Raw genomic sequence first — 276,742 nt, 5'->3', positions numbered from 1 at the left:
CCCAGTGTGCGGATTTGGGGTTTTTGAGTTAAAGATTGGCTGTTCGAGGCATCCTGCTTGTGGTACTGAGCATTTTGTGAATCCTCCCCAAATCCCTGTCCTTGAGGGAAGCCACTCCCAGCTGCACGTGTTCAGTGCAAATGAAGTGCAAATGATTAAAAACCCTTTTCTAAGGAATCAGAGAATCATTAGGGTTGGAAAAGACCCAAGATCATTGAGTCCAACTGTTAAAGGAGACCCTCCCCTTCCATCCCCCCACCATCTGCACCAATCGATGTCCTCTCCCTTGCTGGGGAAAGGAACTGACCTTATTTCCAGTTCTCCCTCCTGCAGAGCAAGGAGAGAAGGTGACACAGTTTGGAGATCCAGCTGGGGCACAAGGCAGTGCCTTGGGCATTGTTAGAACATCGTAGAAGATGCTCTAATCTGGGAGGGGTGACTTTTTTGGCACTGTGTTCTGCAATGAGCTGCTCTAAAAATCTGGCTTGCTATTAAAACAAGAATAATAATTTTAAAAAAATAGCTTTGTGTTACAAAAAAAAAATCCTGACCCTGGTAAAAGACTGTTCAGAAACACCAAGAGCCTTGGCTTTGCCATTTTTTTGGGAAATGTCCCCCAAACTGTGACCACTAAGCATTGATTGAATCCATTCTCATTTGACGAGTTCAAGGAAGGGTTCTGGGCCTCCCTGTCTGGTTGGGTGTTGGTACAACACAGATTTACCAGGAATGTTTCCCTTTGTGTTTAACATAAAAAAGCTTCTTGCCCTGTAATTCCTACATGAAGCCTGGCTTGCAGCAGAGCTGGAGGAGCCCATCAATGTTACACCTCATCTCAGTGCAAAATTTCCATTACTTTTTCCATTCTCTCTTTATTCCATGGCTGAGTTTATTTCCCTACATCTTACAAACACTCCCATAGAGAGACAGTCTTTGAACTGCAAATTTTAGGGCCTCAGCTGAAAACATGATGGAAACAGAGCCACAATTCAAAGGAGAGAAGAGGAGGAGCATCTCCCTGCCAAGTATTTTAGCACTTGAGCCTCCCGGATACAGACACACAGCTTACCCCAGCTTCGTATTAATTCTTTTAGAGATGCAGAGTTTGACTGAAAAATGCAATTTTGCTTAAGAAGAAAATTTTATCTCCATGAGCCAGCAAGGAAAAAGCTGTAGCAGAGCCTTTGGCACGTCCTGGAGCAGACACAGCCATTCATCTTGGCCACCTGAGGACAAGGAGTTTGTCTTTTATCCTATTTTAACACCAGCTGGGCCCAAGTGGCAGAAAGACAGAACAAAGCTGTTGATTTAATTTCTATTTGTCTCTTTCAGTTTTGCTGGATGCTGAGCCCATTACTTTGGATGCATCCCATGAAGCTGCTGCTGCTCTTCTTGGGAACAGCCTCTGTGCATTATCCAAGCAGAGCAAGCTCAGCAGTGACCAAATCCTTTCTGTTTCTTTCACTAATCTCCCAATCTCTCAATTTTACCTAATAATCTCTTTGTTTCCCTATTTATACTGCTCTGCTGACCTCCAGCTAGACAGAATCTCCTGCTCTCCCCGTCTAGGAAAGCAGGGATTAGGTTGTGAATTTTTCAGTTGTGCAGGTGAGGTGTTAAAAAAACTGGTTTCACATTCACAGTCTCATCTGTTCCTTTCTTTTGTTCCTCTTTTTGGAGACTGACAGTGGTGTGAGCTGTGAGGCTTGGGGCCAAAACTGTCCCCTCAGCTCCCAGTCCCACGGGCAGAGGTGGACACCCAGGAGCAACGTCAGGGATGAAGAGCTGAGCATCCCCTGGGTGACCATTTTGCTCCTCATCTCAGCCTGACCCAACCATAAATATATGAGGATCAAATAATAAGGAAAAAAGGCAGTTTTTAGCTATTGCTGGAAGGTGGGAAGGTTTACATTGAGGGGCAAAGAGCAACCTTTGCAGGTCCCTGGAGCTCAGCCAAGCATCACAAGCTCAGCCAGAAAACCTGCTGCCCTTGATTATTAGCTGTGCTGTAATACAGATGCTGCAGGATCTGGCTCTCTGCCTCACTGAGCGGGAATTCTGTCCCTGGGGAGGCTGGGAAGGCACACAGCCACCCAGCCTCCACCCTTCACCTGCACTTCAGACACCCACACACAGCCCCTCTTCATCCTCCTGTGCCACATCCAGAGCCCCAACACCACTCAGCTCCTGCTCATGTGCTGGAAAGGGGTGACAAGCATGGAGGTGTTTTCCACAGGGCAGAAAACCTCCCAGGTTTCACCAAGTCTTCCCCCAGACACCTTCAGCTGCCAGCCAGACTCTCACAGAGCTGTGTGTATTAAAATCAGATGCAAATCTCTCCACTGCAGAAATATTCGACAGATACAAGCCTTTGTTCTTTCCCAGGCATAATTGCAATTTGAGGAATGCTCTCATCTAAGAGAAATGTCTATTTAACCTCTGTGCTATCTAGAGCTGGTTAAACTCCACGTGTCCATCTGCAGCAGCTGATAGGGAAACACTGAAGGAAGCTGATAACATCTTTCATTTCTCCTCAGTAACCCCACGGCCAGCCTGCTGCCAGCCAGCTCATTTGCCATTGTACAAGCACCAGCTGCATCCTTCCAAGCCCTAACAACCCACTTTTCTATCTATTCAAACCCTGCCATTTCCACCAACATCATTAACAACAAGATTCAGGACAAAATGTTTTGCACCTTGGTTTTTTTTGTTCATTTTATAGTCACAGCTGGGAGAAGGAGGTTTGTTTTTTGCCTTGCAAAGGAAGCTGCTAGGAGAATGACAAGCCTTTGTTCTTCCTAGGGTGCTTGGAGAATTGGCACTTCCAGAATTTAAGTCCTTAGGAGGCCATTCAGACTTGGGGCTGTTAAGAAAATTGATTAGAAATTCCATTAAGCAAGTTGAATGAACTGAATCTGGCACCGTTGATTACCAGCCCTGCTTGCCTCAAACTGACATTTCCAAAAGCCTGACAGATCCAGGCTCTTTTTTTTTTTTTTTTTTTTGAGAAAAACCCTTTCTGCAAAGTTCAGCAATGCAGCTGAAGAGCCCTGACACAGAAACCCAGGGTCGAGCCTCAGATCTGCTCCCCACAGCTGCCATGTGTCTGTGACACTCAGGCAGCGTCAGGCTCTGGCTGGGGCAGAGTCTCCACCCAGACCCAATCACCCCTTCCCAGACTCACAGAACACCCTGCAAACTCTCCAGAAAGTGCTGGAAACGGAAGGGCAGCAAACAAACAAACCAACTCACCCTGCAACCCTCAGCAGAGTCTGGCACTGGGATGGAGACAGGCCCTGAAGGGACAAACTGACTCCAGCAGATATTCCAAGCTCCTGCCATGGATCCCACCCCAAGGAGAGGCTGTCCCTCCTTGCCATGGGTCCTGCTGAGCACAAGAGGTGCTCATAACTGCTGGAAGCTTCCTGGAGAGCCTGGAATGCACTGCATCACCTCCAGATTCCAACACGTGTCCCTGAGGAGATACCTGTGGGCCTTTCATCAGTCCGGCACACAATGGGACAAATCTGTGGGCTGATGTTGGTAACCCCCACCAGGAGAGTGTCCCCTGCTCAACACCCAAAAGCCCCACCAGCTCTTCCACTTCCTGTGTCAGGTCCTGCCTACACACCTACTGAAAGGCCACTTTTGTTCCAAAAAGCCCCAGCTGGAAATGCTGACCTTGCTGCAGACATGGGAAATGGAGGCAGAGGGTTTCCTGCAGCTCAGGAACTACAACCAGATCTCCCACATCTGACCTCAGTGTCCCTCAGTGACCACTAAACCACAGCCCCTCCCAGCCCCACAAGGCACACATGGCTACTGGGACCTGATCCACAACTCATTCTGGTTTCCTCAGCACAGGCATGGTGGAATTCTCCCTGTTTCCATCATGCATCCTGCAGCAGGATCTATTCCCAATTCCCTGCACCAGGCCAACACCTCTCACCAGGTGAGAGGTGATGAGGGAGGTGTGACCTCTATTTTAAGGTGCTGCTGTGAGACTGCTGTTTCTCTGTTTCTCCAGAAGCTCAGTGGTGTGAACGCAGTATCAGGGAGAAGGTGGGGATGGTTCCTCCAGCCACACACTCAGCTGTGCAGTAGGAGCAGTGCCCACATCTTCAGCTGAGTCACCACTGAAATGGGAGAAAGCAGCCTTCCCTTCCCATCCACCCCATCCCTCTTCTCCCATCCCATTCCATCCCATCCATTCCATCCCATCCCATTCTCTCTCCTCCCTTCCCATCCCTTCCCATCTCATCTTATTCTATCCCATCACTTCCTTCCATTCATCCATCCATCCATTCATCCATCCATCCATCCATCCATCCATCCATCCATCCATCCATCCATCCATCCATCCATCCATCCCATCCCATCCCATCCCATCCCATCCCATCCCATCCCATCCCATCCCACCCCATCCCATCCCATCCCATCCCATCCCATCCCATGGTGCCCATGGTGTGGAGGAGAGGTTGGGATGGGGGAGCTGATGATGTCCCAGGACTGAGACATTTGAGTGCCACTACAGAGCCAACCCCCGTTCCCTCTCCATGCCACCATGCCATGTTGACAGTGACTTCCAGCACTCCCATGTGCCCACCTGAGAGCACCACGTGCCAGGCCAGATCCCGGTGCCCAGCTCAGAGGTGACAGCTCCCACCCCCATTCCAGTTTGTCTTCCTGCCCACCCTTCCCAGTTCCACACCCAGAGGTGCAGCTGGATTGTGGAGGGCAGCGACATGGCCCTGCCAGCCTGCCATGAACAGACACATTGTGCCAGCGCCTGGCTGGCAGATATTTGGTGTTTGGGAGGGGTATTGGTACAGCAGCAAAGCTAAGCAGACAATAAACCTTCAGTGCTGCTTCAGGAAACTCCAAAATCCTGTCCACAGGGCCTTGAGCCCAGCGGTGGCTGATGCCAGGCTGCTAAGCAGGCTTGTATTTATTTTTAATAACAATTCCTCCATTAAACCTGAAGTGATTTTTGAGGTTCCAGAGACAGGGAAGTGAAAAAAGGGGATATTGAACCTGCAAGGCCAGGCAGCCATCTCCAGTGTTTTCCTAACCTTCATCAAAATAACCCTAAAAACAAGGAAAGGCTTGTGTTCCTGACAGGGAGGGAACTACAAATGGCCCAGTACAGCAGTGGAGAAAGCCCTGCACACTGACCTGCCCCTGACTACCAGGTAAAACCACATTTATGGGATTAGATCAGCTAATCCCTGATAAATGCAGTTTTGCTGCACCATGTTTGGATTGAGAAAACAACCAAGCATAAAAACGTGGACAAAAAGCAGAGTTGAGGATATTTGAATCTCAACAGGGAGGGCAGGGAATGGTAAACACTAAAATCCAGCAATTGATGGAAACAGAAAAACTGAGCCCAGGGGAGAATTCATGGTCGATGGAGGCAGTTAAGGGAAGGTTCCAGGGTTCCTGCTTTTACACTGGCTGTGATTTAATGCTCAACTCCCTGACACCATCCTAGGGAAAGAGAAAAGGGTCTGAGGGCTTTGTTTTAGCCTGGGCTGGCCCCAAATCCTACCAGAAATATGTTCAGATAAGGCTGTGGCATATAGCAAGGGGTTTCCCACCCCTACATGGAAAACTTGGATGGGGACACCCAGCAGGGCTCAGTACCTGCTGCTGGTGAGAAGGAATTCAAGAACTTGTCCAACGCACCAGACACCCCAGGGATGTCTCCAGTCCCCTCCATCACCTCCTGCTTTCTGCCATATCCCAACCTGCACTTCCCTCACAGGGAAACCCACAGCCAGGGACGTTCCTTCCCATCAGAACACTGCAAATCTCAAACTGGAAAGAGCCTGACACCATCCAGCATTGCCACAGCCACATGGGGAACACAAATCCCTTCTGCAGGCACGGCTGGACGTGTGTCAAGCCCCACGAGACCTCACCAGACAGTGCTTTCCTCTCAGCCCTGCAGCAGCTGATTCTCTTGCTTTAATGGGACTTGACAGGGTTATTTCTTTCCCCAGGTACACTGTTGTGTCTTTTCTGCTCTCCTGGTTTTTGATGGCTGCGATGCTGTCAGCCTCATCCCGTTTCACAGAAGGGGCTGATGTTTGGAAGGGATGCCCTGCAATACCAGGAACTGGGGAAAGGGGGAGGCGGGCAGGAATTACATATGAGATGCTGATTTCTTCCATTTAATTGCAAAAGGGGGATCAGGCCCTGGCTCCCACCTTTCCCATAGGGCCAGTTTTTCATGACGACTATGCATTTGGACAGATCCTTGCATAAGGACACCACAAATCACAATTACAGCCACCAAAAAACCCAGACCCTCCAGATTTTAATGGAAACCAGGGTGCAGGGTGGCTGCAGGGGACCCTGTGACACTCCCTGTTGTCACTGCAGAGGTGCAGGGTTACACATAGCAACCCAAGACCTGCACAGCTTGAGATTTACTTTGAGCTGAAACACCTCTCCCAGCTCCCATCCCCTTCTCCACATCTCTTCTGAGCAGCAGCAGCCTGGTGAGCTCAGGCTGAGAGTGCCAGATGGAGCAGCTTCAGGCAAGCAAGCACGGTTGGACTGAATGTGCTGAACAATCCCATGGAAATCCTGGGCCCAGATCCTACATCTGCTCCTGCAACCCAGCAGCGCCTGGAGCCAGAGCCTCCGTGGGGTTCCCTGCGTGTGGGGAATCCCGGCCTGACACCAATACCCAGGGTGGAGAGAGGAAACAGGAAATCACACAATTCCTGTAAGAGCACCTTGGGATCGTACTCTAGTAACCTTGGAGGTGATGTAAGTGACACGTGGAGCCACCAGCCAACGTCAAGACCATAAAACAGGGCTGGGCTGCTGCTCCCTGCTGGCAGAGGCTCTGTGTCATGCAGGGGACACAGCTGGGCTCAGGTGTGGCTGTGCAGCCTTACCCCACCTCACAGCAGCATCTGCAGACCCCCAAACCACGCCTGCAGCACAAGGAGCACCTGAGTCACCCCCCCTTTCCACCCTCTGTGTGTACGTTTTCTAGTCCACTGCAGCAAGGCAGGGAAGTCCCCAGGAACCCCGGGCCTGGCGTCCTTCCAGCGCGCCGGGGGACCTGTCACGAAGGGAGGGCGACGGAGCTGCTGTGGATGCCGAGCGTGGCAGGATCCTTGCTGCAAACCCCAGCGTGCTATCTTTAGAAGGAGCACATGCTCTGCTCAATTCCTTCTGCTCTATTTGCCACGTGAAACCCTTCCCAGTGCACACTCACAGGATGTGGAGGGAGGAGGGGGCTCCCCGTGTCCTGCCGCCAGTGCTGACAAATCCAGGAGCACCAAGCAGGTTGGCATTTAAGCTTTGACACCATAATGCATCTCCTCCTGCTGGGGACTTCATTGTCACACATCAAGAGGCAGAGGAGAAGGTCACTCCAGTGGGGTGTGGAATGGAGCCGTGTCCTGCACAGCCTCTCTCACCACTTACGGTCAGCTCCAGAAAGGCTGGTGGAAGCCCTGGTGCAACAAGTGCCATGGAATCATGGAATGGTTTGACTTGGAAGGGATTTAAAGATCACCCAGTCCCACCCCCTGACATGGGCAGGGACACCTTTCACTGTCCCAGGTGGATCCAAGCCCCATCCAATGTGGTCTTGAACATTTCCAAGGATGGGGCAGCCACAGCTTCTCTGGGCAACCTGTGCCAGGGCCTCATCATTTGCACATGGAAGAATTTTTTCCTAATATCCAATCTGACCTTACTCACTGTCAGTTTGAAGCTGTTCCCTCTTGTCCTGTCACTCCAGGCACCTGTAAATAGCCTCTCTCTATGTTTCTTGTAGGTTCTCTTCAGGTACTGAAAGGCCATCCACCATTAGGTCACCCCAAAGCCTTTTCTCCTCCAGGATAAATATACAGGATTTATCCTCTAATTCATGGTCTAGCATCCAGACCCATCCAAGTCTAGGAACTGAGGATTTCCATTCCTTTCCATACTCACATTTTTCAACCTTTTAATAACAGTTACACAAGTGTTTCCCTAGATTTCCTGGAAATCTACAGGGTCCCTAGAGGTAAGCACTACCTGGAAAAGCACCTCATCTTGCTTGGGGTGGGTGCTGTTATAAATGAGGTTCTTCCAGCAGGTTTCTCCATCATTAATAGAGATGAATTTCAACACCCTTCAGCTGGGGTCCAACCTCCACTTCCTGGTGGGTGGTTTTCACTGTTAGACTCAGCTATAAATAGGTCAAAAAGGTATTGCCTGATTAGAGTCTGCAGGAAAAGAGCTGATGGTTTCTGTGGGCTTTGGATGTGATCCCAGCCTTCCACCTCACAGTTCTCCTGTGCCTCAGAGGGTGCCTGTGTTTGTAAACCCGGAAGAAATCTTTGCAACAGAGAATCTATGAGTTCAGACCAGCCAAAGGAGCATCATTTTCCCCCTAGATTTCAGGAACTGACACACTGTATGGGAATCTGACCCCAAACCCCATGCCAGGAGTAAATAGCAATCATTTGCACCACTTGGGAAGGGAGACAGGGAAAGGAAATTCCTCTCTGGAGGGCCAAATTAAAACTTAGTTCAGCCACAAATGAGAAAGGGGAGTGGAGAGACACCCAGACTGTCCCCACATGCTCCCGTCTCTGAAAGCGTTCTGTCTGCCCCCACCTCTGGGGTTACAATCCAGCCAAACCACGTGAAGCAGAAAGAGAAATGTTTGGCAAGGAGTCGAGGCTGCTCTTCTGGGCTGCCAAACCTCATCAGAGCTGCCTGCAGGCAAAGCAGGGCTCTGCCACCTCCGCACAGCGCTGAGCACAGCCACCCAACCAGCCTCACCGTGCCACCAGGGCAGCAGGAAAATATGCTGCCAGCCGAGGTGAGGAGAAACTGCCGGATACTGCTGGCTTCAGGAGCCAGGAGGCTCTCCCAAGGCAGGATTTTGAACAGCAACACCATTCTCAGTATTAAAACACCCCACCCTAAATAGAGAGATGGTTCATTTATAGTTTCAGTGAATGTAAGTGCAACCGATACTGTGCTAGTGCGTGATTTCTCAGAGGGGTGACAAGGCTGTCACCCGTAATAACCTTGCCTGCTGTGTGTGACAGTCACCCAAGGCAGGAGAGCAGGGCCGGCCCTGCTTGGCAGGGCTGGTGAGACAGCTCCAGCTCCAGCTCTGGGCCATTGCATCAGCATGGGGATGGAGTCACGAAGCTCATTGCTGCTCAGTGCTGCTCAGTGTTCCTCATTGCTGCTCCATGCTCCTTATTGCTCCTCAGTGCTCCTCATTGCTCCTCAGTGCTCCTCATTGCTCCTCAGTGCTCCTCAGTGCTCCTCAGTGCTCCTCAGTGCTCCTCAGTGCTGCTCAGTGTTCCTCATTGCTCCTCATTGCTCCTCATTGCTCCTCAGTGCTCCTCATTGCTCCTCAGTGCTCCTCAGTGCTGCTCAGTGCTCCTCAGTCCTCCTCAGTGCTCCTCATTGCTCCTCAGTGCTCCTCAGTGCTGCTCAGTGCTGCTCAGTGCTGCTCAGTGCTCCTCATTGCTCCTCAGTGCTCCTCAGTGTTCCTCAGTCCTCCTCAGTGCTCCTCATTGCTCCTCATTGCTCCTCAGTGCTCCTCAGTGCTGCTCAGTGTTCCTCAGTGCTGCTCAGTGTTCCTCACTGCTCCTCAGTGCTCCTCAGTGCTGCTCAGTGCTCCTCAGTGCTGCTCAGTGCTCCTCATTGCTCCTCATTGCTCCTCAGTGCTCCTCAGTGCTGCTCAGTGTTCCTCACTGCTCCTCAGTGCTCCTCAGTGCTGCTCAGTGTTCCTCAGTGCTCCTCATTGCTCCTCAGTGCTCCTCAGTGCTGCTCAGTGCTGCTCAGTGCTGCTCAGTGTTCCTCACTGCTCCTCAGTGCTCCTCATTGCTCCTCATTGCTCCTCAGTGCTCCTCAGTGCTGCTCAGTGTTCCTCACTGCTCCTCAGTGCTCCTCAGTGCTCCTCAGTGCTCCTCAGTGTTCCTCATTGCTCCTCATTGCTCCTCAGTGCTCCTCATTGCTCCTCAGTGCTGTTCAGTGCAGCAAGAGATGCCCAAGAGATGTAGAGTCCAATTCCCTCTTCTGCCAGACTCCTGTCCCTGCGAGGCGCCAGCCCGTTTGTTCTACGGGGTCAAGCAAGGGGAGATGGGGATCCTAGGGAGGAAACAGCATCCATCCATGGAGCTGGCAAAAAGGGAATTTGTGTCCTCTGCTCCCCCAAGTTGCACAGAAAAGGAGTGCAGGGCCCTGAGTTGTTCTCCTGGTCTCTGGGCACAAAATTGAGAAACTGCATTTCTCACTGAGAGGGATGGGGGAAAGGACAGGGCTCTTTGCAGATATTTATTTTTATTTCCAAGAGGAAGAAGAACAAAAGAGCCCCAGCAGGCTCCAGCAGCAGCCAGCCAGCAGAGCCACTGGCCAGGCAGGCAATTAACACATTGTCACTGAAGCAGGAGAACAGCCCTGATGGCAGGGACAGCCAGCAGCCTCTGGCTTTTCTCTTTTGTTTGGGAGCCAAAGGAAAGCAGAGGAAGGAGACGCCATCCTGTTGGCCAAGGGTCTGATTCCGCTTGGATCAGCAGCCAGCAGCCCGATGCCCTCCGAGTGCCAGGCTGCTGCGGATGTCAGGTGGCAGAGGCCAGGCTGCCAGGGGCTGAAGGAAAGCAAGGAGCTCTCCTCCGCCTCTGCTTTTCCAGGGGATCTTAGAAAAGGCCACTGTCATCCCAAAATGTCCAGATGTGCCTCCAGCCAAGCGGGGTTGCCCTGACATTTCTTGCGGCTTCTTCCACCCACCACCAGAAATCCAAAGGGATAAAAATCAAAGTCTGGAGGAAGGAAGAGCAGAATTGTTTCTCGAGGCACTTCTACTAAAAATTGTTTAGGGAGTGCTGGTTTCCAATCTCTCTTGGCATTGAAAAGAGAAGCAGATCTGGGGTTCACCCAGTGCCAGCTGAACCTCTTCTTGTAGAAGGCATCTCGACCCACTTTTTTGTTGGCCTTAATGCCACAATCCTGCTCCAACTGATACAGAAACTCAGGCTCGGAATGGGATTTCAAACAGTTATTTTCAGTCTCTGCAGGAATAAAGAGATTTTGGACAGTCTCACAGTGCCTGAGCACCATGTGGAGGTAGCATCAGCAGCAGGATGGGGGAATTCTCACACCAGACTGGGAGCTGTGACACTTTGCACAATGGCAGTAATAAAAATCAAAGAAATAAGAGCCACTGAGGGAAGTGTGAAGCCCCTGAGACAGGGGAGGTCACAAGTCAGGGCTGTTTTTTCAGATGGCACAGCAGCGAGTTTGGCTCCTTCTGCCCAGAAGCCCTTTTGAACTTGGCTGAACCAAGCAGGAAAAATTGAATGGGGGGAAGGGGATGCTTCATTAAATATTCATAGGAAAATGCATTTTTCTCCCTCATAAATAACAAAAATGTGTTCCTCCTCAATTAATATGCATCACTACTAACTTGTCTAATGAAGCCAAGCTCTGTCTGAGGAACTCAACACTGATGCTTTCTGTCAGTTACATGCACCAGCACTCACAGATTATTCTTCAGTCACTTTTTCCTGATTTTCCTCCCAAGGTGGGAGTTCCCAGCTTGTGTCTGCCCTGAAAAATGTGAGCCAAGGATCTAGAGACACAAAAAGTAAGAAAGAGCATCACACTAGAGATACAATTGTGCTGTACCAGGCAGTGCAACCCAGCCCTGGTGGGTTGGGGTTTTTCCTTAATTAGAAATATAAGCAATCCCTCTTGCTGGCCTATATTTGGAGTAGGATATTTAAAGAATTCCTCTTTTGAAAAGAGAAAGACACAGAAATCCCCTGCAGAAGGAGACTGACACCAGAAAATACAAAGATTATGGGGGGGTAACATAATATTTTCCATTTTGTTAGCCATGGGGTGGATGATGAGAGGAGGAGGATGCGGAAGTCCAGGCGCAAATCATCCCAAGGCAGAGCTAAGATCCACCTTGCACCATTTGAGACCTTCCCAGAGAGGGACCTGGGGCACCAGACCTGAATGCAGATGGATTATGTGGGTTACAGGGCTGTTTTCGTGTAGGGAGTCTTCAGGAAAGATGGGGAAAAACATTTTACAAGGGCATGTAATGACAGACCAAGAGGGAAAGGTTTCAAACTGAAAGAAAGTGGATCTAGATTAGATGATAGAAAGAAATTCTTCCCTGGGAGGGTGGTAAGGCACTGGCACATGTGTCACAGAGAAGCTGTGGCTTCTCATGCCTGGAAGTGTCCAAGGCCAGGTTGGAGCAACCTGGTCTAGTGGAAGGTGTCCATGTCCAGTCAGGGGCTGGAATTGGATGATCTTTAAGGTTCCTTCCAACCCAAACCATTCTGGGATTACAGGATTCCATGATTCTGTCTCTGATTCAGCTGAGACTCCACATCTCACTACAGGTCCTTCAGAAAGGTCTTTGAATCCTTGCTCTGCATCTTCCACATGAGCTCCCCTGTCTCTCCCGGAGTGTTTTCTGACTGTCTGGACCTGTCTTGTCACAAGAGGCCAGCTGTCACTGCCATCTCTCGCCTCCTGAACGCTGCATGTCACCGCCTGGCTCCAATCACTGTCACCCCAGCTCGTGCTGCCGGGCCTGGCTGCGAACCCCAGCCGCGGGTGCAGACACGTGGGAGCACTGAGCTGTCCCTCCTGCTGGGACAGTCACCTCCAGGCAGCTGGGAAGGTAACTCCTGCCAGGGCAACACTCAGCAGAGCTGGGCTGGCAAAGGTGTTAAGCCCTGGAGATTCAGCTGCTCCACATGGGGCCACTGATGACTCCTCAAAGCCCCCCAGACACCTCCATGAGAGTAATGTGCAGGGACAACCGCAGCGTCCGTCCTGTCCTGCTGTCCCAAACTCCCTCTGCTTTGGCCACAGGGAGTGAGTGCACTTCGACAGAGATCCAGCTGGCTGGCCATGCCCACAAGCACATCACCAGGGCCACTGCTGTCCCCTCCCATTGCTGCTCCACCCCCTCCATCAGCCCCAAAGTGGTTGAGATGGGATTTTAATGACATCTTGTTTGCCCTTCTCTGTGCCCAGCTGCAGGCAAGAGGAAGAGAGCAAAATGCCAGCACCAGCTTCTTCCAAAGGGAAAATCTGGGGCCTTTGTAGTCAAAAAGCAGATGATGGACCACACACAGCCTGAAGCCCATGAGCAACTTCTGGAAATGCCGTGCTGGTACCACCCTCCTGCTGTCTCCACTTCAGCCCCGGGGAGGAGAGTTATAAAAGGGGAGCAGAGAAATGCAGGAGCCAGCCCAGAACACAGCACCTCTGGAGATGAATATTTGAGTTAGTCTCCCCGGTTTTTGTTCAGGATAGAGAAAAGATGGCTTTGGGGATATCTCACTGCAGCCTTCCAGAGCTTGCAGGGCTTATAAAAGGAGAGAATTTTTACATGGGCAGATAGTGACAGGACAAGGGGCAATTGTTTTAAACTGAGAGGACAGGGTTAGATTAGATATTACAAAGAAATTCTTTATTCAGAGGGTGGTGAGACATTGGCACAGGGTGCCCAGAGAAGCTGTGGCTGCCCCATCCCTGGAAGTGTTCAAGACCAGGTTGGATGGGGCTTGCAGCACCCTGGAATAGTGGAAGGTGTCCCTGTTTATGACAGGGGGGCTGAAACTGGGTAAGTGTTAAGGTCCTTTCCAACCCAAACCAATCTGGAATTTAACCCCTTAAAACTAGGCTTACACAGCAAAAAAGTGAAGTATAAATCTAATTCTCACCATCAGTTCACAGTACACAATATTCACGACACCACAGTGCCAGAGATTGACACATCAACAAATTAATTCCTGGTTTAAAATCGCCTGACACAGGTTCCTCTCAGGATGACCTAGAATTGATGGATCACAAATTTTCTTTCACCAGCCTAGCCACAACCTTGTATCTGCTTGAAAGAGCAGGCGATGCTACACAGGAGGAGAGCCAAGAGCAATACTTCTAATCCCGCGTTAACAAACATGACTCACCCATTTATTTTCACTGGTATGTTCATGGTTATTTTAAGCTTTGTCTAAAGAATGCCAGCTACTGTATAATAACTGCAATGAAAGATGGCAGTGTTTTTATTTTGCTTTACAACTAAAGATTTATTTTTAGTTCCTTTTAAATAATGCAAAGCGAAACTGGTTTGTAATTTATTTTAAAGACTTTGGCACCGATTTCCTAAAGCAGATCCACATGAGCAAGTCCCACCTCCAGACCAGAGTCCCCATGAGGGAAGACTGGTGGCCCAGGTGCCACAGGCTCTGCACTTCCCCGGGAGTCAGCCTGGCTGCCAGGACACCCCAGGAAAATTTCACCTCACAGGTGAGGGTTTTTAAGAGGCAAGACATGAACATGTTTAGTTCAAGTCTGAATCTAAACAGCTGCTGTTTTTCCCCAGGCTCTTCCCAGCACTTAGGAGGTGTAAGATTAATTCTTAGTGTGTTGGATCCATCCTTGCCCTGCTCCCTGTTGTGCTGGTTTGCAACCTGGAGCATTCCAGGGGGTCCTGTGGGGTTACACCATAAGCTCCCATCAGGCATCCATCTGCTCTGTGGTTCTCCATCTGCTCCCACAGCGAGGGGCTGGGTGTTGTCTGGGGGTTGCAGGCGGCAGGGAGGATGCGAGTCAGGACTCCTGGGCTCTGCTGCTACAGACAAATCAATGGAGGAGAGAAAAAATATCCACAGCCTGAGGCTGTCCTCCCTCTGTTAGAAATGGGGGAAAAGGAAAACAACATTCAACACCTATTCCAGCCCTGGAGAAACTTGGTACTGAGTAGTCAGAGCCCAAGGTTGAAAGAGCTTGTTAGGAAAAGGGGGAAATGAGCACCTCCAGCTTCCTTCTCCTTGTCAAGATACAAAGACACTCACTTGACTCTCCACACTGGGAGAAGGGCTGCCCGGGGCTCAGCTGTGGAAAACGACAAGCTGGGCCTGCTGGCTGCTCCTGCCTGTGGTGCCAGACACATGGCACATCTCCAAAGCCCCTGGGTACAGGAGCTGAAAAAGTAGGGGTTAAGTGCCTGTTTGCATGGGTGATGACTTTAATTTCACACATACAAATCCCTCTTATGGATTCTTTGGAGCTGGCAAACTCGGAGCTCCCCAGGGCCATGGCTGGTCGCTCTGACATTGCCATGGCAGGGTTTTCCCTAGGCCGGGTCTAAGCAAGGCACATTCAGGGTGATGGGTCTCCCTGCACACCACCATGCATGGCCAGTGGCTTGTCTGCCCCAGGGAGAGCTCCCTTCTCCCTCCAGCACTCCAATTTCCAGGGGTAAACCCCAATTCCTGTTTGGGAAACAGGAGGAGAAGCATCTTTGAGACAAGAGGGGCTGAACTTTAGCAGAGCAAGGGAATAACCACATCCAACCACCCCTTCTCAAACCTCCCACAACCCTGAGTAAACACCATCCCATCGCTTAATTTTTCCTTCCTGCTCTCCCCACAGTTGTATCTGGAATAAATTCCCTTTGCCATCACTAGGAGACAGAGGGATGGGGAAGGCTGTGACTGCTCACACAAAATGCAGAGCTGCTCACACAGGGTGCTCTCGGCAGGGATGCTGCTTTTGGCCTTGCTCTCTGCTCCATGTTTATGCCAGCTCTGCTGGCAAATCCGCAATATGCTCCTGCCTCCAAGCAGACCCGAGCTTCCCTAAGAATTTTCCATCAGAAAGTCACTGTCAGGCTCCCAGAGTCTGACTCGCTCTTCTGCAGCTGTTTTCTGCCCTCTTGTGAAGCTCTGCAGAAATCCACAGCTACAGCTCTGCAGAAATCCATGATTCTGCTGAGCCACATTCCCTCATTTCCCAGGCAGAGACGGGAAGAGATGGTGCCTGTCCCCAGCTCACATCACTAAGGATTTCCTGAGTGTGAACAAGGGCTTCAAGGACCATCACCTCTCCCAAAGATGTGCGTTGGTCCCACTTCAGCAACAGCCCACACTGAGCTCAACCCTGTCTGAGCTGCAATCACCACTTTGAAAGCCCTGAGCAGATCCCTCCTTGCACTACTGCCCTTGGCAGAGACAAAGCTCTCGTTCTCTCCATCCAGCCTAGCACTTCCTCAGGATCCTGTGGGAATAAAGGCTTCACAATCTATGGATTCTAAAAGGCTGAGTGTCTCCACAGGCTCTTTTTACCAACAGCTCCTCAGGTGCACAGGCCAGCATGTTGCAGGGTTCATCCCTCCCTCCACTTTTCCTGACCTTATTTTGGTAATTCTCTCCATGGGACACTGGTGGTTTGTCCCAAGGGACAAGGCTGGGAAAGGACAGGGATGCAGCAAGCAACCTGAGACTCAAAGTGTTCCTGCTCACCAAAGACAACAGTTATTTGTCCAGGAGGAGCCATTGGCTCTGATCCACATTTGGTGCCAGTATGGGCTGTACCAGCTTGCCCCAAATTTCTATTTCAATCCTGTATCTCCCCTCTTGGCTCCACAGAGGGACAGACGGGATGCGACTCATGCAGACACTGAGACAGAGCAGGGACAGAAGGGGAAGTTGTGCCTTGCTGTGCATGTTGCCCTCCAAGCACAACCCCTCCATCTGAACCCCACCATCTGATCAACAAGTCATCTCCTTGTCCAGGGAAAGCAGGACAGCATGGACCAACACAGTCCAGCCAGCCAGGTCCCTCCATAAATCCATAGCTGCAATTCCCTTTGCCTAAAACCTCCAGTACTGCCCCCCAAAAGCAGCAGAAATGAGGCACAACAGGGGCTGTGACTCAAAAAGCCCCAGCTCTGCTGGGGACCAGCAGATTCACCCACACGTCTTGGCTACAAAAGCCCCCCAGATCAAACCCCACACAGCATTCTGTGCTCTCCTCCTTCTCCAAAGTGCCAGTGACAGATGCCAAGGGCTCTCTGGGGTCCCCTTCATCTTGTCCAGGCATGTGATGCTCCCACACAGACTGTGACTGTCCCCATCAATTCCTTGACTCGGGCAGAATGACGCAGTACAAAGCACCGGCTGCACAGACGCCAGGGACAGAAGGAAAACAAACTCCATTTGGTCTGCTCCAGTCACTTGTCACAGCCATTGCAGGACTGCTCCTTAAACGCAGCTTTTATTCCAGATTATGATTGTATCCAACAGCACAACACCACCACACTGAGCCTTTTTTCCTTCCAAGAGCTGCTTTTCAGCACTCGGGCTCTGAACCCCACAGGTGGTGCCAGGGACCTGCTTGTGTGGATGCCGGATCCATTCCCAAAGCTGACAGTTGGATCCAGCATGTCCAGAGCCACTTGCCAGATGGCACAGCCACCCCGCTCTGCTCCCAGACACACACTCAGCCACGCGCAGCCCAACCCGCTCCGACAAGTGAGACAGGAGGAAGGTCAAACCATCTGTTTGCCCAGGCTCAGAGCTGTATTTGAGGACCAAGTGTTTAAAAACTGGAAATTGGATCTTAGATTTGCCCATTACACAAGTGCTTTAGTCTTGTTTCTGCACAATCTCAGTGAGCTTGGAGTCCTTTGGGTGCTAAAGCTGATCAGAATTAGGAAAGCACCCAACAGCTACAGGAGCAGCTCAGCTGTCCTCAAACTGATGCTCCCTCTTGTGCCACATGACAGTCAGACCCAACTGTAGACCCATAACAGGAAAAAACATTCTGTTATTTTTTACAATATAAGTTTCTGAAGCTCTTACTGCTAAAATATTTTTAATATTTTCAAATATTCAGTTGACATCAGTTTCCATCCCTTCCCAGAGCAGCACCTGGTGCCTCTCATCACAAGCAGCTGGATTTCATGAGACTGTAACTATTGCCAAGAGTCTGGGGAGCTCTGAGACACATGGGCACATCCACTCAGGCTTATTAAGTCCTTCTCCAATGAAGGAGATCTTTATTTTCCCTTGAAAGATCTCACTTCTACACAACTAAACCATATTTTCAGTGTCCCAGTTTGAACTCCCAGCACACAGTGCTTTGAACTGGAGAGCTGGACTACAAAACCTCCTTCTGTGCTCTCTCAAGCTGAGTTTTTGTAAGTCTCCCTGAGTAGCCCAGCCACACTGGAGTTCTCAGCACTCCCAGCTGTGCCTGCATTCCACAGGGCTCCTGCTTGGCTCTGCTGTGTAATTCTTTCAAGGCCAGGTTGGACAGAGCTTGGAGCAACCTAGGATAGTGAAGGTGTCCCTGCCATGGCAGGGGTGGAATTGGATGAGCTTTGAAGTCTCTTCCAACCCAAACCATTCTGGGATTCTGTGAGCTACTATTAAAGTGTCTTTCTGGTATAACAGGGTGATCCTAAGTGTTATAAATAACTATGTAGCTGTTGGCTTTTACTATTATATATTGGCTTTTAAAAATTATTTTGATATAGAATAGTCTGTAATCGCTTTTTAACTGCTTTTAATATAGTATAATCTGTCAGCCTTTTATAGTTAATGCACTAATTCCTGTATAGATCTTATATTTTAGTGTGATAAATATATATTATAGTTCAGGCTTTTGCAAAATATTAAAATAGAGGCTATGTGCTGTGTATTATAACATTAACTTTTACAGAAGTAATTGTAGTTGTGAAATATTAACTAATGCCTTTATTTTTGTAATTAACTGACAATAGTGAAATAGCTAAAACTGACCGAAAGTAAAAATAGCTTGCAAAAATAGCTAAAACATCCTTATGGTAAGGTAACATTGAAAAGAACCAGGAAATAACACTGAAAGGGCAAAGAGGAATATACCACTAACCCTTCAGCTATCAATAAATCTCAAATCAGAGATCAGGGAGCCTTGTGAAGAAATAAAATACCAAATCACATCTACATTGTGGCACATACTCTAAGAAGATGAGGTCAAGGATCAAACTAAGCTAAAGAATTCCCAGAACATGTAAACCCAAAATAATGTTTGAATAGGAATAATCTTCACAAATATGCATTTGACCAGTGCAATGAAAAAGTGTATTAGAAGAGTTGTTATAGTTAACTGTGTGCATCTAGCTATGCACCCAGTGCTGTTACTTTTCCTTTATCCCTTTTTATTGCTTATTAAACTTTTAAAAATTTTAAAGAGCAAGCCTCGTTTCTCATGTAAGGGTCCACATACACTAAGGAATCTCTCCTAGGCTGAAATTCAGTTGTGCCTGCCCGAACACCTTCTAGCTGAAAGTGATCTGCTCAAACATCTCCTTATTGTGAGAAGCGACCACTCACTTCAAAATTTCAAAGGTTTATTAAACCTCAACAACCCTGAATAAGGGAAAAGGGACAGTGCTGGGTGCTAAGCTGTCTATAAAAGGCTCTGCTTTTTATACCCCTGGTGTTGAAACCACAAAATACATATTCATAAGTCATTATACATATTCAAACATTTTCCTTATATATCCCTGGCCCCTCCCAAAGTCTGCCAGTTGGCTCTTCTTCACCGTCCATTTGGTGGAGACTTTCCTACAGTCTGATTAAAGGTGAGGTGTTGTCATGCCAAGCCCAGCAGCAAGGCTCACACATTCCCAACTGCCCTGTGCAAGGGCACATGTACAAGCCCTTCCTCCATATGCCCCTGACAACCAGGGCTGTCCCATGGCAACAACATATAGGGAGGAAAAGGGAACCATAAGAAAAACAGAGGGTGTCCAAAAACAACCTACAGAGTTACACATCACAAGAACTTCAAATCTCAACAAACACAATATTCATCCCTTAACTGCAAGAGCCAATCATCATTTACCCATCCATACCATTATCCTCAGCCTTTAGCAAAAAGTGGGACAAGATGAACTTAAGGTCCCTTCCTACACAAACCAGTCTGGGATTCCCTAAATCCTCCATTATTTGGGCTCCTAGCTGTGATCCTGCCTGCACAGCACCAGCTCCTCGCTGCCCATGAACTGTTGGTCGAGGTCTGTGCCAATGCTTGAAGTCTGACAGCTGCACATTGGGTTCTGGGGTGATTCATGGTCCCAGAGAAACAAATTCCTCAAAGTCTTCCCCTTGAAAGGATCTGCAAATCAGAAATGTAAGTGGGTTAGCAACACATTGTATTCCCAGAACGGGGACGTGCCACGGTCACAGCTTTGTCATAGCAGCAGATCCATGAGGGAAATGATTTGGTGTCAGCTCAGTGTTCCATATTCCACGCTGAGGAGGCAAGAGAATCTCCTGGCAGGTGCCAGCCTGACCCTGCTGTCTCCTGGCTGAGCAGCTGAGGTGGCTCCTGCTTCATTTGAATCCCGCAGGAGGAAGACTGCGCTTGGGCTACTGCCCTGGATTGTCAGGCACATGGGTTCCTTTGTTTCATTTGCCTAATGGAGCTTCAAAGTGGCCCACACTGGATGGTCTCTTTGCTCAAGCCCAAGCCTGGCTTTGTCCCCAGTGCTGGGATGAAGAAATGAGGAAGAGATGAGCAGGGTCCTTGGTCTCACAGTAGTTTCTGACCCAGAGATGGGGAAATGCCAAACGCCAGAAGGGTGTTTGGCCTGGTAAAACAACACACTTAAAACACAGGGCAGCACTCAGGGACACACACAGCCTGTGTCCCATCCTGGGGCAGGGCACAGAGGGGCCAAGAAACACCTTCTGCATTTCCACAGCAGCATTTCCCAATCACTGTTTATGCTGCCTGGGTCACTCCTCCTCAGATCACCTGCATTGCTTCTTTCCAAGCCCCACTTTTTGGAGCTCTGGCTACCTCACTCTGACACAAACTGCACCCAAGTACATTTTTTCTAACTCCTTGCTCCTTTTGGAACACACCAGGGACAGTCCAAGGCTTTGAAAGCCAGGGAGATGTGGCACTACCTGCTAGGAGGAAATAGGCAGGTGCACTCTTGGTTTCCCTCTGCTTTTGCATGATAAACACAGTTTACTTCTTGGTGCTGTAAGACTGGGTAAGAAGGTCAAACAAAGGGATTTACAAACTATCTCAGTATTACAGAGGTGCAATTAAGAGTAAAACATGGCCTGTGTGGCGTGATCCATGGCTTTGGTTTGGGATTGGAGTGCCAGAGCTCTCCAGCTGTATTTGGAAAGCAGTGCAATGATGTGTCACATTTCTAGTTCCTTCTCATGCTGCTGACTGAGGGCAGGAGGCTTGGACCCAAGGCTTGAAGCACTGGCAATGCTGGTGCCCAAGCCATGCAAGTGGGCATAAAGGTTTTCCACAAGCTCAAGAGCTTTGTGTGCCTCACCCATGCATTCCCAAATGCCACCTCCCTCCTGCACCAGAAGCTGCTTCTAAAGTTGCAGTCAATTCTTAGGGCATCCTTCCTCTAAGGAGTAGCTATGAAATTATTTCCAGTGCATTTGTCCTCTTGATTAGGCATGGAATATATTTCTTCCTCTTGTCTCAAGTCCCCAGTTTTATTTTGCTGCTCAGCAGCAGGACCTGCGAGGTGTGTGCTAGGAGCTCAGTGCCTTGGCTCCTGGGTGGTGGCAGACACTGCTCCCATGTGGAACTGGGGCTGGATTAACCCTGGGCTGAGGCTTTGGGCTTAGTGGAGCCCACAGCCCTGCCAGCCCCAGCATGTCCAGCACAGCTGCTCTGTCATCCTCAGGGCTGTTTTGCAGCCCCCTCACAGAGATCAGGGCTGCATCCAAATCCCTCCAGCACTGCCCTGGCACTCAGCACGAGGGACAGAAGCATCTCCTGGTGGCTTTGCAAGTATTTTGCCTGAAGATGTTGGGTAGATTTCCCTGTATATCAGAAGAGGGGTGTCCAAGTTGTTATTGGCTGTGCTGGCCACTTGCCTCTGCCTTGCCCAGCTCTCAGTGATGCTTTTCCCACTCACAGCTTCCCAATGGCTCACCCAGCTGCAAAGCTAAGAAGGCTTTGCATTTCTACATGGATAACCAATAAATCCCTGCATTTGTAAGACTTTTTTTCCCCCTTCTTTCCTTCTTTACTGACTGGTTGCTCTACTGAAACCACAGCCCATGCAGGAGGCAGGTGAAAGCACGAGTTGTTAACTGCACTCTGTATTTTTACCCTCTTGTAAGCAAACTCAGGCCCTGAAATTGTGAAACAAGGAAAACTACTTGGGTTGTGATTTCTTTAGTAATCCAGCCACCTTCCCCAATCCCTATGATGGGTTTGGCAATCTGGGGCAAATGAGGCAAGAGAGTTTTGAGCAGCAGCTTACAAGACTCCTTTGTACCAGGGAATATTTGCAGGTTTCTACAGCCCAAGAGGCTGGGATTTGGTGCTGGAACTCCAGGGTATCTCTGAAGCAGTTCAGCACTTTGGGAAGCAGCTTTTCCCTCCCAAAGACTCAGTGCTGGGGCCCACCAGACCCCTGGGCTGCTCTCCCAACACATCAGTGTCACATGTGGCTGTCCCCATCGCCTGGGGCTGCCAGTGCTCACCTCAGGCACCTGCATTGCAGTAATCTTATTTTAGTGAGCATTAGGACATCACACCATCCACTTCTGCCCACTGCTGCTGTTTCACTGGACCTTTGGCTCAGAGATTTATGCCAAACAGAGGCATATAAGACTGTGAGAGTGAGCTTGGAAAGAGAACTACTGCTGAGGTTTGGCTGGCTCTGGAAAACCCATTGAAGCTGCTGGGCAGCTGTTTTCTTGTTGTTGGGGTGCTTAGAGTTAGCAGAGATGCTGAAAATAAGTGGAAAAGAGGGAAGACCTTACTCCATACTGTTTAGAGGATGTAGCTTCATGATTTTATACCAGTCTGGAGTGTTATCTGCTTTGCGGGACTTGTCTCCTGACATAATGAAATCTGCAAACAGGATCTATGGAGCATCTTCAGGATCTATTATAGCTACAGCAGGATTGTGTGGATGTGATGTGGGTAAGGCCTACGGATATCTGTTTATTTTGTGTCTAAAGAGATTGAATATCTGGGAATATCTGGAAATATTTGGAGTTGCAAAAGATTTTTTTTTCATTATCAGTGGTTAATTCCTCAGATTTTTACTTTATTGGCTTCTTGAAGTGTGTAAAACATGGGTAAATTAGGCAGCATATGGAAAAGAGTCATTGCACCTTATTAACTGAAATTCAAGGCAAGCATATCCAATAAAAGATAGAGAGGTGATCTCTGTAAGAAAGCATTTGGGACTGATGGCAGATTCCCAAAAAATTGAGGGGGAAGAAAAAACATTAGCCAGGCATAGCTGCAGAGCTAACAGGAGGAAATGTTATACAAAGGCTTCATGTCCATTTTCTCCCATACGTCCAACAACTTTAAGAGGCCTTGTGCAGAAAATGGGCAGAAATGGGAAAAGAAAAAAAAATACTTCTGCCTCCGGCAATATTGAAAGTCCTTGGAAAACTTGGGTTCACACATGGGAGCTTCAGCCCGAATGAAACACAATGGCTCTAAATGAGAATTTACCAGCCAGATAAAATACCCCTTAACCAGGTGGAAGTGTAGCTCAGAAAGCACGTAAATAACAATGTAAGGGCTGTAGAATGATTTACTTTGCTGTGCTTCAGATGAGGTGAAGGAGCATATGCTCAGTCGCTTGAAAATCTCTTTCTGGGGGCTGGTCCATGGAGGAAAGATACCTACACTTATACGAGAGACCTTAGACAAATTCCTGCCTCCGAATGCCCACGAGCTGGTGTCTGGAAAGCTGCACATTATCCTCACCCGCCTGCACGACTGGAGAAGCATGACAGTGTCTGAGTTTGCCTCAAAGGAGGAGCTGATTCAGGTGGGAGCAGCCACAGCCACCCCGTGAGGGAGGAGCTTGGTGACATTGGCTGCCTGGCCATGTCCCACAGCACAAAATCACAGAATGGTTTGGGTTGGGTGGGACCTTAAAGCTCATCCAGTTCCACCCTGTCATGGCCAGGGACACCTTCCACTCTCCCAGGTTGGTCTCAAGCCCCATCCAACCTGGCCTTGGATGCTGCCAGAGATGGGGCAGCCACAGCTTCTCTGGGCAACCTGTGCAGGGCCTCAGCACCCTCATGGTAAAAAATATCATTCAAATAGCTAAATCTCCACCCTTGTAGTTAGAAATCATCACCCCTAGTCTTATCCTAACAGGCCCTGGTCCATTCTAGTCCATGCCATGACTTCTGTCCTTGCCACTCTCTGAATTCAGACAAGCTGAGACATAATTTTTAAAAATCAGACATTTTGATTGCTGTCTGAATTCTCCTGAACATGCAGACAGCAATTTGAGGCATTTCACAGGTTTCTTTCCTACTTCTCTGCCCTGGCTGTGAGCATCAAAAAGGTCAGGTGCCCATTACTCTGTGGTGCCCAATAACCCAGCTGGGGGCCCTGTTTTGGCACACACAGATGGGCCACCCCTCCCAAAGGTAAAGGTTTCTGTGGCTCTTTGCTCACCTCTGTCCTTCCCATCTCACCCACAGGCTGTGACGTGCAGCTGCTTCATCCCATTGTATTTTGGGTTTTTCCCTCCAACGTTCCGTGGGGTGGTGAGTAGATTTGTGACCTGGAGAACACTCCCAGCTCAGCCCAGGGCCCCTCCAGCCTCTGTCCTTTCTCCAGTGGTGGCATTAAGGATCTTTCTACCTGGGTTTGCCACCAACAAAGCTCAAGGCCGGGTTCCCCCAGTGTCTGCAGAGGGAAGAACAGGGCCCCAAAATCTGACCTCACTGCAGACAGGACTGAGCTTCTCACTGAATTGTCCATTTCTCCTGTCCCTGGGGCTGCCTCAGCTCCCTTCTGCTGCACTTTCCTCCCAGTTTCATTGCAGTAGTTTTTTTGGGGGAAGGGAGTAGGGCGGGTGTGCACATGGAGCAGGGGAGCAGTGGGTGGGGAAGGTCCCTGGAAGGGATCTGTGGGGCCTCTGAACCTCAGTCTGGAGTGGGCCTGGCTGGGGAACAAGGCCCATCTTACCCTGCGTGAGCAGCACTGGGAATGCTCAGGGCTCCCTGTTCTGTCTGCCAGCGCTACGTGGACGGGGAGCTGGCCATGTGGAGAGCCGACTTCTTGTCCCGCACCACCATCACCATCTCTGCCTTCGCCGGCGAATACGACATCTGCCCCAAGGACTGCCCCGCTGCCTTCCTAAACTTCCAGCTCTCTGACTGTATCTTACAGATCTCAAAAATGAACATTTGCCGATTACAGCACATCTTTCAGGTTCCCAAACGCCAGGTGAGCAGCTCCTCCAGGTAGCAGAGCCATGAGCCCCCTGCAGCAGCCCAGCTGCCCTGACTGCCACCTCCCCTCACAGGTCATGGAGCGCTTTTATATCCAGGGCTACCAGGACACGATCTCCTTCCTAAAACGCCTCAGTAAGTGACTGCAAGCAGGACAGGTAGCTTGGGGGCTTCCCTTACATCCTTGGTTTGCTGACACAAGGAAAGAGACGCTGCCCCAGAGTGACTGGGGCACACAAATGCCTGCATTCCTGGCACTGCCACAATTCCTTGAGGCATGGCCTCTCCTGAAGCTGCCTCTGGAGCCACACTCCCATTTTCTCTGCCACACTGGGCATGACAGAGCTTTTTCCCAGGGAACACAGGTCCCAGGACCTCTACACACAAGCGCAGGCTCAGGTGCCCTGCGTGGTGTTTGATAAGCCCATCATGCACAGAGCAGCAATGTCTGGTGGTGCCTGAGCCCTGGGGTTATCTGTGTCCTTGATTTCCACTCAGCCCAGGTCACGCCTCACACAGCTGCAGACCTGGCAGTTGAGCAACAAGCAGTGAGAGCTGAAATCTCTTCCCACCAGGCGATTTCCAGGTGAATTACTTTGAGGGCTTCACACTTTCCTTGGCCCGTGAGGAAACCCTGCACCTGAAGCCACAACTGAGGGGTCTTCACTCCAGAGCCACAGATCATGAGGCTGACACCAAAGAGAATCCAGGGATCGGCCAGGCAGCAGATGAAGAACAATAGGAAGCCCCACACCACCTTCTCCACCCCCAGGAAGGTAAAGAACCAGCACTTCCTTTACCCCATCAATTTTCATGTGACACTTGCCCAGGGCTGTCAGTGCCCAAAGAGGCTCTGGGGCAGGTGAGAACATCAGGAACAGGAGAAAGTTCCCTCTCAGGTCAGGGCTTACAAGTGAGGCCTCACACTGAGCCCTCACCCTCAATTTGGGTCAGCACTGAGGACTTCCTTGGTGGCTGGGTCAGAAGGATTCCGTGGAGAAGGAGCTCTTTCCATGGAGAAGGCCCTGTATTCACTCACCCAGTGAGGTAAGAACAGGTTCTGCCCACGTCTCCCTTCATTAGGGGTGTCTCAAGGGTTCAAGCTGCCTTTGCTGTGCCAGCCAAATCCAAACTTCTCCTTAGGAACTCTGGATTCAAACACAGAAATACTTAATACAAGGAAAGCCTATTAGAGCTGCAGGTAAACCTCTTGCTATATCATTTTCATACAACACAAGGCAAATTTGAATTCAAAAATTGTTGTTTTCTGCAATCATATTCCAAATTATGCCCGCTGCCATTTTTTTGCATGGAACACCAGTGAAACCTCAGCATTTCAGTTTGCTGGTTTTTGTTACTGAAAAATACAAAGAAGTATCTGATAAAATGCAATCTTTCTTTCAATTTTACTCTTTATTCTCTCTTTCCTTGTAAGTCTTTCAACATTTCACAATTTGTCACATTAAGTAAAATTACACAGCTTTTTCAACATGACAATTATTTAAAATGCAGCCACGTGAATTAAATGAAAGGGATGAAAGATGCAATGAGCTGTATCTAGAAGGTCTAGAAGAAATGAGAAACGTTAAGGGGAAAGACAAGGACCATTACCATTCCAGATCTAAAAGGAAAAGTTTGGAAAAACACAAAATGGAAGCAAGAAAGATACTTCCTTTGAAAACAAACCAACTCTCAACCCACTAAGAAATGCAGGACACAGTGTTAGGCTGTAGAAGTTGCTTCCCTGGTTGCTTTTTTAAAGACTCCATCAGTCGAGCTATGAGCAGCTTGTGGAAGCAAAAAGGTGGGAATGAGGTTTCTTGGGAAGCTGGGCAGCTCTGGGCTATCAGGAATCTCTGCCTCTGCTTTGCAGCTGGGCTGCAACGTTTTTGACCAGTCTCAGGAGAAAAATTCCTCCTGTGGGAGGAATCAGGACTCATTTGTTAGACCAGACAGCAATCAAGGGGTGAGTCCAGGCTCTCCATCTCCAGAGCAGAAGCACATCAGATTTTCCAGTTCTGGGAAGGAAAAGCCCTAATGATCAAGGCCAGGAAAAGGCTCCTGCACTGTTTCTCTGTGCAATGCCAGAACAACACTGATGCTAGCACAGCAGCAGAGGCATAAACTTGGGAACAACTTGTACCTGATTTCTTGGACAAGTGTCTGCAGCCTGCAATCCTACAGGGCTCAGGCTGCACTAGCAGGTTATCCACAAGCACTTGCCACTTATCCGTGTGCCCAGAAGACAATTGCACAAGGAATTGCACCCTCCTTAGTGCCCAGAAGGGAAACAGAGGCTGGCATAAAGCACCTGCAGCCAACAGCCAGGGCCACAGGCAGGACTGGGTGCGTGCTTGGCTTTGTTGGGCTCAGTTCCACGCATAAAACTCAAGGACTCTTCCCTCTAGACCTGCAGTGGGATCCAGCTCCAGAGGGAGCTCTGCTGTCTTGGCTTGTCTCCAGATTCTCATCCCATCCACCTCAGGTTTCACATTTCGGCTGAGTTTGAAGCAGAATGAGACAAGCAGCAGGACAGGGGTACAGGGGCAATATTTTGGGGATACCAAAACCGCTGCCCTGTAGACAACAGGAGGAAGGGAAGCAGCTCTGACCAGGCACTTGAATCCACTTTGTCCAACAGGAACTGCCAGAGGTGTCTGTCAGAGTGACCAACATGGTTTTATTCCCTTTAGGGCCAGGCTGAAGAGCATTTCTGAGCCCGCTGCTGCCTTTGGCCCCAGTTTCTGCTTTAAAGAGGAAATAAGAAACTTGGAACCCAGCCTGAAGGCTGAGCCTGACCTGCCCCGAGGAGCACATGGACTGTGCCAGCAATGTCTCAGCACAGGCAGGGCCACAGCTCCCGCATGGTACCCATGATCCACCCCTGGAGGAGGCATTCCAGGCTGCTTCCATCCCCACTGGGTGCAGCTGGGCTTCCCACTTTGCTTCCTTGGCGTGAAACAAGCTCCTGCACCAGTGATTCCAGTCAATGCCAAACTTTGTCTCTAGCCACTGCCTCTGGCAAAGCCTCCGTTGCCATTAGCTCCAAGCTCATGTCTCCAAGAGGAGGCAGCACCAGCTCCGCTTGCTTGAAAAGATGAGGGATCAATAAACCAAAACCCAGCTGATTGGAATGTGGAATTGTTTCATTCTTATTTCTTCCTCATTCCTGCAGGTGTGGAGAAGAAGGATTCTGTGCTGAGACCATTTTAGCTTGGTGATTCCTTGCAGATTGATTTTTCTTAAAGTTCTCAAAGTTTTGCTAATTGTTTATGATCAAGCACCACAAGGGGCAGGTGAGATACACTGGGCAGTTCAACCTGTGCTCCTGTTTGTGGCTGAGGTTTGCAGATGCTTTTAATGGATTTGGAGGTCCAATTCCTAGAAGAGAACTTTCTTTGGGCATGTTTAATGCCCTTTTCAATAGGGTAACTGCCTCAGGCTGACTGAAATGCTAATATCCTGCCTGGAGGTGGGGATGGTGCTTGCAGCAGCCTGGAGAAGGAGCTGTTGGATAAGTGGGAGGGAGCAGAGGTGCAAAAGCAAATGATGGGCTGGTTGTCCCTGCCTGGGGAGGCCTGAGTGTCTGTGAGCCTTCCACTTTGCCCTGTGGCAGGAACAGCTGGATTTGAGCAGCCCGCCTTTGGCTGCAGTGCTTGAGAGGTGTAAATCCACCCAGGATGGATGGAAGACAGGAGCACACTGGATCCAATGCTAGCAGGATCCATCAAAATGTCCCATAAAATGTTACAAGGGGACTGCAGTGTAGCAGACATGGGGCTAGCAAGAGCCCCATGGAGGACGGAGGCTTAGAGATAAGAAAATACCAAGTCACAGTAACTAAGCCAGAAGCCTTCCCTCCAGTCCTCCAGGCCCGCTAATCTCTCTGTGACCCCCTAGGCTGTTTTCCCTAACCCTTACAATATGTCAGTTCCTGAACCCTGTTAACCCTATAGAAGGGGTACTTTAGCCCATTCTGACAGAAGAGCTGTCGTCAGAACCCTTCACGAACACCTCAATAAACTACCGTGGAACCACCGGAGGCTGCCTTCTCTTTATCTCTCTCGTCTGCTTTCCTGGAAGCCACTACTAGCCAGAGTGCCTTTAGCAAGCTAAAGAACTGAAACTATAAAAGAGCTGAGATCACTGAGTTTGCTAAGGGTGGCCACGGCTATAGAGCAGTTCGGGTTTTGCACACCCAGCCTCCGGAAGGCTGGGCAGCCCGACCCGGGCCTGCCTGCTTCCTGGGGCACCCTGAACCTGCAGGAATCCAGCTATCAAGCTAGAAGCAGCCCCCGTGGCTTTTTTCACTGGAGCACCTCCCCTATGGAGACAGGCTGAGAAAGATGGGGCTGTTCAGCCAAGAGAAGAGAAGGTTGTGTGGAGACCTCACAGCCCTTTCCAGGAGCTGAAGGGGCTACAGAGAAGCTGGAGAGGGACCCCTCATCAGGAACTGCAAGGACAGGACAAGGGTCAGTGGCTGCCCACTGCCAGAGGACAGGGATAGATGGGATATTGGGAAGGAATTCTTCCCTGGGAGGGTGGGCAGGCCCTGGCACAGGGTGCCCAGAGCAGCTGTGGCTGCCCCTGGATCCCTGGAAGAGTCCAAGGCCAGGTTGGATGGGACTTGGAGCAACCTTGGATAGTGAAAGCATCCCTGCCATGGGAGGTGGTGGGACTGGATGAGCTTTGAGGTACTTTCCAAGCCAAACCATTCTGGGATTCTCTGATCTACTTTTCAAGTGTCTTTCTGGTATACCAGGGTCATCCTAAGGATCCACATAAGGTAAGGAATCTCTTCCAGGCTGAAATTCAGTTGTGCCTGCCCAAACACCTTCTAGCTGAATGTGATCTGCTCAAACATCTCCTTATCCTCACCCTATGGCAGTAAGTGGAAGGAGATGAGCTCTAAGGCCCCTACCCACCCAAACCAGGCTGGGTTCTCAAAATCCTCCATGATTTGGAAGCACCAGCACACAGTGGGTGTTTGTGACAACAGGCCCGGCTTCATCATCTGCATCAGACATGGTCTGGGCAGTGAGAATGTAACATCATACAAAAACATCTTTATTAATAGCAATCAGCACAGATTAGCAAGCCTTACTGCTTTCTAAAGGCTTTCATGACGGATGCCCAGGGCCGATGCTTGCCACGGCTGCCACTTTGGCAAAGGGCAGGAGTGAGGGCAGGAGGAACAGCCGAGCCCTCAGAGCAACGGGAACGGGCAAGCCCTCAGAGCCCTGGAAATGGGAACGGCCGAGCCCTCAGAGCCCTGGAAATGGGAACGGCCGTGCCCTCAGAGCCCGGAGAGTGGGAACAGCCGAGCCCTCAGAGCAACAAGGGAGGGAACGGCCGAGCCCTCAGAGCCCTGGAAATGGGAACGGCCGAGCCCTCAGAGCAACAGGGACAGGGAACGGCCGTGCCCTCAGAGCCCGGAGAGTGGGAACAGCCGAGCCCTCAGAGCAACAAGGGGGGGAACGGCCGAGCCCTCAGAGCAACAGGGACGGGGAACGGCCGTGCCCTCAGAGCCCGGAGACTGGGAACAGCCAAGACCTCAGAGCCCTGGGAACGGGAACGGCCGAGCCCTCAGAGCAACAGGGACGGGGAACGGCCGAGCCCTCAGAGCAACAGGGACGGGGAACGGCCGTGCCCTCAGAGCCCGGACAGTGGGAACGGCCAAGACCTCAGAGCCCTGGGAACGGGAATGGCCGAGCCCTCAGAGCAACGGGGGGACGGGAACGGCCGAGCCCTCAGAGCAACAAGGGAGGGAACGGCCGAGCCCTCAGAGCAACAAGGGGGGGAACGGCCGAGCCCTCAGAGCCCTGGGAACGGGAATGGCCGAGCCCTCAGAGCAACAGGGGGACGGGAACGGCCGAGCCCTCAGAGCAACAAGGTGGGGAACGGCCGAGCCCTCAGAGCAACAGGGGGACGAATGGCCGAGCCCTCAGAGCAACGGGGGGTCGGGAACGGCCGAGCCCTCAGAGCAACAAGGGAGGGAACGGCCGAGCCCTCAGAGCCCTGGAAATGGGAACGGCCGAGCCCTCAGAGCAACAGGAGTGGGAGAAATGGGCCCAAACCAGGGACACATGAACCCAGGGAAATTGAGTTAATCCAGGGAACAGCAACTAATCCAGGGAACAGAGATTCCTTTGGGAGCACAAGGAGCAAGAGCAGGCTGGATGGGTCTTGAAGGAACCTGTTCTAGTGGAAGGTGTCCTTGCCCCTCGGCAGGGCTGGAATGAGATGAGCTTTAAGGTCCCTTCCAGCCCAAACCATTCCATGATTTGATGATTCCACTATGTTGTAGGAGCACCATGCTCCTGCTGCTGAGCAGCAGCCCCTGCACCAGACTCCCAAGCTGTGACTTAGGTATAAATCAGCTAGGCTGAGCTTTTTCTGTTTTTCTTTAACCCAGCAGTCCAGCTGTGCCTGTATCCCGCAGGGCTCCTACTTGGCTCTGGTGTGTTAATTATTTCAAGGCCAGGTTGGACTAGGCTTGTACAATCTGGGATAGTGAAGGTGTCCCTGCCATGGCAGGGGTGGAACTGGATATGGTTTAAAGTTTCTTCCAGGCCAAACCATTCTCTACTACTGAAATGTCTTAGTGGTATTACAGGGTGATCCTAAGAGTCTGGCAAGGCTAAGGAATCTCTTCTGGCCTGAAATGAAGCTGTGCCTGCCAGAACTCCTTCCAGCTCCAACATTTCTTGGTGCTCTCTGCCCAGGGGTGCAGCTGAGCAGGAGGGTCTGTCCTGCAGAGCCCTGCCCTTGGCTGGGAGCATCAGGCGCTGCTCCAGAGCAGGGTGAAGTCAAGGTGCTGAAGTCACCATTTCATCACCGTCAGGGCAGCTCACGCAGCTGCCCTGGGCAGTGACATCATCCCCTCATGTCCCCAGATGAGGTGTTTGTCACGGGAACAGGGAAAAGGTTTCTCTCCCTAATGCTGAACCTAAGAGGTCCCTGTGCCACATTCCTGGTAGGAGGAAAGATAAGTGTGGTGGGGCACCTTCTGGGAGCTGCCAAAGCCACAGAAATACCTGTTAGTGAGGCAAGGTCCAGGGTGGATCATTCCCACTCTTTCCTTTCCTATTCAGATGAAAGGTTGTCAGTGACATCAGCGGCAAAAATGTAGCTCGTGTCGTCAACTCTGCTAAAATCTGTGTACTGGTAGGAGGGCAAGGATTGGAATGTGCTCCCTGGGCCAGGGTCAGCCCTTCCTGCTGAGGAAGGAGCCACTGGGATGTGAGGAAACATGGAGCAGCCAAGAGGCAACTGAGGAGCCCAGGTGAGCGCAAACAGGTGAGCAAGGCCCCATCATGGACAAGTTCAGCCCCCTGCCAGAGCCACTCCTTTATTCTGCTCCTCTTCCAGTGCATTAAACTGGGGAGGTGCCATGGAAACGCCTTGATTAATCACACACTGTACAGAGAGGGCGTTTGGCCTGGTACAACAACACACTTAAAACACAGGGCAGCACTCAGGGACACACACAGCCTGTGTCCCATCCTGGGGCAGGGCACAGAGGGGCCAAGAAACACCTTCTGCATTTCCACAGCAGCATTTCCCAATCACTGTTTATGCTGCCTGGGTCACTCCTCCTCAGATCACCTGCATTGCTTCTTTCCAAGCCCCACTTTTTGGAGCTCTGGCTACCTCACTCTGACACAAACTGCACCCAAGTACATTTTTTCTAACTCCTTGCTCCTTTTGGAACACACCAGGGACAGTCCAAGGCTTTGAAAGCCAGGGAGATGTGGCACTACCTGCTAGGAGGAAATAGGCAGGTGCACTCTTGGCTTCCCTCTGTGGGATTCCCATTGTCTGAACCTGAGAGATGCAGTAAGAGAAGCCGAGAAAAGAATGATCAAAACAATTCTTATCTCATTTGCTGCTCTGTGTTGCGCCAAAGTAGAATGCAATATGAAGATTGTTTACCCAATGTGATGGTGTTTTGTTTCCTTGGCCTATCAGGGCCAAGCATGTGTCCAAACTGTCAGTCAGCAGACAGTCGCAAGATTCTGGGCAGTGGAGTTGTGTTGTTGTGCAGATTCAGTTTAGGTGTTATGTAATATTGAATAATATAGTATAATAAGGTAATTAATTAGCCTTCTGATAAGATGGAGACTCCTCAACATTTTTCCTGCCTCTGTCGGAGTTGCCTTGCTTTTACGATACCCTCTGCTTTCCAAAGATAAACACTGTGCTGCAAGATTGGGTAAGAAGGTCAAACAAAGGGATTTAAAACTATCTCAGTATTACAGAGGTGCAATTAAGAGTAAAACATGGCCTGTGTGGCGTGATCCATGGCTTTGGTTTGGGATTGGAGTGCCAGAGCTCTCCAGCTGTATTTGGAAAGCAGTGCAATGATGTATCACATTTCTAGTTCCTTCTCATGCTGCTGACTGAGGGCAGGAGGCTTGGACCCAAGGCTTGAAGCACTGGCAATGCTGGTGCCCAAGCCATGCAAGTGGGCATAAAGGTTTTCCACAAGCTCAAGAACTTTGTGTGCCTCACCCATGCATTCCCAAATGCCACCTCCCTCCTGCACCAGAAGCTGCTTCTAAAGTTGCAGTCAATTCTTAGGGCATCCTTCCTCTAAGGAGTAGGTATGAAATTATTTCCAGTGCATTTGTCCTCTTGATTAGGCATGGAATATATTTCTTCCTCTTGTCTCAAGTCCCCAGTTTTATTTTGTTGCTCAGCAGCAGGACCTGCGAGGTGTGTGCTAGGAGCTCAGTGCCTTGGCTCCTGGGTGGTGGCAGACACTGCTCCCATGTGGAACTGGGGCTGGATTAACCCTGGGCTGATGCTTTGGGCTTAGTGGAGCCCACAGCCCTGCCAGCCCCAGCATGTCCAGCACAGCTGCTCTGTCATCCTCAGGGCTGTTTTGCAGCCCCCTCACAGAGATCAGGGCTGCATCCAAATCCCTCCAGCACTGCCCTGGCACTCAGCACGGGGGACAGAAGCATCTCCTGGTGGCTTTGGAAGCATTTTGCCTGAAGATGTTGGGTAGATTTCCCTGTATATCAGAAGAGGGGTGTCCAAGTTGTTATTGGCTGTGCTGGCCACTTGCCTCTGCCTTGCCCAGCTCTCAGTGATGCTTTTCCCACTCACAGCTTCCCAATGGCTCACCCAGCTGCAAAGCTAAGAAGGCTTTGCATTTCTACATGGATAACCAATAAATCCCTGCATTTGTCAGACTTTTTTCCCCTTCTTTCCTTCTTTACTGACTGGTTGCTCTACTGAAACCACAGCCCATGTAGGAGGCAGGTGAAAGCACGAGTTGTTAACTGCACTCTGTATTTTTACCCTCTTGTAAGCAAACTCAGGCCCTGAAATTGTGAAACAAGGAAAACTACTTGGGTTGTGATTTCTTTAGTAATCCAGCCACCTTCCCCAATCCCTATGATGGGTTTGGCAATCTGGGGCAAATGAGGCAAGAGAGTTTTGAGCAGCAGCTTGCAAGACTCCTTTGTACCAGGGAATATTTGCAGGTTTCTACAGCCCAGGAGGCTGGGATTTGGTGCTGGAACTCCAGGGTATCACTGAAGCAGTTCAGCACTTTGGGAAGCAGCTTTTCCTTCCCAAAGACTGAGTGCTGGGGCCCACCAGACCCCTGGGCTGCTCTCCCAACACATCAGTGTCACATGTGGCTGTCCCCATTGCCTGGGGCTGCCAGTGCTCACCTCAGGCACCTGCATTGCAGTAATCTTATTTTAGTGAGCATTAGGACATCACACCATCCACTTCTGCCCACTGCTGCTGTTTCACTGGACCTTTGGCTCAGAGATTTATGCCAAACAGAAGCATATAAGACTGTGAGAGTGAGCTTGGAAAGAGAACTACTGCTGAGGTTTGGCTGGCTCTGGAAAACCCATTGAAGCTGCTGGGCAGCTGTTTTCTTGTTGTTGGGGTGCTTAGAGTTAGCAGAGATGCTGAAAATAAGTGGAAAAGAGGGAAGGCCTTACTCCATACTGTTTAGAGGCGGTAGTTTTCTAATTTTATACCAGTCTGGAGTGTTATCTGCTTTGCGGGACTTGTCTCCTGACATAATGAAATCTGCATACAGGATCTATGGAGCATCTTCAGGATCTATTATAGCTACAGCAGGATTGTGTGGATGTGATGTGGGTAAGGCCTAAGGATATCTGTTTATTTTGTGTCTAATGAGATTGAATATCTGGGAATATCTGGACATTTTTGGAGTTGCAAAAGATTTTTTTTTCATTATCAGTGGTTAATTCCTCAGATTTTTACTTTATTGGCGTCTTGAAGTGTGTAAAACATGGGTAAAGTGAGCAGCACAGAGAAAACAGAGTAGATATGATCATTACTGGAATTAATGCCAAGCATATCTAATAAAAGAAATAGAGGTGCTCTCCCTGATAAGGCATTTGGGATTGTTTGTAGAATCAAAAAACAATGGGGGGGAAGAAAACATTATAGAAAGGTATCCTGTCCATTTTCTCCCATTTCTCCAAAACCTTTTAAGGTGCCTTGTGCAGAAAATCGGCAGAAATGGGAAAAGAAAACAAAATACTTCTGCCTCCTGCAATATTGAAAATGTTGGATGCACACATTGGAGCTTCAGCCCTAATGAAACACAGTGGCTCTAAATGAGCATTTAGCAGCCAGGTAAAATACCCCTTTTCCAGTGGAAAGGGGTGGCTCATAAATTGGGAGAGTGGAAGTGTCGCTCATAAAGTGTGAAAATAACAATATAAGGGAGGTAGAATGATTTGCTTTGCTTTGCTTTGCTTCAGATGAGCTGAAGGAGTATGTCCTCAGTCATCTGAAAACGTCCTTCTGGAGGCTGTTTACTGGAGGACCAGCACTTAGACTCTTACAAGAGACCTTAGACAAATTCCTGCCTCCGAATGCCCACGAGCTGGTGTCTGGAAAGCTGCACATTATCCTCACCCGCCTGCACGACTGGAGAAGCATGACAGTGTCTGAGTTTGCCTCAAAGGAGGAGCTGATTCAGGTGGGAGCAGCCACAGCCACCCCGTGAAGGAGGAGCTTGGTGACATTGGCTGCCTGGCCATGTCCCACAGCACAAAATCACAGAATGGTTTGGGTTGGATGGGACCTTAAAGCTTATCCAGTTCCACCCTGTCATGGCCAGGGACACCTTCCACTCTCCCAGGTTGGTCTCAAGCCCCATCCAACCTGGCCTTGGATGCTGCCAGAGATGGGGCAGCCACAGCTTCTCTGGGCAACCTGTGCAGGGCCTCAGCACCCTCATGGTAAAAAATATCATTCAAATAGCAAATCTCCACCCTTGTAGTTAGAAATCATCACCCCTAGTCTTATCCTAACAGGCCCTGGTCCATTCTAGTCCATGCCATGACTTCTGTCCTTGCCACTCTCTGAATTCAGACAAGCTGACATAATTTTTAAAAATCAGACATTTTGATTGCTGTCTGAATTCTCCTGAACACGCAGACAGCAATTTGAGGCATTTCACAGGTTCCTTTCCTACTTCTCTGCCCTGGCTGTGAGCATCAAAAAGGTCTGGTGCCCATTACTCTGTGGTGCCCAATAACCCAGCTGGGGGCCCTGTTTTGCACACACAGATGGGCCACCCCTCCCAAAGGTAAAGGTTTCTGTGGCTCTTTGCTCACCTCTGTCCTTCCCATCTCACCCACAGGCTGTGACGTGCAGCTGCTTCATCCCATTGTATTTTGGGTTTTTCCCTCCAACGTTCCGTGGGGTGGTGAGTAGATTTGTGACCTGGAGAACACTCCCAGCTCAGCCCAGGGCCCCTCCAGCCTCTGTCCTTTCTCCAGTGGTGGCATTAAGGATCTTTCTACCTGGGTTTGCCACCAACAAAGCTCAAGGCTGGGTTCCCCCAGTGTCTGCAGAGGGAAGAACAGGGCCCCAAAATCTGACCTCACTGCAGACAGGACTGAGCTTCTCACTGAATTGTCCATTTCTCCTGTCCCTGGGGCTGCCTCAGCTCCCTTCTGCTGCACTTTCCTCCCAGTTTCATTGCAGTAGTTTTTTTGGGGAAAGGGAGTAGGGTGGGTGTGCACATGGAGCAGGGGAGCAGTGGGTGGGGAAGGTCCCTGGAAGGGATCTGTGGGGCCTCTGAACCTCATTCTGGAGTGGGCCTGGCTGGGGAACAAGGCCATCTTACCCTGCGTGAGCAGCACTGGGAGTGCTCAGGGCTCCCTGTTCTGTCTGCCAGCGCTACGTGGACGGGGAGCTGGCCATGTGGAGAGCCGACTTCGTGTCCCGCACCACCATCACCATCTCTGCCTTCGCCGGCGAATACGACATCTGCCCCAAGGACTGCCCCGCTGCCTTCCTAAACTTCCAGCTCTCTGACTGTATCTTCCAGATCTCAAAAATGAACATTTGCCGCTTATTGTACATTTTCCAGGTTCCCAAACGTCAGGTGAGCAGCTCCTCCAGGTAGCAGAGCCATGAGCCCCCTGCAGCAGCCCAGCTGCCCTGACTGCCACCTCCCCTCACAGGTCATGGAGCGCTTTTATATCCAGGGCTACCAGGACACGATCTCCTTCCTAAAACGCCTCAGTAAGTGACTGCAAGCAGGACAGGTAGCTTGGGGGCTTCCCTTACATCCTTGGTTTGCTGACACAAGGAAAGAGACGCTGCCCCAGAGTGACTGGGGCACACAAATGCCTGCATTCCTGGCACTGCCACAATTCCTTGAGGCATGGCCTCTCCTGAAGCTGCCTCTGGAGCCACACTCCCATTTTCTCTGCCACACTGGGCATGACAGAGCTTTTTCCCAGGGAACACTGGTCCCAGGACCTCTACACACAAGCGCAGGCTCAGGTGCCCTGCGTGGTGTTTGATAAGCCCATCATGCACAGAGCAGCAATGTCTGGTGGTGCCTGAGCCCTGGGGTTATCTGTGTCCTTGATTTCCACTCAGCCCAGGTCACGCCTCACACGGCTGCAGACCTGGCAGTTGAGCAACAAGCAGTGAGAGCTGGAATCTCTTCCCACCAGGCGATTTCCAGGTGAATTACTTTGAGGGCTTCACACTTTCCTTGGCCCGTGAGGAAACCCTGCACCTGAAGCCACAACTGAGGGGTCTTCACTCCAGAGCCACAGATCAGGAGGCTGACACCAAAGAGAATCCAGGGATTGGCCAGGCAGCAGATGATGAACAGTAGGAAACCCCACACCACCTTCTCCACCCCCAGGAAGGTAAAGAACCAGCACTTCCTTTACCCCATCAATTTTCATGTGACACTTGCCCAGGGCTGTCAGTGCCCAAAGAGGCTCTGGGGCAGGTGAGAACATCAGGAACAGGAGAAAGTTCCCTCTCAGGTCAGGGCTTACAAGTGAGGCCTCACACTGAGCCCTCACCCTCGATTTGGGTCAGCACTGAGGACTTCCTTGGTGGCTGGGTCAGAAGGATTCCATGGAGAAGGAGCTCTTTCCATGGAGAAGGCCCTGTATTCACTCACCCAGTGAGGTAAGAACAGGTTCTGCCCACGTCTCCCTTCATTAGGGGTGTCTCAAGGGTTCAAGCTGCCTTAGCTGTGCCAGCCAAATCCAAACTTCTCCTTAGGAACTCTGGATTCAAACACAGAAATACTTAATACAAGGAAAGCCTATTAGAGCTCCAGGTAAACCTCTTGCTGTATCATTTTCATACAACACAAGGCAAATTTGAATTCAAAAATTGTTGTTTTCTGCAATCATATTCCAAATTATGCCCGCTGCCAGTTTTTTGCATGGAACACCAGTGAAACCTCAGCGTTTCAGTTTGCTGGTTGTTGTTACTGAAAAATACAAAGAAGCATCTGATAAAATGCAATCTTTCTTTCAATTTTACTCTTTATTCTCTCTTTCCTTGTAAGTCTTTCAACATTTCACAATTTGTCACATTAAGTAAAATTACACAGCTTTTTCAACATGACAATTATTTAAAATGCAGCCACGTGAATTAAATGAAAGGGATGAAAGATGCAATGAGCTGTATCTAGAAGGTCTAGAAGAAATGAGAAACGTTAAGGGGAAAGACAAGGACCATTACCATTCCAGATCTAAAAGGAAAAGTTTGGAAAAACACAAAATGGAAGCAAGAAAGATACTTCCTTGGAAAACAACCCAACTCTCAACCCACTAAGAAATGCAGGACACAGTGTTAGGCTGTAGAAGTTGCTTCCCTGGTTGCTTTTTTAAAGACTCCATCAGTCTGAGCTATGAGCAGCTTGTGGAAGCAAAAAGGTGGGAATGAGGTTTCTTGGGAAGCTGGGCAGCTCTGGGCTATCAGGAATCTCTGCCTCTGCTTTGCAGCTGAGCTGCAACGTTTTTGACCAGTCTCAGGAGAAAAATTCCTCCTGTGGGAGGAATCAAGACTCATTTGTTAGACCAGACAGCAATCAAGGGGTGAGTCCAGGCTCTCCATCTCCAGAGCAGAAGCACATCAGATTTTCCAGTTCTGGGAAGGAAAAGCCCTAATGATCAAGGCCAGGAAAAGGCTCCTGCACTGTTTCTCTGTGCAATGCCAGAACATCAGTGATGCTAGCACAGCAGCAGAGGCATAAACTTGGGAACAACTTGTACCTGATTTCTTGGACAAGTGTCTGCAGCCTGCAATCCTACAAGGCTCAGGCTGCACTAGCAGGTTATCCACAAGCACTTGCCACTTATCCGTGTGCCCAGAAGACAATTGCACAAGGAATTGCACCCTCCTTAGTGCCCAGAAGGGAAACAGAGGCTGGCATAAAGCACCTGCAGCCAACAGCCAGGGCCACAGGCAGGACTGGGTGCATGCTTGGCTTTGTTGGGCTCAGTTCACGCATCAGACTCAAGGACTCTTCCCTCTAGACCTGCAGTGGGATCCAGCTCCAGAGGGAGCTCTGCTGTCTTGGCTTGTCTCCAGATTCTCATCCCATCCACCTCAGGTTTCACATGTCGGCTGAGTTTGAAGCAGAATGAGACAAGCAGCAGGACAGGGGTACAGGGGCAATATTTTGGGAATACCAAAACCGCTGCCCTGTAGACAACAGGAGGAAGGGAAGCAGCTCTGACCAGGCACTTGAATCCACTTTGTCCAACAGGATCTGCCAGAGGTGTCTGTCAGAGTGACCAACATGGTTTTATTCCCTTTAGGGCCAGGCTGAAGAGCATTTCTGAGCCCGCTGCTGCCTTTGGCCCCAGTTTCTGCTTTAAAGAGGAAATAAGCAACTTGGAACCCAGCCTGAAGGCTGAGCCTGACCTGCCCCGAGGAGCACATGGACTGTGCCAACAATGTCTCAGCACAGGCAGGGCCACAGCTCCCGCATGGTTCCCATGATCCACCCCTGGAGGAGGCATTCCAGGCTGCTTCCATCCCCACTGGGTGCAGCTGGGCTTCCCACTTTGCTTCCTTGGCGTGAAACAAGCTCCTGCACCAGTGATTCCAGTCAATGCCAAACTTTGTCTCTAGCCACTGCCTCTGGCAAAGCCTCCGTTGCCATTAGCTCCAAGCTCATGTCTCCAAGAGGAGGCAGCACCAGCTCCGCTTGCTTGAAAAGATGAGGGATCAATAAACCAAAACCCAGCTGATTGGAATGTGGAATTGTTTCATTCTTATTTCTTCCTCATTCCTGCAGGTGTGGAGAAGAAGGATTCTGTGCTGAGATCATTTTAGCTTGGCGATTCCTTGCAGATTGATTTTTCTTAAAGTTCTCAAAGTTTTGCTAATTGTTTATGATCAAGCACCACAAGGGGCAGGTGAGATACACTGGGCAGTTCAACCTGTGCTCCTGTTTGTGGCTGAGGTTTGCAGATGCTTTTAATGGATTTGGAGGTCCAGTTCCTAGAAGAGAACTTTCTTTGGGCGTGTTTAATGCCCTTTTCAATAGGGTAACTGCCTCAGGCTGACTGAAATGCTAATATCCTGCCTGGAGGTGGGGATGGTGCTTGCAGCAGCCTGGAGAAGGAGCTGTTGGATAAGTGGGAGGGAGCAAAGGTGCAAAAGCAAATGATGGGCTGGTTGTCCCTGCCTGGGGAGGCCTGAGTGTCTGTGAGCCTTCCACTTTGCCCTGTGGCAGGAACAGCTGGATTTGAGCAGCCCGCCTTTGGCTGCAGTGCTTGAGAGGTGTAAATCCACCCAGGATGGATGGAAGACAGGAGCACACCGGATCCAATGCAAGCAGGATCCATCAAAATGTCCCATAAAAAGTTACAAGGGGACTGGAGCACCTCCCCTATGGAGACAGGCTGAGAAAGATGGGGCTGTTCAGCCAAGAGAAGAGAAGGTTGTGTGGAGACCTCACAGCCCCTTCCAAGAGCTGAAGGGGCTACAGGGAAGCTGGAGAGGGACCCCTCATCAGGAACTGCAGGGACAGGACAAGGGTCAGTGGCTGTCCACTGCCAGAGGGCAGGGATAGATGGGATATTGGGAAGGAATTCTTCCCTGGGAGGGTGGACAGGCCCTGGCACAGGGTGCCCAGAGCAGCTGTGGCTGCCCCTGGATCCCTGGAAGAGTCCAAGGCCAGGTTGGATGGGACTTGGAGCAATCTGGGATAGTGAAGGTGTCACTGCCATGGCAGGGGGTCGAACTGGGTGATCTTTAAGGTCTGTTTTAACCCAAACCATTTCATGATTTATGAAATAAGCATTCAGGTTTCTTTTAGCAAACTCATTCCAGAGAAGGCATTCCCAAGTCACTGATTTCAACCAAAGATAGCAGAAGACACTATATTGCTCTTTCACACAGCACTCCTAACTATCTTTGAGTCTGATTACATCGAAGCTGCCTTCAGCTACTCCCCCCATTCACTTCTGCAGTCTCCTCGACCCTTTGGATGAAACTCCCCTCTGTTCCAGTTCCCCTTGTCCAATTAAACAGGCTATTTACTCTAATAAACAGCTGCTGCTGTTGGGATCCATTTGTTGCCTGTTGGGAACTAACAAACAGGGGAGACACAGTTGAGGCAAAGCCAATCCACAGCTTCTGATGTGCAGCACAATTTTGAGATAATTAAGAGCGCTGCTAATTAATTCTGTGTGCAGGCCAGTGATACAGGGTGTGTTTGATTGGGCCATGCTCTGTGTGTGGCTGTGAGTTACAGACAATGGCATGAGAAAAACTCATATTTGTGAAATGTCAGGAGATGCAGCCTGCAGGACTCGGAAGTAGGGGGAAGTTAATCTTTAGATTTCTCCATCCTTCTGCACAGCTGCAAGTTCCAGGGGAATCCAAACACATTCACACCTCCACAGGCAGGAGAAGTAGGGCTATGGGCAGGTGTGAAGCTCAAGAATTGATAATTGGTAAAAAAAACCTAAGGGAACTGTAGAAAAATTTGTTTCTGCCCAGTATGATGCTCCCTAAGGCTTCTCTCTCTCTCTCTCTCTGTCTCTGAGGAATCTCTCTTGAAGTTTTTGAGTGGGAGGAAAACACTTATAATATGGCATTTCCTGACAACTGCCCACCCTGTAATCTGCATTAAAGCAGGGAAGGGATGCTGCTGGTGGGGAGGAGATGGAGTGGGCAGGTAAAGGACTGGGCTATGAGGTCTGCAGGTGAAACTGCCCCATGGCCCCTGCAGCCTGGCTGGGTCCCAGGAGCAGCACCGGAGCTTTTCCTCGGCCATCATGGAAAAGCAGGTGAGGCCAGAGCTGGGGCACTGCAGTGGCAGCACTGCAGACAGAACCAGACCAGTTCTGAAGAAAAAAATACTCCCCAAAAATTCCCTCGAGAACCAGCAGCCATGCTGGTGTGTGCTGGTGTTGCCCACCACATTCCAAGGCAGCTCTTCAGACCCCCAGGGCACCGCTGGGACAATCCTTGTTACCTGTGGGAACAAGGTGAGAGCTGAGGCAGGGTCGAGTACTGACAGGGATGAGAAGCCCCAGGAACGTTTGTTTCCAAAGGCCTTTCTCACAGCTGAGGAGTTTGCAGCTGCCTCAGGGCAAAGTCATTCTGAGTCTCTTGGGAGGCTGCACAGGAAGGAACTTGCAAGTGGATTTTGGGTGGATATGCTTTAAATCCCTGAGAGCTTAGTGCCAGAACATCTCTCAAGATCTTGGTGAATATGCCTTGTGTCCTGACAGGACAGAGCCCAGCAGATAAACATCTGGAACACAATTGTATTGCAGTAGGGAGCTGGCACTAAGGTTGTTCATAGCTTCTTTGAAATATCAAAATAATATCACAGGGATTAAAAAATAGCTACTTTTAATGTGGGCTACTCCAGACTTGGAGTTTTTAGCCACACTAAAAACCAGCGACCCAGTGGGTGAGATTCCCAAAGTCTCCCTGCTCTGCACCCTTCTCTCTTTATGCTGAGGGTCTGCAGCCCCCCAGCCCCTCACCTGCTCCTGTCCACATCTGTCTTAGGCAAACCAGGCACCAAGGTTTGGAGGAGCTTGTGGAGTCGTTGTACCAGGGACCTGACACCTTCCAGCAGCCCCCACACCTTCTTCACCCTGCAAAAGCAAATACACAGGCTGAGTTGAATGATGGCTGAGGGCAGCAGAAGGGGAGGGTGCTCATGGTAAATGCACACTGTAATCATCTTTTCCATAACAAAGAGATGCTGTGGCATTCCTGCCAGCCCCACCCACTCTCCCTTGGATCTTGCTTTCAGGAAACACCAAATCCCTCCATGTGTCCCTTCAGCTGCCCCACCACTGCTAAAGGCACAGCCCCTGGTTTGTGTGCCATTCCCTAATGCCTCTGTTGGGATGTTCTTACCCCTTCCTGAACAAGGCTGGGAGCCGGTACGGCTGCAGCAGGACCTTCGCCAGTGGGTCCTGCAGTCCATTCACCTGCTCCTTCTTCCACAAGCCTGCACTCAGGAATGACAGCACACAGGAAAAAAGACCAGTAATTACAAACAATTAAATAAATGCAATAACTCCTTGCCCAGCTCAGGTGGGTACTGAAGCCCAGGCCAGAGTCCAGCTGGAGCCACTTTTACAAAGTCGATTTGCAATAGAAATATTTAATAAATAGCTCAGTAATGTCTTAAATATAACACTGCTGCTCTTGAAGGCTGCAGCAGCCCTAAACCCAAGCTGAGCACCCCAAATTCTCTACCTGGCAGGAAGTAAGGGGTCAGGCACTGAGGGACCCTTTTGTACAGGCCAGGGTGCGTCCCAGTGGATTTTCCAGAGTCATTCTTCCCACAGGTGCTGCCGAAGCGGAAATTGCCATCGAAGTAGTTAAAGCCAAAGGCATCTGGGAGACACAGAGAGAAGGGGATGATGTTTGTCTGTGTCACACCAAGGTGCCCCTCGGGTCCTGGGGTGCCACTTACTGTTCCTGTACAGGAAAAGAGCTGTGTCCTGGTACCCCTGGGAGAAAATGTCGTTCAAGACCTGCAAGGAGAAACATTTAAGGTCATTAAAGAGCCCTGACCCCAGTACTACAGGATCTATCCAAAGCTATTTGACCATGGAGGGCTGGGATGGCCCATTTGGGAAGGCAGCAAGCACTGGCTGGTTTCCAACCACCACAGTACCAGTCAGAGAAACGCAGAATGGTTTGGGTTGGAATGGACCTTAGAGATCGCCTGGTTTTGTCTGATCCTTTGCAGGTTGTGGACCCCATCCCAAGCTGGCCACCCATCATCAGTGTTCCTTCCCCAAAATATACTGCAAAAATGGTGGGTGCTGCCCTCTCCCTTTGAAATCCCATTAATCAACAGTGGAGATTGAGCTGAACAACCTTAAATCTTGAACAGGCAGGAGCAGCACTAATCTTTTCACCAGAACTAAGCTGGGAGAAGTCCTGGTGGGCTCACCATGGTGCTGGGTGGAAAGAGAGCGTAGCTGATCCTGCACAGGTTCTCTATGGAGATCTGGATGCTGCCATTGAAGATCTGGAAGCAGAAGAAGATGGCAGGGCAGTCGCGGGGGCAGATGTCCAGCTCGCCGGTGAACGGGGACACGGTGATCACGGGCTCCTCCAGGCTGGACACGGGCTGCAGGCCCGTGAAGCCTCCATCCACGTAGCGCTGGGGGAGAAGCAGAGGGATGTCACAGACGTATTTTATGGAAAATCCTTTTGCTAGGATCTTCTGAGAAGCTGAGAGGCCTCAGAAACGAAATGTAAACAATGATTCTCTGCTGCTGTGGAATGAAACAGGTGCATCTTTGATTGGTCTCATGTGGTTGTTTTTAATTAATGGCCAATCACAGTCCGGCTGTCTTGGACTCTCTGGTCAGTCACAATATTTTATTATCATTCCATTCTTTTTCCTTGCTAGCCTTCTGATGAAATCTTTTCTTCTATTCTTTTGGTATAGTTTTGGTGTGTCATTTTCTTTTAATATAATAAATATCATAAAATAATAAATCAGCCTTCTGAACCATGGAGTCAAGATTCTCATCTCTTCCCTCATCCTGGGATCCCTGTGAACACCACCACAGAAGGAGGGTTTGCTCTGGGGACCTTTGCAGTGTTGCTGAGTTGAGCCAGCAGCTGCACAGGTGACACTCCTGTTGTGAGCCCATCCCAGCTTGTCCTCCCTTCCCACTTCCAACAGCGTCTTGTCCCACCTGTGCTATTTATCCCTTTGCCAGCTCCTTCCCCTGCCCTGCCTGTGGCACCCAGCCAGCTCCTCGACCAGGTCTGTAATCCACAGCAGTTATTAAAATGGAAATATAATTATTTTCATTCACAAAGCTTTGTACAACAATTTTTGGCAGTCAAGAGCCAATTCAGACATCACTGAATGCACAGTGTTGTATAACTTTTCAAGTCCTAAGCTCGACAGTAGGGCCTCCACATTTAATAACTGCCTGCAGATTCATGAGGGATTACATACTGGGCAAGGAAAATGTCAATTGCTCTATTCCAAAAGGAGTCTGGATTTACCACCCACCTCAGTGAGACTGGAAGTTGCAGCTGATGGAATTAAATGTTGTTGAAATAACAGTGCAGAGAGGGCTCACAGAGCAACCACAGACCTGGGGATGGGTTGCGTTGGAAGGGACCTTAAAGCTCATCCCATTCCACCCCCTGCTGTGGGCAGGGACACCTTCCATACTATCCCAGGTTGCTCCAGGCCACGTCCAACCTGACCTTGAACATTTCCAGGGACCTTAGACACTCTGAAGGGGCTCCAAGAGAGTTGAAGATGGAGTGATAGGGAGTTGAAGGGATGGAGTGACAGGACAAGGGGCAATGGCTTCCCACTGCCATTAGGGTTAGATGGAATTTTGGGAAAAAATCCTTCCCTGTGACAATGGTGAGGCCCTGCACAGGTTGCCCAGAAAACACTGCCGAGCTCCTCCTTCCCCTCCCTCAGACAGGCAGAGCATGGAAATGCTCAGGGCTGGGGGAGGATCCTCCCACGAACTCTGGATGTCTCAGCTGTGCAAGTCAGCACCTGAGCCGAGGGATGAACCTGCACTGCAGCCTGGATAACTGGATTGTGTCTCAAGGTCCCCACTGTGGGCGTCCTCTTATCTCACTCAGAGATTTGCAAGGTCATCTGCACTCTGTCCATGGGCAAGGCAGGAGAGGGCTCTCCAGATGGCAATTCCACCCAGCTGTCATCTTGGGATGTGGTGAAGAATAAGCTGATGGGCTTCATCATCCTCCGTCAACTAAACAAAAAGCCTGGACACACCTATCCCCCCCTGGTCTGTACACTCCTCCTTTACTGAGGAATGTAAAGTTCAAACCAAGAACACCCTGCTGGGAGCGTGTGTTTTAGTGGAAATATCACTCACCACTCCTCGGTAGGATGGAGGGATGAATCCACAGTAAATTGGAAGAAAGCAGCTGCAGAGGAGAGCCTGGGGAAGAGAGGGATTGCAGAAGTCAATGTTCCTGTCAAAGTTCTTCTGGACAAAAGCTGTTGACATGGTGCCTGAAAATTCAGCCTTGCCAAAGTCTGGAACCAGGCTATTGGTTCCACCTGGACTTTCTGGGGACTGTGGCAAGAAAGGTTTCAAGAAAGGGAAAACATCTGATTTCACTGAAGTGGAAACACTTCTCTGGAGCAGGGTACAACACTGCATTTTTTAATTTTATAGCTGCCAGAATTAATAGTTGTAAATCTACATGACGTGTCCAACACTGCCCTTTGATGGTAGCAAGCTGAAGCTTTGGGGCCAATTTCCATCTTTGCAGGTTTTTGGACAAAACCAAGACACCCTCACAAGGTATCCTCACCCTGCTGGGATTTGTCAGTGCTAAAGCCACTGGGACATTTGCAACCATTTCCCACCAATCTCATCCGCTGGGAATGAGAACTCCAGGCTCCTGGGCTTCCTAGAGGCACCATGGGGTGAACTCCAACATCTCCATGGAGTTGCCATCCTCTAACTGTCTTCCTGGGACAAGAGACCCAGGACCTCAGGGTCAGCTCTGTTAGGACTTTACCCTGGGATTCTCTCCCTAGCAGATAATTTACTGGTTAATGAGCTGCTTGTTGTTCAGCAGCAGCTTTGTCCAGCTCTTTCCTCCCAGGAAAGTGCTGAGGCAACAAGGAAAACACTGCCAGATGGCTGAGGAGAGACCTGTAGGGAGAGCTGAGAGGTCACATAAGCACTGACAGGGTTCTTTGCAAAGTCACTATTAGAGCCCCAACATCAGCTCTGTGAAGCTGGAAACAAACCTGCTGCTTTTTTTAGCATGATTTGTTCCATCTGATCCTGGAACTCAAACCTTCCTCCCAGCCCCCAAGCTCATGGAGCCCATTGTGGTGGGACCACAGCTGTGGCACAGCCTTCTGACTCTCCCCATCTCAGGTAAAAAAAGTGCAGTTAAAGCCACCAGTGCTTGGGGTATGTCCATACTCAGGTCTCTGTACCTGAATGAGCTCCTCCTTGGAGCTGAACTCCGAGGCCATGACGTTCTGGCCGTCCACCACCCGTGTCAGAGAGATGTGCAGCCGCCCTGAGGCCAGCAGGTAGGAATCCTCCGGCAGCATCCGCTGCAGGACAGTCTTGAGATTGGCCAGCAAGCTGCACTTGGGAGAGAGGGGGCCCAGGATGGTTTTCCTGACTTCCGTTGCCAGTGCAAAGAAAAACTCCTTGAGGTCATCTGAAAGAGGCGAGGGAAAGATGGAGAGAAAGTCAATATGCCTGCTGCACTAACAGTTATATTTTAAATCCTATTTTTAACACTCCTCACAAATAAAGCTTCTTGCAGCTCATCTGTGTTTCCCCAGGATGATACTGCTGCTACAATGGCATGACCCCCATAATGTCCTCAAAGGACATCATGTCTTTGTGTCTTTGTGGTGAAATCCCCACCTGCACCAGAGATGGGGCCTCAAGAAGATCCTGGTCAGGATTAGGGAAAGGCTCCAGAGAGCCCCGGGAAGGGGGACACTGAGTTATCCATGACAACACATTCCTGCCTTCCACCTCTGGTTTTCCATGTGGGCAGCCCCAGCTTTACAGGGAGCTGGGCTGGCTCCTGGGTGAGGATGAGGGGCTCCTCTTCTGCTCAGGGCTTTCCTGCAAGCCAGGTGTCCTGGCTCCACATTGCTGGGATTCCTGGCTCACCTGAGCTCCAGGGAGGTGTTAATACCCATGACATGTGTCTGCACATCCCAGGAGCTGCATTAAAGGAGCAGAGCCCTGGAGCCCTGGCCAAGGGCTCAGGAGACTCCAGGTTTTAAAGTGATGGGGACGAAGAGGAGTGCAGAAAACCCTGCAGGCAGCCTGATCCCATGGAGGGAATTTGGTGCCTTTGCTGACATGGAGATCTCACCTGGGGGAACACCCCACCTGGGGGGCTAAACTCTTGCAGTGACACCTTGTCCAGCACCAAAGCTGCAGAGTTGTCCTTGCACCTGGGTGGGCTCCCTGGGACCCTGCACCAGCACGAGGCCACGGGCCTGGCTCAGCACCAAGGCTTTGCAAGGGCAGAGGTTTCCGTGCGATCTCATGGGATTGTGTGGACGGACAGACGGATTAGGTGCAGTGTCCTGAAGTCAACTGGAGCCACACAGGCGTTAAGAGGGGTTATGTGTGTTTGAGCAGATGCTGAGGCCACACGGGGCAACGATTAACACTGGGTGGGTTTGCACAGAGAGGATGCTGAAAGACCTGGACCTCCAGGGAGGTGGGGCACGCCCAGGTCCCTGTCTGGCTGCTCCGTGTCCTAGAAATGGGGGAAAATGTGGAAAAACTGCCCACAAGCTGCTGGGTAAGAGGTGAGAGCTGAGCTCAGCTTTGCGGAGTGAGTGAAGGATGAGCCTGGCAGCAATGTGACTGTCCCTGCCTGCACCAGCCTGGTGACAAGCGTGTCCCCATGAGGTGACTGGTGGGGTCACAGAGGACAGCCTGGCTCTGGGAGCTCAGAGCTCCTCAGCCAGCCCGGGGCAGGGGGTGGGCACCTGACTGCAGCCACCCCGTGAGACACCAAACACACCTTTCACCTTTCTGACCCGGTCATCCCCGGTATGAAATGACAGAGCTTGTGCCACATTCATTTTCCTTGTTAGAAACCTGACCAGAGTTATCACTGCCCAAAGTGTCTTTTCTTCCTCTGGGGAAGGTATTTTGGGCACAAGATCATCTCAGCCCCTCTGAGTGGATGCTGCCTTCCACCTCCAGGGAAGCAGGTGCCCAGTCCAGGACTTGTGCCCCCAGCAAGAGCAGTTGCTCAATGTATTTTTACTGCTGGACAGCCCCAGCTCCATCCATTACAGCAGCAGGAGGAATCAGAAATTTTGGGGCCCTTGCTAATTTGTGGAGGAGTTCATCCCCACATGGGCAGAAATGTTCTTTTCTGACTTATCTAAACAAATTTGCCAATGTTTTGAATTATTTTTAGCTGCAGAAGAACAGTTCCAGCACCCACCAGAGGTTTCAGGAACCATGTGTTCCCTCCCAGCTTCCTCCATCATTATTTGGTCCCCAAAACCTTCTGTTCCTCCTAAATGTCCCCATTGCTTGAAGCAGAACTTGGATCAGGCTTTGGAGCCTTATGTGTTGTGTACACTTGTTTACACCTGGGCACTAATTGGAAATATGGGAGGATGTGATTATTAAAAGTGGATTAACTACTCTGAATTAATTCTACACATGGAGGATCTTGTTGCTAGAGAGGCCTGTTTCCACATGATTGAAAGAGGGTCAGAGGAAAACCCCTTTAGCAGCAATAAGAGAAATTCCAGCCCTGGGCTGGAGCAGACTGCTGTTTTTTCAGGAATATCCTGCAGGAGCACCAGGGAAAGGTGCACCTGGAGTTGGTAATCACATGACATCTCCCCTTGTTCTGGGAAGGCTGTGTGGGATCAGCCAAAGTGGCATGCAGACAAGGCTGTCAGCTCTACAGGTACCTGTGTGACAGCCACTCGTGTCCCTTCATAGCTACACATCCCAAGAAACCTGATCCATAGGGAAAAGGGCTATACAGGGTAAATCCAGCCCCTGGGGCTGCACAGACTGCCTTTGGGACACACCTCAGCACCCCTCAGACCTCCGAGCAAAAGGGCAGGAGATCTGCTCCTCCAGCAGGAGCAGGAAAAGGAGCCAGTGGAATATGGGATGTTCCAGGTTCATCCAGATTTCCCCCTGTGATTTCTGCCCACTGAGCCAGGGAACACGCGGGCTGTCAGAACCGGCTTTTTCAGCTTACACCTCCCAAAACCACACCGTGCTGGCTGCCAAGGTGGCAACACCTGGGGTTTCTGTAATGCCTGGTGAGCGAGGAGAGTCCCACCAGCCCCACCTCCCCCCAGCACCCCGAGGCATCTCCCCAGGGTTTATGGAGCAGAAGAGCTCCTGGAAGGACTCGAGGCCGGGGTTTTCTTACCGAGGCCGACGCCGCACACGACGGCAGCAGCGATGAGCGACCCGGCCGAGGAGCCGTAGACCTTGCAGGCAGACTTGAGGAGCTCAGGAGCCAACTCCAGCAGGGACTGCACCACCCCAACCTGGTACAGGGCCAGGAAGCCACTGCCCGAAAAGGAGAGCGAGAAGGGGGTGCTGGAAGCCCGAAGATCGTCCACAGCCATCTCGGGATCACAGCAGCAGATCTGGCTCGAGGTCTTGGGGCTGTCCCTTTTCACCAGGTGAACCTCAGGCTCTCTTCTCCTCTGCTGTCTCCAGGCTCATCTCTAGCTGCAGAGGAGTCCAGAAGATGGATTTTCTGCCTCCTTTTATGACAGCTCCCCGAGGCGTTGAGAGCTATTTTAATTGCTGCCTGTGCTAAAAACAGAAATTTTCCCCTGATCAAAACAGCTCTTATAATCCTCAACCACAGCCAGCTCGGATGCTCAGGGCTGAATCAGGGCTCCCCTCTCATGCCGACAGGTCTGCAGTGCCCCAGGAGTCCTCCAGAGAGGGTCCTGGTGTTATTGTGCCTGTCACACTTGGGAACATCCGTGCAAAAATTCCTCTTTGCTTCATCCTTTCTTCATCAAAGGGTGTTTTCCTAAATTGGATTCTCCATCAATCCCAGCTTAGGCACAGCTCAGTACTGAGTGAGTAAAGGCTTGTATAAGACACTTAAAGCCAGAGGGTGTTACACAAGGGGTGGATGCAGGGCGTTACGTTGGTTTAGGTTTGGAAATATTCCTTAAGTTTGCTCCCTGTTGGAAGGGTTTTTCACTTGCCTGACCCTTGGATATTATTTGCATCAGCAAAAACCAAAGACCTGGATTTGCTTTTCTCTCCCCTCTCATTAAGGCCCTACAGCAGCACCACCTTGCCCAAACCTGTGGTACAACTAAATAAACTATTTAGTGCAATGCAACACCTGTGGTTTTTCAATCAGAACCAAACTGCCTTTGAACTGTCTGCATTGCCTGGGGGACAGTTATAAACCCAGGGAGAAATGCCACAGATTTCTTGTCTTTTCTAATGATCCAATGCTGCTGCCAACATACAGAACAAAAATTGCCATTTTAACAGATGTATTTATTAAGTACTGGCAAATATTGTGTCGTTTCTGTTGTCCAAATCCACAGAGCTGCCCACTGAGAGGAAGCATCCCATGGTTAGAATTAGGGCTGTGTGTACAACACAACACATGGGTAAGGAACAAGGCTCTCCTTCCCTGTGTCCATGCACCAGCCTGGCCAGCACAGTACAGGGAACCACAGCATGGTCCCAGCATCCTGATACCACCTTTGCAGTGCTGTTTCACCCCAAATTTTCATACATTTTTCCCTGCCTTCTCCAGCCATTACTGTGTCCCCAAGACAGGAATTGGAGCAGAGTCCCCCACACTGACATGCAAAATGTCCCTGGGTTGAAATGTCACCAGGAGCAGCAGGTGGACATTGCCTGGAACCCCCCAGGTAAATGTCACAGTGTGGCCAGGGCTGGTCTCTGGTGCTCTCTGGATCTCAGGACACACAGGAGGAGGTTGCCAGCTCCAAGATAGATTTAATAATGAATGGAATTATCCTGGAGGTGAACAACTGCCTGAATTAGGGCTTCTAGATCCACAGCCTTACTGGAGCCTCAAATTTCTTGTCTTTCCACTGTCTGATGTTTCTCATGATCCCCTTGCTGGATGAGTTTCCCACACACCCCAGCCTTTTCACCAGCCTCCTGGCCATATCAAAGCTTTGATCTGTGTGATTCACTGGCTCTCCCAGCCCTTGGGAAAGCAAATCCCTTCATTTAAAGGATTTTCTTCCAGCACTGGCAATTTCATGAAAGACAAAACTATCACCTGTTGCTGTGGCTGGTCCAGACACGTCAGAGCACTGGAAGTGCAGAGGGTTTGTGTGCTGGAATGAGTTGTTCCCATGTTCCCTGTGCATTAACTGTTCCTATAGTTTGCCTCAAGCCCCCAGGGACTCCATCAGGCTCTGCATAAAGAGCTGTAGGATGCTCCTGCTTCACTCAGCCCTTGCATCTCCTCAGCTGTGCCCAGCCCTGACTGCCAAGGTCTGGAAAAGGTATAAATGATCCCATGGGAGCTGTGGGAACACACTCCTCTGTCCACACTCAGCTCTGTCCTGCACTCAGTCACGGGGGCTTCTCCAGCAGGGCCAAGGTGCCAAATCCCCCCTGCACCCCCTCAGCTGCCAGCACCCCTGCCTGGGACAGCATCCAGGAGGCATCATCCTGCCTGGCTCAGTTCCATGCTCCCGTGAGATGAAACCTTGTCATCATCCTCTTAGTGACAGCAAATTTTGCATTAATTGGCTCATTAAGTGCCGGGCTGATTGTCTAAGCTGCCCTCCCCCCGCCCCGGCACTCCAAAGCAGGATTAGGGGGGACTGATGGCTTTGGGGACACAGGATCTCCCAGCAGCCCGGGATGGTCTGGGGGGAAAGCCCCCAGCTCCCATGAGCCCTGGGTGGGCTGGGGGCTGTGCAGGGCTGTGTTTTGCCCGGGCAGGATCATCTGCATGCCCAGATGGCCGGTGGCCCTGACCCGGGGATTTTCGTGCGAGGCGATTGTCTGCGCTGAGGGAAGCCACCACGGGGTGTTTAGGGCAGGATGAAGGTAATGCTGAGAGCTGGAAACGGCTCAAAACCCCAGGACTAATAACTTGCCCTTCTTTAAAACCTTCCTAATATCTTCAGTGGTCACAGGCAACCAGGTCCCAATTTTATAACCAGGAGATTAATCCAAGGTGCTGGAATCACTCACGGGAAGGGACCTGGGCTCCAAAAGCCACCAGCCCTGGGGTGCTGCACTAAGGTGGCTGCTCCCCACCTCAACCCACCATGCCCAGCTGGAGCAGCATCCCTGCCCACTGGGCTGGGTTTTTTGGGAGCTGGGCAGGTTTGGCTCCTTGTTGCCCCAGCCCAGCTGCCCCGATGGGTGGGAAAAGGTCCATCGAGCAGAGAAGGAGAGTGTTTGGTTCAGCTGTGGTATTGGGAATAGCACAGGAGAAGGGAATGGGAGTTTCCCTCTCTGATGTTTCACCTGGCAGGCACATCCCGTGTGCTGATGGAAGATGATAACCTCTGGGACAGAGGCTCTTTGACTTTCCACTGGGAAGTCCATGAGAAGACAGAGGCCTTTTCTGCTCCATGCAAATCCCAACCCACCCCTGGCACAGCACGAGCTCAGATGCAAAACAAACTGGGGTATCCTGTGACCCTGTAACCACCTCCCCAGCAGCAGCTCACCCAGCCCTGCTCCCAGCCCAGCAGGGCCCCACGGGTCCGGGAGGGAACGGGAATGTCAGGACTGTCGCAAACACACGAGGGCGGTTTCAGTCTCTCCCACAGTAAAATCTCCTGGGCTGGTTCCCAGCCAAAAGGAATCGTGCTGCTGACACTGCACTCGTTGCTGGCAGGAGCCAGGAGTGGGATTTAATGTTTTCCATGCTCTAATTATCCCAGGCTGAATTAGATGGAGCCCTGCAAGGTGTCCCCCCCCTCAGCAGCCGGTGACTCAATCCTGTGGCTGTCAAAAGCAGCCCTGAAGGCTTTGGGGATGTGGATCTAGGTGGGGAAGAGCTGATTCTGTCCTGTGAGGGCTCTGCTTCCCCTTTTTCATTTACTTTGGGTTTTACAAGGACCAAGAAGGTTTGATCCTCCAGGAGAGGAGGTGCTGGGCAGACCTGGGCTGTCACCAGTGGCCCCTGGGGGACTGTCCCCCCAAATGTGGCAGTGACACACACCCACAAGTTTGTTTGCCACCACCATCACCTAAAACCTACTAGAGCATCCCTCCTGCAAGTGCAAACCCCAAAACTTCATCTCCTTCACCCCAGACCAGCTCCACCCTTGCAGAGGGGATGCTGCTGCCCCCACACTGAGCCCTGGCAAGCCCCCCCAACCCAGCCCAGAGCTGCCTTAATCCATGGCCCTACTTAGGGGTTCTGGCCAAAGATTAGCTGGAAACATTCCCAGTGATTAGGGCTTAAATCGCTTTGGCATTTCACATCTTCTTAGAGCTCATAGGTGAGACCCCAGCAGCTGTAAATCCCCTCAGTCCCTGAGGATGTTACAGCTCCTGCACCGCTTGGGAATGAGCTTTACCCAGTTCCTGGTGTCAGATCAAGCTGCTCTGGGTAATAAATCTCCTTCTGCTGGAAAGGGAAGGCCTATAAATTGTAAAAATGGCAGGACAACACTGTGTATCTGCTCTCAGAGTCCCTTGTGCTGCTTGGAATTTGGCTGGAAAGGAGCAGCCCACAGCAGCTGGAGCAAAGCAAACATTATTCCATCTATAACACAACTCCCAGCAGACAAGCCTGGCTGGCATTTAGGCACCAATTTATTTGAGTTTTAGATTTTTTTTCAACCTGGATTCTTGGCTGGTAGCAGAAACTACAAAAATTATGTTGTACATTCACAAAAACATTTAGAAAGGCAGGTAAATAAATACATGTGCACAAACAGCAGCAACCCCTGAGGTTCAACACAAGCCCTTGGCAGGAGCTAAAATACAAATACAGGGTGAAACGTGGGCTCTGTTTGATTTACTGACTTTTCACCCCCAGCCAGGTGGGGTTCGAGCATTTCACACTGCTGGTTCTCCTGAAAAGATTTTAAATCCTCAGCTCAGAAGGTCACCTCACATCCAGGTCACCATCAGGGATTGTCCTTGCACCACAACTGTTCATCCTTGGCTTCCCAGGCACCAGAGGCCCTGCTGTCAGTCTGGGCTGTCACAGTGGTCTGTCCTGAGCTTTTCTCTCTTCTGCTGAGACAGAAGGAAACATCCTTAGAATCATGGAATATTTTGGATTGGAAGGGACTGTCCCAGCTGAGACAGCCACAGCACACAGAGTACCACCACTCAACATCAGAAGGCTTCAAACATCTGCACCTCTTGTTCTTCAGCCCAGCCTTTTACACCCTCATGTTCATGCACTGCCCCTGTGTGCCCTCTGTTCCCTCTGTGGCTGCTCAGCACACCTGGGCACTCCATGGCTCACTGCTGTCAGTGCTGCTCACCTGCTTCTCACAGCTGCACCCAGTGGGGCTGAGGCTGGGCCAGCCCCACTCCCCATCACCACAAACTGTGTGCCTACAAGGGACCTTTAAAGCTCATCCAGTCCCACCCCTGCCGTGGGCAAGCACACCTTCCAGTACCCCAGGTTGCTCCAAGCCCTGTCCTGGAACACTCCCACAGATGGGCAGCCACAGCTTCCGGGCCACTTGCCCAAACTTGCTGCTGGGAGCTCAGCCCCAGGCTCACCTCCTCCTCACCTGCAGGATCTTGCCGTAGGGTGCAAAGGAATCCTCCAGGTAGCGGGTGCCGAAGCCCATGATCCTGTTCACGGCCTGGCTGCAGATCCCCGCCACCGTGGCCGTGAGATGGACCGTGTAGGCAAACTGGATCTCCTGGGGGTTGATGTTGGGCCTGCTGGCTGTCAGCTCCCTCTGGACATAGGCATCAGCCAGGTTCTTGAAGGAGCTGTAGGACATGTCCCTGAAGAACAGCTGCAGCCGCGCGTCCTCCTTCACCTGCACGGGAGACAGGTGAGTGCACGTGGTGAGGGAAAGGCTCCCTGTGCCACCCTCGTGCTGACACCTTCACTCCACACCAGGACTGCAGCTGGCAGAGGACAGACAGCCAGGCACCATCACACCCAGGCAAGGAATTAAAAGTTGGCGTTTCCTGATTTTCCTGAGTGTTTTCCTGCCCCGGGAAATCAATGGTGTTGCTGTATTTATTTTACAGCAGTGCAGAGCTTGGCCCAGATTCCCTCAGCCCCATCCAGCTGTCCACAGCTCTCTCACCTCCCTGTCCAGCTCATCTCCTGCACTCCGGAGCACAGCAACGATTCTCTTGATGGCTTCATCTGTAAAGAGAGACACCAGCTTATCTCCAGCCCTTTCTCCAAGCCTCACACATCCAGACACTCTGTTACAGAGTCCCCAGAAAAAATTCCTTGAGCAATGTTTATCCACCTCCATCCTTCCAAAACCCATTTCAGCCTATTGCCACGTGCCTTGCTACCCTCAGCCAGCAAAAATACTGTCTTAGCACTGAATGTTGTCTTTTTTGTGGTCTGGTGGAAGGTGTCTCTGCCCATGGCAGGGGGGCTGGAATGAAGCATTCTTTAAAGTCCTTTCCAACCCAAAACCCATTCTGGGATTCTGTGACTCTCCCTCCCCTCCAACCAAACCCTGATGCAGAAAATCTCCCACAAAGTCTTCCTCCAGCTCTCAGGGTCACAAAAGCCCTGGGACCAGGCCTGAAGCAGGGGTGGATCCCATGCAGGCTCTGCAGGGAACAAGCCTTCCCCACGTTTGTTTCCAAGGCCAGCACTCACCAATCCCGTCGGTGCTGGGGGGCTCTGGGGGCTCCCCACACCCTCCTGCTGTGTCCCCCCGGCTCTCGCTGCCCTGCACGACCTCCTGGGACACCTGGGTGTAGCATCCATCGGGCTGCTCTGCCTCTGCTGGGACACAAACACAGAGCCAGGAGTGAGGATTGGCTCTGTCAGCGTTGACTGGCGGGGCAAAGCCACCATGGCAGCTTTGATCCGTGCCCACCCCGGATCAGCACATTCCAAAGCTGAGGGAAGCAGCTGCGACCTGCCCCGAATCCCCCAGAGCTCCTCAGGAATCCCCTGGGCAGGGTTTTGGCACGGGAAGGGCTGGGCTGGGGATGGTGTCCCATGGGCTTTGCCTGCACCCAGCCCCAAGACAAACCTCAAGTGGCTTCAGATTGGCCCTAGAGCAGCTTGGGATCTAATCTCAGGTCTCAAATGCAGGTTTTAACTAAACCACCATGACCCTTGGTTGCCAGAGGAGGAAAGCTCATGCTTGGGTGATAACTGCCCACAAATTGGGGTGACTGTGCTCAAAGCATGGGCAGAACGACCCTTCCTGGGGCAGCAGGTTGGGGTTGGAGTCTCCAAAACTTATCCCAGGCCCCACAAAACCCTGGGAGGGGGTTAGAAACCAGCACTAAACACCATGGCTTCCCCCAGGGAAGCCCAGCAGGGTTCTGCTGGCAGCAGGGGTGGGTCAGGGTTGGGGTGGGGTCCCACTGGCAGCAGGGGTGGGTCAGGGTTGGGATGGGGTCCCACTGGCAGCAGGGGCAGGTCAGGGTTGGGGTGGGGTCCCACTGGCAGCAGGGGTGGGTCAGGGTTGGGGTGGGGTCCCACTGGCAGCAGGGGTGGGTCAGGGTTGGGATGGGGTCCCACTGGCAGCAGGGGTGGGTCAGGGTTGGGGTGGGGTCCCACCTGGCTGGGCTGGGGCCAGGACGTGCCACAGGGGAAGGCAGCTGGGGCGCTTGCCCCTCGGCCCGGATCCCGGCTCTCCCCGCTCCTCCTCCCCGTGCTTCTTCAGGGAGAAAACCTTCTTGAGGCTGGGCTTCTTCTTCAGGGCTCTCCCCAACGCTGGGGACGTGCCAGAGTCCACTCTGTGTTTTTTGGCTCCTTCTGGTTTGGAGCCCTGAAGAGCTTTGACATCTTTCTCCTTTGCTTTTTGCCCTGTGTTCTCCTTCTGCTCCTCAGGGCTCTTCTTCAAGAAGAGATTTAGGAAACCTTTCAGCCAGGCTGGTTTCGAACCCGAGCGCTGTGGTTTGCCCTGGCAAGAGTTTTTTGTGCTTTTCCTCTTGGCTTTCAGCCCCTCTTTAGGCACCTCCTGGGGAGCTTTGCCGTCATCACCCAAAGTCTCCTCCAGGTCTGGTGCTTTGAGTCTCTCCTCCTGGTCCTTCCTGGGGCTGGGTTTGGCACATGAGTACGTGCAGAAATCACTTTCTGACCGTTGTAGCCCATCTGTTCTCCTCCCTCGCCCTCTGTCTTTCTCCTGGGGGGTTTTTTTGGCCACCAGTGAGTTTTCATGGCAGCTCAGTGAGCGCTTGACATAAATCTCCAGCACTTTCTTGGCCTCTCTCCTGTCCAGAGAGAGGATCTTGCCCAACGGCTGCCCCCCCACATCCCACTGGGGCATCTCCTCAGCTGGAGCCCGAGTGTTGCTGTGGAGAAAAACAACATTTTCAGCCTGGTTTTTGCCTTCCCCAGTCGGGCTGGGCTGGATGGAAACCTCCCCCGTGCTGGCACACAGGGTGCTGTGGGTGCCTGGGGTCGTTAATGCTCCTGGTTAATGATCAGTCAGTTTTATGGTCCTTATCTGAGTGCTCCTGATGCAGATGGCCCACATGGGGTTTTATAAACACAGACTCATTGGTAAAGGAACCGAAACTGTGGAGAAGGGGGATGTGGGCTGGGCATATCCTAGAGGAGGAGCCTGGTCATCACCCAGGGGGTTTTATCCAGCAAGGACATCACCCAGACACCATCCCATTATCCCATGGCAACATGTTCCCACACTAGCAGGAAAAACCACACCCCAGGAGCACCCAGTGAGCCACAGAAACCAGAATTTAGAGTATTTCCCCGTAAAATATTGGCTGATAAAAATCATTCCAGCCCCTGGAGAGGCTAAGGGATGGGGGCTCCTGCAAGTGGCCTTGGTCACCTTGTGATGACACAGCCCTTCTGTGAGATCCCACCAGCACAGGGCTGGGAAAGGAGAGCACCAATCCCTGCCTTTCCCACCACCTTTTTTCTCTACATTTATAAGCAAAATTCAACCAAAGCTGCTGCTATTGGAAAACCAGAGAGCCAGGATGGTGCCTCGTGCTGGTTTTACCTCCATAACCAATTTCACCCTTCAAAGACCCAGACCCAAACCAGACTTCTCCACCCCTGAACATCACACAGGGAACTAGCACCAAAATCTGGCACTGCTACTTGGCTGTACAGAGCACCCTGGAGTTGAGAATCAGCCTCTGCTCAGACCCAAAGATCATCATCACAGCACACAGCACACCCACCCACCCCACCTCAGCCTGCTTTTGGGATCAGAAAATCAGTTCCCTTCATCCAAGCCAACACCAAAGCCCACCAAACCCTCAATAAAAAGACATCCCACTAAATTTAATCACAGCAAAGCCACAGCCCCCATCCTACTTTGGCTAATTCCAATACCTTGACCACAACATTGGTTATTTGCTGGTTTGGTTTTTACCTTTCCATCATTATTTCTGCTCCTTTGGACACAGCTCAAGACGAGCTCCTGAGGGATCCCAGGCTCTCCTGGGAGGTGCCTTTTTATACCCAAGTTGGTGGCTGAGTTCAGTCCTATTTTTAGCAGCCATTCAGGTAGGAGAGCAGCCAAGGCTTCCGCCTGGGATCCCCGCTATCACCGCCCTCGTGGTGCAGATCAATGGGCGTGAGTTTCACTGGAGGAGAAAGCAATTTCCTTATGACAAGTAGCAGCAAAACAACATCAAATCACCTGTCACCTGGTGTAAGCACTGCCCTTTGAGACCAGCTATCTCAGGCAGCTGTTTGCCTTTGGGTTTGGTTTGGTTGTTGTTTTGTACTGGGTGTGATGCCCGAAATGAGCTCTTCTGGGTTGTGTCTGTGAAGGGAAGTCACAACTTTCTGGGATGAGCAGGGTTTCAGTGCAGGAAGCAGAGTGCCCTGCTCACATCCCTGGAGCTCCCAGGAGGCTGCTGGGGGCCACAGACCCTGGGACAAGGCAATGTCAGGCTCTTGTGCAACCCTGGCCACAGCTGGGCTGAAACATCCCTGAAACCCACCCTGGGGTCCTTCAGACCGCCCATGCTTCCACCCTAAAGCATGAACCAGCTCTTGCCCCAAATCCTTCCCACTCCCGTGGCTCCCACTCAGCCTCACCCTGGGATGGAAAATCTCCCACCAGCCAGATGTGTCCAGCCCAACACCTGCAAACTGCACCCGGGCCGGGCAAATCTGACACCAGAGCTCCGTTTGGCCACCCCAGTGCCCCCTCCCGTGGTTGTGGCATCCTGCGGCAGGTGCTTCCCGCTATTCCCCATCGCTGCTTTGCCATCTGATGGCAAAATTCCGCACTGCAGCTCGCAGGGATGGGGCGGCAGCCGCAGACACGCAGGCTTTGGAAATCCCCTTTTTGGAAAACCCCTCGGGAACGTTTCCACCGGAGCAGCGCTGTTCCCAGCTGGAATTGATGTTCAGCCAAGGTGTCTCCTGGATAAAAGATTTCTTTTCCTGATACAGAGTTCAGCTTGCAATCAGGACTGTTTTATTTCTCTTTCTATAAGCTCTCTGTGCTGTAATTTCCTGTGACTGGGAGAGATCCAGACCACGTCCCTTCATTTCTCCTGAGCCCACAGGGCTGAATCAGAGTCTGCTATTGATCAGGAATTACCTGGCTCAGTTTTTCAGCACCCCCATCTATTGATAAATGGTGAAGAGCTTCCAGGCTGCTTCCAAGCTGTTGTCCACATCCTTCCACAAGCAAGTCGATTCCAGGGGCTGAGGAGGAGTTTCACAATCTACTTTTTCCATGAAACAAAATCCACATCCACTCTGGCCATGGGGGTCAGTTTGGAGATCTTTCTTCTGGAGATTCCCCAAGGCTGAGTCCAACCATCCCTGCTCACAATTGCACTGGGAGTCAGAACTGATGGATGGCCTCTTCCAGACACAGCCAGAAGATGGGACAGCCAAACTCCAGGAGAAATCTTCACCTGAAATGTGATTCAGGACCGAGACCTTTATCCAAGCTCAGATCCCTCCTGGGATTTGGGATATGTTCAAACCTCATGGGAGGGAGGCACAAGAAAAAGATGCAGGTGACTGAGATAAACCAAAATCCCATTACCAGAGTGGGGGCAAGAGATCTGCACTCAGACTTTTCATCCACTTTTCTTACCAGTGCTGGGAGAGAACGAGAGGGCTGGCAGGAAATGCAGTTGTGAGAGGGGAGCACCCAGTGCTGGGCTTGGCATCTGACTTTGGGGGGAAAAGCAGAACCAAAGCCATGGGAACACAGCAGGGGAGAAGCAGCTTCTGTGCCAGAAATTGCTTCAGAAGACAGAAAAAAACCCAAGGGAGGCATTCCCCACAGGGAGCTGCAAGGTGCAGAGGGCAACAGCAGGTTCAGAAGGCAGGGCTCAAAGCACCCAAATTCCTTGGGAAGACACAGGCTGAGATTGGACATCAGGAAAACTCCCCTGTGCAGGAGGCTGGGACAATCTCAAATGGGTGTCTAGAGGGGTTGGAATCACCTCCCTTGGGGACTTCTAGGCTTGGCCAGCCAAAGCCACCGCCAGCCTAACCTGGTGCAGGAGGCCACTGTGTTTTATGTCAACCACAACATCCCTTCGAGCCAACAGCCAAGCATCAGCCATCAACCAGGCATGAGCCATCAACCAGCCACGAGGCACCAACCAGACACCTGGGCACAAAAACACAGCAGCTGCAGGTCTGATCCAGGTGGTGGTGTGGAGGAGAACACCTGGACCAGGACAGGATGTGGATGGGAACACCTGGACCAGGACAGGGGTGTTGAAGGGAACACCTGGACCATGGCAGGGTGTTGAAGGGAACACCTGGACCAGGACAGGATGTGGATGGGAACACCTGGACCATGACAGGGGTGTTGAAGGGAACACCTGGACCAGGACAGGGGTGTTGAAGGGAACACCTGGACCATGGCAGGGTGTTGAAGGGAACACCTGGACCAGGACAGGGGTGTTGAAGGGAACACCTGGACCAGGACAGGGGTGTTGAAGGGAACACCTGGGCTGAGACAGGGTGTGGAGGAGAACACCTGGACCATGGCAGGGTGTTGAAGGGATCACCTGGACCAGGACAGGGGTGTTGAAGGGAACACCTGGACCAGGGCAGGGTGTGGAGGAGAACACCTGGACCAGCACAGGGGTGTTGAAGGGAACACCTGGACCAGGGCAGGGTGTGGAGGAGAACACCTGGACCAGCACAGGGGTGTTGAAGGGAACACCTGGACTACGGTGGGGCGCTGAGGGCAGCCACTGCTCCCTGCCCTGGCCAACACATGGCCTCAGTGGAAACCTCTCAGCCTGGTTCTGCAGTTCCTCTGATCCAAGAGGGTGGTGGGCACCAGCCCCCAAAGCAAATCCTATTTTTCCTCCAGCCCTGGTTATGGTTTTAGCTGCTTCCCCCAGCAGATGAGCAATGGTCAATGCCCTGCCCCAAACACCAGCAGATGTGGGGCTGCTGAAGGGTGGCTGATGTTCTCCAGGAAATGAAGCCCCTGGAAACCTCTGGGAGAGCCCACATGAGGCACCTGTCTGTGTTTCACAGCCCCTGAACCCCAGCCTTGCCAGAAGTCACCAACAACCGTGTGCTGTCCCTCCCCACAGCCCCACACCAACCTCCCTGGCACAAGCAGTGGTTATTTCGTTGTTTACTGACAGGGATGGGTTCCTGTTCCAGGAAAGCTGCAGGTTTACAGCCCTCCTGCCTCTGTCTGGCACAGGGAAAGACAGCTATTTCTCCAGGAGGTACATGAAAGCTTCCTAGGAGCATGGACAAAGCTCATCATTCCAGCCCACCCTTGCAAAGGTGTCCTTGGATTGCCACCCCCCAAGACCCCTCTGGAGCTGCTCAGAGAGGCACAAGGAGGGTTGAGGGCTTTTGGCAGCTTCCCAGCCAGGAAAGGAAATCCCCAGCCTAGCCCAGAGTGATCTTTAGTCATCACGGGAAAAGCAGGTGAAGAGAGGTCACCTCACACTCCCTGCTAGCACAGCACAAGAGCCAGGGCCACCAACTGTCACCTGCTCCAACAAACCAAACACACAGGTGGAAGAAGCTGTGGGATCCTCAGGAGCCATCAGGGCTGGTCCTGTTGCAAGAAAGTGGAGTGGGAAGAGGGGATCAGGACAAAGGCACCCATGGGTGCCTATCCCAGGAGTGGCACAGGGCCTGGATGTTACAGCTCCCAAGGAAGGAGATCTGCTCTCCCACCAAAGCTGAAGGATCTCACCCCGAGAAAGATTTGGTTTGACTCTTCCCTGGGACAAAAACCATCCTTTGGGGAGGGAAGGACGAGGTTTGGGTGCTTCACTGCACCTTCCTGCTGGGGAGCATCCCCAGACTGCAGCTGGCTGGGTGCTGGTAACCTTCAGCCTCTCTCTTAGCAGGGACTGTGGCCTCCCTTCCTAGCCAGCATCTCCCCCAGGCTGTGACCTCACACTCATTTGCCCCACTAGAGCTCCTCATTTCCTTCTCCTCCACCACTCAAATTTTCAAGCACCTCTGTTCTGCCACTGAGCAGGTGAATATTCCTGGAAGTGAAATCTCCTCAGGCAGTTTTCCAGAGATGTTGCATTGCTGAAGCTTTGCCATCCAGCCACCACCCAGCCCTCCACTGTCTCTTACTGGCTGCTGCCCACCTAGCATCTCCAGGCTGCAGGTGTGAAGGACTTCTGCAGGACCAAGGCCAGTTACAGCCAAAGGGACTGTAGTTTCAGGTTGGCAGAGTTTTGGTGGAAACCTCATGGTGGAACCACGTGTTTGTGCTGTGCTCACCCATCAGCTGCTGAGCAGCTCCGACTGGTGGCCTCTGGCTTAGCAGCTGCCAAAAGATGTTGGGGAGGAGATCTGGGTGCCCACAGGAGCTGGGTTTAAATGAGGAAAGCTTGGATTTCCTAGTTTCAGACCTTCAAACAACGAGAAGTGAGGTTTTCAACCTTACAGTCACAGCATTTTATTTCCTCTGCAGAAAGCAAAGTGAAAATAGTAGTGGGTATTTTCTGTTTTTTTCTGTGCTCCCAGACACTCTGTTCACTTCAGGTATTCCTGCTTCAAACTCAAAACAAATAATCACATATCTGACCATGGGTGGGGTCATATTTATTACTGGCTTTGTTTCTTTTCACATTATTTAATCACAAAATTAATTACAAAAGTCATTACCTGGAGTAAAAGGATTTAAAGTGAATACCAGGTATGGGCAACCATGGAGCTTCAGCCAGGCCTGATCCAGGCAGGTATTTCAGCACATGCTAACCTTAATCCCAGGAGCAGCCTCACAGGAGAAGAGATTCCAGCATGCACCAGGTTTGCAAGGTGCCCTGGCTCACAGCTGGGGACAGCTCTCACTGCCCAAGCAGAGCAGCAGGGGCTCAGCTCAGAACTCCTGCTCTGCTCTGCTCAGCTCATCTCCCTGGAAGAACAGAGGGATCTTTTCCACAGGTTTGGACCTTAAAGACAAGCATCAAAATTTCAGAGCAAAAATATCACATTCCCTCCCACAGGGCAGGAGAGGAACCAGCAGAAGACGAGCCCACACATCCCCCTGTGCTTTGGGGCTGGGGGACAGCTTCTGGGTGTGTTTTGCTAATGAGGCCCCAGAGATGGCCCAGCTTTGGCTCACAGCAGGCTTTGAAATCCAGGCCAGCTCTGTGGCCTTCTGTCCAGGAGAGGCAAGACACCAGCACTGTCCAGGAAAGCACAAGGTTCCTGTGATGCACTCAAGTGAAGCCTCCAAAGATTTACTGTGGTGAAAGCTGCACTGGGTCTTCCTTCAAATCTTCATGGTCCTCATTCTCCAGCTGCTCCAGTTTGCTGGATTTCTCATGGACAGCCTCCCCAGGAGTCTTCAAAAACCTGAAATAGATTCTGTGGTGACTTTAAGGGCACATCCAAACCCAGCCCCAAACCAGGCTGTAAATGCTGGAGCCTTTGCCCTCAACAAGGCCAGGCTGGATGGGGCTTGGAGCAACTTGGGAGAGTAGAAAATGTCCCTGCCCATGGCAGGGGGTGGAATGAGATGAGCTTTAAGGTCCTTTCAACCCAAATCTTTCCATGAGTCTGTGATCAGCTGAGCTCTGGCACTCAGAGGGGATTTGCCATCCTTGGGTTTTGCTGAGGATCCCAGGAAGCACTGAGGTCCCAGCTGGCACAGGACAGAGCCTGGACACAAACCCACTGGGGTATGTGCAGGGGAGGATGTTGCTGGATGAAGCAGCTGCCAACATCTGGAGCTCATCACCTTTCCATGCCCTATCCATGCCATTTCTCTGTTCTGCTTCACCTCACCTGAACAACAGCTTCTGCCCTGGCTCCTTCTTGATGATGTTGAGTTTGTAGTAGTGTCTGAGAGCTCGTGACATCTTCTCATAGGTCATGTTCATCCGGTTCTGGAAGGAGAAAAGGATTGTGGGGTCTTGAGCAAAGGCGAGCAGCAACTCCTGGTCTGGGTCTGGATCTGTGTGCAGCAGGGCCACACACGGGACATTTGAGCAGGTTTGGGGCATTGTGGGTCTGTAGTGTGGGTCCCTAACCCAGACTGGCTTCATGGTTTGCTTTCCAAGGGGTGAGAAAGTCCCGCTTCAACCACCAGGCTGGCATCTCCCCCTAACCCTGCATGCCCATGTCCCCCTCCCCAGCCCTGGGCCACCAGCTCTGGGGAGCAGCTCCTGAAAGAGACATGCAGGGATGCCAAACTCCTTCTGAGGGATGCCAAACTCCTTCTGAGGGATGCCAAACCCCCTCTCAATTGCACTCACCTTGTGGTTGCCCCAGAGCTGGGCCAGCCCGTTGGGGTTGACGACGCGGAACACCTTGGCCTCCCGGTCCTCCCACCTGATGTAGGGCTCGTAGCGGCGGTCGGCCAGCAGCTGGTACACGTACTCCCAGAGCAGCCTGCAGTCTGAGCAGGGGCAGCTGCTGGCACAGAGCTGCCACCGTGCCAGGCTGGCCCAGCAGCAGGATTGCACATTCAGCAGCGACAATGACAGAACCCAGGAAATCCCTCTGGCTGCCCTGGAGGGCTCGAGCCCCTGCCCAGGGGGCTCAGTGACCTTGGCACAGAGCCCAAGACCCCTGTGCCTTTGATTTAGCCCTTGGAAAAAACAATCACCAACCTTGTATGAAGAAGTACAAGTCAAGAAAGTTTAAGTAGAATAATAGTTAGTTGGTCACAGGGTGAAAAATAGATTTTTGGGGTGTTTTAGAATGGGGGTTCAGGGGGCAAGATGGAGGAACCTGGGCATGTCCAGCCTTTCTCCTTCTTCTTCTTGGCCTCCACCTTCTGGGTGATGGTGGCATTTTTGGACTGGTTTAGAGTAGAAGCTCACTGTCTAACACAGATGATAGGTATTGGGAAGTTACTGTAAATAATGTACAGGTAGTTTTTAGTATAAAAAACCAACAACACCTCTGAGGGTGGTCAGAGTGCCTCAACCCAACCTGCCAGACAGACCTCAGCAGGTCAGAGAAAGAATTTTATAGATAAGAAACAATAAACAACCTTGAGAAAGAGAACAGAAGAGCTCTGACTCCTCCTTCGACTGCTGGGCTGGGAAAAGACTTTCTAACACATCTCGGGGTCACTGTGACCAGCAGAGATTCTGAGATGACAATTGTCACTATAGTCACTGTCACTATGACAATTGTCACAAAATAACACGACACAGACACACAGCTCTTCCAAGGTGAAAAGGGAGTTTTTCATTTCTGACTCCAACATTTATAGATTTCTAAAAGTGACAGTGGATTGGAGGGTGACAGTGCCACCTCTCCAATGACACTGGACAAACTAGCAGTTTATTAAATTTTTCTTCCTCCCTAAAAGAATGCAAAACAATGAGTTATTTATGTAAAGTGTGTGAGAAAGTTTGTCACAAGAAAGTAAATGTCAGAAGGCTTAGAAAAACTTTAAAAATCAGGGTGACAGACAATGAATATGAGAAGAGCACAGAGCTCAGGCACAGCACTTTTAAAGTGAGATCTCAGAGCAATTACAATTTTTCAGGTGGGGAAACTGAGGTGGAAGAGCACAGAATGAGGGGAAGGGAGACAGATGGGCAGACAGGACAAAGAACCATTTCATTTCCCCAAGGAACAAGGCTATAAATTCATAATTACCTGCAATTTTCCCATCCACTGGGGCTGACAGGGGAGCAGGAAAAGAGCAGATGGCACCTGGCCTGCAGCTACTCTCGGAGCTGTGGTGGGAGAGGATCAGTGGCTGTGTGTGGCTGTGGAACAGGGGCTGCTCTGCACAGCCCAGCCACGAGGAAACAACTGGGGCAGCCTCAGCACTGCAGTCTGCACCTGCAAAAAACCCCTGATAAGCACCCTGTGGCTCATTAGGGTCCCAGACCTTGCAAAGCCCTGAAGCAGAAGGGGAGGGACAGCCCGGGGTGGTTGTCAGCCTGGGACCAGCCCAGCAGAGGAGGAGGGTGCTGGGGAAAGCCTGGGATTTTCCTAAGGCTGGAGCAGCACAAAGTCCAGAGGAGTTAGAGGAGATGTCAGGTAGGGTAAGTTCAGATGCAGAAGAAAAACTGGCAGAGGAAAATGCCCCAGAGCAGAGGCATCCCCTGGTAAATTTTTGTGGGGACTTAATATGTTAATTACCTTGCACAGGAACCAATAGAAAAGCCCAGGAAAGTGCTCCCAGATCCACCTCCACACACATCCAGCCTCTGACACCAATCCAACCCCACCCTAACTCCTACCTGGGCCCCCCAAGGGCACGAAGAAGCTTCACTGGCCTCCACCAACCTCACCTGGGCCCTCTCCCCACCCCAGCCATTCACCCAGCATCTCTGTGTAAGCTCAGCCCCAGCTCCTCAGCCCTTTCCCAGCTGTGGGGCAGGACTAGTCTCCAGCAGGGCTGTGCCTCTGCCTGGCTTTGACCCTCCCTGATCCAAATCTCAATCTGCAGGCAGGTTTCTTAGGGAAGTCACAGCCTTGCCAGTTTGCCACAGACCCCCAGAGCACTGGTTCTGAGCTGCTGCATCACTACAGACTTCCCAGGTGACCTGGACTTTGCTGGGCCTGGTTGCCTCTCTCAGGTGCTGTGGGATGGTTTCAGCAGGCTGAGCTCCAAGCCCCAGGTGAGTGCAACCAGGCAGGTTCTGCCTGCTGGACACTGCTGCTCTCCCAGGATATATTTCTCCCATCATACCTTCCTCTGTGCTCCTGGCTTTCCTGAAGGGTGAGTTCAGCAAGGGGCTGCACACCAGAGCTCTTCTCTGAGTTTTAATGAACTGGAGGATTTCATAAAGCACATCCCCTGCAGGGAGGGAAACTCTGCTCAGATGCCTTTGCATAATGGCTTGAATAATGTTGCTGAGATTCTGAACTACACAGTGTGGGGTTACTCCCCTTCCCAAAGTGTTGGAATGTTGGGGGACACAAGACAGATGATGGACTTTGGACCTGGTTAACATAAGAGATTTGATAACAGGATGCCTTGGCAAAAGCAAACAGAACTTTGAAAATGAGACCTGGATTGCAAGATTCAATCAAACAGGTTTGCTGGAAAAAGAAAATCCCATTAAACTCTGCAAGCAAGAGATGTTGTTATGTGCATAACTTTGTGATTTTAACCTAATCATTGTAGTACACATTACTAGTCTCCCTGAAATAGTACATAACTGTTTGTATCCCACAATAAAATTGGATTCTGATCACCGAGTCAGTCTCCTGGTCTCTCTCCATCGTTGACACCAAAGTACTCCTAGTTCAGATGGACCAGAGACAGGAAGAGCTGTCCTCATCTCCAACACAAAACCTGCTCTGCTGGGACCCACTGAGCCCTCTCAGCAGAGCTCTCCTTGTGCTGGGATGGTGCTCACAAAACCCTGGCTCCAACCTGAGCTGGGAGCTTGGTGTCTGAAGTCCTCCTTGGTGAGGATGCACAAGGCTCTGCTGTTCATTTCAAACTTAATAGTCCATGGATATCCTTATTTCAAGGTGTCAAGTAACAAAGAGCCTTACAGAGTAAACAAGAGGATCAAACACCTATAGTGCTAGCAACACAGTAGAGAAAATTAAATAGAAAAATAAACTTCTATCTGTTTTTTAAGTTACCCATTAACTTGACCACTGTAAGATTTTTAAAGTTTCTGTGGCTCCCTGGAATGTGCACCACATGTACTTTGCATGATGGAAAGACAACTGAACAAGCAGAGACCTGTGCTCCTGCTGCCCAGTGCAGCACACCCTGGACTCCACTGGCTTTGATGCAGGTGCAGTCCAGCCACAACAGTGGCTGGATCCCCACCTTGTGCTGGGATGGTGCTCACAAGCCCCTGGGCCTCACCTGAGCTGGGAGCTCGGTGTCTGAAGTCGTCCTTGGTGAGGATGCACAAGGCTTTGCCGTTCATTTCAAACCTGCTCTGCTCGCTGGGCCGCAGGGAATATTCCCTCTCAGCCCATCGCAGCCAGTGGATCACATCATCCTTGCTCCACAGGGAGGGCTGGATTCCTGAAACCAGGAAAACACCTCTGCTCTCAAAACTGCTGAGTGCCAGGTGGGGCTTCTTCTCCATCACCAAACTTTCCCTCTGTATTAAGTGCTCACGGGTCAGAAACACCCCAGAGAGAGAAAATGAACCCTGAGGAAGCCTTGTTCCCCTTGTCAGCAGGGAATGGTCCCCGGGTGGGACACCATGGCTGTACCCACCCTGTCCCACCCCATGGCAACTCCTTTTTGGGCAGCCCTAACTTGCTTAACCTCTACTCACTCAGCCTCCCTGGAAGCCTGAAGATCTGCCCAGTGCTGATGGGTGAGGGTCTGGCCTGGGATGGGGGTGGCAGTGACACGGCCACCACGGGGCTGGAGGAGCTGATGGCCACTTTGCCCTAGGGAAGAGATCAGATACATCAGTGGGGAGAAATTCTGGTCCTGCCTTTGCTTTGGAGGTGCCTCCATGTCCTGGATTGCCAAGGGAGTTGTGTTCTATTTGCCATCTGTATGGCAGTTGTCTTCTGTCAAGTGGGCAGCTTTCCTTATCTCTTCCTCACCCACTCCTCCCTCGGGTAGACAGCTGCTGATAACAGGCCATGGAATGTCCCTGCATGGCTGATAAGAGCTACAGCATCCCACTGGGAGATGTGAGCCCAGAGGGAGGAGCCAAGCATTCCTACTCAGATATAATCTGGAGATTCTGGAACACCAGCACAGCTTCTCCACTGGATTTCCCAGAGGAACAGCAGCTGCCTCTGCCCCTGGATCTCCAGAGGCAGACTGCACCTTTCTCCAGGATCCCTGCTCCAGCAGAACCACCCCTGGCACTGCAGGAGGGCTGAGCCACAATTCCAGTGGGACTGCTGCCAGCACCCTGACCCACAGGGTGTCAGGTGTGTTCTGGCTCTGGCAGGGTTGGTTTGGTTCACTGCATTGTTTATTTTATCTTTTTATTTTCTTCCCTATTGAAGAACTGTTATTGCTGCTCCCGTATTTTTGCCTGAGATCCCTTAATTTAAAATTTATAACAGTTCAGAGGGAGGGGGTTTACATCTTCCATTTCAGAGGAGGCTCCTGCCTTCCTCAGCAGACACCTGGCTTTCCAAACCAAGACACTCCACCTGCTCCTGTATTTCCTAACTGGTTTCTCATAGCAGTGTGATGTGACATGTGTTGTTTTTGTATTAAGGATGGATGAAGTGACAAAAACTCTAAGGTTTTTAGAAGGCAAATGTAAATTTTATTAGACACTATATATTCTTTTATAGTTATGATAAAGTTGGACTAAATTGGTCCTTAATTAATACTCTTTTCACTATTGGTTAATTAGGAATAGCACTCTTCTTGTGAAGATTTTATAAGTAAATAATATGTTTAAAACACTAGTTGCAAAGATTAAGGATTGTTTTAATTCTTTCCCTGAGCTTTCTCAAACTTCCCAGAGTAATGCTTGGATAAGTTTATCTCTTTCTCTGAGCAGACTTTCAGCAACCACAGGTGTGATGTGATGTCTACAGCTCTTCCTCACCCTTTTCCAGTCCCTGGTTGCCAAGAGATCTCTTTCTCCAGCTCTTCAGCAGAGGAGCCTGCCCTCATTCAGGCTCTGGATGGTGGTTTTCCATCCCCACTCCCCATGGCTGCAGGGAAGCAGGAGATGGAGCAAAGGCTGACAGGGCCTGTGCTCCTGCAGGCCCTGCATGCTCAAGGTTTTAAAGGAGCACTTCAGTTCTTTAGAGCTGTGAAAATAAACCTGGCAACAGTGCTTTGATTTTGTCTTGAAAACACCATATGGAGAGAGATCTCACTCTGTCCCCAGGGATCATTTGGGCATAAGTGGAAATGGCCACCCCATGGTTTAGAGAGGTACAAGCTCCTCTTGCTCACTCCATGCAGTGCTGGCCCCCTCAAGAATCACTTTTCCCTCTCAGCCAGGGCACATGAGCCAGAAGGGAGCTCAGATCCTGCTTCCAGCCACATCTAGATCTTGAAATATTACTGGTAGCCAAGCAGATAATGTTTCCCCTTAAAAACCTATTAATGTGGCTCCCAGCAATTTCTCAGCTTCGCTCACTGGAAAATTAACAATTTTGTTGTCAAATGGTATTTTCTGAAGCAGTTACCAACTCTGAGCACTTCAGGCTCAGGCAGGCTTTTGCAGGTGATTTAGAGCAGCCACCCCTCGACTGTGTGCGCAGGCAGAGGAGTTGAGCCCTCTGAAAATGAGGGCTGAGGAGATGGGAGCTGGACACATCTTAAATGCAAAGCTGAAGCTCCCAAAATCAGGAGAAGAGAGCGAGGAGCAATACAGTGCATCAGTCCAGGGAAAAATGATTCCCTGGGAGTTACAGCAGGAGGAAGGCAGCAGGCTGGTGGGAGGATTTCTGAATCTTGAATTCTGAAATTCTGAAAATGTCAGAATTTTCCTTCTGAAAAAGAAGGACAACGTGGTGGTCACTGGATTGGATTTAAAAAGCAGGCAGCTACAGGACACTGCATGAGGAGAACAGTGAGACTCCAGAATAAACTCTGTGCAGGCTTGGCAGCAATGCAAACTGTCTTTCAGATTCACTCTAAGCAATAAGCTATGGGGAAAATAAAAGTGAAAGAAATCAGCAGTGTATTTTGTCTAGAACTCTCTAAAAGTTATTTTAATTTTCTCCCATCAATGTGACTCTCTTACAAACAAGATTTACAGTAAAACCAGAACAAATCTGGTATTTTTCTTGCTCCTAAAGATTTCTAGGCCTTGAGATACATTCTGAATTTTTATTATGTTACACTAATTTTATGTTCTTGCTTTTATCTCTGCATAGCTGCTTTCAGACTTTTCTGAGATGGCTTTTTTTTTGCTTAAAGAGGAAATACTGTCCTTGTTCAAGTGGGAAAGTGAGAAAAAGCAGGGTGGAAAGGAACCCCCAGATGAGTGAGAGGAGCTTTTTGCTGAGAACCCAATGTGGGAACAGAGGCTCCTGGCTGCTCTGTGAACCCATTTGGAGGTGGGGTAGGGGGTCACCCCCCAGGGCATGAACTTCCAACAAATTTTGTCCTTGTTTAGGGTAAATTTGTGAGAAATGAGCACCATGAGATACAGGAAGAGCCTCAGCCAACATATACAGCAGCCTTATTGCCATTTTTACTTCCATAAATCATGCACTCTGCCAGTTCTGTAGTGTCGTGTTAAAAACTCTGTGGACAGACGCCAACAGGAATTCTGGTGAAACCCAAGCAAGTCTGTCCAGCAACAGTTTCAACTGTTTTCTGTACTCCACAAACATTGCTTCAACTTCACCCTCATTTTCAAAATTATATTCTTCATCATACGTCAACTTCTTCATAACAGCCAACACGATTGCCTCTACATTAGCTTTTTGTTGGTCTGCCAGTCTTGAAGGCACAGAACACAACATCCAGCACAAACAGAACACACGAGTGGGGATACACGCATCATAACAAGCCCGAAGTGAGGAGGAGAAATCCCGAGAGGGGCCGGGGAGGAGGGAGGACGAGGACCGGGGCCGGGCTCCTACCTGCATGGCCGGCCCGGTGCGAGCGGAGCCCGGCGCTGCCGCGGCGTCCGCAGCGCTCCGCTCCCGTCCCCGCGCCGCGATCCCGGCGAAAAACGAAATCGAAACGGGCGGGAGCCCCGGGAGGCCGGAGAGCGCTGGGGGCAGCGCCCGGGGCCGGGCCGTGCTCCCCCCGCCCCCGCCGGGGCCCCGCGGATCGCCCCGCTCCGCCCGGTACCGGCACCGGGGAACCTCCTGCTCCCGGGGCCCCGCGGCTCGCCCGGTACCGGCACCGGGGAACCTCCTGCTCCCGTGAGCCCGCGGCTCGCCCGGTACCGGCACCGGGGAACCTCCTGCTCCCGGGGCACCGCGGCTCGCCCGGTACCGGCACCGGGGAACCTCCTGCTCCCGGGGCACCGCGGCTCGCCCCGCTCGGTACCGATACCGGGGAACCTCCTGCTCCCGGGGCACCGCGGCTCGCCCGGTACCGATACCGGGGAACCTCCTGCTCCCGTGAGCCCGCGGCTCGCCCGGTACCGGCACCGGGGAACCTCCTGCTCCCGGGGCACCGCGGCTCGCCCGGTACCGACACCGGGGAACCTCCTGCTCCCGTGAGCCCGCGGCTCGCCCGGTACCGATACCGGGGAACCTCCTGCTCCCGGGGCACCGCGGCTCGCCCGGTACCGGCACCGGGGAACCTCCTGCTCCCGGGGCCCCGCGGCTCGCCCGGTACCGGCACCGGGGAACCTCCTGCTCCCGGGGCACCGCGGCTCGCCCGGTACCGGCACCGGGGAACCTCCTGCTCCCGTGAGCCCGCGGCTCGCCCGGTACCGATACCGGGGAACCTCCTGCTCCCGCCGGGGCCCCGCGGATCGCCCGGTACCGGCACCGGGGAACCTCCTGCTCCCGGGGCACCGCGGCTCGCCCGGTACCGGCACCGGGGAACCTCCTGCTCCCGTGAGCCCGCGGCTCGCCCGGTACCGGCACCGGGGAACCTCCTGCTCCCGTGAGCCCGCGGCTCGCCCGGTACCGATACCGGGGAACCTCCTGCTCCCGTGAGCCCGCGGCTCGCCCGGTACCGGCACCGGGGAACCTCCTGCTCCCGGGGCACCGCGGCTCACCCGGTACCGGCACCGGGGAACCTCCTGCTCCCGTGGCCCCGCGGGCCGACACACTCCTCCTCCTGCTCCGGGAGGACGGAGCGATCCCGGGACACGCCGGGAGCAGCTCCAGGAGCGGGGTTCATCCTTTCTCTCCCCCACGGGGAAAGCGGGAAAGCGGCGCAGCGGTCCCGGAGCAACGGGAGGTGGGAGCACACCGGGAGGGTGCCCACCTGCCCCCGGGCACACCGGGGATGTGTGGGCACACGCGATGTGGGGTTCTGCGGGTAACTGCGATGGGCTTTGAAGGGACTGGGAGGGACAAAAAATACACTTTTAGGAACAAAATGGGCACTGTGAGGCGACTGGGAGCGACCTGGGGCAGGTAATGGGACCGACTGGGATGAACTGGGAGTGACTGGAATTTATTTGGAGGGCACTGGGATAGACTGGGATTAGCTGGGAGTGACTGGGATAGACTTGGAGGGGATTGAATGGGATTTGGGAGGGGTTGGACAGGACTGGGAAGGACTGTGAGGCACGTTTAGGGACAAAAAGGGCACTGGGAGTGGACTGTTAAGGCACTGGGATAGAGTGGGAGGTGTTAGGACAGGATTGGATGGGACTAGGAGGGACAAGAAGATTACTTTGGGGAAAAAAAGGGGCACTAGAAGGGCTCTGGAACCACGGAGGGGCACCGGCATAGACTGGGATATACGGGGATGGACTGGGAGGGGACTGGAATAGACTTAGAGGGGAGCGGATGAGGACTGGGAGGCGCTTTTAGGGACAGAAAGGGGCTGTGGGAGGGGACTGGAATAGACTTAGAGGGGAGCGGATGAGGACTGGGAGGTGCTTTTAGGGACAGAAAGGGGCTGTGGGAGGGGACTGGGATAGACTTAGAGGGGAGCGGATGAGGACTGGGAGGCGCTTTTAGGGACAGAAAGGGGCTGTGGGAGGGCACTGGGAGGGAACTGGGCTGGACTGGGGCGGCTCCGCTCCCCGCGGGCGCCGACCTCTCTCTCCCCGCCCCCTGCCGCTCTCTCCGTTCCTATTGGCCTATTGGGAAAGCCAATCACGGAGCTGGTCCAATCAAGTGGCGGCGTGGGCGGCGGGAGGGGGCTCAGAGGCGGGGCTCCGCCCACCGCCCGCCTGAGGGAGCGGCCGCGGCGGGGACGCGGTGAGTGCGGCCTCGAGGGGCTGGGGGGCGGCCGCGGACCCCGCGGGGCTTTGGGGGCCCCTTCCCGCTCTTCTCTGAGCTTCTGGGGGTCTTCTCCGTGCTCCTAGTGCTTTGAGGGCGGTTATAGGCCTGGGAGCGGCCGCAGTGCGCTCTGTGTCCGGAAAAGGGGGTTGGGGGGGCTTTCCTGGCCCGGCGGGCACAGAGGAGAGTGCGGGGCCGAGGGGCCTGGGGGTCACAGGAAACATGGGGGAGTGGGCTGAGGGGCTCGCTGGGGGCCACAGGGGACTCCGTTGTTGTGAATGGGCTTTGGAGGGGGTTCGGGGGTATCTGGGGAATCAGGGGACGTGGAACAGGGCTCTGGAGGGGGTCTGGCTATCACAGGGGATGTGGGGCTGAGGGAGTGTTTGGGGGTTACACAGGATATGCTGGAGTGGGCTGTGGGGCTGAGTGGGTGTCTGGGGTCACAGAGGGCTCTGTTGTTGTGAATGTGCTTTGGGAGGGCTTTGGGGGCTGCTCTGAGGGTGTTTGGGGACAGTGCCTTGTGCGCACTGACGGGAGCCATGTGTGAGGATGGGGGTGCTGCCACCTTTGTAGTGTTTACTTACAAAGGGGGTCTTTGGATTGTCTCCTACACTCTGTGCTTGGTAGGGGGCTGGGACTGTTATCCGTAGGTTAGCACTGCATCCTCGTGTTCCTGAGGTGTTCACATTTTCCTGGGCTGTGTGCGAGGCCGGGGCTGTGCCCAGTGCCCCGTGCTGTGCCCCACCCACAGAATTGAACCAGCCTCCCCTTGGGGTGCTGGGGTCACACACCACCCTCCTACACGTGTTCTGGGGCTGTAGGCTGGTGCAGTGTTATTACTAAATGTGCTTTTAGGGTTGAGTGAACCTTCCTTTTCATCCCTCCTTTCTGGCCCCACTGTGATTTGAAAGGAGCAGGAATTTCTAAGGGGTTTTCCCCTGAATGGGTGAGTGGGTGAGATCTCAGCCCACCTCTGCTCCTAGGCACATTTTTGTGTCAGCTGTGATCCTGCCTGTCTCTGTTCTGCCATCTCAGTGACCCAAGGCTCTTCAGGGAAGGGATGATAATAATGCAGTCTTAGGTATGAGGTTTAATAAGATCAAGGTCTGGGTGCTCCAGGGTCAGGTCAACCTCCAGTATCAATCCAGGCTGGGAATGAAGGGCTGGAGAGCTGCCCTGGGAGAAGGACTTGTGCATGAGTTGCTTGGACATGCCCTGGTCAGGTGTGTTGGACCAGAACACCCAGAGCCCTGGGCTGCTCCCCCAGCGTGAGCAGCAGGGAGAGGGGGTTCTCCTCCTCTGCCCTGCTCAGGTGAGATTCCACCTGCAGAGCTGCCTCCAGCCCTGGGGTCCAGCACAGGAAGGACATGAAGCTGTTGGAGGAGACCACCGAGGTGATCAGAGGGATGGAGCAGTTCTGCTGTGAGGAAAGGCTGAGATTTGGGGTTGTTCAAACTGGAAAAGAGAAGGTTTGGAGTGACTGTGTTGTGGCCTTTCAGGAGCTGAAAGGAGCCTGCAGAAAGATTGAGAGAAACTGTTTGCAAGAGCCTGGGCAGGGCAAGGGGGAAGGGCTTCACCCTGACAGTAGATTTAGATGGGATATTGGGGAAAATTTTTTCCCTGTGAGGGTCATGGGGCCCTGGCACAGGTTGCCCAGAGAAGCTGTGGCCGCCCCATCCCTGGAGGGGTCCAAGGCCAGGCTGGATGGGGCTTGGAACAGCCTGGGCTAGTGGAAGGTGTCCCTGCCCATGGCGGGGGTGGAACCGGATAAGCTTTGAGGTCTCTTCCCACTCAAACCATTCTGGGATTCTGTAAACCTGGGAGATTGAGAACCTCTGTAGGGAGAGTGTTCTGAATTGTTCTGCCAGGGTTGCTGCACCCCAAATCGTGTTGTAGCTGTAGATTATGGCTTTAAGGCAGAAAGTTTACCTGTGGTCCCTGTGAGAGCCTTATCCACACCTCAGTCCCTTCCTGCTGGCATTAGCAGCAGTCACAAGCAGCTCATGGGAAGGAAGTTGTGTCTGGGATCAACAGGAACCCTGAGCTTTCCCTGTTCAGGTGTGTCCTTGTTTACCCTGTGCAGGGGCTGGGAGGCTGCACTGCTCACAGTCACCTGGCTTTGAGGGTTATAAATACCTCAGGGCTCAGTTCTCAGAAGTGTTTTCAGTGATCTGAGCATCAAAACATTGAATTGTTTGGGTCAGGAACTGTGGGTTAGTGTGTAGGCAAAGCTGCTTGTGAGAGTTATCATTCTCCAGACTGGATTTCCATGTGCCTTTATTATTATTCTGTTTAGGGAAGCAGCTCCCTTTTGCTAAAATAAATACACTGTTTATAGCATAACATTGTATTTACATCACTAACAAATGCTCTTCTGCAAAGCAGCCTGTACAAGAGTTGTCTTTATTTTCCATAATAACATCCATGTTCTGATCTTATGGCTGAAATGCAGCAGCTTATGTAAACCAGGGGAAGCCTGTGCAGAAGACTGAGTCTAGACTTACTTCACCTTACTTTAACCTATTCTTAATTGCTTTAAGACAAGTTCTGCTCTCATGGAAATAGGCATGTGCTGATTTGTTGGTGTTTGTTTCAGGACAGACTAATTTGCAGCATGTGAAGCTTTTTGATATCTTTTGATGCTGTCTTGTGCTGCCAGAATTAAAGAAGATGAGTTTGGTGTTTGATTTGGGCTTGAAAAGAATGATCTTTCTGGTAGGAGTTCATTACTTCATTTTATTTTGGGGGAGCTTTCTGTTTTGTAGTTGCTCTCTATAAATGAGTGGAGTTCAGGGAGCTCAGTCAAGCTGCAGGGGCAGCTGGAAGATGTTGTAGGTGAAAGAACCAAAGTGGTTATTTCTATGCTTCTAACAGTGGTGAGAACCAAGTAGCAAAGTCATTTAAACTGTTGGATGTAAAGTGCATGTACCTGCAGACAGAGAACGTGAATGTGGGGTTTTCTTGGGGTTGTTTATTTTCTGGAAAGGTTTTGAGACAGTTCTTGGAATGGCAGATAAGATAACACAACCAGTGATGAGGCTTCTGGAATTACTAACAGAAATGTATAATCTAAGATCGTTCCTGAGTTGTTGGATGTGTCTGGTATAAAATCAATCAAAGTTACACTTTCTTTTCCTGTGCTCCAGAGGTGTCCTTACCTGAGCTCTGCACACCAGTCATCAATATTTGCATCCCCAAAGTATTTTTAACCATCAGGCTTGAGAAACTCTCTTACTTCAGCTGATTGGATCATGAATCTGATCTTACCTCAGTCTCTTTGAAGTACCTTCATGTTTTGGCATGCTCAGTCCTGCCTTCTCAGAATCCAAGAGGTTTCATAACCACTTGCTTGGAGTTTTCTGTTCAGGATATTGTAACATTTTTTGTGTGGTGACTCAGTCTGTCTTCACAGGTCATGAGAAGTAAGAATCATCATCTCATTTTATCAGTTGATACTTTCAGCCCTGAGTTCGGGCCATGCCAGGATGTGTTTGTCACTCGACCTCATCTTGAACTCATTCCATGTGCCCACGACTGGCAGCCAAGTGTTCAGTTCACTGTGTAGCAGTACATTCAGGAGAATCAAAGTATAATGTTGCTTAAAGTCTTGCTGTTCATTCTACTTCAGCACCTGAAACCCCATAAGCAGAAAATTTGGCTGTAGAGATAAGTAAATAACATTTCACCCTGTGTAATGAATTTGCTGTAAGGCTCCAGGGCTGTAGTTAACAACACCTCTGTCCCCCTTTGCCAAAAGCTGTGACCACCAAGGGACATTGGCCAGGCAGTGGGACTGGATTAATGATTGCATCACAGAGCTGCAGAGTCTGTTTGGAAAGTCACTGCACAATGAAAGGCCAACTCAGCAGCCAAATCTGGGGGAAGGAGCCTTGCAACACTCCTGAAATAGCACCTGTGAGCTCTCTCTTTGGTGCCTGGGCTTGCCAAAGCCACTGTCGAGAATTCTTCCTCCTCCTAGAAAGTCAAATCCTGCCTAATTAATGCCAAATGAGTCTTCTGAAAGCTTCAGCTTGGGATGGACTCTGGAACTTCTGTGTTCTGCTTGGGGATCCCAGAGGAGTGTGTGGATAATGAGCTCTTTCTTTACAAGTGCTGAGTTGGTGCCTGCTGATAAAGGTCACTTGAGCTGTCTGAAGGATCTCCTGATTTTTAAATGAGTTTCTTAATAAAAAGTGAATTTAGCCAGAGGATCAGTACATTACTGGCTAATTTAACCCACATCTAGACAAGCAGCACAGTAAACACCTTTTCTCTGGGGGAAAATATAAAAGGGTGGGGAGCCATCAGCATTTTTTTTTTCTTCACTTTATTCATAAATAGCATAATTAGAGCTAAGTAAATTTTAGAAGTTACCAATTTAGTGTCATTAACATTTTTGTAGAAACAGTGTGATTGCAATATCTGGTTTTGGGGGAGACCTGGCTAGGCTGCTGATGAAAGCCACTCTGATTTCAGTTTTCTCATCCCAATGTCCCCTCCAATTCCAACACGACAGGTAGCACTGCTGGACCATCTTTGCCAAGGCTGGTACAATTTTGGGTCTCTGGCTTTTGGATGGCCTTGCCATGTGAACTGTTCCCTGAACAGCCTCCCTGTTCTGAGCCATGACAGTGCAGAGAAGCTGGGATTTGTAATCCAGGTAGTGGGGAGGAGATGTGTATTAGGAGTGTTACAGGGCAATAATTACAGGTGCTGAAGTAGCTGAAGTCCTGGGACCTGCCTTCCTTTCCTGGGTTATTCCATCACTTTTCACAACCATTTCTCCTCCTGTGTCTTCCTCCAGTTCTAATTTGCAGTCACAGTGTGTCCTCCAGCCTCTGCACAGACTTCACTGGCCCCTGTGGGCTTTGGATCCACTTTTTGGAGCACAAAAGAGCACTAAGGACTTTTGAAGGGCAGCTGGTCCATAAGCACAGGCCTGAAATCCAGAAGGAAAATCAATGTCTGTTAGTCTTGGAAGCAGCATTGAACATGGGCTGTAGCTGCTGAAGCTCAACATTCAGTAATTTCTTCTGCAATTTATGATTGTTTTTTTTCTAGTTGCCCTTAGAACAAGCTCAAATATGTTGTGTGCAGCTGTTAAAAATTGTGTTAATCCATGGATTGCTCCTGGGAGCAGGAATGTTAAGCCATTGCTTTGGGTTTGCTACTGAACACACAAATACAGAAATACCCTTGTGAACTATAAAATGTAACAGTCATATGTATCCCACTGTCAGAGTGACTGAGAATTACTCAGCTTTTTACTGCAAGAATAAAAAGCTGCCTGAGATTCAATACAGAAGTAGCCAGAAGAAGCAATAAAAAAGAGGTGATGGAAATGGACTAAAGATAGAGAAATGAGAGTACAGCTCTGTGTCAGGTCTGCATCTGCAATTTGTGGACAAACAGTCCAGATTAGAGTGTATTAGTCAGTTCTGCTTTCAGTGGCAGCAACATTTCCAAGAACTGGGAAATGAATGCATTTCCCAACCAGCTCCCATAAAACAGTGCTGTGTCCCTGACCTGTGGTGGGTGTCAGAGTTTAGTCCATTGAATCAGGAAGTTTTCAGAAGGAGGCAGAGCTTGGCAGCCATAAAAACAGGAGAACTGAGCCTTGTGGCAGAGTGAGAAGTGGTGTGTAACAGGTAATGATTGCTGCTCACACGTGGTTTGTACACAAAGTTTTGGCTACGTAGCTTTGCAAAACAGATGGGGAAGATGTAAATACCAAGGCCATGTTTAATAAAAGAGGGGTTTTCAATAAATGTCATTCCTGGACTAGAAGGCATAGCTGAGTCCCTGTGGCTCGTTGTGCTGGGACAGCAGCTGGTCACGTTTCCTGGAATGAATCTGTGAGTCCACGTGATGCCACTGGATGTCCTGTAAACTGCCAGGATTAAGCATCTGCCCCACTTTGAGCAATATGCTCAGTTTAATAACCATTCACATTAATTTTTTTCTAAGTGGTGCCTGTTTTATAACTGATTGACTGCAATTCTCAGGTTGTTCTGGTAACTCATAAACTGGAGTGAGAGGGCCACAAAAGATGTGAGTATGGAAAAGGCAGGAAGAGAGGAAGTGATGACAGCAGCAGCAGAGTTTCTGGATGGACTGGAGATGAGCACAGTGGATTTTCTGAGTCTCAGTTCATGTGCTCAGTATCATCTGCTAGTTCAACATCACTGGAACAAATAATGGAGAAAAATAGAATAAGGAAGCTTTAACCTCCATGAAAGTGAGCTCATTTCTTCTTCCTCTGGGCGAGTGGATTAAAAATCATGGTGTTACATAATCTCTAGCCACAGAAAAGCTTCTGTCTGCCTGGAATGTTATCTCTTGTGGCAGTTGGGGTTTATGAATGAGTTCCCTAATCCATTGACAGAAATGTTCCAGCAGGCACTTGCAGACTTCCCTGTAGCCTAATGCTTGCTGAGAAGCCCTTAGTCAGGTGTCAGGGGCTGATACAGCCTCAGGAGAGGGATGTGTACATAGCAAAGGCCTCTAAACTGATAGGGGTTTTGTTAAAAAAGACTTTACTGCCTGTCCTGGGAAAGGAATCCAACTAAGGAATAGAAAAGAAATAGAGATTATTAAAATCTCAGGTTTTGATTGCAGTTAAAATTTGATTTCTTAAATCCATGGAGTTTCACATATGTGAGCATAACCTGGCCTTTTCCTATAGCAGCTAATTTTTCTTTTTCCTTTCAGACAGACCAAGTTACAAATATGAAAAATCAGAAGATTATTCAGTCATGTGCAAATCAGATGATTCAGGTGTATTTGAGAAGTGGTTCAGCTTTAATATAAAGCACCCAAAGAGCACAAGGTTTTGCCCATATCCAGGCTTTGCTGAGATGCATCCTAGGCCTGTGTAAATTAGCAAATGTTGGAGTCTCTAGGGACAGGCAGGTTTTGGCTTTGGTTCTGAATGCTGGGATCTCTGCACTCAGCTGTGCTGATTTCAGAGCTCCCTTTGAGTGCAGTCGAATCCATCGATGGGGATGCTGCACTAATGCACTGCAGTATTGATCATGAGCATTTCTTGGGCACGTGGGAGAGATTCCTCATTCCCAGCATTCTCTCCTGTTTCACATCCAGTAATGAGGCTGGAGCATCTCTGCCCCTGTCCCAGCTCAGGCTGGGGTGAGGCTGTGCTGGGTGGGGTGGGAAGGGCGCTGTGACAGCTCTGTCACTGCTCCTGCTGTTCTGGGGGTGGAAGTTCCCTCACAGGGCTGAACAAGGTGGCTCTCAGAAAGACCAGAATGGGTGCATTTGGTGCAAGGAGCTGCCTTGACATGCAGTTTTGCTGTCAGGCCCAAGGAGTGATAAACAGCTGGGTTAGAGGAGGTCAGCTGGGGTTGCTCTGCACAAGATACTGAAGTGAAACCAGTCTAATGGTTTCTGTTACCTTGTGCTGGCTGAGCAAGGGGGAAACTGGGTTTGTTTATTGATAATTATAAAGCTGTGGAGAGCTTTGTGCATTAGCACTGTGCTATATTTAAATGGTATCCTGTCTGTCAAATGTCCCTATTACAAAATGTTCTTTGCCAAGATCATGGGCTGCTCTTTTTTAAAGTTGGTTTTGAAAATCAGTTGTTTTCAGAAAATTGGTGTATATGCCATGGCTGTGGCACCTCTGTGTGTCTTGACTTTGTGCTGTTAAGTCATTCCAAGAGCATTTCAAAGGTGTTATGAACAGCTATGGGAAATGCCACTTCACCACTAGGAGAGTAGAATGATTGCATTTCTGAGAGATTAAATAATTCTTAGTGCAGAAAATAGAGTGTTCTCCAGCCTCTCACCCTGTGTGCTGCAGACACTTAGTGCTATCTTTAATTAGAAGGCTGTCACAGCTGAAGTAAAAATAACAACTCAAAACAAAACCTCCTGTGAACCACATTGAGAGCCGTGAGCCTTAAAGGCTTTACTTCTGGAACAGCTGGAGCCCTGACAAGGAGCATTCCAGCCCCTCGTGCTGCCCAGGCTGTGTCTGGCACACTGGGCTGGAGGAAATGTTCCCCTGCTGGGACTTCTGCTTAGGGGAGAGATGCTCCAGGTTCAGCAGTAAGAGGAGATTGATGTCTTGTGTCTTCAGCCAGACTGACAAAAGCCACCTCGTTTCATGCAGGCCATGTTAAGAGCTCTAAAATGTCACTGTGTCGTCACCTCTGGTCAGGACTGAGTTGAAATCCTCAGGTTGGAGGGAGCTGCTTTTGGGACATTTATAGACCCTTTAATTAGGTTTTCCTGCAGAGCCTGATATCTTCTTGTTAAGGATTTATTAAAATAAGCTCTGCTGCTGAAAGATGCTAATTAATTCGAGATCCTCTTGGATTTTTCAGCAGAAGAGTGACTATTCCTCACAAGGACAGGCTTTGAAGACCATTTCCTTGAAATAAGTAACTTTTAAAAATTCCTGGAATTTCTTTTGCATGTTATCTTTGAGATAGACATGAAACCACTGGCTAGAATATTGCTGGGTTCTCTCTTGTCAAGGTAAAAACAAGCCAGAGACGCCTGTTCTGGAATACACTTCAATTTTAGAGCTTTCCCCTTTCAAGAGTGACCTTATCCAGTACCCAAATGGACACCTTCCATCAGCACAAACTCCTCATTATGTGTGTTGAAATAGGCATCTTCTCTGCTTTTTCAATTTTATATATTTTTTTGTGGTGTTTCCCTTTTTTTACTCCCTCAAAATATGGCTCCAGTTCCTGACTAATTTTGCTGTAATGCTGCACTAGCCAAATATTTTTGTGGAAGAATTATTAGTCATAGAAGAAAGAATGTAATGTAATATTCTTAGAAAGTGTCATAACTATGCTTGACATGTAAAATATTTATCCAGGCATGTAAACAAAGCAAGAGATGTCTTGCCAATGTCCCCTTGTAAACCTTGGCTGGTTTGAAATCATGAACTGTTTTTCAGTTCTTGAAAATAAGGTATCAGGTTCTCTGCTGACATGAACTGGCAGAGTGCTAATGGTTGGCCTCACCTAGATGAAATTGTAGCCCCTGCTCTTGCCTTCCTCAAATAAATCAGGAGGTGTTTTCCAAAGAGCTGTAATTGTGCTAAATAAAACTCCTGTGTTTATTTTGGTTTCGGATTACTCAGTATTGCTTGCAGTTACTAATGCAGCTGCACCGTGAAAGGAGCCTTATGTTTGTTTTGCTTTTTCTTATTGTCTGTGTCTTAATGAGAATTAAACCATGTGTCTGATTGGAGAACTCTGTTCTTGCTAAGGACAACACTGATAATGTTCCCTTTGTGCCTCAGCTCAAAGGAGCATCTCTGCCCTTCCACAGGAGAATTCAGCTGTGCTTTATCTGAACAGGCTTCCAGCACCTGTTGGGGTGAGCTAGGGCAGTGCCCCGTGGGGATGGCAGATAGTGGCCCTAGCAGGGACCCTGGGCCAGCCTGAACCAGCCCAGTGCTGGGGGACACCTGGCTTTGCCAAGCCTGCTTCTGCCCTTCACACGGGGCACAAACTGCTGCTGGACCTGGAGTCTGAACCTCCTTCTCAACGTGGCAAGAGTTAATGCCTGCCATTGCAGCCTCCCTGCGTTTGTTTCTTGGGTTTGCTTTGAGTTTTTTCACTGGTATTATTTTGAAAGCTCCTGTGACTGCATCCAAATTTCAAAAATGTGCCACCTATTGTTAGTTTTCTGAGTGCTGCTATGTAATTGGTCAGAAATGAATGGCAGTTGGAGTTGTAGGGCAGAGTTGTAGCAGATGAGCAGGGAATGAGTGAGCAGTTACTTGTTGGGATCCCTTCCAGAGAAGGAAGGTGGAGTTCTGAGCTGCTCACAGCCTTTCTAAAATAAGAGTCCAAACCAGTAGGTGCTTTTTGCCGTGGGTGAAATGTCAGATAACTTTTTGTAGCAAGCAAAACTGTAAATGATGAGAGGAATTTTGGTTTAGGGTATTGTCTCTGCTGAATTTTTAATTTTTACTTAAATTAATTAAAATTTGTGTAGCTCAAAACACACTAATACAACAATGCTCATTTTGAGAGATCCATGGTGGACAGTTGCTGTCCTAAAAACAAATAGGGTAGTTATAAAAGCTAATTTATAAATTATACATACACAAATTATGTAAATTATGTATAAAAAATACACATCTCTTCTTTCTCCTGATGATGGCCACCAGCCTCACCTGGTGTGGGACGACACCTCTTGGTGATTAGAGATTCTTGCTGTTTATATTCCCCCAGCCTATTGCACCTGAATCTGGACAGATGAGAGAATTGGGCATTAAAGAAATAAAATCTTGCCCCCAAACCAAAAGTAATAACAAGTTTATGCATACAAAAGTTAGTAAATTAGCAGCTTGGATTTTTTTTCCTATGTTGTATTTCTTGGTTTGTTTTTAAGAGCTCTCTAAAGGCTTCTTTTATTCAGACTTGCCAGGACACATGTGCTTTATCACTGGCATGAGTCAGGAGGAAGATAGTTTCCTGCCTGTTCATACCCTCTTTGCATTAAAAATTATATATTATTGATGATATGTGATATATTTAGTTCTGTTGTTTTGTGAAATTGTGTTTGGAGCAGTCTCTGAGCAACCCAGCTGTATCTTAGGGGAAAGCAGTAAGAGATAGAATCCATTGATTTAATATTTGAGCTGGCAGAGGGGAACATCTCCAGGTGACATAAAGATGGCACCTGGGCACTGAGGGAGAGTGGTGGTTCTTATTGAGGCTCTCCAGCAATGCACTGATGTGTCAAAATCACTCATTTTATCCCCAGTTGCTGTAAATTTGTTTGGGCCCACGTCCTGGGGCTCCTGGGCTTGGGGATCCATGTTCTCATACTCATGTACATAACCAAAAATGCTGGTGGCTAATGCCTCTCTGCCTGCCCAAGGGATGTGTGGCAGGAGGGTGTTTTACCAAATGGCATCAAGGGCTTTATGAAATTGAGCCTTCTCTACCACACAATTCCTGCAAAAACTGTCTGAATGAAGAATTTGGAGAGCTATTGGGGAGGCTTTTACTGAAGAGGAGACTTAAAGCTGTTACCACACAGATTATAGTCAAGCTTTCCACGAATCAGCTGGAGGGACTTTTAACCTGAAATATTTACATGAATCAGCCGCCCGGGCTTTGGGGGAGTGACCAGTGCTGCTCGAGGAGTTTAAACTCCGAAGCTTTGCTGTGCCTGGCGCTTCCCTCTGCTCCAGGAGGATTTCGGGGTCGTGGTGCAGGGAGCACCCAGCACGGATGAGCCGGCAGTAAGTGAGGGGTGCTGGGCACAGGGTTTGCTCCAGAGTTACACCAGGAAATGTGGGTGGTCAGAACTTCTGGTGGTTGCAGGTGGATCAGATTCTCTGTTAGTACTCCCTCAGAAATACTCTTGTCTTTATGCTGTTTGCTGCAGTTTATAATTGAAATATTGGACTTCTCATAATACAAATGCAGGAATTGAAATTGTGGGAATTTGGAACCAAGTTGGCTTTAACTGCCTGAGAACAAAGGCTGAGAAATAAAAGGTTTTTTAAATCCAAAGGGATAAGGCAGCTTTTTTATGCTTTGCTGAAGTGTGTGGGATTTTCTGAAATCTTTGTAAATACTTTTGCAGCAAATGGTAGAACAGAGAACACAGCCAAACTGTTGTCTGCAGCACTTACTCCTGTTGCTGACTTTCACCTAAGTATTTGTAGCTTAATTTAACACAGGTGAAGAGAAAGTGTAACTCACAGGTGTCACCTGCCTTGAAACTTTATTTAGCTCAGTATTGTTTATTTTAGCAGGGAACATTTGTTTTTCCTGTCTCTAGGTGAAAATACCCTGCTTATATTTGCATCAGCTCATCTTTTGCCACAGTTTTTTTTTCCTTTTTCCCTGATCATATCTGCACAATCCAACCTTCTGCCAAGGAAGGAGGTGTGTATTCTATATGGGCATGGCCAGCTTTATTAAAAGTGCTGAATTTAATCAGATAGCACTGGCAAAGCTGCCATTGCCATAGTGGTAAGAAGCTATTTATGAGGATCAAACATCATTTTTCAGGTGACTGTTTTTATTCCAGTATTGTGAGGAAATACCCTTTATAGTTCACTTGGGTTTGCTCTCTAACATGAATACCTTGGGCCTCAGAGGGAGGGAAATAAAAAAGCAGTAAGTTGTTGCTGTGGTGAGGAATTTTGCTCCCATGGTTGAACATTGCTGGATGCATTTCATCTCTTCTGTTGGTGAGTCTGCCACAGTGTGACCTTCCTATTTTGGGAAAGTCTGTAATAGGTTACATCCAGGTCATAAATATCCATTGTTTTTCTGCAGGTTTCAGTCTTGGTGACTGTAAATTGGCAAAAAAAAAGTGCTGTGAGTGGGAGGCACTGATGAGGGGTCAGTTCAGTGCATAAACTGAGCACTGGTGGTGACAGAAGGACCTGGTGACCCCCAGGTCTTAAGTCAAGGTGTGCAAATGCAGTGTTAAACCCTTAAACCCATATTGCCAACTGTAGTTTTGAATTGCATCTGTAGAAACAGTGGATTTTTGTTGAGCCTCAATTAAGTGAGTAAGTCAGTAAACTTTGCTAACAGTGTAGCACTATGCACAGAATGGGAGAAACAATCCAGCATTTCATCAGCCTCCTTGCTGTCTCTTGCCAACATTTTCAGGCTGTCCTGCATTGCATCAGGCCTGCTGGACATTATTTTCCATCTATCATTTGAAGCCAGATAGAAAATGAATCCTCTGTATATTGATAGGGTTATTTCATAACAAGGGAAAAGCTTTTTGTCATGTGCCTGTGCTGGTTCAACCTATAAATCAGCTTTTATTGTCTGCTTGTGTTTGTGTTGGGAAAATGAAAGGAGGATCAGTAGGAGGTTTGTGAAGAGCATGTGAAGGCTGCAGCTGGGTGTTTTTCTCTCTGGTACAGTCCAGGAGAGTGCCTGGACCATGTGGTTCTCCAGTGCTCCAGGTGTATCTCCAGCTGCCAGGGAGTGGCAACCCCACCCCTGCCAAGTCTCACCTTGCCCTGAGCATCTCCATTGGTTCAGGGGCACAGGGCAGTGCTTGGGGCTCAGCCTGGCAGTGCTGCTTTCCCTGCTTGGAGAGACCTGAGGAGCCAGGCTGGGAGGGCTGGGGATGTCCAACCTGGACGGGAGAAGGCTCCAGGGAGACCTTAGAGCCCCTTCCAGTGCCTAAAGGGACTAAGAGAGCTGGAGAGGGGCTTGGAACAAGAGCCTGGAAGGACAGAACAAGAGGGAAGGGCTTCCCACTGCCAGAGAGCAGGGATAGAGGGGATATTGGGAAGGAATTCTTCCCTGGGAGGGTGATGAGGCCCTGGCACAGGGTGCCCAGAGCAGCTGTGGCTGCCTCTGGATCTCTGGAAGTGTCCAAGGCCAGGCTGGATGGGGCTTGGAGCACCCTGGGATGGTGGAAGGTGTCCCTGCCCAAGGCAGGGGGTGGCACTGGGGGAAGTTTAAGATCCTTCTTAGTTAGAGAATGAGCCATCAGGTCTGGTGTCATTTTTGAATGGAGGATAACATTTCACTTTTTGCCTTTCTTTCTTCTGGATGAGTTTGTGTCACTCTGCAGAGCCCTCTGGAATGACTCCCTGCCACTGGGAAGTTTTTATTGCAGGTGAACTGAGCTGACAGGCAGAATCATTTGGTTTTTCTTTCTCTGGGAAACTCTTCATGTGATGATCAGAAGCAAATAGTTATTATGAAAATTAGGAGTTGGACTGCTGCCTACTTGCCAATATTAGAATTTTTCAGCAGTTTGATGGTTGCTTTTTTACTTAACCAATGTTACCCAGCCCAGGGGAGATCCATTATCTCTGTGCTGCATTCCCTGCTGTGGTTTATGCCTTACAGTGATTCCCCTAATCCTTATGCACAGGAAACACTTCTCCTTATTTATCTTAAACCCATGAGATTGCCCTTTTTCTCTCCAAAGTAGAAAGCCAATCATTGCTAATTTGTTTCTCTGCTTTTATGTTTAGAGAAATTTTTGGAATATTCTAAGGAGACCTTTCAAGAATTTATGCTGGTTTTATCTGATATAAAGTTAGTTTTCTTCCTAGTAGCTTATAGGGGGCTGTGGTATGGATTTTTGCTGGAATAAAGAGGCTGATAACATAGGAATGTTTTAGTTATTGCTGAGCAGGGCTCACACAGAACCAAGGCCTTTTTTGCTGCCCACCCACCAGTGGGCTGGGGGTGCTCAGGAGCTGGGGGACACAGCCAGGCCAGCAGACCCAGGGATGGATATTCCATTCCTTATGGCATTGTGCTCAGCATACAGAGCTGGGGAAGAAGGAACAGGGGGGGATGTTAGGAGTGATGGTGTTATTCTTCCCTGGTGATGGAGCCCTGCTCTCCTGGGCACAGCTGAACACCTTCCTGCCCATGGAATGTGAGGATTTAATTCCTTTTTTGCTTTATTTGCATGCACAGCTTTTATAGAGTCATAGAATGCCAGACTGGCTTGGGTTAGAAAGAACCTTAAAATTCATCATATTCCACCCCCTGCCATGGGCAGGGACACCTTCCACTGTCCCAGGTTGCTCCAAGCCTTATCCAGCCTGGCCTCAGACACTTCCAGGGATCCAGGGGACCACAGCTGCTCTGGGCACCCTGTGCCAGGGCCTGCCCACCCTCCCAGGGAACAATTCCTTGCCACTATCCCATCCATCCCTGCTCTCTGACAGTGGGAAGCCATTCCCCTTTATCCTCTCACTCCAATTCATTACCAGCAGTCCTTCTCTGGCTTCCTTGGAGCCCCTTCAGACCCTGGAAGCTGCTGTGAGCTCTCCACACAACCTTCTCTTTTCCTTTACCTATAAAATGTCTGCCTCTCAACCCACGAGTTACTCTTCCAGTTCTCTCCCCATCCCACCAGGGAGCAGTGAGCATGTGGCTGTTTGGGGCTCAGCTGCCATCTGGGGTTAAACCAGGACACAAATTAAAGCCAGGCTTTAGCCAGTGTGGAAGAGGTGCAGTTCCATTAGAAATCCATCTTGTTCTCAGAGGAGGGCTGGAATTAGGTCAGGCACACCCTGCGTGCGCCTGTTTCCTGCTTGCTCATATTTCTGACAGTAATTGTATGTGGGAATGGTTTTGTAGACTTAAAGGAGTGTTGTCACCTTAAAAATGAGTTGTTTGGAGTTTTATTTCTGTCGGGATGGTCAGGCTGTGGTTTAGGAAGAGGGGAGGATTGTTCACCAGCTGATTCACTCACTGCTGGTGCTTCCTCACCGTTTGCAAACCAAGTGATGAAGTAAAGCCACTCATTTCTACTATTCTTACTCTCTGACACCTTCTCTCTTGGATGCCAGATGACAGTGAGACCCTGTATAAGCTGTCAGGGCTTTACTCCTCAATGGATTTTGGCAGCTAGGCTTTTCATGATTTTTCTTTGAAGTTTCTATGAAGTTCTTCATGTCTAAAATACTCTATAATGGCTCTTTAAAAAATATTCCAATGAGTATATCTTTATAAATATAATAAAATATTTATGTAATACAATACATAAAAAGTAGAAACCAGCACGTTTGTACTGATGCTTTTGCTTTCTTTTGCTTTATAAATGTGCTGTATCTAAATGGGTTTTCTCTGCTGGCCACGTTGCAGTATTTGAGTTTCTTTTCATGGCACACATCACCTTGTTCATGGTGCTCTGTGCATGTGAAGCCATTCAGCTCTTCCAGTAATGGGGTGAGAGCTGCATGCACTGGGAAGTGGCTTTGGATGTGCTTTAGATCCCTTAGGGTGGGGAAGGATAATGTACTGAAGATGTCACAGCCTCTTTACATTCCAGAACACTTCCTCAAGGATTGCAAAGAACAGGGATCAGCCTCTTTATCTCTGCAAAACATTTGCAGCATGAATTGTTTGTACCAATGGCACATTGCAAAATTAAAGTGTTTCCACTTTGTGATTAAAAACAACTTAAATTTGACTTCCATGTTTTTCCCTCAACAAAAGACAAGGCTCTAGACAAGTTTAAATAGAGATGATTTCAGTGGGACCACCAGCACAGGGTCTGGAGAACAGAGATGTTTGTGCAGTTGCACAGCTCATTCTTGACATTGTTGTGTTCCAGAGGAAGGAGTGTCCCACATGCTCCATATATGGCCAGAGCCAGATGGGAATTTTGTTTTTTGATTCTGATACTGATTCTCTTTAAAAAACTTTAAAACCCAGCCTTTCTCTGTCTGGAGGAGTTCTTTCTCTGATCTTCAGTGCTGAATATGGCATGGGGCTTCTGCTGCTCCTGAGTGCCCAGCTCCCACAATCCAGCTGTGAGGCTTCAGCTCCTCTGTGGACTGGTCCTTACCTGCTCCTTCAGGATCTGAGCATGCAGACAAGTCACAGAGAAGTGAGGAAAGACATCAGGGTGCCTGTTCACTGCTCCTGAGCCATCCTGTGGTACCAGCCAATTTACACTTCCCAGAGGGTGGAAACATGCATGGAAGGGGCCCTCTAAGGAGGGTGGTAACCTGGCAGTGGTTGTCCTGCTAGCACAGGGGAACTGCTGGTGCAGGGCCAGGAGCTGAGTAGTGAACGTGCTCCAAGTCAGTAACACCTGAGTAGGCAGAGGGCCTGCTGCTCTGAGCCTGAGGATTAGCTCTCTGCCTGTGTGTCCCTGTTTTCTCTCATAAAACACTTCCCTGCAGTGCTTCCCAGGGCTCTTAGGAGCAATGAGCAGTTGATATTTGTAAAAAGCTTTGAAGCTGAATGGTGCTAATTATTATTTATAGGCATTCATTCTCACCACGGGTAGTTCTCCTTGATCCTGGGCATGAAAGGAAACCAGGACATTTGTAAGCTGGTCAGGCAGGAGTTTGGCCTTGAAGTCTTTATGTACTTGTTTCCCCACTGGGTTCTGGGTGTGTTTGTAATATATTTGTCACATTAAATGACCAGTTTGGGGATTTATTGTACCAGCCAGATGTGCCAAAAGATCTTTACTCGTTTCCCTCACTTCTGCTGACACACGACCTGCAGGATTTTGGCATGCCAGGAGGGGCCAGGAGACAGGGAAATGCCATCAGCCTGAGCTGGGTCGGATGATCAGCAGGACTGGATGTTCCACTTCCAGGAAAGAGGAAAGTCAGATCTTCTGCTTGGGAGAGCCACCACATTGCAAAGAGCAGCTGTTTTCAGCAGGTTTTGCTGGTGCTCAACTTTGTTGAAGGAAACAGAAAAGAAGGAGGAAAAAGATGTTGAATAGCTGGGCCATTTTTTCCCTGACAGTCCTGCTTAGCAGATTAAGCAGCAGAAGGAGGGGAATGACAAGGGAAAATTGGTGTATTGTAGTTCCTGTGTAACTGGTGATGGTTCTGTAAGTAATTTCTGAGCTGCTGTAGTTAAGGACTCTGCTGAAGGGTGTGCAGGGTCTCTGCATTTAACTCAGAGCTTGAGGTGATGAACAAAGATTTCAACATTCACCCAACCCAGTTTGGTTGTTGTGAAATTCAGTTGGTGTTTTGTGCTATTTGACATCACTTAAATGGGGCTTGTTGGGCAGAGCTCTGGGGAAGTTATGGAGTCTGAGTGTCCCTGAATAACTCTGCTCTTTGCCTTCATATACTTATTGATCTGGTTTCCTGCCTAATTTCTCCTCTCTGCTGAGTAATGCATTAAATAGTCAAGAGATTGTTCAGGCACAGCAAGGGGAGGTTGTTGGCAGAGCTGTAGCAATTCAGCACTCCTGGAAGAAAGAGGCCCAAGAAGTAAATTTTATGCTTATCTTGTTTTCTTAATGGAGTTCTTGTCAGCTCACAGAGCAAATCCTGTTCTCTGGTGAGTGTGGCAGCATCAGCTTTGTCAGGGATATTGTTTCAGTGTAGGAAAGTTAGTGCTGGGGGAGAAGAGTTCCTGAGCACAACCAGTGTGGTGTCTGTTCCTCTGAGCAACCTGGGCTAGTGGCAGGTGTCCCTTGAGATGCTTTAAGGTCCCTCCAGCCCAGAGCATTCTGGGGTTCCTCCTGACAGCCAGCAAGTCTCAAGAATGACTCCCTTTAAGGGCTTTCTCTTAGGATTAGGGTTGTGATTGTATATCTGCTCAACAAGGGTATTCTTTTCCCCTTCTCAAAATACTTTTCCCGAAGTCAATCATACTGCATTTAAACAGGTTTTGGCTTTCAGTGCAGTTACCAAATTTTAAAGTATTTTGGTTCTGATTACAGATTGCAGAATGTTCTGAGTTGAAAGGGACCCACAAGGATCATTAAGTCCAACTCTTCAGTGAATGGCCCATGCAGGGATTGAATGTACAACCTTGGTGTTATCAGCATCATGCTCCAGCCAACTGAGCTAATCTCAGGGTCAAAACATACAATATAATAATTCAGTGAATGTGTTTGAAATCACATTATTAGTTGTATAAATACTTTAACATTTGCAGTCTTAAAAAATTCCATTTCTTCACAATAATCACAGTGCTGTGAAACAGGGGAATAGTTGACTTTTTGTTCCACTGGACATTGTCAATTCTGGAAGTGATTTAAAGACTTTTGGGGGGGGGAAGAGGTAGGGGTGGGCTTTTGTTCCCTCCAGGGTGTTTTAGAGTACGTGGCTTTTCATATTTAAATTTCTCTCCATACCCCTGTGTCCCACTACCTGGCACTGCTGGACATTCTCCCCTTCCTTTTGCTGCTCTGGCACACCAAAGAAGAGGGCAGAGGGTTGCTCAGGTTGTTCACATGGAGTTTGTGTTACTTTTGTTCAGGAAAAGATTTGTTTGTGTGTGACCACGTCCATCCCACTTAAGATGTTAGGAAGGGTTTTTCCCCCTGCTGGGCATTCACCAGGCTCCCCAGGGAATGGGCACAGCCCCAAAGCTGCCAGAGCTCCTGGGACAGGGTGGGATTGTTGGGCTGGCTGTGCAGGGCCAGGAGCTGGACTCAGTGATCCCTGTGGGTCCCTTCCAGCCCAGAATATTCCATAATTCTCACTATAAGATGCTTGGTCACAAAGTTCAGTTGTGGGTGGCTCTGCAAGCAGCAGGGAGGTGAGCTCTCATACTGATGTTCTCCTCCAACTCAAGATATTCCATGAGTCTATTCCCAGGTACAAGGCAGCATTCACAGGGGTTTCTGGGACTGCTGAGGGGTTTCTCCAGGGTCCAGGCAGCCAGGACAGGAAAGCAGCCTGGGAGCTGTGGGGAGAGGGAGTTTTCCCACCCTGGGTGTTTTGGTGAGAGCAGAGGGCAAGGCAGTGCTCTGGGTGCTGTTCAGGTTTGCTGGCACTGAGATGACCCTTGGGGGCTCCTTGTGTCACTGTGCTGCCAGCCAGAGCCTTTAAAAAAAGAAATGGTTTTGTTGTTGCCAAAAATCTTCCTTTGGATGACCATCACATGATGTGTAAGCAGCAGATTTTCTAAAAATATACAGATATAATAATGCTGGCAACTTAGAATTGGGTTTACAGAACAAAAGGAATGAATTGTTACTCCTTTTTTAAATTCTCATTAGGCATAAAATGCTTAATTCAGACTGCCAGTAATGATGGGCTTAAAACCCACCCCTGAACTGCTCATTAAAACCTTCACCCTCAGCAGGTGCTGGCCAGAAAACTCAGCAACTCTGACTTGGCATTTTACTGTTTTATTAGTGCTGTGTTTTAGCTGCTTTGTCTCTGCCAGGCGCCAGAGATGGCACCCGCAGGCCCTGCAGTCATCATTCAGCCAAGGGAAAGACACAGGACAATTGTTCTGCAGGGGGGAAATTGGAAAAATTCATTAATGAGGAAATTGGTGTTTTATGTTTGAGAGAGTGAAAGGAAAACACTTGAGGCCAAGAAAGGAGAGCTGGTTCTTGTCCAGAGCAAAGCAAATGCCAGAGAGAATGAGGGAAAGAGACAGGAAAGAGTTCTGATCTGTTAAGAGATAGAAAGGAGTGAAGTTGGTCTTAAAGATAGAAGGAAAAAGGAATTTTACTTGGAAAAAAAAGGAAGCTGTGTCCCTGCATATGCTGGAAGAGCATTCCAGATGTGAGTGGCAGTGGTTAAAACATGGTGTGTGGGGCTGCTCCAGCCATGGCTCTTCTGCACCATCCAGGTGTTGGTTGTGGGACTGTAGTGGGTTAAATACTGGGGGGAGCACTGTGTGACAGCACTGCATAAATCAGGAAGAAAGAACCAAAACCAAGCAATGATTGGGAGCAGGGAACCTCTTGGTCAAACCTCAGAGTGGTTAAGAGGCAATGCCTGAGCTCTTAACTGGAAAAATGTCATTTCAGGCTGCAACCATGTTATAGAGCTCATTTGGCCAGGACTGAGAGTCAAGAATATAAACATTTTTAAAGGGCTGTAGAGATCTGGAGTTGCCAGGAACGTATTTGCAGGACCACACAGGTGCTCTAAGTACATCAGTGGCTTTAGACTTAGCTTTAAGAAAGTGAAGGACTATAGATTAAATAGATTTAATAGACCCCTGATTACTTTAAAATCTTTTTTCCCCTCTTTCCATGTGAGGGTAGGGGCATAACTAGCACCATAAGCCTCTGAAACACAGTTAAATACCTGAAGAAATGCCTTTTGAGCCTGAGGGACCTTGTTTGTGGTACCAGATACAGAGATTTGAACTTCCTTGCTTGGGAGTTTCTTCCAAAACTAACAACCTGGATTCTCTCTCCAGCTCTTCTCTCAGGAAACGCCACCAGCTCCTCACAGCACGGAGGCCCAGCATGAATGGGAACTGTGCTGGGGGCACAGACTGGTTGAGAAATCTGGAGTCCAGTTGTCCTGTGGAAAACAGAACTGTAGCAGCCCATGAGTCAGAAGAAAGTTCTGTGGTGTTAGGAGGTCACAGCCCTGCAGTTCCCAGGACTGAGGGTAAGGATAATGCCCTCAACATTGTAATCTTTGAGGGAGATTATCTTTTGGGCTTTAAGGGGTGTAATGTTTTGGGAAATGTTCCAGTATCACAGGGCAGTTTGCACTGGGCAGTATGTGCCCTGCCTGTGCCAGGCTGCTCCAAAGGTCAGAAGTTCACAGCAGAGTTCAGCATCTTGGCAAGACCATCCCACGGGAGTGCCCTGGCCAGCCTGGAGCTGGCCCTGAACAGATTCACTGCAGGCATCTGGGCAGTCCTGTGTGCCCACCACAGACTGGCACTGGGCACTGCTGCCTTACAGCACTCTGGTGAGGTGTGTGATGCTGCTCAGCTTCCTGTGGGAGTCCTGCCAGCAGGCTGGATCTGTGTTTCTGGCCTTGTTTAATTCCTGTGCTCCTGCCCTTTTCATCTGAATCCATCTTGCTTTAACAAGGAACATTAAGCACCATGGCTCACCAAAACATCCAGCTGCTGGTTCAGTTCAAAAACAGCCTAGTTTTATGTTATATAACATCACCCTGACACTTATGGCATCCTTAATTATTGCATGACTCAGTTTTCTCATTTCAGTAGGAAGTGTTACTATGAAATGATGTTTTTCAATAAATTCTCTCCTCCCCTTGCAATGTTTGTTTGTGTCCCTCAGGTTTGGATTCTGAATGCCGACACAACACTTGCCCAGTAAATCCCCAGATCTGTAGCATGCTGTCTGCTCCTGAAGAACCTCACAACTGCCATATCCCAGATGGAAATAAGAGACAGCTGGAATATTTTAGTACCCAGGAACGCCATGGATGCTGTGCATTGTCTTCAAGCAGCAGTTCCCAGACAGTAGCTCCAGAGAAAGTGACCCTGGTGGTGGATGGCACCCGCTTTGCAGTGAATCCCCAGATCTTCACTGCTCACCCTGACACCATGCTGGGAAGGTGGGTCACTTCTGTTACCTTCAAGGTACATCAGGACAGTCTTAATTTTTTTTTTAATGGAATAAACATGTAATGTTTGTTTTGTGATTTCATCTGTAACACACGGTGACCTCAGTCAGAATCTGGCTGTGAGTGAGGCCCAGAAGACCTGACCAGATGGAGAGTTAGTTCTTCTCTAGATAAGTCTCCGTGTCCATCAAAACATGCACACTTTTAGCCAAAGGTGATCTCCTTTTCCTTCTCCCCGAGAGTTTGCCTTGTCTGTCAGCTGTACATCTGTCCCCAGCTGATAACCTTCCTCCTGAATGGGGAATATGATAATGCTCCATCCCTTCCTGCTGCCACCTCTTGATACTCTCCCAAGTCACTCAGCTCCTTCTGAGAGGTTGGAGCCTGTTGCTGCACCAAGAAATCCTCTGTGCTGTATTGCCAGGGGTGCTGTATTGCCAGCACTTCCACCTCTCTGGCCAAAGGGTTCTCGTGGGTCACTGACCCTTGCATGGGTTATTGTGTAAAACAAGGCATCTAAAGTCATGTGGAGTTACCTGGTGTAGGTCAGTGCAAGGGCTTTATTGCCAGGGGATTTTCTGCCCCAGGACTGAATAATCTGTTCCTTTGGCTTGTTCCTTAGAGTGCAGTAACCATAGCAACAGAGGCCTCCCTGAGCCAAGTCTTGTCCTTATTTACTAAGGAAGAGATTGGAGTGGAGGTTTAAGTTACTGTATCTCTGTATCACTGCTGGGCTTCATCACAGAATCATGGAATGGCCTCAGCTGTAAGGGACCTTGAAGCTCAGTTCATTTCACCCCTTGCCATGGGCAGGGACACCTTCCACTAGCCCAGGTTACTCCAAGCCCAATCCAGCCTGGCCATGGACACTTCCAGGGCTGGGGCAGCCACAGCTTCTCAGGGCAGCCTGTGCCAGGCCCTTCTCACCCTCACAGGAAAGAATTTTTTAACCCCAGTGCACCTGTTTGTCTCTGGAATAAATGCATTTTGATGTCCTTGTGCACTTACACAGTTCTTTTCCTCTCTCAGAATGTTTGGGCCAGGCAGAGAATACAATTTCACCCGGCCAAACGAGAAGGGCGAGTACGAGATCGCAGAAGGGATCAGCTCAGCCGTGTTCCGCACCGTGCTGGTAAGGGCAGCTCTGCAGGTGGGGAGAAAAGAAACAAGCAATCTGTTTGTCACATGTGCACAGCTGAGCCACCTCCAGGCACCTGCACTCCCTGGGACATTCTGGTTTTACATTTTGCCTTGTGATTTCTAAAGAAAAAATATAGCAGGCTTTGGTATAAGTCCACATTTCAGATATTTGCTTGTGTTGCCTTTTACCTTTTCTATGTCCTGCTGTTGTAATTCCTGAGCTGTATCCTGACCTAGTGTTGCATATAAATACGTATTGCATATGAGATGTTATGAAACCCTGTGCCATGGAAAGGTTTTAACTGGAGCTCATCATTTATCAGACCCTAGAGGATCTGCAAAAAAGATGTAGATTCTCAGACAAGCAGGGCTGTTTTATAAATAGTTTCAGTATCTCTCCAATTTTAGTAAACAAAATAAAGAACTAATTAGGAATTATCATAGTCCAAGATGTTAATAATTTTTCATCTCCAAAAACTGTCCTTTTATTCACAGGATTATTACAAAACCGGAATCATTAACTGCCCTGATGGGATTTCCATCCCAGACCTTCGAGACACATGTGATTACCTCTGCATAAACTTTGATTTCAACACAATCAAATGTCAAGATTTAAGTAAGTATGGAGAGAAATAAGCTTTTAGGAGATCATCTGCAGGGCCTTGAGCACTCTGATCCTGATTCAGTGCAGTTCTTAATCTTGAGCTTTACTTTAAGCATGAAGACATGGATTTCACTGGGGCTCAAGTTGCATTTCAACAGCTTCCTTTTGGCTGCTTCAATCCCTAGTGAAGTGACCAAATCCTTCAGAACACAGGCACTTTGCTCCAAAAGCAAATTATAAACATTTTAGTCTCTTTTTCTAACAGAGGCTGAGCAGAGCTTGCTGTTACTGCCAACAAAATGAAGGCTAAAAGCAAGATTATAACCCCTGTCCAAAATGTACCAGAGAATCATGAATAATTTAATCTAAAGGCTGATGGGGCAGAGCAGGAACCGAGGATACCAAATCTGGAGAGCAGTAGAATTCCTGGTCATGAAGAGATTTGATTGGGAGCACCTTTTTGGTGGGCATGCTGGCAAAAAGAAGTACTTTTAACACAGGCAGGTCTGTGAAAGGCACTTTACTGAAGTGGGGTGTGTGGTATCATAACACAGGCTGTGGGTGGAATTTCCTGCCCTGTTCTCTGGTGAGTGATCACAGAGAAGGCAACAAAATGTACTTTCAAGGGCAAAGGTTGTTGCTGGAAATTCAAGTTAAGTATCATAATGAATTAATTATTCAGTCTATTACTGTATCACTGTATTGATTGGGGCTTGGTGGGTTTTTTATGGGAATGGAATGGTTCTGCAGTGCAATTTGCATCCCATTTGAAATGTAGTCTGCACTTCTGACTTTGCCAGTTCTGGATCTGGAGGCTGTTGATGTGTCTGAACATATGTTGAGCATTTTGTCTGAAGAAGAACTCTTTCTGTGCTCTTGGATGGATCTGGGAAGTGCAGAGCTGAGATATATTTTCATGCTGCAGCAAAGCTGCTGTGGTCTGTGTCTCCTCAGGTGCTCTGTTACACGAGCTCTCCAATGATGGGGCTCACAAGCAGTTTGACAGCTACCTGGAGGAGCTGATCCTGCCCATCATGGTGGACAGCGCGCGGAAGGGCGAGCGGGAGTGTCACATCGTCGTGCTGACCGATGAGGACACCGTGGACTGGGATGAGGATCATCCACCTCCCATGGGAGAGGAGTATTCTCAAAGTAAGGGCTCTGCACTCTGTTCCACACACACCCAGCCATAAAGAAGGAACACATTCCCAAGCTGGCTTCCTTCAGGTGGAGATGCTGGCACGTGGAGCCCTGATTTGTGTGCTCTGTTTAAGCTGGTGCTGCTGGAGAGAGGATGCCTGGCTAGTTAGAAGTGATCCCAGCACTCACTGTACTTTTCCTCCTGTTTCTGCCCCCCTTTAGCCTTTTTCAGGCTCCTTAATGAGGGAATATTCTTTGCTTTACACTCCCATCTCCACCCAGTCTATCGAGACTGTGATTTGCATCTCTGCCCTCCCAAAAGGAAGTGCAATTAATCCCAGCAAGGAAAACAGACACCTGAAATAATCCTTGGAATCCACACCTGGCTTTTGGCACAGCAGGGCATGCCAGAAGCAGGGAGAAGGTTCCTCTTTGTGGATTCTAATCACCCCTTTTATTTCTCAAGTCCTTTACAGTTCCAAGCTGTACAGATTCTTCAAGTACATCGAGAACCGGGACGTGGCAAAAGCTGTGTTGAAGGAACGGGGCCTGAAGAACATTCGCATTGGCATCGAAGGTAACGTGCTGCTTCAGCAAGGGAAATGCATGACCAGCTGACTCCACAGTCAGCAAAGCCTGATTTCTTCTGGACTCCAGGCATTTCCTTGTTTACTCTGTGTTTTACACTTACTTTTACGAAACCAGTTAAAACTCAGCATGTTTTTCCTTTACCTCTACCGAGTTCCACTGAAATTGGCCAGGGGGCTTAAAAGTTAAAAGAAAGTGAAAGGTACATAACATGCAGGAGAAAGACTTGTCTTCTTAGGAATGAGTAAACAGGAAACAGGAGTCAAATGCTTCCACCTGCTGACCCAAGCTTTCCCTCAGGGAGCTTAGAGAATGCTGGGCTCTGCCCTGGGAGACTTATTTTTATAGTAGCTGTGTTTGCTCGCAGAATGGCTGGTGCTGTGCAGCACCTGCAGAGAATCATGGAATTGTTTAGGTTGGAAAAACCCTCTAAGATGATTGAGTCCAACCATTAACCCAGCACTGCTAAGCCTACCACATCCCCAAGTGCCACATCCACATGTCTTTTAAATCCCTTCACAAATGGTGACTTCACCACTGCCCTGGACAGCCTGTGCCAGGGTTGGACAGCCCAGGTGAAAAAATTTGCCCTAATGTCCAGTCTAAGCCCCTCCAGCACAGCTTGAGGCCATTCCCTCTCCTCCTGTCCCTGTTCCCTGGGAGCAGAGCCCAACCCCCCCAGATGAGCTCTCCTGCCTGGGAGTTGTGCAGAGCCAGAAGGTCCCCTTGAGCCTCCTTTTCTCCAGGCTGAGCCCCTTTCCCAGCTCCCTCAGCCCCTCCTGGTGCTCCAGACCCTTCCCCAGCTCCATTCCCTTCTCTGAACACACTCCAGCCCCTCAATGTCTGTCTTGTTGTGAGGGGCCCAAAATTGAATGCAGTACTCAAGGTGCCTCAGCAGTGCCCAGCACAGGGGGACAATCACTGCCCTGGGCCTGCTGGATGGACCATGGTTGGTACAGCCCAGGTCCCTGTGTCCTTGTTGCCCACCTGGGCTCATGTTCAGCCTTGATTCCTCATTTTCTCCCCACATAACCTCACAACAATCATTATAGTTTTCCTGATTTATCTGGCCCTTTTTCCTTCTCATCCTCACTGACTCATCTTTTGGCACATGGGGATGACCTGCTCTTGGAGCTTTAAGTTTTCCTTCTTGAAGGATGCCCAGCCTTCCAGGACTCCTTTTCAGGGGAAAAGAGAACAGTCTTGCAAGCCAATAATGCTAAATATGGAATCTGAGCATTTGTCTGCTCAGTTGTGTATGTGTCCCACCCTGACCCCACAGTCACCCCTACCCTGGGTGTTCTGGAATCCTGTTGTCCCTTTGTGAGTCAGGTGCAGTAGAACTGAGTGGCTGTCTGTGTTTCCAGGGTATCCCACGTGCAAGGAGAAGGTGAAGAGGAGGCCTGGTGGCCGCTCCGAGGTGATCTACAACTACGTGCAGCGCCCGTTCATCCAGATGTCCTGGGAGAAGGAGGAGGGCAAGAGCCGCCACGTGGATTTCCAGTGTGTCCGCAGCAAATCCCTGACAAACCTGGTCACGGTGGGGGATGATGTCTCAGAGGACCATGAGGTTATCATGCATCACCCCCCACAAGTGGATGAACTGGACAGGCTGAACGCCCCCTTCTCCCAAATGGTTGTTAATGATCTACCAGATTAGTGTGGCTCAGGGTGGAGAATCCTGCTGGATGTGGGAGACTCTCACCACAGTTTCATCCCAGGTGATGGGACACAGACTCCTGCAAGGTGCTTTATCCTCGTTCATGCTCTTACTACGTTGTCATATTTCAAGCATGTTAATAAAGAGCCACACTCCATAGTCTTAATTGTGCAATCAAAAGCAACGTCTGCTCAGACAAAAAGAAATGACCTGTTGTTTCTACTACAAAGGCTTCCGGATTGTGGGTGCTGAATATTTTATCTAAACTTCTGAAAGAAGAGCACAAGTGTGGAAATGTCTTGTGGGACATGAGAGGAAATTCTGGGCCTATCAAGACAAAGCTTTCCTTTACCATTAGGCACAGCTTTGATTTTGTGAGTTACAGAGGAGTGAACATCAAAGCAGGACAGATGATATTCTGTATCAACCAGCAGAAATGTAGCACAGTGTGACAGCAAACCCTGAGCGTGGAGGAATCTGCACTGCCACCTGGCTTTGGATCCAGCGTGGTGTACTGCTGCCCTAGGAGGGAGGAACCAGTTCCATAGGAAGCACATTCACAGGAATTCCCCATCTGTACTGCTCCATGAGATGGAATCATTGTTTTTAGGGATGTTCTGTGTTAAATTCAGTAAGATGAATAGATCATGCTGAAGGAAAACCCAAAAAAGACTGTAGCTGATATTTTACCAATAAAATAAATCTGTTAATAGCCAAATAGATGTAAGAAGCTTTCTAGAGGTGACTGTGCATACTGAAGACTTTGAGTTGTCTTCTCCATCCCCCTGCTAAGACAAACAAAGCCAGTGGAGGAGCTCCCAGTTTACTACCTGAGTAAAATCCTTGGTCTCATCAACTTTAGTCAGAATTGCTGTAGACTCTCCAAGGAGCTGCTGCAGCAGCTTTAAAAAGCCAGCTACTTTCTTCCCAGTTTGGAACTGACTGGGCCATTTTTCTGTCAGGCAGGTAAGAAATACCAGCAGTAAACCAGCCCTAAGAAGACAAAAAAGCACATACCTGGGAACAGCTCCTTTGCTGCTCTGAGTGTGTTATCCTGATCTCTGTAAGGTTCTGGGAATTTGGGTTCAGGGCCAACAAAGCTGTGACTGTAAGAGCAGGCACACTCCAGGCTGGTTTAGCTCAGGTGGACTGGAGCCTCACTGGTCCTGCTCCTGCAGCACTGAGTTCCCTGTGGGAGTTCCCTGTTGGAACTGGCTTATCCCCTGAGGGGCACACAGTGAGTTCTGCACTGCCCCAGCTCAGCTGAGGGCACCCAGAACTGAGCTGCCTCATAAAGCCATCCCTTCTGAAGCTGTGCAAAGGCTCTATGTACCCAAACCAGAGTTTTAAAACATGGTGCTGGTGCAAAAAAAAGCTGAAACCATTCAAGGAGAGGGACAGAGCTCCTCACAAAGCTGGGCAGGTCAGTGCTGCTCTGGCAAAGGTGTTGAACCTGGGTTGTGTCAGTGTTGAGTTACCTGGTCAGACTTGGCAAAACTGAGGTGTAGGTATCAGTCTGGCCTAAAAAGTTGAATCCTTTTTTGCCAGGCTGCAACATCAAGCAAATTTGTATTGTTCTCCTTCTGACTGCCAAGTGCATGGTGAATTGAGCAGTGAAATTTGCTGCTGGTTGCTGCCAAGGTGTTTGTGGTTTTCAGTGCAAGTAACATAACAAGATCAAGCAGAAATTTTAAGTTGCAAGTAACAAATCTCTGCCAATGCACATTTTAGTTTCCATTAGTATGGATTCAAGTTCCATTCTCTCAGTGTTTCCATTCTTAGCTTCTTTCCCAAGTGCAGCAAGTAGATTTCTTCTAAAAAGAAGTGCCTATGGGAAGATTTCAGGACCTCCTAAGAGTCCCAGGTGTTCAGATGCCTAAATTTCTCTTGATTACTTTTGAAAACTCCTCCCTGTGTGTCATTGGGTCGGTAGAGAGGTGTCCTTTGGTGCCTGCACAGAGCTGGGAGGTATGCAGACACTCCATTATTGCTCCTGATGAATTGCTCTTTATGTGGTAGAGAAAGGAAGACACGTGGACCATGAACCTCCAGCAGGGGCCAGACCAGCTCCGGTCCTTGCCTTGCTGATGAGCTGTTCCTCAGGATAAGAGAAGCACTGGTGAGCCCAGCAGTGGTGGAACTTGTCCCTAGGCCCTGAGTGCCCAGCAGTGATGGCCCCCAGGCTCTGTGATTTTGTTTTCCAGTGTGTATTTATTTCCCCAGCAGTGTCAGGTTTAAGTAAATGAGTGTTGGTATTGCCCAGCTGAGCTGGAACTGGAGGTTCCACACGTTCTGCTCTAAGGACTGAAGTGTGGGTGTTGTTTCAGGACTGTGGCAAGGCACCAGGTGCTGAGAATTGCACCTCAACAGCACCTTTGGGGATCTGACAGCTAAAGGACCATATCCAGCCAAACCAGTTCCCACCCAGTGTGTCCCTGAGCCCAGGGGCAGCTCGGCCTCTGGAAGGATTCAGGCAGTTCATTAAACTGCACCAGCCCTCTTGGGAGTTACTGTCAGTGCCTGTAGGAGTTTGTGGTTCCCTGTGCAATCAACTGGACAGCATGGGATGCACATTGTCCAGCTCCCATGATTTCCATGCAGATCTACCACTTACCCACTGCAGTTTATTGGCTTTCCCAAGTAATTATTCATTCTGGATAGTCTGGATTTTCAATCTTGTTAGTAGAGTGAGTTCCATTGGAACACTGAATCAAATTTTAAAAGTGTTTGCTTTTCTTCTTCTCACGGTCACCTACTTCAAGTACAAGGTCAACTTTTGTCTTACTCTAGATGTACTGAAGTGCTCCTGTGCTGTGTATGGACCCCAGATGTATGGTTTCTTTTCTGTATTAAAGTATAAATTATATGTGACCTGTTTGGCTCCTTTAAAAATTGTTTTAAATGTGGAGTAGAACAGGCAGGGCATAGAGAGCTATAAGGTTTTGTTTCTTTGCTTCATTAAGTAAGTGTGGGTTGTGATTCCAAAGTCTTAGGAGTAGTTTGGCATCAGAGCCTGGTTTGCAGAGAGGTGTTCCTACCATTTGTGCTGAGAGGACCCCAAAGTTTACTTCATCCCTACACTACCTCATTGCAGTGATGTTCTAAAGGCAGCACAGACAACACTCCTCAACCCATGAACTGCAGCATCTCTAACAAGCCCCAGTGGTTTTGGTCAGTGCTGTGAAAAGTGTTCTTCACTTTTACCCACTTCAGAAAAAAACAGCTTTGGGGCAGGTCTGGCTTTGATTTCCATCTTCAGCCTTGGATGTACTTCCAGGCTTCTCTTGATGAAGGTTGGCAAGGCACTAACAGTTTGAACAAGGTGAAGACCTCACAGCACCTTCCACTATCTAGAGGGGCTACAAGAAAAGTGGAGGAATCTTCATCAGGACCTGGACAAGGGGAATGGCTTCCCACTGCCAGAGGGCAGAGATAGATGGGATATTGGGAAGGATTTGTTCCCTGGGAGGGTGGGCAGGCCCTGGCACAGGTGCCCAGAGCAGCTGTGGCTGCCCCTGGATCCCTGGCAGTGTCCAAGGCCACGCTGGACAGGGCTTGGAGCAGCCTGGGATAGTGGAAGGCCTCCCTTCCCATGGCAGGGGCTGGAATGGATGAGCTTTAAACCCTTCCAACCCAAACCATTCCAGGATTTCCTGATTTCTGTTTGTAAAACACAACATACCAACAAGAGTGTGTTTACTAAGAGGATTTTATTTACACAAAACAATGAGATTGCTCCATAAAAAGTTGACTACACCTGCCAAATTGTACAGTGCAACTTTGTAACAGCTTTTAAATATTTACAGAACACTTTTTCAACTTCGAGGTTAAGGCAGAGTCAGGGCACAGTGATAAGAAACACTTAGTGCAGCTTTATGCTAGGCATGATACAGAGATGAACTGGCAGCATAAGGTGTTCAGATCCATTGGAAATTCAGATTGGAATTACTTCTACAAATCCAGCAACTGCAGCTTAAAAAAAAAAAAAAAAAAAAGAGGTAAAAGATACTAAGAACCTCAAAATACAAAAAAATGTAAAAATGTTTGGCTACCGTGGGAGATGTAACAGGCATACAAAATCCTTACTGTTAGCAGTGAAGTATGGATCCTGGGAAGGAGATGCTGTGGGAGATGTGGGAGACACTTCTTTCCCTAATGTTGGTTAAAAAACTGGAACAGGATGCAGGCTTACAGTGTACCTGGGATACAGAACCTCCCACTGCAAAGGTGTGTCCAGCAGGACTGGATTCAAACACATCCAACTTTTGCTGGAAGACAACAGGAATGAGGTACCCAACTGCTCCTTGTGCCTTTGAAAACTTCACCTTGGACTCCAGTGACACACCTGAGGGGTCCCACTTCAAACACAGCACTAAAAATGCACAATACACAGTACTAGAGCGTTGTTTTTTCACAGCAACTTATCACAACTTTAAATTGTTCAGCTTCTTCATCTTTGGTATTTATAAATAAAAATGCTGGTCCCTTTCAGTAAAGGGCTAAGAATGAAGCTGTTATCTCAAAATCATTTGTTCCTAATCCGCAGCAGCTTCAAAGGATTTTGATTTTTGTTTTTATTTTAAGGCAGTAACTAAGCTGTTAGGAATTGAAGAAAAAAAAAATGGTCTTACATTAATTCCAATGGTTTATAAGGCAACATTTTCAAATGGCTAGAAGAAACTGCAGGATAAGGATGGAACAGTTTGAGAAGCTGGTATCAGTCCTTCATGCAAAGTCAGAAGGGAGCAGAATGTGATGTAGGGACGAGTTGATGAAAGCCTGATCCTGTAAGTCATTCCTTCCATTAGCCCTTATCCATCCGAGTGAGCCCTTCTGATTACAGAGATCCTGGGACTTCTGATTAAGGCTGGTTTTGCATTTCAGCTTGGTAGGATCCAACTGTTGTCTGAACTGCTTATGGCAAGTCATAAACTCAGGACATGTACAAGAAGCACAGGGGTGGTGAGGGGAGGACCCTGATGAGTTCTGTACAGTACTGGCAGTCCCCCAGCAGTCCTTCGGGATGGCACTCGAGTCAAGAGACATCTAGGTAAACATTCCCTAAAAGCACCTATATAAAAAACATGTTCCACTACAAATCCATTTTATTTCATTTTCTAATTAAGAAAATCAGGACTAAACAGACCTGGAAGCCTTTTTTTTTTTCCTGTGAGACATCACTGGAGCTTTGTCTTGTCTGTACTCCGGAGTTAGTGTTCAGCACCAAGAGAAGTTTGCAGGAATCCAAGACAATTTGAATTGAGACATGCTTTTAGAAAACTCATTGAATTGTATTTCTAATATCTGATTGTAAATTCCAGACTGGAACCATGCAGGCCCAAGGATTAATGCCACCTGCCCCTGCTAGTGCAGAGCTGACTACAAACGGGCACAACGTGGAGCTTGTGGTTAGAAAAACACTTTAGAAAAAGCTCAGCTGAGGCAGAATCCTCCCTCCCAAAATGCTGTCATGTTCTGAGAGAGGCTTAGGCAAGGAAAGGCACTTTAGGGCTCTCCTGGAGAGACCCTGATCAGAACTGAATGTACTTTTATAAACAGAGTAGGCAACAATCAACGAGTGGACACAGCGGGATCCAGTGCCCCACAAGTGACCCCATGAGCACCATCCATGAACACTCCAGGTACAGATGGTGCAGCCAGAACAGCAAGAGCAGCTCGGTGAGGGAACACCAGGCAGGCTCCAGCAGCAACATTCTGATCCTGTTCTGCTCAAAACCAACAGCAGAAAGGCCACAGAAGTTGGGTTTTGGCCTTTAAACCACTGAAAATGCAGCAGAGCTCAGAGGTGGCTGAGAAACAGCAGCAGCCAACCTGGAGAGCCTCAGGACTGGCCCAGCTGTGCACAACTTGCCCACCAAGAATCAGGTTCCTGGAATTTCCCTCCCCCTGCTCTAATTCCAGACCCACATATGTGCCCAGCTGTAGTTTATCTGCACTGTTTATGGATCCATCCTGACATACAGTAACCAAAAACTCGGAGCTCAGTGGAGGAAATGGCCCATTTCTCCTCTATTTAGGAAAGAAAAAGTGTTGCAAAATTTCTTAATTTAGAAAAAATATTAAATGGCTTGAGGGTCACTTAGTACCAAAAGTAAAGTGCACCAGAACTGGGGGCCACAGTGACAGAGCTGAGAAATGCTATTGAAGAGGCTTCCAAGGAGCATTATAAAAACAGCACTACAAAGTTAGGTTAAGGCAATCTGAGTTTTGTCCTTCCACTAGACAGTTTCCTGGAGAGTTGTCTGTCTCAAGCTTCAATTATTGCTTTGTTTCCTCTGTCCTGGAGTCCTCAACTGCTGGGCAAACAGTGCTGGCAGAATTGGCAGAGAGAGTTTGTCACTTAATGCAGGACTGGATGCAGTCCTATAGAATCCCGTGCTTTGCAATGCCAAAGGGAAAGCTTGCTCTCATCTCCCAATGGATTGGACAGTCTGGCAAAGAATATAAAAAAAACTCTTGCTCCTGAATCAGCAAAAGGTGCTGGCAGCAGAGATGATGCAAACACGTGGAATTTTTCAATGGCGTGGGGAAAAAAAATCCTTAATGACAACCAGGTGTGTAACAAAACGGGGTCCTGAAGTCTTCTCCAAGAGTTGATAGCCCTCAAGTTTTCTTTAAAAAACAAGAACAAGTTCTTTTATGGGTATAAACCCAAAATACAGCAACAGAATTCCAAGGCTCAGAAGTCCCAGGTAAAGCTGTGTTACTTCCCTCCTTTCATATAGGATGGAATTGCTCCTCGGGCTGTCAGGCCCTCAAAACGCTTGTAGGTGTAATTGATGAAAACCCAGTCTTTGTTCTTGTAGTCTGTCTCTGGGTGGTTGCTTGTTGCCACTGGGAAGACATAGAAGAAATAGAATATTTTCGTACAAAACACTGGATGAATGTTTCTAAAGGAAAAAAAATATCCTAAACACAGATGCAGCTTCGTGCTTCAACCCCAGGAAAGAACTTCTGGGACACAGGACATGGCCCAAGCACTGTAAGCTAGAAGAGGGCAGATTCAGATCACAGAAAGAAGAAATTTTTTACAATGTGAGCTGTGAAACACTGGCACAGGTTGCCCAGAGAGGTGATGGATGCTCCAGTCCCTGGAAGTGTCCAAGGCCAGGCTGGACAGGCTTGGAGCAACCCAGGATAGTGAAGGTGTCCCTGCACATGGCAGGGGGTGGAGTGGGATGAGCTTTAAGGTCCCTTCCAACCCAAACCAGTCTGGGATTCTGTTTTTAAACTCAATGAGCAAATGTATGGCTTTGCTGTGATCCTTCAGAGATTCAGAGCAAAACATCCCCTTGAGCTCCACCCTTCCCCACCCCTCCTCCAAGTGCCAGCAGGAATCAGCACCAAGGGGAACTTGCAGCATTGGGCTCTCAGGCCCTGCTGAGATTTGAACTTTCTGGAAGCTCTGCTGCCTCTGAGAGCTGCCCTTTCTCAGGCAACTCCCACAGAATTTACAAGCCTGCATCTCCTGGAATCCAAATTCCAGCTTGCACCCCCTGCACCACAAGGCTTCCAAGCCATAAAAAACAAATTCAGCATCTAGTAAGATCTGACTAACAGAAGGATTATTCTACAGGAGAAGAGGAAGGCTTACACAGAGAATCAAACATTTACCTGTTGGTTTAAGGATATCAGATTCTGGAAATTCATCAAAGTTTGAGGTATCATCAATGCTTTTAATTTCTATTGAAATCGCAGCAGGTCTCTCTCTGCCAAGAAGAGCAGATGAAGCATTGAGATTTCAAAGGCAGACAAAGCAGGGTTCACCTTTCATTTCTTAACAGAATCATGACTGAAGGTACCTAAACTTCAGCAAGCTTCAGGAAGAGAACAAAATGCTCTCACCCACAGCTGGATATGATAAATGACAGTCAGCTGCTCCCTGCTGCAGACCAGGGCTGGCCTGAGCAGTCCCTAGAGAAGAGCAGTTGCTTTTCTGCAAAGCATCTTACCTGATGTGCTCCCAATCAACCCCTTCAAAGAATGGGTTACTCTTTATTTCCTCCACACCAGATGCACCAATTCTGTGCTCCCATTCACAGCAAAATCTGGGATGGAAGGAAGAATGAAAATGAAGGGAGAATGAAAACGAAAGCATTCCATCCAGAAATGGAACAGCTTTCTGAACTGATCCTGCTGCAGTTTCTTAACATATAAGTGGAGCAGACAAAGAACTTCCACAGCAAAACCAAGACACAAAGTTATGTATAGGAATGTCATGTCCAATGCCACAGTTAAGATGTGCTATTCCTTCACAACAGGATAACGTGACCTCTCTATTTCAGGACCAGAGCAGAGCAGAACATACAGAGCCTAAAAAACCAGACATGTATATTTCTGTCCTGAGAATAGATACTGAAGTACAAATGAGTCAGCAAGCACTGGGATACATTTGTATGCTCCAGTGCATACAAAGGCAAAATCATTGCTGTTGCAAGAAATCAGCTCTGGCAAAAGGATTGAACTTGTGTCCTTCCATGAGAAGTCTGCAGGCAAAATGGGGAGCAGAAACATTTTGCCAGAGTAGTAGCACTTCCATGGGAACTCCTTTTTAGCACAGTTTAGTCAGGGAACCACTAAATGGCCTGAGAGACTAAAGTATTTGACAAGAGAGTTCAGCATTTGATGCATATGTGTAAGAGTTTGTAGCATCAGGGTTTTCCATGTGAAACAAACCATGAGAGGCACAGAATACAGAGACAAGACAAGAAAATTAGTGCTGGATTAACTGGCAAACCATGGGGCTGGCACCTTAAAATAAGATCCTTTGCTTTATCAGAGATTGGAACCTCTGGAGGAAATGTCAGGGTCTCCTTCCAGTTCATCACTTTCTTATATGTCTCTTGAGGAGTCTCAGAACAGAATGGTGGATAACCTGTAAAGAAACAAAAATATCACCTTGGATCAAGCAAAATTAATTGCTGAAGCCAAAACACACCACAGAGACCAGGCAAGGAGTGCATGCTCTGAAAACATGACCCCAAGTACAGATGTAGGCTGCCCAGAGCAGCTGTGGCTGCCCCAGCCCTGGAAGTGTCCAAGGCCAGGCTGGATGGGGCTTAGAGCCACCTGGGATAGTGAAGGTGTCCCTGCTCATGGCAGGGAGTGGCACTGGATGAGCTGTAAGGTCCCTTCCAACCCAAACCAGTCTGGGATTCTATGAATACAGCTGCTGTCCTGCTCCACCATTCCCACCTCCAGCCTGCCCTGCCTGGTCCTTACCAATCAACATCTCGTACATGATGACCCCCAGGGACCACCAGTCACACAGCTTGTTGTATCCAGTCTGCATGAAAACCTCAGGAGCAATGTAATCTGGAGTTCCCACTGTAGAAAAAGCCTGGAACAAACACCATCAGTTATGCATTTGTAGGGAAAACTGCCTGACATGGACATGGGAACTTATACAACACTGGTTATTTTGGGACAACACCAGATTGTCTCTGAGATCCTTTAGCAAAGGTGTTTAAAGCCTTTCTTCCAAGATATGTAGAGGCAAAATTAACACCTTCACATGAAAGAGTCTTAAAATAGCACCAAGAAAACAGGGAAGGGTATCACTGTCCTGGAATGGGTCACCTTGGAATGGGTCAGCAGCCCTTTGTGAGACTGGAAGTGGCAAGAACTGATAGTTTTGGCTGGGAGACTTCAGCTATCCATGTAAATAATTATGGCAGTGCTATCTCTGCACATATGTCACCAGCTGTTCAGCAGATGGATGAAGGACAAACTAGAGTCATTCCTCTTCTTTTTAAAAAAATGCCTGAATCTTTTCCTTTCAGGATCGTCCAGAACTCAGATGCATTAAAAACTTCCATGTAAATCCATGTTCCATGTGGATGCAACACCTCAGCAGGAACATCTCCAAGCAGGTGGAACCTACTCACCAGCTGCCGGCGATTCCTCTTCCAAGTCTCTGCTTTCCTCTTGGAATTCATGTTCTGGAAAGCTGAAGCAGATTCAATAGCTGTGACTGAATCCTACTAGGCACCCAATATATTTTTACCCCCAAAATATCTTTACCACTACACTAAAGGTCTCATTTAAGATGTGTGTCAATACCTCAAACCTAAACCTCTCAGCAACTTCCAAAGCTCTGAAATATGGGCAACATCTAACTGAGCCTTTCATTAGCAAACCATGCTTTCAGGGTTGATGTAACTCCATGATCCAAGTTCTTCCCCTCCAGAATAATCCTGGATACTCAGAGACTCTGCTGGTTTATTCATTTCAGTAACACTTGAGATCCAGCCAGCAGCTACCAACTCACTGAATTCTCATTTTATTACACATACAAAAAGCTACAGCAGAGTCTGTTTCAAATTTCTGGAAATGAAAATGGGTTTAAAGTAACTGAAATTATTTTACAGAAAATGAAAATCCACCTCAAGATGTAAAGTTGATTATTAGACTCCCCAGTGCAGCCATGCCCTCACACTGAAATGAGTTTTGTCAGGACCCAAGAGCAACCAACCAGATACCCTTTGGAGCCAAAGAACTTACTGAAGTCACTGGGAAGACTGTGATTCAAGTTCCTGTAAAATTCTGTCCTGTGGGCTTTCTTCAGTCCAGTACACAGACCAAAATCTGAGAGTTTCACGTGGCCCTAGAAATAAACAAAAAAAAAAAAAAAAAAAACCAATATTAGCATTATCATAGTAAATCACAGCATCAGCAAGGTTGGAAGAGAACCCAACACCACCCTCAACACCTCTAAATTATGTCCCCAAGTGCCTCTTGAAGACTTCCAGAGACTGTGACTCTACTACCTCCCTGGGCAATTTATTCCAATGCCTGACCATTCCTGCAGTGAAAAAAAAAAAAAAAAAAAAAAAATCTAATATCTAATCTGAACCTCCCCAGCACAACTTAAGGCCAGCTCCTCTCGTTCTTTCACTTGAGACATGGCAGAGGAGCCTGACCCCCACCTGGCTGCACCTTCCTGTCAGGGAGAGCAAGCAGGACCCCCCTGAGCCTCCTTTTCTCCAGGCTGAGCCCCCTCAGGTCTCTCAGCCCCTCCTGGTGCCCCAGACTCTTCCCCAGCTCCATCCCTTCTCTGGACACGCTCCAGCCCCTCAATGTCCTTTGCCTTCCTCCTTTAAACCCAACACTGGATGGGAGCAGGGAATGAAACCATCAGTACTTCCACTGCTACTCCACAGAGAAAGCCCAGTGACAATTTCCTTCAGGAAACCTCTGCTCTGCAAGTGCCCAACCACTTCAGGGCAAAAGGAAACTTCTCCAGAGGCAGCTGCAGTCCCTGGGTTGAGTATTGGCCCCAGGACATAAAAATCACCCTCAGCTCAGTGACTGAATCTGTCCTGGTGCATAACATGACCACACTGACTAAGAGCAATTTTTAGAGGTGTATCTATAAAGTTTACCTCCTTTTCAAAGTTCTAAATGCAGTCATGTCTAGAGGTGAACATTCTGAATTGGACACACTGCTTGGAGAAGCTGTGGCTGCCCCAGCCCTGAAGTGTCCAAGGCCAGATTGGATGGGGCTTGGAGCAACCTGGGACAGCAGAAAGTGTCCCTGCTGCTGGCAGGGAGTGGAACAGGATGAGTTTCCAGGCCCCTTCCAACCCAAACCATCCTGGGATTCTGCAGTAATTCCACCAGTGCATTACACAGTAGTGGGAAAGTCATTATTTACTGCTGGCAAACTCTTTCCAAGAAATCTTGATTTTAGGCAAACTTGGAGTGAGAAATAAGAGGATGCTGAAACAACTGGGATTTCTGCAAAGTGCCTGCAATAACCAGGTAGCCTGGGCAGCCCTCAGGGGTACACCCTGATCCTGAGGGAGGTTCTCCACTCTCAGCCTGGCTACTGAAGAGCCACGTCCTTCACATTTGGTACGACCAGAGCTGGCCAGTGGGAGTGTAACAGTTGTGAGAGAAAAGGGAAACAGCTTTGCCTAAGAGGGAACTAAAACCACGTGCTTTAAACTGCATCTGAAATAGCCAAAAATAGTTTAAACAGCTGTCAGAAGAGCTCAAGGTCTGAGTGGAGCTGGGGTCTTTCCTGGCTTTAGGGGATTTTCCCTGGCAATTTGGCAGATATGCCCCTCAAAAGCTGGAAGGAACGGGGCTAAATAAAGAAGCACCATCTTCTTCCACAACTGTCAACACCCCCTCAGGTCAATATGAGCAATCACAAGGCCTCTGCTCATGGCCAGCCCATACCTTGCTGTCCAGGAGGAGGTTGTCTGGTTTTATGTCACGATGGATGAATCCCAGCTGGTGGATGGAGTCAATGGCCAGCACGGTCTCAGCAATGTAGAACTGTGTCTCTTCCTCTGTCAGAGTGTCCTTCTTCATCAACAGTGTCATCATGTCACCTGGAAACCCCCCAGAGGTGAACACACAGGCTCCACTCTCACTGAGTTTGAAGACATTTATAGAAAAAAGCTATTTCTGCTGCATTCAGCTAAAAACAGCAGGTCAGAGGTTGCCAAACCTGGATATGCTCTGGCTCTATAGACAGCCAGGGCATAGCTAGGGTAGGAACTAGAAGAATATTAAAGCCAAGTTTAAATACCTGCAGCTTGAAGACCCAAACAGGAAACCTCAAGCCTGCCCAAACACCTCAGTACCCTAAAAAGCAGAAATCTTGTTCCCTTCCAGATGTACAGTACAAACATCACACGCACTCTAGTCCCAGACTGCATCTGTAATGAAGAAATCAGCAATCCCCAACAAAAGGAGAGCAGCCCTTGCATTCCAGAGTTACCTCCAGGCAGGAACTCCATGATCAGGTAGAGGTTTAGCTTGTCCTGGAAACTATAGAACATCTTCACAACCCACAAGCTGTCTGCCTCCACCAGGATGTCCCGTTCTGCACGGATGTGGCCAACCTGGACACACACAGTGCACTGGATAAGTTTTATTAAATTCATATATTTCACAGGCAATTCAATTATTCTTCTGAACAGCATCAAATATTGAGAAGACAAAAGTCAAATTTCTGCACAAGGGCAGAAACACTATCAGAACATTCAACTTGTAGTTGATTATATACATATATTTTATACCTATTACATACACATCTATATATAATATATATAACTCTATATATAGTAAACCTGCACATTATCTAAATCCTATAAACAAAAATCTCAATTCTTTACAAATATACCTAACCATTAGATCTCTTTTTGAAAACACAAGAGCTTCATCCCAGTGCTGAACACGTGACTGTCCCAGACCATTATATATCCAGAAGTACTAGCAAAGGAAAGCCTTAAATATGTTAAATGCTGCTGCTTTATGTCTCTGAGTCTGAATTCCAGCAGTTGTATCTCTGATATTTATATCTGATCCTGCAGATCAGAAGTGCAGTAAAACACTGGCCTCAAAGCCTGCACTGAATCATTTGCACAGGACTTTGTGTTGAAAGAGTCCACTAGAAAAGAAGTCCTTGTGAATTCAGAGATTTTTCTGACTTATTTCCTCTATAAAAAAAGACACAAAAAAAACCCAGAATTTTTAGCTACTGAAGCACAGATGCACACACCACAGAGTGATCCATGATACAGTTCCTGCAGTTGTATCTCTGATATTTATATCTGATCCTGCAGGTCAGAAGTGCAGTAAAACACTGGCCTCAAAGCCTGCACTGAATCATTTGCACAGGACTTTGTGTTGAAAAGAAGTGCTTGTGAATTCAGAGATTTTTCTGACTTATTTCCTCTATAAGAAAAGACACAAAAACCCCCAGAATTTTTAGCTCCTGATGCACAGAAGCCCATTCCTCCTCTGCACACACCACAGGGTGATCCATGGTACAGCTCCTGCTCAGGGTGTTCCTCACCTGCTCCTTCTCAAGCATATCAGCTTTGCGTAGGATCTTCATGGCATAGACGTGCCCCGTGTCCTTCTTCTGCACCAGGCGCACCTGGGGGCACACACAGACTGATCAAACCAGCTCTGCTCTTGACAAAGTTGGGTATCAAGCCCTTGGCTTCCATTTCATGAAATCATCTCAGATTGTAAAACACAAGAAGCATTACACAGTGCACAGCAAAGGCACAAAGTCCTGTTAATGCTATGAGCTGCAGTTATTTTAACAGGGGACCATGAGTGATTCACACCTGTAGGAAACAGATTTGCAGAGAATTCTTAAAAGTTTAATAGAAAGTTCACATAGTGTACATTTGTATGGAAACTCTGAGATAAGAAATATTAACTTAGAAATATTATGGAATAGGATAAGATTAAAAATATTAACTTAGAAATATTATGGAATAGGATAAGATTAAAAATATTAACTTAGAAATATTATGGAATAGGATAAACATTGTTGAGAGAAAAATAGAATTAGAAACAAGTTTTAAAATAAATACATTGCAATTCTTTTATATATATATATTTATATTAAATATATATATATAATACCCACCAAGAGCAATTTTCAATAACTAGCTTTAAAGCATTTAGAACACAAGGTAGCAAAAACTGATAGACCAAGAAACACTTATATTGTAATTAAGAAATAGTTAACTTCTGATTGTGATGGTGTAAATTATAACATCTGTATTGACTAAAAGAGAATAAAAGTTTCTAGAACACCTCTCAATTACCCCATCTCCAAATCAGAAAAAAGCATACACCTAAAGCAGATGGTCCAAAGCCCCTTCTTTCAAGGTCACCAGAAGAGCCTTTGCAAGGGCTCTCCACCTCTTCCTAAGTCCAGCCCCAGAAGTTCACCTTTAAAACCCACTGCAAACCTGTATTTAGCTGTCCATCAGATCATTTTCAACATCATTCTGTTTCCTTGAAAGCACAGGATGCCTTGCACCAGCATTTATTAGGTAAAAAAACCAGCTGCACGTGACTGTTCAGCTAAAGGCAATCTGGGCTTGTTCCTTTTGCTTTTATAAACTGAACAAGTCTTGAACAAACACCAGAGCCAGTTAAAAACACATGTAGCCATTTTTTTCTGGACTCACCTCTCCAAATGCTCCTCTGCCTATTACTTTGAGAGACTCAAAGTCCTCCAGTCCAAGCCTGGTTCTCTTCAGGCGAAGGAACTCCGTCTCCTTCTGTGCATGTGCCGACCTCCTGATTCTTTTCTAGAGGTTAAGAGACCCCAGTGAGAGCTCTGCAGGTGGCTTCCACAGGGACCACAGCAATTCCAAGGGAAGATCCCAGATCTCCATTTAGAAAAAGAAAATTTCTTGTATTTAACCATTAAGATAGTTTCTCCATATTCATTACCTCTTCATCTTTTAGGCCTTCTTCTTCCATCATTTGTTCTAGTTTCTTTTGTCTAGAGCAGAGACAAATTAGACAAATCAAGGCTGAATCATTAACCTTGCTTTTTAAATTAAATTAGAAAAAACCCCAGGTTGAATCATTAACTTTCTTTCTTTCTTTCTTTCTTAACAAGATGCACATATCCACAGCCTCTGGTCCGTGCCAGCAAGTTATGAGGGTAAAGATGTACAAGAAACTCAGACAGGAAATTAATTTTGAAGAATCTACTGTGCAGTTTTATAATTCCAACCTTGTCCTCTCTGGTTTTAATAAACTAAACCTGCCTTGAGTTCCACAAGTTATTCAAGTGTACATTTTTGCTGTACACAAATACAAATTGAGAGATCTGGGTTCTGTTCTTATCTGTCTCTGACAGCTGGGCAAGTCACTTCAGGCCAGAGCCATAAAAAGCATTTAAACACCAAAATTTCACTTATTCCAGGGAGAATTGGTATTCAAACACATTGAAAATTTCTCTGCATCTCAAACTATTCACATGCAAGATGAGAAAAGTTATTTTAGATTTCTTAATCCCTGAAATACTCAAAATATTTGGGAAGAGGAAACTTGTCTGTACATGTTCTCCCCCTTAAAGAATCAGAAATATTTACAGTCTTAGTACAAAGGGATTATTTGGGAGGAAAGAAAGGAGGAAGGAAGACTTTAGAAGGGGAATGACTTCAGGGGACATTTGTAATGATTATCCCCTGGAACTTTTTCCCAGTGCCAGTCATTATTAACAGCTGGCTGAACAGGGGCCTGGTGGTTTGGGACATTACAAATGTACTAAAAAATTCCTTCTCCTTCTGCAAGTTATTCTTTGCAAGATCCTCTTCCTGTCTCCTGGGGCTCTCTGCAGCTGCTGTGATGTGATAATATTTGGGGTTATCACTTCAGAATCAGGCACAATGAAAATGCCCTTGCTCAAGTACTAGGGAGCCCTGCCCAGTGACCCCAACCCACACTCAAACCAGCAACTCCAGTAGCAAAGTCTGAATTACACAGAACTAAACAGCTCAGCAGGACTGAGTGATGCCAAAGCCATGCTGAAATTCCCCCAAATATCCCTAACAGGGTCAATCTGCACTTCAGGGTACAGTGTCAATACCATTTCAACTCCAAATTACACACCCACAGACATGTGTTGTTACAAAAAACATGTAACTTATAAAGTCCAGTCTGCTTGTTCAGACAAAGTCTTGATCCTAAACAGAAAAAAAACTGAGATTTTGGGAATACACAACAGTGCTCAAATAAGTAAATAAATTTTAAAGGCAAGAGAATTTTGAGGAGAAAGAAACTAATGATATTTTCTGCCTGAATTGGACCTCAGTCTCTCTTTACTCATCAGAAGCTTTGAAGCAAATATCTTTGCACATTAGTATTTATTTCTAAATTGCCTCCTCATTTCTGCAGCTCTTGCAGCGAGCAGGCATTGGGGAGCTCCTCGGGGAGCTTGTTAAGCAGCAAAGCCAAACCAACACTGAACCATTTTCCAAATTCTAGTTACAGACTCCATGGCAAGCTGGGAGAACAGCAGAAGTGCTACAGTTGAGGATATTCAGCAAATGAGAGGGTTCCAGCCAAAGTTAAGTCACACAGCTCAGTGCAGTCCATTGCTGGACTAAAGAGGTCCAAAGAGGTCCAGGTCAGTCCCAGCACTGAGTGACTCCTCACAGCAGCCCCTCCTTGGCTCCCTGCACATCCTGCACATGGCTTGGGGCAATCCCAGCAAAACCCAGAGAATGGACTGGGAGCAGCCCTGGCACAAGGATTTGGGGGTGTTGGTGAGGCAGAGCTGGACATGCCCAGTGCAGACCCCAGTGAGCCCTGAGCTGATCCCCCAGCGTGGGCAGCAGGGGAGGGGGGGATTCTGCCCCTCTGCCCTGCTCAGGTGAGACCCCACCTGCAGAGCTAGCTCCAACCCTGGGGCCAGGAAAGAGCTGGAGCTACTGGAGGAGTCCAGAGGAGGCCACAGAGATGCTCCAAGGGCTGAAGCCAGGCTGGGAGAGCTGGGACTGCCCAGCCTGGAGAGGAGAACACTCCATGGAGGGCTCAGTGCCCCTTCCAGGGCCTAAAGGAGCTCCAAGAGAACTGGAGAGGGGCTTGAGACAAGAGCCTGGAAGGACAGAACAAGAGGGAATGGCTGCCCACTGCCACAGGACAGGGTTAGGTGGGATAGTGGGAAGGAATTGTTCCCTGGGAGGGTGGACAGGCCCTGGCACAGGGTGCCCAGAGCAGTTGTGGATGCCCCTGGATCCCTGGAAGGGTCCAAGGCCAGGTTGGATGGGGCTTGGAGCAACCTGGGACAGTGGAAGGTGTCCCTGCCTTGGCAGGGGGTGGAACTGGATGAGTTTTAAGGTCCCTTCCAACACAAACCAGAAGATTTTATTATTTTTGCTTTGAAAACAAAATTCATTCAATATAACTTTTGGCTGTTATCCAGCATGGAAGGGAAACAAGAAGGAATTTTACCTCATCTCTCGCTCCTCGTGCTGAGCTATGAGGTTGCTGTAGAAGTTTTCCAGTGTCACCTTTGTCATTGTGACTCTCTCCTTGGTGTGGTTACTCATGGATGAGCACGGTGTAGGGCCTGTCATGGCCATGGCTGGTAGGAAAGGAGAAGGGAGGAACATTAAACATTTTAAATGACAAATAATCTTCAAACAAGAGTCCATACCCATTAAGAGATGCTTAATCACAGAGTTCAGATTTTAACAACAAAGATCACCAGTCTAAGCTAAGCAGGGAAAAGTCTTACAAAATAAAAGGTACAAGTCAAACTTCCTGTTTTGAACATTTTTGATCTGAAATTAGAGGGAAGGAAACTTAAGAAACTTTGTGCCTCAAAAACCACAATTTCAGCCAGCACTGCAAATGTTTATTGCTGCCACCACATTCTGTCTTTAATGAAATACTCAAAATTCAGGAATATCACAGTGAAACATCTAATCCAGAAGTCATTCTTCCCACAAGCCTTGCAGAAATAATTCCACCAGTTGCCTACTGGCTCTTCTGATGTGAAATTTATCTAAATCCTGAAAGTTATCCCAATAAGAGAGCAACTAAGGAATGAGCAAAAAGGGCATTTAGTTGTTCTTAAGCACTTTTACTAGATGTTTTCTCACAGAAATTTGGCCAGATCCAGAGGATCACTGCCTTTGAGCAAGTTGTAGTCTAAAAAAAGCCAAAAACCCAAACCCTAGTGTAAGTATCTGACATATTTATTTCTAAGACAGATGTATTTCTAACAAATATGTATTTTAATAACCTTTCTGTTTCTGAGACTACAGTATATAAATACTGGAGTTAGCAGCTTCAGTGTATTTAACACCCCAGCTCCATTTCCTGATATGCATTAAAAATCCCCAAAGATTTCAAATGTACAACTACACCTTACCCTGCTTCTCCTGCACACCGTGTAACTCACAGGAAGGTAACAGAGTTTTGCAACTATTACTAGAGATTGCAGACAAAACAGGTGAGACACTTCCCATTTTTATAACCCTGCGTGCTGCCAACACGCTCAAATGACTCCTGTTGACTTTTTGCAGATCTTTATGAGGCAGGGCCCTGCAAACCACCTCCTTCCCAGACAGCAGCTACATGAGGGCTGTCTTCACAGGTTCCTCGTGGGACAGGAGCTGGTGACCATCTCCAGCTGGGTGGCTTTTGAGATGGAATTGTGTCTTTATGTGAGGTGGAATCATGGCTTCATGCAAGAGCAGCTCAGAGTGGCAGACACAAGTGGAAGGGGTCACACTCTGCGAGTACCCCTGGATATGGGGTTACACCCCAGAGGTGAGTGCTTACACACCCAGAAATGTGGGCTGCACCCCCGGAGACCGGGTTAGACACTCTGTGGTTATGAGTGTAAAAGCCATGGGTGGTTTTCACTTCCTAGAGAACAAACCAGGAAAATTATCTGACAGAAAGGGAAATAAAAAGGGAAGGGGAAGAAAAGAGAAAGTGTCGGTACCAAACCACCTGTTGGTGCTCGGGGCCCCTTCCACGGGGATGGGCGCTCAGAGCCCACCGACCACCCCGGGGGCGGCGGGACGGAGCGGGGCTGGACACCCCGGGGGCACCGGGGCTCGGCAGGGGAGGTGACACCGGCGTGGCACTGGGGTGGCGGCCCCGCAGCATCCCCGGGAGCGGACAAAGGGGGCCCGAGCCACCAACACGGGAGGAGCAGGGGACCCCCGCCGGCCCCGGGTCCGCAGCGCGGCCGCCCCCAGCCCCACGGAGCGCTCCGGGCGGGCGCCCCCGCTCCGCTCCGCTCCCCCGGAGCGGCAAAGGGCCTGCGGGGAGGGAGGGAGGGAGAGAGAGAGGGCGGGGAGAGGATGCGGAGCGCTGGGTGGGGGGCGCCCGTAGGAACAGGGCGGGAGCGGCTTACCCGGAGCCCCCGGGAGGGGCGGCAGCAGCTGCAGGCGAGGCGGGGTCCCGGCGAGGCGGCTGCGGAGCGGCGGGTGGGGGGCTCGGGACCGGAGCCGCCGGAGCCCCCGCACCGCTACCGCCGCTCCCCGCACCGACAGCGACCCGGCCGGGACGGGCGGCCCAGGGACCGCTACGGCAGCGCAGGCGCCCCGCGGCCGGCCCGCCCCGCCCGGGCGGAGCCCGCGCCCGCCCGCCCCCGCCGGCAGCGCCTGCGCCGGGCCCGCGCCTGCCCCGCGCCCGGGGCTCCGAGCGGCGCGGGGGCGGAAGGGCTGGTGCGGACCCGGGGCACCCCTGCTCTGCCCTGGTCCGGGCAGAGGCGCCGGCGCTGCCAGCTCTGGGGTGCCGGCGTACCTGCGGTGTCGCAGCATATGTCACAGTGGAGATGTCCACGATACACGAAGTATCGCCGTACAATTTCAGAGGGCTTCAAGCATTCACCCGTGCAGAGTAACACCATGCCGCAGCAGAATGCCTCAAGCGTCTGCCTGTACAGAGTAACATCAGGTCACTTCAGAAGGCTGCAAGAGTCTGCCCTTTCTTGTTCTTCAGCACAACCTTTTACACCCTTACCGTACATGCACTGCACCTGGGTGCCCCATAGATCCTGCCCTAAAGATCCCCTGTGCCCCATAGATCCTGAAATCCTGCCTCATGGATTCCTTCTGCCCCATAGATCCTGCCCTAAAGATCCCCTGTGCCCCATAGATCCTGTCTGCCCCATAGATCCTGAAATCCTGCCTCATGGATTCCTTCTGCCCCATAGATCCTGCCCTATAGATCCCCTGTGCCCCATAGATCCTGTCTGCACCATAGATCCTGAAATCCTGCCTCATGGATTCCTTCTGCCCCATAGATCCTGCCCTATAGATCCCCTGTGCCCCATAGATCCTGTCTGCCCCATAGATTCCTTCTCTTGTATGGTTGGTCAGTACACCTGGGCACTCCGTGGCTCATTACCTTCAGGTCTGTTCACCTGCACACCTGTAGCCCGTTGGGGATGAGGCTTGGCCGCAGCCCCTCTCCCAGTTACCACAAACTGTGCATCTACAGTGCCGTGCTTCTAGGATGCTCCTGGGGGCTCCTCCCGGCATGGGAAGCCCTTTCCTGGCTGCCTTTCCAACTTCCCTCCTTCCCACAATGGTGACCTGCAGCCTCCCAGCACACAGCCTGGGCTCACCGTGGAGGGGAGGTTGGTTTTTCCCATCCCCATAGAGGTGATACACATCACTCAATGGCCACAGGGGCAAGGTGTGCCCAGGGACAGAGGCCACCAAGCCACCAACAGTCACCTCTGCCTCTCAGGGATCAAGGAATCAACCTCTCAGTCCCTGAGGAAACTGCATCTAAAAAGGTAGAGAGGCTGATCCACAGTGTGCTGGGCAGGACAGGAACATTTCCCAGAGGTTTGAGCTGTCACAGTCAGGTCCCCGGGGCTCCATCCTCTGACTCTGATGAGGAAGAGCTCCCACATCCCAGCTCAGCAAACTCTTTGTACAGCTTGGGCTGCACAACCCATTTTCTTCTTGCTCCTCCCAGCTCATCTGAAATATCTGAAAACATCAGCTTCAATAATGGTTTGACTGGCCTTGGGAACCTAATAGGGAGCTGTGAGAAATGGCATAAAAATACTCCTCCCAGATGTGTGGAGACATTGGGAAAATGTTGTTGTGCTTCATTTTATTTACATTTCCAGCAAAAATAAATTAAAAACCAGGTACAATTAAGGGTTTTTATTATTGACATTTTAATCACTGAGAACTGCATTCAGCACAGTTGAAGTCTATCAGCAACAGAGGAAATTTTTCAGGATTTAAAACACTGTCCCTACACAATGGAAAAGCTGATGTATTTGTAACACACATGACAGATTTAACCTCTGAAAGACTGACTTTACAGTTAAACTGGACCTTGCTTTGCTTAGACAGAGATGATCTGTTTGTTATCAAAGGTGAACAGCAAAATCCAGTGGTACCTCTCAGGAAACACAGGTGGCCTCATGAATCTGTTTTCCTGCTGCTGTGGAAGCTCTTGGAGAGGATTTCACTTGAAGAAATAAAAGGAAGTGTGGAACAAAAGGCTCAAAGAGGGACCCTGAAAGCTCATTCTCATCTCTTCCACCAGCAGAACAAGGTGGGTGTGTGGGGCTTTGGCTGAATGGGGATCACTGCCAACTTCTACCTGAGAAAACAAAGGAAAATCTGAAGGTCTGAGATGCCTAAAACAGTCTGCATGCTGAAGGAGCAGGAAAAATCCTTTGTAACTCCAGTATAAGAAAAGTGATTACTAGAGCGGAGTGTGAAATTCCTGCAGGCAGGTGTGAATGGAACAGAACCTGTATTCAGAGTTCAAGTTCTTGGTCAAAACATTGGGCTGTGAATGTGCAGATTAATGACCCGAACTTCCTGCTAGGGTGAGCTCCAGGAGCTCCTGCTGGCTGCAGCATCCCTGGGACATCCCAGAGAGATGGGCGGGATGGGTGGGATGGGTGGGATGGATGGGGTGGGATGGATGGGATGGGTGGGATGGATGGGTGGGATGGGTGGGGTGGATGGGTGGGATGGATGGGATGGGTGGGGTGGATGGGATGGGTGGGGTGGGGTGGGATGGATGGGATGGATGGGTGGGTGGGATGGGATGGATGGGATGGGTGGGATGGATGGGTGGGATGGGTGGGATGGATGGGATGGATGGGTGGGATGGATGGGATGGATGGGATGGATGGGATGGATGGGGTGGATGGGTGGGATGGATGGGATAGGTGGGATGGATGGGATGGATGGGATGGATGGGATGGATGGGTGGGATGGATGGGATGGATGGGATGGATGGGTGGGATAGGTGGGATGGATGGGATGGATGGGGTGGGTGGATGGGATGGATGGGGTGGGTGGGTGGGATGGATGGGGTGGATGGGGTGGATGGGGTGGATGGGTGGGATGGGTGGGATGGATGGGTGGGATGGGTGGGATGGATGGGTGGGATGGATGGAGGGCCCTGGCAGAGGAGGAGAAGGGACCTGTTGGAGTTCTGGATGTCACAGTCACAGCACTCAGATGGGAGAGGACCCTAACCCTAACCCTCTGTGGGAGGGTCTCTGTGCACACCTGCAGGAGTGAATGCCCTTAAGGGTTTTCATTTTGCTGTTCCCCTTTGTTCTGGAGCTGTTCCCTCCAGCAGTGCACATGCAAAGCCAGGGACAGACAGCTGGGCTGACACTGCTGGGGGTAGTCAAAGGGGCTTGAAAAGGTGCTGTGGGTTCCAGTTACCCTCTGGGATCCTCCCATCCAGCTGCTTTGGGGGGAGGAAGCCCTGAGCTTCCATCGGTTCCAGCAGCTGGCTGGAAGCTGGAATCCTCAGCAGGCTGGAAGCCTCATCTCCATCGCTGCTGTTGAAATCGGAGGGATCTTGGCTCTCCTGCGTGTCCCAGCTGGCATTCGGGAGCGGGAGATCCCTGCTGCTGGCCGTGTGCACGGCACCCAGGGCGTGCTGCAGCCACAGCAGCCGCTTCAGCCCTTGGACCGCCCTCCCTTTGTCGTGCAGGAGCTGGTGCTCGGTCAGTGCCCTCCTGCTGCGGGAAGGAACGCGGGGTCAGGGACGGGAGATGCTGATTTGCATCCATCGATCCCAGATGCTTCTCTGCCCTGAGGAAGGAGCACTGGAGGTGCCTCAGGCTCCAGCAGCCTGTCAGGAAGCCGAAAGATTCCTGCAGATGGGAAGCTTGTGGGGATTTGGAAGGAATTTAAATTAATTTAGAGATGGGATTTTTGAGTTGTTTTAGGTGGTGTGATTTTATTTTCTTTATCTTCTACATAGGCAGGAAGGGTGAGTTCGGCTCACATCTTCACTGCATGGCTCAGAAGGTCACAAGACCTCTAGTTATAAGACTTTTTAAGGATTTATTAACTAATAAAACACTGTCAATAAGGATATTTATGTTTTTGACTTAATCTTTAAATATTTCATCTTAAAGACTCATGCGACAGTGCAATCTTTCTTAGCCAATCATGTTTTGACACACAAACCTACAGTACTGTGCTCTAAAACTCTAAACTTTCTTCTACTTACTTTAATGTGTCTCTGCTTTAAACAATAAATCCACATTCTTGCTTCTAGCACCTAAGTTTGGAAGCCTTTTCTAAAGTCTCAGATCAAATCCTGTGTTTAATTCTAAGCTTTGGCTTGCAGGCCCAAAGTTCTGAAAGTTCCCTGCACTCCAGACTCCAACAAAGCTGAAATGCTGTGCTCTTCCCAAAGGTGTGCCTTGGATCTCCTCTTTCTTAAGAAAGGTAAACTGGGGAGACTGACAATTTGATCTTTCCCAAATTTAGATTCTTTCCAGAGGTTTCAATAGCAGAATAAGGTTCCCTTTCCATCACCTCAGTTTTACAGAACTCCTGGGTTTTTTCCTTTCCTTCCAGAGTTGGAATTTGGGAGAAATTTACCTGAAATCACTGATGTCCATGAAATAAAACCAAACTCCTATTTTCTTCAGATACACCAAAATTTTTGAGTCAACTATTGACTGAGGAAGGCAGGCTAAATCTCAGAGGGAAATGTTTCAGGATTCCAGGCTGCTTAGATAAGATCTCACTGCAGCTATAGGCTCCTACTGCAGATTTGGATCTGAAGGGGAGCCTAAATATGGAATTTCAGCATGTGCCATCTCCATGGCTTCTGCTGAACATCCTTATGTGATTTGCCACACTGTGTTTAAAAGTGACAGCTGAAATGTGGCCCATGTTACACATCTAAAAATGCAATTGGTCTAATTTTATACTGCAGAGAGGGTGAGGTAAAATGGTGCTGTATCAAATACATCAAATTTTTCTTCTGCCATGCCTGGAGGAACTAAGAGCAGTGCAGAACATAGTCCATGAAATCAAAAGAGAGCAGTTTTCTAATGATATCAATGAAGAAAAAAGGTAATATTTCTTACTTTTCAAGGTCTTGACCCATTGCAAAACAGGCAAAAAAAAGAATTGCCAAAAATGTAACTGTCTGCAGAGGTCTCTGGGGCAGGAACATTTTCTCTCTTCTTTAAATCAGCTCCACAGGACCAAAAGCTGATGGTGTGATCAGAAATCTTTTCCTCTGTTCTTGCTTTCACCTGACAAAATGAATTTCAGCCTTTAAGCAGGGGTGAGAGTGGAGCACTGTGCTGTGGTAAAACATCCCAGGACCTCCCACATCATCCCAGACCCATGGATTTGTAGCATACACAGGAAAGGATGGACAGGATTCACAGGATATTTCTGCATTTCCTTGCTTAGAGTCCTAAATCTCCTTTCCCACTGCTGCCTCTCAATATAACATTTTGAACTCTTGTGCATTTGCAAGCACAGAAAATTATTTTAGGACTTGGAAGAGACCCTCCTGATCAAAAAACTTCACAGAAATTTGACACAGATCAGGATTGCTGAAAATCATGAAACCCAAGAGGTATTCAAGGTGGAGCAGGAATATCAGGTTAAAACCTGTTCACAGCCCTGGGGTTTGGGCCTTCAATAACACAACCTTTTCCATGAGCAAGACAAGTGCTGACACCCAAATATCCAGGATTATATTAGACTGCTGCTGGATTTCTTTTCTGTGAAGAAGTGGATTTCTGGCTTAGGGAAGGGACAACTAGAAGATGTAATTGTGTAATCATTAAAAATGATTATTTTAATCTATGTTATCATTTCATCCAGCTCTATATCTGCTCATGGCATTGGTACACCCATACCTACCCACCCCTTCAATCCTACCACACCTTTATTGCCAGGTCTAGCCTTAAAATTTCTGCATTTTTGGTACTAATGACTGTACTCTGCTTTAGGATTGGCTCCTACCTAGCCTTTTGTTCCTGTATTAATTGTTACATAAAAACCTGAAGAGACAACAAAACAAAAGTTGCAGAATTTAAATTGTTATGTAAGAATAGTAAAGACAAGTTCCTGTACAATTTTTTGTAGGAATAATTCCTTCTGTGCAGAAGAAATTTGGGATTATAAAAAACTCAGCATCTCCTCAAAAGACTTGTCTTTATACTAACTTGAATATTGTCAGTGACTGGATAATAAAGCAAATTATACATTAATAGAACATAAATACACATCAGTTCTGTATTTGCTTGTAACAAGTTTGTTCTTAATAAGCTTGCCCTAGTAATTTGTGAGCAATTTTCTTGTGCAATATGTTGAAATCAAACTGGATGTGAAATAACAAGTGGGTATTAGTTCTGATGAAAAACGTGTATTAAATGCAGATACATGCACATAAATATACATAGAGATGTGTCTATGAAATGCTGAGGGATATTTGAAGTTATGCTAATGCAGAACTGCTCAGACACAATAGAGAAATGACACTTTGCTACTGTGATCAGCACTAAATTCTACATTAATTAAAAGCATCTCCCAGTTACAAAAGGAACATTATCCACTTACTGGTGGTGGTGTTTGGATGCCAGGGAAGTCCTGACCTGCAGAATCTCCTGCCAGCCCTGTGGTGATGCTCCAGTGCAGTGACACTGAGTGCCCTTGAGTACCTTTTATAGCAGCCCAGAGTGCTCAGGAACAATGGGAATGGGCTCCACAGCATTCTGTGACTAAGACCTTGTGCCAGGGAAATGAGACAGCTCCAGCAATAAAAAATCTTGGATTTTAAAATAATCAGCTCTGACTAAGGACAAGATCACAGTTTAGCAGGCAGTTTCCTCTTCCTTTGCAGTCTCTCTTGTTTTGTGAGAACTTCTGATTCCAGCAGAGCTTTGCTGTGCCCCAAGATGATGGACAGGGGGTATCCAGCTGTTCCAGGGTTGATCAGGAAAAGTGTCTCTGGTGTGGAAATAGATCTTGCTCCTTTCCTGTTCTTATGGCTCAGGTGTGGGACCCTCAGTTGGGTAAGAGGAATCTAAATTAAAAATACTGGTGATGCCTGCAGTGTACAGTCAGCAAAACCCAGTTACAGAATCACAGAATGAACCAGATTGGAAAAGACCTTTAAGATCATCTAGTCCAACCTATGACCTGACACCTCCTCATCAACTAAGCCACAGCACTGGGTGCCATGTCCAGGCTTTTTGCAATCACATCCAGGACAGAGTCTCCACCAACTCCCTGGGCAGACAATTCCAGTGCCCAATCACTCTTTCAGTTAAGAAATTTTTCTGATGTCCAACCTGAACTTCCCCTGGAGCAGCTGAAGGCTGTGTCCTCTCATTCTGTGAGTGGCTGCCTGGGAGCAGAGACCAACCCCCACCTGACTACCACCACCTTTCAGGGAGTTGTAGAGAGGGATTAGGTCATTCCTGAATCTCCTTTTTTCCAGGCTGAACAACCCCAGCTCCCTCAGCCATTCTTCATAGGGCTTGTGTTCCAAGGCCTTCACCAGCCTTGTTTCCCTCCTCTGGACATGTTCAAGCAAGTTCAAATTGCTCACAGAAAATCTCAGGTGCTGGTAAATAATAAAATTGCAGAATGGTTGGATTGGAAGGGACCTTAAAGCCCACCATCCCACCCCCTGCCATGGCAGGGACACCTTCCACCATCCCAGGTTGCTCCAAGCCCATCCAACCTGGCCTTAGACACTTTCAGGGATGGGGCAGCCACAGCTGCTCTGGGCAACCAAAATAAGATCCCACTGGATTTTAATGTTCAGTACAAACTTAATTTAAATCTGTTGATTGTACTGTAAAAAAAATCATTTGAAATCTTGGAAGGTGGGAGAAACTCACTGAACAATAAAAGTGCAAGTGGTAGTACAGGCAAAAAGCCAAATTCTGATATGTTTTGAAACCCTGCAAGCTGACACCACACAAGGTTTTATATTCACTGTATGACCTCTAAGCAGGTAATTTCAATAGAATTTGGATACTCAGGATGTGGCTGGATCATTAGGCTGGAACCACTTAAGAGGACCAGTTCCTGCTTCTCAAAGTGTAAGACAGTGAATGTATTTGTCACCTCTGAGGAGCCATTCCCTGGGAGGATTGGAGAGATCATTTGCTCAGTGTTTTCTGAAGCCATGGATTCATTTCCCATAGGCACAGGGCTGTGTTCCTGACAAAGCCAGGCTCGGGTGGATGCAGACACGTTGTCCTGCACAGACAGACCCCTTGCAGGGCTTCACAGCCTCTGTTCTCCAGCTTCCATGGACACCAAATTGCTTTTCATTGTGTTCCTCAAGGCAGCTTGTCTGAGCCCTGCAATGTCTGAGACACCAATAAACATTCCTGATTTCATTACCTGAGTCCTGATTGTTAAGGACAGTGTCACTCATTAGAGTGTCACCAATTAAGGCTGACATTCATTAAATATTGGTAGATCAGGGCCCAGCTTCACGTCTGAGTCTCCAGGGCAGCACTTACACTGTTACACCAAATTATCCACCATGGATCCCTTGGTTACATCTTCAAGGATTAACGAGCATTGGCCAAAGTCCTGTGAGAAACATCTGGGACAATTCATCCATGAACTTTTCAAGTCTCCAGCATACAATGGGTTTTCATTGGATGCAGTTATGGCATCTCCACCAGAAAAACATCAATTGATTGACCACAAGCAGAGATGGTGACGTGGGATCAGGACAGGGGCACTTGGAGAGTGTTCTGGTGGTCACAGCACATTGCCATGGCTTTGCCTTTCCACCCAGGACTCTGGAGAAGGCAGAATAACCACGGTCAGCACTTTGTGACATCTCTGTGAGGTCAGGCTGCACCACAGTTACCCTATATCCATGAGAGATACAACATTTCTAAAGAAAACATAAAATGTGTCCATTGCACACTCCAGGCACTCACCCAGGAGGAAATGTTCCCAGCTGTAATGGGGTCAGTGCTAATGTCACAGGGGGAATGGTACCCCCAGAGCTCCCAGGTGATATTTTTAGCTGGGATAAGTTGACCTCTGTGAGAGGCCGGAGCAGTGCAGAGAGGAGCAGGAGCCCGTTCTGCCGGGGAGATAAGGAGGTATTCGGGCTGACCAGAGCTTGGTCCCCCCTCAGGGCATCCTCCACAGCATTCTTGGAGCCATCAAAGGTTTCAGCCTTGGCTTCAAAGCCTTTGCTCCCTCCAGCTTTTCCTGCTCCCTTCATGGGAGGGCCTTTTGCTGCTCCCTCACCTTCAGGGGAGTTTTGGAGCAGGAGGGTTGTGCCAATTGTAGATTCCCAGGGAGTGATTCTTTTGTTTTGCTTTCCAGTCCTTTCCCCGGGGAGCCAGGTGGGGGAGGAAGGGACTATGGCCTGCTGCAGGGCATGAAAGAAAAAGGGAAGAGAAAGCCTGGAGGCCCAGTTGAGGGGGAAGAAGGAGCTGGGGGAGGGAACAGAAAGCAAAGCAAATGTGCAAATAGCCTCGTTAGGGTCAGGGGGATCCTCTGGCCTGGGATTTGAAAACTTAATTAAACAAAGACTGTGCTGCATCAAAGGGATCCTCTATCTGTAGGGAGAGGGCTGAGAGATCTGAGGAATTTTTTCCATGTGCTGTTCTCTGTTACTCACCAGTAACAAGAGTGTGGGCTCCAGAAGTCTTCCTGCTTCCCTGATGAAAACATCAACTCTTTTTTTATTACCATTATTTTTGGGTTGTGGTTTTTTTTTTTTTTTCCCTTACTGCTCTTAGCCCAACAGACCCGAAATCCTGTGAGCTGCTGTGCTGTGAGAGGAAAGCTGGGCACCGCCCTGCCGAGAGGAAACGCTCTGACCACACTCAGGGCAAACAGAGCTGCTGGAGAAGCAGCAGCTGCCAAAGGGCTGTTTGCCCTCCCTGGCCTCCCCCACTCAGAGACAGGAGGAAATGACACCTCACAGCAAACCACGAAGATTTTGGCACCATCACACCTGCACTCGAGGTGCTCCAGGGGCATCACCAGCTCTCTGTCCCCGGGGAAGGAGCCAGCAGAGCCATGGCTTCCATCACCATTGCAAGAGGTGAAGTTTAGCTCCCAGGAGTGAGTTCCAGGTTTCCTCTGCCTCTGGGCGCTTTAGCTCTTCTGTGTCACCTCCTTGTCTCTGGGGACAGTCCTGTGCCATCTGGAGAGGTGCCAGCAATCCCATTTGGGAAGGGGCAAACTGTTCCAGGAGCAGTTTGAAATCGTGGCCCCTCTGCACTGTGTACTGCGTCATTGCAGAGCAAACTCCCATCTTCCAGGGAATTAAAATTAGAGTTGAACAGCAGTGACTCAGGCTCACTGTTTTCATTTTCCATTTTCTGTTTCCAAGCCAGATCTACAGAAGCTCCTGGGACTCACAGCTCTATCTGAACGTGGTAGCAAGGGTGAGTGTTTTGTCCCCCAAAACCTACCCTGAAGCCAAGCCTGGGGCTGCTTCTCTTTTTTGCCAAAAAAAAAAATCTCCAGATGGAATATTTTATGTGTGCAAAACAAATTCAGGTGAAGCTGAGACGAAGCCTCAGGTCCCTTTTGCAGCTTCTGTAACACCCACTGGACTCTCTGAGCTTATCCCAGGTTCCACAGTGTTGCAGAAGTCTCCTGAAGACCTCACCTGAGTAAAAACAAAACAACAAAAAAGAAGGGATGTCTCCTGGTGCCATGGGCCCTGTCTCCATGAATAGGAACTCTCTGGGATCTGCCCCTGCAAGAGAATGTCACTGTGGTGTCAATAGCTTAGACATGAGACCCCAACAGTGGCAGAAGCCTCACACCTGGAAAGGTGAGGATGAAGGATGAGCAATTAAATGTCATCCACGTAAAGAAATGTCACACTGATTAATCCCCAGGTGCTGAGTCTTGGGGACATGCTGTGCTTGGTGCTGTCTTGCTTTAGGTCTATGATATATACATTACAGCCTGTTGTTTCCCTCTCTCTTTACATGAACTCTGAGGTAGAGATAAAAGCTTTCACTGTGTAAAAATATATGTATTAAAAATGAGGAAATAAGGGACTTGTACCCTTTAAACAGAAGAGTATGTGGGAATAAGCTCATGCACTGAAATATATCTAAAGATCAGGCTTGTGTAAGTCTCTGATTCTTCAGAAACAGCTTTCACCAGGGTTGGCTGATGGGCAGGATGTGAAAATGGGGCGAATCCACAGGAACCCCATGACAGCAGGCTCAGATGTGCCCGTGTGCAGTCGCTTTCTGACTGAAGATGCATCCCCTCCACCAGTTCCTGTTGTGTTTGAGCAGTGACATTTCCCACAAAAGGCTTTTCCGTGGGCAGAACTGTGCCAGTAAATAACTGGTTTTGCTGGTGTCTGGTTTTGCTTGAGGAGCAGCTCTAAGAGATCCTCTTGCAGATAGAAGTGTTCTCCAGTAAATATTATCTGTCTCCTGAGGTATCCAGAGCTCCAGGAGCTTTTGGACAATGCTCTCAGTCACATGGTGGAATTTTGGGGTGTCCTGTGAAGAGCCAGCAGTAGATTTTTGATGGTTCTTGTGGGTGCCTTCCAGCTCAGAATATTCTGTGGTTCAGTGATCCCTTAAATTTGGCTCACACATCTGAGGTTTCTTCGAAATCATAACGTCTAGAATGTGTTCATTTTCCTCTGAGACTGAAATCTCAGAAACCACAACAACAGTTTGACTAGAGCACCTTACTGCAGCCCAGTGTGGTCTTGGATCCTGGTCTGGGGGGTTTATAAAACATTTAACCAATGATATTGGACACAGGTGGTAAAAGCAGCGAGTGCAATGCAGCAGGATTTTCCAAACACAGCAGGATTTTCCAAACACAGCAGGATTTTCCAAACACAGCAGGATTTTCCAAACACTCACAAACGTGGAAGAAGGAGGGAAGTGATGTAGCACAAAGCTTCCACATATGTGACATGCACAGGGCTGGCCTGGGGACCAGCTTTGGGTCACAATCAAAGCACTGGCTTTGGAATGGCACAAGAATTGTGTGGCTGTGCTGGCACATCCCAACCCCAGCTCTGGAATTTGGCTGAGCACTCTGAGCTCTGCCTTGTGGCCCGTGATGGGCCATGTTCACTTTCTGAATAACACCAAAAACAAACTGAAAACACATTATGTTGGGATGATGTGTTTTTTGTGGGCTGTGACTTATAAAATGTGGTGACAGGCTTAACCCCAGGGAAGAAGTGCTTGAATAGAGCAGGTAACATGTCCTAGGTGAGTGCTGAATGCTCTGTTTGCTTTGCAGCAGGTGAGCTGACTTCTGAATAAATCCTTTGTTCCCAAGTCTGTCACCTGGAATTATCTTCATACATCATGGGTAACTTTGGTATGAAATTAAAAGTTCTGTTAGGATTACAAGTGCTACATGACCAAGTTGCTCTCTAATGTTTGTTCTGCTTCTTTTTTAAAATATCAATTGTTGCATAACTTAAATCATGTTTGAAATGCACATTATGTGATGTGAGGAGGGTCTAGGAATGCTGCAAACCCCCTTGGAGAAGGGAGATGAGTGCTGGAAATCACCTTCTCAAAGAAGTCACAAAGTGAAATTGCTGAACAGCTCCAACCTTCAAATTATTTCCTTTGTTTGTATTGCCTCAGGAAATTAGCCATCAGCTAATTTAGATTACAATGGATTAGATTTCCTTAATTAAAGGCAGGTAACTCTCAGATAACTGTATACACAATAAAGATACTTTGGAGCATTCATTACCTCAAAATCATTGTTGTGTTTCTGTCCCTTGGCCAGTTTTGACCCTTTGAGGATTTTACTGAGAAAAACCTCTTAAAAATAATGGGGGATGCTGCAAAAGATTTTTGAAAATTCCAGTTAATTATATCAACTGGTTGTTTTTAATTCCAGCTGGGTTTCTGGAATTCTGGTAGACAAGGCCATCCCATCCTCTGTACAGTTCCTGTTTGGAAAGAGAGTCAATGAGCATTAATTTGTACTCAAAATGCCTTTTTGTGCATCACATGATTTAAAGTATTATTAATTATACCTCTACCAGATAAATTTGTCTCCTCTGGCCTATGGCAAGGAGTTGAAGTCTGGATTAAAGCCAGCCTGGCTGTGAGGGGAGGTTTTTGGGAGGTTATTGAAGCAACAACCCTGGGTGGATTTCTCATATTACCTGATAACCAAAATTAGGAGGTTTGTTATCAAAGGCAACCCCTTTGGAGCAAGTTAATAGTTTAATTAGACGTTAAACCCCATGTTGTATGTACAAACGTTATGTATGAATGAGAGTTTGGCAAAGCACACCAAAAGCACTGCGTATGTGTAACTAAAACTCCTCCGTTCAAATCCTCTCGTTTTCTCAAGTGAAAAAAAAAAAAAAAAAAAAAAATCAGTTCCATCCATTGTGCCTCAGTAAGCCAAACCCTGCCATAAAATTTACCAAAACCTCCAGCTTACAGCAGTTTGCTCAACGCACTTATTTAAAGCTCAGGGCGAGAAAGGGGTCTGAGAAAATTGAAGCGTTCAGAGGTGTAAACCCTACCTGGAAGGACCTCATCGGGCCAGAGACACAAGGAAATAAAACTTTATTTTTTCACGTTAGCCGGAAAAACAGCAGTTCTGGGGCTGCTACCGCCCCCTGATTGCAGGGCCCGGGCGGGGCCCCCTCGGCGCTCCCGCCATTACCGCCAAGAGCCCGCCCGCGCGCGAGCGCGCCGTGACGCCAGCTGTCAATCAGCGCAAAGACGCCCTCTGATTCGCTGTCGCCTGGCATCACGTGGGCGAGGACTAGCCATATATAAACGCGGGCGGGGTCGTTGCTGGCCGCCATTTTGTCCAGTGAGGAAAAGCGGAGCTGGGGTCTCGCTGAGGGTCGAGTCGGCTGAGTTTAGCGCGGGCTCCCTTCGCGCGCCCTCCCTCTAAGCACCGGTGAGGATCTTCACCACGGAGGGCGGGGGGAGGCGGCATCCGCGGTCTCGGTGCCCGGCAGGGCGGATGGAAGCGGCGGCGGCGCCGCCAAACAAAGAGCAGCCGCCATTTTGTAACGCCGGGCCTGGGGCGGCGGCTGCCGCGGCCCTGAGCGGAACCGGGCGGGGAGGCGGGGGTTGCCGGGAGGAACCCGTTCTCGGCCTATTCCCCGCGTGGTGTGAGGCCAGGCGGGGTGGGAAGTGCCGCGGGGGCGGTGTGGCGGCGGCCCGTCTGCCAGTGGCAGCGCTGGTCCCTCACGGCTCGCCGACGAGCAGCGCCGGAGCGAGTCCCCGGGCATTGCCTGCGGTGCTCGGCGGGAGATGGCGCTGCCCCCCCCCCCATCCCGTTCGTGCGCGGATCGCCCTGATCCTAATCCCGAAATCCCGCTCCGGGAACAATGGAGCCTCCCCCGCGCAGCGCCCTCTGCAGACCCGCCCGCGCTAAGCAGGAAGAGGGACGCGGGACCGCCTCTCACAAATCTAAACAGTAAAAGTAAACGAAATTCCCCGAAATAATAAGTTTTGATTGCAATGTGGCATAGCAGCTCTCTTGTTGGGTTTTAAGTTTTCTCCCACCCCGCTGGTCCCTTCCAAACTGTGTGTCCATCACAACGCATCACTGCAGAAGTTTCAGGGGGAAGTAGCCAGCAGAGTGACTTCCCTTGGAAGTGAACAAGCATGTGCGCTCTGTTAAATATACGTGAACTTCTTTTTTGTCTTAGCAATGCATCGTGACTCTTGTCCGCTGGACTGCAAGGTCTATGTGGGTAACCTTGGAAACAATGGCAACAAAACAGAATTAGAGCGAGCTTTTGGCTACTATGGACCACTGCGCAGTGTATGGGTGGCAAGAAATCCTCCTGGGTTTGCCTTTGTGGAGTTTGAAGATCCCCGAGATGCAGCTGATGCAGTAAGAGAACTAGATGGAAGGTAAAGTGTGATTGTGTGCTTGGCTTAACTGGTCAAAATATGGGGCATTGTAGGAGTGATACAGTTTTAAATTGTGAAACTTAAACTGCAGGGCTAAAGACTTGATGCATTTCTTATGCACTGTTTTGTGTGGTACCGTAAGGATATTATGGTGCAGCAGTAGAATCCCAGAATGGTTTGGGCTGGAAGGAACCTCAAAGCTCATCCAGTCCCACCCTCCCCATGGGCAGGGATGCCTTCCATCATCCCAGACTGCCCCAAGCCCCATTCAGCTTGGCCTTGGACACTTCCAGGGATCCAGGGGCAGCCACAGCTACTCTGGGCACCCTATGCCGGGGCCTCCCCACCCTCACAGGGAGCAATTCCTAATTCCCAATATCCCATCTATCCCTGCTCTCCTTCATGAATAGCATTGTAATGTTTAATTTTGCATTTCACAGTTGAACTCCCAAGTTAGGAATTACTTGCATCTCTTTGTGTGCTAATTAAATTGCAGATGGTGTTACTATAAAGAGGTAAAACTGATTGTGGATACTCTCCTTTGCTCTTTCCCTGCCTGCTTTACTGGCACAGCAGTTTTGAGAAGCAGCCAGTCCTTTTGTCTGTCAAAGAATCCCAGAATGGTTTGGGCTGGAAGCCCATCCGGTTCCACCCACTGGTGTGGGCAGTGACACCTTCCACTAGATAGCCTGGGTTGCTCCAAGCCTGTCCAGCCTGGCCTTGGACGCTTCCAGGGAAGGGTCCCCCACAGTCATGCTGGAGCTGACTCTGGGCACAGTTCTTTAATGACAGAACATTTTTCCCTTTTGCATTGTTTTTCCATCTTCTGGATGGTGTATGCTTTATTCGGCGCTGCCTTCTCCCTGGCAGTGCTGACCTGCGTCCCCCTCTCTTCCCAGAACGCTGTGTGGGTGTCGCGTCCGCGTGGAGCTCTCCAACGGGGAGAAGCGCAGTCGGAACCGTGGCCCCCCTCCGTCGTGGGGCCGGCGCCCTCGGGATGACTATCGCAGGAGGAGTCCCCCTCCTCGGCGCAGGTACCTGGGCACAGCACAATCCTAGAGCTCACAGTTCCCACGTAGCATCCTAGGAGCAGGCTTGTGAAAGGCATGTTGATGGATGGCATTCATCTATCCGATCATGATTCGGTAATGACAGATGCTAAAAAAACCCCCCAAAATCAACCCCCCACAAAATCGAGGTGAACTTGAGTTGTGTTGAGTGTTGTTGGCTTTTGTCCATAGGTGACTGTGCAGTTGGTAGTCAGTGCCCTCTGTCCTGGGCTTATCCTCCTTTCTCTTAAAACCTGCTCATCTTCTAGTCACACTTTGCCTTTCTTCCCCATACTTCAACTTAGGCTGTTCCTTTCCTTTACTCCATAATGGCAAAACATGACATACAGCAGTATAGCATTTCCATACCAATGGGTTTTTCCACTTTGTTTGCAGAACTTAAATACTTCCCAAGCAGGCAGCTGTTTAATAATAGATTGAGTAACAGTTGCTCTAAACATCTGGAATCTTGACACTTTAGTGTTAGCGTGGAAATAAAGCATCGTGTGACAATCCTGTCACTTGAGGTTTGCAAACCCAGCTCTAGCGTATAGCAGGATTTTTGGGAACTGGCACGTTCTTGGACCCAGACTAGTTTGTCTGGCAGTTTAAGTGTGCACCGTGGTTTTTACAGGACTGAATTTACCTGTGGCAGGTGAGTGAAGTCCTCCCGAGCCAGGGTTTCAAGCTTACCCTTTTGCTGTTGAAAAAAAATAACACATTAGGAGTATTTGTTAGCTAATAGATGGTTGTACTGATGGCTTGTTTTTCATTTTTTTTATGCTTTTTGGTCCATCTATTAATAAAAATGAACCCGTTACAGAGTCACCATCATGTCTCTTCTCACCACCCTCTGAGTCTGCATTAGCCAGCCAACTAGCCCTTTCAGCGTCATGTGACCAGCGCGCCCCATGCAGCTTGGCTGGTGTCGTTTCACATGACCCAGGCATGGCCAGTCGTCAGGTTGCACCGCCCTTTGGTTCCCGAGCATGCTGTTTTCTCTCAGCCTTCTCTCCAACCTTAACCAAATCGGCAGCAGCCACCTCGACCGCCCACACATTCCCGGCCAATCAGCTCAGCTGTTTATTTACCAAATGTCTTCACAACAACTACAGCAGCAGCCTTCGGCTAACAAAAAAGCAGGAAAAATCCACAACACCCCCTTCGCCAACCAACTAAATACAACGCAACATCTGGCAAAACCTTTTCAGCAAATTCTTCTTGGCAGTCAGTCCGGCAGCCTCACCTCACCATTTCTAGCTTGTTGAAACCAAAGACTTGTAAGTTTTTCCTGCTTATACAGTTTACTGCTGGTTAAAATAAGGAGTAAGCGGCTTATAAGTAATTACTTTTCTCAATCAAAGGCTGGCTGTGCATAATTGAGTGGTAACGTACATATGTTGCTTGAGAAAACTTTTAAGGGTGATATGGAAGCTCTTACACTGTGAATAATGTAAAAACCAGGATATTTGCATGTGAGATGCCAAACTAAATTTTTAATAAAGCTCTAACAAATGTAGCTTTTCCTTGCCAGAAAAATCCTATCACCTTTAAATGGTTTTACTAACAGTTTTCAAAACTTAAAACAATTACTTTTTGGGATGAACTGGGCCGAGCTAAGGTTATATTTTTAAATTTTTTATTTTTTATAAGGAAATAGTCTAAACACACTCTATGGCATTAAAAATGACAATCACAAATATGCAGTTCTAATGTAGCACTTAATGGCATTATCAATATTGACACTGAGCGCATTTTCACTTTTTTTTTCCACTTGATATCTCTTATGTCTTGTTATGGACCTTTTTGGCTTGCATGGGTTCCAAAACATTTGCTCTGTGCTTTTTTTTTTTTTTTTTTTGGAACCACCTGTGGGACTTTGGTGTGGTGTTCTGGGTAGTGTATTTAGTTGAAATGGAAAGTGTTGCATTGGACAACTCTGCTCTGACGCGTTCTTAGTTAAGTGAATTCATGGTTGGAAACGTGCTGTTCACACTGAGCTTGGTTTTACTGCCTAATCTTTCCATGCCTTTTACTGGATGATGGATGCCAGTTATTCTTGGCACGTTCCCTGGGCCCAACAGTGAGTTTGACAAGTTGGGAAATGCCTCAGCCCATTAAAGCTCAAAGAATGGATCAAGTGCCTCACATTTGGTTTTCTGGTTCTAGATCACCACGAAGGAGAAGCTTCTCCCGGAGCCGCAGCAGGTACAGATCCCTTCCTTACCCCATGGACTGCTCCAGCCTGGGGGGTTGGAAAGAACAGCCCAGGCCAGCTCCATGTGTGGGCTGTGCACAAGCAGTAGTTTGGTAAAAGAGAAACAGATTTGTTTCTGTCATATTGCTTGCCTGGAATTATTGAGCTGTTGGATAGCAGTGGAAAGATACTGAGAGCAGAAGTAATTTCCTTTCTGCAGATGCCTGGCATCTTGTGTCAGTTTTCCCCAAAGTTTAGGTGTTAATGTGCTACTCTCTCACAGAGACTGTGAGCATAGGATCATTGAGCCCTGAGGTGGGAAAAGACAACTAAGATTGAGTCCAGGCATAAATCAGAATGCTATTTAAATGGGATTCTGAAAAAAAAGAAAAAAAGGCCACACACACAAAAAACCTTTACAAAGTACTACATACCTGTTTACAGCACATTATAAGCTGTTGGCTCAGGCTGATTATTCTTCCCTCAAGAAAAGGTTAATAGCAGCATCAGTAACCAGTTTCCCCTGCTTGATTAGTTAGAAACTTTCACTCGTGAAGAGAAGCTCCTCAGGGAGCCTCCTTGGCTTGGTGAAGCTTTGCTCTGATGGTGTGGTGTTGTGGTCTGTACCAGGTCCCTCTCCAGAGACAGAAGAAGAGAGAGATCACTCTCAAGGGAGAGGAACCACAAGCCCTCTCGCTCCTTTTCCAGGTCTCGCAGGTAAGGAGAGCCTTCAGTGTTTGTGTGTTCTGAGTAAATGTGAAAATATGTGTTTGTGCCTTGGTGGAGAATCACCTTTAGTGTCATAGGAGATTCTTCACCTTAAAACAACAAAATACTCAGTTTTATTAAATGAACAGTATTTTTAAAATGCTTCATTTTCACCTGGTGCTTGTGGCTAGGGGGCTTAAAGAAAGATCTCTTCCTGACACCTGATCCTAACTTTACCTGTTTGTTGTTCTTCAGTCGCTCCAGGTCAAATGAGAGGAAATAGGACTGTGGGAAGGAGCTGTGTACAGGAAGTCATGAGATCCGAGGCCAGGAGTATGTACAGAACATTGTTTTGTTTTGAGACTTCATAAAGCTTGGTGCATTTTTAAAATGTTTTAGCTGTTGAACTTGCTTTGTTCCTTGTATCTTGTAACAGGTGGCAAATGTAAAGATGTGAATCTGTATATGGTTCTGAGCAGATCCTATGATTTGTAATATTAATGGTTTTCCAATGTACCATTAGACATGGGGGGGTGTGTGTGTGGAATGGCCAATGGGCTGTGTTGTGTAGCTGGGAGAGCAGGGCTGGGCTGGGCTGGGGGTTGCTGGGGCTCAGCTCGATGTGTGCAGGATGGTGTGTTCCTTGTGGGATTAGGCCAGGAGCAGAGCAGGACACAGGTGCTCCACAAGCCCAGGTCTGGGAAAGAGAGTAGTGAGGCAGGGGGAGGGGGTAAGGGTAGGGGGCTGCAGCTTCATCCAGCTCCAGTCTGACTGAGCTGCTTTATATTCCATGAACTAAAACTTTTTAGCTATAGGGTCAGTTAATTTTGTACTTGTTGTGAGTAGAGTCCTTAATTAGATGATTGTTGATTGACCATGTATTCCAAAAGCTCTGGGTAGACCAAATCCGCAGCAGAACTGACACCTGGAGTGGATGTGTTATGTCTAATGGTACATTGTAAACATTAGTTATTAAACATTTCTTTACTGTACAAGAATTTTCATGTCACTTGTAAAATGTCTTTTGTGAGATCCTTGGGATTAAAGTTTTGGTTACAACTCGTTGTTCAGTATTTAACTTGTCCCTGACTGTGACGGTCACCCCACCTGGCTGTAACACAGCTGTGCAGTGTCCAACACAGCTGTACCTGCTCACCTGTCTGTGGTGAGGTGCAGTGTCACTCCACCATGGCAGTCTAATCCTGTTTTACGGGTCCAGCGGGCGTGCTCAGTAGCTAATGCCACCTGACTCCTTGCCTGACAGTGAGCCCTGTAGTGAGTGATTCCTTGGAAAGCCAGCTGGAGATAGAAAGGTTCACTATGATCTTTGTATGCCAGCTGTGGGTTGGGAACAGCAGTTAAGGTATTCATCCCATCTCAGTCTGGAAACCAAAACTTAACTTGCCCAGAAGATTCACGTCCTGTGGAAATGCAGCATGGCTGGAGAGCAGGTGGAGCTGCCACACTGCCCGAGGGCTCCCTTGCACCTGAATCCCAGGTTGCTCCAGTGGTTCAGTTGTGTGGTTTAGATTAAATCCCTCATGATAAACACTGGTGGTGGAGTTTCCTTTGCTTGGTGGTTTCCAGGCAGGGACGAGGAGATGGTGAAGCTGTAGGGGAGGGATGTGCTGGTGCTGCTAAGCTCAGTGTCTGGATTGATTTATTTTTTTAAATGATCTAGTGTTGGTTGGGCTGGGTCTTGAAGGTCTCTTCCAAGCCCCTCTGAGGTCCTGTTGATGAGTTTAAGACTGTATGTTGCTGTATCTCCCACCTCGTGTCCCAGAAACGCAGGGTGGCCGCCGGTACTGCGAGAGGCACTCACAGCCCGAACTGCCCCTGGAGCGGGATTCAGCGGTGAGCAGGGAATGCCCAGGCCCGTCCCGGCTTCTGCGGAGGGCGAGAGCGGCGGGTGGAGCCGGCTCGGGCCGTGCAGTGCCGCCGGTGCCCGGCAGAGGTCAGCGCGGCTCCTCCGGCCCGGGGCCTGTTCGCGCTCCAGCCCAGCTCCGGGCCGGGCCGAGGGGCTGCCCGGGGCCCTGCTTGGTTCCATTTCCTTTCCCTACATGCCTCTGGCAGTGTCAGATGTGCAGAAGGGTCACAGCTCATGGTGCCTCTGAGGGCCCAGACATTCTTCCTGTGGTTACCTGGGGGAACAAGGAGCCTTCAGTTCAGCTGCTGCAGGGAGAGAAGTCTGAAGTGCCAGAGACAGTGGGAAGCAGGTTGTGGTTTTCATACGCAGCAGAGTCTTGCGGAAGCGTTTCAGTTTCAGGTTTCTGACTATTTTACTCCCCAGCTGAATGAAGAAGTTGCTCCTTAGATCAGAAGTGTGCTGGTTTAATGTAATTGGGTGGAGGTTTGAAGGGGAACACAACAAACAGCTTCTAGAGAAGGATGGGAAACTTATAATTATGTATAAACAGAGACTGGACAGCCCTTCCCACAGGGTATAGGTAATGAGCTATTTTTGATGCACCAGCACATCTGTGGATTTCAGGCATCTCCTTCTGTCTGAGGGAGTGACCAGCCTGGGAGTGTTGTGTTTAAAAGTTTGCTCTCAGATTAAATATACAAGGAAGTGTTGGTGTTCTAAGTCCAGGGACATCCCTTGCCTCTCCCCAAAGATTCTGATACCAGGAAGAGTCACCAGCAGTTTGTCCCTGCCAGGTTAGGACAGAGGGACACTATCCAAGGCTCCTTGGCAGAACCTCAGCCACAGCCCTGCTCTGGAGACCCCTGGAGTGATGGAGCTATTGCTGCTGCCTGACACTTTCCAGATTGTTTGAGGGCCTGGTTTCATGGTGCTGACAGTAATGATTTACACAGTGTTTCTAATTTGGGGAGAGGTTTAACTGCCCCTGCTTCAGGCAGAAGCATCCTGGGGTTAATCCTCAGAGATCCTCAGCAGTGCCTGAGCACATCCCAGTTATTTTATACACTCTCCCTGGGGAGAGCATTGTGTGCAAATGGGTTTGCAAAGAAGAGGATCTTGTTTTTTTTCTTTTTATGTACATGCTGCTCTTTGTTTATGACCAAAGATCATGTTAAGAATGTGCCTTGCACTTAGAAAGTGGAGAGGTTAAGGATGTCCTTTCTTTTGTTGGGATTTGTTCCACTGGCCTTCAGACAGGGTTGTACTTGGGTGAGGAGTTGTGATCATCCCAAGCACTGGGCAGTGCTGCTGGTTAGGCTGCTCCATGTGCAGGGTGACATGTCCATGTACATAAGGCTAGTTAGGACAAAAACTGGAGAAAAGGAAGGCTGACAGATACGTGTTAAAAACAAGGAAAAAAATCCCTTGAAAAATAGATTAATTTTTGCCTGTTCCACTCAAATTCATCAGGTTTTAGGATACCTTATCCTGACCCTGTTCAGAAAGGTGAAGGGAGCCGGTGTGGACCATTCCCACTGTTGATTTCAAAGCTGAGCTTGGGAAGGATTGCCAGATCCCTGTCCAGAGGTGCAGCCTGGCAGTTTCTGGTTTGTCCTCTATTAAATTGATTTGCTCCCCCTCTGAGAGCAGAAAAGAGCTGCAAAGTTCAGAGCCAAACAATGCTCTGTGGAAAAAGAGCTTTTTTTACTCTTGGACAAACAGGTGTGCTGTATTACCCCCCCCACCATCTTCCAAACCCTGTCTGGTTCTGGAGCTTTGCTCTTCTGTCCTCCAGCCCCAGCTGGAACTGCAGTGTGTTACTGATGGAAGGGCCTTGCATTTCATCCTCTGCCTTTGCATTTCCTTCTTTTTGAAACCAGAGAGACACCACACAGTGCCCACGGATCTTCTGCAGCAGCCTGGCGCAGGTTGTACCTTGGGGGTCTGGCAGCAGAACCCAGTGCTGGAAGGATTTTTTGACCTGCAGATGTTTTCAGGGTTTTGTGTTTATTAATAAAATCATGGAATCACTAAGGTTGGAAAAACCCTCTAACATTGAGTTCAGCCATTCCCCCAGCAGTGCCTGAGCACTTCTGCAGCTTTTTACTGCTCTTATCACCATTTTTCAGTTTCCAGTTTTGCTTTCATTTACCATGATGTCATCACCATGAGCTGCCTCAATGTCTCTTGGTACACAGATCCTCAAAGTGGCTGAATGTTGGACGAACGTATTTCTGCTGGATTTAATTCCTGTACCCCTGTTCAAATCCTGCCCCAGAAATACAGTCCCAAAACCTGAGCTGCAGTCCCCCCCACAGGTCAACCTGCTCTGCTGCTGTGGTAGTGCAAGTCTCTTGGCAGAAAAAGGAAAAAATAAGTGAAAAAACTGGAGCATCAGCCCCTTTTGCAACCAAAAGGCTGAAGGGCAGCAGTGCAATTCCAGTTGCTCTGGTTTGACCTTAACTCCTGCACGGGGTGATGGCATCATGCCCTACCTGCCCTAAAGAGGCAGCTCCCCACTGCCCTGCTGCTGGAGTGCAGCTGCCTCCAGCTTCTCCCCTCAGCCTGCCAGAAGCTGGCAGAATAAAGCTAATTTTTGCTTGGCCAAGCTTTGCAGTCACTCAGGGGCTTGCTGGAGCTGAAGCCTTATCCCAGGCTCTCGCATGAGAAGTGTTCTGGTTTCCTCCAAGAACCATCACTGTCTGGGGTTGCTTGTTCATTTCTGCAGTTTCACTGGGGCATGGCCACAAGTTCCTCTGTTAATGCCTTTCAAACAAACACGGCTGGGGACTAAAATAAACACGGGATCCAGACAAATATAAAATGGACATGCAAGAGGAACACTATGTTCGTTCCCAAGTGATTCATGTGGCTATTATTTAATAATTTAGTGGCTGACAGAACTTGGAGCTGAACAAATCTTCACATTGATTTGGGTGGTGGTTCTGCTTGCTCCTCTAAGTCATTTTAGCTGTCAGATTTTCTGTGGGAGTGATCCCAGTGGAAAAAGGGAAGCACATGTCCTTCCCATCTGGATCCTGTCACCATGGCCAGCGGTGCCACTCCACAACCTCCCTGACTGTGAGGAGATTCCTCCTGCTACAGTCACGCTGTTCTTGGACACTTTGCTGGGTAACACAGAAGTTGTCATGTGCCACTGGCTGATGCCACCCCCAAAACACCCCGAGGTGTGTGACAGGCCCTGGGCAGCCCCACGCTCCATGGGGACCGCGCTATCGGGGTGCAGCAGGGGTATCAGGGTGGGGCACTGTGTCACTCAGGCTGTCACTTGGGAACATCACCCCTGCCAGCTGTCAGACAGGCATTATCTCCTCATGGGCAGAGGCTGCTTAGAACATGAATATTCAAAAATATTCAGCAGGAAGTCTCGGCGCTGTCCCAGCCCTCCCTGCTGCTGGAGGGTTTGCTGTCAGTGTTTGATACAAAGTGTTTGCAGTCAGTGTTTCACAGAATCCCGGAATGGTTTGGGTTGGGAGGGACCTTAAAACTCGTTTTGTTCCACTGCCTGCCTGGGCACCTTCCACTAGCCCAGGTTGCTCCAAACACCGTCCAACCTGGCCTTGGATGCTTCCAGGGCTGGGGCAGCTGCAGCTTCTCAGGGCATCCTGTGCCAGGGCCTCAGCCTCCTCGCAGGGAAGGAGTTCTGCCCAACACCAGTGTTATTACACCTTGTGCACTGGGTGCTGCTCTTCCTGGTGCTGGATTGATCAGCTTTTCATGCACTTGTACTATAAACTTTGTGGGAGGAGGTTGCCCAGCTGGGGAGATAAGCTCCAGGTGTGGTTTGCTGCCACTCCTGCCAAGTTGTCCTTGCAGCTGCCTGGCTGACACGTGCCACTCAGGAACTCGTGGATGAAACTCCGCCAGGTTTGGAGTCAGGAGTTCCCCTGTGCAGGGAATGTTTGACAGGGATTCATGGGGTATTTTTTGATCTATAGGTATTTTCAGTGTTTCCTGTTTCTTAGAATCATGAAATCATTTAGGTTGGAAAAGCCCTCTAAGATCATCATGTCTAACTGTTCTCCCAAGCACCGCCAGGTCCAGCACTAACCCATCCTTACCTTTTTTGAAATATGTCCAGGGATGGTGACTCTGCCACTGCTCTGGACAGCCTGTGCATGTGCTTGACAACCCTTCTTGTGAAGGAATTTTTGCCAATATCCAACCTAAACCTCTTCTGGTGCAGCTTAAGGCTGTTTCATCTCATTCTGTCCTTGTTTGCTGGCAGCAGAGCCTGACCCCCCCAGCTGTCCCCTCCTGTCAGGAGTTGTGCAGAGCCAGAAGGTCCCTCCTGAGCCTCCTTTTCTCCAGGCTGAGCCCCTTCCCCCCCAGTTCCCTCAGCCCCTCCTGGTGCTCCAGACCCTTCCCCAGCTCTGTTCCATTCTCTGGACACACTCCAGCCCCTCAATTCTTGCCGTGAGGGGCCCAAAACTGAACACAGTACTCAATGTGTGGCCTTAGCAGTGCTCGGCACAGGGGCAGGAGCACTTCCCAGCTTTACAACATCTCTCTCCCTTTGTCTCCCTCCTGCTCCCATTGTGGATTTACAGTTGATAATCTATAAATCTCTCAGTGTTCTGCAAAGCTGAAGTTTGTGCAGAGGTGGGAAGGGCTGTGGTGCAGCATCACTGCTGGTGGGTGAAGTACAGAACATTTTAAACCCTGTTTCCATCCTCTGTGGCATTGCTGACCACAGCTCCAAGTTCCAGCCAATTTTCTTTTTTTCCCTGAAAGAGAAAGTTTTATTTTGGCACCTGGAACTCCCCAACTTTAATTTCTGTGGAACTGGGCAGAGCTCCTTTAGTTTTATTTTGGCACCTGGAACTCCCCAACTTTAATCTCTGTGGAACTGGGCAGAGCTCCTTTAGTGTGTGGAGCATGTCCACCCCCATGGCCCAGCTTGGGGGGCCAGGGAGGTGAAAGCTGCTCCTCCATCCCCACTCCTGGAAATCCTGCTCTGCCTGACTGACATGTAGGAGGAAAAGTGCAATCGACCCTTACCCCGTGTCGAGGTGGTGGCTGCCATAATCATCACCCCTGCCTTTATTGCCATGTCAGCTGTCCCCTCCCATTACCTCTGCTCTGCCCTGGGCTGTGCACGAGTCACTGCACAAGGCAGGGCTGTGTCTGTCCATCTGTCTGTCTGGGGTCTGGGTCCTGGTCCTGCCCTCCTACAGATCTTTTTTCATGACATGTTCAGGGTCTGCCTGCCCCTGGCTCTGCCCCTTCCCTCCCTGTGCCCACGCCCAGCCCCACTCCTCGCCCCCAGCACAAAGTGAATCACAAGGCTGTGCTGGACTGGGGCATTCCCAAAAGGTGTGACTGGAGATCCCAGGAGATGGTGACACACGGTGAGCCAGCGGGTGTTGGGATGGGCAGGCAGGCCAGTGTGCACGTCCCAGAGCCCAGGTTTGTGAGGGACAACCCCAAACTCCCAGCATCTGAGAGTGGAGACGCCCCATCCTGGTGTCTGGGTGCTCCAGACAGAGGGTGCCCCGTGGAATCAGGGTTGTTTCAGAGGTGACATCATGAGAAAGTGCTTAGTCAGAGCTCCCCATGCTCACCTCCTTCCCGTGGCTGTAAAGGGCCAGATCGAGCTCCCAATGGATTTCAAGCCATCCATGGCTTGGAGAGCAGCAAACCCCTCAGCAGCAGCACTGTGTGCTGTGCATTGGGAAGAAGTTACATCCATTGACAGCTTCCAGGAACTGAGCACCCGTGAGCTGCATGGACAGGAGCAATCCTGCCCCACACTCCCTCCACTTGCTTATCCTGCTGGGTAAGGTCCTGCTGTTCCTCCCCTGCCCTCACTGAGATGCCCCTGGGGAACTGCTGGCTGCAAAATAACCCTCAGTGAGCGTTTTGGATGGAGCTTATTCCCTGCAGGAAGCACTGCAAGAGGCCGGAGCCGCTCGCCCCCGGTTCCCAGTGGGTGTCTGTGTCCCCTCCGGTGTCTGTGTCCCCTCCAGTGTCTGTGTCCCCTCCGGTGTCTGCCCTGTCCTGCCGTGCTCCAGGCCGTGGGCACTGAGGTGGAGCAGCAGGGGAATAAAGGGGCAGCCGGGTGCAGGGTCTGGAGCCAGGTACTGCGGCCGCCCGGCCGTACTGGGAACAATGAGGCCTTTGCTGCCAGCAAAAAAACCCCACAAAGCTTCCAGGCTGCTCATGGAAAGTCAGTGAAGCAATTACGTTAATGACTATGAATGGGGCTAAAAACAATCTTGGATGAAAATGAGTGAGGGGCCGAATGAAGCGACCGATTCATAGCCTGGCTCTCGCATCCAGGAATATTTCCAGTAAGCAAAGTCCTTGTTTTAGGACTGTCTCATCCCCTATTTGTGCTTGGTGGGACTCTATTTCCACTCTGCTGGGTCTGGTGTCTCATCAAAATGCCTTCATAAATGGGGCAAACAAGGGCTGGATATGGCAGGGGAACAGTCAATTAACACGATCCGAGTTCTTTTAGGGGCAGAGTTAATCAAGCATTCAGCGTTTTGTCATTCTTGTCTTTCTTTCCTGGGAAAATCCTATTAGTATAAAATCACTTAATAGGGCACTTCAAAGAGCTGATGGGAAAACAGGCTTTGCTGGGATACAAACGCCCTCCAGCCCAACACTGGGCTCATTTAGACTTCTGCTGGAGCGTGAGGGTTTCATTAAGAGCCTTCACGTTTCTCACTTAAAAGAAAAAAGCTTGTTAGCAGAGATAATAAAAAAAAAAAAAAACAACACAGAGAAAAAACTCTCGGTGATTTGAATCTTGCTGAAGAGGCTTTTTAGTGCTGGAATACTCAGGACTTTGTCACTGGCAATCTGCTGTCCTGAGTTGAGTAATTTCCACCTGCCTCGGATGTTCTGGCAAATAAAAGCTGTTTGAAGAGGGGAAAAAAAATCACCCCTGTGCCCCATGGAATGGGACACAGCCCTGGCTGGAATTTGGGGTGCAGGATGGTGTGTTCTGCAGGACTGAACCCCAGCCCCATGTGCTATCTCCCCACTGTCCATGCTGTGTTAGTTCCTCCCATTTTCAGGGTGTTTCTCTGGGTAGAAATTCACTTTTTTGCATAGTTTATGTTTATCTCACCTTGAGAAATAAGTGTGCCCTGATCTCTGCCATGTCCTTCCAAAAAGACCTGAGGGATGCTCATCTGCCCAAATCTTTGCTGTTTTCCCCTCTATGCTGGTTGATCTAACAGGAGTATTACTTCCCTGCCCCAAAAAACCCTCTTCCCAAAAGACCTTTTTACCACTGAAATCTCAAAACCGTGTAAAATCCTTACACACAGCAATCTGTGTGCATTAAAAACAGTCCCGATGAGCACGGGGTGGACCTCAGTGTGTTATTCCTGTAAACACAGTTCCACCGAGCCACATTTCCCCACTTTCCAAGGCTGGAGCATTCCAACCCTGATCCCTCCATCCGACCCAAGCCGTTCCCTGCTCCACGCTGGAACTGCCACCCATGTCCCCGTGGCTTTTGGGGGTGCTGCTTCCCGAGTCAGAGGAGGACACGGGGCAGGGACGAGCCTCACTCCGAAGCGCTGTGCCCGGGCACGTTCCCTGACGGATCCCTGGCTCTGTGCGGATGGGCTGAGTCACAGCCCGGCTCTGCCTGCCGAGAGTGATGTGTTTGCTTCCGTGTCTGCTCAGGCTCCCACTCCCTTCGGCTTCTGCGGGACCCACCTGGGGAGATCCCCTGGGAATTCAACGCTCCCGAGGGCTCCCTGCGGCCGCTGCTCAGTGTTTGGGTGCCCCCAGTGCTGGGGAGGAGGTTCCTTTGAAGGCTGTGAAATATGCAGTGAGTTAATATATTCCTTTTGCTTCCAGGCATTGGGACGGGTTATTCAAGGAAATAATAAACATGGATTCTCCCACGAACACACTCCACCCGGGTGGGGGTTTGGGAGCCCTGGGGAGAGCGAGCCCGGGACAGGGGAGGTGACAGATCCCACACTGTGGCTATAAATGGTGAGAAGGAAATAGCCCACAGCCCTCGGTGCTGATCCTGGTCCCCAATCCTGTGTCTGCCTTCTTCCTCCCCTTCTCCTCCTCCTTGTTGTGGGATCAAACATCATGAATCACCTTTGGGATTTTCTATTTTTTTTAAAGTTCCTGTATCGCCTTCTTAATCACTCTTCCCCCCACACACACACACCCCTTTTTTTTCCTTTTGGTAATGCCACTGCAGACGTGCCCATGGACTTCCTGACCCTGACGCCATCCCTCTCCCCACTTCCCATTTCCAATTACCCACTGAGGTCTCCTCAGATGCCAGCGTGGCTGGAGCTCCCCTCTCACAGAGGAAGGGAAGCGAGAGTGGAGTTTGCAAGAGCCAGAAACCTCCCCAAACTCCCCATCCCAGGGTGTGGGGAGTGAACCCTCACCCCACCAAAAAAATCACTGAGAGTTACTTTTCTAAGGGAAAATCTATCTCTGACTGATTTTCTTGCTGATTTAGTCCTGGGGTGAACCCCTGGTGTAACTGGGATGTCCCCAGCAGCCAGGCTGGTTGGCTTATCTCACTTTTTGAATCTCTCAGTCTTGCACCAGTGGCTCTGGGGCCACTCTGGGTTGCACAAGCTCCTTCCTCTGCCACTTCAAAAAGCTGCTGGTTTGATGTTCCCATTTCCTTCTGTGTACTGGGGGGGGCAGGAGGGAGCAGGTCTTCTATGGAGAAAAGGGATGTGCTTTAAGCACACGTGTTTTAAACAGGGAGCATCCTCTGGTAAATGCTGCTTCACCCCCGAGTCCCAGGTGCACTGGAGCTGCACTGACCCGGGGGATGCCCGGGCTGGGGCAGTGCCGATTGCATCCCTCACATCAGAGGGAGTAAACCCACACCTGCAGCTGGAGCAGGGCTGGAGCTTGGCAAGGAAATGATCTGCAAGCTTCATCTGCATGAGGCTCTGAAGGCTGCTCCTTGCACCCAGGAGCAGAAATCATTCCTAGGTGGAAAAACCAGTGACAGCTTCCCTGTCCCAACTTGCCCCCTCCTCTCCCTGCCTATTGCAAACAGAAAGACAGGATGGATTTTGGAGGCTTTAAGTCCAGGCTGCATCTTTACAGGATAGGTTTTCAGCCCTATAACATGAATTTAGCATTCCTCATTTCCTGTCCATCCAACTATGCCCCTCTGGAGGCAGCCACAGGGATTGAACCAGGCAGGCACCACTGGACTTGGCACAGCTCTGCAGAGTGGGGACGAGCGATTCACACTTTTCCCACTGTCACCTTGTCACTTGGAATTGTGATTTCCCATTCCCCATCTGCTTTTCACCTTTCCTGTCCATCCAGCTGTGCCTCTCTGGGGGACTGGACAGCCCCCTCTGAACCAAATTCCAGCACCTTGGCACAGCTCTGCAGAGTGGGGACGAGTGATTGTGAAATACTCCTGCAGCTTGTGGCAGGAGCTAAACATGCCCCAACACACTTTTTAGCTGCTCTGGCCAGTGGGAAGCTGCTGCTCCAGCTGGAAAAAGCAGGAATGGTCTGCACACCAAGAGTCCTCCTCAGCACTCCAGTACCTGTTCCCCCCTGGGGATTTTGAGGAGACCTGGCGCTCCCAAGGGGTCACTTTAACATGGCCTTTGTCACTTGGAATTGTGCTGTCACCTCCTTGTGCCCACGGGAGCAGGTTGTGTTTGTCTCTGTGTGCCTGAGCCATGAGGGGGCTGCAGGACAGGGCCCCTGTGCCCCGCTGGGCTGGCTCTGAGGGCATCCCTTCCCTCCTCAGGCTGCCAGGCAGGGATAGAGCACCTGCCCGGCTCAGGGCAGCTCCCTCCAGGCCCGCAGAGTAACCCCAGCAGAAGCTGACCTGTCTTCACACCTTCCCTTGGATGTGTTTTCCAGCTAAGCCACAGATCCCCTCGAATCCTTGCCACAGGTTCCTGCAGGACATGCACAGACTTGTTCCTTCTCCTCATCCCTGCCTGGACATCTGCAGGACTCAGAGCAGCAGATCCTACTCCAAACACTTTTTTCCACCCACGGTGGGTGCTGGGGCTCAGCTGGTGGAGCAGAGCCAGGCCTGGGGGAGACAATCCAGTTGGAGAGGCCGGGGGCGGCCCGGGATGGGATGGGCAGTGCCTGGGGGCCAGGGGAGAATCATCACCGTGTGGTTCTCAGGTTGGCACCCCGAGGGCTGAGCCACCCCTTCCTTGATCCATGAATCTCCTTCCTGAGGTGGCCCGGTGGGTGGGACAGCCTGGGTAGGACAGGACCCCCTTGGAGCTGGCTGAACTGCATGTCCCAGCTGGAATTTGGCACCCCTGGATCCACTGCAGGAGGCTCCGGGTACCCTCAACAAGGAGATCTCTGCCTCCCTCAGGGGGCATCTCCCTGTCCCCTGACCCCTCTAGGAAGGGAGTCTCTGCATTTCCTCATGGGGAGTGTCCCTGTATTCCCTGATGGGGGAGATCCCTGCACCTCCCGGGGAGGAGGACCCTGTATCTCCTGGCTGAGGTTTCCTCTGGTCCCTGATGCCGGGTCCCTGCACCCACCTAGGAAAGGGTTCCCCCTATCCGCTGATGGGGGTCCCTTCATCTCCTGCTATAGGGGTGTGCTAACACTCCCTAGGGAGGGGGGTCCCTGTATCCCCTGACACAGATCCCCGCCGTAGCTAGCAAGAGGGTCCCGGTGCCCACGGTCCTGGCATGGCCGAGTCTCCCCTGGCACCGCGCACGTTCCCGGGAACCGGGATGGGAGAGGAAGGGGCGGTGGGGGCGAGGACGCACACGCAGAACGGGAGAGCAGTCCGGGGCGGCGCAGGAGGGAAATCCCGGGCGACGCCGGGACCGGCTCCGCCCCGCTCTCCCTTATAAAGGCGGGGGACGCGCCCGGGCCGCCAGACGCGCGGAGCCGGCGGTGAGTGCGGGCGGGGCTTGGCGACGGCCGTGCTGGGCGGCTCCGTTCCTTCGCTGGCTAGGGAGGGAGGGCGAGCGAGCGCCGGTTTCCCCGGGAAGCGCCGGTTTCCCCGGGAAGCGCCGGTTTCCCCGGGAAGCGCCGGTTTCCCCGGGAAGCGCCGGTTTCCCCGGGAAGCGCCGGTTTCCCCGGGAAGCGCCGGTGCCTGGAGCGGGGGAAACGCCGTAGCGGGGACGGCTTCGCCTGGAGCCGCGTCCCCAGCGCTGGGAGAGAGCGGGACCGCGCCCGGTGCCGGGGGTGGCGGTGCCGGGGGTGGCGGTGCCGGGGGTGGCGGTGCCGGGGGTGGCGGTGCCGGGGGTGGCGGTGCGGAGCCCCCAGAGCCCCCTAGGGGATGCGGAGCCCCCGGCCCGGGTCACGCTCGCCCCCCGGTGGCGGCGGTGCGGGGCGCGGTGCGGGGCGCGGTGCGGGGCGCGGTGCGGGGCGCGGTGCGGGGCGCGGTGCTGTACGGTGTTGTGTGGGGTGCGGTGCTGTACGGCGCGGTGTTGTGCGGTGCGGTACGGCGTTGTACGGGGCGCGGTGCTCTACGGTGCTGTGCGGGGTGCGGTGCGCGGTGTTGTGCAGGGTGTGGCGCAGGGTACGGTGCGGGCGCGGTCCCGCCGCCGAGCATCCAGCGGGTCCGGGCGGGGACCGGCCACCCCCGTGCCAGCCCCCCGGACCCATCGGTGTCACGAACCGGGCGTTCTCTGCGCGGGATCGGAGGCTTCAGCCGCTCCCGGATGCGGTGCCCCCAGTCCCTCCTGCTCGCCCGGCCTTCCCCAGACTGGTGGGACTGGTCCTGGCTGTCGCAGGTGTCTGTGGAGCCCCGCTGGGTGTCCCCCAGGGGTGCTCTCATCACCCAGCTCGGCTGGCAGAGGTTTGAACGGGGCCGTGCACCTGCCACTTCCTCGCCCAAATCTTGGGGCTCCCTCCGGCTGCCGGGAGCCTCGGAGCTCTTGCCGGGCAGAGGTCGCTGGAAGCGGCACCAGCCCCATGGGAGGGGACGATGACCCGGCCCCGGTCCCTCCCTCGTTGGTGGCTTTGGCAATCTGCAGCCATGAGTCAGGGCGAGCGTGTTATCTTGAGGCTCCAGGGTGGCACCTGAGTCGCGTCGGTGACCTGGGAATAGGGACATCGGCTCGTGACTCAGGCGGGGAGGGCCGGGGGTTGTCTGGTCAGGGTGACGGAACGTGTCCCCCTCCCGCTACCTGCCCGGGCTTGCCTGGACATGCTGGGACTTGCCTGGCAGTGAGGTCACCCCTGTCTGTGTGCTCAGACTGCCCGGAGATAGGAAGCTGGATTTCTATTTTTACTCGGGGTGCTGAGTCTGAGCGCAGGGTGCCCACGGGGGTGGCCACAGGGGCTGAATGTGGCCCCCAGCCCCCGGGCTGGGCACTCCCCAGCTGCCCACTGGCACACTGGGTTGGTGACATGCCTGATAATAGGATCATTGAATCATTAAGGCTGGAAAAGACCTCCAAGGTCCTCGAGTCCAAAATCTGACTGACCCTCACCTTGTCAATAGACCAGAGCTCTGAGTGCCACATTCAGTCATTTCTTGTGCGTTTCAAGGGGTGGAATGTGGGGAAGACAATATGGCACTGGCAATCCAAAGGAGCTGCAGGTGCTGAATTTGGGGAGAAATCTTCCCTGCAGGAGGCTGAGAAATCACTTCTTGGGAAGTTTGGGGATGGGGAGGATCTTTTGTGGCCTGGCTTTGAGAGTCCCAGATTAGGTGGGGAACGGGAGCTATGAATCTTCCTTTTTAAAGCTGATTTAGTGAGTGTGGCTGTTGCAGTAGGGGCAAGCCTTAGCTCTGAAAACTCAAATCCCAGAGCAGTGCTGACTCTTATCAGCTGGACTCGATGATCTTGTAGGTGTTTTCCAACTTTAACAGTTCTGGTTCTATGTCGAGGTTCCTCATAAGTGGGGTGTAGTGAGGGGTCCATTGTCCCCACATGTGTGTCAGGGGAAGGACTGCTCAGATGGAAAGGCTTTGTCACTTACTGGGAAGGTCAAGGCTTTTGGCACCGATTTGAAAAAAAAACAAACAAGGTCTTGTTTCTGGTTACCCAACAGCTCCTTGCAGATAAGGAGGGTGGTTAACAAAGTGGTCAAGCTTGTGGCATGTTCTTGCAGTTGCTTGAAGGTTTCCTTGCCACTGGGTCTGAGTTCTTGGGATGAAGAAACTGGCCAGAAAAACATCCTGTTGCTTCACTTGCCTGTGTGCCAACTTGCCCTTGCCTGCATGGAAGTGGGGATGAGCAGGTTGGGCAGTGTCTGGGGACCAGGGGAGCATCATCCTGGTGTGGCTCTGAGGCTGGCACCCCGAGGGGTGTTGTGGGTGGAGCAGTGAGGCGCTGGATGCTCTGACCTGGCAGGGCTTTGCCTGCTGGAGGGGGAGCAGGGAATGTTGGCATCTGCACCTTCCCCACCCTCCTGTCTCGCACTGGGCTGTGTCTGACCTCAGCTGTGCTCAAGCCTTTGCTAAAATCTCCAAAGCCAGAATCCAGATGTGTCAGTCCCCTCTGGGCTGCCTCGCTGCAGACCCAGCCCAGCGTGTCCCACCCTGGCTACCGTGTGCTTTGCCCTGGTGGCCAGAACTCCCCTGTGTTTGCTCCTGTCACCTCAGCCCCCGTAACTCGCTCTGGTTTTCCCGCAGCCGCCACGATGCCGCTGTCCCAGAGCAGGGCTGGGCAGACCCCATGCAGCAGCAAGGCCTGCAGGAACCTCTTTGGCCCCGTGGACCACGAGCAGCTCCAGCATGACTTTGAGGACAAGATGAAACAACAGCTGGAAGAAGCTCAGCAGCGCTGGAACTTCAACTTTGAGACAGAGACTCCCCTGGAAGGGCCGTTCAAGTGGGAGAGGATCCTGGTGGCTGAGCAGCCGCCCCAGGAGGTTCACAGCCTGGTCAGGGCTGTCATCAGCAGTGACAGCAGGAGCTCCCTGGCCCACAGGGCCCCCCCCAAGGAGTGTGTTGGCAGGATTTGCCCCGAGGAGGCTCAGCAGAGCTCGAAGGTTTACAAGGCTGGTTCCCTGCAGAAACGTGGGCAGACCACGATCAAAGGTGAGCACTGGGGCTTGGTGTCACTCCTTGGGGGCTTGGTGGCATTGATGTCATGGCAGGGACAGACAGAGGAGACTTGGGTGCCAGAGCCCTGCCTGGCTCTTGGGCTTGGGGAGGGGTCCCACCCTCCCTGGATCACTCCTAAGGAAGCTGAGCCCATCTTCCAAAGGGTAAAAGGCTACCAGCTGGGTGCCTTTTGGCTGCTGGGGACTGGCATTGGGCCCTGTGGGTTTTGTGGCTGAAGATGCCCCCAAATTCATCACCTTCAGTTCCAATGGCCTGAGCCAGTGGTAGAATCACAGAATATTCAGGGGTTGGAATGGACCCTGAAGATCATCTTCAAGATCCCATGGGCAGGAACACCTCCCACTAGCCCAGGTTGCTCAAAGCCTTTATCCAACCTGGCTTTGAACACTTCCAGGGTTGGGGCATCCAGAACCTCCTTGGGCAATCTGTGCCAGTGTTTCACCTCCCTCACAGTGAAAAATTTCTTCCTGTGCTCCATGGTCAGGGCCTGGAGTAGAACTGCAGATGAGACCAACAGCAGAGACGAGGCAGACTTACAGCTCTGCTCTCCAGCAGCTTTGAATGGGGGCTTTAGGGTGAAACCCACCTGGGCTGGGCTTGGGGTGCCTCCCTGGGGACACCTGCCTCTCTCTGCCCTGCTGTTCCCAGCGGGCTGGAGCCACTTTCCAACCCTTTCCTTCTTCCTTCCAGACTTCTACAGTGCCAAGAGGAGGATCGTCCCTGCCCGGCCCCGGCCGTGACTCGCTGGGGCAGCCGCTGCCACCGGGAGCGTGGCTCCCCTGCCCTGAGCTGTGCTGTGCTCTCCTGTAGCAATGTAGATCTGTAGTTCCCTATTTATGAGTTGCTCTGGGGTCCTGAGGGACCTTCACTGTGTGCAATGTAGAGGAGGAGCCCCATGATGGGGCTGAAGGAGGACTGAGATGGACCTGGTGGGATGAAGGCACTGCCCTGCCCGCAGAAGTGTCCTGTGCCCTGTGCCTGTGGGTCCAAACACCGTCCTTGTGTCGTCCTGCTGTCCAGCCGTGGTCTGTCCCCTGCCTAGGGGCCGGTCCTGGGGGACACTTGTGTCCCGACCACCTGGTGGCACCAGTTATCTTTAAGAAAAGTCACTGGTGTGGATCGTAGAGCCCTGGGACAGCCCTGCTGCCGGCGCAGGGGGTGGCCCTGTGTCCCAGCAGGTTGGAGCTGAGCACTTGTCTGTGTGTGGGAGCAGAGCGATGTGGAGGCCGCTCCTTCCCTCGGCTCTGGGCAGAGGAAGCTGTTCCCTGGACAAACCTTCCTTGGGGTGACTCCCCGGGAACAGCCATGGGGGACCAACAGTGCCCCCGGGAGGCTTTGGGATCCCCTGCACTCTGCTGGCCCCAAATCCCACTTTGTCACCTTGTTGTTGGCTTGTTGAGTGGTGCTGCTTGCCCCCTGCCCCTGCCAGCCTCAACACTGACACCAGGCTGGGGAGCCCCTGCTCTGGCTCTGCTGGGCTCCTGTAGGAACAAGTCCTGCTCAGCAGCAGGGATGATGCTGAAATAAGGAATTGTAGCTTGTTTTCCTGGACTTTTTCTCTTTTGGGGCTGGTGGGGAGAGGACCCTCACCGGGCTCTGCTCTGGGACCAAGGGATGGCCTGGAGCAGAGGCTGCTCAGTTCCAGCACTGAAGGATGAGTCCCTGAGGGACTCAACACTGTCAGATCTTGGCACTTTCATAGAGTTCATCTGCTGCTCTGCTGGATTTGGACTTGGAAAACTGGTGCAAGATGGTCCCAGGAGGAAAAGGGACAGGGTTGATCTCCCACCTTGCACCACCATGCACTTTGCTGTCGGTGAAGCTGCCAAGCTCCCAGCACTTAATGTTTATTTATATTTAAAATAATGCTATGAAGTCTGTGTGGGGAGAGGGGAAATACCTGTTTGTCTGTAAGTGTTAACTCTGAATAAACACCTGTGCAAAGGCATTCTGGGTCCATGTGGGTGATGGGGAGCAGGGCCTGGCTGGGGGAGGGGGGTGTTCCAGGGGCTGGGGATCCCTTTGGGGGTGCAGCCCTGAGCTGGGATCTGCCTTTGTGAGGGCTAAGAGGGATAAAGCCTTGCCACAACCTCTGTGCTTGACCCCCTTCCCTGGGGACAGTGGTCTGGTGCTGCCACCATGTCCCCAGCAGAAGCCAGTGCCACCTGTGTGGGGTGTCCCTGCAGGCCCCCCGTGGTGCCTCTGTTGCCCCCATCATTCCCTGTTCCCCCCTTACCCTCAGCACCCAGTCCTGAGGTGCAGGTGGCCATTAGCCACGGGCAAGCTGCTTCCCTCCCCTGCCTCACCCCTTTAAAGGGGAGCTGGGGGCCCACAAGGGTGACCCACGCTGTGGGATGGGGACACAAGAGCATGTGGTGGCACTGCTGGTGGAAATGTGCAGTGGCATTTCCTGGGTGGCCCTGAGATCCCAGGGGAGTCAGGGATGTCTCTACCACTGGCTGCCTCCTTGGAGGACTGGGCAAGGCTTGGATGCAGACTCAGGTTCTGGTTAATGTGAGAAATGACCTGATTTGCAGAGGATCCAGATGAAAAGAAAGCATTGACAACCTCATGTCTTTGTTCAGCTGAGGGTCCCTAAAGCCTCTGCCTGTCCCTGGAGTGAGGGGTGACATCTGTGCAGGCCCATGGCCCTTGACACACACTCAGCCTTTGAGCTTCTGCTGAGCCAAACCCTACAGATTTAGCCCCTGCAATCTTTCCCCTTACGTCAGTCCTTCCAAACCCCCCTGGCTGCCAGGAGCTCCCCTCTGCTGTCACCTCCCGTTTGCCAGGAGCAGCAGCAATGAAGGAAATGAGAAATAAATCAGTGAAAGCCCCTTGTCTGTGTTTGTGGCTCTGGGGAGAGCCAGGGTTGGACTCTGCTGGGCACCAGGGCTTGAGCTCTGGGTCCCCAGGACACCCCAGGACTGTGTCCCCCCAGCTTTGGGACACAAAGAGTGATGGCAGCTGAGGAAAGGATGGAAACCTCCCACTCTCAGCCCAGGCTGTGTTTGCTGCTCCCACCTCAGCCTGGCCTGGAGCAGGGATGCTGAGGGTCAAACCCCCACAGGGGGAGGGTCAGGTGCTTCCCTTCCCTTGTCCACATTCAATCCCCTTTCACTGGCACCTTCCAGCATCTCCTCGGCGTTGGATCATGCCCTCCCTCCCGGGCTGTGCCTTCCCTCCCGGGCTGTGCCCTCTGGTGACCTCTGCTGATCCCTGGGAGCACGATGCCAGAGCCTTGCTAGGCAGAGGGCACAAATCAAGCTAGCCCAGGGATATTTAGGGTTTTCCCTTCAAAAAAAAGAAAATTTTCTCCTCAAATCCTTGGGGAAAGCCAAAATCCAGCCTTCTCTGTGCAGCAGCAAGCATTGCAGAGGGTTGCAGGGTGAGGGGACACACTGAGCCCCCAGCCTGACCAAGGGGATGCTTCAGTTTGGGGTGAGCAGCACCAGCTTTGCCCAGAGTGTGGAGAAGAACCAGCTGAGCTTTAGCTGGCCCTGATGGAGCAGATGGACCTGAGCTGGCTGCTGCTCCCCTGGGTTAAACAGCAAAAGAGCAGGGTGTGGCTGGTTCCCAGGGAGGGATTTCACCCCAGAGTTGGGGCATCAGCTCCCAGCCCACAGCTCCTGCCCTGGGAGCCTGGGCTGAGATCTGCTGTGGGCCAGGGGATGTTTGTTCCAGTTATGCCCCAGAGATAACAGAGTTTCCTCCTGCCTGACTTCATGTTTTGCAGTTAAAGAGCAGGGAAAATGCCTGTGGTCCATCTGATCCCCTGTTCCTCGGGAAGGAGAGTGGCTGCAGCCCATGGGCAGCCAGTGGGTTTAAAGCCAAGTTTATAATTCAGGGGCCTTAAAAAAACCATCAGAGAGCAGCACAGGAGGGATATCTTCAAATTCTGGGGGCAAAGAGCCTCCACAGGGGGGATTTTCAGTTTGTTCTGTCATTGGTAGGATGTTGTAATCCGGGGACTATAGATAATCTTGTATTTTGGCTTATTTGGTGTTTTAAAATAACATTTGCTGTTTGTCTGCTGTTCTTGCCCCTGCTCCAACCCCCCCCAGCCTCAGACCATGGCAAACCAGGAAAGGAGAGACTTCGCTGCCCTTCCTGATGGCACTGGCAGTGCCTTTGCAGAGCTGCCTTGGGACCTGGGGACTCTGGGGACACCGTGACCCTCTGGATGGCTCCTTCCTCACCCCACTTGCAAGGCAGCAAACAGGAAACGTGTGAGCACCGGCAGTTGGTGTCACCCAGAGCGGAAGGTGCCTTGAGTAAGAGATGAGAGCGGGGGCAGCTCTGTCCCTCTGAGCTGGGGAGCCCCTCAGGCCCGTGTGCCCCACACTGAGCATCCCTCGTGGGGAGGGTAAGTCCTGCTGCTCTGGGCATGGCTTGGGCATCACCTTAAGAAAGAGAAAAGTGAGGGAAATAAGGGTTTTTTCTTGCTGTTGGTGATCCAAGGGGGCTATTTCCTGCTGCCTGTGAGGGACTGTGGCTGGGGGCTCCTTTCTGAGGGCTGGGAGCAGCGCAGGGTGCTGTGGAGGGAGGAAGGACACTGGGAGCTGGGGATGCTGTGGGGGGCCCTGCTTGGCTGGGGGGGGGGGGCACAATTCCCATCCCATCCCATCCCATCCCATCCCATCCCATCCCATCCCATCCCATCCCATCCCATCCCATCCCATCCCATCCCCCTGCTCGTTCAGTGCCTCCATCATGCTGTGGGCTCAGCTCACCTGCCCTGGAGCTGGAACAGGAACCAGGGGCTTCTCCATGCCTTAACCAACCTCCTTGCTCCCCAGAGCTCCCACTTCTGCTGTCTTAAAGGCTGAGACCACCACAAAGATGTTTCTGGTCCTGTGGGACTCCGGCAGCTCCACAAGACCCTCTTGCTTGAAGGGGCTGGGGCTGGTTTTGGGCCCTGTTCCCATTTCTGATGCACACTGGGATGTAGCAGGATCTGTTTCTCATGGTGAAGGAAGGGGGCAGAGGGCGGGAGGAGCTGCTGTCCCCCCAGGCTGGGAGTGGAGAGCTGGGCTCAGCCAGACCGAGCACAGCCCCGGCTCTGTCACCGCTCCCCACGGCTGCCGTTTCCTTCCCTCGCAGTTTCAGCTTTGCCACACAAAGAACAGCCCCTCTTGGGGATGGCATGGTGGCTCTTGGTGACACAGCCACCCACCCGGGCTGGGGACAGGGCACTGGGGTCCCCAGCTCAGGCCCCACAAGCCTGGGTGAGCAGCAGCGTGATGGAAACCTGCCGAGGGCTCCTGCCCTCTGCCCGGAGGTGACTCACGGCTGTGAAAACTGGGGGAGGAATTTAAAAGGTGCTGCTGAGCTCTGAGAAGGCAGGTGGAACCAGCACGCCTTGCTCAGACCTCCAGCATCACCTTGGCTGGTCCTTTGCTGGGGTCACTTCCTTGCTGTGTCACCTCCTGGGTGGCCCTTGCTGGTGCCCTGTGCATCCCCCACAGCCAGGGAAGAGCACGGGGACATCTGGGATGGGCGCTTGGCTGGTGGCAGGAGCAGTGTTCAGCAGGTGGGAGCTGGCCTGGGAGCCCCTGGGAGGGCTGGCAGGAGCAGCCGATGTGCTGCAGATCCAGGCTCCATTTGTGCCCTGCAATCAGAGATAAAGCCTTCCCTTCCCTTCCTCTTGCCAAACCCTCCTCAGCAATCAGCGTTTGGGCCCTTGACAGCAGCAAAATGAATTCCCAGCTTGGTCTCTCTCCGCTGTCTCCCACCAGGCTGGAGCAAAGGTGTCCAGCGAGGGCAGGGCGGGCCGGGTGTCCCCTCCAGGCCAGGCCAGGCCATGGCTGAGCGCCGGGCGGGCGCCAAGGGCCGGCGCTTGGGCTCCAGCCGGCGCAAGCAGCTGCAGGAGGGCCCTGGGCAGGCACCAGCACCAGCACCCGGCCCCAGTGAGGAGCCACCATGGGCATCTGAAATAGTGCAGAGGGTGCAGCACCTGCTCAGCGCCAGGGACACGGAGCAGGCAGGAGTTGTCACCCGCTCGGACATGCAGGTGAGGATGGGGCTGTGCCCCGGGATCCAGCACTGCCACGGTCACTGGAGATGGTGTGATGGGTGGGTTTTACCCTGATTTGCTTTGGTTTTAGAAGCTGCAGGAGGAAGGTTTGCCGTGCAGCAGGGAGGAGCTGGAGCTGGTGTTCGATGGGCTGGATGCCGCTGGCACCGGGCGCTTGGGCACAGAGGAGTTCACAGCAGGGCTCCGTAAGTGCAGCCTGGACACGATCCCGGGGCTCTCCTGGGGGATGTGAAGTGCTGCCTTTGCTGTGGCACAGGATGAACCGTCCCCATGACCAGCTCTCAGCCCTTGGCTCACCTGGAGCGGGCTCCTGCTGTGCTGAACCGCTGTGTTGGAGCCGTGGAGGGGGAAGCATTGGGGTTTGGGCTTTGCTGTTGCCCTGCTGGGCACTGAGGATGTGGGGTATCTGTCAGCAGGGCAGTTCCTGAGCTCCCAAAACGCTGCCAGGGAGCACCGGCGGAGGAAGACGGCGTCGCGGAGGGTGCGGCTGGTGCTGCCCAGCCCGGCACTGCCAGGGGGGCCCAGCGAGGAGAGCAGGCACTTTGCTGCCTTCATGGAGCAGCTGGGCACAGACAACCCCTCTGAGGAGTAAGTGCCCTGCTTGGCACCCGTGGGTGTCCTGCAGGATGGATAGAGGGGGGAAGGCTCGGGGCAGGAGATCCCCACACAGGCAGGGAGCCCAGAAAGGCCGTGGAGGTGCCTTTGGCCTGAGCACAGGAGCAGGGTCACAGCGACCCCAGAGCTCACACACCTCAAAAAGTGTGAGTTCAGTGACTCAGCTGGCCTGGCTTTGGGGCTTCTGGGGGTGGGTTAACCCCGAAACACTGCTCTCCCTGCAGACAGGAGATCTGGCAGCTCTGGGTGAAGCTCCGGCAGGACGAGCCCCAGCTGCTGGACAACCTGGAGGGCTTCCTGGCCAAGATGAGGCAGCGCATCCAAGAAGCCAGGAGCGAGAAGGAGGCTCTGGAGCTGACTCTGAACAAGTGAGTCACCCCAGGATACTGCACAGGGGTGGGACAGGAGGGATGGGGACAGGGATGGGGACAGGGATGGGGCCCTGGAGGGCCACCCCAGCCGTGTAGAGAAGCCTGCGTGCCTTCAGCATCTCCGCCAGCGGCCGGAGCAGAAGTTTCGCCAATGTTTGGGGTCGGGCTCCCTCTACAGTCACGGAAGCGATGGCAAAAGGGCCGGACGGACTGTCGGACACATCCGTGCTGGGGGACACCCTCGGGCAAGCCCAGCCACAGCCCGAGGCAGTGTGGGGTCCCAGGGCTGCGTCCCCCGGAGCGGGGTCTCACAGCCCTCCCCGGCCCTGCTGTCGCGACAGGCGTGTGGCCGAGCACGACAAGGACGTGCAGCAGCTCTGCGAGGCCCTGGAGCAGCAGATCCAGCAGGAGCAGCTGCGGCTGCAGCAGCAGGTGTGTCCCCGGCTCCTCCTGTCCCCCTGCTGTCCCTGCCGGGGGACCCAGCACCCCGAACCCTCTGGGCAGCTGCCGGGGGGTGAGTGGGTGCCAGTGTCCTTGTGCCACCCAGAGCATGGCCCGGAGCCAGCAGCAGGGCGAGGAGCTGCAGCGAGTGCTGGACGCCAGCGAGAGGGAGGTGCAGCGCTTGGTCAAGGCGCAGACGGAGGTGGGCTGGCCCCAAGCCCCTTTGTGAGTCGGGGGTCTCTGGGCTGTGCTGTAACAGCCCCACGGTGCTGCACAGCTGATCCCGGTGTGTCACCAGCAGCCCTTGCTGCAGGTTGTCACACAGGACCCTCTACACCCCATCCCTGCCCTCCCCTCCATCCTCAGAGGACACGAGTTGAGTTTCCCACCCACCATCCTCGGGGAGGGGGGTGTGTGAAATTCAGCCCCGGCTCTAGAGGAGGTGGTTATGGATTATTTGCACGGGGATTTTTGGCTCTGAGTGTCCTGGTTGCCATCCCACAGCTGGAGCAGCGCTGCCGCAGCCTCCAGAGCTCCCAGCAAGTGGCCAGCATGGAAAACCAGCAGCTGCAGGAGAGCAACCGGGCCCTGCAGCAGCACCTGCAGCACCTGCACCAGCAGCTGCAGCACACCCAGGGCCACCTGAGGACAATGAGGGCTACAGTGGCTTGGGAGCACATGGGGGAGCCCGGGTGAGTGGCTGAGTGACCGTGTGTCACTCGTGTGTCCCCACAGACATTGTTTCCTCCTGGATGGGGAATGAGTTGGACGGGCCTCAGGCATCACGGTGCTGCAGTGCTGCCCATGTGTAGGTTAATCGTGGCTTGGTGTGCAGAGCATCAGAGGAAAAAGCAGGACTATCAGCACCATGCACTGAATGTGTGCCTGGAGGGCAGTGCCAGAGACCTGGGGGTGTCCTTCACCCAGGAGGGCTCAGTAGGACTGATCCAAGGATTGTGGGTTTTGCTGACCTGCCCTGTCACTGCCCTGACAGCCCTGGCCCTGGGTGGATGTGGTGGAAGGGATGGAGTTCCCGTTTTGATCCTTGTGCTCTGTTTGCAGGGACAGAGTGGTGGCAGAGTTACCCATCGAGGTGCCAATGTCCCCACAGGTATTTCAGCTGGGTGTGTGGGGACAGGACAAGGACCTTGTGCTGTTGTGTATGGGACTGCTGAGGAGCTCAAGAGCACAGGGTGCTCCTGCAGCACTGCCTCCCCTAAGGTCTCTCTCAAATGGGGCTGGTGCAGATGTTTGGGAAGGGAGGGGAGGTACCACCTTACTTCTGGTACCCCCAAGATTTTGGGTGGGTGCAGCTGGATACCTGCTGGAGAACCCCACATCATTTCAGGTGGATATTCTCCCTCACCAAGTGTTTTTTTCTCTCCTCTTCCCACCCTGTTTCCTGCAGCTGAGTCCTGGGAAGAGCGAGAAGTTCCGCTCGGAGATGCGGATCAGGCTGGGATCCCAGAGCAGCGAGAGCAAAGCCACGAGCACCCACCAAGTGTAAGGGGTCCCCTGTGTGCCCCTGGGGTCTGTGAGCTGGGGCTGAGCCCAGGCCCTCCCTCCACCCTCCCCAGGCAAACAATGATATTTGTCCTTTTAGCACTCCTCTCCCACCCACTCATCTCTCACCCTGGAGCTCCCATCTCTTATCCCAGCTCATCAATCCCCTGGCTCAGGAACTGGCTGTACCTGGCTGAGAGTTGTCTTTTCCTGGCTGATAATGTCAGTATGGGTACTGGGAGGAGGCCAGGATGCAGCCCTGGGTCTGGCTGCCTGCGTGTGCATCCCCCTTTCCCCTGCCCCCATTGCTGCCTGTGTGAACTCCAAGTGCAATGGGGGGAAATAAAATCAGGTTTGGAGAGGGATGGGGTGAGGCTGTAGATCAGAGACCCTCTGGGACTGACTGGGGATGGGAGGGAGCTGGAGCCTGATCTGGGATCTGGTTCATTGCCCCCATTTTCTGCCCTTTCCAGGGTTTGGGAAATGCTGCCAGCAGAAACAAACCTTTCAGGAGCCCCACGGAAAGCAAGCTCTGCAGAAGAGGACCCCTTCCCAGAACCTTTGAAAGAGGAAGGTGTCTCTGACCAAAGCTCTTTGCTAAGAGAGATGAATGATGCAATAGCAGCTCTGAGCAAACATCTGAAGGCACAGGCACTGGGTGCAGCCCCTGCCCTGGCAGACACTGCCTGTCACCCCTGGGACAATGCTGAGCCCCAAACGGGGCCAGAGGCAGCCACAGCCCATGAAACAACGCCTGGGGTCCTGCAGGAGACCCTCCCTGGCCACATCCATCAGGAGCTGCTGGAAGGAGACCTGCAGGAGGGACCAGGCACAGCTGAGCTTCGTGCTCCGGATGTGACACAGGCTGGTGCGTCTGCAGGAGCTGGGCACTGCACGGCTCAGGAGCCAGAGGCAGAGCAGGGAGAGAGCCCAGAGGAGGCACAGAGGATGTTATTCCAGCAAGGAAAGGGAGCTGGTGTGGAGGAGATGGTGCTGAAGGTGGCTGAGCATCTGGGAGACAGCATGGAGGCAGGAGAGCAGGTCCTGATGGAGGTGGAAGGAGCAGGGTGGCTGCAGGGAACAGCTTGGGCAAAACCACAGCTCCTGGGAGAAGCTGAGGAAGTGGAGATAAGCCAGAGAGAAGATTTGGAGGCAGGTCTGTGGCCACCTGAGGCTGGGCAGGAAGGTGTAGCAGTGGGACAGTGCCTTGCCATGGATGAGCAGCAGCCAGGGAGGATGCTGGGGGTGCAGGCCCCAGGCACAGAGCTGCAGGAACGGGCTGACCCCGCATCAGGGCTCCCTGGGAAACTGGAAACTGAGCTGGGAGAGCACCTGGAGCCACAGCCACCATCCTGGGGTGAGGCACAAGTGGGAGCAGCCCATGGGGGTGGTGTCCCTGAGGTGACAGTGGCTCCAGGCCCAGGAGTGCTGGATGAGGAGCGTGCCAGGACAGAGGTGCAGCCCCAGGGAGAGACCACGGACTCCAAAGTGCTGGAGGTGCTGCCAGCCCAAGCTGAGCGTGCAGGGAGCAGCAGAGCCGGGGGCGAGGAAGAGGAGGAGGAGGAGGAAGCAGAGCCCAGGGAGGCAGAGCAGCAGCTGCAGGGTGAGTGTGCCAGGGGAGGTGCAGGGTGGAGAGGGAGCGTGGGCTCTCTGGAGCCACTGGCAGCGGCTGTGCCACCCACCCACGGGCAGGGAGGAGGTGGAACAGATGTGGAACTGATGGAGGCCCCCAGCAGCACCAACATGGAGCTGCTGGCAGAGGTGGAAGCAGATCTGCAGGTCTGGATTGAGGCTGGATCTCCAGGGACACAGCAGGGAGGGGGTGTGGATCCAGGTGTGCAGCTGGAGAAGGATAAACCAGAGGTAGGGCTGGGAGAAGAAATGGGGGCTGCTGCAGTGCACAGTGAGGGTCCTTCCCCTGCAGAAACACCTGTGGGCAGCCCGGATGTGTGTGGGCTGTTCCCAGGTACGTCTCAGGCACTGGTGGAGGCAGATCTGCAGCTCTCTGTGGATCTCAGCCCAGAAAACCCCCAGGGAGGGAAGGGGGAAAGAGCTGTTCAGCTCCCAGAGAACGGGGAAGAGGATGGGGCAAAAGGACAGGTTGAGCAGGGGCTGCCACATGAGCCAGTGCCTCATCCCAGTGCAGTGCCCTTCGGTCAGGGGCAGGGGGCTGGTGCAGGGCTAGAGCTAAGGGAGAATGCTGAAAGCCTGGACACTACTGAGGAGCAGAGCACTGGTGCCAATGTGCAGCTGATTGCAGAGGGGGATGAGCTCAGACTGACCCCAGCAGGGAGCACAGAGGCAGATCTGCAGCTCATGGCTGGATCCTCAGGGACAGAGCAGGGAGGGGGTGTGGATCCAGATGTGCATCCCCTGGACCAGGGGGATAAAGAAGAGTTTTTGGAAAGGAAGGCAGAGGATGCCCAGGAAGATACGGTGTTCCATGAGGGTCTGAGCCCAGGGGCTCCATGGGGAGGGGAGGGTGAAAGAGCTGTTCATCTGGAGGAGGAGGAGGATGGGGCACAAGGACAGGGTGAGGATGGGCTGTCACACGAGCCTGAGCTTGATCTGCATGGGTCAGGAGTCGAGCACGGTGAAGGAGCTGGTGAAGACATGCAAGCACAGGAAGAGTCTGAAAGCCTGGACACTACTGAGGAGCAGAGCACTGGTGCCAATGTGCAGCTGATTGCAGAGGGGGATGAGCTCAAATCAGCCTCTGGAGAAAGCACAGAGGCAGATCTGCAGCCCTTAAGCCAGACTGACTCCATGGGGACAGAGCAGGGAGGGAATGTGGCTCCAGATGTGCAGCCCCTGGATCAGGGGGATAAAGCAGAGGTAGTGGAAAGGGAGGCAGAGGACTCCTGGACAGACACTCAGCTGTGTGTGACTGCCAGCCCAGAAACTCCCCAGGGAGTGGAGCACTGTGCAGCTGTGCAGCCCAGGGATGGGGCTGGGGATGGGGGACAAGGACAGGGTGGGAGTGGACAGATGCAGGAGCTGGTGCCTGACCCATCCGGAGTGACCATCAGACAGAGAAGGGGGACAGAGGCAGGTGTGCAGCCAGTGGAGGAGGCTGAAAGCCTGGACACAGTGGAAAATCAGAGCAGTGGTGCCAATGTGCAGCTGATTGCAGAGGGGGATGAGCTCAGACTGAGCCCAGCAGGGAGCACAGAGGCAGATCTGCAGCTCATGGCTGGATCCTCAGGGACAGAGCAGGGAGGGGGTGTGGATTCAGAGGTGCATCCCCTGGATCAGGGGGATAAAGCAGAGTTAGTGGAAGGGGAGGCAGAGGATGCCCAGGCAGATCTGCAGCTGTCAGAGGGTCTCAGCTCAGGAGTCCCACAGGGAGGAGAAATTGGAACAAATGCTAAAATTGAGGAGAAGGATGATGAGGCACAAGGACAAGGTGAGGATGAGCTGCCACAGGAGCCTGAGCTTGATCTGCAGGGATCAGGGGTCAGGCAGGGAGGGGAGGCTGATGAAGACATGCAAGCACAGGAAGAGTCTGAAAGCCTGGACACTACTGAGGAGCAGAGCAGTGGTGCCAATGTGCAGCTGATTGCAGAGGGGGGTGAGCTCAGACTGAGCCCAGCAGGGAGCACAGAGGCAGATCTGCAGCCCTTGGGTGAGGCTGGATCCTCAGGGACAGAGCAGGGAGGGAGTGTGGATTCAGAGGTGCATCCCCTGGATCAGGGGGATAAAGCAGAGGTAGTGGAAGGGGAGGCAGAGGATGCCCAGGCAGATCTGCAGCTGTCAGAGGGTCTCAGCTCAGGGGCTCCTTGGAGAGGGGAGTGGGGAAGAGCCCTTCAGAATGAGGAGGATGAGGAGGGTGGGGCAGAAGTACCAGGTGAGAATGGGCTGCCACAGGAGTCTGTGCTTGCTCCAGAAGGAGCAGGAGGCCGACAGGGAGAAGGGGCTGGTGCAGGAGCACAGCCACAGGAGGAGACTGAAAGGCTGCACACACTGGAGGCCCAGAGCACTGATGCTGCTGTGCAGCTGTTCAGAGATGAGCAGATGCCCCAGTCAGGCTCAGGAGGGAGCACAGAGGCAGATCTGACACCTCTGGGTGTAGCTGGGTTGTGGGAAGGGGAGCAGGGCCTGACTCCAGGTTTGGAGGCAGTTCTGGGTGCATCTCCCACTGCAAACCCATGGGAAGGAGCTGCTGCTGCAGATGTGCCCCCGCCAACTGAGGCTGCTTTGTGTCCTGAGCCTGCCACTGCTGCAGAGGGCCCTGGTCTGGAAGCAAAACTGGGAGCATGCATTGGTCCTGAGGGGCAGATTCTGGAGGCACAGGAATTACTGCAGGGAGAGAGGGCTCCTGCAGAGGGGAAGCCTCTGGATGGAGCTCATGGTCTGGAAGTGGCACAGGGAGAGATGCTGGAGGCAGGGGTGAGGAATGAAGTGAAAACTCAGGGTCTAGGACTAAACCAGGGCCATGATGATGCTGAGTTGGCCTCCCTGGTCTCCGAGGTGCTGTCACAACTCAGCCCCCAAAAGCTGGAAACGATGATGCAGGAGGATGTTCTCATTCCAGATGTGTGGCGGCTTTGTGCTCCGGGACAGGCAGCCCAAAGGGAGCTTCAGGAGCAGGTTTCAGCACAGGGACATGAGGGGAGGCTTCACACGGTGGCCCAACAGCCAGAGGGGGAGACACCACCCACGAGGGAACCGGAGCACACGGCTGCTGGACCTGCTGAGCATCTGAAGCAAGAGGTGCCACCAGCATCACCACTGCACACAGCTGTGCAACCAGGACATGCTGGCAGTGATCAGCTGGGGGTGGTCCTCAGAGAAAACTCACTGGGGCAAAGGCAGCTCTTGGGAGAACAGAGCAAAGGCATCAGTGTTGGTCAACGAGAGAAGATGCAAGAGTTTGGTCAGAAAATGAGCCAGGAAGGTGAGCCCAGCTCAGGAGAGCCAGGGGCTGTGACTGCAGGTGGGGCAGGAGCTGCTCCACAGGGTTGTCCTAAAGCTGCCCTGGACCCAGACCACCTGTACAACGTGCTGTTTGTTGGGGACTCCCACGTGGGCAAAACGTCGTTCCTGTACCGTTTGCACGCTGACACCTTCAATCCTCACCTCACAGCCACAGTGGGTAGGTCTCCTCCAGCCCCTCTCCAAGAACTCACTTGGATCACAGCTGCAGTTCCCCTTCCTCCACCCCACAAGCTGCTGGAGGTCTCCACGGGCCTGTTACAGCTCACACCAAGCATGTTGTACAACCAGTCCCCAGGGGCCAAGCAGAACCACCAAGTCCCCATGCCGGGGTGCTCATGGGCAGGAAATGCTGCTGCTGCTTCTCCTTCCTAGCAACAGTGGCCCAGTGCTCTCCTCTCTGCTTTGCCTTTCAGCTCCATTCTCCTTTCTTCACCAACCTGGTTTTATTCATCATGAGATGACCTTCCCAAAATCCAGCAATTAAACACCTAAAAGCCAGAGGCTCACTTGGGACCAACCCCTGGAGCTGCAGCCTCAGACCACCCTGCACCTTGTTTCTTCTCCCTCCATCTTCTGTCACAGAGCAGAACTCTACAGTATCAAAATATCCTCTTTTGTGTCTTCCAGGACTGGATTACCAGATCAAAACCCTCGTTGTGGATAACAAGTGCTTTGCTCTCCGCCTGTGGGACTCAGCTGGTCAGGAAAGGTGAGGTGCTGCTGCTGCTTAAAGACACAAACTGGGTTTTTCCCCTGTAGTTGAGGGGCAATTGATATCCTTTGCTTTGCTAAGCAAAGGTGAGATTGCTCAAGGAGGGACTCTGTACAGTATGTGATCTGATAAAGCATAATAAAGGAAGTAATTAAGATAAAACTGGCGCTCAGACTGTTCCTATGGCCCCTGCCATCAGGACAAGAGACAGATCTGGGGGTTGCCTGTTTGTAGACGTGCATTCCCACCTTTCCCACTAAGATCTCACATCACACCTAGGCAGAACCTCCTTAGATCGTGCTGGTGATCATCCAAAATGCCCGCAGGTACCGCAGCATGACCAAGCAGTTCTTCCGGAAGGCGGACGGGGTGGTGCTGATGTACGACATCACCTCCGAGTGCTCCTTCTCCGACGTGCGCTACTGGCTCAGCTGCATCCAGGTGGGGGCGGTCCCGGGCTCTTGGGACTGACAGGCGTGGCCAAACCCTTTGGAAAGGGTGTTCTGCATTGCTTTCATTATAAAATAAATTTTTTTCGTGGAGGATTTAAGGCAGATACAAACAGATTTTCACACGCTGGCAGTGTTTCCCAGGGTAATTTGTTGATAGTGTGAAAAACGCCAATCACTTGTTTTTAAAATTGTAAAAGTTTAATAGTAATAAAATGGTTATAAAAATAGTAATACAATTAGAGTAATAATAATTTGGACAATTTGAATTAGGACAATATGAGACAATAGAAACAAAGAGTTTGAAGCTGAGCTGTTCTGATCTTCCCTTCTTTCTCACTCAGGAAGGAGCAGAGGATGGAGTTGCTGTTCTGCTTCTTGGGAACAAAACTGACTGTGCTGCCCAGAGACAGGTCCCTACAAAGGAGGGTGAATGCCTGGCCAAGGTAGGGGGTGAAGCACAGCCACCCAAGCGAGGCAGGGACAGCTAAAGATCAACACCACCAACCTGAAGAGCTGGAGAAAGGGGAAAGCCCTTAATTTACCCCTCATGCATCAGTGGTTGACAAAATGCTCTCTGAACCCATCTCTCAGCCTTCTCTGCCTTGCTTTCCCTTTGCCACTTCAATTTTGCCTCAGCAACATCCCAATAACTTGGTTTAAGGAACTGGATTTGTAAATTAAAAGATTTGCAGCTCTGCTTATCTTTGCTGTGAAGTGCTGAGTATCTTCCCAGCATCATAAAAATAATAAACCCACTGAGCACTATCCTGGTTTAAAGATACTGAAATGATCGAAGTTTGAGTAATCTTGTCACATACAGATGGCTAATAAAAATTAGATGAGGAGAATGAGAAGAATCTCACCTTTACTGACTTAATCTTAAACCTTATGGGGTTTGGGCCAGAATCCATGGACCAGTTTTGCTAGTGGAGATGAGGGATGGATGCTTATTTTCCCAAACTGGTAGGGAGAAAAAGAGTTGGGAACATCTAGTTATGCCTCTCTCTGTGTTTGCTCCCATAACCAGAAGGCATCACAAATTCTTCTGGCTGCACAGTCATCCTTTTCCTTGGTATTGAAAGCTGGTGTCGTAGCAACCAGAAAATCTGGATTTCACCCTCATGTTCCAGTAAATAAGTTATTGAGTTATTTGTTTCCTTGATTCCCTCCTGTTCTCCCCTTGACTGGGACTGTCCCATGGCTATTTATTCTCACATTAGACTATTCCAGTGCAAGAACATTACATTTCTGCTCGGGGTTTGTGTCTTCCAGGAGCACCAGCTCATGTTTTACGAGTGCAGCGCTGCCTCAGGCCACAATGTCTTTGAGTCCATGGTCAGCTTCACCAGGTGAGCCATGGGCTTGGATTTTTCCACCTGTCCTCAATTTAATGGGCTCCCTCCCTGCTTTTTTTAACTCCAAATACTTCATGTCACCACCAACAGAGAACTCCATGCCCAAATGTCAGGGAAAACTCAGGGAAGCTCACGCTGGAATGAGCATTTAGCCCTGCCCTAACTTGTCTCCTGAACAACCAGCACTGCAAGGAGGTGAATTAAACCCTCTTGGGAATGCTGCTGATTTCTCCCTGGCTTGACTGAAACAAGTTCTGTCTGTGATTTGATTTAGGTTGGAATTTTTAACACCATCCACAGCTCTAGGATCACATGGAGCTGGAAGGATCCTGACTCCTTTTAGCTGTGCTGAGCCTCTTGTACCAAGGCTTGTCAAAACAAACAGCACAGAAATACAAAATATGGGGGGAATGCCCAGCTAATTTGCTTCCTTTTCTCCCAGGCTGCTCAAAGTTCGTGAAGATGAATTGAAAAATAAAGCAGAAGAGGTACCAAAGGCCCCTCAGAAGAAAAAGGGCTGCTGCTGGTGATGGAGACACACCCCACACTCTGATCTGAAACTGCACTAACAGCAACAGCCAGAAAAGCATAAAAATAGTCCTTGGACACCTTCTCTTTTCCTGTGTGTCTTCCTTGCCTGATCTTCCTTGGATGCTGAGAGCAAAAGCTGCTGTGGGGCACCCCCTGTCAATCCCCCAGAGCACACCAGCCCTCCCAAATACTTCTCAGGGAACTTTACCACTTTCTTTTGGAGACCAAAAACAGGCCAAGAAAAGAGGCAGAAAAGGAACCCAGCTGGGTCTGAGATGCTGCAATGATACTGGAAGCAGCAGGGAGTAAACCCAAGCCTTGGGAGAGAAGAAATGAAAACCTGAAGCCGTCCAAGTGTATAAACCAAGGGGGTTTAGTGCTGTTGGTGCTCTGGGCTGTGGGGACTTCTCCTCTGGCTTTGCAATCTGATTGGATTGGATCAGGAGCAATGAGATATTCAATATATTCTAAATGCCCTTAAATCTCTCCAATGACACGAGGTAAAGCTAATTTTTCCCTTCCGTGGTTTATCCTACCAGTGAGCAGTGATGGGGCTTGACAGAAACTACTGAATATTTTGCTCAAAATAAATTCAAAACCCCCAAGAGAGAGTCCAGGACAAGAAGAAGATAAATGCTTGCAAGATGTTTCTTTCATTGTGTTGTCCCCAGAGCAGAATTCTGGATTATTGCAACAAATTTCAGGCTGGGCAGAGAAGAATGAGCTGCTGCATCCTGCCCTTCTGCTCTTTGTGAAGTGCTGAATTGGTTTTAAATCCAGCTTGAAAAATCTAAATAGGCACATGTCACAATTTCAAGGTGTTTTTTTTTTAATCTTTTCACAGCTTAATTGAACTATATTTTTGCATAAAAAAGACATACAGTCTAAATAAATAAGAATACTAGTGCTATATTTTCGTATTTTATATGCTCCATGTAAATTCCCAGCAGTTCAACAGGTGTGTTTAAAGACTCTGCTTATGTACAGAGTTTGCAGAAATCATTCTGCCTAGCTGGGTTTGCTTTTTGTTGCCATTATTATTTATATGTACATAATGGCAAAGCATAATAGGAGCCAGTTTGTGCTTTAGAAAAATTGAGTGACAACAGGAGTTGGGCTTCTAGCAACTATTTATTTCACATATAATTATATATATTTTATATCTATCAGCTTCACCAGCCAGGGTCCAACTTTGCAGTGACTCTGGAATTTCAGAGTCTTTTAGGGATGATTTATTTCTCCTGCACACCACAATTTATCACTCCAGTGCCTCTGTATCCTAAGTCTCCATCCCCTGTGTCTCCCCTCAGCCTACCTCAAGGCATTTTCCTTTGGCCCCATCAATAAAACACTTTATTTTCTTTGTGCAATATATTTATTGCTCCCATTCCCTGTCCATCCCTCTTTACTGTATTTCTTTATACAATATTTTTAGTGATGGAGCAGCTCCTCAGGAAGGATTTATGTGGCTCAGCTCAGAGCTGTGCCTGGTGGGGTTTGGTATTTGGGGTATCTGGAATCCCTTTTCCTTATTGTTTGGGACCCTCTTCACTATTTCTTCTTTTATTTAAAAATAACTTAAATCCAAGTGTACTTTGCAAATTTGATCCACAATAAGAGAAGCACCATTTCAGTCTGATCAACCCAAAAACTTTCTAGTGGGTCTGTAACATTTCCCCATGTAAAGCCACCCATCAGATCAGCTTTTATTTTGTCTAAATATGCTGGGATTGCACATGGAAGATACTGCTTGGCCAAGTGGCAGCAGGATTGTGCAAGAAATAGTCTTATCTGATTCCAAAATGAAGAGTTGAGGCCGTGGAGGCTGAATTTTCCCATTAGATGGCAGCAGCTGCAGCAATTCCTCCCCACTGCAATATTGCTGCTGCAGGGAAGGACCAGGGAGCTCCAACAGGGCTCAAAGTGGGAACTGAAAAAAAAAAAAAAATAAGCCTTCCCAGAACAGCAGGCAGAAAGAAATGTCTATCTTATTTCCCTGGAAATCATCTGTAGAAAAAAGGATGGAGTTTGTGCCCAAAGCATGAGTTACCACACTCCAAACCTCCCTGCCAAACTTGGAAATGAATTTTTCATTGCCAGGCTGGGAGAAACACGGGGCAGGCAATAAATTACACTGGAAAACATGGGCAGCATGTTGCACTTGAAAGCATCTTTCACCTTTAATAATTCACATTCCAGCAAACATTCCCACTCTGGGATCAAAGGCACCGCTCCTTTGCAAGCCATTAAACGCCTGCACAAGTATTTGGAGGAGGATCAAGGCCTGGGATATTAATAGCAAGAGGGAAATGCACATTTGTTTGGACCACAGGATGTTTTTTTTTTTTAAATCAGGTGGTTTCCTTTTAAGCTGTTTGAAATTCCTCAAGGCACTCCACAAGAATTAGAGGAGCTGCCCCAGCCAAGCCAAGATTGGGAAGATCTCGGATCCCAGCCCAAAGTCAGCAGGGATTTACCATCATCCTACTTGGATGAATCCACCTGGGAAGCAGAGAACCCACACGAGCTTCTGACAAGTTGGAACAAATCTTCAACCACAGCTTTCAGTGCCCCAGCCGTGGGATTTGGGTTTTGCCCAGGAGTGTCTCCCAGAATTTCACCCCATTCCCTTGGAAAGGCAGTAAAATTGAGATGAGGAGACAACCCCACTCCCCTGGGCTGGGATTGACAGGGCAGGAAATCCAAACCTGAGGAGAGGAAGTCCTTTTTCTTGCAATGTTTAATTCATCTGCAGAACTCAGCGCTGCAGGAAGTTGTTGAGGCCGAGAACTTAAACAAGGCTGAAATTTAAACAAGGTTGCTGTAAAGGGACCTGGTCTGGTGGAACAGGGGGAGTTGAATGAGATGATCTTTAAGATTCTTCCAACCCAAAGCATTCCAGGATTCTACGAAAATGCATCAGAGAGATACCAAAAACACTCATCACACCCCAATCAAGAGCTGACTGAAAATAAGTTTAATTGCAATTGAGGACTGAAGTTCATGTCTGATAGTGGGGTGAGGCTGAGACCCCTGGCTCCTGCATTCTCCCAAGCTTTTCATACCAGGGGTGCCTCCAGGGACCTTTCCTTGCCCCATTTCCAGCTCATTACTCCTTGGAACCTTTCCCACAGTTTTTAGGGCTTTCCCACGTCTTTTTAGGGGGTGTTCACTGTGTGCCCAGTGCTTGTCACTTGACCTGTGGGAATGGGCACCCATGTCCCCCATGGGGCTGGGGACAGGTGGGGTTCAGGGGGATAAGTGGGTCTCCCAGAGGGTGCTGGAGGGTCTGGGGGGACTGTGGGGTGATGCTGAGGATTAATGGGATGCTGGGGGTGGAGGGAGGTGTTAGGGATGCTGTGGGATGTGGCTGTGAAAGATTTTGGGGGTTCTGGAGGATATTGGGTGTGCTGTGGGCTCAGGAAGACTCTGAGGGTTCCTGTGGGTGCTGTGTGGGATGTCTCAAGGTGCTGGTGGGGGCTTGGGTGTTTCTTTGGGGGTCTGTGAATGATGGGGGATCAGGCAGGTGCTGGGGTGGTCTCAAGGTATTTTTGGGCTCAGATGGGTGCTGGGAGAGTTCTTAGGGGTCCTGAGGAGCTCTGATGATCCAGGGGAGCCTCAGGCTGGTCTGGGTTTGGGATAATCATGGACTGAGATGGGTGCTGGAAAAGGGAGTCTCCATATTCTGGCTGAAATGTGTGCAGGGAGTCTTAGGGAGACATTGGGTGTGCCAGCAGGGAGGGATGCGGGTGCTGGGGGCTGTTTGGAGCCACCGGGGTGGTTGGGGGTCCTGAGGGATGTTGGTGGCACTGGGGCTGGCATGGGTGTTGGAGGGTCCTGGGGGTTTTTGGGGGTGCCGGGACAGTGTTGGGGGTTCCTGAGGAGTGTTCGGGACAGCAGAGGGACAGGTATTGGTGGGGTCCTGGGGAATGTTGAAGCTTTGGGCCGAGCAGGGTGTTGGGAGTCCTGGGCAGTGCTGGGGGCCCAGACTGGGCCGACCCGGGTGTTCAGGGCCGCGGGTGGTGTGGGGGGTCCCGGGGAGTGTCGGTGTTCCTCGGACGGTGTTTCCCGGGCGGTGTTGGCTCCCCAGGCAATATGAGGGTTGCCTGGGCAGTGTTGGTTCCCCGGGCAGTGTTGGGTCCTTGGGCGATGTGGCCGTCCCGGGGCAGTGTTTGTTGCCCGGGCAATGTGGGAGTTCCCTGGGGCGGTGTTGGTTCCCTGGGCGGTGTGGCGTCCCCAGGCAGTGCTGGGGTTCCCCGGACGGTGTTCTCTGGGCGATGTGGCGGTCCCGGGGCAGTGTCGCGTCCCGAGCAGTGTGGCGATGGCCGGGCAGTGGGCAGGCCCCGGGCCGTGCCGGAAGCCGGAAGCGAGGCCGGGGCAGCGCCCGCCCCGCCGCGGGAGGAGCCGGGGCCGGGGCCGGGGCCGGAGCGGAGCCGAGCGGGGCGGGCGGGGCCGGAGCGGAGCGGGAGGAGCCGCCGGGCGGGAGGCGAGCGGGGTGAGGCCGCGGGCGCGGGCGGGGGTCGCGGGGGGCCCGGATTGCGGCCTCTCACCGCGGGCTCGGCTGGGGGGGTCCCCGGCTTGTGGAGGCCGGAGCCGGGGGTGGGGGGGTGTCCTGCTTAGGTTATTGATTTATTTCTAAGAATATCCCCTGTCTGGGGCTCCTCTGCCTCAGAGGAGCACGGGCGAGGCCGTGGGGCTGTGGCCGGGTCAGGGTCCCTCCGGAGCGGTTTCAGCGCAAGGCTGGGACCTGATCCCCTGGCAGGGCGAGAGAGGCGGCATCAAGCAGATGGGAATATATTTTTATATCTATATCTATATATATATGTACATCACTGTAGGTTCACCCACAAGGCGAGCAGCTTTCCCTTTTAAAGACTGCTCCAGCACCGTTTCTGTCTAAATATTTACCTTGTAAAGCCTTGGACTAACCACGCTGGGGTCTGTGGGCAGAACTGGGCTCTGGGGTGCCAGCCCTGCCAGCCAAGTGCCATCACTGTTTCTGTTCGTGGAGAGAGCTGCTGATTTCTCCCGGGGTGCTGGAGTTCATAAAAAACCAGAGTAGCATATGGGTTCCTCCTTCAAAGGCCTCTCTCTAAGGGGTTTGCAAGGGATGAGCCCTGCTCAGTGTGTGTGGTGGCAAAGAGGGTACAGTAGCCTGTTGTTATTATTTTGTAGGGATAGGAAGGGAAATAATGGGTTGTTATTTGTTTTTTAAGGCCTCATCTGTTCTCCCAGCAATGTGGGAGCATAATGCCTTATTTCCTAGCTGGAGGATTGAGTTACTCTTGAATTTGTCAAGGAGCTGGGTTGGGTTCTCAGTGTCTGTGATTTACAGGGGCTGTCCACAAAGGTGTTTGCTCAGAGTGGAATGTAAATGGAGAGGGATGGGAACTGGGATATAGCTCAGTGTTGTATTTTAGCAGGATTTTTCTGTTGTTTGGAAAAGGGGAAACCACAGTGTTTGACAGCATTTCTGTGGGGATGTTTGTTATAAGTGATTCCAGGCAGATCCTGCAAGCAGGAGAAGCTTGTTGAATCTGCTGGAATTCTGCACGGGACAGCTTCAGGGGGGAAAGGTTTGGCACTCGGGAGCCAGAGGACACTAGATAATCTTTTAGACCACTTAGTACACCACTTACAGTGTCCAGGCAACTGAAGTAACCAGAAAAGCTGGAGGGAAAAAAAAAAGGCCTTTAATATCCTGCAGATGTGCTGGCTCCTGCTTGTTCCATGAATCAGGGTATTGCATGAATGAAAGAGTTACTAAAGCAATGGCTTGTTTTTATTGTCACGTGCATGGCAGGTGCTTTACAGATGAGAAAAAAAAGTCCTTGTCTTGGAGAGGTTAATATGAGGTATTATAGACCCAACCTGCTTTGCTTGCCCATGGGGCTGCTCAGGTGGCAAGATCTGGGACAAATATTTGCATGGAATGCAGGGAATGTTGGTAGAAGAGGGCCAGGAGCTAATTAACCTGGTAATGCAGTGTAGTATGTTCTCAGAGTTGGGTTTTATTTTGGCATTTTTACCTTTTTGGTGTTTCCATGGCTGTGGCTAGATATTTGACACTGATGTTAATATAACATCTGACATAAACTGCTGGAGTCGAATGCTTAGGCAGCTGCTGACCAAACAAATAGAGGTTGTTTTTTTAGCCAGATAATTTTCATGATCTGATGCTCCATGTGACCACATAAACAAGTGTGCAAGTGCAGAACAGGGGGGATCTTGTGGGAAGAAGAGTAATCACTGAAGCTGTGAAACCTGGGGGTTTTTGAAAATATATCCCAGTGTTGCATTAAAAAGAAGGTATTAACATCAGCCTTGCTTGAGTTGTGACTTGTGGGTGGTTTAGGGGGAGAGCTGTCAGCCAGCTCTTTAAAGGCAAATCAGAGTTCAAATCAGAGCTTTATCATGTCTCTAGTTCTGTCCATACATAGAGTTATGGCTGATTTGTGCCGTGGGAGCAGCCAGAACAAATTACAGCTGAGCAAATCTGAGTCTAGGTGGTTTGTTACTCAGGGCTGGTCAGTGTGTGCTCAGGTGAGCAGAGCAGGTCTGTGCTGGGAGCTGTGTGCAGAGCCCTGTCAATAGTTACAGTTCTCACACTGCAGGACAGAGTTTGGGGAGCAAAGTGGTGAATTGGTGAAGTGGATTCATGAGCTGGTTCCTGGGGCCAGGAAACTGTAGAGCAAAATGGGGACAGGGGTGTGATTTCAGTTTTCAGCTCTGATTATCCATCGTGCTTCTTGTGTTTTTATGTGATGGTCCTCAGGCTGTGCTCTCAGGGCAGAGCATTGCTCAACTCTCTCCCAGCTGGCCCAGTTTGATCAGGTTAGTGTTACCCACATCAGAAACAAGAGGCAAAGCAAAACTCCGCAGATTCTGCCTTTCCCCCAGGGAGTGCCAGTGTTTTTCCCAGGCAATGGGAAAAATTTTTACAGTATGATTCTCACATTGGCAGCTTGTACCTTGTCCAGCAATTTCTTTACATCTTCTCTTGAGCCCATCAGCTGCTCTCAAAGAGGCCTTTGTGGCAGAGTGGAAGTGGTAGAGGAATATACTTTTTTTTTTTTTTTTTTTTTTTGCAACTTAATGTTGATCTCTCATGGGTGTGTTCTTATAAGTGAGAAATAACTTGCTGTCAAATGCCATTTTGTCACCCAGCACAATGCAGTTCTTGCTGGGATGTTTAGTTCTGTGCCATCTCTGACCTGCAGGCAAACTTGGAGAGGAAGGTGGGGGCTTTGTTGCCTGCAGGGCAGCCGCTCTCACCTTGCTGTTACTCAATAATCAGTTGGCTTTGACATTAAGTTGCGAAAATTTAAACAAATTGTAAACTGCCGAACTTTGCCCGACGCATTCTTCTTGTTTCTCTGTCCTGTCTCGCTGCCGACGGGGGATTTAATGAAAACAAATCTGGGTTAAAATAGGCGACTGAAATTGTAGCGCGGGAGGGCTTAGCAGGGCTGCTGCGTGTGATGATCAGCTTTGTATTGTTGGCTTTTGTACTCGGTGAGCAATTGCTTTATGGGATGGATTCATTTGGGGGAGATGAATAAATGGAGTTTCATGGATTTCTGGGAAGCTTTGTTCATTTACATAAGCTGCGAATCTCGGCCGGTTCTGCTCTTGTCAGGAAATTTCACGGCTTCTTTGAGTCAGTGGGAGATCCTGAAGCAGCAGAGACTATTAGGAGTGCAGCTCAGTGTTGTGCTGTTGGCTGGGAGCAGGTTTGCTCCAGAGGAGCCTTCCTTCTTTCCTGGGCACTGCCACCTTCCTGGGATGGCTGTGCACACGCTGCTGTTGGGTTGTGTGGCTGCAGTTGATTCCTGTTAACACACCCCATCTCTCCTCAGGGATTTCTCCTTGGAGGCCATGGAGCTTTCAGCCAACGAGCTCAGCATCTATGACAAGCTCTCTGAGACCATTGATCTGGTGAGGCAGACTGGCCACCAGTGTGGCATGTCAGAAAAAGCCATTGAGAAGTTCATCAGGCAGCTCTTGGAAAGAAACGAGCCCCAGAGGGGCCCTCCACGGTACCCTGTCTTAGTGGCTCTCTACAAGGTAAGATGACTTTTGTGCATGAACACAGCATTTGAGGGTCAGGGTTCTCCTTTGCACCTGAGCTTTTTATTTCCCATTGCATTTTCTTGATGAATTTTGCAAGATCTTTATTTAAAAAGCTGTGAAGTGTAGCTTCCTTCCTTCATGCCCTGAGCTGCTTTGAGAACAGCTGGCCAAGTTTTGGAATTGCTCATGTATGCTGTGAATTTATGTTGTCCATATCTTCCTCTCCCATAAATTATTAAATAATGAGATTTGGATTGATTTTTCAGACTAAGATTCCTAGTGTTGGCATCCTGAATGGAAATGTAAGCAAGGAAAGAGATTCTGGAAGTTCAGGGCTGAGTCATGAAGTGAGCATGGCTCTCTTTCTGACCCTGCCACAATCTTCTGCATGTCTTTATTCTCCTTCTGGTCTATGAAATAAAGCTATTATCATCATGCTTGGTGGTAGAAAAATGTTTTAAAAGCCTTAACTAAAAGATTCTGTAAAAACTTTTGCAAAGTGAGTGAAAGGATGCTATTGTTAGGTAGGTTTGAGACCATTCAATCCCAGACTGGTTTGGGTTGGAAGAAATCTTGAAGATCATCCAGTTCCAAGTCCCTTCCATGGGCAGGACACCTTCCACTAGACCAGATGTTTGCTTCAAGTCTGAAAAGCTTCCCATAATATTCATAATATGACATAATATTCAGTAATACTTTAGTGTCATCTCTACAAATCCATTGCAATGGATTTTATTTGGAAAAAAAATGCAAGCTCTCTTCCTCGTGTCCTATAAAAAGCTGTAAAATGAGGCAGGAGAACAGGAAACTGCAAATTTGAACTTTCAGCTTCTGTTCTTGTTTTTGCTGTTGATTCAGTTTGACTTTGGCCAGGGGGAGAAATGCGTCATGTCATCTCTGTAAGGCTTATTTGGGATTCTGGTATGGAGGAGGGAGCTGGTGCCAACTCTGCCAAAGTGTTTCGAGGCTTGACGGATGTTTGCAAAAGCCACAGGGTTTTCCTTGTGTAAGAGGCATGGCAGGAGTGCAAGTTTTTATTTGATTAGGTAGGGAGGAAAAGGAACTATCTGCAGATAATCCTGATTGATCTCATGCTGGATTATTTGCAGTGCTAAAATACAGGAACAAAGCTGTTTGTGGGGCTTGGGTTTGAAGGCTGCTTAATTTCATCCGTGGACAGCCCTAATAATAAAACTGGCTGACAACTCTGTGTACATAAATAGCATTGCAGCTGAACGAGGAGACACAGCAAAAATAAAGGGTGTTCATGCTGTGGTGCACAGCCACAGCCCTTTGATACCAGCAGAAGGTGTGTCCTGGTGTGAGGACACCTCAGCTCCCTGCAGTGTGATTAACTCTGTGCCTGTTTTCCCTTGCAGGGCCTGCTCACCCTGGGCTTGGTGTTGCTGACTGTTTACTTGGTGATCCAGCCCTACAACCCGCTGCCACCCGAAGCACCACTCTCCAGAGCCCAGGCCTGGGGCTCCCTCGTGGGGCACATCCGGCTGCTGTCCCTGCCCATTGCCAAGAAGTACATGCTGGAGAGTAAGGAAATGTTTTCCCTGCTATAACATAAGCCTAGCAAGAAATACCAACTTAAATACCAGCCAGGAGAGTCACTCGAACGTCTCCAGGGCACCACAAATGTGTTGCTGGCTTGGCATCCTGGTTTTTTCTTTTCCTACCACTGTACTTAAAAATAGCAACCTGAGTTCTAGCTTCACTGGGACTGAAGCATATTTTATCTCTAACTTGATAATTTTGTTCTTGCACATTCTCTTTTCCTTGCTTTTAACACCTTGGGTCTTTCTTCCACAAGAGTTCCCTTTTCTCTAGAAATCTTTGCACTTCTGAGAACCAGGACTGAGATAGCTCTACTAGGGAAATGTCACCTTTTCTTGTTTTTTCTGAGTAAGGCAAAACCAGTTTCTCAACCAAATCTTGATGTCTGTGAGCAAAGTGTAAAAACCTCAACTTGTGGCCTGGTTTAAGGAAAAGGAGTTTTTGCCAAGTGGCATATTGGGAAAGGCCTGGGGGATTGAGTGCTGTCATGTTTATATGACATTAAGGGCAATGTGTGTGTGTGTGAGGAAGTCAGATAAGGGTTCCCTGTGAGGTTATCCCATCACAGGAGAGCAACATCCTAGATTTTCCCAGAATGGCACAATAGAAATGGAAAAGTTTGGCTATTTCTCATTCTTGGTTAATCATTTCACTGACTTAGCCTGGCAGGTGGGTGCAAGCTTGGGCTCTGCCTCTGCTGGAACACAAAGACTGTCAGTGATGATAAAGCTGTGAATTATTTTGAGCAGGGATGTGGCACAATGTTGATGGTCTGGTGGCTCCCTGTAAAAACAAACTCCTGTAGCCGTGCCCTTGTCATGTTTATATTTAGCTTGGGCACCTCATTGTGTTGGAGTTGTCTGTGTTGGCTCTGACCTTCCTGCCAGAGCTAAAAAGGGCTCCCTGAAATGCCAGCACCATTCTGCATTCTCTCCCTCCCTCTTGCTGACATGGGATTTCTGCTGATTCCAATTTGTATGGGTGGGGCAGGGTATCCCCCATTGTTCCTCTTATTCCTTATGGATTGGAATATCTCTGGGAGTGAAAAACAAAGGTGAGAAGATGGCTCTGATAAGCACTTGACATTAGGAGCCTGCTTATCTACTGCATTCCAGCTTTTCCATGGGTGAACACCCCCCTGCTCCTGTATTGAGATGGAATCCAATGGGAATTCTAATGCTCACTTCACTTTTCACTAAGGCCAGGCATGACACGACAAGGGGTAATGGCCTAAATATGAAGGCAGGTTGGACATTAGGAAGAAATTCTCCCCTGTGAGGGTGGGGAGGCCCTGGGAGAAGCTGTGGCTGCCCCATCTCTGGAAGCTTTCAAGACCAGGTTGGACAGGGCTTGGAGCAACCTGGGACAGTGGAAGGTGTCCCTGCCCATGGCACGGGGTGAAGCAAGGTGAATTTTAAGGTCCCTTCCAACCCAAACCATTCTGTGGTTCTATTGTGTTTGTTCAATCAGATTTTGTCCAGAAAAGTTGACAGGTTCTTCCTTCAGCTACCACAGAGTCCTTTTGGATGAGAGGAATCCAGGGAGGTCCCTTGGCACAGCTAAGGTTTGTAGGACAAGGGCTGCCTGAAACCATGAGGATCTCCTTGTAAAGGTAAATAAGAGCAGGAGCAGTTCTGGCCTACCTTTGGAAAAAAACAGCTGCATGATGAGGAGATGGGGAAACATCCAGAGAAACAGGGGAAAGGGGAAGGATGGATGGAGAGGAAGAATGCAGTGTTGTTATTTAAATGCACATAAAATCCCTCCTGCCTCTGTGAGTCCTGTAAGTTTTCAGAAGTGATGAGCAATAGGGTGGGCTGCAATCCAGTTCTGGGGGAAAGAGGAGAGGGGAGAGGCAGTTCCTGCTCTCTTTTTCATGGAATTAGGTTGTGGTGGAAGCCACAGCATGTCCCAATTAACAGATTGACTTGGGGTTGGCTGGAGTGACTTTGATCCTGGACAAGACCCTGGCTATTTAAATGGGAGAGTGCAGCACCCAGCCTGAACCATCACAGCTTTCTGCCCAGAGGACACTGGTGAAGCCATCCAGCAGGGATCTGGAAGAGGGAGTTCCATGGCTTGGGGCTGAGTGCTCTCCCAAGCCCTTTCAGCTCTACTTTGTGTTTGTTGTATTGTTTTGCCCCTAATTTTGGCCTTGTGATCTGCTGAAGGGAAAAGGGTTAAGCTGCATTTTGTGTCTTCTTTGTTGATGAGAGTTTAAGCCAAGGAGGTCTTGCAGGCAGGTCTGGTGTTCTCTGATCACAGAATGCCAGAATAGTTTGGGTTGGGAGGGACCTTTGCAGGTCACCCAGGTCAACCCCACTGCCAAGGCAGGGTCACCTGGAACAGGTGGGTTTGGAATGGGTACAGAGGGGGGACATGACCTCCCTGGCAGCTGTTCCACTGCTCTGCCACCCTCCATGGAAAGGAGTTCTTCCTCAGGTTGGGGTGGAACTTCCTGTGTTTTAGTTTGTGGCTAAAACATGTTGTTGGGCACCATGGAAAAGTCTGGCACATCCTCTTGGCATCCCTTGGAGATATTTATATGTCTTAACGAGATCCCCTCTGAGTCTCCTGTCTCTAGAAGGGAGATGTTTGCACTGTGCCTGAGCAGCAGAGAAAACCACTAATGAAGGGACTCGACATACAGACTCCTCTTCCTTTCCCTACGTAGGTTCTGGGAAGAAAATTCTGAGGGGGCTGAGGATGGAGCTTGGAGCTTTCTGTGCTTGGGCACCAGTTCAAAGCCAGACTGGGCTGTTCCTGTTGGAAACCACCTGTTGTCAGCTGGAGGCTGCCGTGGCCCACCGGCAGTGCTGGCACATGTTACCTGCCATGGACATGGGTGGTCTGGCTCCTTCCTCTGTGCCTGGGCAGGCAGGGGCAGCCTGGGCTGTGCTGTCCCTCCTGAGCTTTGGGGCAGCTTTCCTGTTGAGGTTCTGTTCCTGTTGAGGAAGCTTTCCAGGGTTGAGGTTGGAGCCCCTCTGCTGGGAGGTGTGGGCTGAGCAGCCAGGTTTGTGTTGCAGAACAAGGGCAGCTCAGTTGCTGGATTTCCCCTGAGAGGTGAGAGCTCCAGTCAGAGTGGTGGTGAGGCTTTGGGAGGTGCAGAGGTGCAGGATGTGCTCTCCCCTCCCTCCTGCTGATGGTGACCTGCCCTCCATCCTCGTGCCTTCCACCCAAGAGCTGTGCTGTGGGTGACAAGGGCTGCCTGTCTGTCAGTGGCTGTGGGTGGACCTTTGAGCAGCCGAGGTGAGGAGCAGCATCCACAAAACTCTCTTGCATTGTTTATAGGATTGAGTCCAAAGTAAATTTCCTTTTTGCCTGTCTCTGTGCTCTCTTTTCTTGCTGACTTTTTTCCCCAGATCAATTCCCATATTAAACCTTATGTTCCCACCCTTTGTTCCTTGATAGCTGACTCTTAGACCCTTGGGTCTGTGCCTCTCTTCCAGCTGTTTTCCCAGGGCAAGATCCCTGTGGTTGGGGAAAAGGTCTGTGGAAATGTGGTTTGCATTTGCTCTTCCTGAGCTGGTGTTTATGCAGAGCTTGTGAAGGCCCTGTTGCTGGGTCACATTGGCTGCTCTGGGCCTGCAGCCCTTGGCACATCAGCCCTTCATTTATAACCCCAGAGAGATTATAAATGGCAGTGGGCTGTCAGACCTCTGGGTCTACCTGCTGTCCACCTGGTGTATTTTGATGGGCACATGGGTTAACTCATGGCTACCTAATGCTATTCCAGGGAAATGTAGGACCTGTGCATTCTGGATTAATTTCTCTCATAGGCTGGGATGGACAATTCCCTCTGTGTTTCAGTTCTCTGGTGCAAAATAGGGGTACAAGTGCTCCTCTCTCCCCTGCAAGCATTAGGAAGCATTAGGGATACATGAGCTCTCAAATTCTGCAGTAAAGCCAAATGAAAAGGGGTCTTCTATTCTTTTAACAGAAACTTTAAAACCACATTGGTGGTCACTCTACCTGATTTTTCTTTCCTTCACAACTCTGTCATCCTTATAGCTTTGTTAATATCTAAATATGATTTTTGATGTCAGCTGCTTGGTAGCTGTTCCCTGCCAGCCATGCAGTGATGTGATGAGCAGAGCATTAAGTTGCTCTCACATTAACTCATGTGTCTGCCCATGGTAAGTTCAGTCCTTGCAGCTCAAAAACCTCAGCAGAGCAGGTGTGTCAGTGGGGAACAGGCTGTGGCCCAATGTGACAATTTGCACATTGTACTGGTAGCAGGGGTTGTAATGACCTCAAGGAAAATCCAGGTTTACTTTTAATAATGACACTTGGTCCTGGTCACACTCATCCTGCACAGCCCAGAATCAGCTGGGTCAGTAACTGCTCAGCACACCTAAAATCAGGCAAAAGCACACATGGATCTCAGTGCTGGAAAAGATCCTGTGCAAGTTATCCCCAGCTTGAAGAAGAAGTGTTAAATACCCCTTTTTGCCTAGACCAGTAGGGCTGAAATCATGTTTACTTCTTTTTGTGTAATTATTGTAGAGAAAGGAGCCCAGCTGGAGGAGCAGTGTTTAGCAACACCTTGTAAATGGCCTGTCACTGTGTTACTAAAGCCTGCTGGGTGCCAGAGCTATTTGTGGGGATGGGTCACAGCAGGCTGGGTTACTGGGGGAGGGCAGCAGCTGGTTACTGGGAGAGGGCAGCAGCCTCTGCCTCTTGGCTGGCCCACCTTGGGTTTAGCTGGAGGCTTGCCTTGGCACTTGGCCAGCCCCTGTCTCTTCCCTGATCTTAACCCTTTGCAGGCAAAACACTTCTCCCTATGCTTTTCTCACTCCAGCCTTGGAAAGCTTTTATCCTTGGCACAGCTTTGTGCAGAAGGGGAGCATCCAGCATGCCTGCCTTGCACGGAGACTTGCTGCTTCTTGAGAACAGCCTGGACACCCAGGTGTTCATCCAGCCTTTCCCTGTGAGCTGAGCACCCAGGTGTTCATCCAGCCTTTCCCTGTGAGCTGAGCACCCAGGTGTTCATCCAGCCTTTCCCTGTGAGCTGAGCACCCAGGTGTTCATCCAGCCTTTCCCCATGGACTTTGCAGCCCATGCTGTGTCTGACCCATTCCTGAGCCCAAGGAGCATGGGCCTGCTCTGAATGAAGGGTTGAGCAATAAGGCTGCTTGGGAGGTAAGGCAGGATCTGATTTCTAACTTGTTTCCTCTCCTTTTGCTCTCAAAGGATGTTTTTTTTTTTTCCTCAGCAAAGTTGGGCTGGTTTTTGCTCTTGTTTTCGTGTGTGATTTCATGCACCCGCTTTGGGGGCTGAAGCATTTGGAGGTGGTTGTGGGTCACAGCATGTGCAGGGCTCCCTCCCATCACTGCACAGCTGCCAGTTTATCTGATCTTTTGTGTATGTAAACAACCCTTTTATGATATAACCTGAAAGCAACCAGCAGACATGTGTTGGCTCGTTCAAAGGGGAAAAAAACGGCTGACTTTGCAGGGCAGGGTGGTGCCAAGCTGTTCATACTCTGTTACTTTGGCCTTGGTTCAGCCAGTGAGCTGTTTATTTGGGTGTGCTGGCAATAAACTAACCCCAAACCATTGTGGTGCTGTGGAACACTAAATACTCTTCCTTTTACTTCTATATTGTGAAGCCTCCAAAGTTTCTTGTTTCCTCATTTGCAGAGTGAATCCTTACTTTGGATTTGCTTCCCTGGGATGTTTGCCATAGGTGCAGAGGCATTTAGCAGCCTGGCAGAGCCCTCTGTGCACTTGTGACACAGACATGTCAAACCTTTTACAGGCTGAGGCCACCATCAGGCAGGTGACAGCAGCTGGGAGGGATTTGTTTCCAAAGCTGTTCCTCTGAGGCAGATTGCTCATGCAGCACAAGCTGTCGCTGGGGCAGGTAACCAGAGGTGCAGCTGGAGTGGACTGTGGATGCTTTCCTGACAGCTTGGCCTCTGCCTTCCATTCTTGACACTGGTAGGTGCAGATTTCTCCTGGAAATAATGCTCTTTTGCCCCAGTGGACTGTGAATTCCTCTTGGGCTCGGCTCAGCAGACTTGATTTCACAATGTCTGGTTGGATCAAAATCATTTTCATGCTTTGCTCGGGGTTGACTAATGATCCCTGTGCTGGTGGAGCAGCCGTTACCCATTAGTGAGATGAACGAGTGAGTAGTTCTTCAAGCTGTTGACTTCTACCCAGAACAACAATAAAGGGGTTCTTGATGGGGTTTTTTTGTAGTTGTTATTTTGTTCCTTGCTGTTCCTAAAAATGCTATGAACCAAACTGGGAGGTACTTTCTCCTCATGGCATAAATATATTCAGTATACCCAGAGCTACAATAAAAGTTCAATATGAGGGAGGGGTGAGGATCTTGTGCTGAACAAGGACACTCTTTGTAGTATATATTTAAAACCCCACTGTGATGCAGTCCTTAATCAGGACTTGCAGGCTGTAATTAATAATCCTTGTTTCCTGCCTGACTTACTTAAGAGCCCATCAGTTTAGCCTGACTTTGACATGACATTATAAATGATCAAATTAATTTTTAGCCTAGTGAAGAATTTGCAGCAAGATGGAAACATTGCTTGTGCAACCAAGTGCTTCAAATGCCTCTTCCAAACTGTGCCACCTGGTAACTACAGAACTTGGAATTCCTAGATCTGTAAAGTAAGAATGATGGGATTTACCTGTGTTATAGATTGTGATCATGAATTGATGCCTAAATTTTTCCACCATCCCAGGTTGCTCCAAGCCCTGTCAAGCCTGGCCTTGGATGCTTCCAGAGATGGGGCAGCCACAGCTTCTCTAAGCACCCTGTGCCAGGGCCTCCCCAACCTTCCAGGGAAGAATTCCTTTCCAATATCTCGTCTGTCCCTGCCTCTGGCAGTGGAAGCCATCCCCCCTCATCCTGATGCTCCAGGCCTTGTCCCAGATCCCTCTCCAGCTCTCTGGGATCTCCTTTAGGCACTGGAAGGGGATCTAAGGTATCTCCAGAGCCTTTCCCTCTCCAGATGAACAACCCCAGCTCTCCCAGTCTGGTTCCAGAGCAGAGGGGCTCCAGCCCTTGGAGCATTTCTGTGGCTTCCTTGGGACTCACTCCAGCTCCGCATTCTTCTTCTGTGGGGTCCCAGAGTGGAGGCAGCTCTGCAGGTGGGGTCTCACCTGAGCAGGGCAGAGGGGCAGAATCCCCTTTTAATGAAACACCCAGGTTTGTACAATGGACCTGCAAGAAAGGACAGAGAAATATCTGGGGAATATTCAGTGCACAGCCATTCTTGGGAGCCCTGAGTTCATCCAGTGCTTGCTGAAGTTGCTTGAATATTCCAAGGATTTAATCTTATGCTTGTTTGAATATTCCAAGGATCGGCCCTGGTGAATTATGTGGTAGGTCTGGGGAATAGTCTCATCCTCAGAGGGATCTGGGATTTGGAACCAGCCTTTGCAGGTTGAGGAGCTGCTCAGTACATCAGCCAGTCCTCTGGGGAGCTTCCTGTCAGTGACTGTGGGTGATGGCAGCAACAGCCCCCACAGACACAGTACCTGGGGGGCTGTGAAGTCCTGGGGGGTCTTCCCTGGGACCAGACTTCCCTGTGCAGACCTGGATGGCACTTGTCTGGTGGAGATTGCTACAGCCTTGCAGCCCCAAGTGCTAGGGAGCAAACCAGCTTGGTGGGGAGCCAGCAAACTGCCTCAGCAGCTGCAGTGCTACAAGCAGGAGGCTTTGTGTTTTGAACACTTTGTTAGGGTCAGGAGCAGCCCTTGGCTCCGTATCCTGCAGGAACAAAAGTTCCCCCTGCTAGAGGCTTCCCTTTGAACCTTCTGCACTGGCAGATTGATCCTGCACCCTCTATATGGTCCCTAAAGAGAGCAGGGCTTGCTGAGATCCTGCTCTCATATCCATGTGGGCAAATCTCCATGACTTAATTTGCTTTGCTGCAACGGGCAGAAGCAGGGCCAGGTCTCAGGAACCTTGAGTTTACAATCTGATCATCCACACCCAGCATCTCTGGGGCTGTGCACACACACCCCTTTCTAGTGCTGTGGGCAGCCAAAAATTTGGGAGATCCTCTGTGGAAACAGCCAAGAAGGGCGGGGTACTCATTTTAAATTGAGGGTGACTTGAAAATTATTTTTCTGCATAGTGGAAAGTACAGTCATAAACTCCTTGTAGTATTAATCATAGATGTGTTTTAAGGGAAGATTGTTATCTCTTGGTCTGTGCTGTGTTAGCAGCTGAAAATCCCAGCCCTGGCTCTGCTAGGAGCTCTCCTGACACAGGGGAGAAGGCAGCTTTTGTTCTGGAGAAATAATAACACATAAAAAGAAATAAGAGGTGGTTATGGCCGATGGGGAACTGAAGTTCTGTTGAACAAACTGAAGGCTGCCCCTCAAAAAGGGCTGAGAAAGCAGAGAGAAGTTGGCCACACTTCTGTCCTGTAATGGATAGTTGGATGTGTCACTGCTCCAGCTGCTCTCCTGCACTCCAGCTCCTCAGGGATAATTGCCCACGCCCAGCACTTGAGCGTGTGGATGGGAGCATGGTGTGAGGGCTGTGCTGGGATGAAAAGAGCATCTTCCATTTGCATCCCTGAGCAGCCCTGTGTGTGCACAGACAGCGCTCGGCCTCCACCGGAGCAATCCCCAGGGTGTCTGGGCAGGCAGGGTGATAATGTAAAAAGAATGCAGGGAGGGTAAGGAGACAAAATCAGCATCCTGGGTAAAATCCTGCCCTGGTCCCCAGTGGCAGTTGGCTCCTCTGTGCACCATCTCTCCTCCCGCCCTCCCTGGGAAGGGCAGGCGCTGCCCGTACTTGTCATGCCAGTCACACACATGCTGGTGCACAGACTAACACCCTCCACAATAAATCTAAAAGATTAATTACTAGGGGAAAAAAAAATCCCACAACCCCACTTGCAGCATTTGAAATGCATCTCAGCCAGTGCTCTGCTCTGGTTATTCATGGGGAAAAGAAATCACCTCCTGAATCGAGCAATTGAGAATGCAAATATCCCAGCCTGGCTCAAAAGAGGAATCAAGCTCTGTACTGTCAAGCTGATTAGCATCCTGTTCCGTGGGGTACTGCCCTGAGCCCAGAGGGAAAATCTGGGGACAACTGGGCTTAATGCTTAGGGATGAGGTTTCTGAGTTTTGCCCAGAGAGAAATTACAGCCTTGCTACGCCCCATCTGATGACAGACCATAGAGATGTTTTCGTGTTCTCTTCACAGCGACTGCCCTTTCTCTGGTGAGATCTTTCAGCCTTTTGTTTCCTGTCACTGACCAGCTGTTTTTTGTGAGTTGAGTTTTTTTGTTGTTGTAAAACTGAAGCTTTCTACAGGCAGTGGAACAAAGATTTTCTTTTTTCTCTTGTGAGCAGGGAGGGAAAGTACATCGGAGCAGTTTCTCATGGGACTGGGACTTCTGCTTGCAAGAAGGATTTTACACTTTGTTTTGCCATTTTTTCCCCTTTCCCTGAAAGCAGTGTAGCTGTATCTTCCAGAAAGACTAGGAATTATATCTTCATCCCTTTCAGTGCATATCCCAGCAGTAGGGTGGGAAATACAGCATTTGGGAGTTGGAAATACTCAACAAGAAAGAAGCAAAATGAATCCCAGTCTGTTCCTTGTTGTTATGTCCCAATGAACATAAATCCTTTGTAGTGTTCCTTGTGGGCTGCTGCAGATGTCAGAGGGGAAAATAAAACAAGAGCTTCCCTATGAAGTGCTGTTCATCCCTTCTTAGCCCTGTGCAGGAACATGAGTGTGGCTGGAAATTGCATTGACAGTGACAAGCAGTTTGTGCATGGTCTTTATTCCCCCAAAAAGCTGCTGTGCATCCTTGTTTCCCAACTTGATTTTTCTGCCAGACTTCACTCTTCTTTCTCCCTTTGCCATCCCCTCCATTTTTCCAAGTTTGTCTGCAGCAATGTCCAGGAGACTTTGGAGCTGTTTTGACATGTGCTGGCAGGGTTGGGCCTCTTGGTGAGGACAGATCCCTGGATATTCCACGTGAGATGTTTCCCAGGCCTTGGGTTTTTCCTGACCCACCCTGACAGATCAGGCCTGGGATGGGTTTGCTGCCACTGCCCAAGTTGAGCCTCTCCCATTGGATTAAGGCTGCAGAACCAGAGCTGTCACTGCCATAAAATCTGTGTTTGAAATGGAATTTCCATTAAGCTCTCCCATTTCTCACAACCTGCTGCTGTATCTCCAAATAAAAAATTTGTGCTGGGGTGTTTAGACTGGATATCAGGGAAGGGTTCTTCCCCCAGAGGGTGCTGGGCACTGAACAGGTTCCCCAGGGAATGGGCACAGCCCTGAGGCTGCTGGAGCTCCAGGAGTGCTTGGACAACATTCTCAGACACAGGGTGGGAGTTTGGGATGTCTCTGTGCAGGGCCAGGAGTTGGAATTTGATCTTTGTGTGGTTCTGCAGATTAGACCACACCCTTTCAGAGTGGTGGCTGCTCTGCACATCCTTTACATAGAAATGCATGGGGTGTTCAGCATTGTCCTGCTCATTCCCTGCTGCAACAAGTCCCTTCTCTTAATGTTTCTTTGGTTGTTTTTTGGGAGAGCTGTTAATTGGAGGAGGGAGGCCAGATGTAGGCATCAAGTTGTGTTTTCATGTAAAAATTAAATTTTTGAAGATGTAAACATATGCACTGTTCATTGTAGGTCAGTTCAGCTGATTGTGGTGTAGCAACAATTTTTGGAATTTAAAGTGAATGTGGCTGTGGTCCAGGGGTTGCTCATGCTGGGACTTCTCTCCCAGTTTCATCTTAAAGTCAGTTCATGGGATCAATGAAAACAGCAGCAGCATGTCTTGGTGAAATCTGACATTTTCCCAGCATCTTCTGCACATCAGAGATTGGGCAACCATTGCCTGGGACAAATTTCTAGATTAACACAGTGGTAAAGGGGAGGGTGATGATTTCAGGTACGTCCTATCAGGGTTCATGACACCAGTGCTAACCATGTGGGAGTTACTCTTTCCACCCTGGATCTATTTTTGGTTTACTAGGTGTTACCTCTTTGATAACACCTTTGGGTTGCTCGTTTGCTTATGATGTTGTTTCAGTTTAATTACACTACATATGATGGTTGCCATCCCTCTGTTGCTCATGGAAGGGTAGCTGAGCCTGTGGGCCTCATGTACAGAGAAGTGGAATTTCCATGAGCTCTCCCATTGCTCACAACCTTCAACTACATCTCCAAAATGTGCTGGAAACATTCCCTCCAGTTCCCTGCCTGGTGAAGCTGCTTCTTTTTGAGTTACAGCCATCAGAAACTATAAGAAATCTCAGTGTTTCATGTTAGGGATAATGAGTTTGTAATTGAATTTGTCTCCTTTCCATTCCATTTTTGGTCTTACTAAAGAGGTTTCCCTTGTTTCTTCCCCAGAATGCCAGGACTGGTGGGCAGCAGGTTGCAGACAGAACACTTCTGCACTTCCTGCAAACTGCACAGTCTGTTCTGCTGTGAAAAGCCTTCACATAGTGACAGACTTCAGAGAGCTATCAGAAAAGCTCCAGAGGCATCAGCCTTTTCTAATCAAGGTAATGCAGGGATTTGTGAGGCTGGGTGATGAGTCCAAACTCTTGAACAGCACAAGCCCAAAACCCCTGCCCAGTATTTTCACCCATGACCTCAAACTGCTCATTCAGGACATGTCTAAGAAGACATTTCACCCCAGTGTAAAGATGTGGGAGGAGAGAGCTCCCTGCATTGTTCCTCTGACTAATGATCATTGCATTTGGACACTTAGCAGCCCACGTGGGTGTTGCTCTTGGATGTTTTCTAGTGGGAGGGAAATGGGAGCAGGGGGCAACCCTGTGGGCGCAGCTTTTATCTTTGTTTCATGTTCTTTAAGACAGGGCAGCATCTCTCCTATGAAGAACTGAAGCATTTTCAGTCCCAGGATCCAGAACTGGCAGAGGTTATAATAGAAGAAAATTCAGCTGAATTATGGAGCTGCCCATTTTTCTTTCCCTGGTGAGTCAGATGAAACATGTGATGGATGGACACATCCTTTCTGTAGGGTGCTCAGGCTCTGCCTGTGTGAACCACCAGTGCCTGCAAGTTGCAGTTTAAGTGGAGGGAAGGTGCACAGGAGTGGGTTACAGGCTGCTTCTGCTTGCTGGCACTGATTTGTTCTGCACTAAAAATGGAGAGGTGGTGCTTGGTCTCCAGCTATTGCTCCTCTTATATGATAAAGTTATCCCAGGGACTGCCTGGTCCTGTTCTTCAGGCTGTAAATCATCTTGGCTATAATCTGATCACCTGAGGCAACTGGTTCACATTTCTGTCACCTCTATCTGCTCAGTGGAAATCCTCCACCACGGGTGCTGGCTGAGAAGAGATGCTATGACTTCTGCAAACTCTGAGAAGTAATGGAAAGTCAAAGAATCCTGTAGTTTGTGTTTGGTCTTGTGCAGAAAATACAGCCAACTCTCATCCTGCCCCTGTTAACCAAAAGCTCTTTGCCAAAGCCTTTAATGTGAACAAGACATGTGAACAACTCAGGGCTCTCTGAGGTCTCAGAGTAAGCAGTGGTAGAGGGATGGTCAGGGTACAGAAGAATTAATCATGATTAATCATGTCAGTCCCCTAGACAGGAATGTAAAGATAAAAGCCCCACCTGGCCTTTTCCAGTTACATTTCCTGGCCTAGAGGATAGCCTTGGATCCCCCCTCCCTTGCCATGTGGGTTCAGTTATGGTTGTGTATGATGCCACCTCTCTGGATCTTTTGTAATTAATGGATCTGGTCAATTACTTGGATCTTTTTAAGGGAAAAGGGGAGGGAAATGAAGTTCAGGTACCCATAAGGATCTGTTTGCTCCCTCTTTACATGGTGCTGGAGCCCAGAGGAGAGTGGAAAGGAGCAGATTTAGAGGCTGAGGCTGAATTTTGGTCCTGATTCCCAGGGCTAGTCTGTCATGGTGTTTATTAAGCGTGAATGTTTGGCAAGACTTTTATCTGGAAAGTAGTTTTTAAATGTAAACATTATCATTGTATGATGATTCTTTAAAATGGGCTGGTTTGTTTAGGAACAAGTCTGTGAATAGATCCCGGATTCTCCAGGAATTTTTCCCTGCTTCCTCTTTGCTGTCCTTCCCCAAGACAGTGTCCCTGGAGAGCTGCTTCCTCATCCGCCGCCCAGATTTGGGGAATAAGGTGAGAAGTTAATTGCAAAGGCATTCTCTTCCTGTCCATGAGTTGTCTCCCAGCATATCTCAGTTTTTGTGGGATTTTCAGGGTATTTTTAGCTGATACAGTCCTGAAAAGGAGCTTTTGGGGTTGTCTCAGTTCCGTCCATCTCAAGGTGGTTGTGCCTCCCAGCACTTGTGTCTGTTTTGGGGCAGGACATCTCCCTTGGAGCTGGAGATGTCACAGAAACAGAGGGACTTTAAGGATCATCTTCTTCCAACATCCCTTGCCTGCTCTGTTCATGTGTCTGGCCTTGCTCTATAGCTGGGTGAGGTCTTTCTGTGCACAGTTGGGCAGAATTGTTTTAAGAGCTGCATTTTAGGAGCTGTTCCTGGCAGTGAGACTCACTCATTCTGGGACACTTCAGGCTTCTGGCCTGATCTCCTCTGTGTTTTCCTGAGTTGTGGGGATGTGCAGGCCCTGCCTTGCCTTGGAGGAGAGGAGAACCCTTGCATGCAGCTGACCTCAGCTAAGATTCTGTACTCCACTGGTAAATGGTGGAGCAGCAAACATGTCATTTGCTGTGTCTCACCTGCCTGCAGGGCAGTGACTGTCCCTGCTTTGGGCAGACAGAGCCAAGGAAAGCTGGCCAGGCTTTTGAAATCCTCTTCTCCTGTCCTAGAGCTACAGCCTGCACAGCCTCTTTGCTGTTGGGAGTGGGCAGCTCACCCTGACTGTTGCACCTCTGGACACGTGCAGAGGACACTGTGAGGTGTTCAAGGTGGAGCTGGAAGCTGGGGATTTGGGTGAGTACCAGAGCTGTGGCTTGCAGGGACTGGGAGTGGAATCAGGAGGCTGCTTCCAGCTGGGTCTTTTCTGTCTGACACCTGGGATGGTGGTTTGTGCCATTGTCACCTCCAGACTGGTGTGTGCCTGCTTGTCACAGCACAGGGAGTGATCCTCCTGGACTGGGAGCTTGTGGCCTGGAACTCCAACACTGGAGATGCTCAAAGCTGAGCAGTGTGGGTACACAATGGGTATTACAAACACAGTGCCCACTGAGGGAATTGTCTTTCCAAAGAACTCCAGCATGACCCCATCCCTTTGTGGGGAATGGGAGCACTCATTAAGGATGGGCTCATCTAACAGAGCCTCTCCATTGCCTCTTCCCAAGGTTATGCCAACACAGATCACTGGACAATGAGCTTCATGGCCAGAGGGACAGAGCCAGCTGTGATTTGTGATGGAGCTGCCAGCTAAGGATGCTGGGGTGGGAAAACAGAGCTGTTCCCAGGACAGGAAGACTTTCAGCTTTGAAGCCAAGGCAACGTCTTGAGAGGAGCGAGCTGGGGCAACTGGGGCAGGCAGCTTTGCCACCCTGCATGTTTACAGTGTTTAAAAAGGACTATTTTCCTGACCCTTGAGGTAATCCTTTGCCTTTCCTCAAATGTATTTTGGGAGAAGCTCAAGCTATTTATGACCCTCCCTGTCCCCTCAGGTAAGCCCTGAGTTTGCAGCAAAGGGTTTTTTTTCCAGGAGCAGCAGATGGATTTCTCAGGATGAGATTCACCTTATGTTCTGTTTGGATTATGGCACTTCTGAAACTTCCTGGGGGGTTTGGGAGTGGATGGGGTGTGTGACATTTCTGTGTACATTCCTCCTGAGGAGGAAGCTTTGAGCCTGTGTAGTCAGGCCAGTTCTATAAAGGGAATGAATTGGTGATGTGTCCCAGCTCTCCCTCACGTCCGCAGCTGTGTGAGCCCTGCAGAGCTGACCTTGGCTCCTGCTCCCAGGCTGGGGAGAGCCTTGAGCTTGAGGGCAGAAACTCTCACCCACTGCGACCTTCTTGTACCAAAAGAATCCCTTCTGTTGTGATCACCCTTCTGCAGCTCTCTGTCAGCAGGTTGTGAGTGAGTCAAATGGTAATTGTGCTTTTCTTCACCTCCACTTCCTTTCCTGCAAAAACACTGACACGCATCTTAGAGGTGCTGGCAATGCAGGAGTTCTGGATGGAGCTGGGGCTGGGAGAGAGCAGCTCTGTCCAGCTTTCACCTCAGACACCAAGGGCTGCACAGCCATTCTCAGCTGCTCCTTGTTTTTGGAGGCACTGCCTGCGTTCCCAGCCCACGGTACCTCTGGGAGCACCTGAAACCTCCCTCTTCCCTGGCATACTTTTGCATTGACTCCTTCCAGACCTGGAACTCTGTCTTCAGAATGAACGTTGGTTTTTCCTGGGTCCTTTCCAAGCTGCCTTTGCGTGTTTCCTGCTGCTGGAGCAGTGCTGTCTCCAGTGCCCTGAGAGAGGCTCGGGTTCGGGGTTTGCAGACTGCGGATGCTCCGGTCCCTTCCAAGTCTGATCCTTTGGGTCTGATCCCACTGCTGAAGATCATTTACAGATGTGTCAGGCTGAACTCATAGGCCAGGGCTGGAGTTCAGGACATACTCTCACACTTGTTAATATGGAGTTGGGAGGGGTTTTGGTTGACAGCGAGTTAACTCTGTTCTCAGGAGCAAGAGCCTTTTTCTCTGTAAATATTTTAGGTACATGTAAAATGACAGATTGGGAAAATGTCTGTCCAGCCTTTGTTTTTGAGGAGAATGGGAGCAAACATTGTGCTAATCTGATTAGGATCTGACAAAAGCTGCCAAGTGGGATGACCACTTCTGGCTCCTGTACAAGAATAAGGCAGAGGACAGTTCCTGCTCCAAAGAATTTAGTCTGAGGCCTTGACACTACAAACATTTCTATGCATAACCCCTGTTTTTCTCCTGTCAAAACAATGAGAACAAGCCCAGCACCTGTGTCAGTCTGTGCATGGCCCTTGGTGCTGGACACACACCAGATCTAGTAGAGCCAAAAGGGGAGAGTCTGACTCTCTCAGGATAGAAAAGGACTAATATCATTTGTTACCAAGTATTAAAGGGAATTGGACTAATAGAACTTCCATTAGTGTTCTCACTGCTTGGAATGTATTTCACACTCATGACACTACATTCAATCTTGTACATGCCAAGACACACACACACCACCTCTCTCCCTCCTCTTAAAGCCTGGGTCTTAGTTAATGGAAATTTGGGAGTTCAGTGACGGCAGAATTAGGGCCTCATTAGTGACTGTTGCTATTTACACTTTGGCAGCTTCTCAAATCAAATTCAAAGGCTGACCAGGTTACTTCACCTCTTACTGCTTTTGTATCTGACCCCTTTTTGTAAAGCACTTGCTCAAAGATGCTGCTGGAGCCATTCTTGCTGAGATTGGGTGACACTGTCACTGCTAAGTGTCCTTGACTGTAACTTGTAAAAGAGCTGCGGAGACAATTCCCAAGTGTCTGAAATGCCTGGATTTTGAGAGTCACACTTAAGCCATTGTGGCTGTCTGGCTCTTTCAGGAAGAAGCAGAGAAAATGGATCTATTTACAGTTGCTGTTTGGACTGGGGGGAGGAGGGGGAGGAGGGGGCAGGTTTGTGCCTGTTTAGCAGAAATGTTCTCACGTAGTGCTTCTCCCTTCCTCGAAGAGTTGCAGTCTTCCTCGAAGAGTTGCAGCTGGTTGGACAGGAGCTGGTGAGTCTGGCCTGTTTGCAGAGCAGCCTTCCAAGTGCACTTTATGGGCTCTGCATAAGTTTCCAGCTCTGTCTCAGCAATACATTGCTTATGTCCCAGCCCCGCTCCCTTCGGAGCTTACATCATTTGTTTTTAAGCTCTCCTGTATATTTTCTCTTCCTCTTCCAAAGGCTGTAAGGAATTAGCTGCTAAACTAAAACAGGAGGACAGTTCTCCTGCTGATAAAGAGTCAATTTTGGCCGAAGTGCCGAGGCCCAGTCGGCAGCACAGCTTCCAGAGCAGCTTCTGTCTCCAGCTGCCAGAGGAGTGGTGCTCACACCTTCCACATCCCAGGGCAGGCAAGGAGCCACGGTGGGAAACCTGGAGGTGAGGCCACAATGGCAGAACTGGGGGAGGTTTTGATACCTTTTCTGCAATTTAGCCCTGGTTGTCTTCCACATGCAGAGCTCCAGCTTCACAGAGTCCCTGGAAAAGGCTGCAGGACTTCCCTAGAGAGGCTGGTGGTCCTAGTGGCCTGCTGAGATGGAACAGGGCTGTTCCTGCAGCTATTGAGGTTTCACAGCATGATCACATGAGTCCCAGAGGGGGTGTCCCACCATGGTCTCCCTCACCTCAGCTCCCCTTTTGCACTCTCTGTGCTGCTTTGGACAATCTCCCACTCCCCCTGTGCCCAGCTCACACAAGTTCCCAGTTAACACATTTTAAAATCCCTTTGTGTGCTTCAGAGCCCATTGCCTGTGAGCTGGGAGATGGATTCCTCCTCACCCCACATCCCAAAGGCTGCAAAGCTGCTCTGAAATCACACCAGAAATCGGTACTACCCACGTGCCCAGAGGAGCAGGCACCTCTGCACTTGCCAGGCTGGAAAGATGGGCTGTCCCCATCAGCTGGGCAGGAGGATCGTGGTTTAAAGCTGCTCCCCAAAGCAGGGGTCACTGACCAGTGCTGTCAGTCAGTCCTGAACTCAGGGTAACTGAAAGGAGGAGAAAGGATTATTGTGATTTACTTCAGTACCAGGAAATCAGCGGCCCCCACGGGAGCCAACCTGGCAGTTTCTATTGATTCCTATTTTTGCTTTCTTTGTTCCTTTTCATTTTTTTCCCTGCCCACTGTTATTGCACACATTGATTCCCCTGAGGGATCTCTTTGCAAGGCCCTGGAGAGCTTTGAGTCAGATTCCCCATGAGTCTCCAGACTGCAGCTTCTCCCACCAGGCCTCTTTTGGCAATGTTCTGGAGGAGAAGCTGGTTTGTCTGGGCTGGATCAAAGCACCTCCCTTCCTTCATGGCCTCCTGGGCTCCAGCAGCAGGAGGAGGAGGAGGAGGTGGGGAGCTGGAGAGCATCTCATGGTAGAGATGTGAGCTCTATAAACACCAGTGTCTCAGAAAAGGGGATCCTTCTGCCTTGAAGCCCTCTTGTTCCCTCCCTTCAGGAGGGAAGTTTCCACACACCCCAATCCCAGGTCCTCGTTCAGCCCCGTGGTCCCCAGGAGAATTGAACATTTCCTGGGTGAGGCCATTTTGATGGGTGCATAAAGAGTTTTTGCTTCCTGCAAACCAAACTTTCTCCTCTTGGTAAATTTTATAGGTAGAACTCGATATCCTCCTCTTCAGGAGCCTCCTCCTTGTAAAGGGCAGATTTAGTGTCCTGCTGAGTTAGACAAGGGAGATGCTGGACTTCCCTTTGCTTTGGAGAGTCAAACAAATGGCAGGTGATTTATTTTTAGCATTATCTCCTTGTCTTGGGGAGGGGAGCCACATTCTAAAGGCTCAGAGGTGCTGGGAAGTAAAGCTATATATGCATAAAGACTGTTTCAATGCTGAACACTAAACTTAGTGATGGATTTAAAAAAAAAAAGAATGTGAATATGCACTTAATGCAGAATTTTATGGATGGTCCTAATTTAATATATTGCAAACTTTGTAAATACTTGGGAAAAGCCTGTAAAGTATGTAAATAAATGAGATTTGTATGTAAGAAGAATAAAAAAGTTTTTAATTTTTGCTATTAAATACAAGTGTTAATGACCCTTTTCCCTCTTCCTGATTTTTATTTTCATGTTGCATGTCAGCTATTCAGGGGTTATTTAACTTTTTTTGGTACACTTTTTCTAAGGGAAGTGTAATTTTAAATGAAAAGTCAGAACACTTTTGTTAGGGAAACGTCATAAGAAACACTTTGTGAAAAAGGACCAGTTTTGTGAAATGTTCTGTGGGTTTTAGCCTGATTTTCTGAACAAAGTTGATGCAACAGCTCTGCCTGTCCCTCCTTTCTTTTCTTCCCAGCAACAATCTCCATCTTTCCTTCACAATCCAGTTGATTGTAGCCAAACTTTGAGGCGTGGAAGACGATAAACTCCTCCAGAGCTCATAAATCCAGGCGAGTAGGGAGAAAAGAGAGAGATCCTGTTACTCCCACAGCAGTGCAGGAGCCTGTTAGACACCGGCCAGCCCCACTGGAGACCCTCGAGATGTGAGTCAGTAGAAACCCAGGCTTGGTCACTTCTGTGCTGCAGAGTGGGGCCTCTCTGGAGCCAGCAGGCTGGAGCAGAGCCTGTCAGGTGCTGGTGTGTGGCTCCTGTCCCTGTCCCCATGCAGTGGCTGCTGCTCTCTGGGGTGGGACATGGGCTGTTCCTTGAGTGAGCAGAGGGAAAGCTGCATTGCACATACCCTGTCCCTGCAGAGCCATGGTTTGGTTATTCCAGCCAGCCCTGAGGGCAGCCACAGACTCCCAGCTCTCCTGTTTGGGGCCATCTCAGCTCTGTACCCTGTTCTTCCTCTCCTGCTCCCCCTGTCCTGATGGTTCAGGGAAGAGGCATCAGCCCTCGGCTTGCCCCTGTTGCCAGCAGGCTGGGCAGCCCAGGGGGCTGCTCCTCAGCTGCCAAATGCTGTTCCCCCATCACAGACCCGGGGCTGCCCGAGGTGGGCTCTGGCTCTGTCTGGAGAGTTGCTGTGCTGCAAACTGCTCTCAGTAATTGCATCTTGCTCCTTTGTTTCTAACGCATTTCTAACCCTGCATTCCAGGGATAGGTGAGGACCTCTGTGAAAACAGGGCTTTGTCAATTGCTGTGGGATTCTTGTTACAGATTTGGGTGACACTGTGGTGGGTATTTACTACAGGGCACCTGTGAGGAGGAGGAAGCTGATGAGGTTTTCTCTGGGCAGCTGGAAGTAGCCTCATGCTCAGAGGTCCTGATTCTCCTGGGGAGCTTCAACCATCCTGATATTTTTTGGAGAGATAACACAGCCCTGCACAGGCTGGAAGTCCAGGAAGTTCCTGCAGGTCATTGAAAATAACTTTTTGATACAAGTGGTGGAGGAGCCAAGGAGGAGAGGTGTGTTTCTGTTTTGTACTGCCAAACCAGGAGGGACTGGTTGAAGATGGGTAGGTTGGGGAAAGGCTTTCCTGTGGTGACCCATGTTATGGTGAGACTCAGGATCCTGTGTGGGAAGAAAAGCAGCAGCAGGGCTAGAACCCTGATTTCCCACAGAGCAAATTCAACCTTTCCAAAGACCTACTTAGAGGAATCCCATGGAATAGGGCTCTAGAAGGGAAGGGGGCCCAAGAAAGCTGGTCAATATTCAAGCATCCAAACTCAAGACCAGTGTATCCCCATGATCCAGAGATCAAGCAAAGGGGGCAGGAGATCTGCATGGAAGAGCAGGGAGATTCTAACAGTTCTCAAATGGAAGAAAGAAATTTATGGGATGTTGAAAAAGGGACAGGCAGATGAGAGATCTATAGGGACATATTTGGGGTATGCAGGGATGCAACAAGGAAGGCTACAGACCACTTGGAATTGAGTCTGGCAAGGGGTATCAAGAACAACAAGAGGGGCCTCTCCAAGTGCATCAGCAGCAAAAGGAAGGTTAGGGAAAATGTGGGGCTGCTGCTGAATCCACTGGATGTCCTGGGCATGGAAGACACAGAGAAGGTGAAAATACTCAACACCTTCTTTGCCTCAGTCTTTACTGCTGAGAGCAGCCCTCAGCAGTCACAGATGTGTAAAGTAAGATATGATGGATGGAGAAAGGAAAACTTCCCCTTGGTCACAGAAAGTTGAGAGAGATCAGCCAGGCAGACTTAACACCCATAAATCCATGGTGGGATGCACCCACAGGTGCTGAGGGAACTGGCAGAAGTTGTTGTTTAGCCACTCTTCATCATCTTTTAAAAACCCTGGAGAATGAGAAAGGTTCCCAATGATTGGAGATAAGCCAGTGTTAAGTCCTGTCTTCAGAAAGGGCAAGAAGGAGGATCTGGGAAACTCCCAGCCAGTCAGCCTCACCTTCATCCCTGGAAACATGATGGAACAGCTCATTCTGAAGATCATCACCAAGCACCTGAAACTAAAGGAAGTTATTGGGAGTGGTCAGCATGGATTCACCCAGAGGAAATCCTGCTTGACCACTCAGATGCCCTCTATGATGGCATGGCAGGATGGGTTGATGAGAGGAGAGCAGTGGGTGATGTCTGCCTTGACTTCAACAAGGTTTTTTGACACTGTTCTGTAACATCCCCATGGATAAGCTCAGGAAATATGAATTGGATGAATGGACAGTGAGGTGGATCAAGAGCTGGCTCAGTGGCTGAGCTCAGAGGGTTGTGGGCAGAGCAGAATCCCTGGGGGCCTGTAGTCAATGGCCTTCCCCAGGGATCAGTACTAGGTCCAGTCTTATCCAATTTGTTTATCAACAGCCTGGATGAAGGGATGGAATGGACCCTGAGCAGGTTTGGTGATGGTACAGAACTGGGGGAGTGGCTGATCCACCTGAAGGCTGGGCTGCCATTTAGAGGGACCTGGACAGGCTGCAGAGTTGGATGGAGAGAAACCTAATGAGGTTCAACAGGAGCAAGTGCAGGTCCTGCACCTGGGGAGGGATGACCCCAGGTACCAGCACAGGCTGGGGGTGACCTACTGGAGAGCAGCTCTGCAGAGAAGGACCAGGGGGTCCATGAGTTGACCATGAGCCAGCAGTGTGCCCTGGGGCCAGGAGGGACAATGGGATCCTGGGGAGCATTGGGAAGAGTGTGGTGAGCAGGTCAGGGAGGTGATCCTTACACTCTGCCCTGCCCTGGAGAGGCCATACCTGTGTTCAGTTCTGAACTCCAAGTTCAAGAAAGACAGGAGTTACTGGAGAGAGTCCAATGGAGGCCATAAAGATTAAGGGACTAGAGCATCCCTCTGATGAGGAGAGACTGCTGGATCTGGGCCTGGTTAGTCTGGAGAAGAGAAGACTGAGGGGGGATCTCATCAATCCATATAAATATATCCAGGAGGTGTCAGAGGATGCTGTCAGACTCTTTAGTGCTGCCCAGCAACAGGACAAGGAGCAATGGCCATAAGCTCAAAACACAAGTTCCACCTCAAGACAAGAAAAAAATTCAGTCCATGGAGAGTGGCAGAGCACTGGAACAGGTACTCAGGGAGTTATGGAGTCTCTCACTCTGGAGATATCCCAAACCCACCAGGATATGTTCCTGTATCACCTGGATCTTGCAGGTGATCTTGCAGAGGGGTTGGACTGGATGATTTCCAGAGAGCCTTTCCAACCTCAGCTATTCTGTGATTGAGAAAAAAGACAGGAGGTAAACAAGGGGACCCATAACAGAGGGCTCAGGGGATGGCTGAGGTTTGGAGCAGCAGAGGCTTGGATGAAGAATGCCAATCCAGGGATTGGGATTCAGGCATGGAGAGTGACCCTGCGTGTTCGTTGGCACCAGCCCCAGTGCAGCCTCTCCATCAAGGCTGATATGTGACACGGGTGTGTCCCACGTAGCTCCAAAACTCTAATAAATACATTTCCTCCCCAATCTTCAAGCCGTTGGGTGTTCCTGGCTCTTGGGAGGTGCTTTAAATCTGACTGCCAGAGCTGTGAGCTGCTGAGAGCAGAAGCTGCCTGCACGATGCTGAGCTCAGGTCTTCTTCCCATTCTCCTGGTGCTCTCAGTGCTGGAGCTGAGCTGGTGCCTGAGTGATGAAGAGAAGATCATCATCTTGGATGAGCATAATAAATATCGCTCCCAGGTGTCTCCTCCTGCCAAGGCTATGATGAAGATGGTGAGTGGCTTTTATTACAGAGGAATATTGGGGTGTTTGTGTGGTCCAAGGCTGGATCTTAATGCAAGGAGGGATCAGGGAGTTCCTTAGGGGAGGCAGAGCAATTCTCATGTAGGGTTACAAGTAGGTGTTAATGGAGGGGTTCCTTAAACTGCCTCTAAAGAGAAGAGTTTCCTTCACCTTTGGAGTTGTCTTTGATCATTTTCTGGAAGTTCCTGAGCATGATGTGAATCCCCAGATGCTCTTCCGTGAGAGTGATGCAGCTGTCACTCACGAGTGCCTGCTGGAGCTCTCTGTGATGGCAGGAAGGGCAGGTGAGACCGTGCCATGAGCAGGTGCCATGACCTGGAGACTTTGGCATGGTCATTGCCAAGAGGTGACGGGGAAATCCTGCTGTGTGGGACATCACACAGTGCTCTGTATTTTCAACAACTTCAAACATGTTGGTCAAGTCTCTCAGTTATTTGGGCCTATCATGCTCCTACTCCTCCCCATGCCTTGTGCAGAGCTGCTTTGGATGTGAGGCATCCCCTATTCTGCTTGAGGAAATCAAATCAGGTCTCACATCGCATGTGGCTGCAGCGGGAGCAAAACCGAGCTCTAGAGCTGGTGCTTTTTGTCTTTCTCAGACTCTTGATTTGTTTAGAACTTGGCTATGAAGTTTTATCTTGCACTACATGTGATTTTTCCTCATTGTTTGCAAATTATGGGGAGGAGGAGGACAACTGTTTATCCTGGAAATCTGGAGCCCTTTCCTTCTTGGGTCACAGTGTGCTTGGAGGACACCTCCCTGCCTGGCCCAGAAGCTGCCCAGAATCAGTAAAGCCTTTGTGGGCTGGTAAATGGGAGTTTAACAACCAAACAAAGCCAAAAATTCAGGAGGAGGAGACCTAACCAGTGACTGCAGAATCAAAGGGGACAGAGCCAGAACCCTCAGCACTGTGATGGTTTTTCCACCCTGAGTTGAGGATGCTCCATGATGGTGTTAGATGAGTTAGGAGAGGTTGTGAGAGTCGTGCTGGTGCCCTGACCTTCTCCTGTTTAACCCATAAACCAAGGCTTGTGCTGGGACTGACCATGGAGCTCCCCTCTCCTGAGGACTGTGCTGGGTAGGGGTTTGAATTTTCCTCATGCATGGGGAAACTTTGGCCAGACAGTGGAGGGGTCCTTGGTAAGTGTCTTGTTCTTGTTGGAGAGCCCACTGTCCCTCCCTGTGTGCTGACTCTGAGCTCCTTTCAGACCTGGGACACCGACCTGGAGGTTGATGCTCAAATGCAAGCAGAGAAGTGCAAGTGGGGCCAGAACGGGGGCCCAGGCAGGTTTAACCTCTTTGCTACAGCTTCAACCCTGGATGTAAAATTGGCCATTGAAGAATGGAACAGGGAGAGGAAATTCTACAGCTTGACAACATCCAAGTGTGCCCCCATGCAGTCGTGTGACAACTATGTCCAGGTATCAGCTGCTGGGGTGGAAGGGCTGTTGGGACCACTGCCCCAGCTCCTCTCAAAATCTTTGCAAAAGAACAGGGAACCAGGTAGGATTCACAACGATGGAGGCAGGCCTGGGCAAGGTGTCAGTCATGAGTGGCCTTTTGGAGAAGAACTATTTTGAGACAAGCTCTGCAGCCCTTTTTTTGGCTGCTCAGCAGTGCCAGCTCAGTGCCAGCTTGTCTTGGGTAGAAGGATGAGGTCTGAATGTTTCTTCACAGCTTGGGTGGGAGCAAGGAGAAGTGATGCTGGTGGTAAGTGGATGGATGGATGGATGGATGGATGGATGGATGGATGGATGGATGGATGGATGGATGGATGGATGGATGGATGGATGGTTCCAAGACCAAAGCAGAGGTGGTGATGCTCTGCCTGGGTAGACTATATGGTAGGAAAGCTGTGGCACTGCAATATATGACCTTGGGAAGGTGGTTCAGACAGAGGCAAGGGGGAAGATCCTGAATGCCAAAGCAACATGGGGATGAGGATCTGGGGCACATGCTGGAGATGAAGAAGATATTGGAGCAGTCTTTAAGGCCAGGGGAGAGACTGCCTTCAGCCTGTCCCCTCACCTTCAACCCTGGTCTTTGCCTTAGGTGGTCTGGGCAAAAACAACTCGCGTTGGCTGTGGGAGCAATTATTGTGAGAAGATTGATGGAATGGAAGGAGGGAACATGCACCACCTGCTTGTCTGCAACTATTATCCCCCGTAAGTCCCAGGCCCCAGTGTCCATCCCCTGCTCTCTTCTGAGCAGGGTGAGGGATCTGCTCCACTGAGTTGTCTGCCTTGGGGTCAGGCTGGTGAGTAAACAGCCCTGATAGGCCATGGCAGGAGACCAAGACCTGTTTTCTACATTAATCCCAAGTTTTGCCTTGGCTGGGATATCCCAGCTGAATCAGCCCTTCTCTGGGATGGGTGTTTCCCCTTTCCTCATGTCTTCTTTATCTTGGCATTTTCTGCTTCCAGGAGCGAGATAAATAAAAATAAGGCCTACTGGGAAGGACCCTCGTGTGAAATGTGTCCCGCAGGCACAGTCTGTGAGAACAACCTGTGTGGTGAGTGAGCAGAGCCACATGTGGCCCTGGAGTGGCTGTTGGGACTGAGACCCCAGGCTGGTCTGAGCTCTGAACCCTCCTGGAGCTGTCAGGAAGCCCCTGAACTGCAGTTCCAGGGCTGGACCATAAGATATCAGGAGCAACTGCTACTCCTAACAGAGGTCAACTGCCTCAAGATGAGGATGATTGGTCAAGGGCCTTGTACCCCATTAGGGAGCGTTTTTCACCCCTTATGGGGCAGGAGGTTGTGAGGGCCATGAGATGTCTCCAGGTTGGGAACCCCAGAGTGGGGGATGGCCCAGAGTGACCTGAGAGGGCTCAGCTCAACCAGTTTCAGCCCCTCATTGGTTTCTGTTGGTCCTGCTCAGTGCAGGGTTCTGTTGAGGTGAGCCAGCCCTAACCCATTGCACTTTTCATCTCTGCATCTCTTTCATCCACCCTTACAGCCCTGCCAAAACTCACAGCCACAGCCAAAACAGAACCCACAGCATCAGAGGCCACCATAACCACAGCCAAGCCACCCCCCACAGCCACACTGCCAAACACAGCCAAGCCCAAACCCCCAGTACTCTCACCCATCACAAGAGTCAAACCAAAACCTGCCACCAGTCTCCCAACAACAACCCCAGCCAGGCTAAAACTCACAACACCAAACCCATCACAACTCTGGCTAAGCAAAAACTCACCACAACTCTGGCTAAGCCAATATCTGCTTCTACAACACCAGCAGGTGCCACAATGGCAAAGACACGACTGAAAACTGCCACAACCACAAAGCCAAAGCACAAAGATCTGATCCCATTGAGGCAATTGGGATCACTCTTTCCTGTGAGCCCAAGTTAGACCCATCTCCAGAGGCTGAGGCAGGCAATGGAGAGCCTCTTAGGTCCTTCACTAAAGAGGATCTTCAAATCTAACTTCATCTTGTCTTCTTTTCCTTCCATATCTGCCCTGGACACAGCAAATCCGGAGACCAACTCAAACCAGACAAGTGTGGATCCGCCCAAAGGAGGAGCCCCCAGGACCTGCTTGGGCTTTTCACTCTTCCTCCTGCCCAGTGCCATCCTGGTGGGCCTTCTGCTCTGAAGGGTCTTCCTCAGCTGTCGCTGCACCCCTCACCAAGGCTTTTGTCAGGGCTGGTTGTTCCAGAGCCCTGGCAGGCTCAGGAGCTCCTTGGACAATTCACACACTCCCTCCTTACGCTGCCTTCTCTGCTGCAGCCCCAGCAAGCCAAGGGCAGCTGGCAGTGCTGGGGGAACTTTGTCCCCTTCCTGAGGAGACCTGAGGGCAGGAGGGTGTTTGCCATAATGCTGGTGACCTTGGATGCTTCTCCTTTTTTCTGGCTTCTGTTCCATTTCCAGGCTGGAAGTGTTGAGCTCTCCCACACACCCACAAACCCATATGGCCGGCAGGCCCTGCCACAGCCTGACCCTGGGACAGCAGAGTGACTTGGGGACAACGAGACATGGTGGTTGGCTTTGGTATTTGTCAGGATGAGTGCACAGCAGAAATGCTCTTTTCCCACCAAATGTTTCTTTCAGTTTGGGACATATTTTATCTCTTTCCTATTTTATCCAAATCGAGTGGCTGTTTTGAGGATTTGTTTCCTCCTGGTTCTGGTGAAGCTCTGGCCAGTACTGCCCAGCTGTTCTCCCCTCTCCTCCTCACACTCTGCAGCCCTTGCCTCCTCCCTCTCTCCTCCTCCCTCTCTCTTGCTCTCTGGCACATATCACGTTCCCCAGTCACTCCAGTGCCACAGGTTAATTTTCATGTGTGCTTGCACCTGTGTGCACACAGAAGAGAAACCTTCAGAGCTGAGAGAGGCCACCAGCTCCTTCATGTAGCTTTTCCCTGCATGGCTTCATTGCATAATTTCAGTGTATTTGAATTTAAATACAGACCCTGCTTGATGTGTAACTTCTGTGTTTGTGGTCAGGGAGAACAAATCCCCATGAGTTGGTAGGATCTGAGCTCCAGAGATACAAGTGATGCTGTCACAGGTCACTGGTGGCTCTGCTGCTCAGCAGCACCAGCTGTGCATCAGGAGCCCAGCTGCCTGCAGGCTGCTCTGAGCTCCCAGCCCAGCCAGCCCAGCCCAGCCAGGAGGTGACCAGCAGATGGCACTGGGAGAGGCACCGCTGAGAACTGGGCAGCTCAACTCGCCCCGCACACCCTGCCCACAGTTCTGAGCTTTATTTCACTGCCAGCCTCAGGTGTAGTTCAGAATCAGATTAAAAATAACCTCGTGCCCAGGTGCAGTGGCTTCTGCACGCTCTGGGAGCAGGCTGAGCTCCTCTGCCCAGCTGCCCTGCGGGGAGAAATCCATCCCTGCCTTGTGGACAGATGATAAAAATCCAGCCCCAGAGGCTGCTCCTCAGCCCTGTGAGGGGAGAGGGCTCGGAGCTGGGACAGCAATTCAGGACCTCGTCTGCTTTTGCATCTGTGTGAAGGACAGTATGGCATTCCCTGAAAGTTCCCTAGAAACACTACCAAGAGCAGAAAACCATTTCTCCTCCCAGCAAGATCAGGGCACCCAGGCAAGCCCTGATTTTTTTGTAGTGCTGGATCCCCCACCCTGCTGAGAGCCATCGAGGCACAGCACTGCTGCTGATTATCAGCCACCAAGAGAATTCCAGGACTGCAGAGTTTTATCACTGGTGTGGGGCTGTGAATCTTGAGAAAACCCTTGAGTTTTGTTTTCCTGGAGGTTTTGACTTGTGGGGACAGGCTGTTGTGCAAGGACCTATTTATAGAGATCCTTGCAGCAGAAAAGTCCAACCCAGAAGGAAATCCGCTTTCCTCTTGCCCTGCTGCCCAGGACAGCAGGGCTGAGCCTGCCCACACAGGCATTTGGGGGCTTGGCTTCATGCTGAATCTGGGGGTTTAGGCAAGGGCAGGGTTTGGTGTGGTGCATGGGGGAGTGCACACAGACATTCAAGGGAGACTTTTGCAGCATTTCCACTCCATTTCTGGGGTTGGCATCAGCTGTGCTGCCTGGGGTGAAATGGTGGCATTTGTGCTGTTTATGAGGCCTGGCTTCTTTATCAACTTCACCTGCTGGGTTCCCTTTATCTCAGGTCCTGTTTCCAGGCCATTGCAACCATCTGCAAAACTAAAAGAGGAGGGCAGTTCTCCTGGGGTAAGGAATCTATTTTGGCCAAGTCTGGAGCACAGCTCCCAGAGGGGAGTGGTGCTCACACCTTCTGCATTGCCAGGGTGGGAAACCCACAATGGCAAAACTGGGATGACCAAGGGGAGGTTTTGATACTTTGGCCAAAGAGCTGCAAGTGAGCCCTGGTCATTTTCCTCATCTTGAGCTCCAGTTTCACAGATCCTTGGAAAGGCTGCAGGAGACTGGGACCTCCCTAGAGAGTCTGGTGTTCCTAGTGACCCGCTGAGGTGGAACTGGGTGGGAATGGGGCTGTTCCTGCAGCTGTTGAGGCATTTGTGGTGACAGACACAATCAGATGAGTCACAGATGGGGTGTCTCACTGTGGCTTCCCTCACCTCAGCTCTCCTTGGCACTCACTGTACTGGTTTGGACAATACCCCACCCAGCTCAGAGGAATTCCCCATCAACACTTGTGTCCCAGCACTTTAAATAATAGAATGGATGAATGAATAAATAGTGTGGAAGACGATAAACTCCTCCAGAGCTCATAAATCCGAGCGAGTAGGGAGAAAAGAGAGAGATCCTGTTACTCCCACAGCAGTGCAGGAGCCTGTTAGACACCGGCCAGCCCCACTGGAGACCCTCGAGATGTGAGTCAGTAGAAGCCCAGGCTTGGTCACTTCTGTGCTGCAGAGTGGGGCCTCTCTGGAGCCAGCAGGCTGGAGCAGAGCCTGTCAGGTGTTGGTGTGTAGCTCCTGTCCCTGTCCCCATGCAGTGGCTGCTGCTTCCTGGGGTGGAGGATGGGCTGTTCCTTGAGTGAGCAGAGGGAAAGCTGCATTCCACACACACTTACCTAATGCCGGCTGGACACGAGTGTCTCAGCTCCAGGGTGGGGCTTGGGCCTTGCACTGCTAATCTTGATGCTTCAGACACTGGCTCCAGAAGAAGCTGTCAGAGCAGGTTGGGAGTTGAGAAATAGCCCTGCACCCCTTTGGCAGCCGCCCTGCACTTGCCAAAGCCATCAGCTCTTACTCACGTTTCCCCATGAGCCACATGCCCTGGTGATGACTCCTCCAGGGCTGTTTGCTCTTCACCACAAGCTCTGTGCATCCCAATTTCCTTTATCCTTGTGGCCATGTTATCTCCTGCAGGGCTCAGCCAAGGTGCTGTAGTGCCAGGGGCTATGGGGAGCTTGGCCCTGCATCTCCACATCACCTCTGGTGAGACCAGCACCTGCACTGGTCTAGTGGAAGGTGTCCTGCTCATGGCAGAGGGATTGGAATGAGATGAGCTCTCAGGTTCTTCTCAACCCAAATCATTCCATGGCTCTGTGATTCTCAGCACTGCCTTGTTCCTTGTAAGCCAGGCCATGGTGAGCTGGCTAGCAGGAGCTGGAGCCTGTGTTGATGTTTTCTAGATGTTTCTCCAGGTCTCCAGAGATCCAACAGCAAATGTGTGGAGGTTGTTTCCATCAAGAGACAGATTTGCCCTAGCAATAAATGGGAATCTCTGGTTTGACCATCTGAATTGAAGACCTGGTAAGATCTTGGCCTCAGACCCCACTTGCAGGATTTGTTGGACAATTGAGGGCATAGCTGACCCCAGAGCTAGTGAAGGACAAAGTAATACACAGAGCTCTGAGATCTGGGGGGCAGTAGCAGAGCTGCTGTGGTGAGAGAGGTGAACCATGTGGCCCAAAACCGGAGGAAACCCGACAAAGCATTGCCTGGGGACTGGGGAGGGGGAGGCAGAGCCGGCGGCGTGTGATTAACTTGGCTCCGCTCTCAGAGCTGCCCACCCGCGGATCCTCTCTAGCAGGCTGCGATCCCAGCGGAGCTCCTGGAGCCGGGCCGGGCGCTTGCACAATCGCAGATGGGGAACCGAGGCTGGAGCAGCCCGGGGGGCTCGGCCAGAGCGGCTCCGGCACGGGGGCTGCGGGACACGGCTGTTGAACCCTCCAGGTGTCTGCGGGAGGGAGCACAGCCTGTCCTCGCAGAGCCATGGTTTGGTTATTCCAGCCAGCCCTGAGGGCAGCCACAGACTCCCAGCTCTCCTGTTTGGGGCCATCTCAGCTCTGTACCCTGTTCTTCCTCTCCTGCTCCCCCCTGTCCTGATGGTTCAGGGAAGAGGCATCAGCCCTCGGCTTGCCCCTGTTGCCAGCAGGCTGGGCAGCCCAGGGGGCTGCTCCTCAGCTGCCAAATGCTGTTCCCCCATCACAGACCCGGGGCTGCCCGAGGTGGGCTCTGGCTCTGTCTGGAGAGTTGCTGTGCTGCAAACTGCTCTCAGTAATTGCATCTCGCTCCTTTGTTTCTAACGCAGCTGCATTCCAGGCACGGGGGAAGACCAGTGTGAAAACAGGGCTTTGTCAATTGCTGCGGGATTGTTGTTACAGATTAGGAGAAACGGAACAGGAGGTAGAAGAGAGGACCTGTAACTGAGGGCTCAGGGGATGGCTGAGGTTTGGAGCAGCAGAGGCTTGGATGAAGAATGCCAATCCAGGGATTGGGATTCAGGAACAGGGTCTGTCCCAGGGAGAGGACCCTGCGTGGTCGTTGGCACTGCTGCCTCTCCATCAAGGCCGATATGTGAGATGGGTGTGTTCTGCATGGCTCCAAAACTCTAATAAATACATTTCCTCCCCAATCTTCAAGCTGTTGGGTGTTCCTTGCTTTTGGGAGGTGCTTTAAATCTGACTGCCAGAGCCGTGGGCTGCTGAGAGCAGAAGCTGCCTGCACGATGCTGAGCTCAGGTCTTCCTCCTGTTCTCCTGGTGCTCTCAGTGCTGGAGCTGAGCTGGTGCCTGAGTGATGAAGAGAAGAAGATCATCTTGGATGAGCATAATAAATATCGCTCCCAGGTGTCTCCTCCTGCCAAGGCTATGATGAAGATGGTGAGTGGCTTTTATTACAGAGGAATATTGGGGTGTTTGTGTGGTCCAAGGCTGGATCTTAATGCAAGGAGGGATCAGGGAGTTCCTTAGGGGAGGCAGAGCAATTCTCATGTAGGGTTACAAGTAGGTGTTAATGGAGGGGTTCCTTAAACTGCCTCTAAAGAGAAGAGTTTCCTTCACCTTTGGAGTTGTCTTTGATCATTTTCTGGAAGTTCCTGAGCATGATGTGAGTCCCCAGATGCTCTTCCATGAGAGTGATGCAGCTCTCACTCACGAGTGCCTGCTGGAGCTCTCTGTGATGGCAGGAAGGGCAGGTGAGACCGTGCCATGAGCAGGTGCCATGATCTGGAGACTTTGGCATGGTCATTGCCAAGAGGTGATGGGGAAATCCTGCTGTGTGGGACATCACACAGTGCTCTTATTTGCCTTTGCAGGTGAAGGTATTTTTATCTATTGGAGGGAATGTCAACTTGTCAGTCAAGGTCTTTCAGTTATTTGGGCTCATCACACTCCTAATCCTCGCCATGACTTGGTGTCTTGGAATTGCAGTATCCCCTATTTTGCTTGGGGAAATCAAGTCAGGTCATCAGTGGGACCTGCAGTAGGACCAAAAACAAGCTTGGTGCTGGTGCTGCTTTTTGTCTTGCTCAGACTCTTGATTTGATTAGAACTTGGCTATGAAATTTTATCTTGCACCACATGTGATTTTTCCTCACTGTTTGCAAGTCACACAGACAAGGACAATTGTTTATCATGGAGAGTTGGAGCCCTTTCCTCTTTGGGTCACAATGTGCTTGGAGGACACCTCCCTGCCTGGCCCAGAAGTTGCCCAAAATGTGTAAAACCTTTGTGGGCTGGTAAGTGGGACCTTAACAATTAGAAGAAGCAAAAAGTTAAACTCGGGGAGAGAAGGCCTGACCAGTGACTGCAGAATCAAAGGGGACAGAGCCAGAACCCTCAGCACCAGGATCCCATTGAACCCACCAGGCTCAGGAAACTCAGAGTATCAGGGCATTGGAGCCAAAGTCTTAGAAAAAGCCTGAGGGAAATGATCTCTCAGGGTCCTCAAGTCAACTCCAAACCTGTGGGGGCTGCTCCTGGCTGAATCTTTGATTGCAGCCCCTGTGCTTTGAGGTGCTCCCTCTGCAGCTTCTGCTCCTGCTTGAACACACAGGACCTGCTCTTGGTCTGGGGCCAAAAGCTTTTTCATTTTGAAGCCCAGCAAATGTTTAGCTCACAGCAGCCCTGACGATTCCTCAGCAGAGGTTTTCCATGAGAACACCGTCCTCACCTCCCTCCTGGGACCTTTGCTTGGGCTGAGTTTGCTCTGGATTCACCTGCTGCCGTGGCACTGTGCCTGGCTGAGGTCACTCTGTGCTTCCTTTTGGGACATGGGGCTTATTGCTTTGGAAATATTTAGTTGAAGGGGGGGAAACTGTAGCCTAAAGCCCCTCTACTAATGAGGCAAATCTGCAGGTGTGAGTCCCGTGTTTATGGAGCCCAGCTCTGTGTCAGAGGGAGAGGGATGTGTGCTCCACAAATTGGGTCTGCAGCCATCTCTGTCAGCATGGCTTGGGGCCATGGTGGGAGCTGAACCAACCCTCTGTGTCCCATCCAGGTGTTTCCTCCCCCAGCGCCTTCAGGCCTGTCCTCATCCCCTCAACACCCCAGTGGTGCCATGCCCTCCTGTCTGGCACCTTTTGGATCCAGCCCTGGCTCTGTCCAGGAAGGCTCCCCCCCAGGACCCTGTTTGCAGAGCCAAGCTGCTCTCGCCATCAAGGATGGTCCAAACAGCTGCAATGCAGGATTCCCCATATGCCTCCCTGCAAGAAAAGCTCTCCTCCTCTTCGTTCTCCTCCTCTTCCTCCTCCTCCTCCTCCTCCTCCTCCTCCTCCTCCTCCTGCACATCCCTGTGGCCAGGGGCTCAGCTGGTGGCAGGGCTGCTGCTGCTCCAGAGGGGGCTCCTGGCTGGCAGCCAGGCGGCCACGTCTGGGTTCCAGGCAAGCAGATGTTTCCAGGAGCCTGTGCTCCCAGGCTTTGTTCAGCTGCCAGGAGAGATGTGTCCCATTCCCCTCCTGTCCCCACCCTGGGTGAGGAGGGATGGCCCCAGACCCCTCTGGCGTGACCCACAGTGGGTTTCCTTCTTTCTTCCATGACTTCATGGTTTCTCCACGCTGAGTTGAGGATGCTCCATGATGGTGTTAGATGAGCTCCAGGAGAGGTTGTGAGAGTCGTGCTGGTGCCCTGACCTTCTCCTGTTTGACCCATTAGCCAAGATTCAGTTTGTGCTGGGACTGACCATGGAGCTGCCCTCTCCTGAGGACTGTGCTGGGTAGGGGTTTGAATTTTCCTCATGCAAGGGAAACTTTGGCCAGACAGTGCAGGGGTCCTTGGTGAGTGCCTTGTTCCTATTGGAAAGCTCAGTGTCCCTCCCTGTGTGCTGACAACAAGCTCCTTTCAGACCTGGGACAAGGAGCTGGAGGCCCTTGCTCAATCCTATGCAGAGAAGTGCATCTGGGATCACAACAAGGAGAGAGGCCGACGGGGAGAAAACCTCTTTGCCATGGCCCCAACCCTGGAACTGGAATTTGCTGTGGAAGACTGGAACGGGGAGGAGAAGTTCTACAACTTTACAACATCCACGTGTGTCCCCGGGCAGATGTGTGGCCACTACACCCAGGTATCAGCTGCTGGGGTGGAGGGGTGGCTGCTCAGCAGAGCTGGGTGCCAGGTTTTCTCAGACAGGGAAATGAAGTCTGAGCTTTTCTTCACAGCCTGGGTAGGAGCAGAGATGGTGGTGGGTCCTGAATGCCAAAGCAACATGGGGATGTGGGATCTGGGGCACGCTCTGCTCTGCTTTGGAGCAGCCTTTGAGGCCAGGGGTCAGGTTGCCTTCACCCAATCCCCTCACCTCCACCCTGGTCTCTGCCTTAGGTGGTCTGGTCAAACACCCATCAGATCGGCTGCGGGGCACATTTTTGTGAGAAGATTGATGGAATCGAAACAGAGAATATGCACCTGCTTGTCTGCAACTATTATCCCCCGTAAGTCCCAGCCCCTGCATGGATTGGTGCATCTCAGTGGGGTTTCTGTGCTGACTTCAGCCCTTATGTCACAGCAGGGTTTGTCCTTGGTCAGAAATAGAAGTTCCAAATAATGCTTCGGTTATCTTGGGTTGTTCCCAGACTAAGGAAGGGTTGTCTGGAGTTCCTGGCCCATGATTGTGGCTGCTGAGTGCTGGTTCAGCTCTGGAACACACCCAGGGAGGGACCTTCTTCCCCGAGAGCTGCTCAAGGCTGAGGTGGCAGTAGCTGAGGGTACAAACTCTTCCCTGCCCTGGGCCTTGTTGTTCCCTGCCTGCAGCAGCCATTCCCTGGGGTGGAGAAGCCCTTTTGCAGCAGCATGAAGGGTTGGATGTAGGAGGAGAGCTGGGTACCCCCTTCCCAGCCCTGGGACCAGCCTTGGCACCACTTGCTTGGAGCAGCTGAGAGCACCAAGAGTGGCCGGTGGCTGCAGACCTTCCTGGGGTCTGGAGCAGAAGTGAGACAGAATTCTGTGTCCCAATATCCATCCCCTGGTCTGTTCTGGGGGGGGTGAGGGATGTGCTCCACGGAGTTGTCTGAGGGCAGCTTTAGCTGCCTTGGGGTCAGGCTGGTGAGTAAACAGCCCTGATAGGCCATGGCAGGAGACCAAGACCTGTTTTCTACATTAATCCCAAGTTTTGCCTTGGCTGGGATATCCCAGCTGAATCAGCCCTTCTCTGGGATGGGTGTTTCCCCTTTCCTCATGTCTTCTTTATCTTGGCATTTTCTGCTTCCAGGGGTAACATGAAAGGCAAAAAGCCCTACATGGAAGGACCCTCATGTGAAATGTGCCCCATGGACACAGTCTGTGTGAACAACCTGTGTGGTGAGTGAGCAGAGCCATGAATGGCCCTGAAGGGGCTGTTGGGACTGAGACCCCAGGCTGGTCTGAGCTCTGAACCCTCCTGGAGCTGTCAGGAAGCCCCTGAACTGCAGTTCCAGGGCTGGACCATGAGACAGGACAACTGCCTCAAGATAAGGAGGGGCTTGTACCCTGTTAGGGAGCATTATTTGCCCCTTGTGGGGCAGAAGGTTGTGAGGGCCATGAGATGTCTCCAGGTTGGGAGCCCCAGAGTGGGGGATGGCCCAGAGTGACCTGAGAGGGGTCAGCTGCTGTTTCAGCCCCTTGTTGGTTTCTTCTGGTCCTGCTCAGTGCAGGGGATCCACTGAGGTGAGCTGAGCCAGCCCTAACCCACGGCACTTTTCATCTCTCACCAGAACTCGTTGTAGAAGAGACCACTCCGGCCTCTGTGACCACAAAGGCAAGGCCATCCACCCCAGCCACAGCCAAACCAGAGCCCACAGCCAAACCAGAGCCCACAGCCACAGCTAAACCAGAGCCCACAGCCAAACCAGAGCCCACAGCCACAGCTAAACCAGAGCCCACAGCCAAACCAGAGCCCACAGCCAAACCAGAGCCCACAGCCACAGCCAAACCAGAGCCCACAGCCAAACCAGAGCCCACAACTAAACCAGAATCCACAGCACCAGTTCACACCACAGCTGAACCAGAACCCACACCAGCAACCACCACAGCCAAACCAGCACCCACAACACCAGTACACACCACAGCAAAACCTGAACCCTCCCCAGTGTCCACCACAGCCAAATCTGAACCCACAAAACCAGTGTCTACCACAGCCAAGCCAAAACCCACAGCCACACTCCCAACCACAGCCAAGCCCAAACCCCCAGCACAGGCATCCTTCAGCACAGCCAAGCCAAAACCTGCCAGCACACTCCCAACAACCCCAGCCAGGCCAAAACCCACAACAGCAGCAGCCACCACAACCATGGCCAAGCCAAAACCCACTGTGCCAGCAGCCACCAGCACTGCAGCCAAGCCAAAGCCCACCACAACGATGGCCAAGCCAACACTCACCACACCAAAACCCACGCTAACAACCACTGCCACTAAGCCAACAACCACCACTGCCACCAAGACAACACCCACCCCCCTGAAACCCACCACAACAAACACCATGGCCAAACCAACACCCACCACAACAAACCCCACCACAACCACCACCACCACCAAACCAACACCCACCACAACAAACCCCACCACAACCACCACCACCAAACCAACACCCACCACAACAAACCCCACCACAACCACCACCACCACCACCACCACCAAACCAACACCCACTACACCAAACCCCTCTACAACCACCACCACCACCAAACCAGCACCCACTACACCAAACCCCTCTACAACCACCACCACAACCACCACCAAACCAACACCCACCACACCAAAATCCACCCCAACTACAGCTAAGCCAAAACTTGCTACAGCCACAGCCAAACCAACACCCACCACCCCAGCATCTACCACCACTACAGCCAAGCCAACACCTGCTGCTACAACAATAGCACCTGCCACAACAGCAAAGACACAACCGAAAACTGCCACAACCACAAAGCCAGAACCAGAAAGACCTGATCCTACTGAGCCAACCGAGATCACTCTTTCCTTTGAGCCCACCTTAGACCCAGACTATAAAGTATCTCCAGAGGCAGACACTGGAGAGCCTCTTAGCTCCTTCACTACAGAGGATCCAGCCTTACTGGAAAGCATGGGCACAGCTTTCAGCCCCAGATCAGTCCCAGAAATAAAGGAAGGTGTCAAAGAGCATGGCAAGGAGAAATCAGCCTTTCCCAGTCCTCCTCCATCCCTCAGCCAAGCTGTTCCAGAGATGAAGTTAGGTTTTAATAGAGCTGAGCTCATAACCCCCTCCAAGTCAGTGGTCCTCAGCCCTGAAGAGCCCACGTTCTTGCGCTTAACATCATCCTCCAAAGACAAAAAAGGGCCGAGCCCCCATTTCCAGACCTCCCTCTCAGGTAAGGCAACCGTGGAGTTTGTCCTGGCATGGACGCTCGGACACTCAGGGATCCCCAAGCAGCATGGAGAGGGCTTGGGAGGAACAGTGTCAGACTGGTCCTTTGGATCCTCCTCTTGTATGTGGCACCAAGCCTTTCCCTCACTCTCTGCTCTAACCCTGAGGGGCTGGTTGGATGTCTCGTCCCTGCAGCATGGTCCCGTTCACAGCCTGCTCCCACTAACGCACAGCTTCCCTGGAGCAGAGCTCTGCTGCCTCATGGAGCCTCGGGGCACGTCATGCCACACCTGCATGAGTGGGAGCTTCTCTTCTGCCAGATCTTCCCCTCTAACTCCACATTTTCCTCTCTTCTTCCAGCAGGTGCCCTGGACACAGAAGAACTGGGGACCAACTCGGACCAGACAAGTGTGGATCCGCCCAAAGGAGGAGCCCCCAGGACCTGCTTGGGCTTTTCACTCTTCCTCCTGCCCAGTGCCATCCTGGTGGGCCTTCTGCTCTGAAGGGTCTTCCTCAGCTGTCGCTGCACCCCTCACCAAGGCTTTTGTCAGGGCTGGTTGTTCCACAGCCCTGGCAGGCTCAGGAGCTCCTTGGACAATTCACACACTCCCTCCTTACGCTGCCTTCTCTGCTGCAGCCCCGGCAAGCCAAGGGCAGCTGGCAGTGCTGGGGGAACTTTGTCCCCTTCCTGAGGAGACCTGAGGGCAGGAGGGTGTTTGCCATAATGCTGGTGACCTTGGATGCTTCTCCTTTTTCCTGGCTTCTGTTCCATTTCCAGGCTGGAAGTGTTGAGCTCTCCCACCCGTCTGCCCATGTGGCTGGCAGGCCCTGCCACAGCCTGACCCTGGGGACAGCAGGGTGACTTGGGGACAACGAGACATGGTGGTTGGCTTTGGTATTTGTAGATGAGACACAGTGGTTGGCTTTGGTGGTTTTTTCCAGCAGAAATGCTCTTTCCCTTCCTGATGTGTCCATCTCAATTTTGGACAAGTTTTACCTCTTTCCCTACTTGTCCAAATCGAGTGGCTGTTTTGAGGATTTCTGTTTCCTCCTGGTTCTGGTGGAGCTCTGGCCAGTACTGCCCAGCTGTTCTCCCCTCTCCTCCTCACTCTCTGCAGCCCTTGCTTTCTCCCAAGCCCCAGATTCATTTTACGCCTGTGCTTGCACCTGTGTGCACACACAGAAGAGAAACCTCCAGAGCTGAGAGAGGCCACCAGATCCTTCATGTAGCTTTTCCCTGCATGGCTCATTCTTTGCATAATTTCAGTGTATTTGAATTTAGATACAGATTCCTCTTGATGTGTAACTTGTGTGTGTGTGTGGTCAAGGAGAACAAGTCCCCACTTGTGTTGGTACAATCTGAGCTCCAGAGGTACAAGTGACATTGTTAGAGGTTATTGGTGGCTCCTGGGCCTGTTGCAGGACCACTGGCATTGTCTGGGCCACTGTGTTTTGTTTTTGTTTGTCTCTCCTCCCTTCACCTGGGCATTCCCAGTCAGGTGTGTGAAATATGTGCCAAGCTTTGCAGACAGGTGGAAGGAAGATAACGGGGAGATGCAGCCCCTTCTCTGGTCACTGCAACCTTTCATTTCCTACAGATGAGGTGGAGGATGACCTGGAGGCCATTCTTCAGATCCTCCACTGCTGCTCTGTCCTGTGCATCCCCAGAGCATGCACTGAATAAATCTTCTTGTGAAAGTCTGTTCACTCTCTCTCTGGGGGATCTGGACACCTGGGAGCTACTTACTATTAAAATGCTCTTAATTATGTGCTTACATAGAACTGCTAAAAGACAATATGACTTCTGTGGGTCCTGAAGGGGTTTTTTGGCTTTCCAAAAGCATCCATGTGCTGCCTTTTGTAAGGGTGTAACTTAATGTTTTTAAACCTTTGTAAAAGCAGCAGGAGGCCATGGGGATCAAGGATGACGTAGGGAATTTTTCTTGAGCATCCAGCTGAGTGTAAAGTAAAAATGTGTCCCCACCAGGAATTCTTGGGCAAGGGAAGCAAGAGAAAAAGAGCTGAGAGCAAAAAAAACAGAAATAAAAACTATGGCTGGAGCACATCTGGTTCCCTGTTTTAGGAAGCCCAGCACAAGACTCTCACACCCTAAACACAATTTAATCTTTGCAGCACAGAAAAAAGTTAAATTCCAAGTGTAGGTCCCCAGATTCTGTTTTTGCAGTGTTTTCACATCAGAACATCCATCTGGGAGCAGCATAAGGGGAAAGGGCATCGAGAGGCAGAATCAGCATGGGAGTGATGCTGGTATCTGACTTTGCCTTTTGCTTTTCCCCATCCTCCTGCCCTTGAGTTCCCCCAGCAGAGCTGTGCTGCAGCTCCTCATTCCCCTTGTCCCGAGCCCCTCTGCAGGAGCCCAGCTGCCTGCAGGCTGCTCTGAGCTCCCAGCCCAGCCCAGCCAGGAGGTGACCAGCAGATGGCACTGGGAGAGGCACCGCTGAGAACTGGGCAGCTCAACTCGCCCCGCACACCCTGCCCGCAGTTCTGAGCTTTATTTCACTGCCAGCCTCAGGTGTAGTTCAGAATCAGATTAAAAATAACCTCGTGCCCAGGTGCAGTGGCTGCTGCATGCTCTGGGAGCAGACTGAGCTCCTCTGCCCAGCTGCCCTGCGGGGAGAAATCCATCCCTGCCTTGTGGACAGATGATAAAAATCCAGCCCCAGAGGCTGCTCCTCAGCCCTGTGAGGGGAGAGGGCTCGGAGCTGGGACAGCAATTCGGGACCTCGTCTGCTTTTGCATCTGTGTGAAGGACAGTGTGGCATTCCCTGAAAGTTCCCTAGAAACACTACCAAGAGCAGAAAACCATTTTTCCTCCCAGCAAGATCAGGGCACCCAGGCAAGCCCTGATTTTTTTGCAGTGCTGGATCCCCCACCCTGCTGAGAGCCATCGAGGCACAGCACTGCTGCTGATTATCAGCCACCAAGAGAATTCCAGGACTGCAGAGTTTTATCACTGGTGTGGGGCTGTGAATCTTGAGAAAACCCTTGAGTTTTGTTTTCCTGGAGGTTTTGACTTGTGGGGACAGGCTGTTGTGCAAGGACCTATTTATAGAGATCCTTGCAGCAGAAAAGTCCAACCCAGAAGGAAATCCGCTTTCCTCTTGCCCTGCTGCCCAGGACAGCAGGGCTGAGCCTGCCCACACAGGCATTTGGGGGCTTGGCTTCGTGCTGAATCTGGGGGTTTAGGCAAGGGCAGGGTTTGGTGTGGTGCATGGGGGAGTGCACACAGACATTCAAGGGAGACTTTTGCAGCATTTCCACTCCATTTCTGGGGTTGGCATAAAGGGGACTCTGACACTGGGGTGACCCTGGCAAAGATTCTGCCAGGTTCTTACAGCCCCATGGCCCTGTGTGCTGGGAGGAGGAGAAGGCATTTCCCATCAGCTGTGCTGCCTGGGGTGAAATGGTGGCATTTGTGGTGTTTGTGAGGCCTGGCTTCTTTATCAACCTCACCTGCTGGGCCCCCTCCATCCCCCTCCATCCCTGGGCCTGTTTCCAGCAGGGACAGGGAGGTGTTTGCTGCTGGTGGAGTGAGAGGAGCTTCATTTGCTTCAGCTCCTGAATCTCCCATGAATGCAGTGGGTCAGAAGGCTTGGGGTGAGCGCCTACACCCTGCTGGGTATTTGCATTTTGGCAGTTCCATCCTGTTTCCAAGTATTCCCTCAGAGTGTTTGGGCTGAAAGTGCTCTCGTTCCACTGTATCTTGAGACGGTCTGGGGAGGACCCACCTTTCTTGATCTTGCTTCCTGGCTGCTTTTTGCTAAAAGGAAGTGCCCATTCCTCCCTGCCATTGTGGTCAGGGATGATGTGGCTGCCCCAGTGCCATGTGCTGTGGGATCCTGGCTGGTGAGTCAGGTGAGTGTCCCACAGATCCATGGGTGTAAGCTCAGCCAGGCTGGTCACCTCCTCCTGGGCAAAGGATCCTTAGTGCCAGGATCCACTGGAGCAATTAAACATTACCTGGGCTGGTTTCTTAGCTCTTGATGGGATTTATTTGGGTTAGTGAACACCCTGTGTTCTCCTCTTGCTGGTATGCACATTATGAACAGGTTTATAGCAAGGACGATCCAGGGCAGAGGGAAGCCCAACCTGCAACCCTTGATCTGACTGAGGGTGAGGAAGCAGGTCGGGCTTTGTGTAAGAGTTGTGCTGAAGATTTGTGTCAGGAAAGCACCTGCTGGCAGAAAACAGACATGACCTCAGCTGCTTGGCCAACTCAGTCTGCCCCACATCCTCATCCTGTGGCTTCCCTTTCACACTCAGGATTTTGGTCAGCCAGGAACAGTGATCACTCCTTAAGAGGTCCCAGTTCACCAGCCAAGCTCACTTCAGGGCAATAAAAAGACTCAGTTTTAAAAAAGTCAAAACAAGTTTATTTTCACAAGGGAATATCTCCAGTAATATTTTATTCATGGCTTCCAGCTCACACAGTTCCACTGTTTGAGATTCTCTGCATTAGTATCAGTGCCATGGAGGGGGACTGAAGGGATTCCATCTGGGACACGTGGGATTAGCTCTTTTCCAGGGCACACCCCTCCAGATGAAGTGGATATGCCACCCTGTTCCCATGCTTGTGCTGCTATTTTGGAACCTTCCAGGCAATCTGCGGGCAGGAGCCCTGCCCTGAGCAAGCAGCTGGAGGATAATAATGCAGCTCAGAGGACCAAGCTGTAGTTTTGCACAGCAAGTCGCCAGGACTGCTGAAAAGCCAGATTTATGGAGAGAGGGCTGCATTCCTTCGCTGCTTGGAGCTGCAGCATCCCCACCCAGCAGCTGCGTCCCAGCCCCGCTGCAGCTACGCCCTGTCCCAGCAGAGGGGCCTGAAATTCTGCTTCATTCTGGGGACTCCCACGGCCCCAGCAGCCAGCTCTGCCTCTCCCTGTGCCTTTGCTCAGGGTGAAATTGGAGGGCTCCAATTTCTCTCAGCTCTCTCCCTCCCACTTCATCTGAGAAGGTGTCCTCTGCTTGCCCTCGCTCCCCGGTGTCTCGGGTCTCACAGTCTCCCTGGCAGTAAGATGGTCGTGATAATGGCCTGAAATGTCCTTCCTGGTGCAGCCCTGATCGTGTTACAGCTCCACTCCTGGTCTTGATCCTACTTACTCTGGAAAACGGCAGAGGGATCGTCCCAGCTGCTCCTAAGAAACAGAAGAATTAACAGCTCCCTGTCCCTTGCCAAGGACCAGAGCTCTGAAGCGTGATGACTTCTCGCATGTCTGTTGTCAGGGGACTGCCTGGGAGAACCCAGAAGGATTAGAACCTTCTGCCTCATGTCTCTTCCTTACCTGTCTCCACTTTAGGACAAGATTTTAGTTGGAATCATTGGTTCACCCTGTGTAAATACCCAAGAGCCCCAAACTTCCCTGATAGGGTTTGCATGTGAGGGAGTTCAGTTGATAAGGGATTATCAGATCAGAAAGAACCACCCTCTAACTCTGTTCCATGGGACAGGCTGGGAACTTGTCCAAAACAAAATGAACTTCCTGAGCAGGGGCCAGGCAGCCAAATCTGATCAGCTCCCAGGGCTCTGAGTCCACAGGCTAAGCCTGCCCCTGGGTCTGGTTCTGAACCCAAACTTCAGAACTGGGCACAACAAAATGAAATCATGAGCTCAGATCTGTCCCATTTATACAAAAGTATCTGCACCCCTCCAGACCTGAGGACAGACCAGAAAAAAAAAATCAACACATTTAAACACTTTACAACTTGAATCCATCTCCTGCAAAAAAAAAAAAAAAAAAGAAAGGATAGAATTGAACACTGGGAGCTGCTGTGCAAACTCATTTCCGTTCTCTGGAATCTTAAAGAGAGGTGGGTTCTCTGGAAGCAGGTGGCTCCATGCTCCAGTGCCTGAGGCATGAAGCAATTCCTGGAAGAATGCAATTCTGGATGCTGTAAGAGAAACACCCACTGAGTTGTTTAACAATGCCATGCTGCTTTTTTGGATCCTCAACAAAAGAAGCGATGCCTCGGGAGCTCCTCCGTGGTTTTGCTGCTCTTTAAGGAAGGCAATAGACTGTATAGTTATCACCTGAAATGGGATCAAATCCCTCCCACCAAACTATACAACCTACTACCTCACCTCCACAGAGCAGAACAGACGGGTCACGGGCACGGATGTGCTCTACTGGCACCACCTGGCCCACACCTGGTGTAGAAGTGGACGAGCAGACCTGAAGACCTGACTGTCTCCTTAGGAAAGACAGTAGATTGTATAGTTAGCTCAGAGGGAGGACCAGACTCCACAACTATTCAATCTACTACCTCAGCCTCAAGGACAGCTTGGGACCGTGGCAGCCTAAGGCACTGAGATGATTCTTTTCCAGGCACTGAGATGATCCTTATCCAGGCACTGAGATGATCCTTATCCAGGCACTGAGATGATTTTCATCCATGCACTGAGATGATCCTTATCCAGGCACTGAGATGATTTTCATCCATGCACTGAGATGATCCTTATCCAGGCACTGAGATGATCCTTATCCAGGCACTGAGATGATTCTTATCCATGCACTGAGATGATTCTTATCCAGGCATTGGCTGCTCCACAGGTCCTGCAAGAAGGAATGCATGAAAAATCAGAATTCTTGATGGTAGGGGAGAGGAGTCATATCCAGCCTTGTCCTGGAGCTCCTTCTCCTTCTTCAAACCTCCTTCAGCCCACTTGGACTATACCTTGTGCTTGGCAGTCCCCCTGGCTGCAGACTTCATGCACCCAAGGGTGCCCAAAAGCAGCAGCCCTGCCCTTGGAACCTGGGGCTACACATGGAGATAGCAGAGCTCCCGGGAAGCTGCAGCAGCGCCAAGCACACCCAGCCAGGCTGACCTCACCTCCTGAACACACAGCCTATCTAGAACAAACCTGCCAGACCAGATAAGAGAATCCATCAATTTAACTGCTGTGCACTCCAGGGAATTGAGCAGATTAGAAATAACTAAGTACAAGGAAGCTTTTAGGCTGCAAATGTAATGGTATCGAGTACATCAAGGCAGATCTTATTTCCTAAACAAATGAGTGCAACATGCAGCCGTGCTGTCCCTCTAATGCTCCAGCCCAGCCAAGCAGTATTAGCATGGAGCTGAGACAGACTGGCTTCCCCCCAAGCCCTTGGCTCACCTTCTGAGGCTTCTTCACTCTCTGTACACCCAAATACAGAGGTGAGGTATTAATCTGGGAGTTTGAAAGAAACGTGTGAGGCTCTTTTGCAAGGAGAAGAAAGAATTCCCCTTGGAGATGGAAGAGGCCCTAACGACGAGGGAGCCACGCCAAGCAGGCTGCATGTGCAGCCCAGCACAGTCCCAAAGGATAACTTCCCATGGGAGCTCAGCAGGAGATGTCCCCAGCCTCCACCAGCATCTGCTGAGCGCTGTGGTGGGAGAGGAGGGGGCTCAGGCAGGAGTCTCCAAAGGGATAAAAGCTGCCTATGCTTTGTGCTTCCACAGCTACCAGGCAACAGGCTAAATAATCCCAAAGCTTTGGTCAACTACTGTAGCTGGAATCCTTGTGAGAGTTTAGGATGGCCTCAGGTGCAAGGGTGTCTCTGCAGCAAGGTTTGGAAGTGCCCTCTCCCAGAGCTCTCCACAGGCTCTCCTCACTGGCATTCAGCACAGTCCAGGTAATTCTCTTAATTTCCTGTGACAAACTGGTCCTTGACAGGGAGTGACCCACTGTGCTGGACCATCTGGCCCAGGCCTCTCCTGGTTCCTGGTGTAAAGGGGCATGAACAAGGTCAAAACCCCAACGTGGCAGAACTGGATCCTACAGCACTGGAGTGTCCAGCCCATCCCTGGTGCCAAGTGCAGCCCAAACAGCCTCCTGATGGGAAATGCTGTTTCTCCTGGTTTTATCAGCACAGAAAGTGATGCACAGGGGTTGCACCTCCCTCCTCAACCAGCCAGAGCTGAGGTGAGGTGACAGCCAGGCTTTGGGGTCCATCAGGTCTGTCACTGCTCAGCTCCTTGGGGACAGAAGGGTTAGTTTAAACCAAAATGTTTCTGCTTCCCAAAAATAAGGCTGCTGCCACAAGCATCAAGCAGAGGGGTGGCAAGGAAACCACCAGATGCTGCACTGGTCAGGGACTGGGAGGGTGGGTGGTCTAGATGACTCCTGGGTGATGCATAGAGGCACAGGATGCTTCTCTTCTCCAAGGAGACTTTTAGCAACTGGCCTGGAGGAACAAGTTTTCCTGGTTCCCAGTCTGGTGGTTATATTGCTCTAAGCACATAAACCAGATGTATCAGGCAGGCATTTCAAAGGTCACTCTTGATACCATTGCAGACAACAGGCATTTGGGCCAATCTCAAACTGTTGGTGGGAAATTACATTAAATAACTCTGAGCTCACATAGATGTAATTATACATGGAGAGAGAGGAAAAAAAATCCCTTCTGACTTCTATAAGTAAACCTGAAAACAGAAGACTTAATTATAATAATTGTCTTAATGAGTATAGGTTTTGGGAATACCCAGCTGCTGACTCTGGAATCCTGATTTTAGCAGGATCTGTGAAGAAGGGAGTCAAACAGGAGGATTCATGGAACAAACAGGGGATTTTTTATGCCCAGTAAGGATGACTAAGAGCATCCTACCCTTAGTATCACTGTCACACTTGTTTGTCCTACACAAATTGCAATGACAGGAATTCCCTCTCCTCATGGCCCGAGGTCTAAACCATCAAGGCAAAAGACAAGGAAGGAAGGAGATGTGCCCAAATTTGCCTGGATGTGATGCAGCTATGCAAAATTCTGGATAAAACAGCCACAGGGTCTGCAGGAGTCAGAGAGACCCACACCCAAAGCTTCTCACTGCCTTCTGAGATTTAAACCCAGTTTTGAAAGATCTTTGGATACTTGATTGCCAAGAACCTCTTCAAAAAACATCACTTTCTGTGCAGGCCTTAAGGCAGTGGCCCTGTAATTTCTACTTTCCAGATTTATAGGAATCCCTCAAAATTGATCAAATCTGATTTCTGTGAAAAAACTTCAGTTTCTGCAAGCTACTGCACAAAGGTCCCTGTGCACAGAATGTGTCACTACATGGTCACACTGTCTACAGGTGCTTGGAGTGGGGAGGAAAACTGGGAGATAAAGGTATTTTTTCACAGCAAGATCCTCCAGACTGCAATAAAAATGGCATTTCCATTCCAGCTTTCAGACTTCTATTTGGAATCAAGAAGTGATTCCAAAACTTCTCCTCATTTATCAGGGTTCAGGGTGGCTTGAGACGACCCCAGCAGAAAACCCAGGATGCTGTCCCCCAAATTCTGAAACATCTTTGCACCAGAGATTGCTGAGCACGGGCAAGGGTCTGCATTTAAAAGGAGCCCACCTTGGAGAGGAGCTGGAAAGGCTCGGAAGCCTTGAGGAGCTGATCTGGTTCATTAAGGAGCACTGAAAGAAATGGAGGAGGGGGGAGGAGGAAACCAGAAAACAACAAAGTCTCTGCTTTAAAAGCTGACACCACTTTCAGCCTTTGTGTCGGTGCCGAAGCCTGCCAGGGACAGGGGTGGCTTCTCAGTGGGAAATCAGGACCCCGAGTCTCCAGGAGGATTTTCAGCCTGCAGGAGCTGGGGCAGAACCAGCCCCGGCTCCCTGAACGGCGGCCTTGGCACAAAATGGCCGAGTGTGGCCATTTTCTTCCCTGGGCTTCGTGTCCTCCCAACCTGGCTGGAAAAACAAAAACCCAAACAGACCAAAAAAGAAAAAAAAAATTAAAAATCAAAGCAAAACTAAGGCAAAAGAAGGGTGGAAGGTTTTCAGTAACTCCCCAACATTGCGGGGACCCACAGCGCCAATGGAGCTGCTGATCCGCCGGCAGCGAGGAACCCGCTGGCACAAAAAGCAGAAAACAAACCAAAAACCCATCCTGGACACACCCTGTGCCACGGGAAAGCAATAAAAAATGACATTTGCCAAACTAGCCATGAAGACAAGTTGTTTATAACTTCTCCCAGGCCAGGCAAACCTCTCAGCAAAGCAAGGCCAACCACCTTCGCAAACACCCCATCCTAAAGTCAATATGAAATATCACACTTTGAAACAATTAATCAAAGACACGATGAATAGGGAAAGAGAAATGGAAGTAAAAATATTTACAGTTCAATGCTGCAACAGCCTGTGTCTCTCAGCAATGCTTTTACTCCACACACTTTTAATGACATAGGGAACATTTCACATCAATTTTGTCATCGCATTTATTATAAAACAATTAGCAGGTATCTTTATAAACAGCTGCTCATCTCTTAGGGGTTGTCTTGAGTCCTATCAGATGTTTCTAAACATCTGGATCATTATTATGAATCTGATATTGTTATCTATAATGCAGGCATCTGTAACCTGCTTTTTATATGACTTATCTTTCATTAACCCTTCCTAAATGCATTATTAAAGGTGACAATAAAGGTAATGCTTTTTCTAAATATTTGCGTATTTTCTTTGTAAATTTGTATATACCTCACCCTCTCCTGAAGCAAAAAAAAGTCCCAGAATTTTTGGCACAAAAGATAGCCGCTACTGATATTTCACAGCTTAATTTCATTAAATACTAAAAATAAGAGGAAAAAAATAACCTTCAGGCTTATTTTTACCTGTTCTGCATTCAATTCTGTTGGCTAACTCAAAAATCAAAAGAAAAACCATTTTTTTTCTGTAATACTCTATAAAACTGTTCTATTAATACAGTTAACCTTCTCAATGTTGAGTTCATAAGCTGCTCATGAAAGGTGTGCAGGTAATGTCCACCTCTAATGCAGATTTGGACCAAAACATTACATTTGCACCGTGAAGCACCCGCCCAGCGCCCGCCCGTGCAGCCCCGGCGCCGGGACCACCGTGGCCCTGCCATTCTCTCTATTGTCTGTTTGCAAACAAGCCGAGGGGATATGGAGGCAAATCAAATACCTTTCTGTGCAAGGAAAGCCATTTCACCTCTTTCTGCTCTCCTTCCCAGCTCCGCTCTGCTTCTCTCCACATGTCTGGAAAGCCACTCAAGGAACAGCAGGACGATCATGCCAGCACCTTATCAGAGCCTGATCCCCCCCGTGCCACGGGGCAGGGATCCGCTCCTCAGAGTGTCCACGAACAAAGTGACGTGGCTACTAACGCCAAGACATCCAGGCTACTGAAGGAAATGCAGAATCACTTAAAAAAAAAAAAAAATCACTTTTATTTGGCGCATGTTCTGGTGTTTTTGCCCTGCTTCTGTGCAAAATTTTACAGTAACGCCACCAAGTTGCTTTAAACTTTCAAGGCGTGTTCCTGTTGATGGTGTTTCTGTTGTGTATCACACCTTAACGTGTGCAGGATACACAAAGAGTGCAGTAAACAGCTTGTGAGCACAGTACAGCTCCAGCCTTGGGAGAAAAGCAAGGGCTTAAAAAGCCAAGAACAGCTATTGCTTTAAATATTTAAATTAAGATGTTTTTATTCCTGAGATGAAAACTTTCAAGGCAAGAAGGCAATAAACAAAAAAATCCCTAAAAAATATCCTCCGGATTACATCAGCTAAATCCAGGCAGTGCCAGCTCAGTGGAAAGGTCAGATCCCGTATGCACCAAAAACAAGAGGACACACAAGAGGTTAAAACGCTACCGTCCGGCAATGACCGGCTCTGGTCATACCAAGCCGATGTGTAAAACCATCCGCCCGTCCAAAAACAAATTAAGACAACAGTGCTCTCTGGTACTTTCTAAATCCAGAAGAAAGGAGGGCTGTTTTATTGAATATAGCGAACAAACCTTTCCGTCCGGCTATTCCGTGCAGCCCCGCGGCTCTGCGTGCACCGAGTAGCCCTTATGCTGCTCATACAAAAGCTCAGTTTGGCAATTCCAGGCATTTTCAGTGCTCAACATACGCCAAAACTACCCACTCTCTGCCTCTGCCTTTGGTCTCATTCCAAAATGTCCTTTTTTTTTTTTTTTTCTCTTTTTTTTTTTTTCCTTTCCCTTTCTCTCTCTTGCTACAGCCGGTGCCACGTAGAGACGGGAGAGTTGGGCTCGGACATGGCCGCAGCCTCCAAAAAAGAGCCAAGTCCCAGCGTCCCGGCTTCCCCCTTCCAGACGGGAAACAAAATGGCCATGGAGCAGCCATTTTGTTTGCTGCGGGATGGGAGGGAGAAGGGAAGGGAGGGGAGACGCAGGCCAGGCGGGAAGGATGAGGGGGGAGAGGGGAGGGCGTCGATTCGGCAGGAACCCAAAAGCTCCGCAGCCATGCCCGGGCGCGTCCTCCTTCCTCCTGCCGGCCCCGTCCAGTCCCACAGCCGGACTGAGCCGCAGGGATGGACACAGGGCTGGTTTTCCAGCCCTCCCAAGCTGGTTGAGCCCGAGTTGCCCGGGCTGATGTGGGTGACACTTCCCTCCCTGGGCCAGGCTGGCACCTCCATGCCGCCCGCGGGGTCCGGCCCGGCTGCTGCCGGGCTCTGCGAGAGCTCCCGAAGGGAGCCGGGCAGGAGAACGGAAACCAACGCAGTAACGTCCAACTCCTGAACTTCCCTGGGCAGGAAATGGTGTAAATAACACCCGCAGAGAGGGGGAGAGGAACCCGCCTTGGGGACAGCGTGGCCTCCACAGCCCGGATCCCAACGGCACCCGCGGGAACAGCAATCCCAGCTCTCCTTGCTCGCTCTCGCTCTCGCTCCCGTCAGCACGAGCCTGCCTCGGAAACTGAGGCTCTCTCCAGCAGGACCTTGTGCCCACAAAAAGCCTCATGAGCTCCATGACTTTTCCTTGGTGTCCTTCCACGGAGCAGCACCACAGCTGCCCATCCCACAGCTTGAGGAGCTGGAGACGCCTCTCACTGGACTCTCTTCTCCCAAAAGCACAGGGCTGAAGTCCCAGGTACATCCAACGAGACACACAGACGAATCCCACCCTCCACCACGGGTGTATGTTCCTCCAAATCCTCACCAAAACCAATGACAGGTGTTTAGAGCAAGGCAAACACCTCTCAAATCTGTCTGGGAGTACCCAGCATGGGAAGACCCTTAGGAGGAACAAATCAAACTGCCCCTGGGCTTTCTGCTTCTGTAGATGGGACAAGCTGTGAAAATCAGAAATGTTCCAAGATGTAGGACTGGTGAGATCTCCCTATCAGAAGTCCTCTCCCTTAAGGATGCAGGGAACTGGAAATGCCAAAACCCAGCACAGCTGTGAAGCTGTTACAGGACCTGTAGGAAAATCCTGTAAGAAAGGTTGTCAGTAGGATGAGGCACTTTGTGCCATATTTACATGGGATAAATTTAAGCACAGGAGGCTGGACCTACTCAGCTTTCTCGAGTCAGTGGGGATGGTAATTTCTCTGCAGAGTAATTCAGAGCTGAAGCATAATGGCAATATCTTGAATTAGCCTGTGAAAAAAGTTAAACCTTTAGATTTTTTTAATAACCACTATTCCTCACTGCAATTTCTGGCAAAGCAACCTAAGATCTCCAGGTGAAAATTGCTACGGATTTATTAGTAATTTGTTGTGATTGATTAGGCTTATTAAAATGTCCCTAAAAATAAGTATCAACTGTAACAAACTCCACTGAGAGCCTGCTCAGGATATCCTGATTTCTGGTATGGGTTTGATGTGGAGCCATGTGACCCCAGAGGTAGGTTTGTGCCCTTTGTATTAACCTCAGAGTCTGGGAATTTTGAAGGAATTTGAGAGATCCAAGTCTGGTTTATTTTACTAGGCTTGGAGAAGACAAGGCTTGCTTGAAAACACCTGTGCATGGAGAGAGTAGTGCATTTCTTGTGTAATACTGTTCCAGGAAAACCAGCAAGACAGGTTGGAGAATGATGATCAAAAGGCTCTAGATGTGCAGAGGAACAGATCAAGAATGGCCACATGCAGCATGTCAGGCTGAAGCTAAGAGTGAACACCAATTTCAGCTGCTCTGGCACCCAATATTCTCTTCTAGAAACCCCCAACAACCTGAGGAGCTCTGTCTTTACCCTTATTCAGAGTGAAAAGGAGCAGAGCAGGATGAGACATTTACAAGACACATTTGGGGTGTTTTGCCTTTCCCAGTAACAGCTCCCCTACATCAGCAGCACCTTCCTGGTGGTCCTGAGATGGAGAAATACAGAACTGGGGACATTCAGGGGCTGGGGCTGCTCAGTCTATCAACAGCACCAGAGCTGCATGTAGCCCCTCAGCACTAGTTGGTTATTCAACAAATCTTACTCAAATGAGGGTGCAGGGGGGAAAGATGGGAATACAGAGAACAAGAAATGGGGATGTTTGGGAGCTGATGCAGGGGAGAGAGTCTGATGCATCAGCAAGAGAGTGAGACCAGGAATGCACAGGTTTTGTGGACCTGGGAGGGAGCTGAGATGGTTTGTGTCAGGAGAGGGAGGTGTGAACATGATTAAAATGCTGGAGCTTCACAAAGGACAAGGGAGGAGTTGCTGAGCAGGGATATTTTTGTAGCCTCCAATCTGGGCTGCTGTGGGCTCAGCAAACTGGTGGTGGATTAAGCTGTGGTCATGAAAGGAGTCCCTCCTACAGGACAGGCCACTTGCTTTGGTGCCTTCTGCTTCTGTGACCTCACCAGGTCCCTCATTCCAGGCACTCCCTTGACATTCCAGCGTTGAGCAGGGCTGTGGCTGCCTGGGCTGCTTGGAAGCCAGCAGACTGATAAGGCACATGGCCCCACAATGAATCCCTGGGAGATTCTCCTCCTCAGGGATGGATCCCTGCACGCAGGAGTTGGTTCTCATTCCTCTGCACACACATCCTTGCTGCTGAGAACTGTCATTTGAGAGTAGGCACAGAGAGCCTCCAGGTCAGAGCTGGGTGGAGAGAGCAAGCTTCTCCTTTCTCTTTGGGATCAGGGCTCATGAGAAAGGGTCTGTGGTGTTGTCATGGGTCTGGCAAGCCAAAGAACTCTACCCTTGTGCTTCAGCTCAGGGTTTTTTCCAACCACGCTGCAAAGCTGTGTAAATCAGCTGTTCATCATCATGTGTTGGAGTTGAAGGGCTTCCTCAGCATCAAAGTTTCCCCTCTGGCTGTTTGTCTGATTCTCTTCAGGAATTATCCCTCTGGTCTGATCCCATCCCAGCGAGCCTGTACAAACACAGCCCCACTGCCATTCCTTGTGTGCTCTCTCCTCCCCACACTGGCCATTTGCTCATGAAATTTAGAGTAGATGAAGATGTGAGTGAAAAGCCAAGGTGGTGAGAAAAACTTTCCTTGAAAATGAGGAGAAGTGGTTTTGTTTTCATTCCTTAGTTGGTGCATGTGAGTGAAGCAAATTGCCTCCTCTGAGTATGTGGATGGATTCAGTTCTTCTCAGGTTTGATCAGGGGTACCTTCCCTCTCTGGGCCTGAGCACTGTCTTGGGAGTTTTTAGGACTCCTCCATTTCTGTCTGGAGTAAATTATGTGCATAAGGCAGCAGCAGTCACACAAAATCATTTGGGACAGAAAAACCCAGACTTAACAGCTGCATTGCTAAGCTTCTGCATCCAGTCTTAGTAAGTCACTTTGCCTGTTTCCTCCTTTGGGAGACAGGTATTCCCTACCTGGGATGCTGAGAAGGTTATTAGTTAATGTACTAATTACCTGAATGTGCTTTGAACAATAGAATTGCTCGAGGCAGTGGATCTCATGGAGGTCTGAGTCTAACACTGGTTTTAACAAGGTTGGGCTCCCAGTTCTTATCAGCTGGGACACCTTGCCCCTGGCCAGGGAGGGAAGAATTGAACTCCAGTGCATTACTCATACTGTTGGCACTCCTGAAGCACAAAGTCCATCCAAGCTCCTTCCTGCTCCCACCATGGATGAAGATGGAGCTGCCACATCACAGACCGAGGTCTGGGGCTCCAGACCCACGAAACACAGAAAAACCCCAAGCCAGGGTTTTGACAACACTGCTGACCTCTTTAGTACGTGCCCAGCAGTCTGTTTGTGACCCACATCTCACCCTGCTCTGGAGCTCTGCTCACACCCAGAGCAGCTTCTCCTCTCTCCCAGCAGCTGGATGGTGGCAGAGAACTCTCTGAAGTGAGAGATGGCTTCTCTATCCATCTCACTGGGACCCATCCCAGGCTGGATCTGGAGCTGCAGCTGCCACAAATCCTGCAAGCCAAACCAGTTGAGGCTTTGGCCAGTCCTGAGCTCATCCAAAAGCCATTTTGTGCAGCTTCAGGCACCTAATGTTGTCTGTTGAGGCAACTGAACAGGGAAGTCAAAACCCACAGTGGAGATTTTAACCCATGAAAGGTTCCAATGGAGATGTAACCACTGGAGCTGATGAAGGTTCTTTGCCTTGAATTCATGTTTGGGATGAATAAAACAATCCTGCTCAACCCTGCACTGCCTCAGGGTGCCAAAGTTACCCCTTAAGAGTGACACTGTCCCCAGGCCTGGGGGTGCTGGAGGGAGAGAAATTGTGACAATTCAGATTACTCAGGAAACTGAGTTTGTTTCCCAAACATGAAACTAAATTCTCCTTCCACACCAGCTCTGCAAGCTCTGAAACCCTGCAGGTTTAGCTGGTTCCTCCCCATCTGGAACAGAAAATGTCACAGTTATTTCTTCTGTGTCACATTACACAATGCAAAGACCAAATGGAAAGAAGCTGAAAATCATAATTAGGCAAGCAAGAACCTACAGTCTGAAAATTTCATCCCTCTTTAGTCTAGTCTGAGGCAGGTATTGTATGAGACTCTGAAGAGCTGAGTTTTTAGAGCTGCATTTTCAGAACTGAACTGCTTCTGAAAGCAGGGCCCCTAAAATAAGCAAGATTAGCAAATGTTCCCACCTCCAGCAGTTCTGACGATGACACCAACAGACAGATTTTCATCACCCTTTTGGCTGAGCCCTTCTGCAACTGTGGACATATTTTCTACAGGCAAAATCCTTTCTAAAACTCCCCCTTTGCAACATAGAAACTGTACAGATTCCTAACTGCAGCCAAGTTTGACCACAGATCCAGCTCTCAGCCCTCTCTGTGGATGCAAAAATGCTTTGGAGAAACAATATCAATATGGCTTTGCTAATTGATGGTCTTGTGCTGGCTTTGACCCATCAGCTGATTGACCATCCTCAACTGTCATTTCCTAAACCCATTTTTCTTCTGCTTGTTTATCTTCCCCAGCCTTGTTTGCACACAGACACCACCCAAAAAACCTCTGTCCAGGGATTGGGATTTGTCACTCCTATTTCAGTAGCAGCAGAGCACAGAACAATGTAAGGCCTATGCAAACAAGTACTGCTGTTTTCTTTTGCTTTTCATTTATTCCTCATGGTAAATCAGTGCATTCCAAACCAAACAAAAATCAGAAGATTTAGGAGCCAAAGAGCAGCCCAGGACAGGTTGCATTTAGAAATGAAGCAACAAGTAGCCCTTGAAAGCAAATGAAATGTTTAACCTGTGCTGCATTCCTGAGATTGTTCCTGGCTGTAATGACACTTTGGCACGAGCTCAGGTGCCTGGATCCCTGAACACCACACATGGGGGAGGACTGGGCTGTGCATGTGAACTCCCCTGGGTAGGGACCACCTTCATCTTCACGTGGACACCACTTGGTGGGACAGATCCCCAGGACACTCCAGTGACCACCAGTAAGAGCTACTTCAGTGGAGGTCAACCCTGTTTGGGTATAGAGGACACCAGGACAGGGAATTGTAACCCTGAGTTTTGTCCCAACTCTGTCACCAACCTGGACCTTTCAGAAGACCCTAAAGGACCATGCAAACTTCAGCCACTGCACTACAAAAAAACCCCATTGACCCACACACCAGCTCCTCTTTTGATTTCCTTTCAGCCCAGGCTGGTGCATTCCCTGACATTTGTAACCCACTGCAGGGCTGTTGTGTTTTTTGCATAGTTGGACAAAATTGCCAAGGAAAAGAAGCTGAAATGAGCCCTGAGGATCCTGCACAGCACCGATCAGCTTTCCCAGTGATCTCACAGAGCAGGACTGAGAGCTCAGTCCCTCCCCTGACCATGAGAGGCCCCGTGTGTCCTGTGCTCAGCATCCCCTGGGATGAACGAGGCTTTGAAGCCAGGCAGCCAAACATAATCCACCTTTACCTGCTTGTGGCGCAGCTGAGCTGGGATGAGCAGGCAGAGTCTGGAAAGCTGAGCTTATCTGTGTGTCACAGCAATCCCTCTGAACTGCTCCAAGCCCTTGGGAGCAGCCACCCTCCCTCCTGCCAGAGCAGCAGCTTTTCCTGGAGGCCAGGCTCCATCCGAACGAGACACCCAAGGCCAAGGGAGGCTGGCACAAAGGCAGGCTGGCAGGAATTCCTGCACTGGAGGCCCTGCTGCCTCCCAAAAAATCAACCTCCGACACCACCTGCCCCGTCAGGCTCAAAAACGCCCCATGAGGCTCAAGCACATGGCAAAAAAAAGGACAAAGGGAGGAAAAAAAGGGCTGTGTGCTGCTGTTTGGGATCGTGGCCGTGCTGGCTGCAGCTCCCCCAGGGCTGCCCCAGCCCGTGGGGAGAGGAGCAGGCGCTGCCCGGGCTCAGAGCGAGCCTTGATCCCCTCCCACCCCGAGCGGCCGTGGCAGAGAGGGATGGACAGAGTGCCCCAGAGGCAGCAGCCTGCAGTGGGGCCGTGGCAGGGATGGACAGAGTGCCCCAGAGGCAGCAGCCTGCAGTGGGGCTGTGGCAGGGATGGACAGAGTGCCCCAGAGGCAGCAGCCTGCAGTGGGGCAGACAGGGATGGACACAGTGCCCCAGAGGCAGCAGCCTGCAGTGGGGCAGAGAGGGATGGACACAGTGCCCCAGAGGCAGCAGCCTGCAGTGGGGCTGTGGCAGGGATGGACAGAGTGCCCCAGAGGCAGCAGCCTGCAGTGGGGCATGTGAGGCTGATGCACAAGGATGAACAGATGGGTTATTACACAGGGAGAAATCATATCCAGATTCACCAGCTGCAGGATTTCCTCCTGGGCCCTAAAGTACAGGAAGCCCATACCTGCTTGCTTATCCTCTCTCTGTTCATTAGGCCCTCCCCTGCCCTGGGAGCAGCAGCTCCACTAATCCCCTGGGCAGGGGAGGGCCGGGACTGCAAAGCTGAGATCCAGGTGGGAGCTCCCACCGCGCCCAGGCACGGCTGGACCAGCCCTGGCTCAGGGGCAGATCCTGCACAGCCAGGCTCCATCAGCTCAGCTCTCCCTGCTCTGTGAGTTTGTAGCCAGGCTCTTCTTTTGCTGCTGCCTCTCTGAAGTGCCAGGAAGATTTCAGGGTCAGCAAGGTCAACAGCAAAGACTGTGGGGTTTGACACATCATTCACTGCGTGTCTCCTCATCTCTGCTGAGATGCAGCAGCCCCTAGGGTGGGGTTTGGTGTGTGCTCACAGCATGTGGCTGTTGGGGACAGGGAGAGAAGGAAGTTTTGTGGATTTAAAACAGCAGAAGCAATTCCCCACCACGCTGTGGGATGACTGGCCAGACTGAAATGGGAGGCAATGTTGGAAACCTCATCTGTATTATATCTAAACACTGAAACATGCCAAGTGGATGGGTTTCATCACCTGCTTGGATTTTGTGCAGTGCCACCTTGGAGGAAGGATCAAAACCTTCCTTTTGTCCATGTCCCTCTGCATTCATCCCAGCTCTCTTCAGAGGCAGCAAAGTCTCCCAACACACAGGAGCTGGAGGGATGGTCCCAGGCATCCTCCCTGTGGGGCTGCTCAGCTCCAGGGGTCTTAGCCCAATCCTCCTCCCACAAACTGGAGCTCTGGGAGCAGATGTGCAGACACTAAAGCTATAAATCACACTGGCATCAGCAGCTGCCCTGACTTTTGCTGGAGTCTCTGTGAGGAGTTTCCCGCTCGGAAAACTCTATAACCCAACTTGTTGCTCTGAGTTAGGGTTTTGGGACCTTCTCTCCTTGCATGCCCAGGGTGCCTCCACTACCAGCCTGAGCTCACCTTTCTGTTGTCAGAATTGCTGCAAGCAAATTAGGCTGCTCCCACCCTTGTGCCTGCTCCCACCCTTGTCCCTGCTCCCCATCCACATTCACCCTGGCTCACGTGCCGGGATGCCACATGCTGCCCCACGACCTCCCTTTCCCTCATCAGAGCTGATGCCCAGTGCCAGGCAAACCCAGACTGAAGGATGGGAGAACCTGAACTCCTGGTGTTACTCCCAGAAGCTCCCAGGCCTTGCAAAGCTGCTTCAGGTGTTCACACCTGGCAATAAAACATCAGCATGGACCCTCCCGTGAGTCCACACCGGACCCAAGATGGAGATAAGGGTGGCTGTGCCCGCCCTGCAGACCCCTCAAGCTATGGGGAAGAGGAAGAGGAGGAAGGAGGAGGAAGAAGCACAGTGTTGTGGTCTTTCAGATGAAGAGAAACCTGCTGCCCAGCCCTGCAGGAGCCAGGGATGCAAGGCCACCTCCCTTGGGCTGGGCCTGCCAAGCCCAGCAGGGTGGTGATGCTGGCAGCAACCACAGAGGGGAAAAGCACTGCTGGGGGAAAACCCTGGTGTGGGAATGAGCAGGAGAGGTTCAGTGAAGCCACCCCCGGGGTGATATTTGGTTGCCATCACCTCAGCAACACAGCCCCCACCCCTCTGACTGCGCAGACCTCGCCTCACACTGTGTTGGTTGTGTCCTTTGCTGGGCTACTTTTACATTTCCTGTGGCCTGGACTATCTGGAGAGCAGCCTTAGCATGCCAAACCCTGCGTGTCTCGTGGGCTTTCCAGCTGCAGAGCCAGACAGCACAGCTCAGTGCCCATGAGCAGCCCTACAATAACAAACTGGTCACCTCCCGTGTCCTCCCAGACCTCACCTCTCGCAGCAGCCAATTCTCACCAAAGTTAAACAGTAGCTACAAGCACCTCCAACATAAAAAAACAGTACCACAGAAAAAAAGGTAGAGAGAAATTAGGAGCTGAGAGAGGTGGCAGAGAGAGAAAAACACTGCAGGGAGAAAAAGAAATGGTATTGATTCTTCTGAGGCCCAGCTGTGGGGTGGTACAGAGTTGGTGAAGCCCTCTGTACCACTCCACAGCTGGCTGTGCTTGGACACCATGAAGTCTGGCTGTGCTTGGACACCATGTCCCCCATGGAGCCTGCCAGCATCAGCTCTCCCTTGGATGGGCTTCTGCAAGGATCTCATGAAACTTGTACCCCCAAATCCCTTGGAACAATTAGTGGAAAGGCTGAGGGTAGAGCCCACTGAGCTCAAATTAGTCTCATTGCTTTTTACCCCTTCTTTCCCCACCAGAAGTGGTTCCTGGAGTGGTGAAGCTGCTTACACGGATGGTCCAGCATGGGGGAACCTTTCCCCCTCAGGTCTGGCCTGTGGAGACACAGAGCTCAGCATTTTCTGCAGCTGTAAATCAGACAATTCTCACCGATACAAATTTTGCTGTGAGTTGTATGAGATTAAAAAAAAAAAAAAAAAAGAGGAAAAAGAAAAAAGGAAATCACAATTCAAACTCTGCCTTGGCCAAACTTGGTCCTTTAAAGGAAAGGAAATTACCCAGAGCCACCCTCGAGAAACCTGGGGGCCTGATCCTGCTGTGAGGAATGTCTCTGCAAATCCAGAGTGGCTCTGCTGCCTGCTGGGGGTTACAGCAGCTGAACGAGGCTCCAGCCTCAGAGCAAAGCTCCTGGTCTCCTGCCAGGAGATGGAGCAGAGCTCACACCAGAGCAGCCTGAGAGCAAACTGGGGATTCAGAGGCAATAAACAGCAGAAAGATCTGACTCCCCCTTTCAAGAATTCACCCTTTCTGCTGAGCCATGTTCTGGAAGCATGAGCCCTGTTTTGCTGTGAGCTGTGGAATAAAACAGCTGTGTCCCTTGGCTGCATGGCTCTTCCAGGGGTGCCAGATGTTTTGTTTAGGACACGTCAGAAGAGCCTTGCTTGAGTTCAGACTTTTTTTCCTCTCAGGCTGCTTGCAGGAGCTTCAGTGGGGTTTGGGGTTTTTTTTAATATTTGTTCTCCATCAGATTTCACAGGAAAGCAATAGGGTTTGGGAACAAATTGGGAAAGGTCTGGTTTCACCCCAGCCCCTCTTTGTATAAATAATCTGCAAGGGAAAAGCTGCAATGATGAACAAAACACTTGTGCTGCCTTTTCACTGAAATTAAGGGTCTGGATGTAACCCACTGTGTCCATGTGCTCTGCTGAAGAGACCATCCTGGCACATTCTGGGGGTCAGACCAAATGCCTGACCACCCCCAGCTCCCACAACGTGGGAATTTCAGCTGCCAGACCAGCCATGGGGTATTGTGGAAACAGCACAAGCAAGGTCCAGGACGGGACCCCAGAGTCCCAGACACCAAACCAGGGTGCCAAGGCCACAGAGCTCCCTGCAGGGTCAGGAATATGTGAAATGCCCAGGACACCATCTCTGGGAGGCTGTCACCATCCTGGGGGGAAAGGCAGTTTTGGGAATGTCCCCAGAGCAGGGCTGATACAGCCAGTGCAGGCTGCTGGGTCACAGAGGCACAGAAGGGCTGCAGCATTTGGGTGCTTTGTGGCCAGTTTGAAGATTTTACTGTAGGGCCATGCGTTGCTCACTGAAAAAGGGGTTTTTTCAGAGAAAGGAGGAGGAGCGGGGAGGCTGGGCAGCCGGGAAGAGGAGGAAGAATTTGGTGAAGGAGGAGGGGTGGCTTTCATGGCTCTGAGCGCCTGCCGAGTGCGCGGCAGCCAGGAAGGAGCACCCTGCCCTGCAAACAAGCTGCTTTTGTTGTGTCCCAGCCAGGCCTAAATTAAGTTTGACAGAAAGAGGGCATATTCCCCCACGCTGGGGCAAGCCCCGGGCTCGGGTAGGGCTGGGCCACCCTGCGGAGCCTCGGCCGTGCCAAACCTCGGCCCGGTGCGAGGCGCGAACCTGCACGAGGCCGGAGGAGCCGCACGGCCCGGGAACATCCCGAGCCTTCGCAGGGCTTCCTCCAGCAGAGGCTGGGAACATCCCGAGCCTTCGCAGGGCTTCCTCCAGCAGAGGCTGGGAACATCCCGAGCCTTCGCAGGGCTTCCTCCAGCAGAGGCTGGGAACATCCCGAGCCTTCGCAGGGCTTCCTCCAGCAGAGGCTGGGAACATCCCGAGCCTTCGCAGGGCTTCCTCCAGCAGCACCCGGCCCAGCCCCGAGGCCGCCGTGGCTCCAGGAAAAGCCGCCTCCGGAGCGCCCCGTCCCGCCCCGCTGCCGGGCATCTCCCAGCCCCGCGCCCGCCCGGGCACGCCGTGCCAGCGTGGGGAACCAGCCAGCTTCTAAACAGTTAATGCTGACAAAACCAGGCGGTTTGAGTTCCCTCCTTCCCAGACCGCTCCTGGTGGAACTCACCCCCTTCAAATGAAATTAAATAAAATTCTCCTCCTGCTCTGACCTCGCCCCGGTGTCCTCCCCGCTGTCCTCTCGTCCTCCCTGTCCGTGCATCCGCTCTTGCCGTGCCCCCACCCTGCGCTGGTGCTGCCGGGAGTGCCCGTGCCCAGCGTCTCCCACCACGTTTGCTCTGGCTGCCATGTTGAATGGCAAATCCGACATGATTCGACACATTCTCCCCCATCGGTGGTGCCCGGTGGGGAACTAAAGAGGCACCCAGGTGACAACGCCCAGCTCCGGGTGGCTCTTGGGGATGTCCCGGGTGGTGGGGCGAGGGCAGGGAGAGAAATCACCCTCCAGTTCTTCTCCAAAGGCTGCACGTAGGGACCTGACTATCTGCTATACATCCCTCTCTAGGAGACCGATTAAAGTCGGGTGTTTTAGCACCAAGGGCCAGAGGACTCGGCGGGAAGGGATTTTGGGGAGAAGGCAGGTTACAGCAACAACAAAGCAACGGAGCAACTGGAGGAACAAAACGTTATTTCAAATCAAAGGCAAAAAAACCCCAACCGCACGGACAAAAAAAAAAAAAAAAAAAAAAAAAAAACCAACCAAAATTAAGAGTGAGGTTCGATTTCGTACCAAGGCAGCAAGAGAGACGCACCGTGGAAGAGAGTGGTTTTGTTGTTGAGTAGTGGCTGGATTTAGCTCCGCTTATCCGGACAATCATCGGGGAAGGATCCTTTTCCGAGAAAGGCCAGTTTGAGTGAGACAGCTTTTTTTTTTCCCTTCTCTCGCTCGCTCTCTCCCCTTTCCTTCTCCTCGCAGCTCAATGCCAAGAAATGGGCGGTGCCTGGATGCCAGGCTCCATCCGAACGAGACACCCAAGGCCAAGGGAGGCTGGCACAAAGGCAGGCTGGCAGGAATTCCTGCACTGGGAGCCGCGCGCCTGCGGGACGAGCCCGTCACCTCCCAAAAAATCAACCTCCGACACCGCCCGCTCCGGAAAGTTGCCCCGTCAGGCTCAAAAACGCCCCATGAGGCTCAAGCACATGGCGAAAAAAAAGGACAAGGGGAGGGAAAAAACTCCCAAGACCCCTCTTTGCATCGATGCAGGTTAAACAAAAGGCCTGGGGAGGTGGATTATTTTTTTTCCGCCCTCCCCATGCTCCTTTTCCCGCCTTCCCATCCCTCTCCTCCCTCCTCTTGTCCTCCATCGTTGTCTCCCTCGCACGCCGCCCCGGCGTCCAGGCAGAAATGAGCCCTTGGCTCCCTCCTTCCTGGTTTTAGCACGACAGGAGGTGGTGGGTCCTTGAATAGGAACACACACACCCAACGGGAGAGGGACCCAATGGGGGCAGAAAAAAAAGAGGACAAAATATATATGTGTACATACAAACAACAACCCACCCGCCATGGAGGACGGTTGGGAGCAGTTGCTGCCCAGGGTGGCAGATTGGGGGTGGTTTGGGTGCCAGGGGGTATTTTTGGCCTTATTTTGTTGCTGCCCAAGCACCTGGGTCGTGCCGATTGTAAAAGGGAGTCACGGCGGGTTGGGAAAGGGAGCGGAGGGGGGGCAGCTGGGGTTGGTAGCGCTGCTGGGGAGATGCCAAAAAACCAAAACAAAACACGTTTTCATTTTGTCTGCACCAGCCTGGGCGCAGGCGAGCGCGGGAGAGAGGGAGGGAGAGGGAGGCGCACGCCAACAGAAAGCCGCCGTGCTCAGACGCGGGCCTGCGGCCACGTCCCTCCGCGGCCGCCCCAGCAGCCGTTCCCGCTCCCTCGTCCCCCTCTCCCTGCCCACCCGGCTTCGCCTGCCAAGTCCGAGTTGGCACGGCTCCCCCGGCTGCGCCGAACAAAGCCGTCACCCATCCCCGAGCCGGCGCTGACAGTAAGCAAAGTGACAGGCGCATCTTCCGCATGTTAATCCAAACGGCAAGAAGGCGAGCGAGCGGCAGAGGCCCCCCCCGTGCCATGCACACACACCCCCCCGCCACCGAGCCACCCACCCCACCCTTGGCACCCGACAGCCCCGGTGGCCTCGTGCGGGGATGGCGAGGCCCCCGCCGGCGGGAGCACCGAAGGCTCCTCGTCGGCGAGGCTTAAACCGAGCCGAAGCCCCGCTCGGCGGGCAAACGAGGCCACTCGGCATCTGCTGTACCTGTTCCCGCTGCCTTCATCTCGCCTTGGAACCGTGACAAGAGCGCACTCGCCTCTGGTGGGCTCTCAAAGCCGCGGGTCTGTAACCCTTTGCAGGAAGTTGGCACCGATCCCAGGTAGGACTTTACTCCCCGGCTCTCGCTCTCTCTCCCCCCACCTCCGCCTCCTGCTCCCTCCCCTCCGCTCCCCCACCCATGCTGTCCCTTGGGCCCCTCTTGCGTCCCCCAAAACACCACCCGGCCCCCGTTCCCCCTGCGCTGCTCACCCGCCTCGTTGGCCGGGGGTAGCGTGGGGGGCGGCCGACGGCTGCTGGGCGCCCACCGAGCCCTCGTGCCCACCGCCCTTGCACACATACCCTGGAAGGATGACCTGGGCAAGACAGAGAACAACAACTTCCTGCTCCGGCTCCCTAAAACGCCTGTTTCCACGCAGGGGTTAGGCAGCGCGGCGAGACGGGGGGAGCTGGGAGGAGGTTTGGGGGTTTGTCGTCATTGAACCAGGCTTTTTTTCTTTTCCTCTTTTTTTTTTTTTTGGCTTTTTTCTTCTTTTTTCCCCTTTTTTTTAGTCTTTTTTCTATTTTTTCCTGCCTTTTTTCATTTTTTTTGTGCCTTTTTTTTTTTTGAAACATATATTTTTGCCCTGCAGTCCAAACCCAATGTGAAGGGAAAGGAGGGGAAGAGAAATCAAATGGGAAGAGAATAGCTCCAAGTCGGCAGGACAATGCACGGGAAACGGGGAGATTAGCGTAGCTCTCGAAATCCATCACGCCCGCCCTGTTTCTGAACCGTTCGCCCCCGCGCCTCGTCTTTTTTAATTCTCCCAGCTCCTGAATTATTCCAGTCCACGAGCGGGAGGGGAGCGCACAGTCCGGAGTCCCTCAGAGCTGCCAAGAGCATTGCAACAGGAAAGAAAGGAAGCGGGAGAGGGAGAGCCAGGCAGAGCCCTCACAATCGAGCAGCGAGAAGAGCAAGGAAAAATTAACATCCAATTAGTGCCGTGTTTAACGAGGGAGACAGAGGCGGCTGTTGTTTTATTGCCCTGTTCTTTTCAGGCACATCTGACAGGCAGCAGGGAAGGCACCCCTGCTCTGAGTGACGTCATCATATTTTATTTTTTAATTATTTCCCCCCCCCTCCCCCGTCTTTCCTCCTCTAAGTTTCGCACAGACGATCTCGGCAACTCGGCCAGGGAAATTTGGGACTTTCTCACATCCAAGCCACCGGCTCCCCCCTCCACCTCCAGCCTCCCCCCCATCCACCGACAGCAACCACGGAAAAACAACAGCGCCAACCCACCCCAAAGTCTTTGTTCTTCCAAAAACAGAAGAAAAAAAGGAGGAAAGAAAAAACATCAGCGTTGGGATGAGAGCTGGAGAGAGCCTGGAGGAGGTTTCTCCGCGTGCGCGTCCGAGTGTGTGCGTGCGGCGCTCGGTCCCTCTCCCGTCCCTCTCCCCAGACGCTCGCTCGCCTTGTAAAACTTTGCTGCATGTGACGCTGCTCCGGCCTCCTCTGGCAGCCTGACAAGAGCCGCCCGGCCGCAGAGCGCAGGCGGCTTTTCAGGGAGAAACTCCATTGCGAGGGATGGGAGCATTCACATGTCTGCAGCGAGGGGCAGCGCCTCGAGCCAGGGCCGCAGTCACAGCGATGGCCACCCTCGCCATGCCAGCCCGACCTGGGGTCACAACAGGGGGAGAGGGGCTGAGTTTAAAGCTGGGGAGACTCTGCCCCTCGTGTTTCTCCCCTGGGATGTGGGGCCCAGCACGGTGTAAGTGCCGAGGGAGGTGTGCAGGGGTCACGGTGGCTGCAGGGAAAGGAGTCTGACCTTGTGCTGACCTTGTGCTGCCACCTCTTCCCCAAAAGACCCAGATCCCCTCAAGGTGGGATAAATACCACCAGCTCCTCCTGAGAGCTCTGCCCAGGAGGGAACAGAGCAGCTCAGTTTAGGGGGATTTGAGGGAGTTTACCCTAAAAAAAAGCCCACAGCAGGCAAGCAGGAGCATGGAAAGCAGCTTCCCCACATCCTTCCCATCCTCTTACCAGCCGTGAGTGACGGACAGAGCTGTCACTGTCAGCGTGGCAGGTCAGGCCGCTGTGCCGAGCTTTGCTCCTGTGCTCTCTGCGGCCTCTTCTCCTTGTTTCCCGACGGGATTTCCCTTATCCAGGGGGAATCCACAAGGACCTGGCTCCTCTGTAATTCCCCATTTCGAGTGAAGGCCATCCCAGGGGATGGGGCTGTGTGAAGACAGGGACAGGTCCAGGGCCACCACACTGCTAGTGCCTGGGTCCAGTCCAAGTCCCACCCTGAGCATTTCCTGGCACCAGCCAGCCCCTCCACCCCGGCAGCAGGATCTCCTCTGTGAGGGTTATTTTTTTACATAGAAATATATTTTTTTTAAGGAATGATTTGCCTACGTGGAGCTCAGCGCTGCGGGAGAACAGAGCAAACAGCCTTATCGAGGGCAGCTGTGCCACAGGGCACTTCCTCATGCGTGGCTGCAAGATGGGGCCCTCCATGGCTGTGGGGGAGGGCTGGCAGCCCTTGGCCTTCCCACTGACCAGACACCAGGCACCATCCAGGCATCAGGAGGGCTCTCTGGGATGTTCCCTCCCGGCTCCATGGCAGGAGAGCGGCACGGCCAGGAGGGGGTTTGGACTGAACTGAAGGGTCTTCAGCAGGACGGCTCTGCAGGGGAAAGGAGAGGATGGAACATTGGCTCTGAGCTCAGCTGCACTTCGCTGGTCACAAAGGCTCATCTTGCTGCTTTCCAGATCCTGCCAGACTCGAGCATCCATGCCCAGTGGAGACACAGACCAGCCTTGACCTGAGATTCCCTCTCCTGGCTGCTGTCGCTGCCTCCCTTCTCCCCCAGGCAGCTGGGAGCAGATGAGGCCAAAGTCCCAGCAATCTCAGTTCTCCACTGGAGGCTGATAAACGGTGTGGGCATGGAACAGCAGCAATCCCCACCCAGCCTGGCTTTGTGCAGAAGAGTCAATATTTAAACCAGAGGTTGTTTCCTGGGCAGACAGGGGAGCGCCAGCGGGACAAACCCCGGCTCCATCCCGGGCGCCAGACCCAAACCTCCTCCTCCCAACCACATGTTCCACCCTGGATCCCCCCATTCCTGTGGGATCCCCCCCTTCAGCTGGGACACCTGAGCACCAGCTGCAGGGCCAGGCACTGACTAATGAGTAGCAATTTAAGGGAGAGGGATGCCCAGCCAGGGTTTGGGTTGTCTCCTTGCCTGCTCCTGGGGCAGACATTTGTCCTTGTGGTGGGACCCCTCAAATGAAGAATGGGACAAGAAGAATCAGGGATAGAAAGAGGAGGTGAGAAAATATTCAATCATTCTAAGAATGGCAGCCCCTTGCTTCAAGGTAAGGCAGTGCAGTGAAAGTTTTGAAACCTGGTTTTCATTTAAATTGAGCAAAAACTACAGTCAACTGTTGGGTTTTCAGCCAAGTTTGTGGGCCCTGATGAACTGGGCAGAAATTAATGGCAGGATGCATCCACTGGTGCAGCTTTAGGTAAATCCCTTAGGTAAATTCCTTAGGTAAATTCCTCAAAGGACAGGAAATAGCACTTTTCCCTGCAGTGGCTGCAGAGGCTGTCAGGAAGTTTGACAGGCATGTGAGCAGCAGAAGGTGGCTTTAATTTGGAGGGCAAGGGTTCCTGAGCAGGTGCTGTGTGACCTGGCAGGTGCAATGGCCTGTGTGGGAGCAGGTCATAAAACAAGGTGATTAAAGGGAAGGATGGAGCTGTGAGGGGGAAGATGGAATGGCTGAGCCCACCTCACCAGTCTGAGAGAGGCAAAGGGTCTCCATCACCCCTTTCCAGAAGACCTCAGGATCAATTTTAACTCCAAAAACCTAATTGCACATATGTTGCTTCAAGCACCCAAGCCCTCTGCTGCCTCCACCCTCACTCGAGGTGCACCCACTGCAGTTTGCTCAGCCTAAATGTGCCCACCTTCCATGGAGGTGAGGAAAATCAGGGGGAATCTGAGTTTTAAACAGCTGGTTTAGCCCCTGATTTGTAGAAAAGACCAAAGGAAGTGCCTGTCTTAAACTGAAACCTTCCCTGAGGGAGCACATTATACAGGGGAAAATACAATCACCCAAAAAACCAAACCACCCAATAGTTGTTTTATAACTGTATTTTGGAGCATAATTAAATCATCTTTGAAATCACTCTGGTGTTAGGGAACAGGTCCATGCATTATTTAACTGTAACACAAACTGGGAGCAAGGGAGGACAGACAGGACTGACTTCACAACACTGAAGGGAGCTGGGTGGGGGCTGCCATTCCCAGCACACACCACCACTGTCCTGCAAGCCCTGCCTGGGGTGTGCATCAACCCTGCCTGCTGGAGAAAAAAACCCCTGTGATAGCAGGTCCCCAGAGGACCAGGATGAGATGTGACCCCAGCTGCTGCTGCTGCTGCAGCACGTGGGAACCTGCTCAAGGAATGCTAAACCTCTTCCCAGGGAGTGCAGCATCACCTCTGTGCAAAAGACTGCTTCGTGGGGAACTGAAATGGGGGAAATCTGCCTGGCTGCCAGCACAGCACAGACTGGTGCAAAGAAACTCTTCTCTGGGGAGCTGAGCATCAATCCTGCCCTGGTGCCACTGGTGAGCTCTGCTACACACAGAGCCAGCCGTGCTCCACTGAGGAGCCTTCGACCCTGATGCCTCACCAGCTTTTGGCCAGCTCAAGGTGTATCCCTTCATTGCAGACAGCCCTGGACAGGGCTCTCAGATCCCAGCAGCTCCCACTCCATCAGCAACAGGAGCCCAGCAGGGCTCGTGGTGCTGCTGGAGATGCCCCTCAGTGCAGCCAGGCCAGTCCAACCCAGCACCCACCTCCCCCAGAGAGTGTGCAGGCTGCCTGCCCAGCCCACAGCTCTGCTGGGCGTATCCCACAGCCCATTCCCTCAGCTGAAATCCTGCCCAAAGCAGCACCACTGGCAGCACACGTCCCTTCTCAAGGGCTCTCTCCATGTCCACATCCCATTGCTGCCCTGAGTTGGGCTGGACCCATCTCTTTGGGACTCTTCTGTTCTTTGCAGTGGGACTCTGTTTCCCTTCCCTATTTTGATCCTATAATTTCCTTTTCATGCCTGTGGGAGGTGTTCCTGGGTGATCAGGTACTCTCAAACCTTAAATATGGATGCCACGTTGATCTTGCCCAGGATGAGCTACCTGCCAGGCAAAAGTGCTCTCTCCACAGAGGATGAGGCAGGAGGCTGTCACCTGGCATAACCTTCCTAGGGAGGTGACCTTGGATCTCCTGCTGCTTTTCAGCCCAGGCAGAACAAAGCAGTCTTTTGTCCCTGCAGCTCATGGCTGGCTCCTTTAGTGCCTGGGCATTTTCTGGATTCCTGGACTTCCCCAGCAACTCCAGAGCTACAGCCTGGACCAAAGAGACAACAGCTTTCTGCTCTCTCTGCTATACATCCCAGTTGAGACAGCCACAAGGATGGAGCTTTGGTGCAGCTGGAGCCTGAGCCAGGTGTCCAGAAGTCTGTTCCTGGCCTTGCTGGAGAGGAGGTGTCAGTTCTGGCACCATGGACTTTGGATCAGAAAATAGAAATATACAGATACTGAAACAAGCTTGGGGTTTCTTGAGGAGTCCAGGTTGATGAGCTGTCCCTGCCGAGGCATCAGTCGATGGGGAAGGCGGCTGGGATGGGCGCCCTGCGGAACAGCAGGCTGGAGCCACGGAACAGCTGCCCCTGAGGAGGAGAGCCCAGGGTCAGGGCAGCCTGAGACCTGCCCAGGGAACTGCAGCTGTTGTAGCAGGGCCCCACTCCATGCCCGTGGCAGGGCTGCAAGGGTTGGGCACCCTGGGCTGCTCTGCAGGACAAAGTGAGGTTCCAGCCCTGTGCGTGCTGGAGTTGAGCATTTCCCCCAGGGGTGACAGATGCAGAGGGGCACAGACTCTGCTGTGTGCAATGCAAGGGATAAAAGCTCACAGGCTGCAAGCTCGGGGTGTGCAATGGGCAGAGCAGCACTGCCATGCTGGTACCAGTGCCAGAACTGGAGGGACAGAAGGAGCCTACAGAGCACGGCAAGGATGCAGCACAGGCACTTTTGGAGGATGCTGGAGACTTGGGAAAGGAGCAGAGGGAGCCCAAAGCCCCGTGTGTGCCCTGCTCCCTCACCTGAGCACTGAGGTACCTCCAGCAGTGGATCCAGGATGCAAAGGCGGGAGCGTAAGGAGGGAGGCCGGCTCGCAACCTGCGCGGCAACAGGGAACAGCTGAGGTGGATGTGTCACCTTACCCCCACAGGTAACACAAGAGCAGCAGGAAGTGTGAATGAGGACACGGGGACAGTGTCCACACCGGGCTGGCAGCCAAGTGACAGCTCGTTATTTACAATGCAGCAGATCTGTAATTTAATTACCCCTGGAGTGCACAAACAAGGAGCGTTACCTGGAGACTTTGAGAGTCCAGGACCGTATCTACACCTTCAAAAGCCAGCAGATACTGAGAAAACATGGCACCAGACCTGGATCCCCTTCCCATGAGCAAAAATGCAGAACACTTGCAGCAGTGCGATTGGGAAGGCAAGCTTGGTCCTGCTCCTGTCTGCTGCCATGGCTGCCATAAGAGCTCTGCTTCCCTCGTGCTGCTCCCTGGAGCCAGCACTGTCCCTTTGATCCCTGTGCCTCCAGCTCAGCTCAGACCACCACAACTCTCCCGATTTCTCACCACCTGAGCTTTTCTGCTGCTCGTGTCTGTGCCCTCTGATCTAAAATTATAAGCAACCTGGGACAGGAAACGAGCCAGCTCTGCGAGGTGCCACAGAGTTTACGGGGCTGGAGGAAAGCTTTACGGTCGTTAGCAGCCCATTCAGACAACAAGGGGCTGCAAGAAAGGAAGGGAAAGCTTTAGATCTCAGTGTGAAGGACATACCCACAGTTGTTCACTGCCATGAGATCTCCCACGAGAAGGAACGGGTAGGTCAGCATGCTCACAGCGATCTGAAAGCACAGAAAACCAGCAGCCTCTCTAACGCTCCCCGTGTCAAAAACGCTATTTCCAGCTTTTGCATGTTAGCAGAGTTATCCTTGGATAAGGGATGTCAAGTACAGACCAGCTTGTGTCCCCAGAGCACGAGCTGTCAGCCCAGAGGTGGCAGGAGGAGGGGAAGGGACATGGCAGCTGCCAACATACCCCCATCACGAACTTGGTGTAGCTCCGGATCACCGAGGCCTGGCTGAACTGCAGAGAGAAACCAAAGGCGTTGTGGAGCAGGGGGATGACACCAGGCTGGCACTGCCATTATGTGACACTCCCTGAGCCTGAGGCGAGGGGCAAGGGAGGAGGCAGAAAGCAACAAAGAGCAGCTGCGTTCCAGCTGGGAGTCTGGGAAGGCATCTGGGGAACTGTGATCCCCCAAAGTGCAGGTGAAACACAGCCCTGAGCAGACACAGAGCCCCCAGCACACTCACATGGACATCCCCAAAGCCTGGGGTCTGTATAAAATCAGCCCCTTCCCACTGCAGGTGCTTGGTCCAGACCCCAAGCCCTCCCTCAGGCACTTCCACTCACGTTGTCGTCCACAGCGTAGGTGTTGATGAAGTGAGCCAGGAGGTTGCAGCACCAGAGGAAGATGACATCCCCCAGGACGTGAGGGACTAACCCACTGAAAGGGCAAAAAGAGGGGTGTGAGGTGCAGGAGGGTCCCAGTGCCACCTCCTGAGATGCCCAGCCCTCCTTCCTTCCACCAGCTCAAAGGAACTCTACTCCCCCAAAATGAAATTTTTACTTTGGGAGGAACTGAAAAGGGAGATGTCAGGGAAGAGCTCTCAGCCTTCAAATTTGGTACTACGCTTGCTGCTCTGGCTGGAAAGGTTTTGGGATCTGTTTTTTGGGCATGACTCAGTTCCCCTTGTTCTATCCCAAATCCCTTCTTGGCCCAACTCCTGCTGAGAAACCCAAGTGAGAGATGAAGTGGTTTCCATTTCTGAAGATGCTCTTTTGGATGCAGAATGAGTTCATCTCTTTGTGGAATCTCCCTTCTTTTAGAAATCAAAAATGAGAGGGGTTGTCCCTGCACAACTTGCTCCACTGAGAAGTGGGAGTAACTGGGGGAACACTGATTTTTCCCAGTCCCTGCTGCCCCCAGGAGCAGTTCTTTGGTTAATGCCTCCCACTGACACACTGGAGCTCCCAGCAGCACCAGCACTGCCAGCTCTTGCAGTTCTAAAACTTTAACAAAATACTCCAGAGGGTTTCTCCAGTTTGTTGGTGCTTCTGCAGCATCTGCTGCAGCAGGGCAGGGTTTCCTGCTTTTGCAGGGGTTGTTCCACTGCAAAAGGATGCAGGTGTGTGTCAAACCTGTGTTTCACCAGCAGATGTGGTCAGCTCTGAAAAGGAGTCTGTCAAGAGCCACAGCAGTGTTTGCTGAGCTGGAAAAAGCCACCTCCAGGCACCTCCAGGCACTTTAACTGAGTCTTTTGTTTCTTCCCAACATCACACTGCCTCATCAGAGCAAGGGACCAGTTTGTTTCCTGCTGTGGCTGCTGCAGCAGCAGAGTAGCAACTGGGACTGCTTTTGGGAACAACCTGTGCATTGTTAAGGCCCCAGCAGCCCTGGGGATGCAGCTGAGGTCTCAGGGGCCAGGCACAGCAAAAACCTTGAACAGAAGATTCACTGGCTTCAAAGATGTGATACATGAGAGCAGCAGACAGGACAAAGAAATCAAAGCTCTCTGGCCCCAAAGAGATGTTCTGCTTTGTGTTTGGCTTTCAGCCTTTGTAAAAACCATCCTTTCTCTAACTCAAAGTTAAGTCTGAAGCTCCTGAGCTGCTGCAGATACAACAGAGCCTAATAAATTCCAGAAGCAAAGGGCTGGGCCAGGACAGCCCCATAAGGAAAACCTCACCCAACTGTTGATAGGGAGTCAGACTGTTTATTCCACTTCCAATAAGGATCCCATCCCTTTCTCCCCTCCAAAGTAATGACAGCTGCTGGCCCTGAGCTGGATAACTGGAAACCAGGGGTCTGAGAGCTGCACAAAGGAACTAAAAAAAGCCAACAAGCCAAAGGCATCAGGCCTGAAAACCCCTCCTGGAATTCCAGCACTGTCTTTACAACTATTGACATAAAAAAAGTGAGTGCTACCTGTTGAGATGTCCAAGATCTGAACTGGGAATATTTTTAGAAGATGATGAAAAGCTGGAATAGCAGCAGGCAGAGGGGGAAGCCTGAATGATGCACAGTAATGTGACCCAACAGCAGAAACCCCAGTGCAAGGGACCTGGGACAAGTCAACCTTGAGCTGACCATGCCCAGCAGCTTTGGAGCTCAGGGAACACCTTCCTGGGCTGGCAGGAGCCTGTTGCAGATATTAGGGGAAGGGAGATAAATCCATCCTTGAAAAGTCTTTATCTGTAGCCAGGCACACACCCAGAGTGTGTGCCACTGTTATAAGGCCACAAGAAACAAGTGCACTGCCATGATTTTAGGGCAGTGGATGTGCTGGGATTGCACCAGGGCTGAGAGGACAAAACCAGCAGTTTGGTCCTTCAGATGCAGTTTGTGCTCCCCTCACAGCAGTGGGATTTCCTAACAGGATTATAGAGCATGTAGAACTTCAGAGCCCACCTGAAACAATTTGGGTTGTGTTAAAACCTTTCCTGAGAACCATCAAGTTTCATTAGGCTACCAGCAGTGTTTATTTTATGTGGATGGAAGGGAATGTGGTGGCTTCTTTCAGATCACTTCCCTGGGAGGTGGAGGGCTGTGAGCAGCCTGCTCCAGCCATGCCCCACTCACAGGGACCATCCCAGAGCATCCTGTATTTAGTGGAGCAGATGTGGAGCTGCACAGCTCAGCTGAGAAGCTGTGAGCTGCCACAGGAAGAAGCAGTGACACTCAGTGGGTGGGGTCTCTGCAGACCCCTGGCCATTTCCCCTTGGGGAAGGACAGGGTGAGACCCCCTGTGATTGCTTTCCTCTTCCTGATGCATTCAGGTTTCATCTGGAGGCCCATATTTTGTGACTGCAGAGCCAAAGGCATCCTGGAAACTCCTACTGAAATTCCAGAGCTGCCTTTACTATTATTGACATAATGAAGTGAGTTATCTCCCTACCATGAGCAGAGACAGCAGGTGGTTCTGCTTTTATGTAGATGTGAAAAAGAAAGGCAGGAAGCATTAATTAAGGGTTCAAGCAAAAAGGTGTCCACTACACTTCCATTTCAGTGATGCACCAATTTGCCACACTCTGTAAGCAGCTGGAAACACCTTTCAGCTCCTCCTGGTCCAGGCACCACCACACTCCAAGCACACAGGTAAACCTGCTCATTACAAACACCCACGGTGCTCTGCAGAGGAATATGCTGCTTATCCAGGCCCGGGCTTTCATTTCAACAAGGGAACTTATTGTTGCACTTGATCTTGGTGCCTGTTGCACAAACAAATGCTTTAAATGGCCCTTCACTGAAACACAAAGAAGCACCTAGGGAAAAAAGAAAGATAAGAAAAACACAGCTTCCTCTGGGCTCTAGGTTTGATTGAAGATAAGATCTGGGGCAAACTTAATGGTCAAACTGGAGTGCTGTCAAAGGCACAGATTTAATCGTGGGAGTGATGTGGGAGTCCCTTGGTCAGACAAGGTTTCAGCTCAGTGTGACTCCAGCTGGGGGTGGCAGAGGTGCTGGGAGAGCCATCAGTGCCTTCAGGCTATGGGAGAAAGTATTTAAACAACAATTCACTTACACAAAGAATCCCAGGACCCCTTCTTCCTTAAATATCCTGCCAATGGCACTGAACACACCGCTGCCAAGAAAGGAAAAGAGCTGTGAGTGTGCAGAGTTGTTCCACTTCTGCCCTGTGCAGCTTCATACACATCCTGCAGCCCTCAGCCATCATTCCAGCAGAAGGCAGCTCGTTCTGCCTATTCTCCTCAGACCAGGCAGGTTTGAGGGAAGGAAGGTCATGTGTGTGCTCTGTCAGTCTGCAGTGACACCCAGCAGAACACCCAACCTGCACACAACTGTTCAATGCTGAAGGTACAAGAGCTCTGTGAGGCTTTGTGAGTGGGTAAAGGTGTTGTGTGATATGGTTTGATTTGGCTGATTCTAAGCCCAAGAACCCTGTCTGCCTCTGGGAACTCGAGCTGGCTGTTGTGAGCTGACTGCAATCCTGTCTAGTGTGCCTCCACATTGCTCCACAGGCAGTTTTGCCCTGCAGAGAGGCAGCTGGTACTGCAAAAGGCTTGGAAAAATTTTACATACTAAGCAGGGCAGCAGCAAAGCTTTGTGTTATCCACTCTGCCTCCCTGCTGCCTTCCTTTTCCATTAATAGCCAAAGGAAAAGCAGGAGACTCGCTGTGTGATCAGCAAGGGGTCATACAGCCCCAAACAGGCACAAGGTGGAACAGAGGCACATCAGGGACAGAGCCAGCCTTCCCACATCCCTTCAAGCCCCAGTCACCCACCCTCTAAGCACAGCTCAGATTTTCAGTCTCTCAAGCCTCCTGGATAACCCTATTCTCCATGGCATGGGAGTCACCATCAAGTTTCATTAGGCTACCAGCAGTGTTTATTTTATATGGATGGAAGGGAATGTGGTGGCTTCTCTCAGATCATTTCCCTGGGAGGTGGAGGGTTGTAAGCAGCCTGCTCCAGCCATGCCCCACTCACAGGGACCATCCCTGAGCATCCTATATTTGATCTGGGGTCAGTACCTGGCACCCCTGACCCCAGACCCTTCCCAGCTGCAGCCACTCACCTGTATTTGACTTCCCGGCCTACGAACTGGACCATGCAGCGCATGGAGATCACTGGGAGGAAAGAAACACAGGGCTGATAGACAAACAAATCCAGTTTGGGTTGTATTGGATGTGAAGGAATATGAAACATGACCCTTCTGCTCTCCCTCAACTCACAGCATCTCCAGCTCCTCTCAGTGGTCATCAGCACTGCAAGACTCATTAGAAACTGGGGCCTTTCCTGAGCCTGTAAGTGGTGGGAAGGATTTCAGAGGATCACAGAGAGGTTTGGGTTGGAAGGGATCTATCAGGTCCCTATCTTTTTCCAAAAGATCTATCTTTTCCAAACCCCCTGGCATAGGCAGGGACACCTTCCACTCTCCCAGGTTGCTCCAAGCCCTGTCCCACCTGGCCTTGGACACTTCCAGGGATGTGACAGCCACACCTTCTCCTGGCAACCTGTGCCAGGGCCTCCCCACCCTCACAGAGAAGATTTCTTCCCAATATCCCATCTAACCCAGCTGTCCAGCAGTAGGAAGCCATTCCCTGTGTCCTGTGTCTCCATGCCCTCATCCAAAGTCCCTCTCCACCTTTCCTGGAGCCCCTTTAGGCACTGGAAGGCTGCTACTGGCCCTAACGCCAACGGGATCTCTAGGACAAGGTCCTGGATGAGTGGCAAGAGAGAAACTCATTGCTCAGCTGTGTTAGTGCCTGAAGGCAAACCCCAGCTTCAGCCTCATATGATAGAGAAGTATCATAAGAATCCTCCCCCTGAGTGTGCAGGGTTTGGGGTGATGCCCAGTCTGGAGGGGGCTGCCAGCCAGGGCACAGGACTCACCGTGCAGAGGGTGTGAGACAACGCGGGACACACACTGCATCATCATCTCGTGGGATGTCTGGGAAGGGAGGAGAAAACACCTCTGAGAAAAGCTGTGCTGCCCTTCCTGCATGGCCCAGGCCCTTTCCCTCAGTGTGGGGAAACACATTTTGGGTCCTTCTTTTGAGATCTGTTCTTGTGGTGAACCTCTACTCCTGTGAATTATTTAATGGATAGACACAGAATGGCCACTGATAGACAAACAAATCCACAAACTTCTCACCCCAGTTTCTCTCACCCACGTCCCCAGGGATGTCCCCAGCCACTCATGAATGGGCAATATCCACTTCTCACCTCTCTGACCACTTTCCTAAGTGAAGTTTTCACATCATCCTTGTTAGACACGTGCTCCATGTCTTCCAGTGGAAAAGCCTGAGTGGAGAAGGAAGCAATATGGTCAGAACTGATGGAGATGCTGACCCACAATGTCTGAGGACAGGGGGCAACCACAAAAAGCTGTGCTCTAGATGCAAGGACAAGACAAACAGACAAGAAGGAACACAGGAGAAGGAAGGATGGAAAGTAAAATAGAGGAATAGAGGAGTCACAAAACTGCTGACAGAGGATACAAGGCATGGGGACACCAAATCAAATTAAAAAGGTTTATAAATTAAAAAATGCTTTGTGGATAAGGGCACTGGAGGACTATTCCCTTAGGAGATGGAGAGGGATGGGTGCATCAGTCCTCCTGTGCAGCCCTTGCTGCAGTAGCACTGACCCTGCAGGTGACTAATGGAGAGAGAAGCCGACCTTTACCTTCTTCACACTCCCCCTGGTGACGGTTGATAAAGTGCTTGAGATGAGGCGAGGAGTCAGGCCACGGAAGAGGCCTCTCTTCCCATCCACCTCCACGATGTGTCTGGCTGGGTGGGACAACACCAGGCTGCTGTCAGTCAGGAAGGGGACAGTGCATGCAGAGCACCCCAAACAGCCCCAGGGTTCAGCTGAAACCACACCAGGTTCAGCTGAGCATGGCAGCCATGGCCCCACAGTAAGTGATTTATTGTAACAGTCCTAAAGAAACTTCATGTGGAGGACAAGAATTCTTACTCTGTCATCTGCCTAATGTGGAAGGACAGCTCCAATATTTTGGGCTATTTTTTGTCTTTTGATGGTTTTGCTCACCTGAAAGGGCTCCAAGGCAGTTGGGACTGAAGCAGGCAGGGGGATCATCCCATGTGCTCTGTGCTGTCACCTCCTCCCTCTGCCCCAGGAAGGTCTGACTCGGGGTTCATGTGGATCTCACAAACCCATGTTCAGTTCCTGCCCCACCATCTTCTCCCAGGCAAACTTCCTCAAGTCTCCAGTTGCAAAAAAAGCCCAGAGATCCCATTTCTCCCACATATAACAAGATGAGATAGAACCCACTATGTGCTGGTGGCTACTGACTGCTCCTGGCCCCTGTCCTGTGCTGTCCAAGCAAAGGCAGGTGGGCTCTGCACCTCTCCATCACCCAACACTGCCCATATCTCTGGAAATTGCATCTTCCAAAGAGCAGCACTAGAGCATTTCCAGCCCTGGGTGTGCCAGATGGGCTTCCAGTGCTCTCATCCTCCTCCTGTGCTGGTTCCATCCCATGAATACCACTGGCTGATTTTGGAATTGGCCCAGGTCAGCTGTCAGGACAGTGCATTCTCCTTCCCCACAGCAAACCTGCTGTGACACCAGGTCACAAAGTATTCACCCACCTCTCCCATGCTGCTCCACCCACAAAAAGAGGAAAATACCAATTTTTTTTTCCTTCTAAACATATTACCTGCCCTTTTCTTGATATTTCTGTCCCTTTAGGGCTCCATCTACAACACAAATGAGCAGGGCAGGGGGCAGGTTATTCCAGGGCTGTTTTGGAGCAGAAGGAAAGTATTTTGCAACCTCCAAAACACACAAAAACTTCCTGCAACAAGCCTACAGCACCTAAAACCCCCCAAAACCCTCCACCATGGTGCAAACCCAGAGTAATGTGCCACAGGAACACGATGCAGCACCAACCCCCCTGTCTCCAGCAACAGGTACATAAATGTGACAGCCTTGCAAGTTGTGGTGGTTTATGCCTCACTGGAGCCTTAGGATGACCCCAAGGGGATGTGGGAGTGCTGCTGGGGGTCAGCTCAGGCTGCCTGGCAGCTCCCAGCCCTGATTCCACAAGGGCAGGACCTCGTGCTAGCAGGGAGGGACAGTCACTCACCGTAGGTGAAGAAGCCAGGCAGGTACAGGACCTTCCTTCCCAGCACATTTCTTCCAATGGTTGGAGGTAGTGGCTCATGGCCAACCTGAGAGAGAAAGCTCGTGAGCAGATCTCTGTTCTGGTGCTCCCAAAGTCCCTGGGATGAACAGAATTGATCCTGCCATCACTCTCAGGCATTCCTTTCCCCTTTTTATGGGGTCCCCAGGTTACAGGGGATCTTCCACCCTCCCATTTTGGGGGGTCTCTGTTACTGAGAGGATCTTGGGGTTCCCTATCACGCCTTATATGGGAGGCCCCATGGCAGAGGGGTAATTTTATAGGGGTTCCCAGACTGCTGGGTGTCCCCATTCCCTGTCACAGGAGAGGTCCCAACACCCCATTACAAAGGAGCCCCCATTGTATGGGGGACCTCACCCCTCCATTATATGGTGTCCCCTCTTCCCTGTATAGAATACACCCATTGTAGAAGGCATCCTCACCCTTCCATTATATAGGATCCCATTTTTATATAGGGTTCACCAATGTATAGCGGACCCCATTCCCTTACATATGGGGCACTCCATTACCCAGATGACCCTCATTCTCTAAGTGCTCAGGGGGTCCCTTATAATGGGGGGCTGCATGTACAGTGACCCCCAGGGCAAGGAGGCCTCCAGAGGGGCAGGAACCAGGAATCCACTTCCACCCGTGACACCGGGGCCCCGATCCCCCATCCCACACAGGGACTGCACCCCATTACACATGGGGGTCCCCCATTCTATAGGTGCCCAAGGCCTCCACAGGGGCACAAACCAGGAATCCACTTCCAGCGTGACACCGGGGTCCCAATCCCCCATCCCACCCCGTTACACATGGGGGTCCCCCATCCTGTAGGTGCCCCCCATTCTGCAGACACCCCCATTGCACAGGGGGTCCCGCTGTAACGGGGGGGCTGGATATAACCCTAGCACACGGGGGTTTCCATGGGGGCACTGCAGGAATCCAGTGCCCCTATGGAAATCCAGTATATCTCCTCCCGTTACACCGGGGTCCCGATGCCCCGTTACCCACAGAAACCCCACCCCGTTAATTACACCGAGGTCCCCCCTTCCATAGGTGCCCCCCGTCCTATAGAGGTCCCCACCGCACAGGGGGCCCCGTTATACCGGGCAGGGCTGTACAGTGACCCCCAGCGCACGGAGGCCTCCATGGGAGCATTATCCAGAAATCCTCCCGTTATCCTGGAGTCGCCACCCCCGTTACTCACGGGACTCCCACCGCACCGTCGCCCTCCCCGCTCTCCCCCCCGAGCGGACCTGCACAAGCAGTTTGACGTAGAGCAGGGGGTGGCTGGCGGCGGCGAGCCCCGCGCCCAGCAGCACGAACAGGCCCTCGGCGCCCTCAGGCCCCGCCGCGTCCGCCGCGCCCCCGCCAGGCGGCGACAGCGGCCCCGGGGGCAGCGCCGCCATGGCTCGCGCGTCACCGGGCCGCGCGCCGGCCGCCACCACCGCGGCGCGGGACGGGGGGGGGACCGCGGCGGGAGGGAGGAACCATTGCAGGGCAGGGGGGGACCCGGCATGAGGGGCGGCGATGGCGGCGGCGGGAGAGGGGCGGGAGAGGTGGAGGGGCCGCGGAAAAAGGAGAAGGATTTTAGGGATTGTGGAGCTGGGTGTTGCCTGACCATGTTTGTGAGCACACGGGAGAGGGGTTTGGGGAAAGGGGAGAGAGAAAAGATAACTCGAGTTAAAGAGAGAGGGAAGGGAAGGGAAGGGAAGGGAAGGGAAGGGAAGGGAAGGGAAGGGAAGGGAAGGGAAGGGAAGGGAAGGGAAGGGAAGGGAAGGGAAGGGAAGGGAAGGGAAGGGAAGGGAAGGGAAGGGAAGGGAAGGGAAGGGAAGGGAAGGGAAGGGAAGGGAAGGGAAGGGAAGGGAAGGGAAAAGGAGAAAAAAGGGGGGAAGGGAAAAGAATGAAGGAGGAAGAGAAGAGAGGAGAAGAGAAAAGAGAAGAGAAGAGAAGAGAAGAGAAGAGAAGAGAAGAGAAGAGAAGAGAAGAGAAGAGAAGAGAAGAGAAGAGAAGAGAAGAGAGAGAAGAGAAGAGAAGAGAAGAGAAGAAAAGAAGAAGCAGGAGAATAAAAAAAGACCCCAAAAATGCAAGGAAAGGAAAAGAAAAGAGGAAAAAGGAACGTGCTGGTTCCAGCATTGCTCTGGCTACTGGGGCACAAGCTCTGGCATGGGTTTCTCACTTGCCGTGCACAGTGTACTGTCTCAGACCTTTCTGGATAAGTGTTGCCCCACCTCCACGTGGCCCCTTCTCCAGCCATGTCTTGTTCTTCCTCAGGGTTATCACCAACAATCCTTTTTTGTTGTTACCAGCAGTCCTTGGCTGGCCCCACAGCCGTGCAGCTGTTGGTGTTTGGGACAGACACAGCAGCCCTAGCTGGGCACCAGGGTCCTGCCAGCCCACTCCTGGTCCCTCCTACCATCCAGACTGTCCAGACTCCCACTCTGGTGGGACACTCTTGGAACCCAGGAAATTCCTCTGGCTGCCCTGGAGGACTCAAGCCTCTGCCCAGGGGGCTCAGTGACCTTGGTACAGAGCCTGAGACCCCTGTGACTTTGATTTAGCCCTTGGAAAAACAATCACCAACCTTATTTACAAGCCTTAATTACAAGCCATGAAAGTTTAAGTAGAATGATAGTGAATTTATCACAGGGTGAAAAATAGATTTCTTGGGGTTTTTAGCATGGGGGTTCAGGGGGCAAGATGGAGGAACCTGGGCATGTCCAGCCTTTCTTCTTCCTAGCCTCCATCTTCTGCTGTGATGTTGGCACTTTTAGATTGGTTTAGAGTAGAAGGCTCACTGTCTAACACAGGTGATAGGTATTGGGAAGTAATTGTAAATAAAGTACAGGTAGATTTTAGTATAAAAAGATAACACCACCCTTGGGGCAGGCAGAGTGCCTCTGACTGTCTTGCTGAGCAGACCTCGGCTGGACAGGAGAAAGAATTTTATAGGTAAGAAACAATAAACAACCTTGAGACTGAGAACAGAAGAGCTCTGACTCCTTCTTCGACTGCTGGGCTGGGAAAAGAGACTTTCTAACACATCTCGGGGTCACTGTGAGCAGCTAGAGTCCCGTGAGGACACAGCCCACCCCACCTGTGCTGCACAGCCAGGAGGTGTCCCAGGTCACACCTGCCCTGTGCCATCCCTGCTGCTGCTCTGCCCTTGGCTGTGCCACCACTGGGGTCCCTCCCAAACTAAAGCAATTCCCAGTGTTTTCTCAGCATTTCTCCTACCCACAAAGTGCTGTGGTTCCTCTTTCCCTTCCCTTTTGAGGCCAACCCAGTGACAAGCTCTGCTGCCACAGAGAGGGCAGCGGGTGGGCTTTGCCTTGTGCAAATCCTCGTTCCCAAGCTGCAGTCAGAAGCACTTCAGAGCAGAGAGGGGGACAGAGGAAGGAGCTGCAGCTCCCAGCAGCTGCCCCTGCAGCTCCTGGACACCCAGGAGCTGCTCCCAGCCCGTGCCATGGAGGGAAAGGCAGATAATCAGCCGAGTGTGGTGAAGCTGGTGGCTGCATTTGAAGAGCACTGGTAAGGCAGGAGGGCTCTGGGTGCTCAGGGTGTGTTAGGGCTCCACGTGGAGTGGGTTTAGGAAGGAAGAAACCCACTGTGGAGGTGGTTTGGAGCCTGTGGAGAAGCTTACAAGGTGATTTGCAATTCTTCACAACTCAGGTCTGCCTCAGTGTCTTCCTCCTGCTGCGGGTCATGAACAGAATCTGAAAACCTCAGTGGGGTGTGAGTGGTTCTGCCTGGCTCAGGGTTAGGCTGTGGCAGCCCATTCCCCCCCAGCCAGCATCTTCACACTCAGCCTGGCTGGTGCATCCCCTTACTTCTGCTGGGGAAAGGAATTGTGGTTTGGAAATATGTAGGCAGGGGTTGTCACTGGGAATTAACTGCCTGGGTGTCTGGGAGGGTCCCAGCCTCAGACTGTCCAGTTGTTTGCAGAGATGTGGCTCCTAGGAAAGGAAACTGAAAGCATTATGGTAAGGGAGAGAGAGAATTCCTTTCATAAAACAGCTCCTTCCTTTGGAAGTTTGGAAGCTCCTTCCTTTGGAGTGTGAGCTGGGACCCACAGACAGCGTGTGCTGGGGTCTGAGCGAGGGGATCTGCCCTGGCTCTGGTGTAAAAGTAATTCTGAGGCTTCAGGCGAGTTATTTCTCACTTTCTCTGTCTGATGGATCAAGATATGGAATCCTGCCATTCCTTGTGCCCGTGAGATGCTCTCAGTGAGCCTTGGAGGGGCTGGGTGGTTGGGCAGGTGAGTTTTGCAGCAAGTCCTGAAGATGCTCAGGCATGAGATTTCCTTTCATTCCAGGAACTCCTGCATCTCTGCTGTTTGCTTTCCACAGGCTTTGTGATTGTCTCCTGTCGTAATCTCTCTTCGAGCCCACCCAGGGAACGCCAGTTACCGGGTCTTTCTTCGAGCCCACCCAGGGAACGCCAGTTGCCGGGGGCTGTCTTTTTAGCTGGTCAGAGTGACCCCGACTAAAGTTCTAAAGTTTCTTTTCCCAGCCCGGTACTTGAAGAAGAAGTCAGGGCTCTTCATTTTTTCGGTCTCAAGATTGTTTATTGCATCTTATCTATAAAGTTCTTTCTCCCTGTCCAGCCGAGATCCGTTTGGCAGGACAGCCAGAGGCACTCCCCCCTCCTCCAGGGCGGTGTTATCTTTATATACTACAAACTACGTGTACAATATTTACAGTTATTTTCCAATACCTATCATCTATATTAGACAGTGAGTTTCTACTTTAGACCAATCTAAAAGTGCCAACATCACCAGACAAGATGGAGGTAGAGAAGAAGAAGAAAGGCTAGACACGCCCAAATCCCTCCATCTTGTCACCAGAAACCCCTATACCAAAAATCCTAAAACCTACAATTAGACTCTGTAATTATTTTATTCTTACACTATTTACACTATTGTGGCTTTTATCTCTTTCTATAAAGGTGACAAGTTATTCCGTGGTTCATAATCGAACCCACTGGTGTTCTGGGCTGTGTGCCAGGGTCTCCGAGCCCCCTGGCAAGGGTCCCAGGAAACTCCGGACTCCCAAAGGAATGTCCTGAGTTCCGACAGTCTCCAGCATCCCCCAGTGATGTTGTGTGGAACCACTGCAGTGTTTGATCTGCCCCCATGTCACTGCTGCAGTGTGTTTGTTCTTTGCCCTGGAGTGAGAGTTTGATTTAGAGGAAATAAAAGTAACTTGAGAGTTTCAGAGGAAGCTGGGGGACCTGGGAATGAGCAGAGCATTTTGGAGCAGACAATGGTTTGGCCTAAGTCAGCATAAATAGAAAGAGAGAAGTTCCCTGTTGGGACTCAGCCGTGGCTTCAGGCTGACACAGGTTTGGGAGGCACCAGGAGAGATGGAAAAAGCCTCTTTGTCTCTGAAGGGTTCTGCCAGCCCCCCTGGACAGGAGGGGATTTGTGGATGCCCTCCCGAGGCTCACACACATCTGAGCATGGGATGGAGCTGGCATCCTCTTCAGATGAGCCTCTGCCCCTCAAGCCACTTCCTATCCTCAGCTTTGCAGTTTGATGTCCAAATTCTTCATGTCCTTCCCATCCCATCCATCCCACTCCTGTCTGCAGGCCAACAGTGGATGTCTTTCCAGTTTCTGCCCAGAGCAGTTTCCTGCAGTGACCAGCTCTTGGATGACAGACAAGTCACTTGCTGTCACCTTCACGGCCTGGCTTCTCCCTCATACCCTCTCTGGACCTGCTTTCTTTGTCTTTGCCAGAAAAGGGAAGAGAGAATACCACCAAAAACAACCTGTCTGCAAAACCACCCACACATGGCCTGCTCTTGGCTCAAAACTCTTGGCTGTTGGGCTTCTCCCTGCTTTTCTCTGTGGTGGCAGCAGGCAGAAATCCAGAGCTGTGGGTGGGATAAACAGCAGGATCCTGCTTTTCTACAGCAGGAGAGGGTCTGGGCACAGGAGCAAGGAGCTCTGGGAGAAGAGAAGCTGGATCTTGACCCCGTGGAGGATGCTGAAGATTTGTACTTCAGGGCTGGAGTGGAGCAGAGCAGTGTCAGCACTGGGCAGCTGCTGCTCTTGTCCCTTTTGGTGGCTTTGAGCTGGGCCTGGGGGCTGTGCTGGGGGAACGGCTGAGCTGATCACATCCCTTTGTAGCAGGGACAGCACATCTGCCCAGAGGGACAAGCAGGCAGGCAGGCAGCCCCAGCAGCTTCCAGCCTTCCCTGCCAGCCAGAGCCACTCCCTGACCAGAAAAGAGGATGAGGAAGGGGAGGATCACCAAGGTCAGCGTGGACTCAGCTTCAAATGCCTCCGTTCTCTGCGATGCAAAATCCGTGAGGACAACTGGAGGAGGCCACAGGGCCCAGGCCTGGAGCCTGGCAGCCAGGTGAGCTCCAGAGGCTGGTGGGTACCCACACTCAGGCAGGGCTGGATCAGGGTCTCATCTCTGCCCATGAGACTGAGCCCTGCTCCCCATGCAGGAACCAGAGGAAAAGAAAATTGCCCTGGAGCTGCTGGAGACAGAGCAGGCTTATGTCAACCGCCTCCACCTCCTTGACCAGGTGAACTGGGGAGTGGAGGGACCAGTGCAAGGGGGTTTTGGAGGGATTGAAGCTGTAAAAATGAGAAACATGTGGGCTGCTGGTATTTACAGCCAGAGATTGGGTCGGGCCTTTGCCTTTTCTACACCCCACACCTGTGGGAAGCACCCTTGTCCCAGCAAAGCCTTCCATCCCCCTCTCCTCTTGGAGTTTGGGGTTTTCCTCCTGCACAGTCAGGCCTTTCACTGGGTGATGTGCCAGTCTCAGAGAGGAAGTGTAATCCTCAAGCATCTCCCTGGCCCTTTTTGTTCACCCTTCTTTCTTCCAGGTATTCTATACAGAGCTGATGAAAGAAGCCAAAACTGGCAAGACAGTCCCAGAGGAGGTGGTGAAAATGATCTTTTCCAACATCTCCTCCATCTACCAGTTCCATGCTGAGTTCTTCCTGCCAGAGCTGCAGAAGCGCATGGAGGATTGGTGAGCTGCAGGAGGGGAGGGCAGCACACCTGGGGGGCTTGGCCACAGTGGGGGAGCAGCACTGAGTTCAGGCTCCCACCAGGACCAGAGCTCAGCCTGTTTTGCTCCAAGTGTCTTTTGCTGGAAAACACTTCCTTAAAATGCTCAGATCAGAGTATGGAAAGCTGGGTGACATCTCAGGTGGTTTGAGGGTGTGCCTGGGTATGAACAGCCCAGGCTGGCTGCAAGGTGGGGACATTCCTGTTCTGGAGAGCAGGAAACAGTGTGGGGATATAGCAGCCTGCAGCAGGGAAAGCCTCAGTCCTCCACCGTGGTCCTTCAGCTCATCCCTCACTGTCTGTCTGTCCTGAGGAAGCTGCTGGTCTGTGGTTCCCTCCTGCAGGAACCACAACCCCCGCATTGGGGATGTCATCCAGAAGCTTGCACCCTTCCTCAAGATGTATGGGGAGTACGTGAAGAACTTCGACAAGGCCGTGGAGCTCATCACTGCCTGGTCAGAGAAATCACCTCCCTTCCAGGAGCTCATTGCTGACATCCAGGTCAGGGCAGGGCGGGGGAATCGCAGCAGAGCTCCCAAAAATCTCCAGGGAATGGGGAAACAACAGAGGGTGGGAGCTGCCTTGGTCACTGTTCCTCTCTCCTGCTGTCCCTGCCCAGAAGAGGAAGGTCTGTGCTAACCTGACGCTGCAGCACCACATGCTGGAGCCTGTGCAGAGGATCCCGCGCTACGAGCTCCTCCTGAAGGATTACGTCCGGAAACTCCCGCCCCAGTCCCCCGACAGGGGCGATGCCGAGAGTAAGGGCTCTGCCTCTCCGCGGTGGGGAGGGCGGGGTGGGTTTGTAGGGAAAGAACAACCCCTGCTGTTGTACACGGGCACCAGAAAACCTGGATTCACTCACCAGCTGCCCTGTGCCTTTGGATGAACCTCTCAGTCTGATCCTTTTCTAGCAGGGAGAGAGATTAATCTTCCTTTTCAGGGGCTGGGGAGGGGAAGGGTGGTGTGTCAGGTGTCCAAGGTATCCCCTAAGGAGACCTGTAGCAGCTGGGGGAGCTTTCAGACCCCTGTGGATAACACAGTTCCCAGTCCTGCTGGAATGGAGGGATACAGGAGTGGGCTGTCTGTCCCTCCATGTGCAGTCCAGCTGTACCCAGACTCCTGCACAGCATTTCAGGACCACTTTGGTTGTGTTCATGGGAGGGCAGCAGCTACTACTCATGTGCATCCATGAGGGACAGAGCCAGAAGCTTCCTCCCACAGCTCCAGAGCAGGTGTTTCACCTCCTGTCTCTTCTCATTGCAGAGGCCCTGGAGATGATTTTTATGGTGGCCAAGCACTCCAATGCAGCTATTGCCGAGATGGTGAGGCCCTATCCCAGCTGGAAATGCTTTACAGCTCACTGCACAGTCCCCCTGAAGGGCACAAGAGCCCCGTGGGTTCAGCTGTGGAGCTTAGACCCTGCTCTTAATGCCCTACCTCACCACCCCAAGCCTGGGGAAGTCACATCCCTAGCATCAGCTGGGGTGTGACCAGCTGGTCAAGGCTGGGAGCTGCTCCCAAAGATCAGTCTGGGCTGGGAGAGCTGTGCTACCTCTCCCAGTACTCAGCAACAGGCTGGGAGGTGGGCATGGAGGGGACCCAGCAGTGACAGGGTTGTGGCTGCTCAGCCCCCCACAAGAACTGTGGCCCCCTGTGCCTCCCCCAGGAACGGCTGCAGAACCTCTGGGTGGTCTATCAGAGGCTGGGCCTCGAGGATGACATCGTGGATCCCTCCAATGAGCTGATCAAGGAGGGGCCAATCCAAAAAATCTCCACCCGCAACAACAGCACATCGGAGAAGTACCTGTTCCTGGTGGGAGCTGGGGTGCCTGGGGCAGGGGAGGGAGCAGATGAGATGGGAGTGGGGAGAGGGGCAGCACAGGGGGGTTTGACCCCTCTCAGTGCAGGGCACCCTGTGCAGGGCACGGCTGGGAATCTGCTGATCCCTGGGTGTGGCAGCCCTGGGAGATGCTTCACCTTTGCAGGGTGGCAGAAACAGACAAGTTTTAGGTGGGATTCTTCCCAAGGACCAGCTCAGCTCTGGGGAGTGAAAGACCCCAGACCCCAGGGAAGCCCGCAGCTCAGAGCAGGCAATGCTGGACTCCAACCCACCCTCTTCTCCCCTCCCAGTTCAACAACATGCTGCTCTACTGCGTGCCCAAGGTCATCCAGGTGGGCGCCGAGTTCCAGGTCCACCTCCGCATGGATGTGGGGGGCATGAAGGTCAGACAGACGCCTTGTCTTTTTGCTTCCCCCAGCTCCTGCCTGCTCCAAAAGCCTCTGCTCTGGGGTGTGCCTGCTGCCCAAATTTCCTCAGGAGGGAGGGAGGGAGGAGCTGGAGCCAGGGGGGGCTTTGTGAGTGGGGTTGATACTCTGATCCAGTGAAATCTTATGCCTGTGGGATCTGAGGGGCTGAAGGGCTTGTGCCAGAGGGACATCCTGTGCCCCACATCGTGGAGAAAGGTCCAGGGCTACTGGAAGTGGGTTCAGCTCCACGTCCTTCCTCTGGTCTCCCACAGGTGCGGGAGATGAAGGACGCTGAGTTCCCTCACACCTTCCTGGTGTCGGGAAAGCAGCGGACGCTGGAGCTCCAGGCCAGGTAAGGGGAAGGGTGACATCATGCAGACCCTCAGGGAGGAGGGACAACAGCTCATCCAGGTCCTTTTTGTACCCAGGTCTGAAGAGGAGATGAACGACTGGATCAAGGTACCACCGAGTGCTGGGAGAGGGGGCACAGCCCCCCATCCCAGCTGGATGCCCTGGGTCAGGGCACGCCCAGTGCCCCTCCAGCCCTCCCTTCCCCTCTAGGCCTTCCAAGATGCCATTGACAGGAAGGAGAAGAGGAGTGAGACCTTTAAGACAGCAGTCCATGGACTGGAGACAGACACCCCTGCACTGAAGGTAACCCTCCTGCTCTCCCTGTGCCCCACCTGGGAGAGCACACCGTGCTGTACCTCAGTATCCCAAGCTAAACCGACCTGGGGGGAGGCTGAGGACACCCAGACTATGGTCTCCCACCCCCAGACAGAGGAGCTGGGCCGCCGAGCCCCACAGTGGGTGAGGGACAATCTGGTGACCATGTGCATGCGCTGCAGGGAGCCCTTCAACGCCATCACCCGCCGGAGGCACCACTGCCGAGCCTGTGGATATGTGAGTGCCCCCCTCCCTCCCTCCCTCCTGGCCTGCTCAGGTGGCTGCTGGGCCAGGAGTGCATCTCTCCTACACCTAGGACCCCTTTCCTAGGCTTGGGGCTGCTCCTGCCCCTCAGCTCCTCGTGGAGCTGTCGCTGGGTCCCCTAGCCCTGCCCCAGTGTCACCAGTGTCCCCGTCTGGTGGCTGCAGGTGGTGTGTGCTCGCTGCTCTGACTACAAGGCCGAGCTGCAGTATGATGGGAACCGCCCCAACCGCGTCTGCCAAGAGTGCTTCATCTTCCTGACCGGCCACACGGTGCTCGAGGACCGCGAGGGGAAGCACAAAGGCATCCTGGAGGTGAGCTCCACCCCCTCTGCCATCTGAGCACTGCCACCCAGCCCAGTCTCCAGCCTCGCTGTCCCAGCCTGGCTCTGCAGCAGGAGGGGTGGGAGTCACTCCCAGGGCAGTCAGAAGGTGCATGTGTAGATCTCCCTCCCTTGTGCTCCAAGCCTTGGGACCAAGCAGCCAGGGCTCCCTTCACCGCAGGATGTCAGCAGCACCATCACAGCCAGGACAGCCCCTCACCTGCCCCTGCTTTGGGGGTTTCCTGGAGTGGGCAGGGAATTCCCCAGGAAATTCTCTCAGCTCACTGCCCTTTCTGCCATCTGCAGTGGGTATTGAGGGATTTGTTGGTTATTTTGGCAGAAAGGAGCTGCAGAGGTATCAAGCAGGAGTTTGCTCTGCAGTTCCCTGCAGCTGCTGGACAAGAACGGCAAGGGGGGCACGCGGGGCTGGTTCGTGATCCCACAGGATGATCCCCTCGTGCTCTACATCTATGCAGCCCCCCAGGTGAGGCCTGGCTCGAATGCACCCCCAGGGGCGTCCTGGGACATCCCGCTGTGCCCAAGGGACATCCCGGGACATCCCACTGTGCCCAAGGGACATCCCATCCCGCTGTTCCCATCCCCTGGCTCCCACCACTGTCTCTCTTCTTGGCAGGACGTCCGAGCCCACACCTCCATCCCCCTGCTGGGCTACCAGGTGCGGGACATGCCCCAGAGCGAGTCCCGGCACCTCTTCCAGCTGGTGCAGTCCCGGCAGGTGTTCACCTTCGTGGCCGACACTGAGGAGCTGAAACAACGCTGGATGAAGGCCATGGCTCGCTCTGCTGCGGGGATCACGCACCCGGAGGAGGAGGAGGATGCAGATGAAGCAGATTGAGGCCGTTCCCACCCCTGCGCTGCCTGGGGGGTGGCTCGCAACTCCCCTGCCTTCTCCCACTGCTGGCTTTGGGCAGACCCCCGACATCGCTGCATTCTGGTTTTGCATCGCGACAGGGGCAAGATGGGGACACGTTTGCCAGCACACGGACAAGCTGGATCCCCTTTCACTCCCTGCTCGCTCTCCGCGCTGGACAGAGCCGCTGGGAGCGGCGGGAGCGGGGGATTTGGGGGAGTGGGGGATTTGGGGGAGCGGGGGATTTGGGGGAGTGGGGGATTTGGGGGAGTAGGGGATTTGGGGGAGCGGGGGATTTGGGGGAGCGGGGGATTTGGGGAGCGGGAATTTGGGAGAGCGGGGGGTTTGGGGAGCGGGGGATTTGGGGGAGCGGGGGATTTGGGGAGCGGGGAATTTGTGGGAGCGGGGGATTTGGGGGAGCGGGGGATTTGGGGGAGCCCGCGCCCCGCAGACCCCGGCCCAGGCGCGGTGCGGTGCCGCCGGCGGCCACGCGAGGGCAGCACCGCCCCGTCCTTCCGCAGCCGGGCGGGGATGCCCGAGCCGGGGGAGCCCGTGGGGCTGGGACTGCTCGGATAAATCCCTCCTGCCGCCCCTCTCTGCGCTCCGTGCAGCCTTCTTTGGGCGTCTGGTTTACAGAGAGACCCATGGGATTGTCCCCGTGGCTCCACATTGTCACAAATATATCAGGGATCCAGCTTGTAGGTCAGCCTCACAGCCCAGGGACACCAGTGCTGGATTCAGGATGTCCCTTTTCCAGTTTGTCACCACTCCTGGGCTCACACTGCAGTCCCATGGTATGGAGGTACCCCTTAATCACAAACAGCCCTCACCTGCCTCACTGAGCCAGCCCACAGGCACCTTCCACCCTTGTACCTCCCTCAGTTACATTTCCAGGGGGAAAACACTCTGGGACAAGGTCAGATCCACACAGGTGATGCTGGGGAAACACGGGGGATCCCCCTCTCCACCATCAGCATAACAAGCGCCCCTGTTCATTTCAGTCAGTGCTTTAGGCTGCAGCCCCACATTTTTCTCTCTGTGTCCTCTTCAGCTCCCCAAAAATGTTGTCCAGGCAGAAGTTGCCGCTTCTGAGCCTGCCAGGGGCCTCATGCCTAGTGCTGGAGGAGCCCACGATCCCTGGCAGGCAGGGCTTGCTGCCTGGACCATGCAGCAGCTCCAGCAGGGCAGCCTTGGGCAGAGCCCAGGGGTGTCATAGGCTGAACAGATCCCTACAAACTGGGAAGGGAGGTGGAGCAGCGTCCTGCAAATGGGAACAACACCTGGGGAAAGGATGGGGGGGGGGTAAAGATGAACCACAGCTGTCACCACTCTGGGGGGCTTTGGGGAGACAGGAAAAGCTGTGAGCAATGTCCTTCCTCAGTCTACTCAACTCATCCTGGGAAGGGGAAAACTGTGGTGGCTCTATCTCCTCCTACTCAAGAGATCCTGTCAAGGAAAGGGGAGAGGAGGAGCTGGATGTCAGGGCGAGAGCTCTGGCCCTCAGGGTGCCATCTGAGCCCAGATGCAAACAGCACAAGCAGGGCTTTCGAGAGACACCCCAAAACAGCCCTCACCTCCCAGTGTCACCCCGTGGGAAGGGGAAATCCCTCCCAGCAGCTCTGGCAAAGGTGGGGAGCGCAGGGTGCTGCGGGGAGGAAAGAGTGAGCAAGGGGAAGCCCGCGGGGCTGGAAGGTTCTGCCTGGTGGCCCTTCCACCTCGGCTGTGTCACCGCTGTGTCAGCGAGGAACAAAACAAGCCCCGAGCAGGGAGCTGCCCTCAGCTCAGCTCGTGAATGACCTAAGAATAAATTTCCTGTTTACCCAGTGAGGAATCGCTCCCGGGGCAGAGGGCACCTGGGGCTATTTTTACCAGCTCCTGCTCTCCTCCCTCCTGACCCCCAGCACCCTCGGGACCACTGCAGCACCCATGAGTGCCTTGGAAGGGGGCTGCCACAGAGGAGAGGTGGCCCAGGGAGGGAGGGAGTGGCAGGGCACCACGGCAGGCCACTGGCGTGGCTTTGGCATCATGCCACCCTCAAAGACAGGGCGACAGCATCACTGTCCTGAGCATCCCCAAACAGAAGGGTGGGAGGCCAAACTTTAAGGTGTTTGCATGATTCCCCAAATAAAAAGATTTTTACGGGTGCAGAGAATACAGTGATGAATTTTCCCTGCCTGTCCTGTCTCAATCCCCAGGCGGTGCCACAGCAGGGGTCAAGCAGAGCAGTTTGGCCTCCCGCCTCCAGAACAGAAAGTGAAACCCCCGTGCAGAAGCCACAGTTTCCTATTCTCGAGAATGGGGAAGGCTCAGAGGCCATTTACTGGCATCCCCCCGCGGGCCCCCCCACGCCTCTTCCCGTAAGCACTGACCAAAATACCCTGTGAAACCCACAGGGGCTGAGCTGGGCTGGGACACCCAGCTCAGAGAGCACCCAGCCCAGGGCCCAGGGGAACCTGCATCCCTGAGCTGCTGCCTTGCAGAGGCTCCACTGTCCATGCTCATCCCAAACCCCAGCTGGGTATATTGCTCTGCTGAATACAGAACCAGACACACAATTGGTGCTGTGTGTTATCTGCTGTGAGGTAGAGACTCTAATTCCAGAGGATCTCTTAAATTCAGGGACAGTTTGAGCTGCCACTGGCCCTGTTTGTATGCCTCTGTACTATAAAGACAGATGAACAATATGTTAAACAGCAAAATAAGCATACCACTATTAATTGCATGCCATTAACCCTTCAGATTTACCAGTGCAATCACTGGAGGTAGATTAATACAGTCCATGAATGTCATGCATACTTCCATGTGGCCCCCACCTCCGGGGCATGTGGAGAGGTTTGAGGGCACGAGTGAGCAGAGGAGGTGGCAGGGGCACAGCTGTGGCCCCCCCTTGCAGGGCTCTGTGGGTGCAATCTCACCCTGATCCCCAGGAAGGGGCTCAGCAGGGCATGGGCTGGTGCCCCTCCAGGTGTGGGGTGGGATGGAACCATGTGGGGCTGTAGAACCCCACAGGCCCAGCCTGCAGGGCTGCTCTGGGAGCTGCTCTGTGGGGTCTGGGCTCTTGATCCATAGGAAGAGGCTCTCTAGGGGGGTTCTCTACATGCTTGCCAGTCCCCCTCTTTGGGGACTGTTCCACTGGGCATGTTCCCTCACTCACTAATTGCAGATCCCTCTGCACTACGTGGGATGGGGTTTTGTACTCTCTAGGGACTGATCTTTAGGTGTCTGCTCTGCTGGGGCAGCAGATTCTGCTCTATAACCCCTGGGATTTGGTTGTAAGTGTTCTGGCTCCACAGGGGCCAGCCCCACACCGTGCTTGTAGGTGTTGAGTTCCACAGGAGTGTTCCCTGGAGGGGCTGTGACCCACAGAGTCCCTGCTTGGGGACAGCACATCCCTCACTGCAGGACAGGACAGCCTTGCCGTGGGGCTCTTGGGGCAGCACACCCCTCACTGAGATTTTGGGTGGCACACCCCTCGCTGTGGGGCAGGGGGCACTCCCTCCTCGCTGAGGCATTTTTGGGCAGCTCTCCGCAGCGCCGCGGTGCCGGAGCTGCAGCAGCTCAGCCTCTGCAGCCTCTCAACCCCACCGGCGCTTCCGCTGCTCCCGCCAAGCGCTTTAAATAATAAATAAATTGAGTTCAGAGGCAGCCACAGCAGAGCCCTGCCCCGGGGCATCGCTCCCGCCGTGCCAGGGCTGCGGGGACACGGGGGAGCCCTGTGTCCCCTGGGTCTGGGGGCACCCCCTGCACGGATGTGAGATGATGCTAAATGATGGAAAATATTGGTGATATTCCCCCAAAAAAACCCCACAGCCAGGATTGTGTAACCTTAGGGATACCCCACTTTGCTCTTCACCCCCCAGATCCCTCAGGGAACACCTCAGATCCGGAGGGGGATCCCAGGATCCACCCAGCCGCACCCCATTTTTGCAGTGCACGGCCAGGACCTCGCTGTGGGGGTGTCCCCGTGCTTGGGGCAGCGTTTGAGCGGGGGGGAGCTTCCACCTGCTCCTCGGTGGCCCCCGCAGGTGCCGGCAAAGGGCATTTCGTGCAGTTGGGAAGCAGGTCGTGCATCCCGGCGTCTGGCGAGGCGGGAGGTGTTTCCCGGTGCCGCAGGAATTTGCTGTTTGCGCCTGTGTTGCAGGAGGTTGGGGGAAGGAAGAAGGGGCGGAGGTGGTGGTGGGGGGGAGCTGGCAGTTGTTATTATTTAATTTTATTTTCCTTCCTCCATCCAGGAATCTCTGCAATGTGCCGGCTGCTCCCCGGGAGGCTGGGGTGGCCGTGAGTCACTGCTGCCGCTGGAACGTGACTCAGTCCTGCTGCTCTGCCGGCAGGACATGACCAGACTGCCAAAAAGCGGGAGAAGCCCCAGCTCCGATTCCCGCCGGCGGGCGAGGACACGCGAAATCTCCTCGGGGAGCTCAGCCTCCCACTTCCCAGGGAGCAGGCAGCTCCTTGCCGCGGGGCAGAGCTCGGCATGGGGGGCACAATGGGCTTATTTATTTGTTTATTTATTTATTCTCCTCTTTTTTTTTTT

At 51.1% G+C, this 276,742-nt stretch overlaps 13 protein-coding genes and 1 long non-coding RNA gene across 28 annotated transcripts in view; 9 read left to right on the top strand and 5 right to left on the bottom strand.

The window, feature by feature from the left end:
* Nucleotides 1–40,588: 40,588 nt before the first annotated feature.
* PNPLA1 (patatin like phospholipase domain containing 1) lies at nt 40,589–51,461 on the bottom strand. Its single transcript, XM_059867808.1, has 9 exons — nt 50,760–51,461; nt 47,800–48,032; nt 46,715–46,780; nt 44,779–44,991; nt 44,293–44,353; nt 44,073–44,213; nt 43,728–43,821; nt 43,346–43,459; nt 40,589–42,825 (listed from the first exon to the last, which is right to left on the bottom strand). The coding sequence occupies exons 1-9, from the start codon at nt 50,959–50,961 to the stop codon at nt 42,822–42,824; spliced, it is 1,128 nt and encodes a 375-aa protein (XP_059723791.1). The 5' UTR covers nt 50,962–51,461; the 3' UTR covers nt 40,589–42,821.
* Nucleotides 51,462–55,120: 3,659 nt separating this feature from the next.
* On the bottom strand, nt 55,121–58,797 carry BCL2L14 (BCL2 like 14). Its single transcript, XM_059867945.1, has 5 exons — nt 58,065–58,797; nt 57,147–57,275; nt 56,600–56,672; nt 56,077–56,401; nt 55,121–55,564 (listed from the first exon to the last, which is right to left on the bottom strand). Exons 1-5 carry the CDS (start codon nt 58,774–58,776, stop codon nt 55,520–55,522), a joined length of 1,284 nt encoding a protein of 427 aa, XP_059723928.1. The 5' UTR covers nt 58,777–58,797; the 3' UTR covers nt 55,121–55,519.
* Nucleotides 58,798–64,349: 5,552 nt separating this feature from the next.
* On the bottom strand, nt 64,350–73,468 carry ETV7 (ETS variant transcription factor 7). Its single transcript, XM_059867918.1, has 8 exons — nt 73,389–73,468; nt 70,139–70,256; nt 69,715–69,879; nt 68,575–68,682; nt 67,530–67,718; nt 66,170–66,312; nt 65,700–65,800; nt 64,350–65,267 (listed from the first exon to the last, which is right to left on the bottom strand). Exons 1-8 carry the CDS (start codon nt 73,392–73,394, stop codon nt 65,153–65,155), a joined length of 945 nt encoding a protein of 314 aa, XP_059723901.1. The 5' UTR covers nt 73,395–73,468; the 3' UTR covers nt 64,350–65,152.
* A 13,300-nt stretch (nt 73,469–86,768) lies between these two features.
* KCTD20 (potassium channel tetramerization domain containing 20) lies at nt 86,769–105,404 on the top strand. Its single transcript, XM_059867917.1, has 8 exons — nt 86,769–86,904; nt 96,269–96,465; nt 97,113–97,392; nt 98,431–98,533; nt 99,037–99,157; nt 100,100–100,297; nt 100,752–100,862; nt 102,241–105,404. Exons 1-8 carry the CDS (start codon nt 86,894–86,896, stop codon nt 102,531–102,533), a joined length of 1,314 nt encoding a protein of 437 aa, XP_059723900.1. The 5' UTR covers nt 86,769–86,893; the 3' UTR covers nt 102,534–105,404.
* An 820-nt stretch (nt 105,405–106,224) lies between these two features.
* On the bottom strand, nt 106,225–122,382 carry STK38 (serine/threonine kinase 38). The gene is made up of 14 exons (XM_059867916.1): nt 122,209–122,382; nt 120,288–120,420; nt 117,774–117,825; nt 117,506–117,628; nt 116,368–116,451; nt 115,288–115,411; nt 114,741–114,895; nt 113,058–113,160; nt 112,442–112,503; nt 111,777–111,894; nt 111,306–111,429; nt 110,507–110,602; nt 110,169–110,263; nt 106,225–109,388 (listed from the first exon to the last, which is right to left on the bottom strand). The coding sequence occupies exons 2-14, from the start codon at nt 120,416–120,418 to the stop codon at nt 109,258–109,260; spliced, it is 1,398 nt and encodes a 465-aa protein (XP_059723899.1). The 5' UTR covers nt 120,419–120,420; nt 122,209–122,382; the 3' UTR covers nt 106,225–109,257.
* A 13,472-nt stretch (nt 122,383–135,854) lies between these two features.
* SRSF3 (serine and arginine rich splicing factor 3) lies at nt 135,855–141,975 on the top strand. Its single transcript, XM_059867482.1, has 6 exons — nt 135,855–135,994; nt 136,755–136,962; nt 137,862–137,996; nt 140,181–140,219; nt 140,839–140,925; nt 141,172–141,975. Exons 2-6 carry the CDS (start codon nt 136,757–136,759, stop codon nt 141,197–141,199), a joined length of 495 nt encoding a protein of 164 aa, XP_059723465.1. The 5' UTR covers nt 135,855–135,994; nt 136,755–136,756; the 3' UTR covers nt 141,200–141,975.
* Nucleotides 141,976–153,614: 11,639 nt separating this feature from the next.
* CDKN1A (cyclin dependent kinase inhibitor 1A) lies at nt 153,615–158,742 on the top strand. The gene is made up of 3 exons (XM_059867722.1): nt 153,615–153,664; nt 156,360–156,767; nt 157,485–158,742. The coding sequence occupies exons 2-3, from the start codon at nt 156,368–156,370 to the stop codon at nt 157,532–157,534; spliced, it is 450 nt and encodes a 149-aa protein (XP_059723705.1). The 5' UTR covers nt 153,615–153,664; nt 156,360–156,367; the 3' UTR covers nt 157,535–158,742.
* Nucleotides 158,743–160,735: 1,993 nt separating this feature from the next.
* RAB44 (RAB44, member RAS oncogene family) lies at nt 160,736–175,123 on the top strand. 2 transcript variants are annotated; one of them, XM_059867748.1, is made up of 17 exons: nt 160,881–161,160; nt 162,533–162,807; nt 162,902–163,016; nt 163,248–163,419; nt 163,671–163,814; nt 164,159–164,249; nt 164,365–164,460; nt 164,763–164,950; nt 165,321–165,369; nt 165,667–165,761; nt 166,235–166,629; nt 170,296–170,856; nt 171,327–171,408; nt 171,738–171,852; nt 172,205–172,306; nt 173,136–173,212; nt 173,661–175,123. In XM_059867748.1, exons 2-17 carry the CDS (start codon nt 162,598–162,600, stop codon nt 173,746–173,748), a joined length of 2,580 nt encoding a protein of 859 aa, XP_059723731.1. In that variant the 5' UTR covers nt 160,881–161,160; nt 162,533–162,597; the 3' UTR covers nt 173,749–175,123. The 2 variants fall into 2 exon arrangements, with proteins under 2 accessions (XP_059723730.1, XP_059723731.1); XM_059867747.1 differs by having other exon boundaries at nt 160,736–161,160; nt 166,235–170,856.
* Nucleotides 175,124–178,011: 2,888 nt separating this feature from the next.
* On the top strand, nt 178,012–210,582 carry C25H6orf89 (chromosome 25 C6orf89 homolog). Of its 3 annotated transcripts, XR_009489448.1 has the most exons (15): nt 178,012–178,244; nt 181,609–181,816; nt 183,202–183,367; nt 194,754–194,908; nt 195,223–195,344; nt 196,401–196,527; nt 197,183–197,306; nt 197,675–201,773; nt 202,348–202,534; nt 203,182–203,396; nt 205,885–206,122; nt 207,362–207,574; nt 208,206–208,318; nt 208,577–208,665; nt 209,627–210,582. XR_009489448.1 is itself a non-coding variant. In XM_059867914.1 (8 exons), the coding sequence occupies exons 1-8, from the start codon at nt 178,027–178,029 to the stop codon at nt 197,758–197,760; spliced, it is 1,206 nt and encodes a 401-aa protein (XP_059723897.1). In that variant the 5' UTR covers nt 178,012–178,026; the 3' UTR covers nt 197,761–202,094. The 3 variants fall into 3 exon arrangements, 1 of the variants encoding a protein (XP_059723897.1); XR_009489449.1 differs by lacking the exon at nt 197,183–197,306; XM_059867914.1 differs by lacking the exons at nt 202,348–202,534; nt 203,182–203,396; nt 205,885–206,122; ... (2 more) ...; nt 208,577–208,665; nt 209,627–210,582 and having other exon boundaries at nt 197,675–202,094.
* A 3,856-nt stretch (nt 210,583–214,438) lies between these two features.
* Nucleotides 214,439–222,374, top strand: PI16 (peptidase inhibitor 16). 3 transcript variants are annotated; one of them, XM_059867913.1, is made up of 7 exons: nt 214,442–214,666; nt 217,128–217,346; nt 217,601–217,710; nt 218,487–218,575; nt 218,968–219,078; nt 219,163–220,596; nt 220,953–222,374. In XM_059867913.1, exons 1-7 carry the CDS (start codon nt 214,514–214,516, stop codon nt 221,093–221,095), a joined length of 2,259 nt encoding a protein of 752 aa, XP_059723896.1. In that variant the 5' UTR covers nt 214,442–214,513; the 3' UTR covers nt 221,096–222,374. The 3 variants fall into 3 exon arrangements, with proteins under 3 accessions (XP_059723895.1, XP_059723894.1, XP_059723896.1); XM_059867912.1 differs by having other exon boundaries at nt 214,439–214,666; nt 218,968–220,596; nt 220,956–222,374; XM_059867911.1 differs by having other exon boundaries at nt 214,441–214,666; nt 218,968–220,596.
* A 23,066-nt stretch (nt 222,375–245,440) lies between these two features.
* LOC132338468 (uncharacterized) lies at nt 245,441–250,171 on the top strand. Its single transcript, XR_009489454.1, has 2 exons — nt 245,441–246,100; nt 248,381–250,171. It is a non-coding gene; the product is annotated as an uncharacterized LOC132338468 (long non-coding RNA).
* On the bottom strand, nt 250,123–262,447 carry MTCH1 (mitochondrial carrier 1). Of its 5 annotated transcripts, none has more exons than XM_059868060.1 (12): nt 262,016–262,447; nt 260,770–260,854; nt 259,341–259,447; nt 258,879–258,956; nt 258,546–258,603; nt 257,728–257,779; nt 256,714–256,773; nt 253,541–253,634; nt 253,163–253,210; nt 252,902–252,969; nt 252,147–252,222; nt 251,580–251,717 (listed from the first exon to the last, which is right to left on the bottom strand). In XM_059868060.1, the coding sequence occupies exons 1-12, from the start codon at nt 262,430–262,432 to the stop codon at nt 251,646–251,648; spliced, it is 1,215 nt and encodes a 404-aa protein (XP_059724043.1). In that variant the 5' UTR covers nt 262,433–262,447; the 3' UTR covers nt 251,580–251,645. The 5 variants fall into 5 exon arrangements, with proteins under 5 accessions (XP_059724042.1, XP_059724044.1, XP_059724045.1 ...); XM_059868064.1 differs by having other exon boundaries at nt 262,065–262,236; XM_059868059.1 differs by lacking the exon at nt 252,147–252,222 and having other exon boundaries at nt 250,123–251,717.
* Nucleotides 262,448–264,101: 1,654 nt separating this feature from the next.
* On the top strand, nt 264,102–272,436 carry FGD2 (FYVE, RhoGEF and PH domain containing 2). 3 transcript variants are annotated; one of them, XM_059867706.1, is made up of 17 exons: nt 264,103–264,339; nt 266,941–267,172; nt 267,267–267,347; nt 267,655–267,803; nt 268,186–268,342; nt 268,461–268,599; nt 269,105–269,163; nt 269,508–269,654; nt 269,972–270,064; nt 270,361–270,440; nt 270,517–270,547; nt 270,650–270,742; nt 270,866–270,991; nt 271,183–271,329; nt 271,678–271,821; nt 271,972–272,223; nt 272,310–272,436. In XM_059867706.1, the coding sequence occupies exons 1-16, from the start codon at nt 264,275–264,277 to the stop codon at nt 272,191–272,193; spliced, it is 1,965 nt and encodes a 654-aa protein (XP_059723689.1). In that variant the 5' UTR covers nt 264,103–264,274; the 3' UTR covers nt 272,194–272,223; nt 272,310–272,436. The 3 variants fall into 3 exon arrangements, with proteins under 3 accessions (XP_059723690.1, XP_059723689.1, XP_059723688.1); XM_059867707.1 differs by having other exon boundaries at nt 264,102–264,339; nt 267,754–267,803; nt 271,972–272,436; XM_059867705.1 differs by having other exon boundaries at nt 271,972–272,436.
* A 2,834-nt stretch (nt 272,437–275,270) lies between these two features.
* LOC132338397 (uncharacterized) overlaps nt 275,271–276,742 on the top strand; it is a 2,750-nt gene continuing 1,278 nt past the window's right edge. The window contains exons 1-2 of one of the 4 annotated variants that reach the window (XM_059867859.1): nt 275,271–276,352; nt 276,441–276,742. The exon at nt 276,441–276,742 is cut by the window's right edge and continues 117 nt beyond it. In XM_059867859.1, the coding sequence (XP_059723842.1) occupies nt 275,975–276,352; nt 276,441–276,742 (680 nt within the window). In that variant the 5' untranslated portion in view covers nt 275,271–275,974. The remainder of the gene's footprint in view (nt 276,353–276,440) is intronic. The other 3 variants (XM_059867860.1, XM_059867857.1, XM_059867858.1) reach the window with 3 other exon arrangements.

This window comes from Haemorhous mexicanus, chromosome 25 (assembly GCF_027477595.1).
Source record: "Haemorhous mexicanus isolate bHaeMex1 chromosome 25, bHaeMex1.pri, whole genome shotgun sequence".
Taxonomy (NCBI): Eukaryota; Metazoa; Chordata; class Aves; order Passeriformes; family Fringillidae; genus Haemorhous; species Haemorhous mexicanus.
Note: the sequence above shows the minus strand (reverse complement) of the source record. Positions and strands in the feature narration are given on the sequence as shown.

Bases quoted from the DNA above. Each gene is read 5' to 3' on its own strand.
- PNPLA1 (XM_059867808.1), bottom strand. From the start codon at position 50,961: ATGGCTGTGGACGATCTTCGGGCTTCCAGCACCCCCTTCTCGCTCTCC. The intron at 44,992-46,714 runs GTGAGTGATATT...CTTCTCCCCCAG, and splicing joins CTCCATCCTACCGAGGAGTG to CGCTACGTGGATGGAGGCTT. The intron at 44,214-44,292 runs GTAAGTGGCACC...TGTGTCTCCCAG, and splicing joins TCTTTTCCTGTACAGGAACA to ATGCCTTTGGCTTTAACTAC.
- BCL2L14 (XM_059867945.1), bottom strand. From the start codon at position 58,776: ATGCCCCAGTGGGATGTGGGGGGGCAGCCGTTGGGCAAGATCCTCTCT. The intron at 57,276-58,064 runs GTGGGACCCCAC...TTTGTGTCCCAG, and splicing joins CCTGGCCCCAGCCCAGCCAG to CAGAGGCAGAGCAGCCCGAT. The intron at 56,402-56,599 runs GTGGACAGCTGG...TGTGGAGTGAAG, and splicing joins GACAGGGAGGTGAGAGAGCT to GTGTCAGCACGAGGGTGGCA.
- ETV7 (XM_059867918.1), bottom strand. The intron at 68,683-69,714 runs GTGAGGCCCAGG...CCCTCCCTGCAG, and splicing joins ACACCGAGCTCCCAGCTCAG to GGGATGTGCTTTATGAAATC. The intron at 65,801-66,169 runs GTGAGTGCAATT...TTCTCCTTCCAG, and splicing joins AGCTCTGGGGCAACCACAAG to AACCGGATGAACATGACCTA.
- KCTD20 (XM_059867917.1), top strand. The intron at 99,158-100,099 runs GTAAGTATGGAG...GTGTCTCCTCAG, and splicing joins AATCAAATGTCAAGATTTAA to GTGCTCTGTTACACGAGCTC. The intron at 100,863-102,240 runs GTAACGTGCTGC...CTGTGTTTCCAG, and splicing joins CATTCGCATTGGCATCGAAG to GGTATCCCACGTGCAAGGAG.
- STK38 (XM_059867916.1), bottom strand. From the start codon at position 120,418: ATGGCCATGACAGGCCCTACACCGTGCTCATCCATGAGTAACCACACC. The intron at 112,504-113,057 runs GTAAGTTCTTTG...AATCTGCTTCAG, and splicing joins CAGTCTTCCCAGTGACTTCA to CTTTCCAGAACATGAATTCC. The intron at 111,895-112,441 runs GTGAGTAGGTTC...TGTTTGTTCCAG, and splicing joins AGAGGAATCGCCGGCAGCTG to GCTTTTTCTACAGTGGGAAC.
- SRSF3 (XM_059867482.1), top strand. From the start codon at position 136,757: ATGCATCGTGACTCTTGTCCGCTGGACTGCAAGGTCTATGTGGGTAAC. The intron at 137,997-140,180 runs GTACCTGGGCAC...TTCTGGTTCTAG, and splicing joins AGTCCCCCTCCTCGGCGCAG to ATCACCACGAAGGAGAAGCT. The intron at 140,220-140,838 runs GTACAGATCCCT...GGTCTGTACCAG, and splicing joins TTCTCCCGGAGCCGCAGCAG to GTCCCTCTCCAGAGACAGAA.
- CDKN1A (XM_059867722.1), top strand. From the start codon at position 156,368: ATGCCGCTGTCCCAGAGCAGGGCTGGGCAGACCCCATGCAGCAGCAAG. The intron at 156,768-157,484 runs GTGAGCACTGGG...TCTTCCTTCCAG, and splicing joins TGGGCAGACCACGATCAAAG to ACTTCTACAGTGCCAAGAGG.
- RAB44 (XM_059867747.1), top strand. From the start codon at position 162,598: ATGGCTGAGCGCCGGGCGGGCGCCAAGGGCCGGCGCTTGGGCTCCAGC. The intron at 163,017-163,247 runs GTAAGTGCAGCC...ATCTGTCAGCAG, and splicing joins GGAGTTCACAGCAGGGCTCC to GGCAGTTCCTGAGCTCCCAA. The intron at 172,307-173,135 runs GTAGGGGGTGAA...TGTGTCTTCCAG, and splicing joins AGGGTGAATGCCTGGCCAAG to GAGCACCAGCTCATGTTTTA.
- C25H6orf89 (XM_059867914.1), top strand. From the start codon at position 178,027: ATGTGGCGGTCCCGGGGCAGTGTCGCGTCCCGAGCAGTGTGGCGATGG. The intron at 178,245-181,608 runs GTGAGGCCGCGG...ATCTCTCCTCAG, and splicing joins CCGGGCGGGAGGCGAGCGGG to GGATTTCTCCTTGGAGGCCA. The intron at 195,345-196,400 runs GTGAGTCAGATG...TGGTTTGTTTAG, and splicing joins TGCCCATTTTTCTTTCCCTG to GAACAAGTCTGTGAATAGAT.
- PI16 (XM_059867911.1), top strand. From the start codon at position 214,514: ATGCTGAGCTCAGGTCTTCCTCCTGTTCTCCTGGTGCTCTCAGTGCTG. The intron at 214,667-217,127 runs GTGAGTGGCTTT...AGCTCCTTTCAG, and splicing joins CCAAGGCTATGATGAAGATG to ACCTGGGACAAGGAGCTGGA. The intron at 220,597-220,952 runs GTAAGGCAACCG...CTCTTCTTCCAG, and splicing joins TTTCCAGACCTCCCTCTCAG to CAGGTGCCCTGGACACAGAA.
- MTCH1 (XM_059868059.1), bottom strand. From the start codon at position 262,432: ATGGTCAGGCAACACCCAGCTCCACAATCCCTAAAATCCTTCTCCTTT. The intron at 260,855-262,015 runs GTGAGTAACGGG...TTTCTCTCTCAG, and splicing joins GACGGTGCGGTGGGAGTCCC to GTTGGCCATGAGCCACTACC. The intron at 253,635-256,713 runs GTAAGTGAATTG...TTGCCCTTTCAG, and splicing joins GGGGTCCTGGGATTCTTTGT to TGGGTTAGTCCCTCACGTCC.
- FGD2 (XM_059867706.1), top strand. From the start codon at position 264,275: ATGGAGGGAAAGGCAGATAATCAGCCGAGTGTGGTGAAGCTGGTGGCT. The intron at 268,600-269,104 runs GTAAGGGCTCTG...TTCTCATTGCAG, and splicing joins CGACAGGGGCGATGCCGAGA to AGGCCCTGGAGATGATTTTT. The intron at 269,164-269,507 runs GTGAGGCCCTAT...TGCCTCCCCCAG, and splicing joins ATGCAGCTATTGCCGAGATG to GAACGGCTGCAGAACCTCTG.